Source organism: Pinus tabuliformis, chromosome J (genome assembly GCF_031772625.1).
Source record: "Pinus tabuliformis cultivar Carrire ecotype Pingquan chromosome J, CPIR1, whole genome shotgun sequence".
NCBI lineage: Eukaryota > Viridiplantae > Streptophyta > Pinopsida > Pinales > Pinaceae > Pinus > Pinus tabuliformis.
In genome coordinates, this window is record NC_142295.1 from 841,342,025 (window position 1) to 841,630,382 (window position 288,358).

The window sequence follows — 288,358 nt, forward strand, 5'->3', positions numbered from 1 at the left end:
GAAATTAAAGAATGAAGCTTTGAAGGCTTCCACCTACTCTGAATTTTGGAAGAAGACAACTAAGACAGAACACAAATCACTTTTTACATTTGATTTAGAGAAAGGATAGTTCCAGATGGCCTTCATGGAATCCCTAATGCCAGCTCCTAGGGGTGTTGAAGGCTATAAAGCCTCCATTTTCTCAATAGATACTAGAAAATTACATGAAATTGATCAAATCAGTTTACATAAGAAGACAAGGGAGACCATTTTTTCAACCCTCACCAGTTTAGCAATGACTGCTACAAAGTTACAATCATCTTTGAATAACATGAATTCCTTGTTAAAGATTGAGAATATGTCATCCTTTGCTAAGGACAACAGAATCAAATATTTGGAAGACTTGATCATAAATCCAGGACATGACCCTAAGGACATCAAAGCTACAAAAGAACTCATTAAGAAAACCATTGAGGAAGAAACTGAAGCTACCCTCCATAGAACATCCTCAAGAGAAATAAATTGCCAATATATAAATGGAGAAAGAAAATTTATTTACTATAGTGGTTGAGAAAAATGACAGATACAGAAGATGGAGCAGGGCATGGAAGCACTGCTAAAAAAAAAAGAACAGTGGGAAGTAGCAGGAGCATCTACATAAGGCACAGGTACAGTAGTAGAAACTTCAGCAAAGGCCACAACTTTAGAGTGTACAACAGAGCTTACCAGAGCTCTAAATGAATTATCACCACTTCAGGCAAAGAAAGAGAAACTTTTAGCTACATTAGCTTGGATGAAGGAGAGTAAAATTAAAACTGACAATGTCATTCGCCAAAAATGCAGAAAAATTATAAGCTCATCTAATAGTTACAAAAATATGAGGACCAATCCTTTATTATTCAGATGTTAGCAGAGGCTAAGAACAACATTTGGCAGAATATAAATGCCAACATAACAAACATGTGGCCTTCAATACATATTACTTTTGAGAAGGAAGAACTTGTGCATAGATTCAAGACAACAATATAAAATGCAAAGGTAGATTTGAAGCGCATGCCAAAAGAGGCACAAAAGATTATTAATATTCTAAATTCTAAAACCAAGGAGAAACTAGAATGCATGAACATTCAAAACAGAACAACAATGGTCATGGAGGTCAAGAGGATTTTGACAAAGAGGAATTTGATGATACAATTTGAAAATAAATGTAAAGATCTTGAATTATAAGTGAGAAGGTTCAACAGGAAATTTGCATTGGTGCATGAAAAGGCTTACCTACTATGAAACATTCTAATGGAAAATTGATCCCATTAGAAAACTACCAAGAACAATTGTGTAATATAGGTGCTGATGCTTCCAAGTTTGCAAAGGCCAAAGGAATTACCAATGGAGAAGCATTCACACAGGGAATATAGTTTGATTTGAATATTCAAGATCAAATCCACCACCTTTTTGTCAATAAGCCAACTTTTGACACTTATACCGTGGTGGATGAAAGGTTCAGAAATATGGTTAACTTTTCTATCCCAAGTGAAGACAGGTGGGACTGGTTGCTGGAGTTCATCGAATGAAGTGTAACTAAACTACAGAATTTTCAGCATCAGGGAACAACAGTTGCAGCGAAATAGATACAGTAATCACCATATTCCTATATAGCCTCAACAACGCAACAAATTTTAGCAAATTTTCCTTACTTTCTTTCTTCTATATTTAAATATCTATGTATTTAGCAGATATTATTTCTTTTGAAATCTGATCTGAGTTGTAATAGTTTCCTATAAATATTCATAACGCTAGTACAGAATGGCTAATTCGTTACTAAAAAAATGACTAAAATTTTCATATAAATGACCAGTTTTCAATCGGTGACCAATAGTAGCTAATTTACAGTATCTTATAATGCAACCAACTTTTAGTCATTTTTAGTTTAGTCATTAATTGGTTGTCTCAATTTTATTGTCTAGTAGTATATTTCGTCATAAATCTGGTCATTAATTTAGTCATTGGTTTAGTCATTCATTTTCGCAATTAATGACCAAATATACAACAAAATATATTACTATATGATTACCCAAGAAACCAATTAATGAACAAAGAAATATGACCAAAATCTTGGTTGTGTTATAAGACACTGTAAATTAGCTACTAATAGTTATATATATGCAAATTTTAGTCATCGTTTAAAATCAATTAATGACCAAAGAAATATGACTAAATTTTGGTCGTGCTATAACATACAATAAATTAGCTACTAATAGTCATATATGAAAAATAGGTCATCATTTGTAATCAAAAATTTATTATTTGCAGTAGTCATTTATCTTTTTTTGGTAGTTTCATATTCATTATATAAATGGCTTATGTAGTAGTTTCTATTCATTTCATTTTATTTCATTAATAATCATTATAACTCACTAATTTAGTCATATATTCATTGTGTTTATCATTAATCCATATAAACTATTAATTTATTAGTTTTGGCTTGATTTTATGTGTTCATTAATAATCAACATAAATTAATTAGTATGATTTTGCAACTAAATTAAAAAAAATGTCCTACAATGTGCATGTTCATCTAATATGAAAATGCAAAGTTACATATGTTAATTACATTACTAAATAATATCAAGTGCAAATATAAATCATTTCAACCACATCAATTTTATTATATAAAATGTCAAGTATTACAATAGGAGTTTGCAACTTAATATTGGTTGGACTACAATTTACACATGAAATATTGTTTCATCACTTCAAAACATTATCACTCTATTGCCAAGACATTGCAAGTGAATTCACCAACTCTAAAGACTTGACCATCAATATCTATGTGTTTGTCTTATGCAGGATATTGGATCTAAGGGTATCATTAAATCGGTTCTCTTCTCTCTCTCCTTTTGTATTTGTCGCTCCAGTGTTATTGTTATTCTCTTTCTTCAATTCCTTCTTACCATCAATACTGAGCTCCTCTCCTAAAAACGAAAGAATATACAATGTAGAGTATAAGACATTAAATACGATGAAGACTTGAATATAAAATAAAATAGACTATAAAATATTTATACGACATATACCTCAACATAAACGATGTTAATGCCATTTTCCCCGTAAAACAAGAAATTTGGACACGTTTTCGTTAGTTGGACGATAGTGGCCACTATGTGGCTAGATGACATGTTTAAACAAATAAAATAAAAATCCACCATATAAAATAACACCTTAGTAACTTAGTATTCAGCCTTCAGAGAAATCTTAGTCATAATCATGCCAACTATGTTACATGCTAAAAATCTCATGTTGTAGATAACTTGTGAAAACAAAGGGAAATAAAAAGACAACATATAATAAATAAAAGATGACAGTTGGCTTGTAAATTACATGTATGACAATGTATTGACTTGTGTAATATTTCTTTCCGAGGAAGTCGAAGGATCCTTTTAACTATTGAGATTGTTTCTCAATGAACATTAGCAAATGGTCACCAAACTTATCTCTAATTATGAATGGGTAGTCCCCTAGTGTTGTTGGATTGATAAACCTACCATAAAAAATGTAATGGTGGAACAAAGTAGTGTAAACAAGTATGGAATTTAAATGATAATAGAAAATTTATGCACATAACAAAAGCCAATAAAAAAACAAACCATAAAATAATCTTATATTAAAATGTAAGGACCTAAAACCGGAGATAGGTAATACCATTCGAGCATGAAATTAGTTGCTATCTTTGTTGCATTTTGGTTGTCTTGAGATGATAAATAAGGATAAGTTCAGTTGTGGACTAATGTAATCCCGATACAACCCTTTTGTTCGAACTGCAAATTTTTTTACAACAATTAATCTCTCTATGTGGGTCCAGCTAACAATTTAAAACATAGCTAACACTGAGAAGCTAGTAACGAAAATTTAATGAAAATTTTAAATTCACACACATTTCAAGTATAATAATATAATTAGAGAATTGCTAAATAAAAAATACTTTCTTAGATTTATACCGACTTTGGAGTTATCCAATGTTGACAAGGATCAAAAGATATTTTACATATGTTTTAGTTGGTAATGCAAATATCTCAAACTTCCAATGGTAAAGCTTATATGGGGATGTCTGAGGGGCAGGGCTACTTAATAGATGCCACAATAAATCACATCCAAAAAAGCATTGTCTAAATTGTATTAAACAACATAATTCAACAATGCACAATAGAATAGATATCCACAATCCAGATTCTTCATAAAATATCTATATCGTTCATCCCCAACCCAATTATTACAAATATGCATAAATTTAGCTCTAAAAATGCAAGTGCCCTTAAAAAAATATCTTAAAAGTGCCCTTGGTGTAGTAGTGAGTTATCGAATTTGAAAAGGGGAGGACTCGGGACTATTTAGTTTAAGAAGGACATAGGGTGTTTGGTTGGAAATAACTTGGAGTTAGTAGTAATACCTGAATGACATTCAAAATGTGTTCTTGTTTGATGCAGAAAATAAGTGCAATTACAGATGAAGTGCAGATGAAATGGGTGTGAGGCAAGCAGATCAACCAAGCTCATAATTAGGGCTTTATTATCGTCATGATATATCTTCCCTGCTTTTCTGGGGTTTTGTTCCTTCAAACCTTTGAATTTTTTATGGTTAGTGTATGTTGGCTAACAAAATCTCAAGCATATGGTGAGTGTTGCAAGTTTAGGATAGGAGTGAGGTTTTTTGGTCCTATCTGCATTATTTTTGTCATTATCATTATCTATTTTGTTTAAATAGGATTTCACTTCGAGAAATAGGTCTACAGGTTTGCTACTCAAGGGAATTAATACCCTAGCAAGTACAAGTTGCTCTTTTATAGGCAAGAATTTGTCTAGGAGGAAATATTCTAAATCATATTTTTTCTTCTTGAACCTAAGATTTTAAACGAACCTTAGCAAAATAGTGCACATGGAGCTTAGGGTTTATAACAGCCCCAAAAATGGGGTTCAAGCTTGTTAGGGGCAACTATCTAAGAGTCCCAACTAGAATAAGCAGGTGTGTCTTTCAAAAATCCTTCAAAGAAACGCAGGACATTGGCGAGGGACAAAAGCCCTACTAAAGCTCTGAGAACACATGCAGTGAAGCATACACTCACAGTGGGAAGTGATGTTGACATGAGAAGGGTTACCAGTCTGATGTCTAGAGTGTTGGTGACTAAATTATTTTACATGGCTCATAGCAAGGCACAAATCCAAAATTTAGTAACACAACACTGGAAACCTTTGATCAGCTATACCCCTAGTGTCAGTCTCCTTGCTGAATAACTGACTCCATTTCCATTTTTAGGACAAAGGAGACCTAGACGTGATTTACAAGAAGCATTGGGTTATTGATCATGGTTACCATTGGCTACAAAGATGGCATGAGGGTTTCAATCCATTTTTGGAGAAACCCAAGTCTCAAAACCTTTGGGTTAAGATGCTTGGTTTTCCTTGGAGCTCTAGACCCATTACATCATTGTTAAGGTGGCCAAAAATTTCAACATGTTTATGTATTTTGATGACCTATATTTGGTTTCTTTTAACAAGAGGGTCATATGGATCTTTGTGGAGTTGGATGTTTCCAAGGGACTTTCGACTGCTTTCGATAGAGTTGGAGATTATTCTAGGGGAAAATTCTTTCAATCAATGGTTGGAGTAATGGAAGGTCTTGTTGAGATGTTTGTGATGTCGTCAACGAGGTCACCTTAAAGTGGAATGTCATTCCAATATTAATAAGGGATCTAAGTATTCGGTCACTCTTAAACCTGGACTATGCTAGGTTTCACTAAGTGGTTTAAAATATTTGACTTGTGTTGGTGATATGGGGCCTAAAATCCCTAGCCCAGGGCAGAGGATCTCTATTCTTCCTCGGTTTGGAGAAGTTTAGCATCGAAGTTTTCAAGACTAATAGATCGTTTACAATGGGGAGGTTAGTCATTCACTAGCAATGGCTTCTAATCTGTTAGTAGATGATGTGGGTTCCTTTAGTATGAGCTCTAAGTGAAGTTTTGTTGAGGAGATGTTGGTTAACAAGGCTTCGAGTACTATACATATTGTTGATGGCATGTCTATATCTACGACCATTGTATTCTCTCGCCCCATTTTTATAGAGGGCGAACTCCCTAAATCATCTGGTGTTGTTGGGTCTATGGACTTAAATAGGAGCCTATCGTTAGTATGTGTGGGTGCACCTGCTCATTCTGGTGGCCTCTCTCATGACGGTTCTCATCCATCCACTAAGCATGCTTCTTTGTTGGCCCCTTCTACCATAGTATCATGCATATGGAAAGACAGGTGAAATTGAGGAATTCATGTACCTGGGTTGAATGTTAGGACCAACCATTCTCCTCTTTCTCTTGGGAAAAAACCTTTCACATCATATGCCTTCTGAGGTATTCTTATCCATTCATTTATTGCTAAAGAAATTAAAATCCAGGATAATCTTGAAGTTTAATCTTCTCATTCTGTTGCATCTTTTTCATCTGTTTCTTTTCTTTATGAAAACATTGACTCTACTCCTTAATCCACTAATGGAATGTGCAATGAAAAATTTCCTCCTCTGAGTAGGAATCCCTCTCTTCCTACTAAACAGTTTCACCCTCTCGACTATGTTATCTCTCAAAACCCTCTTTTAAGAACTTTTGGCACCCCTTATACATCTTTGTTTACCTTCGGTATTTTCAATCATTCTAACTTTTTGATCCCCTCAAGAAGGTGCCCTAAACACTGTCTCCCCTCTATACAACCTATTACCCCCAGGAATCCTCAACATGATTTTTACCTTGAGAAGGGGTTCTCTTTTGTATCTGATTGTTATCTACTTGACCCCTTGACCCTTGGAGGGAGAAATCTAAAGAGGTTTATTTAAGGAGGTCATAAATACTTGTGAACCGTAAGGAAATTAGAGTGGAGAATCCATCTAATGAGTTTTTACCATGATCCTCGTGTCCTATAACATATGAGGAGTTGGGGGCCCTCCCAATAAACATGCTCTCCATAGAATGATTGGTCTCCATAAACCCTCTATGATTTCCATTCACGAAACTATGGTGTCATGTGATAAAGCTAGGGAGGAGTTTTATAATATATGTCCTAGGTGTTATATATGATCCATTGAAGATGTGGGACACTATGGGGGTATCTTGGTGATGTGGAACCCACATGATGTTGTTCTTAGAGCATTCTCTTCCAAGTCTAGTATAATTTTGGAAGGGCATCTTAGGGACTTGGAGAGTCTTGTCTTGCTTGTCAATTGTTATGGGTAGTATGAGGATAAAGAGGTGTTTTGGAGATAGATTAAGGAAAGTTGTTTTATATTGGAAAATCCACTCATTTTAGCTAGGGACTTTAATTTCACCACCTCTGTTAGTGAATTTTTGGGGTTCAATGCTCAGACTCGCCATCTTGGCCCAATTTTCACTCAGCTAATTCAAGATTCCAACCTTATTTATGCATGTGCAATACCTCTACCCCCTACTTGGAGGAATGGATGGTCGAGAGCTCAGGGGATTGCTAAAAGGTTTGATTGTTTTCTAATAGTTGAACCCTCGACTGCTAGGATGGGGAAATTTTGGTCCTAGATCTATTTAGAGGGCATATTTGATCATTTTCCCATCTTCCTACAACTAGTTTTTAATGCTTCCCCCATCCAGTTTTTTTTCAAGTTCAACCACTCCTCGATAAAAGATGAATTCCTTCATATCTTTAGCTAATTTGCATTGGAAGGATTTTTCAGTTGGGCCATCACATTTTGTTGTGGAATCTTGGATTTCCAAAATGAATGAACTAAAAATAGGTTAAAATATGGGCTAAAAAAATAGTAGAGGGAGTTGGACTTTAATGAATTAGAGTACATGATGACCTTTCAATCCTATATCTCCTCAATTTTTTCTAATGAAGCAAAACTATATCTCTATAATCTAGAATATTGGAAAGAATTTTTACTTAAAGCTAACTAGGAGTAGTGGCAATTGAAAAGTAGAGTTATTTGGGTTAAGGAAGGGGATGATAACAGCGAAATTTTCCATAATTTGTAAAATTTAGGAGAGTTACAAACTTTATTCAGGACATAAAGGATATTGATGGAAATACTTGTAGCTCATAAGTGGAGTTGGAGGAGGCTCCAAAGGCTCACCTTTCTATCCTTTCCAAAGATTCATGAAAAAAATCAATTTCAACATAGCTTCATGTTATACATCACTTTCCTCACTTCTTCTGAGAGGAGGACTCAAACAAGTGGGTGGATCTATCACTTTGGATGAAATGAAATAAACCTTAAAGTTATTTGCTAAGGATATGTTGATGGTGTTGGACCCCCAACATTCAAGGGATCACCCCGATATGAAGTCCCAATTAGACCTCACACCATTTGGTGTTGGAGTCCCATCTGGTATGATGGCCCGGTTGTCATTATCTTTAGGATTTGCCTCATCTCTTGCTTGTTAGCACATGAGAGTGGTTTTCTTTGTCTTTGAGAAGTGAGGTTCACGTTCCTAGTGAGTGTAAGTGTACTTGTGCCAATGGTTCTTTCAATGTGACGGGAAAAAGGTGAAGATGAGTTCTACGTTTAAAGGGATCAGTCCCAACTCGACTAGGAACACACAATATAAAGGACATACACAGCTTTTGGCAGAGCAGTCTACTCGGATGCGGTAATCACAACATACAAGGTAAGATAACACGTACATCATTCATGGATCAGTCCGAGATGAGCACAATGGTTGTTACAACAAGATTCATGTGAAAGGTCCGTTTGATGTCTGGCAGAGCGGTTGACACGGACGAGACAACATTAACAGCATATACAACACATTTCCATTAATAGATTATGCATCAAAACAAATGAATCAGTTCAAATGTAGAATACATGGTTAAAGAAACATGCATTACAAGTGTTAAAGATCAATCTTACAACAAATACAATACATGTGTGAAAACACATTGGCCTGTTGACATGCTTCTGAATTAAGCGAAAGTTCTAAGACACATCATTACACCATACATCACTAACCTCGTTCGTTTATCTGCTTCGCATGCTTCGTCCGTTCATTCGTTGGTGAACCTATCCATCTGCATGTGCTCCCTTCATTCATCTTGTTCGTCGTCTTGACATGTTTGTGGGTGTTCCTATACCTGCAGTCACTCATGATGAGACGACATCAAATCCAAAACCTCCTAGTCTACCATGACACATGATTATTCAGATGCCGGTGATTGGGAGAGGAAATAGGACTGTGATGCGGGATGATGGCTCTGAGCATCTGCTGTTGAAAACTGTGGAAGAGTGACTCAGAGATGGAGATATGTGATCTGAGTCAACACTGACTGACTGCAAAGTCTAGCTTAGTTGGGAGGCAACATTGTGCAAATTTTGGGAGGGACAATCCGGGCTGTTGGAAGGCAAGGCAGGCATGCTCTGCACATTTTCCAGAACGAACAATCAGCAGGGGCTAGATAGCTAAATTTGGGAAATTTTCTAGAGGAACAGGTTGGGCTGCTTGAGGGGTTAGCAGGGAGGGATTGCATATTTTTTCTAGGGAACTACCTTGGAGACTAGCAGCCAAATATGCACAATTCCCAGAGGGAAATTCTAGTTGTCTGATAAGGTCACTGGAAGCCAGATATGCGAAATTCCCAGAGGGAACTGCCAGTTGGCTACTTGGGTCACTGGTAGCCAGATCTGCGCAATTCCCAGAGGGAACTGCTAGTTGGCTACTGCGGTCACTCGCAGCCAGATCTGTGCAATTCCCAGAGGGAACTAGCAGTTGGCTGCTGGGGTCACTTGCAACTAGATCTATGTAATTCTGAGAGGGAACTACCAGTTGGTTGCTTAGTCATTGGTAGCAGAAATTGTGCAATTCCTGGAGGGAACAGGTAGTCTGCTGCTAGGAGTTGATTGCTGGGAAAATTGCACTAAGGCTGGGAGGCCGACCTGCTGATCATCTGAGCGCAATTTCTGAGCTGAGCTAACTGATGGGCAGTGGGAGGCCTGCTCATGAGAAATGAAAAATTTCTGAGATGAATAGCCAATCGATTGTCTAGGTGGCCAGCATGAGTGTTGATTGAATTTCTTGTGGGCAGCATAGCTTGAAAGGACTAGCTTGGTGCTTCTGCACTGTTCTGGTTGACTGTCGATCGAGTTGAAAGCACGGTGATGGTTCAACTTTTAGTGATGAGTTTGGTCATCAAAACTTTAGCAAAAATGACTAACTGTGTGAAGAATTGAAAGATGCATAGGTGATCATACAGACACACACTCGCTTGACTTGATGACAAAACGGCCAAACCATCCAGATGCACATGTTCAACATGACTGACTGATGATGCAAGCGATAAGCACGACACTCGTGATTGATCATTCATGATCAAGACGATGCTTGCACGATAGTGAATGTGACTCTATGTGTGAGTGCGACAGATGCTTTCATGGTGAACATGTCAAACACATACGAAACAAAGACCTTGAGCATAACGAGAAAACAGTCGTAAGCATGGCTTAGACATCAACATGCCAAGACTTGAGTGCAATAAAAAAGCAAGGCGAATGCAAAGACTCACACAAGCTCACCGAGTGAACTTGAGAGTGTGCAGTCATCAAGTGAAACTCTCCAAGGGCGGCTCCGAAATTGGTGCAGGCCAAAATTTTGGAGGGTGGTTATAGCCGCTACAACACTTGGCGACACACTGGTAGAACTCCAGCTCCTCTGTTTCGATTCATTGCTAGCACAAGACCTTGGTATTTCAAGAAGTATTAAATTGTTGTGCAGGTTACTTTAGTTTCCCCACTTACCCCATGGACATACATGGTTTACCGTTTGCCAACTCAGTCAAACACAATCAAAAGTTTAGCCTAGATCTCAGTGTTTCGAATCTGGGAAGGGTAGTTTAGTTCACGAGTTGAATATTTTCAGAGTATAAGTTTTCATCTCTAGTGTTGCTTCGCTACTAGAAGGCCTGGACAATACCCTGACGGAGTCACATAGGAACACACACATTTCTCCAGTGCGAGCGAGCTTGGTCAGTACCCTAGTGGAGTTGCATGCTTCACCTCTCTATGTAGGAAGCCTTTCTCTTCTTCCACCTTTGTATTTTTTTTTAAGAGAACTGTGCATAGGCACTTATTTATTTTTGGGGCGGAAGAGGGATCCTGACTTATTGAGAGCATAAGAGGTTGTTCCTTCAATGAAGCATGTAAGACCTTTGACATAGGTTTGCTCATTTAGATTTTTCCCCTTCTCCGTTTCTACTAATTGGATTAGCTTCAACACATATAGTAGAAGGCTGAGTATAGGCATGGGGCTTCTCAGTGTGGACACAGGTTCATGGTTGGACCAAATCTTGCCTTATGGACGGTTCGTATTTTCCATCAGGACTTCATTGGTTGAAGGTTGTAATCAAGCATAGAGAAAATGGACACAAGACTAGCCAAGTATTGTAGTGTCACAAGTCTCTTCACATTTCAGCCACATACTCTATTCAAAAGCCAAAACGTAGTAGTTGGCAATACTTATTTTTGGAATAAAAATAGTAATATATGAAACAAACAAAATGGACGTGAACAAAAATAGTAATCAAAATAAAGCAAAGATAATAAGCAAAACAAACCAAATGAAATAACAAGCAACAAGTAGAATATGTACAAGGCACGGGCGTGACCTGACCTATTGAACTAATGTTTGAGGACTTGGCCATTTGACAGGAAAATTATCAATCCTCCCATCGAGTGATTGCAAATGATAGGTGTGTGTGCCAAGTTTCTCGCGGACCAATGTCAGTCCACCGAGATCCGCTACCAGAACCTGGTGGCATTCCAGAAAACCTTCAAGTGAATACAAAACTACTTTCTCAAATATTGTGTACAACATGGGCTCGGATGATGGCACGGGGTAATTTTTTTTACTCTGGAAAGGGTTCAAGTTTCTGAAGTCAATGCGTAAGCGGATCTTCCCATATTTCTTATGTGGAGGATTTGAATTAGAAAACCAAGTGTTATGATGAACTTTGCAAGTAATCCAAACACTTAAAATGTTAATCAATCTATTCAGTGAAAGGAGTACAAACAACATGTATGTGTTACCTATCCTTTGCTGTAATGGTTTGTCTTCTCCTTTACCTGGAATCTCATGTTGGATTCTTTGCATGTAATGGGTACTTAGGTCATCATCTACTCGTGCAGGCCCATCCTTGTACTATTCGATCAAGTGGTCAACGATTGGTCGTTGCTGCAGTGTGTAACGTGTACTGAGGTTAGCCATCTTCGGATCATGGTGGATCCCCAAGTTGCTTTGTTTTTTCATAGTGTCGGTCTTTCGTGTGTTTAGCATGAGTACTTTAGCATCATTATTTGTGACCCTGAACTTCAAACAAATTGAAATCATGCATAGTTCCTTGTTTTGAATGATTGAGATGCACTTGGTCGTTGAGTCATCATGGGTTCCTGATTTATTAAGACTGATGGTCCACAACTTGTCTGTACATGGACTATTTGGCATGTTGGTACTGTTGTTACTATCGTTGCTGCTACTACTGCTACTAACAGAAAAACAAATTGTACAAGTTTCATTATCATCAGTTAGGCAAGGAAGGAGTCCCAACTGCTTGTCTCATGAGGTTGGGGTTGGCTATGTAAGATAACACTTCAATGTCTTTTCTAGGAAACAGTTGCCAAACATGAGTTCAGCGAAGGCTAATGGTTCGTTCTCACCATCAAGGGGAGTGACATTTTGTTTCATATACCTCTTGGACAACACCCAGATTTGGTTGCATTTTCCCATGTACAGAAGCCACAGGTGAGACCAGTCTGTAACAAAGTATCCATCTAACTTGCTGGACTAGTCTCTACTAAGTAGCAGACCACGGCATGACATTGGCTGCCGTACCAGAATCAACCAAACAGTTGTGGACATTATAGTTAAAAAAATCGAATGAAAGCAGGAATGTGGGGCAACCTAAGTTTTCTTCTTCCATTCGGAGTGTATTGAGAACAATGGATAGTGATATGGGAGGTGTGCATGCTCCCTTGCTAGTAGAGGCAACGCTGTCTATTTCTGTTTATCCCAATGCGCGTAGCAAGATATCTCACTAGCTCTGGACTTTGGTTAAGTCGAACAAACAGATGTTCGCTTGAGTTTCCTTCATGTCATAAACTATGTTGTAACCTAGAGGTGCTAGAATCACCAAGATTTCTGGGGTGGAATGAATGCTCGTGATGCCTGGTGGACTATTCTGTAACTTGTTTATGATAGATGTGTTCTTATCCACCATTGTCTTCCTGGACTTGCTTTGTGTTTGTTGCTTTGAGGCAGCTGGTGGATCAAATTTCTTTATCAGTCATCTCACTTTCTCTTGCATCTCCTCAAGTGTCAAGGGTGCCCCTTTACTCCTAATATTGTATTGATCATTTTTCTTTTGGGGCCACTTCTCGGTGTTCATCTTTGAGACTACTTGCGAGCACTGATATGCATTCACCACATGCCCAAAACATGGTGCTTCATCATGTGTAACCTCTTCGTTATCATCAGTGTCTTATGGTTTCTCCTGTATGTCACCATCCACATCAAGTGTACGAGTACAGACAAAGGTAACAACTCCCTTCCAATCTGAACAAGAGTTCTTGGGATGAAATTCTTCATGGAAGGAATAGTACTTAGGATCATCACATTGAAGGAGTTGGAACATAGGCTTCTTTGCAGAATTGGAACCAAATCAGTTGTTGCTTGACAGGCCGATTGATGAAATGCTTGCCTATCTCTATCTGGGTGGATGACTATTCACGAATGTGTCCATCTTCTGTTGCTTGAGTTCGGACATTTCGGTGGTCAAGTTCTTAACAAGGTGAGTGAGGGTCTCAATGTCAGTTGCTTCCTTGTCTCTACCTTTACTCATCGTTTCTTGGGGCTTCTTGCTCAGATCCTTGGGGTCTTTTGTTGATTCGTCATCCTTGATGACTCCAATGGAGCGCAAGTCTTTTTCAACAACAATAGCCTCTTCGTAGCTTTCTAACAGTGTTGGCTTCATAGCTTGATGAACTATGAAATGGTGGTTGGGAGTGCAGATGTGTAATAGTCGACAGTGATGGAGTCATGAGTTTTGGTGTCTGGTGAAAACTTGTTCAAGATATGCGTAAACCTCAGATTGAAATCTTTTAATTTCTCTTTTCCCTCCATTTTGAGGCATCCTAGTTCTTTGAGTAGCATGGCTGGGGTCTTCTCATCAGCAAACTTTTCAAGGAACATACATTTGAAAGAACCCCAGTTCTCTATAGAGTTGGGTGGAAGGTTGTGATACCAAGTAGCTGCCTAACCGTCCAAGGTACATAGAAACATTCTACATGCTATGTCATCATAACGTACATCTAGGGTCTGCAGCTGTAGGTAGAAGTTGTCTAAATGGTCTTCTGCCTTCACCATGCTATTAGGGTTGAACTTGATGTTCATTCTCTCCACTCGCTTCAACATCTTGTGCAGAAGAGATGGGAGAGCCAATGGTCCCTGAGTCATCCATTCAAGATTGGGTCATCCATCTCTTTGTCCTCTTTGTCCTCTTCATCTTCTTCCTCTCCTTCAGAATCTGATGGTTCTGGATCTGAGTTTGTCAGTTCATCTCTGCCTCCACTTCCTCTGCTGCCTTCCCCTCTGCCTCCTACACCAGAGTTTGATCCCAATACCACAAGAGTGCCTTGTTCATCTTCAAAGAAGATTGGAAGTTCCTCTCCATCTTCAATAGCTTCATCCAAACCTTCAAGTGTAGCAAGCACTTCTTCTTCCACCGATGATACAACAACCCCTGTGGGAGTGGCTTTTGGCCTCTTTGATGCATGTGGAAGATACTGTACGCCTAGGATTAGTCCGACTTCTTTCACGAACTGGCGAGTGATGGGATGAACAGAGTGAAGGTGTTGATATGAAATCTTGTTTTCAATTCTGGGAGGTGAGGAGTAACTAACTGTTGAGTCATGAGAGAGGGAGTGTGACTTACTTCCTTGACGAGATGGTTGATGAGTGAGTGTGAGGGGAATTTCAGACATGTACAACTGGCATCCCTCCTTCTACCACCATAAATGTTGATGGTTCTAGACCTGCCAACATTCAGGGGATCACCACAGTATGAAGTCCCAATTAGAACTCACATCGTTTGGTGTGGGAGTCCCGTCCGATATGATGGCTAGGTTGTCATTATCTTAAGGATTTCCCTCAACTATTTCTTGTTAGCATAGGAGAGTGGTTCTCTTTGTCTTCAAGAAGTGAGGTTCGTGTGCCTGGTCCGTGTAAGTGTACTTGTGTCAATGGTTCTTTCACTATGAGGGGAAAAAGGTGAAGATGAGTTCCAAGTTGAAAGGGATCAGCCCCAACTCGTCTAGGAACACATAGTATAAATGACATACACAACTTCCGGTGGAGCAGTCCAATGTGATGTGGAAGTCACAACATACAAGGTAAGATAACACGTACAACACTCATGAATCAGTCCGAAATGAGTGCAATGGTTGCCATAGCAAGGTTCATGTGAAAGGTTTGCCTGATGTCCGACAGAGTAGTTGACATGGACATGACAACATTAACAACATATTCAACACATTTCCATTAATAGATTATTCATTACAACAAATGAATCAGTTCAGATGTAGAATGCATGGTTAAATAAACATGCATTACAAGTGTTAAAAATCAGTCTTACAACAAATACAATACATGTGTGAAAATGTGTTGGCCTATTGACATGCTTCTGAATTAAGCAAAAGTTCTAAGACACATCGTTACACCATACATCACTAACCTCGTTAGTGGGGCATTGGAACCACTACTTACTCCTCAAAGAAAATATTACAAACTCTCTTGGCTATGTGCGAGGACTTGAGGTGAGAAGTCCAATCATGTACAAATGAGGGGGGTATCTATAGCCAAGGGTGAAACTGACCCTTGTGGCTATTTGACAACCCTCATGACCATTCGACTTCCATGACTTTATAACTTACATGACTCTATGTTCAACAAGTGGGTTTCTTGGACTTCCACATTACATCACATTGATTGACAACAAGGCCATAGTGGAGATGTGCACAACATGACTCATGAATTGACTCGACATGACTTAACAAGACAATGTTGGTACATTTGTGCTGCTATTGGAATGCATGTTGAACTACAGTGTTGCTAAGTGATGGATGTCTTCATGGTGTATCATAGCTTCACCTCCACATGGTGAAGTGCGCAGAGTCTTTGATGGTCTTGGGTTCACTTGATGAAGCTCTAACATGTTGTTCCTTGCTTTCACGTTGGAAGGCTTGATAGGCTCACTTGTTCGTGAAGTTTCATGTTTTCATGTTTGTCCACTTCGCATGCTTCGTTCGTTCATTCATTGGTGAATCTATCCATCTCCATCTGCTCCCTTCATTCATCCCATTCAACATCTTGACATTTGTGGGTGTACATGTACCTGCAGTCACTCATGACGAGATGACATCAAATCCAAAAGTTCCTAGTCTACCATGACACATGATCATTCAGATCCGGGTGACCGGTAGAGGCAACAAGACTATGATGCAGGATTATGGCTCTGGGCAATTACTGATGAAAAATGCGCAAGACTCACTGAGAGATGGAGACATGTGATCTGAGTCGACAATGAATGACTCCAAGATCTAGCTGGTCTGGGAGGCAACATTGCGCAAATTTTGCGAGGAATGGTTTGGGATGCTGGAAGGCAAGGCAAGTATGGTCTACGCATTTTCCAAAATGAATAGTGAGCAGGGGATAGACAGCCAAATTTGCGTAATTTTGTAGAGGAATGGGTCGGGCTACATGAAGGGTCAGTAGGGAGGGATTGCACAGTTTTTTTGGGGAACTTCCAGGGACACTGGCAGCCAGATATACACAATTCACATAGGGAACTACTAGTTGGCTACTGGGGTCACTGGCAGCCAGATCTACGCAATTCCTAGAGGGAACTTCCAGTTGGTTGCTCAATCACTGGCAGCAAAAACTGCGTAATTCCTAGAGGGAATAGGTAGTCTGCTGCTGGGAGCTGTTGGCTGGGAAAATCACATTAAGGCTGGGAGGCCAGCCTACTGATCATCTCTGCACAATTTTTGAGCTGAGTTGATTGATGGGTAGTGGGAAGCTTGCTCATGAGCACTACACAATTTCTGAGATGAATAGTTGGTCGACTGTCCTAGTGGCTAGCATGAGTGCTGATTGAATTGCTTGCAGGCAACACAACTTGAAAGAACTAGCTTGGTGCTTCTACGCCTTTTTGGTTGATAGTCGAAAGCAGGGTGATGGTCCGGCTGTTAGTGAGGATTTTGGTCGTCAAAACTTTAGCAAAAGTGACTAAGTGTGCAAACAGTCGAAAGATGCATAGGTGATCGTACAGACAGACACTCGCATGACTTGACGACGAAACGACCAAACCATCCCGATACACATTGTTCAATATGACTGACTGATGGTGCAAGCGACAAGTGCGACACTCATGATTGATCGTTCATGATTGAGACAACACTTGCACGACAGTGAATGTGACTCTATGTGTGAGTGCGACAGATGCTTTCATGGAAAACACGTCAAACACATAGGAAGTTAAGACTTTGATCATAACCAGAAAACGGTCGCAAGCATGACTTAGAGATCAACATGCTAAGACTTGAGTGAAATAAACAAGCAAGGTGAATGTAAAGACTCACACGAGCTCATGAAGTGAACCCAAGTGTGTGTAGTTATCAAGTGAAACTCTCCAAGGGAGGCTCCGAAATTGGTGCAGGCCAAAATTTTGGAGGGTGTGTAGCCACTAAAATGGGGTAAAAGCCTTGCTCCTCATTGGTGGACCATTGATATAAACTTACTCTCTTTTATTTTATGAGGAATTACATTCTTCATGTAGTGGAGGAGGCTATAACATCAGGCTTGGTTTCTGGAGCCATAAATGCTACCTTTATTTCTCTTATACCCAAATGATCCAAACCTTCTACTTTCAATGATTTAAAATTGCTTTCTCAATGCAATTTGATTTAAAGTTATTGCTAAAATCATCTCAAATAGATTGAAAAGAAAATTCTCTCAAGCATTATTACTGGAATAATTTGGTTTCTATTAGGGTCCTATAATTTATAAGATCAATTGATGATTGTTTGTTGATTTTCTCATAGGAGATATTGTAAATAATGATTTCATTTTGCAAATTATTTTCAAATGTTCAAAAGAAGAAAAAAGAAAAGTAAAAAAATATATGATAAAGAAAAATAGAAAAAAGAATAAAAAGAGAAAAGAAGAAAAATAAAATAGGGGATGTATTTGTGAAAAAAAAAAATGAAAAAATTAGAAAAAAATTAAATAAGCCCCAATAAGTGAGCTAGAAAAAATGCCACTTTAATTTAAAAAGAAATAAATTTTTATAAGGTTTAAAACGTTAGTATTTATTCTTTATTCAATTATTGTTTTTTATATGTATTTGACATGGGATAATGTGACAAATGTATTTTCCCTTTTCTAAATAAAGCCCACACTAGAACCAATGACGACAATTTACTCCGCCGAGATCTACAAGTGTGTTTTCGGCCCCCTTCCCGCATCTCGAAAGTTAACATGGGGGGGCTAAAAGTTATTTCTACCAAAACCCCCTAGGCTAAAGTGGTAATGCCTAGGGAATTTCAGGGAGTCCCCTCCCTATCCTACTTACCGCCTACACTCCCCACCCTCCAAAATACCACCTCCACCTCCCACCAATGGTTTTTTCCTCTGTCACTCACTTTCCACCATGTGTCTTGCCCTTTGCCATCATATCCCGACAAATACTCGTTGCCCCCCAACACTCTACCTCTGCATCCTATCCTGCTACGTCACTCCCCTCCATGTCATTTCCCGTTCAACGTTCAAATCTCCCACCAATTGCTAATCCTATCTGCTCCATAGTCGTTAAATGATGTCATTATGCAACTAATTTGAGTGTTATAATAAATCCTTGGGGCTAGTACTTCACTCCTTTTCAGCTCACCATTGATCCGACAGGACAAAGAATGAACTACTGCCAATTGTCAGTCTTCAACAAAAAATTCCTTGTGTAGAGTCAACAATTTTTCATGGTAACCCTATTCTTAAAACATTTTTTTGTCAGGTTTTCTTCTATCAGCTTTTCTATAACATTTTTCTCCCATTTCGTGTGTTAATTTTCCAAAATATCGAATCGTAAAGGAAAATGAAAGAGCATAGAGTCAAATCCCCTTATTCCCCAGTCTCAGATTTTGATAAATCCCCATTAATAGACACCCGGTATAATATTGTTGAAACCCAATTAGAATTTGATCTATATGAGCTCCATAACTAAGCAAAGCAAAAATACTTGGATAAAAGTGATGAATCCTCCATACCTAGTTTCAATATTGTCTGAAATATCCAAATACGTAATCTCAATGGTAACTCGATTGCTTAGCTACCATAATGACCAGTGGGTAGATGAGATAGTGTTAGGTTTTTAAATCTATTTTTGCTATTAACAAATCATGCAAGGTAAACCCCGCTATACCCACAGTATGCATATAAAATGCATAATCTCATTTGTCCCAGGAATTACTATGACCTGCTTGCTCAAACCTTCATAAGCTAAGGTTAAGGTCCTTCATTTAACCCTCACGTGGAAACATTTCATTAGACTTTCTATAGTCTAACCCTTCATCAATCTTTCTATCGGGACTTTATAACTCAACCCTTCATCCTTTATGACAACCTTGGTTAATCTTTTAACCACGCATATTAACCAAACCCATTCTATAAGCCAACTCCTCCTTTATCAATACATTCAAAACTCTTGACTTGTGATATGTGACTGCCCTTCCCCACTGTTTATTTCATTCATGAGATCAACAGTTGTCGCAATATTGCATAAAACCATCATGTGCCTTCATCCCTCTCGCATGCGACATGCAATAACACAACCAGATTCTAATTAATTTAAAGTCACGCCTATAACCTCCGTGGGTCCACTCTCCACAAATATTTATCGTGATCTTTCTCCACCATCGATCTTACCTTCAATCCGATGGTTGATATCTTTTCCCGATCAATGAACTAACTCGATGCTTTATGACCGTTGATCAAGATTTGCTTGATCTGATGGTCCTCAATGATAGTGGGTGGAATACTTATGTGACGTTTAGTCGCTTTATAGAACCGATGATAATTATAAACCCTCAATATATAAAAGTTTGGGTCTTCCCTTCCACTCAACGTTCGACCTCTTTACAGCCCAATATCTGTTGGGTGATGAGGCCTTTAAATCCTACAATCTGTGGCCCTTCAACTAGCACACTGGTTATCAACCAGCTTAACCTCGTAGTTGACTATGATGTGTGCATTGACTTTCACAATCGACAGCTAAGATTAATTGTGGGACTTCAACCACGATTCGGCTTCCGTACACTCTCTACCCCCACTACACTTTACTTTGGCTTTGTGCCATTTCTTCAATGTCTTTTTATGGTTTCGGCTTCTACAGGGTTCTAGTCCTTCTTTGTTTCGCCTCCACTCTCTCCTTGACTTAACTCCACTCATGCCTTTATGCTCTTCCACTTTCACTATAATACTATAGGCTTTCTTCTGTACTATCCATGGGTACAAAGCCGTAACGCAAGTTCTATGGTTCTCTCCTTGAACCACTCGCTGACTAACAATTCTACCCAACACTTCTTTTGCTGGAATTGTTATCTCTAAGACAACTCTACCCACAATCGCAACTATGGAGTTACCTCAACAGCTTCTACCCAACTGCAGTTGGAAGTTGTTCTGTTACTCTTCTCTGTGTTTCACCTCTAATTCTGCCCGAACTCCACCAGCATATATATATGATACAGAATCTCTAATTCACACACAGATTACAATTAACCCAGTCCAACAGACACATAACTTAGAATTGTGTTGTTTGTATTAATAAGCATGTATTTACACAGAGAATCCCTTCTCAGCCTGATCTTCTATATCAGTGGCCTTTCTTCTCCTCTTTCCCGTAGGCTTACAGTTTGACTGACTAACTCACTAGCTACTCTCTAGCTACTTCTCTACCTATCGACACTTTATGCCGTTTAGGCTTACATTTATATAAAAAGGTTCTGTTGAACTAATCCTGGTTTTGAACCTTAATATGCTAAACCGAATCCTAAATATCCTCTAGGTCCACTTTTGACTCCTACTTGTCCGTAAGAATCCTCTCTAGCTTCTCGAATCATGGAACGACTTTCTAGTCTAGGACTTACAATTGATTTCTAATTCTCTCATCATCATTAGTCACCCATGTTCTCCTACATTCGAGAGCATTTACAAATATCCTCACAATATCTAATTAATTCCTATTCTAATCACTCAAAACATTAATAATTACATACATAGGAATCCAACTTCCTTGAAAACACAAGACCCCCTAAGTCAACTAAAACATAAAGAAATTGCTGAGTTGTATGCTCCTACATTAGACTCCCAAGGTTAAAATAATCATGATATCCTGATCATGTGCTTTTTTCCTTTGTCTCCCTGGATCCCATACTTTTTTCTGTAACTTGCCTTTGGTTGCTGATGTTGTTTGTTGTTGTTCTCTAGGTTTCCACACTTTATGTTTCTTTGCTCCATTAGCTAAGCTTTCACAGTCTGCTACAATCTTTTTCTCTTTTCTATTCCTTGGTCTTCTTACTACTATTTTCTTCTGAGGCACCTTCATCATCAATCTTAGTATTCTTTCAATCTCTATGTCCAATTTATCTTTTGACTGATAATTACTTTTCCGATTATTGTTATACTCTGTCCACTGCTTTTTGCTATCTTCTCTTTAAAGTTGTTGGATCATTACTACCACCCTTTCATCCTTACCCTCATGTTGTTGTCCAAACAACCTTTGTTCAATGTCTGTAAATTTACTTTCAAAAAGTAAATTGTCCTCCAATTTCCTTTGTACTTAATTCTCCTCAAATACATCATTATGTTGTTCATTAGTTGCAACATATTTTCCTTCTTCTTCCTTGAAAAACCTCAGTAATTGTCCTTCACTTTCTTGACTAATGCTAAAAATCAATTTAACTTCTTCAAGATTAGTATCTTCATGCTTTTCTTTTTCCTCATCAGCATGTTTGTCCTGGCAACTTCCAGTCTTCTTCAGTTCTAAAACTGACTCCTCAAATTGAAACATGTATGTCTCATTTTCAACAAATCTTGTAATCATGAAACAATTATCAGAATTAAAAATATAAGGCCTCATTACCTTTTCCTTCTCTAAAAACATCTTAGTATGTTACTCTGAATTTTCCTTCTCTATTAGCACATTAGTATGCTAATTTGAATTCCCAAAAGAATTCATGAGACTTGCAGTTAGTCTCTCCTCCGTACCATCTTCTTCAATGATTTCTCTTTGCTTTAGTTCACAATAATGAACTCCTCCTTCTGTAATGTTAGTTTGCTACACTTTCATTACCATCTCCTTTTCCTTATGATTGTCATTCATGACAATTTCTTTGTCTTTTTCCAGCAATCTATCCTGAGTATATATCTTTTGCTTTTCCAACTCTCTTCTTTGAAAGTCTAATTTTCTATATAACTCAATCATTTCAATTGGAGTAGAATTTGGAAATTTCACACAATTTTCTATACCTTCCTTTTTTATTGAAAAATCATCAAATGTCTTTTCTCTCTTTGCTAAATCTTTTGCATAGACTTCTTCTTTCTTAACATCTTTCACTAGATGTCCTTCTTGTTCAATACATTTTGCCTTGCTGTCCTTCTGTAACCCTTCTTGGAGAGATATCCTTGTCTCATCATCTGCATTAATATTCTCCTGAATTTGTTCTTCATTAATAAGATTAATCAAATTCATTAGATTACCTCTCTAAGACAATATTCCTTCATTCTTCATCAGAATAAGATCCTGATCTTCCATCTCTATGACAACTTCAATAGACTCATCCATAGACTCTTTATGTTGTATCTAGTCAAATTCTTCCTTTTTTGAGAAGTTTTCTTTGTCACCTTTTACTTATAGATCTTCATCTATTCTGAAGACATCTTCAAAAGGTCGCTCTTCTCCTATAATACTTGTAATCATACACAAACTATCAGTTTTAAAAACATAATACCTTGTGGTCTCACTTAATGCTTTAGTCATCATATTTCCTTGTTGTTCTGAATCCTTCATATGATTCATAAGATCTTCCACAAATCTCCAGTCTTCATTTTCACCCAGAACTTCACCCTGTTCTGTTTCATGAATGGAAACTTCCATTTCCAACTCAACCTCTCTGAGTTCTTCCGCTAGGCCCTTCAGTTGCCTCTGCTGTAGCCTTTTTTGTAACTTGGGCCATTTCACTACCTTTCTCCTCACAGCCCAACCTTGTCTTTGGTTTTCCTCTAGTATAATCTTTAACAAACTGAGTTGTTCTTTCATCTCAGTAATCTCCTTGTCAATTTCCTCTTGACTCATCCTCTTGCCATTTACCCTAGCATCTTCCTTCTTCACTTTTCTTCCATTGTGGTCTTCTTCAAAACCTCTGTTATCTCTGTTATGACTATCAATAGTCATCTTCTTCTATATCTTCATGAGTTCCTCACTCACTTATAATGAGCTGTATTAAAGCCTTTGCAACAGCAAGTCCTCCTTGCTGCCACTTACCTCACCAAGATTTCCTCTATACTTGGTTTTTTGGCAAGCCCTTGGTTCTCTATCTCTATAACCTCTTTGAGCACTTCTCTTTGCTCCTTCTAGGCTTCAACTCATCTGCACCTTCTAAGAACACAACTATCCTCTTGTACTTCAATCACAATTGAAATTCTAGGTTCTGACCACCTCTTCTTTCACTCAGAAACTCTTACCAGCTTTCTTCATCCATCAGCAATCCTACCCACATCCTTTATGGAATTGCCTTTATGAGCTACAAAAATACCTCTGCAGTAACAAGTCTCCTTCTTTATATATATTCCTCACTAAGCTTCTCTCCTCTGAGCTTACTCTTTTAGCATTTCTCTAGTTCTTTCCTCTGGAACCAATTGAGCACTCCTTGCTCTAGGTTGCTGCAATCTTCTCACCTTCCTTTGCTGTCACCTGTGTATCAATGATATTCAAACCAAAGATCATTCCCAAGCTTTCAAAAACTTGCTTCTCAACTTCCTTCTGAGAACACTCTTATCCTCTATGTCTAACCTTCAATTGGATTCTTCAGGTTCTGTGCAACTACATGGCTTCACAAGCAGCCTCCATCCATTCTTCATATTTGAGTGAATCTCCATTTTCCTCAAGAAAAAAAACATAACTGTGTTTTCTTTATGCTTTTGCAATGTCTTCTTAAAAGTAGCACTTACTCTCATCTTATCTCATGCCTTATAATTATCATATTTAGATAACTTGATCTCCTCTTTATTTTGCAATCACACTTGTATTTTGCACAATTCTACTTTAATCAAAAAGAGCTTTAACTAGCTCTAATACCACTCTGACATAGGGTAAACCCCGGCTATACCCATAGTATGCATATAAAATGTATAATCTCATTCGTCCCAGGAATTACTATGGCCTGCTTGGTCAAACCTTCATAAGCTAAGGCTAAGGCCCTTCATTTAACCCTCACACGGAAACATTTCATTAGACTTTCTATAGTCTAATCCTTCATCAGTCTTTCTATCAGGAATTTATAACTCAACCCTTCATCCTTTATGACAAGCTTGGTTAATCTTTTAACTGCACATATTAACCAAACCCATTCTATAATCCAAGTCCTCCTTTATCGATGCATTCAGAACTCTTGACTTGCGATATGCGACTGCCCTTCCCCACCGTTAATTTCATTCATCAGATCAATGGTTGTTGTAATATTGCATCAAACCATTATGTGGCTTCATCCCTCTCGCATGCGACATGCGATAACACAACCAGACTCCAATTAATTTAAAGTCGCGCCTATAACCTCCTCAAGTCTGCTCTCTACAAATCTTTATTTCGATCTTTCTCCACTGTCAATCTTACCTTCAATCTAATGGTTGATATCTTTTCCCGATCAACAAACTAACCTGACGCTTTATGACCGTTGATCAAGATATGCTTGATCTGATGGTCCACAATGATATTAGGTGGACTACTTACGCGATGTTTAGCCACTTTACGGACTCGATGAGAATTATAAACCCTCAATCTATAAAATTTTGGGTCCGACCTTCCACTTAACGTTTGACCTCTTTACGGCCCGATATCCATTGGATGATGAGGCCTTTAAATCCTACAATCTGCGGCCCTTAAACTAGCACGCAGGTTATAACCTAGCTTAACCCCGCAATTGACTAAGACATGTGCATTGAATTTTACGGTCGATGGCTAAGATTAATTGTGGGATTTCAATCACGATCCCACTTCCATACAATCTCTACCACTGCTACACTTTACTTTGGCTTTATGCCATTTCTTCAATGTCTTTCTATGGTTTCAGCTTCTATAGGGTTCTAGTCCTTCTTTGTTCCACCTCCACTCTCTCCTTGACTTAACTCCACTTGCACTTTTATGCTCTTCCACCTTTACTGTAATACTAAAGACTTTCCTCTGTACTATCCATGGGTACAAATCCGTAACGCAAGTTCTATGGTTCTCTCCTCGAACCACTCGCTAACTAACAATTCTACCCAACACTTCTTTTGCTGGAATTGTTATCTCTAAGACAACTCTACCCACAATCGCAACTATGGAGCTATCTCAACAACTTCTACCCAACCGCAGTTGGAAGCTGTTCTATTACTCTTCTCTATGTTTCACCTTTGATTCTGCCCGAACTCCACCTACATATATATATGATACAGAATCTCTAATTCACACACATATTACAATTAACCCATTCCAACACACACATAACTCAGAATTGAGTTTTTTGTATTAATAAGCATGCATTTACACAGAGAATCCCTTCTCCGCCTAATCTTCTATATCAATGGCCTTTCTTCTCCTCTTGCCCATAGGCTTACAGTCTGACTAACTGACTCACTAGCTACTCTCTAGCAACTTCTCTACCTACCAACTCTTTATGCCTTTTAGGCTTACATTTATACAAAAAGGTTCTGTTGAACTAATTCTGGTTTCAAACCTTAATCTGCTAAACTGAATCCTAAAAATCCTCTAAGTCCACTTTTGACTCCTACTTATCCCTAAGAATCCTCTCTAGCTTCTCGAATCATGGAACCACTTTCTAGTCCAAGACATACAATTGATTTCTAATTCTCTCATCATCATTAATCACCCATGTTCTCCTACATTCAAGAGCATTTACAAATATCCTCACAATATCTAATTAAGTCCTATTCTAATCACTCAAAACATTAATAGTTACATACATAGGAATCCAACTTCCTTGAAAACAAAAGACCCCCTAAGTCAACTAAAACATAATGAAATTGCTGAGTTGTATGCTCCTGCATTAGCAAACAACCCTCCATCGTCTTCAATTATAGTCAGTTTTTGGCCAACTCCATCCATGACTAGTTTGTCAATTTCAAAGCAGAAGGTGTCTTTAAGTATCAGTTAGTCCTAGTTTACCTTATTCTATTTTACTAATCACACAATTTTAAGTTCCCTTTACTGAAGACAAACAGTGAAGTTAAGCCCTAGTGAGTCATTCACTGGACTTCTCTGGACAGAAATAACTCAAAGGAATATTCTTATACTGATTATGTTGATAATTTTTTGTATACCTCACTATGTTTTTTAATAGTGGTGTGATCCCAAGGATTTCACTAGACGTAAAGAATTTTTTTCATTTATCAAATCAAGCTAAAGTGGGAGACTTATATTTATACTAGAACTTATAATCTGAGATCAAATTTTATGGATCAAAATTGCCTCCTTACAGATTGCCAATTTTTGTACCTGTTATGATCTTTGCATTATAATACACAAGGCAAATGATTAATATGGATGAGTTGCATTTTTTCTCCTACAAGAAGAAATCATAGTTCAAGTCGGAATCTCACATAGGGCCCTACATCATAAACACCAGAGCTGCAACAAAGGAAGTACATTCTATCTTGAGTCAGACGAAATTCAAACTAAGTTTCTCTTGGTCTTATGATCCTCAGGGCATCATTTCAAAACTCAAATTAGAACAAAATATTACCTCTTATACACACACACCAAGGCCTAAAATTGAAAAATATGAAAATCAAGAGGAATGGACAGAGGTCACTTTACAGGAATCTGAAGAACAACTGGTCAGTCAGTCATCTATGTAGACACCAATTCCTAAAGAGAAGTGGCTGAATAGGGAAAGAGAATTTATGTCCCCTACTGATTCTGACAATCTAGATGCATAATTTATTGTTATTGAAAGAAATAAGAAGGACCCAACCACTACTCAAAACTCAGATTCTCAAATTAATCCTCTATTTAGGCCTCAAGTAATAATAATTCAAGATGAAACTCTATAGGAATGGGCACACAACAGCGAGCCCCGGTGAATTTATCAAGGACCCCATTCACTTCTTCTACTCAAGTAGAAGAATCCGTACAATCACATATTGTAGAAGAAACAGTCCAGTCTCTAGTATCATCTAGATCCTAGATTTCAACTCAACAGAGTATCTTCCCAAGATATAGGGAGATAAAATCAAAGAATGAAGCTTTGAAGGCTTCCACCTACTCTGAATTTTGGAAGAAGATAACTAAGACACAACACCAATCACATTTTACATTTGATTTAGAGAAAGGACAGTTCCAGACGGCCTTCATGGACCCCCTAATGCCAACTCCCAGGAGTGTTGAAGGCTATAAAGCCTCCATTTTCTCAATAGATACTAGAAAATTACATGAAGTTGATCAAATTGGTTTACATAAGAAGACAAGGGAGACCGTTTTTTCAACCCTCACTAGTTCAGCAATGACTGCTACAAAGTTACAATCATCTTTGAATAACATGAATTCCCTGTTAAAGATTGAGAATATGTCATCCTTTGCTAAGGACAATAGAATCAAATCTTTGGAAGACTTGATCATAAGTCCAGGACATGACCCTAAGGACATCAAAGCAACAGAAGAGCTCATCAAGAAAAAAGAAGTAGTCATTCAACCATTAAGGAAGAAACTAAAGCTACCCTTCATAAAACTTCCTCATGAGAAATAAATTGCCAATATATAAATGGAGAAAGAAAATTTATTTACTATAGTGGTTGAGAAAAATGACAGATACAGAAGATGGAGCAGGGCATGGAAGCACTGCTAAAAAAAAAGAACAGTGGGAAGTAGTAGGAGCATCTACATCAGGCACATGTACAGTAGTAGAAACTTCAGCAAAGGCCATAACTTTAGAGTGTGCAATAGAGCTTACCAGAGCTCTAAATGAATTATCATCACTTCAGGCAAAGAAAGAGAAACTTTCAGCTGCATTAACTTGGATGAAGGAGAATAAAATTAAAACTCACAATGTCATTTTTCAGAAATGCAGAAAAATTATAAGCTCATCTAGTAGTTACAAAAATATGAGGACCAATCCTTTATTATTCAGATGTTAGCAGAGGCTAAGAACAACATTTGGCAAAATATAAATGCCAACATAACTGACATGTGGCTTTCAATACATATTACTTTTGAGAAGGAAGAACTTGTGCATAGAGTCAAGACAACAATATAAAATGCATAGGTGGATTTGGAGCACATGCCAAAAGAGGCACAAAAGATTATTAAGATTCTAAATTCTAAAACCGAGGAGAAACTAGAATACATGAACATTCAAAATAGAACAACAACGGTCATGGAGGTCAAGAGGAGTTTAACAAAGAGGAATTTGATGATACAATTTGAAAATAAATGTAAAGGTCTTGAATTATAGGTGAGAAGGTTCAACAGGAAATTTGCATTGGTGCATGAAAAGGCTTACCTACTCTAAAACATTCTAATGGCAAATTGATCCCATTAGAAAACTACCAAGAACAATTGTGTAATATAGATGCTAATGCTTCCAAGTTTGCAAAGGCTAAAGGAATTACCAGTGGAGAAGCATTCACACAGTGAATATAGTTTGATTTGAATATTCAAGATGAAATCCACCACCTTTTTGTTAATAAGCCAACTTTTGACACTTATACCGTGGTGGATGAAAGGTTCAGAAATATGGTTAACTTTTCTATCCCAAGTGAAGACAGGTGGGACTGATTGCTAGAGTTCATCGAGTGAAATGTAACTGAACTATAGAATTTTCAGCATCAGGGGAACAACAGTTGCAGCGAAATAGATACAGTAATCACCATATTCCTATATAGCCTCAACAACGCAACAAATTTTAGTTCCCTACTTTCTTTCTTCTATATTTAAATATCTATGCATTTAGCAGATATTATTTTGAAAATATTATTTCTTTTGAAATCTGATCTGAGTTGTAATAGTTTCCTATAAATATTCATAATGCTAATACAAAATGGCTATTTTTTTACTAAAAAAATGACTAAAATTTGCATATAAACGACTAGTTTTCAGTCGGTGAACAATAGTAGCTAATTTACAGTATCTTATCATGCAACCAACTTTTAGTCATTTTTAGCTTAGTCATTAATTAGTTGTCTCAATTTTATCATCTAGTAGTATATTCAGTGATAAATCTGGTCATTAATTTAGTCATTGGTTTAGTCATTAATTTTCACAATTAATGACCAAATATACAACAAAATATATTACTATATGATTACCCGAGAAACCAATTAATGAACAAAGAAATATGACCAAAATCTTAGTTGTGTTATAAGATACTATAAATTAGCTACAAATAGTTATATATATGCAAATTTTAGTCATCGTTTAAAATCAATTCAAGACCAAAGAAATATGACTAAATTTTGGTCGTGTTATAAGATACAATAAATTAGCTACTAATAGTCGTATATGAAAAAAAGGTCATCATTTGTAATCAAAAATTCATTATTTACAGTAGTCATTTATCATTTTTTGGTAGTTTCATATTCATTATATAAATGGCTTATGTAGTAGTTTCTATTCATTTCATTTTATTTCATTAATAATCATTATAAATGACTAATTTAGTCATATATTCATTGTGTTCATCATTAATCCATATAAACTATTAATTTATTAGTTTTGGATTGATTTTATGTGTTCATTAATAATCAACATAAATTAATTAGTATGGTTTTGCAACTAAATTAAAAAAAAATGTCATACAATGTGCATGTTCATCTAATATGAAAATACAAAGTTACATATGTTAATTACAATACTAAATAATATCAAGTGCAAATATAAATCATTTCAACCACATCAATTTTATTATATAAAATGTCAAGTATTACAATAGGAGTTTCGAACTTAATATTGGTTGGACTACAATTTACACATGAAATATTGTTTCATCACTTCAAAATATTATCACTCTATTGCCAAGACATTGCAAGTGAATTCAACAACTCTAAAGACTTGACCATCAATATCTATGTGTGTGTCTTATGCAGGATATTGAATCTAAGGGTATCATTAAATTGGTTCTCTTGTCTCTCTCCTTTTGTATTTGTCACTCCAGTGTTATTCTTATTCTCTTTCTTCAATTCCTTCTTACCATCAATACTGAGCTCCTCTCCTTAAAAAAAAAGAATATACAATGTAGAGTATAAGACATTAAATACGATGAAGACTTGAATATAAAATAAAATAGACTATAAAATATTTATACGACATATACCTCAACATCAACAATGTCAATGACATTTTCCCCCGTAAAACAAGAAATTAGAACATGTTTTCTTTAGTTGGACGATAGTGGCCACTATGTGGCTAGATGACATGTTTAAACAAATAAAATAAACCGCCACCATATAAAATAACACCTTAGTAACTTAGTATTCAGCCTTCAAAGAAATCTTAGTCATAATCATGCCAATTATGTTACATGCTAAAAATCTCATGTTGTAGATAACTTGTGAAAACATAGGGAAATAAAAAGACAACATATAATAAATAATATATGATAGTTGGCTTGTAAATTACATGTATGACAATGTATTGACTTGTGTAATATTTCTTTCCGAGGAAGTCGAAGGATCCTTTTAACTATTGAGATTGTTTCTCAATGAACCTTAGCAAATGGTCACCAAACTTATCTCTCATTATAAATGGGTAGTCCCCTAATGTTGTTGGATTGATAAACCTACCATAAAAAAAGTAATGGTGGAATAAAGTAGTGTAAAAAAGGATGGAAAAATGATAATAGAAAATGTATGCACATAACAAAAGCCATTAAAAAAACAAACCATAAAATAATCTTATATTAAAATGTAAGGACCTAAAACCAGAGATAGGTAATACCATTTGAGCATGAAATCAACTGCTATCTCTGTTGCATTTTGGTTGTCTTGAGATGATAAATAAGGATAAGTTCAGTTGTGGACTAATGTAATCCCGATACAACCCTTTTGTACGAACTGCAATTTTTTTTACAACAATTAATCTCTCTATGTGGGTCCAGCTAATAATTTAAAACATAGCTAACACTAAGAAGCTAGTAACGAAAAGTTAATGAAATTTTTAAATGCACACACATTTCAAGTATAATAATATAATTAAAGCACTGCTAAATAAAAAATACTTGCTTAGATTTATACCAACTTTGGAGTTATCCAATGTTGACAAGGATCAAAAGATATTTTACAAATGTTTTAGTTGGTAATGAAAATATCTCAAACTTCCAATGGTAAAGCTTATATGGGGATGTCTGAGGGGCAAAGCTACTTAATAGATGCCACAATAAATCACAACCAAAAAAACATTGTCTAAATTGTATTAAACAACATAATTCAACAATGCACAATATAATAGATATCCACAATCCAAATTCTTCACAAAATACCTATATCGTTCATCCCCAACCCAATTGTTATAAATATGCATAAATTTAGCTCTAAAAATACAAATAATTTCCCACATGAATTCTAGTTGTCTTGTTTCCCTAATATTTAGAATCAAAATTAGCAAACTTGTTGAAATTATAATCCATTCAAATTAGAAAAGCCACCCAAAAAAGAAATCACTCAATGAGAAAATATTTTAATAAATTAGTTTACATGGATCTAAAGAGGACTTTAAAAGGAAATAAAGACAGAGTAGTGAAATGCATCCACAACATTCTCAACTTGAAAGTAGGTAGGGTTAAGAGTAAGAGTAAGGGTAAAGAAAAGGGGAGGAAACAAACATGTGCGCTTTCTCCCAATGCAATATACGGCTAGAAAAAATGTGTTTGTGACATGCCCTGTCGATCCATGTATAGTTATGTCAAACACAAGCCATACATTAAGTATAACCCATTGTTTGTAACTGAAATTCACAAGAGGCACATAAAAACTCTTTTCATGATTGTGGCACTCCTTTGTAATGAGATCAATATAATAAAAACTTTACTACAAAAAAATAGAATTAACATTGACTGATCTGAAATTTATAGGATTGATTATTTGCGCAATTTCACCAACATTGACTAAGGTTGCATTTATGTGAATGAATGAGGGAAATTGAGTTGTTAATATGCCTTAAACATAAGCTTTGAGAACTGCAAAATAAGCATGAATAGTAGCAAGAATAGATGCAAACACATCAAACATTGTTGACGGTGTTCATCCCTCTTGGACTATGTCTCCTAGTCTATTTTTAATGGGTGTCTATTATATTAGGAATGCCCCAAAAAGGTTCTTTACATAGAATGTCTCCAACTGAACTATGCATGTAGGCACTGCTGATTACTGTCAAAAAGAAGACCTTTGTCTCATCTCTTCAACACTACTCTTTGTTCCCAAAAAGGCCCAAGAATGAATAACATACACTCAAAATAGAATTTGCTGGCGTACACAAAACATTGTTCAAACTTTCACTATTCAAATCCTTCTTGTACTGGTGCAATGGCTTTAGTTTTATAAAGCCTCGGGAAGGTTCGAGGGTCAAACCCTAGGACCTCCCAGGCTATACTTAGCATATAGTTGTGTTTAGGTGAACTAAACAAAATAAATGGTGCAATTATAATTATTTTTATACAGGAAAATGACCTCCTCATCAACTCAGAGGAGAAAGACATGATGACTGAAGGACTAACCAAGTTCACAGGCCCAGTTGTCAAAATAACGCAGCCTAAACACTAGCAACCTCCTTCATAAAGCTTCCTAGCAAGGCTAAGGGTGCGTTAGTGCCAAAAGTAACTATGTATGTTACCTTAGGAAGAGCGTTAATGAACCCTAATGAGTTTCTATGGGTCAAAGGAAAGAGTTGACTCAGAAAATATCCCTAGATTTTCTCCTATGTCAGCTCATAAAAGTAGGGAAACATCAAAACTCGACCTATTTGGGGGAATTACTAATTCCTAATGGAGTATACAAATGGGAAAGAGCACAAAGACATGGAAACATCACTGCTTTTGCCTAATGGAACTCATGAAGGAGTTGGCAACCCTATCCTCACATGTTATGTATGCAGGGCTAGGGCCATTGTGAAATAGGTCGAACCATTTGAAAGGATAGCCTATTTGACTGTCGAGCAGAGTCTCAAACTAAGGCATAAGAAGAGGTTAAGAAGGGAGAGAGAGGAGTTGGAGGGGTAAGGGAAAGTTGATGAGGAGGTCATTTTCGTATATAACAATTATACACATAGCACATTTGGATAGAACCATATGGTATTGGCACATTTCAGTGTAATGTCATAACCATATAATAAACCCACTTTATTAATGGACCTGACAGTGTTGTTAACTATGCCCCATCTCCATGTCATGTGATACATCTCCGCACCAGTAATATTTCTTGTAACCGCATACTCGACAGTAAACAAAAACATAGACCTGTGTCCTGGTGACTATTCACATCTGTTGCGGCATGTGACCACCTTCTCCTCGATGGTTTAGGCTTATAGCAATAGGAATCCTAGTGGTAAACTATCATGGCAACCTGTGGCATGTGTTGTAGTAACAACCCCGTGCTTGTTGGCATGTGACTCAACATGTTCATTGTTGGAGGAACCCGTGGCATAACCACTGAACTGCTCCACCGTGTATGGAGGTGCCAACTACCTGTAGTGATCGACTGCCACCTGTGCGCCATCAGACATAAAATCTGTCGTGTATTATACTCTGCTTCAACATTACACCTTGTAATATGTTTATTATTTTGTATGGGTTAACCTTTATATTTGTGCCCACCATTTAATATGTATTTGCATTATGGTGATATATATAGTTTATTATATAGTTTTCAACTTTGTATATGTGCCATAGTTATTATATGGTTTTAAAATATGGTTTGACATTTGAAAACTATGCCACCATAGTATTTAGGTTTTAACATGCAGTTTGTAACCCAAATTCTCACCATGCACATATTAATGCACCCACATTAATTAATGTATGCACCTTTTAACCAATCAAACCTAAGAACTGAAATTTGATGTTTCTGACAGCGTTGATTTGACCACTGCCACTTGTCCAGCTACGTGATTGCCACATGGCCAACAAGGCCTCTTTTTCACTTGTTCGCCACAAACTTCAACGGGCATTTTCTCCTTCATCTAGAGGCCAAATTTGAAACCGAAGACATTGTTGGATTCAACACGACGAGCTCTACAACTTGGCGCTATTTTTGGGAACATCTGAGACCTTTGAACTCAGAGAAAATTGAGGATCCTCATGGATCATTCATCTCCACTAGAATCTTTTGGACCACCAAAAATTTGGTTTTAAGCAGACATGAGGTGAGGGTAAAACTACCTCACCCTTCTGATCTCCATCCACCTTGCCTTGGTTAGATTTATGCCTTTGAGTCCCAGTCGGAGATACTGAACATATTCTCACTTGGAAGTGTGGACCTTCCTATCTAAGATGGTTTCTTCTTGTAATTCAGTCATATATTTAAGTGCAAAATCATCTACAATTGGAATTTGAACATTCTCCTCTAGAACCATGATCATAGGAGGTTCATACAACTTTAAATTTTCAACATTTACAATTGAATATATGTGCATATATGGAGGAAAATTCAACCAAAATGCATTGTGCCCAATCTTTTCAACAATTTTAAAAGGACCATACATGATAGGCCTCAATTGTTAACCTTCACCTTTCATCCTTTCTTTCCTGATGTGTAACCATACTTCATCACCAACTTGGAACTGATGATCCACCCGATGCTTTTCATGGCACATTTTTTACTTGAGTTGAATTTTCTCCAATTGATCCTACACTACTCCATGAATATTCTGGATCCTTTGAATGAACTTGAGTGCTTTGTCGGCATCTCCATGTCCATCCTCATGAGCCTTTTCACCAAACATGAAGTCCATTGGTGATTTCGACAGGTACCCTGTCTCAAAAGGAGATCTACCAGTATAAGAATGCAAGGCTTTGTTGTAAGCATGTTGGACATAGTGTAGAGATTCATCCCACAACTTAGGATGCTTGCTGCAATAGCCTCTAAGAAGATGTACCACTTTTTTCTTCACCACCTTTGTTTGACCATCTATTTGTGGGTGAAACGTTGTGCTCTTTTTCATCTTAGTGTCCATGATTCCCCCCCAAAGTGGACCAAAAGTATCCCATGAAACAAAAGTCTCGATCTGAAATGATGGAAGTAGGCAACCCAAAATGAACCCATACATTTGAAAAGAACATATATGCAGTATGTTCAGCAATTACTTTCTTTTTACATGGAACAAGAATACACATTTTGCTAATTCTATCAACCACAACATACAAATAATCATGGCCTTTTCTAGTCATTGGAAGCCCACCTACAAAATCCATAGATATATTGTCCCATGGCCGAAAAGGAACAAGAAGAGGCATATAGAAACTTAACTTTATGTTGCATGGTTTTCTTGTTGAACACAGGACACAACATTTGATGTGCTGAGCAATTGTTTCATTCGTTCGAGGCCAATATAAATACCTTTGTTTGCCACAATATTACCTACACCAAAATTCCTGAAACATGAGAAGAATGTGCTTCCCTGATCACATGCACTCTTTCTCCATGCGGTATGCACAACTCACCCAAGATCGTACAATAACCTGTCATGAACATGATAATTTATTTCTTCGACCTTAGCACCAAGAGTTAGTAATTCATAAACATCTTTGAAATCAGTATCTTCAGCATATTGTTCAATGTAACTTTCATGTCCTAAAGAACTATTTTGCAAAAATTACTGAAGCACTCAAAGGAGGTCTTGACAACATATGAACTACTTTGTTTGTCGTACCCTTCTTATACTTGATAATTACTAAGTGGAATTAATGTTAAAAATCCCATCCATCTATAATGTCAGGACTGCTACAACTTAGTTTGAGATTGATGGTATTCAAGTGGCTGATTATCTCTATGAATCACTCTTTATTTAGGCATTAAATAATGTTTCAATTTTTTAACACTTTCCACTAATGCATATAAATCTTTATCATAAGTTGGATAATTTGTAGCTGCTTTAGAAAATGTTTCTGAATGAAAACAAATAGGCTTTCCTTTCTGCAATAAAACTGCACCCATTGCATACCCAGTAGCATTAATTTCTATTTCAAATGGCTGTTGAAGGTCTAGTAATGCTAAGATTGGAGCTGTCACAATTTTATGCTTTAAAGTAACAAATGTTTTTTTTTTTGTTTTCCTCCCTACTCAAAAGAAACTTTAGAACTTTTTAATGCATGAAGTGGTGACGCAATAAAAGAGAAATGAGAAATAAATTTCCACCAATACTGAACTGCACCCAAAAACCTTCTAACTTCCATCACATTTTGAGGTCTTGGCCACTTAATTATTACATCAATTTTAGCTGGATCTATTTTAAGATGACCTCCTCCAACCATGTAACCTAGTTATACTAAGGAATTTTTCCCAAATTCACATTTAGAAAGTTTCAGATACAATTTCTCTCTTTCCAACACATCAAAAACTTGTTTAACATTCTTAACATGTTCTTCCAAACTTGAACTGAAGATAAGAATATCAACTAGATAGACTATGAAAAACTTATCAACAAAAGGGAAAAACAAATCATTCATCACTCTCATAAAGGTTGTTGGAGCATTGCATAAACCAAATGGAATAACCAACCATTCATAAAGCCCATGTCTAGTCTTAAATGCAGCTTTCCATATATCATTCTCTACAATAGGAATATGATGATAACCACTTCTTAAATCCAATTTTGTAAAGTAAACAACATTATTTAACTAATCAAGCAAGTCATCTATTCTTGGAATAGGATACCTATTCTTTATGGTGATTTTATTTAAAACTCTAAAATCAACACCCATTCTCCAAGTTCCGTCTTTCTTAGGCACTAAAATGTTCCGTGATCCACATGGAGAAGAATTGGGTCAAATAAAGCATTTATCAACCAATTCCTAATTTTTTTTCTTAATTTCTTCATTTTCTATGACCGACATACGATACATGCCAATATTCAAAAGAGGGGCATCAGATGGAAATTGAATCTCATGTTGTATTTCTCATTTTGGAGGTAGACTTTTTGGTTCTTTAAATAATTCTTTATAAGAATCTACTATTTCAACCAATTTTTCCTTAAACTGAGAATCACACCCTTAAAAGGAATCATACTTATCTTTAGGTTGTTCTTTAATAAACATGAGAACATACTTTTTACTTGAACTGCTGAGTTTTTTCATTTGATTTACATTGATTAAATCCAAGCTTGACTTCATTCTATGTGCCCTGACAATGTATTCAATTACATCCTTAACAAGATGATACTTGTTCTCCTTTCTATGAAATATGGCATCTCTATCGTAAAGATAAGGACTACCCAACACAACCCACATATATCCAAAGGAATCACATCTAAATCAACTTCATCAACAAAATTAGTTGTAATTGCAAACTTGAACCGCCACTATTTTCTGACATGCATCTGAGTGTTTTCCTTTAACCATCCTAAAAGGTAAGGTTCCAGATTATTCTTAGTTTCCAATCCCAATTTCGTTACTAGTTCCTCATATATTAGATTCGCCTGTGATCCACTATCGAATAATCTATCTATCTTAGTGTGCTTGGATATAATACTAATATGAAGCAACTAAACTCTCTTTTTTTCTTCAATCACATCATTATTTTGAATAAGATGCAGAATAAGTCGAACTAGAGCTAGATTCAGAAGAATTACCTATCAGACCCATAGCGGTTATCTTCCGTTCATCACCGAAGTCAAATCCCAAGTATTGTTGGATTCAAACATTACCTTTCTTCTTGCCCTTCTTCATAAGGGACTTGTTTGGCTTAAGTTTTGGATGAAGCTTCCAACTCTAGGACTCATCATGTACAACCCTCTGACAATGAGTACAAGTAGGCCTTTCTCCTTCTTTCTTAGTTGTTGCTGATTTCTTCCCCTTTTATTTTCTCTTCCCTTTGTTGTCTTTGGAGTCATTGTTTTCTGAATTCTTGAATGGTTCTTGGAAAATTTGAATTGAAAAACTCTACCACCTAATTCAATATGAATGGCTTGTACACAAACTTCATCAAAGTCAGTTGGACTAAACATAATAAATGTATGTTGCAAATAAGAATGCAAACTTCCAATATACTTTAACAAAGTTTCCCATGTGTTTAATGGAATGTTAAGTGCTAAATCCTTTTTCTTGAATTCTTATGTAAACTCTTGCACACTCTATCCTTTACCTTGCCTTAAATGTTGCCAATCTATTACAACCTGTTGCATATATCCTAAAGGATAAAACTTCTTTCTAAGAGATTTAACAAACTTAGACCATGAAGAGATAATTTTACCTTTATGCTTCAAATCTGATTGAGTTTTACTTTCCCACCAAATCAAAGATGTTCCCCATTCTAAGTGTAGCTAACTGAATTTTCGCAGAATCATCAACAATTTTCTAAATTCTACAATATACTTCAAGTTGTTTAATGCAGTTATCTAACTTTTCAGGAATCAATTCACCATCATATTTGGGAAGTTCAAACTTAACATCAAGCTTCAAGAAAGGAGATTTCTTATGTTTCTTCTTTGATTTAGAATCAGAATTTGAACTTGAATGATCAGAAGATGAAGATGAAGAAGATGAAGATGGAGGAGAAGGAGGTTCATTACCATCAACTTTTTCCTTACCCCTTTTCACTTTCATGCCTTTAGAAGACAAAGTTGCATCTCTAGTCTTCCTATATTCATAAAGTTCTGCAATCATCCTTTACATATTAAGGAACGTCTATTGAAATTTCTCCTCACTCTGTGTCAGGAGCCTCTCCTTCATTTGACCCTACCATCTTTTGTGAGACTTTCTTCTTTCCAATTTCTAGATTTAACTCTTCAAGTTTCCCTTCTCCACGTTGTGACCTAGATCTAGTCAACATTCACATTGGCAAATATCCTACTTAAACATGATCAACCTTGCTCTAATACCAAAATATGATCTGAAATCTACAGGATTGATTATTTGCGCAATTTCACCAACATTAACTAAGGTTTCATTTATGTGAATGAATGAGGGAAATTAAGCTGTTAATATGCCTTAAACATAATCTTTGGCAAATGAAAAATAAGAATGAACAATGACAAGAAAATACACAAACAGATCAAAAATTGTTGATGGAGTTCGTCCCTCCTTGAGTACATCTCCGGGTCCACTCCCAATGGGCGTCTATTATATAGGAATGCTCCAAAAAGGTTATTTACATAGAATTTTCCAGCTGAATTGTGCATGCAGGCACTACTGGTTACTGTGAAAAAGAAGGCCTCTATCACATCTCTCCAACACCACTCTTCATTCCCAAAAAGGCCAAAGGATGACCAAGATATGCTCAAAAGAGAATTTGTAGGCATACACAAACAACTGTTCAGAATTTCACTGTTCATCTCCTTCTCACACTGGTGCAAAGGAATTAGTTTGATAGGAATTAGTTTGATAAAGCCTCGGGCAGGTTCCAAGGTCAAACCCTCAGACCTTACAAGCTATACTTGGAATAAAGTTTTGTTTAGGTGAACTAAACACATTACATGGTGCAATTATAATTATACACATATCGCATTTGGATAAAACCATATGGTATTGGCACATTTCAGTGTAATGCCATAACCATATAATAAACCCACTTTATTAATGGACCCGACGGTGTTGTTAATCGTGCCCCATCTCCATGTCATGTGACACATATCCGCACCAATAATATTTGTTGTAACTGCATACCTGGCGGTCAACGAAAACACAGACCTGTGGCCTGGTGACTATTCACATCCATTGCGGCATGTGACCACCCGCTCCTCAATGGTTTAGGCTTGCGACAATAGGAATCATGGCAGTAATTTGTCATGGAAACTCGTGGCATGTGTTGTTTCAACAACCCTGTGCTTGTTGGCATGTGACTAGAACTGTTGAGTATTGGCAGAACCTATGGCATAACTATTGAACTACTCTGCCGTGCATGGCGGTGCTAACTACCCGCAGTGCTGGACTACCACCTGTGCACCATTAGAAATAAACTACGCCATGTACTATACTCTTCTTCACCATTACACTTTGTAATATGTTTATTATTTGTTATTGGTTAACCTTTATATATGCACCCAACATTTAATATGTATTTGCTCCATGGTGATATATATATAGTTTAGTATATAATTTTAAACTTTGTATATGTTCCATAGTTATTATATGGTTTTAAAATACGGTTTGACATTTGAAAACTATGCCACCATAGTATTTAGGTTCTAACATGTAGTTTGTAACCCAAATTCTCACCATACACATATTAATGCACCCACATTAATTAATGTATGCACCTTTTAACTAATCAAACCCAAAAACTAAACTTTGACCTTTTCGACTGCGTTGATTTGACCACTACCACTTGTCGAGTTGCATGAATGCCACATGGCAAACAAGGCCCCTTTTTCACTTGTTCTCCATAAATTTCAACGGCTAGTTTCTCCTTCATCCCGAGGCCAAATGCGAAACTGAAGACACTGCTGAATTCATCACGAGGTGCTCTTTAGCTTGGCGCTATTTCTGGGAACATATGAGACCTTTAAACTTGGAGAAAATTGAGGATCCTCCTGGATCATTGACTTAAAGAGGCTAAAATACTTTTTCTACTCCAAGTCTTGATATTTTCATTGTGAAGTTTTAAAGACTTACAAAATGCAAAACACCAACACTAACATCACTAGCCTCTACACCCTCAATAGTCACTAGCAGAACATTGTTGGAAATATCCCCAGTGTTCTTGCTATTGAAAATTTATTATCTGTTGGAGTATTGAAGGTAGATAGTTTTAGCCCATACCTGAGTTGGCTCATATGATGAAGCATAACATGAAACCATTGAAATTTCTTGATTTAAATCTACCTATAAGGCATCACAAGAATAATAAAAAATAAGAAAAATAATTATTGCTAAAGAACATATTTGAGGAAATGCAATTTGTAAGAAAAAATATTAAGGTCAAATATTCCACCTATTATCCATCTAAAATGTTTAAGGAATGGTTTCCAAATCTTGACAGAGTTAATCAATGCCTCAAGCCCATGGTGAAAAAGACAATTAGAAAAAGAGAAAGAGAACCTCGTCATGGGAAACACTTATAAATTCAAGTCCATTTTCACGAAATATCCACGTGACATCAGAGAGAAGACCAACATGATCACCACTGCACAATTCAAGTCTCAACCCATGTAGATTGGATCAGATCAGACACTTCTTATCACCAACCAGCCATATGTTCAGTTTGTCAAACAATTCAAGGGAACTCACCTAAATTGACCACAATTTATGTATTTGTATATCTATTTATGAGTCTGTGTATATCATTGTCTATCTATGTGTGTATACCTATCTATCTATCCATATGTCTATGTATGTGAGTATATATCCCTAAAATCTCATAATATATCCCTATTATTTCAAAATGCTTATATGAATAATGTGACATACCTTGGGGACCCTTCTCTCTATGGCTGCCTCCAAACAATGGATTACTCATCGTTGTTCTGGTTTTGAGTTCACTGGGAAACCATCTATATGTTTGATGTAATACTCCTTCACATCCAAAAAATAGAGGCATAAAGTCCAATCAATACACTAAAAGAGAAATATGAGTAAAATAGTTAAATACTTGATAAAAATGTAGTCTCTCAAAGTGGTGTGTCAAAATCTATACATGATAAGCATCAAGTCCTTCGACATCAACGGTGCCATGAAAACTACATATTGCATGTTGGTTAAAGTGCATACAGTGTCAAACAAAAGCTTTGGCCAGTCTTTGCATTTAGTTTTCTATGTTATTTGACTCTCAAGAAGGCTCCTTTATGGCCTTGTTAAGAATATTTTTTGTTTTTTGGTATCCAGTACATCTTGGAAAGCACAATCTAGAAGCATATCAAGTAGAAGAGTTGGAAAAGGATGAGGAGAATTTTGAAATTTTGATGTTGTCACATCACCTAGAGAATGCACTTTCAATTTCTTTCTTGAAATAGAAAGTATTTTATATATATAGAGAGAAAGAAAGTACTACAAATACAAAAATGAAATATAGACATAAAGATCCACATTTTCTAAAAAATAAAACATTTACAAAACATGTGTACACATATACATACATGGAGAAATAGAAATACAAGTATTGAACATGGCATAGAGGAAATGGAAATACAAATATCTAACATGGAAAATATGCCTATATTAGATACTTGTATTTCCATGTCCTCCATGTCTGGTTTCCTAGTGTCATATGACTTAGCATCCATCATATTTTCTAAGGAAATTAAAAAACACATACATTTGCATTACTACAAATAAAAGGATTACATATGATAGCTCATCCTACCAATAAAGATACAACCAAAAGGCCTGCTAAAAGGCATTCGATAATCACAAAAAATGATTTCAAAAGGAAATGTTAGTCGCATTAAAGAAACAAAAATAAAAGGCATTGTCCTAATCAATGATTCACAAAATCACTTCACAAAGCAATTAAACAGATTGGGAGGATCTATGTATCCACATCTCCATTAAAGCATCTATTGTTTATTTAAATTGAAGTGTAATATCATTATCCAAAGTTGCAAAGGGGAACAAAGCACATGGAAACAAGCAAAGAAAAGATTGGGATTGTATAATTTACTTTAGCTCCATCTCAATATCAAGATAAATTTATTGGAAATAAGAAAAAAAATAAGTCTAATTATGATTCAAATAAGTCAATGGTATTTATAAGTACAAAAGCATTGTCAATTGGCTTTATTTTTGGTGGTTAATAAAAATGATTATTAATCCTCCGCAGCTACATTCAATTCTCGCAAGTGACATATTAAGTTTATATCAAGTATATTATTGTAATAAATTTGGGCCTTGTTAAACAGTCTTGGGTTCTGAAGGTCCTACCTTTGCTATGTTCTGGAAACCAAGTGCTTGAATAAAGATTAAAAAATAAAATACAAGAAGCACAAATGGGAAAGAGGGAACATGAAAGGCATATCTTGAAAAGGGAAAATAGAAAGCAAAAAGCTAGACTGGTAGGAGGGCAAAGATCAAAAGAAAAAGCATTAATAGGAGGAATCATTATCAACCTAAAGAGCAGTGATGTGTTTATGGATATTTTTTCGACATCGGTAGCGAATACTGATAAGATCACGATGTGACTGAGGAAACATCTTTGTGTCCTTAACCTATCATGGGAAAGATCAAATATATTTATTTCGGGTCTTCATGGATGAAAAAATTAGTTGAAGAAATAAAATGGATTTGACAACAACCAAGCATCAAAATTGAGTTTAGGAATGCAAAATCTTGCATTGGCGTGATTTACTACCATGCAAAAGAATTTTAATGAACTAAACCTTTAGTCGTTTATGAAATTTGAAAAAATGAAAGAGCGAGATAACTATAACTTGTGTTTTACCTCCCAACACCACAGACAAGTTTGAGATTCATCTTTAAGAACATCGACATTTGCTTTTGGAATTCCATAGAAAGGATGTTGTCCAATAAGAAACACTGAACTTCTTACAACTACTAGTCTGATCTCTGCTCCTCCATTTTGATCTATTTTGTCCTTCAACTTCCCATAAATCTGCTGCACTATTTTTGACTATGGAAGCCTACTTTCTTCCAACAATCGTGCAACAATCACATTGGTATTGTTGCTGCCCATATCCACGATTTCATCAGAGCCTTAAGAGCTATATTTTTGAAACCCTTCACTGAAATACTGGGACAGTGAAGAAATCTCCTGCTCAAATTGGTGAACACGAGCTGCTTTAGACTATGAACCTAAGGTTTCCAAAAATAAAGAATGCTTTCTCTTCGATCCTTTTTTCGTTGAAGGTGTACGTGACGCGGATGAAACCTTTATTTTACTATCGCTACTAACAGATGCCTTTACAAGACCATTAGGGTTTATAGGGGTCATCATAATATTATCGGTGCATAAAATGTATTTCTCTTTAGAAGCTTTAGGCTCATTTAAGTCGCCTGATCTCTTAAATTGTGTGGCTCCAATACATTGATTTACATATGATTTAATGGTACAAGATTTCAAAGGCAATGGATCCATCTTCATGTTCTTAGACTTTGGCAGCAACATTGTTGTTGCTTATGTAGCTAGACCAGGGGAACGAGATGAATGTAAAGGTGAGAGGTCAGGATATATGCCATCGGAACTCAACAACAAAGTTAAAGCATTTTTTAGTGTTCGTCGAGGATATTTTGTAGGAAGAGACGCCTTCGTGTTGCGTTTGTAGTTGGGAGGGGAATTTGCACTGCCTTTTGGAGGTCGGGAAGGATTACAAAGTTGTGTCTCATTTTCAGTAACCATCGGTTTAAAAGGCTTTTCTTCGGTGTTCTTTCCCACCTTTCCCCCTTCTACGACGTATGACATAGAAACAACTTCAGCCACAGTGTAAAGGCTTGGATACCAATTCGAATTTCAGAAAAGCGGGTGCCACAGGAGCAACCCTATTAAAAAATGAAAATAATTTAATACTGAGCAGGGTTTTCATACCTGATATTTGTAATTTATCATGATTCCATGGGCGAATCCTTTCACAATGGTTGGGGGCAGAATTAACAGAGTCCCAAAGATTGCATAGGCAAAATCATATCTTTCTAAAATATCAATATTTAACATCCAATCCCTACAAAATGCACATCCACAGAATCGGCGAAGCATCAAAAACTTGATTCAACGACCGAATTGAGCAATAAAACACCCTGAGAGCTCAAATTTCACGATATTGCACTCTTTGTGGCCTTGGCCCCTGCTGTGAACATATCTCCTTAATTTAGATAGAATGTTCGTTCAACGTGATCACACTGCAAGCCATAAAAAAAAAAGGGTATCAAAAGTTTAACGATATGAGAAGATTGGGGAAAATGCAGATGGGAAAATGGACAAATTGGGTTCCCTCTAAATGTTGGCCGATTTAAAATTCTCATCGATATTTCAACTTTGCCACCAGATTTTCCAGACTTTCTAATATTTAAATATCTACCACCATTGTCACACCATATCCATGACAAGGATTACTCAAAACTAAACCAGCGTGACTATGGGTTTGATTCTTCCACCCTTAATATCTAATGTTAGAGAACACACAAACCTAGCGTAAAGTTGTTTGATTTATTAATGGAAGATTGAAAAAACGTACATATTAGAAATGGAAAACAATATAAAGCATGTAACAAAGTCATAAAGGTTATATAAATTGAAATATAATGTTAAATATAAAGGTATTTAATTTAATAATAAATATATAATCTATATAATGTGTCTATTTTTATCATTGGATATATATGCATTATTATCATAGAAACTTTATCCCAATATGATATGGAAGAGTGTATTCTTTGAGTTTATAGATAACACATGGTAAATTAAAGTTTTGAATAACTAATTATATTAGTAAACAAGTTTTTAATTAATAATAGTGATTTATATATATATATATATATAGGATAGTCAAAATAATATAATTAGCTAAAATTATAATATAATATAATTAGCTAAAATTATTATATTTTAGAGAATAGGTTAGGGTTTTCTTTTTATATGTATATGTTAGGTTTGTCTTAGTAAATGGGTTAGGGTTTATTTTGTAGGGCTTGAATGCATCATTGCAGAAGTTGTTTCCAATCTCATCTAGCTCTTAACTTATATATTGTGGTATCATAGCAATTATGGCAAGTGCCTCGGGGGTACAAACTCATCTTTTAAGAATGTGGGCATAGGAGATGGAACTTCCGGTTCAAGCCATCAGATGCAAGCACCCCATGGATCAACTTTGGTGCCAAGTCATGTGGATAGAAACAAAGATGATCCTCCACTAAGTTGAATTGGAAAAATGGTATCAAGAAAGATGCCTCCCTAAGGCAGTCAAGAATACGAAATATGAAATAGAATCAAACAAAATTGGGAGTTGCATCCAACATATGAAGGATTGTGCCTTAATATGAAAGTTCATTGGGATTTGGCCAATAAAGAGAGCATTGGTTAGATCGATCCAATTAAAGTGGAAATTGAAGGGACACATTGATCTTGAGGTAAGAGCATCGCATTTCTTTACAATGATTTTTGCAAATCTAGAAGAAAAACATAGAGTATTCAAGAAAAACCTAGACTATTTTAATAATGCAATGGTATTCATGAAATTCAAGCAAGAAAGGTACAACCTGATGCAGAAGCATTTAGCTTAACAATTTCATCATAGTCTAGTTAACCTAGGGGTCTTGTGTTTTCAAGGAAGTTGGATTCCTATGTATGTAATTATTAATGTTTTGAATGATTAGAATAGGAATTAATTAGATATTGTGAGGATATTTGTAAATGCTCTCGAATGTAGGAGAACATGAGTGATTAATGATGATGAGAGAGTTAGAAGTTAATTGTAAGTCTTGGACTAGAAAGTGGTTTCATGATTCGAGGAGCTAGAGATTGTTCTTAGGCATAAGTAGGAGTCAATAGTGGACTTAGAGGATATTTAAAAATTAGTTCAACACATTAAGGATATGAACTAGAATTAGTTCAAGAGAACCTTTTTGTATAAATGTAAGCCTAAAAGGCATAGTTAAAAAGTAGGTAGAGGGATAGCTAGAGAGTAGTTAGTGAGTTAAAGAGTCAGATTGTAAGCCTACAGGCAAGAGAAGAAAGGCCACTGATCATAAAATTAGGCCAAAGAGAGAGACTCTTGTATAAATACTTGTTTATAATACAAACAACTCAATTCAGAGTTTGTACAATGCGTACTGTGTAATTCAATTATAATATGTGTGTGAACTTGAGTATTCTGTGTAACAGAAGTTACAGGCAGAGTTCGGAAAGATACAGAGAAAGAAGAATGATATTAAGAATCTTAATGGATCAGTTGAATCCATTCAAAGGATCATAGTCAAGATTCTGGAGTGGCTGTTGATGAGCCCCAATTTTTGGTAACAATTTGGGCTCATTTGGCCTACTTACCTTTCTCAACCCTTCATCTTTTATCACTTATGCATCATTTCTTAGTATATTCGTGTTATTTGTAGGAAGAAGGGCAGGCATTATTCCTATGTGACTAATACATGATGATTTCAGGTTTTTTTGACATTAAATGGAGCAAAGAACACGCAAATGGAGACAAGGAGACAGCCAAGGTGGCATTGCGGGATTATAGGGAGGTTGTCCACAGCCTTGAATGACCTCCCTCGTGATCTCCACCCTAACTCCGAGCTCCAACAGCTATCCCCACCGAGCTAGAAGGCAGCCAACGGATTCTACAGGAACAGCAGTTTACTTTTAGTTGGACAACCAAGCTCCACTAATGGAGGAAGCCAGCTTGATCCTCATCATGTATAAATATTGAGGCCATAGCCTTTGATAGGAGCTTTTTGAACTTTTGAACTACTGTTGCAATTTCTGAGTACGAGCTACACCTCGGTTTTTGCTTTTTGTAAGCCAGTTTTGGCATGTTGTTAGACTAATGATTATGATCTTTTAATAAAGGAGGCAGCTTTGGATTCAATTCTGAGTTCTTAAGGGAGCTATAGCTCTCAGGTTAGGGCCCAACCTGAGAGCAATAGACCTCCTTTCCTTTGTATTTTTACTTGTCTTTCCTTTCAGCACTTCATTTCTTTGCTTTGACATGCATTTGAAAAACACAGTCTGCTGATTTAATTTCTTTAATGTGATTGAGTAGGATTAGTTCATGGTTAAAGTGCTTTCAGTAGCTTAGATTAGAGTAGGGGGATTAGCATTCATTAGAGCTCCAAGAAAAGGTTGATAGTGCACTCACTGCCATCTCTGTTTAGAGATTGGGGGTGTAGACCGTACCAACCACCAAAAAAACGCAGTCTTATACGTTCATGCAAGCTGCAACACAATCATTTCAGTCATAAAACCGTCCATGCATTCTGATCTTGAGCAATACTTCTTCGTTCCAACACCATGCACGATTCCTCTCCACAATTTACATTGCTGTTCGTTGGTTAAATAACACAGTTAGGATAGGTTGATGAATTCTCGGTTTTATGCAGATTTGTTTCCTTTACATTGCATAGCATCACTTTATTGTGTTCTTCTTCTTCTCAACCGCGCCTAAAGCCACCTACTCAACCTCTGTTCAGCTCGTTTGCCTTCCAACCCTTCCACTGTCCACGTAGCTCCATCTTTTTGACCTTTCATTGCTTCCACCCTTCTATCCACCAACCAACTTACCCCACTCTCTCTCCATCTCATTCTCTGCCCCTGAGCCATCTCAAGCTCCATTTTCATCCTACCTATCCACCCATACCACTCCTGCACTCCTCCATCACCCAAAACTCCAACTGTAGATCATCCTGTAGAAGTTAGCAGACTTCCTGTAGAAATCCCGAGCTTCCTGTAGGATCCCCTGCAAACATCCTGTAGAAGCCTGCAAACTCGGTTGCCAAGCACCTGAACATTGTGGACTTCTGTGGAATGATGTTAGGGATCCCCTGGAACCTCTCCTAGCCCTCCTGACCTTTTCCAAGCCTTCCTTCCCTTCGAACTACCCCTGCACAGTCAAAACCCAATAAGAAACAAAATCATAATAACTCCAACCACTTAAGCAAAAATATAAAAACACGTTCTCTTCAATGGAAGTAGTTTAAATTCATGCATCTCATATCACTAGAAGTAATGGCAGCATGGTTAGAAGTTGCATTCCCATCATTGCATTGTAAGGATTAAGCTAGTCAGATTAGGGTTTACTAGGGTTTCCATGTTTGGTTGGCTTTCAGTTCATTCTTGCAAAGTAGGTTAATTTCCCTTGAGATAGTCTTCGTTCATCATTTAGAAAGCTTCTTCTGAGAACATATAGAAGTTGGCTTGAGCCCTAGCGGACTTGTGCCAGCTGACCAAGTGACAGCTGCGACAAGAGCTAGTACTTGTGCATACAGCACCGTCGCTTCCAAGTTTGTTACGAACTACCGGGTTGATAAAATTAGAGAAGGAAGCTCCAGGAGTTGTAGCATTATTGCTACAATACTGGAGCCCACCATCTTTTTGGCGCCGTTGCCGGGGAAGCGTCAGAGTATTAGTAATTGTTGCTTTTCTTCTATTTTCCTACTCTCTCATTCTGCTAAGTAGTTTATTTCATTTCCATTCTGCAAAAGTAGCATAGACATTTCCTGCTTTCATAGATTAGCATTTCAATTCCGCAATTTCAATTTTGCAAGCGTAGATTAGCATTTCAATCCTGCAAGCGTAGACTAGCATTTCCATTTCTGCAATTTCATTTGAGCAAAGTAGATTAGTCCTTTCCTGCTTTCATTTCAATTCTGCATCTTTATTTCAGTAAGATAGTTAGTTGTAGATCAATCTGTTTCAGTTTTGCAGGTACCAAAGAAAAACAAAAGCAATCAAAAAAAAAAAAATCTTTCCATTTCATGCCTCGTAGGAATCGAGATAAAACAGGCAAATTCTTACCCAACACCCCCACCACATCACTGAGTCACCCTTCTCTCTTCTTCGGTGACAGTGATCCAGAAGAACCTATAGGTGAACCCCCTGAGATATACGAAGATCCTATAGCAGAAGAAGAATTAGAGACCATCCCATCTGAAGCTATGGCTGACAATAGAGGAGAAGACGAGAGAATAGAAGGTGCCTTCCCCATCCGAGAGACCAATGGAGAGATGAAAATGAAGAACATTAGCCCCTCCGCTTTACCTCACTTCTATGGACTGACTACTGAAGATCCTGATACCTTCCTGTTTGAGTTTGCTGTCCTTTGTAGAACCTATGACTATAATGAAGATAAGCAGAAGCTGAAACTCTTCCCTTCAACTCTTAAGGATGCAGCATTACGCTGGTTCATGGGCTTACCTGGGAATAGTATCACCACTTGGGCTCAGATGCATCAAGCTTTCAATACCAAGTACCGAGATTACTGTAGGTCCAAGGAAACCAAGGGAGAAATCTTTCGGATGACTATGGGAAATGATGAGTCCTTAGAGGATTATGAAGAGAGGTTCCAACTTAGCTATAAGCGGGCCAGGTGCACACTTGACCCTAAATCCCTCAAGTTGGTTCTACTCCGAGGAGTCCCTGAAGACCTCTTAGATACCCTTCACATGTTAGCTGGGGGGGATATTTACCAACTGCCTTATGAGGACATCAAGACTGTGTTTAGAAACCACTCCAGGGCAGCTCGGAAATGAGGTAGAGGAAACCTCCTCTCAGCTGGTGTCCCTTTATCCAAACATGAGTTTGCAAATCAATTAGAAGATCTTAAGAGTGAGGTGAGACAGACCATTGCCATGCAACTGGACACATTCAGAATCCAGCAGAAGAAGGAAGAAGCTGAGAGAGCCTTGGCTATCTTCTGCCCTAGATGTACAAGGAGACACCCTAAGAACGAATGCCCATTGCATTTGGTTGAAGTGTGTTTCGTTTGTGAGGAGAACCATCCCACAAACCAATGTCCAACCTTACCTAGGCTTAAAGCCATGTACCAAGGGACAGAAGCTCCCACTGAACCTCTCTATTTCCTCAACCAAAGGAGGCCACAAGGACCTAGGCCTTACCAGCAGGGGATGCAAGGGGCACCCCAAGCTTATTACAGCCCCAACCAATCGACTCCTATGCCTTCCTGGGGTCCCCCTGCTCATCCTTCCTGGTCTATGCCTCCTCCATGGTCTTATCCACCTCAGTACCCTACCCAACCCACTACTCATTCATATCACTCACATGCCCAGCTGCAGCCTCAGTGGAATACACCTCAGTCGGGGTGGAGGCCCCAGTACAACACTCCTCCTGCCATTTTGCCTCCACCACCAGTTCAACCTCAACCATTACCTCCTGCTCCTCCAAGGCAACCTCAAATGCCTGCTCAACCGAACCCGAACCCCAACAATAGACAGGCCCAGCAGGTACACACTGGGGAAATCTCATGCCCTACCTATTCTGTGGAGATCCAGGAGATTAATCTTCGATCTGGAAAGACTCTTCCGGATCGCCAACCTCCTCCCCCAGAGGATGAGGAAGATAAACAGGAAAGTGAACCAAAGGCTATTCCACCCTTTCCTGAGAGACTAACAGCCACCACACAACCCAACCCAGAGGAGGATGAGCTTCTGGGAGAGCTCAAGCAGTTGTGTGTGAAAATACCACTTCTCCAAGCCATCAAGGATGTGCCAATATACAACAAACTGGTTAAGGAAAAGTGTTTCAAACACCCAGGCAGGCGAAAGAGAGATGCTTCAACCATCAATGTCTTAGGACAACTGTCTGACCTTATGTTAGGACAAGTCATCTGCCCAAAGTATCTAGATCCTGGGAGTCCTATAGTAGATGTCCACATCAATGGCACCATTATACCTCACACCTTGATTGATCTGGGGGCTGCCATTAATGTGATGACCAGGGATACCATGCTCAAACTCAATCTTCAGGGTTCCTTGAGGAAGACCTCGACAGTACTGCAACTAGCAGATCGCTCCACTGTGACTCCCGAAGGGATTGTGGAGGATGTCTTGGTCTCTGTCGACTCTTGGGAATACCCTGCAGATTTCTTGGTTCTGCAACCCAAGGCAAAGCTTACTGGATATCCTCTTATTTTGGGAAGGCCTTGGTTAGCCACTGCAGATGCTTACATAAGTTGTCGTGCAGGAAATATGACCATCAAAAATGGTCCTATGTCCAAGCAGCTAGTCCTATACCCTCGTGCCCAACCCTCCTTAGAGCATGACTTACCATTGTGGTTGGAGGAAGGAGAAGAGGATGAGGTGTACTCAGCACCTTTATGCACCCTAGACACCACTAGAAGAGATCCCCCAACCGAGGATGACTTGATTGAGACTTTGATCCAGAATCCACCTTCCAGTGCACTATCCTTAGAGAAATTGGTGGAGGATGCCCAAGCCAGCACCTTAGTGGATCTTTGTACAACCAACCCTGTCACTCCCAGAGTCAAAAATGTGGAGTTCGGCCCTGAGAGAACGTTAAAGATCAGCTCCTCCCTATCTCCTTCCCAGGAAAAGGAGCTGTGTAGCCTGTTGGCCAGTCACTTAGATGCTTTTGCTTGGAGCTATAAGGAGATGAAAGGAGTCCATCCTTCGGTCTATACCCATCACATATACATCAAAGAGGATTGTAAGCCGGTTAGGCAACCTCAGAGGAGAATGAATCTAGCCCTTAAGGACATTGTCAAGGAAGAATTGCAGAAACTGCTGGATGCCGGATTTATTTACCCCATCTCAGATAGTGAATGGGTGTCCCCTCTGGTGTTGGTTCCCAAAAAAAATGGGAAGTGGAGAATCTGTGTGGACTACCGAGAACTGAACAAAGCTACCAAGAAAGACCATTTCCCTCTACCTTTCATAGATCAAGTGTTGGATGGACTGGCAGGAAAGAAGTTCTTCTCTTTCCTGGATGGGTTTAGCAGGTACAACCAAATCCAAATCAGCCCGGAAGACCAAGATAAGACCACCTTCACTTGTCCTTGGGGTACCTTTGCCTACCGAGTTCTTCCCTTTGGGCTATGCAATGCTCCTGCTACCTTCCAGAGAGCTGTCTTAAGCATCTTCTCGGAGCTGGTCCATGATGCAGTGGAAATCTATATGGATGACTTCACTCCTTATGGGGCCAACTTCCAGGAAGCATTGTCCAATCTGGGAAAAGTCCTAACCAAATGCATTGAGATGAACTTGTCCCTTAGTCCTGAAAAATGTGAATTCCTGATGACTGAAGGGACCGTGCTAGGCCATACCATTTCTTGCCAAGGGTTACAGGTGGATCCTAACAAAATTGCTCTCATCAAGAAGGTTCCACCTCCTCAAAAGGTAAGGGATGTCCGGAGTTTCTTAGGATTAGCAGGGTATTACAGGAGATTCATTAAAGACTTCAGCAAGCTAGCCTCGCCATTGTATGGCCTGTTGGCAAAAGATGTGGAGTTTAAATGGACTGACGATTGTCAGAGGGCTTTGAATGAATTGAAGGACAAGTTGGTGTCAGCCCCAATCTTGAGAGGTCCAAACTGGGCCCTACTTTTCCACATCCACACTGATGCCTCGAACAAAGCCATAGGTGCAGCTTTAGGACAAGTTGAACAAAAACTTACATATGCCATTTACTTTGTTAGCAAAAACTTGTCCAAAGATGAACTGAATTACACTGTAACTGAGAAAGAATTCTTGGCTGTGGTCCATGCACTGAACAAGTTCTGACATTATATTACTGGATATCAAACCTTTGTACATACAGACCATGTTGCAATTAGATATTTAATGAATAAACCAGATGTGAATGCTCGTATTATTAGATGGTTACTTTTGTTGCAGCAGTTTGATTTGACCATTGTTGACAAACCAGGTAAAGAAAATGTTGTTGCTGACTTTTTATCTAGATTGGATTTGTCTGCAGATGAGGATGGAACAGTGGATGACCAGATGCCCGATGAACATCTGTTTGCTATCTCAGCACTCTCTCCATGGTTTGCTGATATAGCAAACTACCTTGTTTCAGCACAGTTCCCTCCGCACCTATCTTCAAGAGAGAAGAGCAGAATCATCAGAAAAAGTGCCTCATTTACTTGGATCGGGGGAAATCTGTTCAAGCTTGGCCCCGATCAGATCTTAAGGCATTGTGTAAGGGAGGAGGAAGTCTTTGATATCCTCCTCACCTGTCATGATGGGCCTTGTGGAGGACATTTTGCAGCAAAGAGGACTGCCTTCAAAATCCTGCGGGCAGGCTACTATTGGCCCACACTTCATCAAGATGTCAGAAGATATATCAGCCAGTGTGACCAATGCCAAAGAATGGGGAAACCGACTCAAAGGGATGAGATGCATCTCCAACCTCAAGTGACTCTTGAACCATTTGAGAAGTGGGGTATGGACTTTGTGGGTCCAATCAACCCTCCTTCGAGGCAAAGGTCTTACATCATTGTGTGTACTGACTACCTAACCAAGTGGGCAGAGACTAAAGCAATCAAAGCAGCAACAGAAGAGAAGGTGGCCGAGTTCTTAAGGGAAAACATCTTCTACAAGTTTGGCTACCCAAGGGAGCTGGTCACCGATCAAGGGAGCCAGTTCACATCCAACCTGGTTGAAGACTTACTAGCTCATCACAAGATCAAGCATAGGACTTCCACCCCCTATCACCCTCAAGCAAATGGGCAGGTGGAAGTCACCAATAGAGCATTAGAAGGGATCTTGACTAAGGTGGTGAGCAGCAGCAGAAAAGACTGGGCAGATCGCCTGGTTGAGGCCACATGGGCTTACAACACAACCTGGAAGACCACCACCAGCTTCACACCTTATGAGCTGGTCTATGGGAAGAAAGCTTTGCTGTCCATTGAATTTGAATACAACACTTTGAGGATGGCAGCTCAGCTGGACCTAGATCTCAGCCATGCACAACAAGAAAGGTTATTGCAGCTGAATGGACTGGATGAGCACCGAATGCAGGCCCTCATTCACTCTGAAGTGGTTCAACTTCAGAGAAAGATGTGGCATGACCAACACCTCCATGACAAGTAATTCCAGCCGGGAGATTGGGCCTTGTTGTATGACTCCAGATACAAAGATTTCAAGGGGAAGCTGAGAACCAGATGGCTAGGACCATATGCAGTGGAAAAATGTCATGACAATGGATCTGTTCTTATTCGGACCATTGATGAGGAAGCCATCCCCATGCTTGTCAATGGGCATCGATTGAAGATCTACAGGAAACCTCTCTCAAGACAAGAGTTCGTCAAAACTATGGAGAAATCTGTATTGGTCATAAAGAAGGGTTCTGCCTCTGCTTTGGGCATGCCCTGAAATATTTAAAAAAAAAAAAAAAAATAATAAAGATCCTTGGGTGAAAACCTTTCTGAGGCGCCCAAGGCAGGTGGTAGGGGTGAAAACCTCATTGAGGCGCCCCTATTGTCTTTCGAAAAAAAAGAAGAAAAAAGATTTGAAAAAGATCCTTGAGTGAAAACCTCTCTGAGGCGCTCAGGGCAGATGGCAAGGGTGAAAACCTCATTGAGGCGCCCCTGTTATCTTTCAAAAAAAAAGAGAAAAAAAGAGAAAAAAAAGAAGAAAAAAACCAATAAAAAAAAAGACAAGGACAGCAAGTTCATAATGTAAAATTGCATGCAGGTTGCAGGTGTTCTATGGAGGAGAGGAGGCCTCTCAACTCAGAGCCAAGGATCCTTATCATGCTGCCAGGAGACCTCACCAGCACCTCCTCCAAGAATACTCCTTTTCTCCAAGGTATGTGCACAATTTCATCACGGCTTGAGTCTTCTACAGGAAGATGCAGATTTTCTACAGGAAGATGCAGACCTTCTACAGGAAACACAAACTTTCTACAGGAAGCTCTATATTTCTACAGGAAATTTCCTGTAGAAGTTTGGGACGGCCCAGAATTCATTTTATGAGGAGATCTAACGACTAAGGATCGGTTTGGACGCATGCAAGCTACTGTTGTCACCCTTGCACACTACTGTCACCTCATTCTACCATCCTTGTCGACATGCAATGAAGTTACCTGCACCAGCAAAGCAGATCGTTGAGTTATCAAAGAGAAAGCAATTTTTAAGATAAAAAAATGCCGAGATGTCATACCATATCCATCCCAGCCATCCATGAGCTCTGGGAGTGTGATCGTGAGGCCAAATCCTTCGTCGTGCAGCATGCACCCGAGGAGGAAAAACTGTTACAAGACATCCTGCGGGAGTCCTGTAACAGTTAAGCCCGCTAGAGTGTACACCATTCACAGCGCTAGCCATATGCAATGAAAACGCGGGCGCATGCAGCCCAAAGCATCAAATCCATCGTCGGCAGCCTGTAAACATGAACCTCCGGGCCTGTGCAAATTCATCAGCGGCAAACGAATCCACTCATCATCGTCCGAAAGCCGAAAAATCGTGTTGCAGCCGCACAAGTAAGTGTCTCAACCCTTTCTTCCATCAGATTGCATGAATTTTACTTTGAAATTGTTTGCAAAGTGTGAGGTGAATGGGTTGAGCGGCTGTATGGCCATTTGACTGGCCACGTCGACCAGTTAATGGTCTAGTCGGATGTTTGGGTGGCGGCCATGACAAAAGGAATGGGCAGCACACACATGAGAGCAATCCCGTCGGGAAAAACGATTTTAACAGAAGAGACGGCGACGGATCTGCAGGGGGATGATGCGGCAGTAAGGGAACTCGCAGGCAAATGATGGGATGATGTCGTCCAACGGTCCGGCAGGGACAGCTCACCCCTGCGCCACGGATTCCGCCGATTCAAATCTAATTGGCTAGATTGCCACCCCATGCATTTATCATTCACCGTTTGAAACTCGAGTGATCATCTGGATCCCTCTGCAGTTCGATACTCCGAGCCTTTGGCCATCAGAATGCTTGTGAAGCAACACCAAGAGCGCAGACCAACTGCAGTCTTTCCCAGAAATCGCGCGCTGCTCCTACAGGAAAGCTGTTTCTACAGGAAGACGGGTTCCTCACGTCAAAAGGTGGCAGATAAAAAGGTAACACTGAACTCCCCATGCAATTGGCTTTTGAAGGTGGCAGAATCGTCGTCTACAGTCTGGTCGTAGAAAATTGTTGCAATTGTTGTCTACTGTGCATAAACTGTCGTTCTACAGGATGTCAGTGTAATTAAGCTGTGCTAAGGTCCTCAGGGATAAGTTTCGTGGATTATCTGCACGACAGAAGCGTCATTCTACGCTCTGTCCCAATAAGCCAAATTTCTTCCGCATTCGCCACCTCTAGCTAAAGCAACAGTTTTTATCATGCCGGGTGGGTTCATTAGAAGAGAACCCACTGATTCCACAAAGTTAAGGGAAAATCTTGAGGTGGTGGAGCTCTTCACATGGGTGCAATGGATATCCTTCTGTGACAAATTGCAGGGTTATGACGACGAAGTGGCAGAAGAGTTTTTGCAGGCTCTGAGGCCGAAATCCAAAACATTGGCCACCGTGAACTTCAGGGGCCTAAGCCTCAAACTCACCCCGCAATATATCAGTCGAATTACTGAACTTCCAATGGGTTTGCCATGGGATAAGGAAGAAAGGAAGTAGAGCCAACAGGCCAAGAAAGAATTCTTTCCCCCAGAGGAGGAATTCTCGGAAGACAAGAATGGGGTGCGTAGAACCAGTTTACTGCCACCATGGAATGAAGTTAGCCTGCAGATCATGAAGTATATAACCTGTGAAGGCCGTTTTAGCATTGTGTACGGGTATCACTTTAGGTTGCTCACTGAATTGAGGCACCAAATTGATCTTCCTGTAGAAAACAAACTGAGCATCCCCTATTTCCTGCTACAGTCTCTAATTGAGTGTGCCACAAAGTTAAAAGAAGGCATACCAGATCAGGTAGCCCACCATGGATTGATCAAACTTCTCGTGGAGGATGCGCTTCATTCATACAAGGTTCCCCTCTCATGGGAAGCATTCAGAAATTTGACAAGAGATGGAGACATAAGGATGTTGACCGAAGAAAGTGGTTCCTCCAGCAGTGAGGAGAAGGAATCAGTGGCCGTGGGAAAGAAAGAAACAGGCCAGAAGACCCCGACCACAGTGCAGAAGAAAGAGCAAAAGAAGAAGCATGAGAAAAAGGATGACAAAGGAAAAGATGACACACCCATCTTGACAATAAGAGAGAAAAGGTTGCAAGGCAGAACGGACAAAGCTGAGAAGGTCCACATCAGCAAAAGTACCTCATCAGCACTCGCAACCAAACCAAAAAGCAAAACTCATGTAGCAAAGCAAACCAAGGCAGTGACACCTGTGCCTACAGGAAAACCGAAACTGGCTTCTACAGGAAGCCCGAAATTAACAGAAAAAGGGTCTTCTACAGGAAGCCCGAAATTGACTAAAACAGGGTCTTCTACAGGAAGCCCCGAAAAAGTGAAACCCAAGGAGAAGAAGGTGGACATTCTAGCAAGGGAGGCAGCAGCTGTGCTGGCCGCCCTCAGCATGCCACCTAAGCCAAAGGAGAAGAGGAAGAGGGAGACCCCTCTATACTTTAAAGCTCGAAGAAGTGTCAGAATAAAGACGGGTAAGCCATAGCCTCCGTCCAACAGCCCGATTGTTATTGAAGATACCTCTACTTCGCCCAAGGAAAAGTCCCCCTCGAGGACATCAGTCACCTATGAGAGGGGGAGCCCAAAGAAAACTACGTGGCAAGAAAAGTTAGATCTATTGACTGAAAAAGCTCGGCTACAGGATGCTGAAAATGTTCTACAGGAAACTCTGGCCCGGCTACAGGAAACAGAGAAGATGGAAGGAGAAGGACCCTCATCACCACCAAGGGAGGGTGAGGTAGAGCCACCCAAAGAGGTAGAAAAGGAGCACATTCTAGAGCCCAGCCCTCAGCCAAGTCTGAGTTCATACTACACCTTTTTAGAGGCTGGAAAAATTATACCTCAAAAATTTACTGTGCCACTGTTTTTTGCATTGGAGGAAGAGAGAGTCCGTACACACACGTGGATGAAGATAGCAAAGTCAAAGGGTGTGGCGGACATAGGTCCTTTATAAGAGCAACTCAAGGAGGCCAGGAGTGAATTAGCCATGGCTAAACATGTGGCCAATTGCCAAAGAGTGTATCTACAGGAAGAAAACCAGAAGCTAAGATTGCAGCTACAGGAGCTGAAGGCAGGGATAGGTACATCCTCCAAGGACACCAAAGAAGAACAGCAGGGGAAAAAGGAACTGACCACCGGTCTTGGGGAGCCAATGACACTTCTACAGGAAGCAGAACAGCAAGCACAAATTGAAGTGCAAGCTCTAAAAGAACAGCTACAGCAAAAACAGGCACAATTGGCCTGCATGGCTAGTTGGGCCATGGAGGCAATACAGTGCAGACAACCTGCCAAATCCTATGGGTTGTACTTGAAATACCAATGGCTGCAGTTCCAAATAAATACCTTGGCACAAAGAGGTATTTCTCAGATCCAAGACCCACAGCAATTTTCTGAGTTGTGCAGTACTAGTTCGTCAGAGGATAAAGCCAAATTAGCGGAGTTCTACCTCCACAATTTGGCCTTGCCTAATATAGTTTCCTGGGATCCCAATACTGCCTTGGGTGATATGCAATTAATGGCGTTCGCTTCATGGTTGAACCATGAGGATCAAAGAGCAGCAGAAGCAAAATCGGTCATGAACCGAGAATTGAACGAGCCATTTCTCATTCGAGCAGAACCAGAGGATCTAGTTGCACTCATCTCAGCACACCAACATTTGTCCACTGATCCTACAGCTTCATTAAGATATATGGATCAACAGGCCCAAGCCATAGCTCATTTGGAAGACATGAAAAGACTGTTAGGAGAAAATGCTGTCCAAGCATGCACACGCAGATGGAATACATTGGCACACAGTTTGAAAATCCGAGAGTACCATACCCCAACTCAGATGAGGGAAGCTCTGGTAAGGGTAGCCCTTTACAAGAAATCCATGCAAAACCTCCAGGCCAGCTGGATTGGCCTTAAACTCAGCCCACCACTGCTGCTAGGATTGATTGAAGGCAGCACAGAGAAGGATGACAGTGAACAATGGGAAGAGGTGAACAGGAAAGCTGGGTTTCATATCAGCAAGGAGGACACTACTACAGAGGCTTGGGATGTAAGGGTAGCAGTAAAAGCAATGAAGGATGAAGAGTTGGACTAGTTGCTCAAGGATGAGCAAATATTTTAGCTTGGGGGTGATGATGAGCCCCAATTTTTGGTAACAATTTGGGCTCATTTGGCCTACTTACCTTGCTCAACCCTTCATCTTTTATCACTTATGCATCATTTCTTAGTATATTCGTGTTATTTGTAGGAAGAAGGGCAGGCATTATTCCTATGTGACTAATACATGATGATTTCAGGTTTTTTGACATTAAATGGAGCAAAGAACATGCAAATGGAGACAAGGAGACAGCCAAGGTGGCATTGCGGATTTATAGGGAGGTTGTCCACAGCCTTGAATGACCTCCCTCGTGATCTCCACCCTAACTCCGAGCTCCAACAACTATCCCCACCGAGCTAGAAGGCAGCCAACGGATTCTACAGGAACAGCAGTTTACTTTTAGTTGGACAGCCAAGCTCCACTAATGGAGGAAGCCAGCTTGATCCTCATCATGTATAAATATTGAGGCTGTAGCCTTTGATAGGAGCTTTTTGAACTTTTGAACTACTGTTGCAATTTCTGAGTACTAGCTACAGCTCGGTTTTTGCTTTTTGTAAGCCAGTTTTGGCATGTTGTTAGATTGATGATTATGATATTTTAATAAAGGCATGCAGCTTTGGATTCAATTTTGAGTTCTTAAGGGAGCTATAGCTCTCAGGTTAGGGCCCAACCTGAGAGCAATAGACCTCCTTTCCTTTGTATTGTTACTTGTCTTTCCTTTCAGCACTTCATTTCTTTGCTTTGACATGCATTTGAAAAACACAGTCTGCTGATTTAATTTCTTTAATGTGATTGAGTAGGATTAGTTCATGGTTAAAGTGCTTTCAGTAGCTTAGATTAGAGTAGGGGGATTAGCATTCATTAGAGCTCCAAGAAAAGGTTGATAGTGCACTCACTGCCATCTCTGTTTAGAGATTGGGGGTGTAGACCGTACCAACCACCAAAAAAACGCAGTCTTATATGTTCATGCAAGCTGCAACACAATCATTTCAGTCATAAAACCGTCCATGCATTCTGATCTTGAGCAATACTTCTTCGTTCCAACACCATGCACGATTCCTCTCCATAATTTACATTGTTGTTCGTTGGTTAAATAACACAGTTAGGATAGGTTGATGAATTCTTGGTTTTGTGCAGATTTGTTTCCTTTACACTGCATAGCATCACTTTATTGTGTTCTTCTTCTTCTCAACCGCGCCTAAAGCCACCTACTCAACCTCTGTTCAGCTCGTTTGCCTTCCAACCCTTCCACTGTCCACGTAGCTCCATCTTTTTTACCTTTCATTGCTTCCACCCTTCTATCCACCAACCAACTTACCCCACTCTCTCTCCATCTCATTCTCTGCCCCTAAGCCATCTCAAGCTCCATTTTCATCCTACCTATCCACCCATACCGCTCCTGCACTCCTCCATCACCCAAAACTCCAACTGTAGATCATCCTGTAGAAGTTAGCAGACTTCCTGTAGAAATCCCGAGCTTCCTGTAGGATCCCCTGCAGACATCCTGTAGAAGCCTGCAAACTCGGTTGCCAAGCACCTGAACGTTGTGGACTTCTATGGAATGATGTTAGGGATCCCCTGGAACCTCTCCTAGCCCTCCTGACCTTTTCCAAGCCTTCCTTCCCTTCGAACTACCCCTGCACAGTCAAAACCCAATAAGAAACAAAATCATAATAACTCCAACCACTTAAGCAAAAATATAAAAACACGTTCTCTTCAATGGAAGTAATTCATGCATCTCATATCACTAGAAGTAATGGTAGCATGGTTAGAAGTTGCATTCCCATCATTGCATTGTAAGGATTAAGCTAGTCAGATTAGGGTTTACTAGGGTTTCCATGTTTGGTTGGCTTTCAGTTCATTCTTGCAAAGTAGGTTAATTTCCCTTGAGATAGTCTTCGTTCATCATTTAGAAAGCTTCTTCTGAGAACATATAGAAGTTGGCTTGAGCCCTAGCGGACTTGTGCCAGCTGACCAAGTGACAGCTGCGACAAGAGCTAGTACTTGTGCATACAGCACCGTCGCTTCCAAGTTTGTTACGAACTACCGGGTTGATAAAATTAGAGAAGGAAGCTCCAGGAGTTGTAGCATTATTGCTACAATACTGGAGCCCACCAGCTGTGTTAAAAACTCGCAGAGTTAAGCCTAGGAGGGAGTTGCGCAGCAAAACAACAGAAGGAGCAGAAACCCTGAAGAAACCCAAAACCATAGAAAAACATTAAAGAATTGGCGAAAAAATGCAAGTGAAGAGAAGAGTGAAGGAGTGAAGTGTTGATGCACAGCAGCCATTGGATCTAGAAGATCAATGGATGAGATTTGTTCGTGATGGGCAGCTAGGATTAAGTCGCATAAGATAGAGCCAAGAAATAAATGGCAAAGATTCAATCTAAGTACTGGTGGAAGAAGGAAGATGAGAACTAATCTGGATGGTCAGGATTTACAGATGGTTGAAATCAACGGATATCGGGTTAGAAGATGCATGCCGGTTAATTCAAAAACCAAACCTGATATCAATTAAATCATAGTTTAATATTCCCATCGGCTCCATCCAAAGGAAATAGGCACATGGAAAAAGCCGGACACAAAATTTTATATATTGAGGATTTATAGTTCTCATCGGCTTCGTGAAAGCATTAAATGTTGGGTAAGTGATCCACCCAATATTGCTATGGACCATCGAATCAAGCAGATCTTGATCAATGGTTATAAAGCGTCGGGTTAGTTTGTTGATCAAGAGAAAGTACAGCCATCGGATCAAGTGTGAGATCGATGGTGGATATTGAAACGAAAAGATTTGTGGAAAAGGCAGACCCGAGGAGGTTATAGGTGCGGTTCTAATTTATTTGAAGTCCGGTTGTATTGTCGCATGTCGCATGTGAGAAGGGACGAAGGCACAAGTTGGTACGATGCAAGATTACGACAACCATTGATCTGGTGGATGAAATCAATGGTGGAAAGCGTGATCACATCCCGCAGATCAGGAATTCTGAACACTAGATTCTAAAGAGTCCTTTTGAAACCCCACAATTGCGATTGCGATAAAGCATCGGGTAATGTGCGAAGACTGAGGGAAAGGAAAAAAGGTACGGTTTACGTGTGTTGTGTAACATTTCTATTATGTAAACATTATAACAGAAATAAAGCGTCGACATGAAGTTTATGGGTAAGTCTGTGAATAACCATAGTTATAGAGTGGGCTTGGTTATATATGTGCAGCTTAAGGATTGATTAAAGTTTAATGAAGGGAAAGCATAGAGTCCTGATAGAATGATTGATGAAGGGTTAGACTATAGAAAATCTAATGAAATGTCTCCGCATGAGATATATGAAGGGGCCTTAAACCTTATGAAGGTTTTACCAAGAATGTCATAGAAATTCCTAGGAGAGATGAGGTTATGCATTTTATGTGCATACTGTGGATATAGCGTGTTTTACCCTCCGTTAAAGAGTGGTATCAGAGAAAGTTAAAGCTCTTGTTAATTAAAGCAGAATTGTGTAGAATACAAGTGTGATTGCAAAAGAAAGAGGGGATCAGGTTATTTGAATCTAATAAATAAAGGGACATGACATAAGATGAGAGTAAGTGATACTCTTAAGAAGAGATTGCAGAAGCATAAAAAAAAACACAGTGATGGTTGCTTTCTTTAGGAAAGTGGAGGTTCACTCAAATGAGAAGAATGGATGGAGACTGTTTGTGAAGCCATGCAGTGGCAGTGAACCTGAAGAATCCAACTAAAGGTTGGACAGAGAGGATAAGAGTGTTCTCAAAGGAGGCTAAGAAGCAAGCTTTTGAAAGCTTGGGAATGATCTTTGGTTTGAATAAAATTGATGCGCAGGTGAAAACAAAGGAAGGTGAGAAGATTGCAACAACCTAGAGCAAGGAGTGCTCAACTAGTTCCACAGGAAAGAACTAGAGAAATGCTAAAATATTGAGCTCAGAAGAGAGAAGCTTAGTGAGGCATATGTAGCAAGAAGGAGACTTGTTACTACAGAGGTATTGTTGCAGCTCACAAAGGCAATTCCACAAAGGATGTGGGTAGAATTGCTAAGGGATGAAGAAAGCTGGTAAGAGTTTCTGAGTGAAAGAAGAGGTGGTCAGAACCTAGTATTTCATTTGTGATTGAAGTACAAGAGGACAGTTGTGTTCTTAGAAGATGTAGATGAGTTGAAGCCTAGAAGGAGTAGAGAGAAGTGCTCAAAGAGGTTCCAGAGAATAGAGAACCAAGTGCTTGCCAAAAGACCAAGTACAAAGGAAAGCTTGGTGTGGTAAGAGGTAATAGGGAGGACTTTCTGTTGCAGAGGCTTTAATGTAGCTCATAGCAGGTAAGTGAGGAACTCATGAACATAGAGAAGAAGATGACTACTGATAGTCATAACAGAGATAACAGAGGTTCTAAGGAAGACCAAAATAGAAGAAAAGTAAAGAAAGAGAATGCCAAGGCAAATGGCAAGAGGATGAGTCAAGAGGAATGTGACAAAGAGATTGTTGAGATGAAGGAAAAACTCAATGTATTGAGGATGATGCTTGAGGAAAACCAAAGACAAGGTTCGGCCTTGAGGAAAAAGGCCATGAAGTGGTTTAAGTTACAGAGAAGGCTATGGGAGAGACAAGTGAAGAGCCTGGTGGAAGAACTCAGAGAAGCTGAGTTAGAAAGGGAAGTTTCCATTTGTGAAATAGAATATGATGAAGTTCTGGGTGAAGTTTAAGACTGGAGATCTGTGGAAGATATTATGAATCATATGAAGGATTCAAAACAACAAGGAGATATGATGACTGAAGCATCAAGTGAGACCAAAAGGTCTTATGTTTTTAAAACTGATAGTTTGTGTATGATTGCAGGTACTCCAGAAGAAGAGACTATGTTAGCTGAAAACATACTAAAGGATCATCATTCCATCATGTTGATAGACATAGTGAAGATAACTAGGGAAACTGTTGAGGCAGTCAGTAAAGAAGAATGACTAAACTCTCATCAAAGGATCAGTGAATGGGAGACATAATTGGAGCTACTGGAGAAATGGCTGAAAGCACTAGTAGGGAAGAAAGAACCTGATGAAGATTGCAAAGGATATGCAAGAGAAGAAGAGGAAAGATTCCAGCAAAGAAGGGAGTTAGAAAAGTAGAGGAAATATACTCAAGATAGATTGCTGAAAAAGGAAGACAAATAAATTGTCATGAATGAAAATCATAAGGAAAAGAAGATGGTAATGAAGGTTCTGCAATTTGACATTACAGAAGGAGGAGTTCATTATTGTGAACCAAAGCAGAGAGATATCATTGAAACAGATGATACAATGGAGAGTTTAAATCAACATACTGATGTGTTAACAAAGTAATTAAAGGAAAACTCAGAGCAGCATACTGAGATGTTGCCAAAGAAAGAAAAGGTAATGAGGCCTTATATTTTTAATTCTGATAATTGTTTTATGGTTACAGGATTTGCTGAAAATGAGACAAACTTGTTTCAAATTGAGGAGTCAGTTTTAGAACTGACGAAGACTGGAAGTTGCAAGGACGGACATGCTGATGAGGAAAAATAAAAGCATGAAGATACTATTCTTGAAGAAGTTAAATTGATTGTTAGAATCAGTCAAGGAAGTGAAGGACAATTATTGAGGATTGTCAATGAAGAAGAAGGAAAATATGTTGGAACCGATGAACAACATAGTGATGTATTTAAGGGGAATCAAGTACAAAGGAAATTGGAGAACAATTTACTTTTTGAAAGTAAATTTATAGATATTGAACAGAGGTTGTTTTGACAACAACAAGAGGGTAAGGATGAAAGGGCAGTAGTAAGGATCCAACAACTTCAAAGAGAATACAGAAAACAACAGTTTGAAGATGGGTGGATAGAGTACAACAAAAATTGGCAAGGTAATTATTAGTCAAAGGATAAATTGGACATAGAGATTGAAAGAATAATAAGATTGATGACGAAGGTGCCTCAGAAGAAAACAATAGTAAGAAGATCAAGGAGCAGCAGAAAGAGAAAGACAACAGTAGACTATGAAAGCAGAGCTAGTGGGGAAATGCAACATAAAGAGTGGAAACCTGGAGAACAACAACAAACAACACCAACAACCAAAGGAAAATTACAAAACAAAGTATGGGATCTAGGGAGACAAAAGACAAAATCACATGATCAGGAGATCATGATTATTTTAACCTTGGGAGTCTGATGAAGGAGCATTCGGATCAACAATTTCATCATAGTTTAGTTAACTTAGGGGTCTTATGTTTGCAAGGAAGTTGGATTCCTATGTATGTAATTATTAATGTTTTGAGTGATTAGAATAGGAATTAATTAGATATTGTGAGGATATTTGTAAATGCTCTCAAATGTAGGAGAACATGAGTTATTAATGAGGATGAGAGAGTTAGAAGTCAATTGTAATTCTTGGACTAGAAAGTGGTTTCATGATTTGAGGAGCTAGAGAGGGTTCTTAGGGATAAGTAGGAGTCAAAAGTGGACTTAGAGGATATTTAGGAATTAGTTCAGCAAATTAATGATCTAAACTAGAATTAGTTCAACAGAACCTTTTTGTATAAATGTAAGCCTAAAAGGCATAGTTAAAAAGTAGGTAGAGGAATAGCTAGAGAGTAGCTAGTGAGTCAAAGAGTCAGATTGTAAGCCTACGAGCAAGAGAAGAAAGGCCATTGATCAGAAAATCAAGCCAGGAGAGCGACTCTTGTGTAAATACTAATTTATTAATACAAACAATTCGATTCAGATTTTGTACAATGTGTAATGTGTAATTCAATTATAATCTATGTGTGAACTCGAGTATTCTATGTAACAGAAGTTACAGGCAGAGTTCGATAAGATACAGAGAAAAAAGAACGATATGAAGAATACTAATGGATCGTTTGAATCCATTCGAAGTATCATAGTCAAGATTCTAGAGTGGCTGTGTTAAAAACTTGCAGAGTTAAGCTCAAGAGGGAGTCGCGCAGCAGAACAGCGGAAGGAACAGAAACCCTGAAGAAACCCAAAACCACAGAAGAACATTAAATAATTGGCATAAAAACCCAAGTGAAGAGAAGAGCGAAGGAGTGAAGTGTTGATGCATAGTAGCTGTTGGATCTAGAAGATCAACAGGATGAGATTTGTTGGTGATGGGTGGCCAGGATTAAATCCATAAGATAGAGCTAAGAAATGAATGACAGAGTTTCAATCTAAGTACTAGTGGAATTAGGAAGACAAGAATTGATCTAGATCGTCAAGATCTATGGATGGCTAAAATCAACAGATACCGGGTCAGATGATGCACGCCGGTTAATTCAAAAACCGGACCCGATATCGATTAAATCATAGTTTAATATTCCCATCGGCTCCATCTAAACGAAATAGGCACGTGGAAAAAGCCAGACCTGAATTTTTTGTAGATTGAGGACTTATAGTTCTCATCGGCTCTGTGAAGGTGTTAAATGTCAGGTAAGTGATCCACCCGATATCGCTATGGACCATCGGATGAAGTAGATCTTGATCAAGGGTTATAAAGCGTCGGGTTAGTTTGTTGATCGGGAGAAAGTGCAGCTATCGGATTGAGGGTGAGATCGACAGTGGATATTGAAACGAAAATATTTGTGGAAAAGGCGGACCCGAGGGGGTTATAGGCACGGTTCTAATTTATTTAAAGTCCGGTTGTATTGTCGCATGTCGCATGTGATAAGGGATCAAGGCAAAGGTTGGTACGATGCGAGATTGCGACAGCCATTGATCTGGTGGGCGAAATCAACGGTGGAAGGCGTGATCATACCCTGCAAATCGGGAGTTTCAAACACTAGATTCTGAAGAGTCCTTTTGAAACCCCACGATTGCGATTGTGATAAAGGAAAGCATTGGGTAATGTACGAAGACCGAGGAAAAGGTGAAAGGTATGGTTTACGTGTGTTGTGGAATATTTCTATTATGCAAACATTAAAATAGAAATAAAGCGCCAACAAGAAGTCTATGGGTAAGTCTGTGAATAACCATAGTTATAGAGTGGGGTCAGTTATATATGTGTGTCCTAAGGATTGATTAAAGTTTAATGAAGGGGCAATATAGAGTCCTAATAGAATGATTGATGAAGGGTTAGACAATAGAAAGTCTAATGAAATGTCTCTGCATGAGATATATGAAGGGGCCTTAAACCTTATGTTATGAAGGTTTGACCAAGTAGGTCATAGAAATTCCTGAGACAGATGAAGTTATGCATTTTATGTGCATAATGTGGGTATAGCGGGTTTTTTCTTATGTCACAACCCGAAAAAGAAAATCCTCACAACACTAATTTGGGTTCCCCTATGGAGAATATTACAAGGTATTGGAAACATGATCAGATATTTTTTGAAAATATTCAAAGTGGCCAAGTGTGGATGTTACACCTCATATGCAAGTATATGTGTGTATATGAATGTCTCCCAACCACTACAAGAATCAATCAAAATCTACTACCATGATGAGGTTTGGAAAAAAACATTAGATTATGGGCATGTAGTGTTAAGATGTTGTAGGCGTCATGAATAAAACCATTTATTCAGGGATTGTCCCTTGAGTCTCATAAAGGCAACAAAAAAAATTCAACCAAAATTAGATAATGAGGATTTTCAGAAAATCCAACATCTTTGAAAAAATCCTCAAGCACAAAATGGGGCAGCACTAGAGGAGCCCTTTTAATCCAAAAACCATTATTATGTCATGAATAGAGAGGAGAAAGAGATGTCAAATGAATTACATCCTTAATAAACAAATCAAGAGAAGGGAATGAAAAAACTGAAGGTTGAAACTCATAAGAGAAAAATGACAAAGGAATCCACAAAGAACACACCAATACAGAAAATTAATATGTCAGACATATAAGGAACATGGAATTTTGTTGGGCCGGAGAACATGGATATGGGTGAATTCACTCTTTCAAACCTCATTGGAGAATGGAAATGTAAGGACCCAGGAAATACACTATATCAACAAAAAGTTGTTTATATAGACATATCTGCAGCTAAAAAATAAAACAAATGTGACTTCAAAGGGAGAAAATTCATCCCTAACAAGTCTAGGCATTTAAACACAAAGCTTCAAAGATAGTCCATGATCCAAATTGGATCATTGTATTATTTTTCACCCATCTTAACACTTTCAAAGTGGAAAAAAGTGGAGGAATCAACACATCAAACCATTTTTACCAATGGTCCTAGTTTGAAAAAAATTGGGTCAAAAAATCTAGGAGCTATTTTTAGTCCTTAAATGAACAATTTGTGTAGTCCCGACCTTATTATGGATCTAGGTTCCATAATTTGCACATTGATACCTCTCTAACAATGCAAGGATTACCTTAATCGGAGCTCGTATGAGAAATTTATGCCTCTCAAAAGTTGACATATCGAAATTGAAGACCATAATTCATAGGATGCCATATCATCCCCCACTATTCATGGAAAAGGGGCTAACCACATGATCATGATGAAGAAAAATCAAGAAGAGCCAATGTTGTAACTCTAGTTAAGAGTTGAAATATCCCAGCCTAACCACTAATAGGCTATCGAACCATGTTATAACTGGGTCACTACGAAAAACATTTATGCCTCAAGCCAACAATGGAAGGAAAGTCTAGGAACAATAACAAACTACATGGGAGCATTTGGGGGTATACAAACTCTTTGAAATTGATCCTTATTTTAGATTTTTTAGTCCAAGTCTTCAATATTACTCAACATTGGATCCTTAAAAGGCTAGTATGTAGAAATACAAGTCAACAAGTTAATCTATTTAACATTTACGCTTATGTTCATCATAGAGAGGAATTTGAGTGTTGGAAGTATGAGAAATGAAGGGCATTATTTCTATAGATAATAGTATTATAGCAAGAGATTTTAATTCGTTTGCATTTCAAAGATGAAAAAAGAATGAGAAAGCATTATCTGGGATCAATTTAGAGAAAAGGTGCACTAGATTTTAGACAGATATCTAGTATATATCAAGTCAAAGAGGTGAAAATATACATGGAAGAATTAAAGGGCTAGGCCAAGAGGCATTTTGGCCATCTTGGATTAGTTCTTAATCTATAGTGGGATTCTTATGAAGAAAATGGAAATAACCTCCAATATAATTCCTTATATAGCTCTAGATCATAGGCCAATTTCTCTTTTGTTATATTGGACCCAAAAATATGGCCCTCCTCCCTTCTGATTTAATCCTCTATGGCTTCAAGATCAGAGATATATTTCCATTATAAAAGAAACATGGAAACAATAGTGTTGGGGAAATTATATGTGTAATAATTCCAACATTAAATTATCAATCAGGGACTCGTAAGCTTCGAGGCACAAGTGCAAGTAATGCATGGTCAGAGCATATAATCTAAATTAATATCAAATTCCTATTTCTGAATTAAGTACAAAATGCAAATAAACAATTTTAATCTCAATCTAAATCAATCAAACTTAATTTCAGTGCAAGTAAAATTTAACTACAATGAAACCACACTGACATGTTAACTATGAAATGCTCAGAAGCTAATTACAAAATTAAAATTATGCTTAATGAAAGCATATTTCATTTAACACACTATAATTCTAATCAAAAACAGAGAATCCTATTCTAAAAGCATGCACACTAAATCTAAAACTCGAGTCTCGCAAATCTACTACTTTACTTAATCATCAAAAGACTAATTACTGCAATGACCATTTCAAGACTAAATTACTTCAATTGCAATGCCAATTCAAACCTAGACTAGTCCTAATTGAAATCGAAATACATTAACTACAAGATTTAGATTGCATCTAATGGAAAACAAAATCATTCAAATCAAAATCAAAATTCTGAACTATAAGATTTAGATTGCACTCATGAAAACATTCGTTAATGTAAATCACTTTGCAAATATAATCCTTATGATTGGAATGAACTACAGAACTTTCTTCTAGGTGGTGGTGTGCCCTTTCCAGTCCTGGAGCAAGTTAGATTAGCTCAATGGAAATAAAATTCAAAAGACAGTCATAATAATTACAAAGAATTTAGAGATGAAGCAAAATTCAATTAGGATTCAATTATTATTACAAAAGAGCTTAAATTCATCCTTTATTCCTTCCCTTCTTCTCTTCCTTTTAAAAACTTAAAAAGATTACAATACAAACCATGGCTGAGCCATTTATAAGATTTACAAGGAAAACTAGTCATTTTCTTCAATATGGACAATTGAACAATTTTAACAAATGGACCCCAAATATATTCGCATATCTTCCTATCCATAGCAAATTTGATAAAATTGTTTGGAGGGATCCTAAATTGTTCTATTTTAAACACAAAACTCTCTTGGATTTGTCACATCAAAATCCAAATCTTCATAAATCATGCCCAAAGTTGGATGTTTGTCTCGTTTTGCAGGATTCTAGAACTCTAGAAAAATAGTGATTTTGTATAAAACGACCTCCAAGACCCACTTATAAATTTTAGCAAAATTTGAATCTGGATATCTGGATAAACAGTTTTGGATATAGATAATTGGTTATATTTTTAACAAACCCATTTTCTAATATTTTCCATATTCACCTCCAGATGCATGGAAATCGAGGTCAAACTTGGTAGTTTGGAAACTGTGCACATTTTGAGCAGATTAGTTAATTAGCTCCTAGGGACATACATGTGTGATCTGGTTGCAATCCAACACATGGAAAGGTATTAAAACATTATTTTGGACATTAAGCGGCCTCGGTTTTCCCCGGAAGTGTGCCGCAATGTCGAAACCGCAAATTGGATATTCCCATACTTTACGTGTAGTAACTAGTTCCAATGACTTGTGAAGAATTTCAACGATGGAACCCTATGACAAATGAAATTAGGAAAACATTCATTAGAAAATCATGGAAAAATCATCTTTAATCATAGAAGAGTCAATCAAACTAATGATAACCAACCATAGAGTGTAAAATATGTATTTGGTGGCAAGTTATGGAATTATGGTATGAAATGGGCTAAAAGTACATGAATACAGGTTGTGAATGGTGGTATTGTATGATGAAAACATGGGTATATTTAAGGCCCAACATCCCCCCATGCCTGAGGATTTTCATGTCCTCATGCAAACAAATATTTTGCTCATTTATAGATTTTATGGCATCATGGCTTTGGGTACGGTCGGTTCTTGTGGAACAATACTGTGTGAACATTTGAAGGTGTTGGTTCTTGTGGAGAAACACCATTCTTATTTGACTACAATAGATTTTATTTTGAGAGAAATACGAATTGAGGAAAAACAATAGATGTAGTAGGAGGAAATGATAAATTAGATGATAGGTGGTAATGGAAATGGTGGAGGAGATGAGGTGGTGATGGAGATGGTAAAATAGGTGCTTCCATACTCTATTTTTGTGAGGCCAATGCTTATGGATGGTTCATTTATCAAAGGCTGCAACAATGACTTCATGCTTTATTGAATACATTAAATTGACAATATGTGTGAATGTAGGAGGGAAGGCTCTATAGTCACTGCTTTTGTTTACATGAACCAATATACTTTTATTTTCATGATTATGGCCTTTTTATAGTAACATGCATTCTATTATGAATGGGGAATTTGCAAATGGACGGTATATGGAAAAAAAATACGGAATATGTGGTGGTTAATCATCAAAGACTTCTTAATTCTCTAATGAATTAAAGAATATTAAGGAAATTTTAACTCAAGTTTTACCTTTGATGTTGATGTGCTCGGTGCTGCAAGATGAAGTGAATGATGGAATGGCTAGAGCTAATGTGACTGCTGATCTGACCTGCTGAAGAAGGATGAAGGATGAACTTAAAAAATGAAGGATGAGCTAAAGAGATGAAGGATGAATTGAAGGTCCCTTTCTCCCTCATGCTTGAGGATTTGTATTTCCCCAAACAACTGAGGGATGGTGACTGCTATTGCAAATGAAAATGGAAATGCTAATACAAAAATCCAAACTACTGCAAATTTGTGTTCAGATCACAAAACCATATAGTCTTCAATCGCTACACACCCATGTGCAATATTGCATATGTGAATAAATGGTGTCGATGCTGAACATAGGAAAGAATCATTTGATTACCAACCATTGAGGATGTCATTAACCAATGTGAGATATCCCAGCTTTGATGTCAACAGGAATCAAGGCACTAGGTACATTCTACTAGCCATGAATAGATTTTTAAAAGTCGAATGGATTGCAGAATTCATCCACTAAGAAACATTGATTTCCTTAGTAGATGACAAGGATACCTTCCATTAAGGCATGTGGGCTCCCAGGTACCTTACCTAACCCTAACCCTAATCCTAGATAATGTGGTGATGTTGATGGGATAAGGCTTGTTGGCAGGTGGGCCTTAAGGAATCCCACATCAACCAAATTGAGTACAAACACAATGACTTGAAAGATACATGATTTGAATAAATCATACAAATTTACAAAATTTGTTCGGAACCTTGCCCTCCAATTACTTGGTTTTCAAGCAAAGTCCCTGTTGAGTTGCGTCAGACAATTTGGTTTTCATGAAAGGACTTATTCTTCTCTTTAATATTTTATTTATTTATTTACTAACTTTCCTAATATACTGGAGAAGGTATGTCCTCCTTCAAGTGAAAGAGAACTTCCAATGAAGCCATGTGCAGATCAGGTACAAGGATATATTCATGCTCAAATTTAACATATAAACTTTACAGTGTACATGAGCATGTAAAACTAGCAGCTGCAAATTATATGATGCTAATAAAGTGTGAAGAAGAGAATGATGCCTTGCTGGAGTACTAGTTTGGAACCAATGCTTGATGTAATCATAGTAGTCTTGGTCCATTTCTTCTTTTGGATAATGTTGCATGTCCTCTTGTTTGGCCTCTTCAATCTCTGGGTTTAGGAGCTTCTCTGCAATAGATGTTGTCCATAAGTCCTCAGTTTCCTCTAAAGATTGGAAAATATGAATATTGGAGGGTTTTATCTCTTCATGTGGTTGTGGCTCATGGAAATCAAGTTCTTTGATCACTTCTCAAGAGGTAGAAAGGTTCTTGAATACTGTCAAGATCTGCTCTTCCTGAGAGGTATAGACCCCAACTACTATTAGGATTTGAGATAACTCCTTAAAATTCTTAATCATCCTTGAATCATGCTTGATAGTTTAGAAATCATTGTCTCCATGCACAGATTAGTACCTGGGGGTTCTTACAACACCCAAAAAAAAAATTGTCGTTTTAAGAGCTTGAAATTTTTAATCTAAATGAAAAAGAATTTATTGCATTAACACTCACCAAAATTTCTTACTTGGATAACCAAACTTTGGAGTGAACCCACTATAATGGATGCTTGGCTATTCACTGAAGTCTTACTGTACTCTCTCTGCCCTTTGAATGTCTTGCAAAATCCTCACCACAAAAAAACTTGTGAAAGAAACTACGCTCTAATCCCTTTAGCACCTCCCCGACAACGGTGCCAAAAATCTTGGGGAAATTATATGTGTAATTATTCCAACATTAAGTTATCAATCCGGGACTAGTAAGCTTCAAGGAAAAAGTGTAGGTAATGTAGGATTAGAGCATCTATTATCTAGATTTAAATAGGAACGCAACAAATTACAAAGATAACCATAAACACAGAGATACAGCGGAAATAATACTTCACTTCATTAATGTAAAATACTGAAATATGCTTACAAACAAAAATGGAAATAAACTAGCTGGGGTGATGGTAGCTTATCTCTGAGAAGAGATGTGGGAGCTACATGCCTTTGAATTGCCTTACAATGAGGCTTAAGGGCCTTTTTCTTATTGAACAATAAGAGCAAACCCTAAACAACCAAAACCCTAACCCGAGGAGATGTAACACCAAGAGTTTATGGGTCCCGTTGGGGTGAGTTGGACAACCAACTTCCTGGGGTCGTGACTTGGTCATATTATCTCTGTTTGATGCGCATGATAACCCATTGGAAAGATATATCTAGGGAATACGATGGAAAATACAATTTTAGATAGAAAATCGTTGGTGGTAGATTTTCAAAAAAATGTCATTTAGGGCCTCAAAATGGCTCCGAAAGTTTAGGACCCGAAAAACTGCTAAAAATAGTAAACTATGCTACAATTAAGGAAATTGAAAAACTGAAAGAAGCAATGGTGGGGGTCCAAGTGGAATTGCCGGGTGGCCACCAATATCCACCTGGATCAATCTAGCCTAAATTAATATCAAAATTTTATTTCTGAATTAAGTACAAAATGAAAATAAACAATTTTGATCTCAATCTAAATCAATCAAACTTAATTTCAATGCATGTAAAATTTAACTACAATGAAACCACACTGACATGTTAACTATGAAATGTTCAGAAGCTCATTAGAAATTTAAAACTATGTTTGATGAAATCATAATTCATTTAACACACTTTGATGCTAATAGAAAAGAGAGAATCATATTCTAAAAGCATGCACACTAAATCTAAATCTCAGGTCTCACAAATCTACTACTTTACTTAATCATCAAAAGATGAAATTACTGCAATGACCATTTCAAGACTAAATTACTTCAATTGCAATGCCAATTCAAACCTATACTACTCCTAATTGAAATTGAAATACTTTAACTACAAGATTTATATTGCATCTAATGGAAAACAAAATCATTCAAATCGAAATCAAAATGTTGAACTATAAGATTCAGATTGCACTGATGAAAACCTTCATTAATGAAAATCATTTTTCAAATCTAATCCCTATGATTGGAATGAACTATAGAACTTGTTTCCACGTGGTGGTGGGTTGTTGCCACTCCAGGAGCAAGTTAGATTAACTCAATGGAAATAAAATTCAAAACACAGTTATAATACTTACAAAGAATTTAGAGATGAAGCAAAATTCAATTAAGATTCAATTATTATTACAAAAGATCTTAAATCCATCCTTTATTCCTTCCTAGCTTCTATTCCTTCTACAAACTTCAAAATCTTACAATACGAACCATAGTTGAGACATTTATATGATTTACAAGGCAAATTAGTCATTTTCCTCAATATGGAAAATTGAACAATTTTAACAATGGACCCCAAAGATATTGGCATATCATCCTAACCATGGCAAATTTTGGAAAACTGTTTGGACGGATCCTAAATTGTTATATTCAAAACAAAAACCTCTCTTGGATTTGTCTCATTCAAATCCATCTCCTCAGAAATGGTGCCCAAAGTTGGTTGTGTGTATCTTTCTGCAAGATTCTGGAACTCTAAAAAAACAGTCATTTGTTATAAAACTTCCTCAAAGAACCATATATAAATTTTATAAAAATTCAAATATGGATAAACGGTTTTGGATATAGATAATTGGTTATATTATTAACAAACCCATTTTCTCATATTTTACAGATTCGCCTCCATGTGCACGGAAATCGAGGTAAAATTGGTAGTTTGGAAACTGTTCACATTTTGAGAAGATTTGTTAATTAGCTCCTAGCGACCCACATGTGTGAGCTGGTTGCAATGAAATACATGGAAAGGCATAAAAAAATTATTTTTGACATTAACCTCCCTCGGTTTTCCCCAGAAGAGTGTTGAAATGTCGAAACCCAAAATTGGATATTCCTATACTCTACTTGCACCAACTAGTTCAATTGACTTGTGAAGAATTTCGGTGATGGAACCCTGTGATAAATGAAACTATAAAAACCATCATTAGAAAATCATGGAAAAATCATCTTTAATCATAGAAGAGTCAAGAAAACTAATGATAACCAACCATAGAGTGCAAGATATGTATTTCGCAGCAAGTTATGGAATTATGGTATGAAATGGATTAAAACTACACAAATACATGTTATGAATGGTGGTATTGTATGATGAAAACATGAGCATATTTAAGGCCCAAAAAATAGGTTCAAGGATCTCCCTGCTATGTTTGGGATGTAAAACTAGAGGAACAAAATCAACTGTAAAATAATAGGCACAAAACTATTAATCTCCTCTACAACATTAAATTCATAACATTGAAAAATGATGGTGTGTTTCCAACTAGACCTTAATCATTTCCAATGTTACAATTTTGTTATGGTATGCCTCACCTGAGTGTGGTTTATATGGAAAGTGGTGTAATACATCATCAAGTTGTATAGGGTTGGGTCAGAAGAAATAATTTTTATTCTCTCCACCTATAGTCTATTCTCACAAGTGACATGTTGAGCTCATATCAAGCATATTGTTGTAATGGCTTCAAGCCTTTTACAAGGTCTTAAGCATTGATGGATATCTTATCCTTGTCTACTTGAAAGTAAATTATACTTAAAATATAGTTTAATTATGATTTAGAAAGATCATTTAAAAACAAGGTGGTAGGTGTAGAAGGGGCTATATATAACCTAAGGGAACAATAACATATATATATATATATATATATATATATATATATATATATATATATATATATATATATATATATATATATATATATATATATATATATATATATATATATATATATATATATATATATATATATATATATATATATATATATATATATAGATATAGATATAGATAGATAGATAGATAGATAGATATAGATATATGAATGGTGTATCGAAGTCATCACTAACAAAATAGCACAAACTTACACTAGACACCAATCCATAAATTAGAAAACTAATTATTATTGGGGGCTCAAGCATCCTCCTAAAACACATTTTTCAAACACTCTTCCATCTAACTTTTGTCTAGCCTCCATTTTGAAAAAAGATAAGAAATACTTGTGGCACATTTGAAATAATGCAATGGTTCCATATTCTTGAAAAGCATAACCATGTGACCAATTCAAAAACTAGTTTGGTACAAGTAAAAAAAGGTAGGACATTAATTATTAGTGAATGAGAGTGATCTCGTGATTAACATCTTGTCACAATTAAAATGACTGACATAAACGTTTGATTCATATTGTTGTAGTACTTGCTAGGTAGTCATATTTTTGTTCCTAGACTAAATCAGTCATTCACATTAGTCATTTTTAGTCGTATTAATTATTAACTAGTCATATATTTTAACCCATGACTAAACTAGTCATCTATGTTACTCATTTTTAGTTGGTTCAACACTTAATATTACTCTTTCTTGGTAGTATTTCACTTGGAAAAGCTGCAGTGAATAAGATTTTAAATCACCTAGTCACTAATTTCTCATTTTCTACTAGTGTAAATAAGACTTAGAAAAGGTTGGAACTTGTATGAAAAGGGCATATATTTTATTTACTGAAGTGATCAATTTCATTAATATAGAAAATTTGTTCCAGAATTCCTATGTGAGGAAATTGGTGATGTCTCCACTCATGTGAAATTGTTATTTTGCAGTTTTCCATATGTTTTTTTGTCTCTATTTTTTAAAGAAGATTAAGGGCTGAATTTCTTCGAATACACTTTGCTCTGGCTTATAAAAAATATTTATGTTTTCACTCTAGTATTAAGCATAGAATTCATTTATCATGCTCTATATTTAATTAAATCTAAATCTTTTCAACCCATTCTCTTCATAAATGCTCTAAATATCCAAAAGCTTGCATACATTTCCCTGTTACATTTGTTTTATCATTTTTGTATTTGATCAACCACAGACTCATGACTCCATGCCCAGCGGACTTTCCCTGCAATTTTCAACCAAATATTTGAAAAACCAAACTCAAAAATCAATAACCAACCTAATATCTTAAAACAACAAATTTAAATAATATAGAGAGATCCCTCTCTGAAGCTGGAATGGCTAGATCCCAGCTTCCAAAGTGGCTTTGTGGTTACCTATGGGTTTCTCTCCACAACCTTGGGAAATTACGGAGTGATAACATTCTGGCGACTACACTGGGGACAATCGAACAAATCTGATATAAATTATGTTATTCCCTGGTAAGATTACTTTCAAAGCTCAAAGCTATTTCCAGTGTGCAGTTGTGAAATATGTTATTATGGTTGGTTTTTCCACCCAAATTTTGTACATATTTCTATTTGTGAATAATACATTGAAGATATGGCTCCTAAAAATATATACACTAGAGCCCATCTAGACCCTAAACCACCTAAAATAGTAGATAATCCTGAGAAGATTGTTAGGAAAAAGAGTTTTTCTGAGAGTCAAGCAAGCAATAATCCACTACCTAGAGTTAATTCTATTAGTGAAAGTTTCTTTACTGTAGAAGATATTGAATTTGATTTACCTTTTGAGCATAGCCTTTTTCGTACCAAATCAGAAATATTTGCTCCTAAGAATGTTTTTGATGAAAATATTTTAAACCCTTATATCCCAAAACATCAGTCGGTCAATCCATGTTCAGATGAAGAAGTTATTAAATAGTTTAACAAGCTTGAAGTTTTGGTGACTGAATTAAACTAGGTTGTATAGAAAACTTTTACTCATCAATGAATTAAATCTTCTTCTTCTTTTGCCTCATCTCCAACCCCTTCCGTAGTTTCTCTCATTACCACACCCCTATTTCACCTACCATCCCTACTACTAATACAACAACTCAACAAAGCATAATCCCACCTCCTTTAATACCCTCAATATCCACATCTACTATAGTTTCATCCTTTTCCCATTCCCATTTACCAGTCATTGAAAATTGTTATGCCCCCCTTGTCCTACCTAAACAACTTAATTCCATGCCATAGGATTATCAAAGTTGAATCCCTCAATTTGATGGCACAGGGCCAATCACAACACAACAACACATTGAAAGAATGAATGATTATTCAGATTTGCAAGAAGTTGATGAAGATGATGTGAAAATGAGACTATTTGCATAATGTTTGATAGGAGAAATTAAGGAATGGTTCAGGGCATTTCCTGTAGCTAGTATCTCATATCTCACATAATTTCACAAAACTTTCCTCATAAGATGGGAGAATCCTCTCCAAATCTTGGCTGAATATGAGAGTATAAAGAGAACCCCTGGTGAAACATTCCAAGGCTACTGCACTAGATTGAATTATATTTACAATTATGGATTTAAGACATCTGTGGTTTATATCTTTTAATTTAGTAACTGGAGAACCCACAGTAATAACCTTCAATTTCTTAAGAATTGTCATGACAATAATGTCATTTCCCACTTCAAACTATTAAAATCTATTTAATACCCTCATTCAAGATCTTTTACTATCATCATTCAAGAATGTCCTGATGATGGATCCCTATTGGGATTTGAAATGTTGATGAAAAGTGGTTATCACTGTGGGTTCTCTGGTTACTAAATTAAAATATATAAACCACATATGTCTTAAATCCAAAATCATTTCCCTATGCGGAGGGGATGAATGGAGTGAAATCATCTTACTCAAAAAATTTAGGGCGAGGATAGCAAGAAGAGTTGCAGACCTTCAATTTCTTAAGAATTTTCATGACAATAATGTCATTTCCCACTTCAAACTATTAAAATCTATTTAATACCCTCATTCAAGCTCTTCTACTATCATCATTCAAGAATGTCCTGATGATGGATCCCTGTTGGGATTTGAAACGTTGATGAAAAATGGTTATTACTGTGGGTTCTCCAGTTACTAAATTAAAAAAATATATATATATTTACAATTATATTCCAACTGCAATACAACCCCCAACAGGACTAGGTCTAGTCAAATTTCCAAATGGTTTTGATGCATCCATGTCTTACCAACTGAGGGAGAGAAATCATGCTACCCTAGAGGAAATGTAGAGGAATGAAGTCAGTGTGGAAGCCAATTTATTGGCAAAGAGAGCTAGGTTAAAGGCTAAGAGAGGAGTTACTATTAAAAAAGAACCTTCTTCTTCTTCATCAGATGCTAAGTTGGATACCTTAGTCAAAACCATGGAAAGAATGATGGATAGAATAAGTATATCTCATAAGGCTCCTCCAAGGGAAAATCAAAGGGGTACTCAGATAAGAAATCATAATTTTAGATGAAACCAACCCCAAATAAAACAGAGAGAAAAAAGGGGCCCAACTCATCAACAATAGGTTAGACCTCCATTCTAAGAAAATTATGCAGATTAAGAAGTTGAGTTACTAGAGGAACCCAAAGAAAATCAAATAAATTTGTTTGGGGAAAGGGAATTTGACAATATTTTCTTAACTAAGGAAGTGCAAGATCTATTTTTTTTATCATAGCCAGAATTCATCTCTACAGAGACAAATGATTATAGAAAGGGATACCAAAATCCTATCATGAAGGTGAACAAGAAGTATAATTTGAGAAGTAAAAATACTACTGGAAATCCTCCCAAGGAGATTCAAAGTGACACCCCTTCTACCAGTGAGGCTAAGGAAGATTCTCTAAAGGAAAATTCTCCAAAAAAGGATGTAAATGTCAAAGAAATAGACAAACCTCAAACATATTTCAGTATTGAAAATGAATTAGCTAAGGTGAAAATTTCTATTCCTCTAACAAAATTGATTAATAAGAATGCATATAGATATGAAGTTATGAAGTCTTAGAAGATAGGAGAAGGAACATAAACAGTAAACCTGACTGATGGCCAACCTTAATTGTTGTTTGGGCCTGAAGTTGAAGGGAAGTATCAGGATGGTAGTGTGCGACCCTTATATATCAGTTTGAACATTCATGGCAAAATTCTTCCCAATTCTATGTTGGATTTTGGTGCCTCACACAATCTTATGCCTAGAGCCATCATGGAAAAGCTAGGATTAGACATAACAAGACCCTACAAAGATTTAAATTATTTTGATTCTAGCAAAGTAAGATGTTTAGGTCTAATCAAATATCTATGTGTGACTCTGGCCCAAATCACATCAAACAATGTGGTAATGGACATTGTAGTGGCAGACATACCTCCCAAGTATGGAATGTTACTATCAAGATCATGGGGAGCAAAGTTACATCGTACTTTGCAGATGGACATGAAATATGCAACCATTCATGTCTTTGTTCAACACAGGAGGTTATACAGGGAAACATTAATGAAGTATATGGTTAGTAGCCAATACAAACCAAATAATTACCCCATTTATTATGTGCTTTCAAATATGGATTCCTTCATCGTGTATAATGACATATGTGAAGAAAGATAGGTATCAGACCTAGACATTGAATTGAACTAAATAAAGCATATAAAATTAGATGTTGGGAAACAAGATGAAAAGGGTGAAGCCCTTTAGAACATGGATTTTGATGGGGCATTGAATAAGGAAGGAGTAGGGGCAGGTGTTTGGATCTTAAACTCACAAATAGGTGTAGAAAAGGGATATTCTTACAAGATAAATTTCCAATTTACAAATAATATAGCTGAATATGAAGCACTGATTTTAGGACTGCAACTTTTGAAGAGGTTGGGAGCGGAAAGGATATCTATACATGGTGATAATGAACTCATCACAAACAAAATTAAAGGTGAGTACTCAGCCAAACACCCTAGATTGAGGGACTACATAAATGCAGTCTTAGATTTTCTATAGTGTTTCCCGGAATATCAATTCTCTGATTTCCAGAGCTCAAAACATTTTCACTGATGCATTGGCTACTTCAGCTAGTACTTGTAAGATGCCTTTCCATCCCAATACAAAATATGAGGTTGAAGTGAAACATATGCCAGTTGTCCCAGATAATGTTAGATATTGACAGGTTTTTGGTAGTGATGAGCAGATAGAAATTTTTTTGCAGTTAAAAGAAGAGTTTTAGAATGTACATATTGATGCAGATGAAATAGTGCTAAATGAGACTAATGACATTCCAGAAGAACTTGAGGTTATACAATTGAAAGGCAATGTGTTACCAAGAGGTTTGGTGCCATTAGAAGAGTTGTTCGATTTTAATGATGTAGCCAAAAATCCAAAGATAGAACCTGTAGGAGCTGAGATTGAAGACTGCAATATTAGTACTGAGGAAAATCCTAAGATTGTAAAGTTTCTCAAGTCCTTGCTTCCAAAATAAAAACAAAAGTACATAGATCTATTAAAATAATTTTTTAATGTGTTTTCTTGGAATTATGAATATTTAAGAGCATATGATACAAGTATAATACAACATACCATCCCCATCAAAGAGGACCAAAAACCCTACAAGAAGAAGTTAAGGAGGGTAAATCCAGTTTTGTTACCTTTGATATAAAAGGAAGTTAAAAAGATTTTTGATGCCAAAATCATCATTCATTTAATATTTTCAAAATGGGTGTCAAATCAAGTGCCAACCAGAAATAAGATAGCAGAAATAAGTCTTTGTGTGGATTTTAGGAATATAAACAAAGTTTATCTCAAGAATAACTACCCTCTACATAAAATAGATCATATTTTACAAAAAGTAGTTGGTTCCCATATAATTTCTTTGTTGGATGGATTTTCAAGATATAAAAATTCTGGTACATCTCGATAATCAACATAAAACAACTTTAACAACACCTTGGGGGACCTTTATGTATGTAAAGATGCCCTTTGGCCTTATGAATGCAGGGGCCACTTTCCAAAGAGCAATGGATATTGCTTTTGTTGATGAGAAGGATAGATTTATTTTGATTTATTTGGCTGACATTACTGTATTTTACAAAACATATTAAGATCAACTTCTGCACTTAAGGAAGGTTTTTGAAGAATGCAAGAAATATGGTATTTCCTTGAACCCCAAAAAATATCTTTTTGGTTTAGAAGAAGGAAAGCTACTTGGTCACATTATTTCAAAGGATGGTATCAGAATATATCCCAGTAGAGTTGAAGCAATAATGAAGATTTATCCTCCTACGAACAAAAACGAAATTCAGTCTTTCATTGGCAGGATTGATTTCCTCAGAAGATTCATTCCAAACCTAGGCTAGATCTTAAGAGGAATCACACACATGGTGAAGAAAGATACTGAGATAAAATGGAATAGTGAAGCTAAAAAAATCTTTCAGTGAAGTAAAGTTAGCTTTGACATGTGCTTCTGTTTTAATTAGCCCTGATTTTACTAAAGATTTCATGATTTTCTCTTTTGCATCAAAACACACTATTGCAACATTTTTTTTGCAGAAAAATGAGGGACATGCACAACCTATAGCATTATTTAGTAACCTCCTTAAATTTTAGTATCATGGAAAAGAAATCCTTTGATTTAATAAAGGCACCGAAAGACTTCAAAGTGTACATTCTACACTCCCACATAATTGCATTTGTTCCAAGTGTTGTAGTGAAATATATCCTCACTCAGACTGATCCAGATGGGAAAAGAGGCCATGGATTGTAGTAATTTTGTAATATGACATTGAGATAAGGCCTACTAAAATAATCAAAAGGTCAGGGATTGGCTAAGCTAATGGTTGAGTCAAATTTCCATGCACTGGACATAAATTTTATAGCATCACTTAATGAACAATAAGAGATGGTGACTTCACAGGTATTAGAAGTATTTGCTACCTCTCCTTGGTATCACTACAACAAAAAAGTTTATTGGAGAGGGTCAAAAAATGTCACCATAATCTCATTGGTGATAGTCAAAAGAGCGTCCATCACCAAAAATTGAACGTCACCAAAGGTGGCATCGCCAAAAGTATAAGTGTTATGGTGACATTCAAGGTTCACCACCAATAATGATTTATAATGACGGATAGTGACCATCACCATTTCATATTAGCAATGGTGATGAAACTTAGCCTCTGTCATCAAAAAATTGAATGTCACTAATCACGGTGTTCCCAAAAGTATATATGTGGTGAAATTTAAGGTCTGTCACGAATAATGATTATAATGACAAGCAGTGACCGTCACCATTTCATATGAACAACAATGATTTATTGTGATGGACCTTTCATGATCTTCACTATTAATGCATATATATATCGTGATGTTCATTGACAGACACAATTTCATATGAAAATCAGTGATTTATGGTGATGGACATTTCATGGCCGTCACTATTGATGCATATATATGGTGGCATTCATTGATTGTCACCATTTCATATTTTGGTGAGGGTCAAAAAATGTCACCATAAGCTCATTCGTGATAGTCAAAAGAACCTCCATCACTAAAAACTAATTGTCATCATTCCATGTGAATATCAGGGCACGATTGAATCAAACCACCAACCTCCTGCATGTAAAGCAGGCACTCTTCCATTGAGCTAGCACCCTTTAAAGAATTAGACTTGAAATAATAGATCTAGGGGAATAACAAAAAGATCCATAGATAATAGGATTAGATTGGGAAAAATAAAGATGATAAGAAAAATAATATACAACAATGAAATCTACTAATTTGAGCATGTTTAAAGTACATTAAACAAAGATGGCATCTAGAGTACATTAAAGTGGCATTGGTTAATGTTGGGCTTGGTCAATTTCCGACTATCCGTAGTGCCACCAATCTAATGAACTGTGACAAGAGAAGTTTCCATTTAGGGAGAAGCATGTTTAAAGCTCATTGTTTCTTGATAAACATTGTCTCTAACTAACAACCATGCATAGTTCTAGCCACTGAAAAACATGGACACAAAAGTGAGCATAAAGACCAAAATCATAATACCACCAATCTAATGAACTGTGACTGGATATGTTCCCATTAGTGGACAAGCACGTTTAAAGCTCGCACTATTTCTTGATAACCATTGGATCCAACTAACGACCATGCATAGTTATAGCATATAATTGCAAAACATGGACACAAAGTGAGCATAAAGACCAAAAGCCCAACCTACCTTAAATGAAAAAAAGAAGAAATCAAAACATACTTACAATTTACCAACAATTAAAAGGATAAAAACATGAAAGTGAACATATTGATACTCCTCATCAAGGACAAACAAAATCATATCACCTTCAAATGAATTTAGAAACCTTTTGAGTTTAGAAAATGGTGTTAATATACTAAACTTTAGTTGGTTGGCAAAAATAAGTCAAGGAGGCATTTTAAAATCAAACAGAATTATTTATTCATGGCATTAAACAAGTTCAATATTATAGAATCAAAGATAATTGGACTAGAAAATGAAAGACGATATTCAACCAAAAGATATTACTCGAAGAATTAAAAAGGAAAAGAGAAAGAATATGGGCACATTTTACTTCAGCTGATAGCTAGATCCACATGAGGAACTTAAAATGAGCTTCAAAAAACCTTTCAAATGAAGGAGCATGTTAACACTCAGATGTCTTCCTTAGAAGTTATCAAAGAAGGAATAGTCTGAGGTAACCACAAACCTAATCTTTTAGACTCGGGTTCTAGCCAACCTAAGTCCAGAGAGGGCTCTCTCTTTATAATTTAACTTTGTTTTGGGTAGGATTTTAGGCTAGTTCTTAGTGCTCATGATTGTTTTGTTCTGATTGGGTGGTGGAATTAAGAAAACAAATGGGCAGACCAAGTACTCAGGCCATTGGGCTATGGAGTCAATAAAAGAATGGCTTAACTGGATCAGATCAGTCACTAAGGTAAGAGTGCACAGGGCAAGCTAGCACAACAAAAGTAAATCTATAGATTCAAATGGATGAGGTAGTCCTAACTAGGGAAAAGGGCAATGAAGAATCCTTAACCGGGATTAATATGAAGAAAGGAAGAATGATCAGTAGCAAAGGGCAACGAAGATCCTTTACTATAGACCAAAGGGGGGGGGACTACAGAACTAAGGGAGCAATTAAGAATTCCCACACCAAGATAGTTTAGTAGAAAACATATAGAAAGTAAATAGTTAAAACAGAGAGCATTTAAGTTAATTCTGAGATATCATTCCTTGTTTACTTTTCAGATTTCATAAGAGACACATACGAATATTTATAACATGAACAATATTTAAACATGAAGAGATAATACTTATTTGTTCCAACTGTGCACAAGAATATAGTGAAATGTCCTTAGCTTTATTTCATAATCCAGCAAAACTAGTCCAATGTTGAGTACAATAGCTCCTTGGCTCAATATAAAATGTCTACAGAAATGTATTTTAATCAACCACAATTACTTCAAACTATGATGTATTTATACAAAATATGTTACAAAATATCTCATTACAATATGATAATTATTCTAGGAAACCAAAAATATCTTCAGCACGAAGATAGAGACAGATGGAGAACCGTCTTCTTGATGTCCCTTTTATTGTGACTGTGCTGACTATTGTAATTTGGATTTCGCTCTTTTAGTTTCTTTGTAGTTGTGTGATGGAATCACTTTCTATCTTCTACCTACTGATACTCTTTACCTATTCTGCTTTGACTCTGTCTTTCTTATTTTACTTGGAAACCATGTTTTACCTTGTAGATTTACTACAGTAACTTTATAGTAAATTTGTAAGTTTTGTCCACCATTCATTGTCAGGTAATTTCATCATTATCATCTTTCTATATATTTAGTCAGCTTTTGTATAGTTAGCAAAATTTGGCCTGCTGGTAAACAAGTACTTTACCTCATGCTCTATATAAAATAGATTTTCAAGACTATCATATAATACCTTTCTAGTGGGCAAAGATTTTACCCCTAAGGTACTAGCTTGGCTTCTCGCCAGCTTGTTTAGTCTTTCAATATAATCATCTTGAGTCATCAACTTGTCATTTATTACCATAGGACTGGGAAGTCCTTTTTCTCTTAAAATACCATACTTTGTCATAAAACTATCAATGTCTGCTTGGATGCTTTGACACCTTTTCTCCAGATTGAGCATCAGGTTCCTTTTGGTGAGAACCTTTTTTATTTCTATGATGGTTGATGTTCTATCGTCTATTTCTAGTTCATCAAGCTAGTACCTATTTCTGCTGTTCAAAAATGTTATCAATAGGTTGGTCGCTTCAGGCATATCTCCCAATTCTTCCCTTGTCTTGTGGACTTCTTCCGTAGCCACTTTTACTAGTTCAGTCTGTTCAAAAATAACTTGAATAGAATACAAAACATCATTGATGGAATCAATGATGTTGGCCCAAAGAATTTCCTTCATGTCTCCAAGTGGTTCTTGTAATGTTAAGTCCTTTTCAAGGACTTTTATTCTTTCTCCCATTCTTTGATTTTTCTGAAATTCTTCCTTCTGTTGTATCTGGGCAAGTTTACAATCAGTCTCCAAATTTGACACTTTTTCTCTAAGTTTCTTAAGCTCAGTGGCCTGGATGCTTATTTCCTCCATGGCCTTTACCATTTTAGCTATTTTTTCTGTGGAAGTGCCTGCGCTTGTAGATGCCTGTCTGCCTGCTTATGTACCTGTAACTAGCAAAGTTGTAGTTGGTGGAAGTGTGGGTGCTAAGGCAACAACCAATGTGGAGGGTATTGCTGTAGAGAGTGTAGGAATTACAGTTTTACGAGTGGTGGTAAACTCACTCTACTTAGAATGTATCAAGTTATCTAGCTCTTTCTCTGTCTCTTTTAATTGCTCATTCAGCTTTAGGACTAAGTCCATAAGCTCTCCCTCCTTTTGAGTTTCCAACACTTCAGCTGTCTGAGGATGATGTAGAGGGGGAATTTTGAGTTGCTTCTTCAGTGCAGCTATGTCATCATTTTTCTTCTTGATAAGCTTTTATGCAGCTTTCACATCCTTGGGATCATGTCCCAGTTCTATGACCAAGTCCTCTAAGGACTTTATTTTGGTTTCCTTGGCCTGTGAAGAGGCCTTCTCTAACTGGAATTGTGCTGATATATTATTCAGCGAACTTTGGAGTTGGTGGGCTTCAATTGCCTTGCCAGTCAGAGTGGAGTAAACCATTTCCCCAGTCTGCTTGTGTAGTTCCATTTGGTCAATAGGATGGATATCCTTTGCCAATACTTCAAAGTATATTTTCAAATAATCTTCCATTGATCTAGGTTGCTGTGTAGTTGGTTTCAAGAAATGCATTTGCATCTTACCTTCCTTTATGTCAAAGTCTGACATTAGCCTTGTTTGATTTGTTGGAGCCATTTTCAGGTAGTGTGCATAACTTTGGGCCTTTAACCTTTCATTTCTTGCCTTGATTTCTTTGTATTTCTCTTTGATATCTTGGCTCTGGCCAGTACGAGCCCTAAAGGAGGATACTTCCATGCTTTGTTGCCTTTCTAGCGTTTGAGCCTATGAGGTGGAAGGTTCTTATGTACCTCTTGAAGGAGTGGTATGCCTACTTTCTGCTCCTATATTTCCTCCTATTTCTTCAGTATACTCCTGTTCTAAAAATGGATTCAACCTTTGCCTCTTAACAAAAGTTTGGGCAACAGGTCTGCTAGAAGGAGTGGCCTCCTCTCTATCTCTTTTAAGGTTCCTCTCCTCATTTATAGGAGTCTATAAAATAGGAGGATTTCTCATGATATGTTCTGGTTGAGCAAGTTCTTCTGAAATCTCACACTGTTCTGATTCCTCTAGCTGCTCTGATGGTCCTGGCTACTCAGATGGTCCTTTTTCTGTAGTTTTCCCATTGTGTCCCTGTGATTTCCTTTGAGATTGAGTTTCTCTTGGCACCTATACAAATGAATCCTCATCAAGTCTTCTATCTAAATCAATCAATACATTACTCACATCAGTTTTTGTGCTATCCCGGTCTACCAAAGTGTTTTCCACCCATTCAAGCTTATTTGCATACTGTTCAATTTCAGGGATTCTATGGTGGATATAAGGAGATAATTTATTCTTCTGTCTCCTATTGGAAATGAACTCTAAAGGGTCATAATTCCTCTTACAAATTTGTTTGAGTTTCAGCCTTTGGAGGATCAATTATGCTTCCTTTCCTGCTTCCCTACTGTTACATATGAAGGGGCCAAGTTGATCTTTTATCCTAAGTTGAGCCTTCTTCTTGGCCTTCACAAAATGCACCTCATCTGAATTTATCATTTACCTGTAGTACTCCGGGGCAAACAATCTCATAGAGAGGTATCTAGGAAGTTTGTAGGGAGCCAGCTCACATCCATATATTCTGATTTTAGTGTGGTTTTGGTATAGGTATCAATCCCCCACTCTATATTGTTTTGACAAATGAAAGACCCTCATGATATCTGCACTGATTCTGGGGGGGGGCTTCCTAACAACATAGTTGTCACTGGGTACACAAAGAGATCTATGAAATCAGTAAAAGAATATTGAGAGTCATATTGATGGATTAATGAAGTCCAGAAGACCATTGATCTGTGGTTGCCTCTGGTATCAAGCCTTTGGAGGGTGATTGGAAATTTATCAGCTTGATAATACAAGAACATACGATATAAAACTGAAGAATATTTAAACACTCTTTCATTATCCATCCTCATGAATTGATCATGCATCTTATCAGCAATGAACTTAGCATAGTAAAAAATGATGGTTGGGGGCTGCCCAACAGAGTAGATGGACATAAACGCTATAATGATCTCATCAACAAATTCACTTGTAGTCTAGCATAATACACTGGATATCATGTCTACGATGTCTCGACCAAGATCAAAGAATATAGTCCACATGTAAGGAGGAGAGTCCTTTGGAGTGTTTTTCTCTTCCCTAATGAAGGTCTGGAATAACCTAGAAAGTTTGATTGAAGTGAGTGTAGGGAATCTATTTAGCAAATATCCAACAGAAAGAGGGGTCAGGTTTTGGCCTAGTTGCAACTGGAGCATTTTATTTATGGACTCGGTAGTGATGGTAAATAATACAGATTGGTCTGGGGTCATTACTGCCCTTTGGCTGGGATTATAGTTCATATGGCAGTAATGGATGATCTCAAGGAAGATATGAACTCTGGGGAACTCGTACTTGGGTAAACCTGATTCCCAAAGTCCAATGTAGTCTGCATGGTTTAGGTACTGGTCTCTGTACCTGCAGAATAGTTTCAAAGGGGACTCTGGAACAGAGGTGTCTTTAATCTGAAAATCTTTATCTGCTAGTGGGAGGTGGTCTAAATCCCTGTGAAGAGTATAAATGGGCATGAAATTCAATTTAGTTGGGGCATCCATCCTTGGTTCTTGTGGATTCAACGATGTGGTCGAAGGGTTTTCAGTGAATTTGGGAAAAACTGGTCTAATTCAGGTATTTTGGAGTCACCAGGCAGTTTATCTTACTAAATTTCTTAGTAATTTTAAGCAATTAGTTCAGGTTTGGAAATAAAATAGAGTTTCTTAGTGAATTTGAGGTAAATACGTGGTTTCGGCTTTTGGACGGAGTAATGGAAATTGTGCACTGTTTGCAGGAAGTGCATGAGACTGCAAGTTGGTCTACAGTTTCAGCAACCTCGGTAAATTGGTAGTTGGATGTAGGTTGATGGTTGCATGTACTCGGGTGCTTGCATAGAGGTCAGAGTTTTCCTTTTCACGATGAAACAAAAAACAATGAGTTTTTTGGTTTTATTCTTAAATTCAATGATTTTGGTGGGTACACTGGGAAAAGGACACTTGGCATTAAGCAGGAAATGTGACATTTTGTCGTTTAGTGGGAGGCGGTAAGTGGGATAGTATTGCACCACTTTTGGGTTAAAGTGGTTTTGGGAGAAGGCTGCCCGATGCCATTCATAGGGCACCACATAGTAGTGGGGTGAATAGTGAAACCACACATATCAGGCAAGTATAGATTGGCTTTCAGAGGCCGCCCGATATGAGCATCGACCGTTGGATCAAAAGGGGTCAGATCGCACGGTGATCGAGGCGATGATTTGATATGACGGTTAATGGAGGGGCCTGACAAGGTTTTAATGTGCAGAGGGATTAATTAATTTTGGATTACGCAAGTTTAATGACGTCAGGAATGATTTCATTGGCGGGGACAGATTATTAATTAATCACTGATTGATTAATTAATCTCTTTTATTTCGGTGTTCGGTCATGGCTATTAATTAGTCGCTGGTCAAATTAATTAATCCCATTAATCAATTTATTAATAAGTTTATGTTTCAAACTTTTGGGCAAGATATTAACATATGGGTTTTTAATAAAACATACAGGAAAGGGGTAATTTTTGGGATTTAATAAATAAAGTTAGAAATCAATCTGAAATGAAAGCGAAAAATGAAGTGCGCTAAGTCTAATGTATGTTGAATTTTATTTGCTTTTCACATAAAACATTATAACTTAGGCTAAATGCACATTTGTGGGTTTTTGTGAAAAAGAGGGGTTTTACATGGGGTTGATTACTTTCCCTAGGCAAATGGTGCTTTTACCTTAAAGGAAAAGGTATTTTTAGGGGAAAATGAATAAATTGAAGGGGGTGAATGTTTGTGGGGCGGGGCTTTTAGTACTTAGACCCTATAAGTTATTAGGCCGAGAGTTTGGTCCCTCCAAAAGTCAGAGAAATGCTCCTAGCCCCTTTAACTTAAGGTTTTAGGTACTTTTGACTTTGCTTATGGGAAATTAGTTAAATTAAAGCTAAAATGAATGGGGAAATTAATCACTTGACTTTGTGTAAATGTTCAATTATCATCCATACTTTAGCAACCTGATGATGAAAGTAAATGATATGATTTTATCTAATCAATCATCACAATTCTGCAACCATACCACTACTTACCCATCTACTCATCCTACCATTTTTTCTACTCTTTATTAGGGTGCACTTAAGCTGGCAAACCCTTATCAAAACATTTTTCTTTTCTTTAAAAATAGAAATTTATCTAAGTCTATCCTTATTACATCCAAGGGCTCAGATTAAACTATTGAGCTCCTTTTATTTACTCTACCTATCTACTTATCTGCCAAGATTAAACAGTTTGGTCAGATTTTCATTCTCTATCTATAAATATGAAATTTAAAGTATGAAATAGCCAAGTTTTAACTATTTGACCATCCATGGATTGTGGCAAAGGTAACAAGATGCACACAATCTTTTTATTTTACATCAAAAGTAAATGGTAGTGGCATTTTGACTTGCACACTTTCATGGTCTTTTTGTTTTTCCTTGGGGTTCATTTTTTCATTTTTTTGACCTTTTTACTCTTTTTGTCCTTTGATTTTTCTTTTAGGACATACCCTCTTTACATTTTTTAATTTCTTTTTTTTATTTTTTGAATATGGAAAACATTTGTAGAAAGTAAAGGTATGTACATATTACAAATTTGACCTTAGCCATTCAAAAATTATGACACCTATTGGTATAGGAACATAATAGTGGCTCCACTTGGGGATGGCATTTCCTGGTGAAATGTCAAGAACTAGTAGATCAATGGCCTTTTGAATTACTGTGATTTTACTCTGCAACTTTCCCTTTTACTTTGCTGCTTTATTGATATTTATTGATAGTGAAACTTTTGAAGCTTAGGGCCTTCTCTTCAGGCTTCAACTCCAAAATTTACCATCCAATCCACACTAAAATTTGTGAAGGATATATTATGTACAAGTGATTAGTGAAACTAGTGACTGGGATCTATATCATGCTCAAGCATTCGACCATTAACTGGTCCTCCTTCTACTTCTGCACCATCCAATTCTTTGAGGAAATAAGCATTATACCTCTAAAGACATAAATAATGTAAGGGCCTTTCCATAGGAAGTCAAACTTCCCATGTTTACCTTTATCTTTCCTTCTTGAGTCCCATTTCAAAACTTTATCTCCTAGATAGAAATCTTCTACCTTGGTTCTTTTGTCAAAATCTTTCTTGATTCTTTCGTGCACAATTTGGGACCTGATGTACACTTCTTCCCTGGTCTGCTGCAAGTGAAATGTCTGGTTGATCCTCCTTTGAATATCATTTGGCTCAACCTATGCTTCTTGGAGCAATTTTGTCACTGGTGTTCCCAAGGAAGATGGGAAGACAACCTCCATTCCACAGACTAGCTGGTAAGGACTGGTGCCAATGGATTTTTTTGTGGTTAGCCTATCTACCCACAAGGCATTTACTAGCTTCTTATTTCAGGTTTTCTTGTTATCTTCCAACAATTTTTTGATGATATTCATTAAGCTCTTATTGGAATACTCTGCAAGTCAATTTCCTTGGGGATAGTAGGCTATGGAGTGACCAAGGGTTATGTGATATTTGTTGTAGAAATCAATCATCCTCTTTGATTTAAAGGCTGTTGCGTTGTCTATGATGACTTTGGTGGGGCAACCGAATCTGGATAGAATGTTGGCCTTAAGGAAACCTATTATGACAATATCAGTGGCTTCTCTTGAGGGTATGGCTTCTATCCACTTTGTAAAATAGTCTGTGGTAGTTAAGATCCATCTATGTTGGGCAAAGGAAGGCGGATGAGTTTCACCAATGAAGTCAAGACCCCACTGTTGAAATGGTGTTTCAATAGATATAGGTTTCAATGGTAATGGCAATAGTTTTCTTTTTCCTTCAAAGATCTGACATTTGTGGCATGAGGTTACAAACTTTTTCACATCAGAAAACAGAGTGGGCCAGTAAAAACCATCTCTTAATATTTTATCAGCTGTGGTCTTCCAGTAAAGATGTCCCCCATAGTCACCTGCATCAAACTCTGGCAATATTTTGTCAAATTCTTCCTTTAACAAACAATTGAGAAGGATGGCTTCATGATTTTTCCAAAATAAAGCATTGTCAATTATGCAAAACTTCAAAGATTTTATTTTTAAGAACCTAATCTTAGTTCTGGATAACTCTGGAGAAGCTTGAAGATTTTGTAAAACGTATATAATGTCAGCATACTAGGGTGAGTCTATAAAGGCCTGGCTAACCTGTGGAGTCGCCATCTCCTCTTCGTTATCCAATTTTGCAACAAAATTTATGTCTAGGGCCTGACAGTTTGATTCAACCATGAGCTTGGCTAAACCTTGGCCTTTGATCAATTTTGTAGGTTTAATTTCTAAATTATACTCTAATATGGTAGCTATCCACTTCCCTCTCTTTCCATCCGGTCCATCCTGTGTTAGGATGTCTTTGACTATAGCATTGGGAACATAAGCTACTATATGAGAATACAAGATATAAACTCTAAAATATTTAATAGATTTAACTAAAGAAAAAGCTTGCTTTTCCATTATATTATAATTTAAAGGTGCATCTCTCAGGGCTATATTGAACAAGGCTATTGGTTGTTCGAAACCCTGATCATTCTTCTGTAGTAGGACTATAGCAATTGTATGTTCTGAGGTAAGAGAAAATATGATGAAATCTCTATCAAACATTGGACTGATGAGAATTGGTGTTTGTGTTAAGGCTAACTTTATATCTTCAAATGACTTTTTAGCCTCTAGAGTCCATTATTAATAGTTGAATCTTTCTTTAACATGTTGTTTATTAATCTAATTAGTTCAACTAAGTTAGAGATAAATCTTCTCAACAAGTTTATTTTACCTAAAAATGCTTGGAGTTCTCTGATGTTCGTGGGGTGTGGTATCTCCAAAATGGCTTCAATTCTTGTTGGGTCGATTCGGATACCATCTTTGGAGATAATGTGGCCTATTAATTTCCCCTCTTTCAACCCAAATAAAGATTTTTTAGGATTCAGAGAAATTCCATACTTCCTACACTTAGTAAAGACCTGCCTAAGATGATCCAGGTGTTGCTGATCTGATTTAGAGAATATTGTGATATCATCTAGGTAGATTACCAGGAAGTCATGGATTTCCTTAGCAAAGGCTATGTCCATTTCTCTTTGAAAAGTGGCCCCTATGTTTTTTAACCCAAAAGGCATTTTCACATACATGAAATTGCCCCACGGAGTAGTGAGTGCAGTTTTTGCCTAATCATCTGGGTGGACTAGGATCTGGTTGTAACCAGAAAACCCATCTAGCAGTGAGATTCTGGTTGAACCTACTACCCTCTATAATATGTGATCCGTTTTAGGAAGATGGTAGTTATCCTTAAGTGAAACTTTATTTAGATTCCTAAGGTCAACACACAGTCTAATTTCGCCAGTTTTATTTCTTGTAGGTACCAAATTAGAGACGCAATCTGAGAATCTAATTGGTGCAATAATCTTAGCTTCATACATTCTTTTTATCTCTTTTTCGATGGAAGGCAATAGAATGGGGTTAATCCTTCTAAGCTTCTGTCTAAAAGGCTTCTGATTTTCTTTTAATGGAATGGTGTGTTGTATTATGCTAGTATCATAGGACTTAAGGTCCCCATAATTACAGGAAAAAACATCTTGGAATTCCTTTAGCAGTTGTATGTATTTCAATTTTTCATTGGGAGGTAATGATTTTGAAATTTTAATCAGTTTGGGATCTTCTTTAGAACCTATGTTACATTATTCAGTGTCTAATTTGAAGGGTTCCATTTTAGGCTTTTTAGGAACATCGTTTGAATCAAATAAGTCCTCCAAAGGAGTTAATCATTTGGGCAAAAAATTGTCTTTAAGGTTAATGACTTCAGATTCCTCATCGATTGCTTCATCAATTTCCATTTGTTTTATGTTTCGAATATCTAATTTTGTAAACTTGCTGGGATGGAATCTATCTATTTGGTCATCTTCTACTTTGTTAATTTCTATTTTATCAGGATAATCAAAATCTAATGTTATGTCTGTGTCTATGTTGCTATTTACAAATTCCTCATCTAAAGTCAGAAAATTGTTAATTTGTTGGTCATTATTGAACACTTTCCAATTCTTCAAGTTGCCAGGAATGGAAGGTCTGTGCCTAACCTCAGCAGTGTACTGATGGTTGGGCTAAAATGGCAACTTGCAAGTACTAGCAAACATTGCTAAACTGTGAGCTTGCATATTGTGTTTTCTTGGAATAATAGCAAGCTTGGTTTCTAAAATAGTATTTAGTATTTCTACAATTGTTCCTCTGTAAAATCATAACCTAGGATCCCTAGTCATATAAAAAGCCTTAATTTGTTTAATTACCAATTTAGAATCTCCCATAATAGAGACTCTTATGGCTCCTAACCTTTTGACCAATTTCAGACCTAACAGAAGTGCTTCATATTCAACCATGTTGTTTGTACATTTAAAGTTTAATCTGTAGGCATGACCCTCTGAATGATCATTTTCTAAGTTGTAAATCCATACACCTTCTCCTGCACCTAGTTTGTTGACTGACCCATTGAATTCAAGATGCCATAGAATTTCATGTTCATAATTCTTACTGTCTGGGGGCACAAATTATTCTTTGACTACTGTATCTTGGTCATCTTTATTATCCAAAATCTCATGAATTTTGACATTTTGATTTTCTTTTAATACTGCAATTTCTTTTGGTTCTACTACTATGTTGTTTGAAGTGTCTTCTTGGTTAGATTCAACATTGTAAAGAATGAAAGAATCGATATCAGAATGTATTGAATATATAGGAAAGTTTTGAGGCCTCTCCTGGGTACTCACTACATACTTCATAAGAGTCTCTCTATATAGTTTCTTAGGATGTCCAAAGACTGATATGGTAGCATACGACATGTCAAGTTGCAGAGATCCTTGGAGTTTGGCACCCCAAGATCTAGACAACAGCATACCATACTTAGGTGGCATATCATCAACAACTATGTCCATGAGAATGGTCTTAGCAGGGTACTACACTAGGGAAACACAAAAAATCTTTTATAAGTCCTAGGCAGTTAACTTGGCTTGAATCAAATGAAAACAGGTCTTTGTAGGGTCTAGTGATATCCAAGTTTAGCTTCTCCATAACGGATTTAGGCATAAGATTATGTGAAGCACCAGAGTCTAGCATGGCATTATGTAGGATTTTATCATGGATGTTAAGGCTAATGTAGGGGGGGTATCCCTCCTTCCACTGGTTTTCCATTAAAATCAGGTCCGAAAATTAACTCAGGTTGATCATCATATAGGTTGACAGAGCCTTCATTCTCAACAAAGTTTAAAGATTTACTTATTTGAGACCTGTAAGTTTCATGTTTAACCAATTCTGTTAAAGGAACTGAGATTTTAAGTTTGGCCACCTCTGCTCCAAAATTAAAAGGCAAAGGGGTTTTCTCTATTTTAGCATTTGAGACCTTAACATCAGGGTTAGGAGTAGTATGTTATTCTTTTTCAGTGTTTGGAGTCTTCTCAATTGGATTTTCTATTACGATTTCTAGAGGTTGTTCCATTGTTCCCATGAGGGGGAATGAAGTGGAAGGTTGCTCATTATGAGTTTGGTCATTGGTTACATCTTCAATGGTGGGACTGGGAGGGTTTTGATTTGATCTAGAAAGGATTTGTAGAGTTTTTGTAACTGGGGCAGCTTTCACCTTCTTCGGTTGATTAGGTATTGCTTTCCTATTATGGTTTGGAACATCAGTGTTCTTTTTTCTTCTCAAATTATACTGTTTATGCACTTCAAAGATAGCAGAGTCATACCCTTGCTTATAGTCGAAAGATTCTCCAGTTTGGGTTTGTAACTATTGAAGCATGTATAATTCCTAATCATCCTGAGTCAGAAAGATAGTTTCTTCATCATCTAATCCCATTAGGTTGATTTGGGTGTCTAGCTCAGGGTATTCTTGGTGGGAAGTTTCAGCATAATTTTCTTGGAAAGGTGATCTAATGTTCTGATCAGGCCCATTTTTACCAGTGTTTTGGTTTCTTCCTAAAATTTGGATTCCTTACTGGAGGAGCCTGTTGGTTATCCCAGTGAGGATTCCTCTCAATGACTTCTATCCTATCCATCAACCTTTCCATTCCTTTAGCTAAAGCATCCATTTTTTTATTAAAGGCTGAAGTTTCATCTTTCAAGGGTGTTCTTCTCTCATTTCCAACCCTAGCTCTTTTGGATAGCAGATTAGCTTCTACACTAACTGCTACACTTTGCATATCTTCTAGAGTTGGGGGATTCCTTTCCCTAAGTTGAAAATCCATAGTTGTGTCAAATCCGTCTGGAAACTTAATCAGGGCTAAGCCAGGTGGAGGCCTAAGGTCAAGTGGTATTGCATTATATATATTGTTAAACCTAGTACAGTAGTCCTGAACGGTTTCATTTGGTCCCCTCTTAAGGTTTTCATATTCAGAAAGAATTTGAAGATGGTTCTTTTTCTTCTCCCACCTATTTAAAAATTGCTGGTAAAGAACTTCTAAACTATCTATACTCTGAGGAAGCAGAGATCTAAACCATGTTCTTACTTCTCCAGTTAGAGTTTGGACAAAGATTCTAATTTGGACATCTCCTATGTCAATTTCATGCAGTTCAAAATAATCTATCATTTTCTTAGTGTGTTGTTGTGTTGTGTAAGTTCCAGTGCCATCGAATAAGGTAATTTTACTCTGATAATCTGCTGGTAAATCACCTTGAGGAGCAGGCATCACAAGGGGGGCATAACTGAGTGCCATAGCTCTAAGTTGGACCGAATTGAGAACAGGAGTTGGAGTAATAGGGGGATTTGGGACAATAGGGGGAGTTAGGGTAACAGGGGTAATGGGTACTTGAAGGGGAGTGATAGGCTGATGGGGAAGTGAAGGTATGAATGGAGATGAGGGATGATCTTTAGAGGTGTAGGGAAATCATGGTGAGCTAAAAGAAGTTGAAGCTATTTCAGAAAGTTGAGGGATTCTATCAGTGGTGAGGGATGACTGAGGGGAGTTCAGAAGGTACTGATCAATTGACAAGTTCACTCGTTGGACTTCAAGTTCTACTATAAATTCTAGATCTAGAAATACATCCTCAAGGTCACTCTCAAACTTGGTTCTAAATAGGGAATTGTCGAAATACTCGTCAAAAGAGAGGTCTTATAGGAACAGCCACTCAACAGGGCATGAATTGGATATGAATAAAGGTCTTGGTCTTACTAAACTTTCTTGTCTTTTGATTATTCTGTGGATAAGGTTGGGATTGTCAAATACAGGGGAGGATTTAGATCAGGGTTGGCCCTGGTATAGTGAGTTCTCCCTAAAGCCAAATTTTGAGATCTTTCTAATTATTTTTCTTTTTTTATGAATTTATGAATTAACTTCTAATAAACCCTTTTAAGATGCTTAAAAATAAAATTTTAATATCTCAAAGGTTTATTAAGACTGGGGGTTTTGAGTTCCCAGTATGTTTGCCACTATGTTAACACTCAGATGTCTTCTTTAGAAGTTATCAAACAAGGAATAGTCTGAGGTAACCACAAACCTATTCTTTTAGACTCGGGTTCTAGCCAACCTAAGTCCAGAGAGGGCTCTCTCTTTATAATTTAACTTTGTTTTGGGTAGGATTTTAGGCTAGTTCTTAGTGCTCATGATTGTTTTGTTTTGATTGGGTGGTGGAATTGAGAAAACAGATGGGCAGACCAAGTAACCAGGCCATTGGGCTATGGAGTCAATCAAAGAATGGCTTAACTAGATCAAATCAGTCACTAAGGTAAGAATGAACAGGGTAGGCTAGCACAGCAAAAGCAAATCTCCAAATTCAAATGGATGAGGTAGTCCTAAACAGGGCAAAGGGCAATGAAGAATCTTTTACTATGGACCAAAAGGCAGGAAAACTACGAAAGTAAGGGAGCAATTAAGAATTCCCAGACCAAGATGGTTTAGTAGAACGTATAGAAAGTAAATAGTTAAAACAGAGAGCATTTAAGCTAATTCTGATATATCATTCCTTGTTTACTTTTCAAACTTCATAAGAGACACATACGAATATTTATAACATGAAGAGAAAACAATATTTAAACATGAAGAGATAATACTTATTTGTTCCAACTACACACAAGAATCCAGTGAAATTTCCTTAACTTTATTTCATAATCTAGAAAAACCAGTCCAGTCTTGAGTACAATAGCTCCTTGGCTCAATATAAAATGTCTACAAAAATGTATTTTAATCCACCATAATTACTTCAAACTATGAAGTATTTATACAAAATATGCTACACAATATCTCATAACAATATGAGAATTATTCTAGGAATCCAAAAATATCTTCAGCACGAAGATAGAGACAGATGTAGAATTGTCTTCTTGCTGTCCCTTTTACTGTGACTGTGCTGGCTGTTGTAATTCAGATTTGGCTCTTTCATCTTCTTTGTATTTGTGTGCTGGAATCACTTTCTATCTTCTACCTACTGATAATCTTTACCTATTCTGCTTTGACTCTGTCTTAGTTGTTTTACCTGGCAGCCATGTTTTACCTTGTAGATTTACTGCAATAACTTTATCGTAAATCTGTAAGCTTTTTCCACCATTCCTTGTCAGGTAATTTCATCCTTATCATATTTCTATATATTTCATTAGCTTCTGTATACTTAGCAAAATTTGGCTTACTGGTAAACAAGTGCTTTACCTCATGCTCTATGTAAAACAGATTTTTGATACTATCATATAATACCTTTCCAATGGGCAAAGATTTTACCCCTGAAGTACTAGCTTGGCTTCTGGCCTGGTTGTTTAGTCTTTCAATATAATCATCTTGAGTCATCTGCTTGTCATTTATTACCATAGGACTGGGAAGTCCTTTTTCTCTTAAAATACCATACTTTGTCATAAAACTATCAATGTCTGCTTGGATGCTTTGCCACCTTTTCTCCAGATTGAGCATCAGGTTCCTTTTGGTGAGAACCTTTTTTATTTCTATGATGGTTGTTGTTCTGTCATCTATTTCTAGTTCATCAAACTAGTACCTTTTTCTGTTGTTCAAAAAATTTTATCAATAGGTTGGTTGTTTTAGGGACATCTCCCAATTCGTCCCTTGTCTTTGTGGACTACTTTTGTAGCCATTTTTACTAGTTTAGTCTGTCCAAAAATAACTTGAATAGAAGGAAAAACATCATTGATGGAATCAATGATCTTGGCCCAAAGAATTTCCTTCATGTCTCCAAGTGCTTCTTGTAATGTTAATTCCTTTCCAAGGACTTTTATTCTTTCTCCCATTCTTTGATTTTTCTGAACTTCTTCCTTCTGTTGTATCTGGGCAAGTTTACAATCAATCTCCAAATTTGACACTTTTTCTCTAAGTTTCTTAAGCTCAGTGGCCTGGATGCTCATTTCCTCCATGGCCTTTACCATTTCAGTTGTTTTTTTTGTGGAAGTGCCTGTGCTTGTAGATGCCTCTATGCCTATTGATGTACCTATAACTGGCAAAGTTGTAGCTGGTGGAAGTGTGGGTGCTAAGGCAACAGTCAATGTGGAGGGTACTACTATAGAGACTGTAGAAATTACAGTATGAGGAGTGGTGGCCAACTCAATTTTCTTAGAATGTATCAAGTTATATAGCTCTTTCTCTGTCTCTTTTAATTTCTCACTCAGATTTAAGACTAAGTCCATTAGCTCTCCCTCCTTCTGAGTTTCCAACACTTCAGCTATCTGAGGATGATGTAGAGGGGGAATTTTGAGTTGCTTCTTCAGTGTAGCTATGTCATCATTTTTCTTCTTGATAAGCTTTTCTGCAGCTTTCACATCCTTGGGATCATGTCCCAGTTCTATGACCAAATCCTCTAAGGACTTTATTCTAGTGTCCTTGGCCTGTGAAGTGGCCTTCTCTAACTGGAATTGTGTTGATATATTACTCAGCGAATTCTAGAGCTGGTGGGATGCAATTGCCTTGCTAGTCAGAGTGGAGTAAACCATTTCCCCAGTCTTCTTGTGTAGTTCTATTTGGTAAATAGGATGGATATCATTTGCCAATACTTCAAAGTCTATTTTCAGATAATCTACCATTGATCTAGGTTGCTGTGTAGTTGGTTTCAAGAAACTCATTTACATCTTACCTTCCTTTATGTCAAAGGCTGACATTAGCCTTGTTTGATTTGTTGGAGCCATTTTCAGGTAGTGCGTATAACTTTGGGCCTTTAACCTTTCATTTCTTTCCTTGATTTCTTTGTATTTCTCTTTGATATCTTGGCTCTGGCTAGTAGGAGCCCTGAAGGAGGATACTTCCATGCTCTGTTTCCTTTCTAGCATTTTAGCCTGTGAGGTGGAAGGTTCTTGTGTACCTCTTGAAGGAGTGGCATGCCTGCTTTTTGCTCCTGTAGTTCCTACTGTTTCTTCAGTATACTCTTGTTCTGAAAATGGATTCAACTTTTGCCTCTTGACATAAGTTTGGACAACAGGTCTGCTAGAAGGAGTGGCCTCCTCTCTATCTCTTTTAAGGTTCCTCTCCTCATTTAGAGGAGTCTGTAAAATAGGAGGATTGCTCATGATATGTTTTGGTTGAGCAAGTTCTTCTGAAATATCAGGCTGTTCTGATTCCTCTGGCTGCTTTGATGGTCCTGGATGCTCGGATGGTCCTTCTTCTACAATTTACCCATTATGTCCCTGTGATTTCCTTTGAGATTGAGTTTCTCCTCGCACATGTACAAATGAATCCTCATCAAGTTTTCTATCTAAATCAATCAATACATTATTGACAGTAGTTTCTGTGCTATCCCTATCTACCAAAGTGTTTTCCACCCATTCAAGCTGATTTGCATACTGTTCAATTTCAGGGATTCTATGGTGGATATAAGGAGATAATTTATTCTTCTCTCTCCCATTGCAAATGAACTCCAAAGGGTCATAATTCCAGATAAAAATTTGCTTGAGTTTCCGCCTCTCGAGGATCAATTCTGCTTCCTTTCCTGCTTCCCTACTGTTACATATGAATGGGCCAAGCTGATCTTTTATCCTAAGTTGATCCTTCTTCTTGGCCTTCACAAAATTCACCTCATCTGAATTTATCATTTACCTGTAGTACTCTAGGGCAAACAATCTCGTAGGGAGGTATCTAGGCAGTTTGTAGGGATCCAACTCACATCCATATATTCTAATTTCAGTGTGGTTTTGGTATAGGTACCAATCCCCCACTCTATACTGTTTTGACAACTGAAGGACCCTCCTGATATCTACACTGATTCTAGGGGGAGGGATTCCTAACAGCATAGTTGTCACTGGGTACACAAAGAGATCTATGAAATCAGTATAGGAATATTGAGAGTCATATTGATGGATTAATGAAGTCCAGAAGACCACTGATCTGGGGTTGCCTTTGGTATGAAGTTTTTGGAGGATGATTGGAAATTTATTAGCTTGATAATACAAGAACAGATGATATAAAACTGAATAATATTTAAATACTCTTTCATTATCCATCCTCATGAATTGATCATGCATCTTATCAGCAATGAACTTAGCATAGTCAAACATGATGGCTGAGGGCTGCCTATAAGAGTAGATGGACATAAAATCTATAATGATTTTATCAACAAATTCACTTGTAGTCTAGCCTAATACACTGGATATCATGTCTATGATGTCTCAGTCAAGATCAAAGAATATAGTCCACATGTAAGGAGGAGATTCCTTTGAAGTGTATCTCTGTTCCCTAATGAAGGTCTGGAATAACCTAGCAAGTTTGATTGATGTGAGTGTAGGGAATCTGTTCAACAGATCTCCAATAGAAAGAGGGGTCAGGTTTGGCCTGGTTACAATTGGGGCATTTCATTTATGGACTTGGTAGTGATGGTAAATAATATAGATTGGTCTGGGGTCATTACTACCCTTTGGCTGGGATTATAGCTCATATGGCAGTAATGGATGATCTCTAGGAAGATATGAACTCTGGGGAACTGGTACTTGGGTAAACCTGATTCCCAAAGTCCAATGTAGTCTGCATGGTTTAGGTACTGGTCTCTGTACCTACAGAATAGTTTCAAAGGGGACTCTTGAATAGAGGTATCTTTAATCTGAAAATCTTTATCTGCTAGCAAAAGATGGTCTAAATCCCTGTGAGGAGTAGAAATGGACATGACGTTGAATGCAATTTGGGCATCCATCCTTGGTTCTTATGGATTCAAGGATGGGGGCAAAGGGTTTTCAGTGAATTTGGGAAAAATTGGTCTAATTCAGGTATTTTGGAGTCACTAGATAGTTTATCCTACTAAATTTCTTAGTAATTTGAAGCAATTTAGTTCAAGTTTGGGAATAAAATAGGGTTTCTCAATGAATTTGAGGGAAATACCTAGTTTCAGTGTTTAGATGGAGTAATGGCGACTGTGCACTACTTTGTAGGAAGCACACAGGACTGCAAGGTTGTCTAGAGTTTTAGCAACTTCCGTAAATTGGCAGTTGGATGTAGATTAATGGTTGCAGGTACTCTAGTGCTTGCATGGAGGTCAGATTGTTCTTTTTCACAATAAAACAAAAAACAATGAGTTTTTTTTGTTTTATTTGTAAAGTCAATGATTTTGGCGGGTACACTAGGAAAAGGACACTTGGTGTTAAGCGGGAAATTTGACATTTTGTCGTTTAGCGAGAGGTGGTAAGCGGGATCGTAGTGCACAACTTTTGGGATAAAGTGGTTTTGGGGGGAGGCCACCCGATGCCATTCATCGGGCGCCACGTAGCAGTGGGGTGAATAGTTAAACTGCCCATATTGAGTGAGTAAAGGTCGTCTTTCATAGGCCGCCCGATATGAGCATCGATCGTTGGATCAAAAGGGGTTAGATCACACGGTGATCGGGGCGGTGATTTGATATGAGGGTTAATAGATGGGCCCGACGGGATTTTAATGCGCAGAGGGATTAATTAATTATGGATTACGAAGGTTTAATGACGTCGAGAGTGATTTCATTAGCAGGGATAGATTATTAATTAGTCATTGATTGATTAATTAATCTCTTTTATCGCGGCAGTGGGTCATGGGTATTAATTAGTCGCCGATCGACTTAATTAATCACATTAATCAGTTTATTAATAAGCTTATGTTTCAAAATTTGGGGTGGGATATTAACATATGGGAACGGGGTATTTTTTGGAATTTAATAAATAAAGTTAGAAATCAATATGAATTGAAAGCAGAAAAGGAAGTGCGCTAAGTCTAATGTATGTTGAATTTTATTTTCTTTTCACATAAAACATTATAACTTAGGCTAAATGCACATTTGTGGGTTTTTGTGAAAAAGAGGGGTTTTACATGGGGGTGATTACTTTCCCTAGGAAAATGGTGCTTTTACGTTAGGAAAAGGGTTTTTTTAGGGGAAAATGAATAAATTGAAGGGGGTGAATGTTTGTGGGGGGGATTTTAGTACTTAGACCCTATAAGTTATTGGGCCGAGGGTCTGGTCCCTCCAGAAGTCAGAGAAATGCTCTGAGCCCCTTTAACTTAAGGTTTTAGGTACTTCTGACTTTGCTGATGGGAAATTAGTAAAATTAAAGGTAAAATGAATGGGGAAATTAATCACTTGACTTTGTGTAAATGTTAAATTATCATCCATACTTTAGCAACATGATGATGAAAGTAAATGATATGATTTTATATAATCAATCATCACAATTCTGTAACCATACGACTACTTACACATCTACTCATCCTACCATTTTTTCTACTCTTTATTAGTGTGCACTTATGTTGGAAAACCCTTATCAAAACATTTTTCCTTTCTTTTACAATAGAAATCTATATAAGTCTATCCTTATTACATCTAAGGGCTCAGATTAAACTATTGAGCTCCTTTTATTTACTCTACCTATCTACTTATCTGCCAAGATTAAACAGTTTGGTCAGATTTTCATTCTCTATCTATAAACATGAAATTTAAAGCATGAAATAGCTAAGTTTTAACTATTTGACCATCCATGGACTGTGGCAAAGGTAACAAGCTGCACACAATATTTTTATTTTACATCAAAAGTAAATGGTAGTGGCATTTTGACTTGCACACTTTCATGGTCTTTTTGTTTTTCCTTGGGGTTCTTTTTTTAATCTTTTTTCACCTTTTTACTCTTTTTGTCCTTTGATTTTTCTTTTAGGACATACCCTCTTTACACTTTTTAATTTTTTATTTTATTTTTTGAATATGGAAAACATTTGCAGAAAGCAAAGGTATGTACATATTATAGATTTGACCTCAGCCATTCAAAAATTATGACACCTATAGGTATAGGAACATAACAGAGCCCACGACCTATTCACATAAATTATGGTCACAAAGAATGAAATCTTTGACTGCCAATACTTGTTGCCTCGTCCTATCATAAAAGTGAAATATCAAGAGCATATGCATCTGGTAAATAATTCTCAGTTTGTCAATTGTAATACTGTCACAATCATTAGGCTATCATCATTAGGCAACCTCGTTGCATAAAAAACATCATAGAAATAATCGTTGGATTTATCACCAATATAAACTAAACTTCATGTATTGAAATTTGAAATGAAGAAAAAAAAGAGTTAGTGTATTCATCTTTGAAATGTTGATAGATACATGCTCTAACCCAAGCAACTAAAATTATTGATAATGTTACCTAAAATGGAAAATCAAATATGAGAAAATATATTTCAAAGAAAATGTGTGAGTCTATTATTACCTAAAACCATCTCATAATGCTCTTCAACTCCAATAAGTAATGAATAATTCATGACATCAACTAACTACAAAGTCACATTACACACAATCATGACAATTGGCTAGCTCAATAAAAATTTGAAACTAAGATTACAATATGGTTTATTAAGAAAAACGAAAACTATATTTAACATGAGAAATGAAGTATCATTGCAGACTGCTCTCTCCAAAAGGCGCTTGCCTTTATTCCCAAGAAATATTGGAGCAGTTGACATGGTCTCTAAGAGATTCTGGTCCAAACGAGCTTTGTTTTTGCTTGATGAATCTACATTGTAACTGGAGCAACTAGAACCTTTGAGGTCATAAACCTGTGTTACATTTCTTCCAAACAACAGATTTTCCATTACCATCAATTCATCCTAATCTCTTTGCCACCTTTTTCATTCTTTATAGTGACTTGAAAGATGAGCATATTATGTACTATGCACTCACACAATGAAGGAGACAAAGCCTGGTAAAATCTCTAGGAGTCTACAAAAGGTAATTGTCAAATATAGAATAAACAATAATATGAGTATCCAACCTGATAAATACCAAGGATATTTTCCAAACATGTGGGCCTTCCAAAACATAATGTGTCACACAGATATTTGAAATATTATGAGGAAAACTTCATAAAATATTCCAATTCTATCCCGGTGACTCTCTTAATGATAAATCTTTCATCCAAGGATTTTGTAAAAAGCACATTGCTCTTTATTCCTTGATGTCCCCATTTCTTGCAGTGATTTAGTGACAATCTAAAGTCCATATCTGTTGGAAAACACTTTTTCCTAAGGGCATCAAACTATTTTGCATAATAACGAGTTACCAAGTACTTAACTTTTCTAGGAGCACCATCATCACGAAAGGATATTTTTGCATGTGTCTTTTCTATATAGTGATGAATCTGAACGCCCTTTCCCTTTGGAGCCATATATGTAAATATCCTCATATCTTAAACTTCTCTCTTTGGAAAGAGCTTTACTCGAGTCTAAGGAACCATCTGACAACTAAAGTAGATTTGAAACAACTCCACACATACGAAATAAATCTGCACATTCATTTTCTTTATCCATGTCTTTCCTTTTGCTTCTCACTATCACGTACATTGTCATATAGGCAAGCCTGATATTCTTGTGAGCTTAGCGCATAAGATATTATTCTTATTGGCTCATCATCATAAACAACAATAACCATATCATTGAGACGAGTTGGTAAAATCAACTTACCCACTCCATTACCACCCATATGACTGATTGATGAGACAAGCATAGGACTATAGCAGCTCTGAGAGTCAACTCTAATAGACCCCAATAAATTTTCTTGTAAACTCTTGCTATAAATTTTTGGTAAGTTTGACATAGGAGCCCCAATGAAGCTTCCAAACTCTTCCGATAGATTTAATAATTTTACTGGTGAGGGAGGGATGGTTTTCTTAGGCACCTCTATTCCACCTTTATCGTGAATGTTTTAGGCATATTCAGAAATCATCCTGTCTCCTATTTCAGTTTGTTGAAATGGATTAAAAAAAATTATGTCAACACATTCACTACCACTACAACAATAGCCAAAGTGGCAGAACCAACTTCCCGCCCTTTTGATGTCAGAGATACTGCGTAAGCTTTTACTAATTGGCCTTCACCTATCCATATTGCATATAATGTATTTGACATATCAACGAGGATAGGAGAATCCTGCTATGACAGTTTCTGACAGGGTGCCATATCTTCATTCAAACCATTTGTATTGTCCCTACTATTAACTATTTCAAAAGGCATTGTCTTAGAAACATGGATGTTGGTATCCCATTCACCATTCTCCATGTCAAAAATATGAAACATGGTATCATTAGATATATTGGATGAATCACTAATGTTTGGATCTCCTTCTAGGTCATCTAGATATTTTGGGTTGTTTTACCTTCTACCAATTTAATAATTCCCATGCCTTAATTTAATTTTCCATTCATAGACCCAATTCCCTCTAAATGGTCACACAAGTAGGAATTTCCCACATTACTAATCATGAAAAGTTGCCCAGTTCCATTATTTAAAGCATGCTTGTCACCAACTTGGATATCTTTAAACTAAAGATTCCCAAAATAGATAGCTTTGTCCAAAGAATTTCCATCAACCCTACATCCTGTGTCCTCTGTCATCAAAATGCCAAAACCACCACTAGCATTGTTACTATCTTTGACTATACCCTGACAGTCTCCAACTTTTTCATTTATGCTAGAATAATATTCTCCACGTGGAGTCTTAGAATCCTCCAGTGGAATACATTCCAATTTGGCAAGAGAGTTTTTCACTCTAAGAGATGAAACTAAATGGAAAAGACGACAATCCTATTCATAGGATTCATAAGGAAGAAGACACATTATATTATTTAGCATTGAAATATCAGAAATAGGTCTTCCAAGTTCGAACATGCCCAACACTAATGATGGCCTATTGCAACAAACCCTATTTGAATTTGATAGATTGCATCAAAATAATGAACCTTGTGAAGAAATGATTTCCAAATAAGAAATTTCTATAAACAATTATGGAAATATTAATTAAGTGGAAAGATTATTCTAGCATACTATCATGTTAGAAAACCTAAAGTAAACTAAACAACCTTTATATACATTTATAATATCACCTCAAATTCAACTCTCTCTTTATGCAACATTCCTTCAAGCTCTGCAATTTTCCTCCTTGATTCAAGAACCTTAATACCATAATAAAAGGATCTAGATGTGGTGCTTTTCTGTCTGAGCAAATAAAAACCTCTCTAAACAACATTTCCACATTATTAGCACCCTGTTCATTTGCATCAAAATGTGGATTAGTTTGGATCTGGGGGGTCCTACACCATAGGTATGATAGGCATATATTAATTAGTAAACATCTACCCATATGTACAATTTATATCATAAAGTACCTCTGCGACTTCCTTTCTGAGGCAATATTGTTGAAGTGGATCATGGAACCCTAATTTTGAAGGTTGTGAATCCACAAGTAGAACATTGATGGAGGAATATCAGAATCATGCAATCATACTGCCAAACCTGTCACATTGAATTTGGGAAAAATGTAGGTCCAATAGATTAGTATGGAATAGCCAGTAATTATCATACACAATTATGGGTACTCTGGAAAAATCAAGAGCTACATAAATTATGTAAGATATCACAAGGTCAAAATAAAAAAATAATATGAAAATTTTGTGATATAGATAATGGAGATTAAGACAGATTGGTTCATATGTACGTTTATTTTGGATACAAGAGAATGAGCTACAAGAATAGCAGGGATCGAATTGTGAAAACAACTGCGATAGAGTTCAATCTTATGACCTAATCAATACAATATTGTGTAGCTACAATGTAACATTGTATGTGAACACTACGATTGGATAATGATTTACATATGGAGTGTAAATATGATGTCAAACCTCCATGACAAGCTATGTATCTGTTTAGTTCTTGGAAAAATTTGTTGAACATGTAATAATATCAAACCTAAGAATGAATGTTGGTGTAATTATTTGGATATAGGCTGCTAAGTGAATAGATCCATGTGAAATTATTTCCATTGTCCTTTCAAATTCATTGTCATAGAACAATATATATAAAATGGAACAACATTAGCCAGTCTATAACAAATTTCTAATGAAGAACAACCTACCACTGAGCCTAAGAACATCTTTATTATTAGGAATTCCAGTATGATTTTAAAAGTCAGCACATGAGCATCTTGTTCATATTTTAGCCTTTTCTATCTTTTCTAGGCATAACGATGACCTTGGAGCTTCCAGACGAAGTCCATTTGTTGTCCCTTTACTGCTACCAATAATCTCATCATGTGTGCAAGTGATAGGTCATCTTTCCTTTGGGAATGTGGACAAGTTTCAAAACATTGAGATAGATTTTGCGAGCACATCATCCTCATAATATCACACATATTGATTCATGTTTCCAAGATCATGCTACTATAATCCATAAAACCATGAGTGGAAAGAAAACATTCATCAAGAAAAAGTATCTGCATCAAAATGAAAGGCACATGCATCACCATGATCAACCCAAAACAAGAAGCATGAGATCACCAAGAAACAAACCATCAAAGAAAAGATGGAAACAATGTAGCATCAGGTTTTTTGCCATCATCAACAAATGTTGTACATCCACATGAACAATATCATCTCAAATTTGGGCATCACGACATTTGGAAAAGAGAAGCATTGCTAGGCTGTACACCTCAAGATGAAGTACCAACAATGATGACCTCATATAGCAAGGAAAGGCTGGAAGAAACATCCAAATTAGACTAATCCCTTTAGTCTCGACTCCCCATAGACTATTCAATAAATACAAAGAATGAACTCAGAAGAGTTTGTATAGGTGGACCAACACAAGATGGAGATGTGGAAAGGTTCACTACAACTAGGTGGGAGTCATTAACATGCAACCCAACAAGAGAAGAAGAGGCATGTTCCATAGGTACATGATGAGATTCATAACCAGAAAGGAGGTATAGAGGATATATTAATAGTCAACATGAAAAGGCTCATCAAAGATAACACCATGATGCTTTGTCACTTGGTGAGAGGTAGGATCATAGAGACGATACCCCTTAAAAGTTTCATAGTATCCAACCAAAGCCCTATGAGGAGTCTAATGGATAGGAGATATATCATGTCTTTCATGATACAAGTGGGTCAACGCACTTGATCCAAAGAACCTAAAATGTGAGATAGAGGACCTCTAACCATCCAACCAATAAGTTTCTGACCATGCATCAAGGAATAATTTGGGCTGGTCATGGAGACAATGGTATCTAAAAAATATTTAATGTTTGTATATCATCACACCATTTTAAGTACCATGGGGAGAACAATGTTATTTCTAATTGTAGTGAGCTAAGAGTTTACCAGTTAGAGATTTGATGTCTCAAATGATTATAGGAACTGGTGATTTTACTTTTTGGTTTAATATGGATGTTGGTAATCCATTTACTTTAATGAGATATTAAACTTAGGTGTTAAAGTTCAAGTGATTGAACAATGCACACCCACTGGGATCCCGTGAACAAAAGCACTGAAGTAACCTGAATAAGTTCCATTACCAACTTCAAAATGCCCAGGAACCATCACCAAAAGAATACGATGCATAGAAGTCACAATATAGGTGTCCATAGTCCCACCAACATCATGGCTCCTAGGGGCAATTAACCATCATCCATCCAAGCAACAAGTATAATAATGAGTGAGCAAAAGATATGCACCAAATTTTACAATAATGATGACCTCATCTAGAAAGGGAAGGCTGGAAGAAACATCCAAAGGAGGGGATGGACTAGATGATGAAGTAATCCCTTTAGTCTTGTCTCCTGATAGACTATTCAATAACTACAAAGAATGAAATGCGAGGAGTTTGTATAGCTGGACCAACACAAGATGGAGATGTGGAAAGGTTCAGTACAACCAACTAGGAGTCATAAAAAATGAACCCAATAAGAGAAGAAGAGGCACAATCCATGGATACATGCTGAGAGTCATCACCAAAAAGGAGTTATAGAAGAGATTGTAGCAGTCATCATGATGTGTAGTCACTTGGTGAGAGGTAGGGTCATAGAGATATACTCGTGAAAATTTTCATATTAGCGAACCAATGTCCTATGAGGAGTATAATGGACATGATATATATCATGTCTTTCATGATACAAGTGGGTCCATGCACTTGATCCAAATAACCTAAAATGTGAGATAGAGGACTTCCAGCCAAGCAACTAATAATTTTCCAACCTTGCATCAAGGAATAATTTCTGTTGGTCATGGAGACAATGATATCTACAATAGATTTAATATTTGTAGAACATCACAATATTTTAATTACCATGGGGAGAACAATGTTATTTCTGATTGTAGTGAGCCTTGAATGTAGTGAGCTAAGAATTTACCAATTATAGGTTTGATGTCGTAAATGATTATAGGAACTGCTGACTTTATTTTTTTGTTTAATATGGATGTTGGTAATCCATTTACTTTAATGAGATATTGAACTTAGGTGTTAAAATTTAAGTGAATGCACAGTGCACACCCACTCGGATCCTATGAACAAAAGCACTGAAGTAACCTGAATGGGTTCCATTATCGACTTCAAAATACCTAGGGCTAAGTGTAACCATCACCAAAAGCATGCAATGCATAAAAATCACAAGATAGGTGACCGAAGTCCCACCAATATCATTGCTCATAGGGGAAAGTAACCATCCTCCATTCAAGCAATAAGTACTATCATGAGTGAGTAGGAAACATGCACCAACTTTTACAACAATGATGACCTCATCTAGTAAGGGAATGGTAGAAGAAACATCAAAAGGAGAGGATGGACTAGATGATGAAGTAATCCCTTTAGTCTTGACTCCCCATAGACTATTCAATAACTACAAAGAATGAACTCAATGGAGTTTGTATAGGTGGACCAACACAAGATGGAGATGTGGAAAGGTTCACTACAACTAGCTGGGATTCATCAACAAGCAACCCAATAAGAGAAGAAGATGCATGTTCCATCGATACATGTTGAGAGTCATCACCAGAAAGGAGCTATAGAAGGGATCTTAGAAGTCATCATGAAAGGGCTCATCATGATGCTTAGTCACTTGGTGAGAGGTAGGGTCATAGAGATGATACCACTGAAAAGTTTCATAGTAACCAACCAAACTCCTATGAGGAGTCTAATGTACATGATATATACCATGTCTTTCATGATACAAGTGGGTCCACGCACTTAATCCAAAGAACCTAAAATGTGAGATAGAGGACTTCCAGCCATGAAACCAATAAGTTTATGACCTTCCATCAAGCAAGAATTTAGGTTGGTCATGGAGACATTAGTATCTACAAAAGATTTAGTGTTCATAGATCATTGCACCATTTTAATTACCATGGGGAGAACAATGTTATTTCCAATTGTAGTGAGTCTTGAATGTAGTGAGCTACAAATTTACCATTAGAGATTTGATGTCTCAAATGATTATAGTAACTAGTGATTTTACTTTTTGGTTTAATATGGTTGTTGGTAATCCATTTACTTTAATTATATATTGAACTTAGTTGTTAAAGTGCAAGTGAATGGAAAGTGAACACACACTAGGACCCCGTGAACAAAAGAACTGAAGTAACCTAAATGGGCTCCATTACCAACTTCAAAATGGCGAGGGCTAAGTGTAACCCTCACCAAAAGAATTCAATGCATAGAAATAAAAAGATAGGTGTCCACAGTCATACCAATATCATGGCTCCTAGGGGCAAGTGACCATTATCCATCCAAGCAAAAAGTATTATCATGAGTGAGTAGAAAATATGCACCAAATTTTAGAATAATGATCACCTCATCTAGCAAGGGAAAGTGGGAAGAAACATCCAAAGGAGAGGATGGACTAGATGATGGAGTAATCCCTTTGGTCTTGACTCCCCATAGACTATTTGATAACTACAAAGAATGAACTCGAAGTATTTTGTATAAGTGGACCAACATAAGATGGAGATGTAGAAAGGTTCACTACAACCAGCTGGGTGTCATCAACAAGCAACCCAACAAGAGAAGAAGAGGCATGTTGCATGGATACATGCTGAGATTCATCATCATAAAGGAGATATAGAAGAGATATTAGCAGTCATCATGAAAAGGCTCATCATGATTTTTAGTCACTTGGTGAGAGGTAGGGTTATAAAGATGATAACTCTAAAAAGTTTCATAGCAGCCAACCAAATTCCTATGAGGAGTCTAATGGACAGGAGATATATCATGTATTTAATGATACAAGTGGGTCACTTGATCCAAATAACCTAAAATGTTAGATAGAGGACTTCCATCCATGCAATCAATAAGTTTCTGACCTTGCATCAAGGAAGAATTTGGGTTGGTCATGGAGACAATGGTATATACAAAATATTTAATGTTTGTAATAGCTCAGTGGTCTTACCAAACTTCCCTGCTTTGCAATAACATCTTATCATCATGTTATATGTAACCGTATTAGGAGAAAGGCCTACTTGTCTCATCTCTTCAAGATGGTCCTTCGCTTCTCTAACTTTTCTTTCTATTTCAAGACAATCGATACAAAGATTGAAAGAAACAACATCAAGAGAAATGTCCTTCCACTTCATCTAGCAAAAGAATTGATATGCTTCATTGACCTTTCCCTACTTAACATAGTAAGCCATGAATAAAGTATAGGTAAAAGACATGGGTTTGCATTCATTGGTATGCATCAGCTACAAAAGTTTTAGTGCTTCTTCTAATTTATTAGTCTTGAGAAGCCCAATAATCAAAGAATTGTAAGTAATCGAATTGGGAGAGTTTCCCTTCTTCACCATCTTATCCAATGCTCCAAAGGCCTCATCAACTTTTCCTACTATGCAGAGGGCATTGATAAGAGTAGTGAGTGTAGTCACGTCTGTCACACACTCATTATCCTCCATCTCCTTCAAAATATCCTAGACAATACTAATGTCTCTGAAATCACCATACTTGTGGATTAGAGTACTGTATGTGACAGAATCAAGCATGCATTTGATTCTCCTCATTTCACTTAGAAATTCCCTTGCCTCATTCAATCTACCAGCATTGAAAAGAGCATCCATATATGAAGTGAAGGCCATGACATCTAATTCATAGCTCTCTATCTTCATTTGTCTCAACATACCACATGATTCATCCACTCTCCCAACTCTCCCTAGCAATTTGATGTAGATTGTGAAGGTGTAAACATTAGGCTTCAAGCCCATCCTTTGCATTTCTATAAAAAGTTTTGATACCTATCTTGTTTCTCCCATTTCCCCCAGGAACGCATAAGTGCAGAATAACATTTCATGTTGGGTACAAGTCTTCTCATATCATCTTCTTGTATACATCCATGGCTTCTCTCTGAAATCAATATTTAATAGTAGAGTTATCATACCATTCTATGACATCCTATTTAGAACAAACTCAAATCATTTCATCTCTTCCAGGACTAGAGGAGCTTGCTTGATAACTCCTATGAACCCAAAGACCCAAAAAAATTGTTATAGAAGTCAGGGAATTATGCTTACAATGTTTTTCCTCCATCAGATCCAAAATTTCTATCATTAAATTGAACATGTGGGCTAACCCCAGAATTTCTAGGATAGAATTGTATGCCTCTATGTGGTGTAGGAATTTTAGTTTATGAGCTACCCCTGTGAAGAAATCTAGTGCTTGTTTTTTATTTGTATATGATTTCAAAACTTGTGCAACATGGTGTGGAGTCAACTCTCCCTGCTGTATAAACATGTGGGAAACATCAGGACATTCAGAAATCAACCCAAATCTTGAATTTGTTTGAGTGGTCCGTTGTTTGTTTGAGGCCCAATTACACACAACATTTTGGCAAGAACACGCCATCAAAGTAGATAATTTGAATGGGGAAAACCCTTTTCCTCTTCTGTCTTCCCCAGTAAAATTAAATACCACCTCTACATATCTTATATCACATGCTCCAAGTGCATAGAGCTCCATTGTTTCGGCCTTCTATTCCTTGGCTCCAACCATATAGTTGATGAAATTCGATCTTTGCTCTCTTTTCGTCCTAATGTAATGGGAAATTGTTACTACCAAGTTACCAACTAGTCAATATCAGCCCAAGCAAGAGAAGAATGCAATCACCAAGAAAATTCTTGACAATTTCCATTCAAGGCTTCATTTCTTCAAAAATTATAATAATTCCCAGGACCAAGCTCCTTGAGACATTAAATCGAATGGCATGAAAGCTGAAATCCTAATCAAGGAGTTAGTAACAGTAGGACTAATTCTTCTGGCCAAGTTTAACACTCTGTACTTGACAAAATCATGGTTTGTAGACATAGTCCTTATAAAGGGAGTTATCTTCAAGGTCTGAAATCCTAGTCTTAATAGTGACAAAAAAGTGAAGATCATATTTAATCTCTGTGTATTTTGTGAATCCACAAAGAGTATTATTGAAGATAGAATAATGGACCTAGAAGGCATTATCTCTGTGGTCTGAATGTACACTGTTCTTGGTATATATAAATAAGAGATCTGAGTCCTAACAAGTATCCTAGAAGCCGACTTTGAAAGATAAAAGGATCTCTATGCATAGAGGGACAATTTGAAATCTCTAATTCACTAATTAAAGAAGCTCTAATCAAGGGAGCATACTTAGGACTATAGATATATATCTTTGAGAAGTCACATAACAGCCTCTCTATCTTAAGTTATGAGTCATGACACCCTGAAAGAAAAACTAGTCCTGATATATTGAAGAAGAATTAGATATGTTTGTTGGGTCTAAAATGCGGATGCAAATTAGAGTTTCACTTACTGTCAACCTGGGTAAGTAAAGCTTCGAGGATCATCCAATATATGGACTCAGAGACAAGCTAAACTAAGTTAGGTGAAGAAATGACAATGCTCCCTTACAGGAGGTTGTTCATAAATATTTCTAATCGACTATTTAAACTAATGAAATTGAAGCTCTTAAACATAATTCTGATTGATTGCATGAAATATCAAAGCTCTCTTACAAGAGACTATTCGTTTATATCTCAAGCATATAAATCAGAAACTTAAACTAATGAAATCAAACATTAAGTAACAAATCATATTCATTGAAGGAAACATTAATACTTTCTTACGAAAGGCCATTCATTAGTATTTCAAACACATGAACCTAGTAATTTAATCTAACGAAATTCACAAACAAACATAAAATAAAAGCTTAGCAAAACAAAAGTGTACTTGATAGGCAATGGGGATCCTTCCAAGGATTCACAAGCACACCAAAAGAGAAGTCAAATGTAAAGGATCAAATAAGCTCCATTTTATTCATCATAATTTTCAAAGTAAAATGGCTATAATCTCATATGATCCAAACCAAAACTATTCTAAATTCTATCTAGATTAACATTACTAGGTTACAATGAAAGACTAGGTTCTAAGATTCTAAAAAGTAAGATTACAAATGAAGGAGATAACACTCCTATTTATACAAAAGCTATGATAACAAACTCATAGATGTAGATCCACTATTCCCTCCTTTGATCCACATATTTCTCAACCAATGGTGACACATAACCCTATCCTCCATGATCTCCTCCATGAGGTCCATGATCTTCTCCATAAGGTCCATGATCTCCTCAAATTCGAATTTGAACATAGAGTGCCACATAAAAATGTCTTGGAAGCTTCCTTTGTACCTACACATGTCAAATTCCTCATTCCAATTGTTAGGTATAAGTATAAGGATATTATTTTCTAAAGTTTAACCACAAATTCACTTAAAAATACTAAGAATTAATAATGTTTTGGAAAACACAAGGGTAACCCATATAATGATGAAAGTGAAGCTTGATGTGAGGACATGGTGGTGAAATAGAGGTGAGAAAATGTGTGAATGGAGTGAAAGTGGATGTATTTTAAGGATAATTCTTAGGCCCAACAATGCTTGAGAAACATTTCTTGTGCTTGCCGAAATTTTGTGGGCCTAGTTTGCAAAGAGAAAAATATATAGGTGTCTTAGTATCATAAGGAGAATATTAAGTGACATGTGTCACAATTGAAGTAAAATAGTGTCATCCTGAAGGAATTCAAGTCCTTGACTCTTGGACAAGTCCTAAGCCTGCTTTGAAAATTCTCTCATATGAAAGTTGAAGTCTCAAAAGGAAAATCAGTCCACCGTAAGTAATATATTGTGAAAATGGGAAGCCCTAGCTAGAGGGATGGATAAATATATTAGCTCTTATGGAAAATTGAGATGGCATCAAATTTGCAGGCAAATCAATATTGAATATATTCATAGATATAGTCAACATTAGAAAAAGTATTGAAATGGCACCCATATCTTTCTTCAAGACACCTAAAACATCTTATCAAAGATAGTTGTTCAGACATAAGGAGTGATTCAAGCATGCATGGGTGACCATTATTCATTAGATAATGGAATACAACTCACATCTGTCTATGTCTTGTTTACCACATAAGTAACCCTCCACCCTCTACAACTCTGTGTCTTGCACTATAGAGATCTATGTGACAAAGTTAATTCTTTTTGCACAACTATAGGCCATCAATGTTATATATCACAACTATATGATTCATGTTATGTATGGCATCAACATTCTCATGTTACGACTTTATTACAAGAGCAAAGAATTATGATGATAGATCATAGTTAGTCCTAGCACCATAATCTCGAATGATCTATATGTTCAACACATCTCACATTACGTATTAGTTTTGGTACAACATAATTTGCCAATTATTTGACATGATCTCATAAATTGGATCAAAATAATTATTTCAATACATGCCTTTAATTTATGATACATATATAGAAACAAAGTGGTGAAATTTTTTCCTAGACCATGAGTTTTGTTGCAATTATATTAATCTCTTTAGGGAGGAACAAAGTAAATTGGGAAAATTATGCCATGGAGCTGAGTCTCCCTGTGATCTTAAGTCTATCCTTATGTCTGAAGTATCAATTGTAAGCATTCATATGGTTGACATCCAAGTAGAAGATATAATATGGAATCATTCATATATATATATTCAATCCCTATCTTCTAAGAAATCCGACCCGAGAAGGATTGTTGAATTGACCAATATTATTCTTGTTCTATGAAGAAATTTTTTTTGATGTGCTAATAAGGCCAAGAGCCTGAGTTGAAAGACCCTTAGTTTTAGAGGATTCATCCCTATATGATACAATGAGAGCAACCCCTCTGTGAAGTATTTTTCACAAAATACATCAGGCTGAGATCCTCTTATGCAGTGAAAAGGAAGTAGAGCTTTGCCCTAGTGATGGAGGAAGGTCGAACTGATGTTGAGAATGGTGTTGAGGTTTTCGAGGAGAAGCCCTCTTGTGAACAAGGAGTTGTGATTCAAAAGGAATCTGAGAAAGTAAGGAAGAAGAAAATAAATCATAGTGTGGAGAAGAAGAATAGGGTCCTCCTTTCTTTGGTGTTGGGAATCAATGTCGCCATTCAGAAGACTATGGAAATGTCCCAAAAATCCCTTGTGGGGTCAGTACGGGGCTGAAAATTTAGGTCCTCGACCCTAAAATCATATAAAAACAAGGAAATATAGCCTATTATCAAATTTCCTCCAGAGGTGTCCCTGTTAGCTCGAGGTTGGATTCATTTGTGCTTAGAGACATGGCCCTTTTTTGTTGATTGTTGAAGTCTTTGTATGGTTTGAGGTAGGCCCCCAAGGACTAGTATGCAAATATTAACCATTTATTTTTCAATCTTGGACTCAAACATTATGAATCTGATCACAATATCTATGTATTACATGATCATGGTGATACTTTGACTATTGTTGTCTATATTGATGATTTAGTTATAACCAACAATAACATTGATTTAATTCTTAGACTGAAGAAATTATTTACGAAATAACAAGATTTAGGATGAATCTAATTGATACCTTTGATGTGTTCATGCTTCACCCTTTGTTTAATCTCCCATGAAAGAAAAAAAAATGCATATAGTTTGGGGTCTACCACATCTTCACATGTTAATGGTTCTTATTGTGATATACAATAGTCATTTATATGTATCATGTAAGACTCCTATGGAGATTTCTATCTAACAACAACAACTGTCATGTCCCTTCCCAAAAGAGTTTTTAACAGGCTTATCTCCACACAAATTTGCACATTTTTTCCAAGGAAAAGGAGCCAAGCAATTTCGACTTTAGGGACTCAGGAGAAAATACAACCATATTAGTTTTATTGTGGAAGGTTTAGGCTACCCACGTGGGAATCCGTACTAGGCAATTCAAATTTCTTGGAGGGAATTCGTATAGCTATTGGAGGGGCCTAAATGAGGCAAAGGAAGGCCCATGAAGTCATAAGGAGGAGGAGCCTCTCACTTGCTCATTCATTCATCTTGCATATCGAATTTTACTTAATTGTTTGCTCGACCTACTTAGCCAAGTGGTTGTTCAACAACAAATCTCTCAAGAAGGAGATTCAAACTTACCTTTGGGGGACTTCAAGTGCCACCCTAGGAAGGCATTTCCATAACATTTGGAGGATTTCTAGGAATCATATACAACACATCCATTTAACACCAGGAAGTACGTATTTCTGGGCCAGCAGTAGAGAATACACAGTTGAGGAAAGAGCTACATTAGGCCAGCCAGTAGTTGGAGAAACCAGGGACTTCGAAGGTCACCCTTGGCTCAGCATTTAGGAGGACTACTGGAGCAGGAGAGGACAGCAAATAGGTGGTTTGAATTCCAAGCTTGGAGGAGAGCGTAGAGAGCCAATCCAGGCAATACATGGGTCTTGAGGGGAAGAGCTACAAGCAGGATTCATAGCCGGGATGGGAGGAGATTCGTAGAAGGGATCATCTCAGTGATTTGGGGTAGTTTCTAGGAGGTTACATAGCTTCATTCTAGCAAGCCTAGTTTTGCAGTTGCAGCTAAGTTTGGGCTCGTTGGGGGTCAAATTTCAGAAGTTTGAACCAGGCCAAACCCTTCCTGGGTTTTGGTGGGTTTTGGCCAAGGAGAAAGGAGGTGAAATCTTATAATTTTCTAAGCAGAAGAAGTAGTAATTGCAACCCTTCAATTCCAATAGACAGTGTTGTTTCTGGGCAACACAGTTCACTTTTGGTGTAGCAGTTGGGTAGCCTTCAGATGAAAATTTCCCCATCTGGGTTTTGTCATGCTTGTCCTTAGAGACAATGCCAGGTGAACCATTCTATTTTATCATTATATTTTCCCTTGAAGAATTAATAAAATTTCTTAACAATTCTCTATTTCCAGCGTTTTCATGGGTGCTTTATGTGAAATTCTCTTTTCTGATTGTTGGGCTGTTTGCTTTCTTTGTTCATCACTTAATTTCTTGTTTAGGAACGTTACAGTGGTATTAGAGCCTAGGTCTTGGCTGACCTTTCGAGAGTTTCTCCTATGGGAGAAGGGGACCAATATAACATTACATATAGGAGGCAAAAGTATTGGAGGAGAGAAAGAGAGACGGAAATCACTCTAGACATGGAGGATAGGGGGAAAGAAGTGGTAGCATAGGAAGAAATGGTAGAGCCCTAGAGTAGGGAGGAGATGGATTTTGAAAACCTCTTGAGGGCTTTGAATTATTTAGCAAAGGACCGAAAATAGATACTAGAGGAGATAAAAATGCAGAACTAGGAGAGAACCACCCCTAAGGGATTCTTATTTGGTGAAACATCTGGAGCCTCTCAGCAATTCGATCACCCTTCACCAACAACACAACCCTGATCAGCTAGTGGGCCAACTCGAGCCACACTACCCTCTTTCGCGTCTATGGCACAGATCGAACTAGAAGGGGCTGAAGACCCCTCATAGATGGGAGAGAACTTTTGAGAGTGGCAATCTATGGGTGCAGACTTCAGGGAAGCACTCTCTTTCATAGATTTCTGCAAGCTCAAGAAGAATGAGAAGAGAAAGGGCTATGGAGGAAAGGGCAAGTAGAGCGATGAGCTACAGAGGACCATAGGAAGTATGTACTTACCTACACTTGATGGCACTTCCAAGTGCCCTGCTCAGGACTGGGTTGAGAAGATGGATAGTTATTTCTAACTCAACTAGATGATAGTGCTGGAATCCATCAAGATGGCCATGTTGCACATGGAGGGGGAAGCCCATGACTGGTGGTTCATGGTTTGGCCACCCTGGGGCATGCCAATGTGGCTTCATATGAGGATTTCACTAGGAGGGTGGTGGAACCCTTTGACCAGAGGGATCCCAAGGCCCATTTCAGGGAGCTAGTGCAACTTTTCCAGAAAGGCAACCTAGAGCATTACATTTCAAAGTTTCTATGAGTTTAATGATGGTCCCAGGCCTATCAGATGATCAGAGGGTATATAACTTCATATAGGGCTTACTCGAGCTCTTATGTGGACTAGTGAAGTCACGCAAATCCTCCACGCTACAGGAGGGAGTTATGTTCACTAGAGATTTGCAGGGGACCATCCCCAAGACCATAGGACATTTTCCTGCACAGACCCCTTTTCCCTAGAAGGGGCATGACACTAAACCCCAACCTCAGAGAACCACCTAGGGGTGGGGGCAGCTAGATGATGAGACACAAAAGGACCTCAGGAGGAGGAAGTTGTGCTTCACTTGTCGGATGCCCTGGGCACTAGGCCATCGATGCATGACTGACAAAGAACATTATATTCAAGTCTTTTTAGATAGAGACCAGGAGGATCAAATGGAGTAGGAGTTTGGTATGGGAGATGGTGAGAGTCCGGGAGATAGGGGACCACCAGCACCACCTCCACAAGGAGGGGCATCCTTTGCCCCATCCGAGGGAGTCCTTGCTTCTTCATGCAAGGTCTCCAAGTTCTTGAAATTGAGGATCAGAGGCACTATACAAGGACAGTGGGTGTTAGTCTTAGTTGATAGTGGGGCTACCCATAACTTCATAGATTCCCAGTTGGTTCAGAGGAGGGGCCTCAACATGACCAAGTTTGAAGGCTTTTCAGTCCTGGTACCGGGTGACCGTACCATGTAGTGCACTCAATATGTGCCTGGTTTGAAAGTAGTTATGGCTAACTACTCTATGATGGACCATTTATTTGTGGTAGGTGTGTCAGACACAAACATGGTGATGGTTGTCAAGTGGATGTAATCCCTTGGGCAAGCCACTACTGATTGGAAGAAACTAGAGATGGAGTTAACTGGGTTGGGTGGCAAATCGGTGGTCCTTAGAGGCATGCATTCATATGCACCCCAGATAGTCTCAATGCATAGGATGGAGGCAAATCTGTGACATGTGAACATAGCATGGGAAGTGGAGCTGAGGATTTCATAGGTTGGTGGACAGGTCCAACCACCACCTCCAGACATATAGGCCTTGTAGGACAAACACACACTGGTGTTTGGTGATATTCCATGAGGGCAGCCACAAGACAGGGGATTCAAGCAAACCATTGAGCTAGAGTCGGGTGTGTAGGCGATGATCACTACCACTTATAGGAATGCTAAGGCCTAAATGATGAGATTGATAGGGCCATCAAAGAGCTATTGGCATTGGGCCATATCAGGCCAAGTTCCAGTCCTTTTTATTCTTCAGTTGTGTTGGTGAAGAAGAAGGATGGAACCTTGCGCATGTGCATTGACTATCGAGCCCTCAACAAGAAGACACTGAAGAACCGATACCCCATCCCCCACATCGATGAGTTCATGTATGAGCTTAGAGGATCTAAGTACTTTTGTAAGAACGATCTACATTTGGGGTACCACCAGATTAGGGTGAGAGATCAGGACATCCCCAAGGCAGCTTTTCGGTGCATTTATGGGCACTTCGAGTTCATGGTCATGCTATTTGGGTTGACCAATTATACAAATTATTTTCAGTCATCTATGAACCATGTATTCTAGAGGAAATTGAGGGGATTTGTGCTAGTTTTCTATGATGATATTGTGATTTACAGCAGGACATGTGATGAGCATCTCTAACACTTGGAGGAGGTGTTGTGTATTTTGGAGGAGCAATAGTTTTATGCCAAATTGTCCAAGTGTGAGTTTGGCTTGATAGAGATGCTCTACTTAGGGAATATCATTGGTGCATATGGGGTGAAGGTCCAAGAGGAGAAGATATGAGATATCTGTCATTGGCCAGTACCTACAGATGTGATAGCATTAAGGGGATTCTTAGGCATATGCACTTACTACCGGAAGTTCATCAAGGGGTTTTCACAGTTGGCAGCTCCCTTGATATATTTGACCAAGAGAGGGGCTTTAGCATGGACAGATGGGGCACAGGAATATTTTGATCACCTCAAGGAGGTGATGAGAAGTTGTCCTGTTCTAGCACTTCCAGACTTCTCCCAGCCCTTCACTATGGAGTGTGATGTATCTAGGGAGGGAGTTGGAGTAGTACTATCTCAGGATGGGCACCTCATTTCATTCGAGAATCGGAAGCTCTTACCCCATGTGCAATAATATTATATATATGACAAAGAGATGTTGGCCATCATGCGTGCATTGGCCAAGTTCTAACAGTATCTAGTGGGTAACAGGTTTCAGGTGAAGACGGATCACAACAGTCTTCGTCAGTTCATGGTGCAGAAAGGCCTCAACGAAAGACAATAGACATGGGTCAGCAAGGTGCAGGCTATGACTTTGACATAGAGTATGTGTCAGGAAATCACAATGTGGTGGCTAATGATCTATCTTGGAGACTCACAGGCCTATCACTCATGAGCATATTCCATGATTGGAAAGCCTAGTTATTTGTGGAGTATTCCAAGGACAGAAGGGCATGCAAGATTCTGGAGGGTACCCACATAGATGAGCACTACCAAGTGATGCATGAGGTCATCTACCATAAGGGGAACATATTTCTAGTGCCCAACTTGCAGTTGAGGGAGAGAGTGCTCTAGGAAGCACATGACTCGCCATTGTCAAGGCATGAGGGGTTCAGGAAAACATACATGGAAGTGAGGGAGCACTTCACATGGAATGGCCTCAAGGGGGATGTGTCGAAGCACCTATAGGAGTGTGAGGCATGTCAAAGGAACAAGGGGGAGTTGATTCACCCTACAGGATTGTTACAACCACTTCCCATCTTCGAGAGGAAATGGGAAAGTATCTCCATGGATTTCATCATGGAGCTCCCCACAATACAAAGAAAGGACTGCATTTATGTATTGGTCGACTGGTTGACCAAGTATGCCCACTTTTTTGCCATCCCTACCAAATATTCAGCTTCACAGGTTGTAGAGCTATTATTTAGAGATATCTTCCAGTTACATGGGCTTCTTAAGAACATCGTGAGTGATAGGATAGCTGGTTCATGGAAGGGTTTTGGCAGGAGCTTTTCACATTGGTTAGCACCGAGCTCACTCCTAGCACGAGTTACCACCCCCAGACAAACGATAAGGCACAGCGAGTTAATCAATGGCAAGAGGAGTACTTGATGAGCTACATGACTGGGCTATAATAGGCTTGGATGAGGTGGCTATAGTTTGGTGAGTATTTCTACAATACCACCCACCACATGTCCATCGGTATGACTCCTTTCCATGCCTTATATGGTTATGATGCATTATATTTTGCTGATGTCTTTTTGGAGACAGTCGAGCCCCAAAGGCAAAATATTGGATCCAGGAGAGACAATACATCCTCAAGTCTCTCAAGGATAACTTAGTGACAGTGCAGAACTAGCAGAAGGTGTACACAGATTGACACCAGACCGAGAGAAATTTTGAGGAGGGGGATTTGGTGTACCTCTGGTTAAAGCGATATATGAAGTCCACGTTGAAGCAAAAGGGGGCTGAGAAGCTACAACCCCATTTTTATGGGTCATAGAGGGTAGTCAGATGAGCTAGGGAGGTGGTCTATGAGCTGGAACTGCCTCTGGGGAGTGGGATTAACAATATATTCCATTTCTCCTACCTTAAAAAGGTGTTGGGGAAATAGGTGACAACATCAGTAGAGTTACCCCCATTTGATGATGAGGGCCACTTGGTTTTGGATCCTAATGACATTTTGGAGAGGAGAGACAGTAAGTTGAGGAGTAGGACCATTAGGGAGTTCTTGGTACACTGGAATAACTTATGGATGAGGATGCCACCTGGGCAGGTGAGCACATTTTGGAGCACCCAACTCCGAAGTTTCTTGAGGGCAAGAAACATTTGGTAGGGGAGTACTGTCATGTCCCTTCACAAAAGCATTTGTAACAAGGTTATCTCTACATAATTTTTGCACAATGTTTCCAAGGGAATGGACCCAAGCAGTTTCAACTTAGGGACTTAGGAGAAAATACAACCATATTAGTTTGCTAGTGGAAGGTCGGGGTCACCCACCTAGGAATGCATACTAGGAAATTTTAATTGCTTGGAGGAAATTCGTATAGCTGTTGGAGGGGCCCATGTGAGGAAAAGGAAGGACCATAAAGTCATAAGGAGGAGGAAACTCTCACTTTCTCATTCATTCATCTTGCATACCAAATTTTACTTAATTGTTTGCTCAAGGTGCTTAGACGAGTCAACTCGAAGTTTAGCCACAAATCTCTTAAGAAGGAGATTCAACCTTACCTTCAGGGGACTTCGAGTGCCACCCTAGGAAGGCAACTCCATAGCATTTGGAGGAGTTCTTGGAAGCATCTACAACACATCCATTCATCCATCACCAGGAATTGCATATTCAGGGCCCACATTAGAGAATACGCACTTAAGGAAAGAGCTACATTGGGCCATCCATTAGCGAAGAAACCAAGGAATTTGAAGATCACCCTTTGGTCATCATTTAGGAGGACTTCTAGAGCAGGAGAGGACATCAAACAAGTCAGTCAAATTCCAGGCTTGGAGGATAGCGGAGAGAGCTAGTCCAGGCAATATGTGGGTCTTGAGGGGAAGAGCTACAGGTCATATTCACAACTAGGAAGGGACGAGATTCATAGGAGGGATCATATCAATGATTTGGGGTAGTTTCCAGGAGGTTACACAATTTCATTCTAGTGGGTTGATTTTTGCAGTTACAGGTGAAGTTGGGTTCCTTGGGGGTCAAATTTCAAAAGTCTGAACCAGTCCAAACCCTTCCTATGTTTTGGTGGGTTTTTTCCAAGGACCACGGAGCTAAAATGTTATAATTTTCTGAGCACGAGAAGTAGTGGTTCCAGCACTTCGCTTCCAATAGATAGTGTAGTTTCTAGGAAGCGCATATCACTTTTGGTGCAGTAGTTGGAAAGCCTTCAGATCAACATTTTCTCACCTAGGTTTTGTCACACTTGTCCTTAGAGACAAGCCCAGGTGCACCATTCTATTTTATCATTGTATTTTCCCTTGAAGAATTAATAAAATGGCCCAACATTTCTCTATTTCCAGCATTTTCATGGGCGCTCGATGTGAAATTCGCTTTTCTGATTGCTGGGTTGTTTGATTGCTTTTTTATCACTTAATTTCCTCTTTAAGAACATTACATATTTGTGGTAAAAGGTGTGCTATTAGAGGTTTCTCCATCAAAATATAGCAACCAAAAGGGACCTTACTATGCACATAGATGAAGAATTAAGAAGATTGTTATCTATGAGTGTTGATGTGGAGGTATGGGACAAAATTATATAGGCATCAAACCTTTTTGTTCAGCAGATCAAGATCTAAGAAGGAAAATGTGTGATTATATATACATGTGTGATAGTATTTGGAGAAATGCCAACCTAACCCACAAATTTGTTGACATTTTTCTAGAGCTTACCTATAATTGTTCTTGAAGTTAATAAACAAGTAAAATAGGACTGACCTTTCAATAAAAAATATAAACTAATAGGAACAGGGCCAACTTGTGAATGTGTAAAAATTGGTATGGTTTAAAGGGACTGATCCCTTTGAAAAGTCTTAAATGTGGCAACGAAGGTAGAGCCTTGTTCTAGAACCCCTTTGGGCATCCATCTTAGGAATTGGTGTAGGATGAAACACTTTAGAATAATTTTTGTAGTAGTGATGTCAACACTTGTATGGTCACATGGGGTTGGAATTGGCCTGTCAAAACTCATCAATCTACTTTGGAGCTTCTCTATGGTGATGCCTTAATTCTTTGGAGTATGAGGTCTTGATTTGATATTTAGTTTGCATTGAAGAAGCACTTTCCTCTCCACCCCTTCAATCACTTATGGAGGTTGAAACCAGAGGCACTTTGGAACACTCCACTGGCTCAATTATGCCAAGGAAAAGCATGTCAATGCAACAAGTGGTTGTAATCTTGATTGGTCAAGATGGATGAAAAGACACAGTCATAGAACAGTGGAACAATGGAGCAATTTAGAATTGGACAACTTTCATGTTGTTTAACTTAAAGGTTGAGGGCACAGAGAATTCTTATTGAGTCATATAACAAATTTACAGTATGGGAAATACAGTAACTATGTAGAGCTTGGGCAATGCCTTCTTTTTTATGAATATCTTGGCAATGGAACTCTCCATTATATGTTACACTTTGCAGATGATAGTGGTAAGAGATTGACCTGGAACTTTGTGTGAGGGTTACACTAGGCACTGTCTAGGATATAATTTTCCTCACTATATCTTCTAAGAACATAAAAAAAAAAGGTCACAAGGGTTACTCTATAAAAAAATAAAAAGGTGTGCCAAGAACTATAAAATTCTACACCGAGTGTAACACTCAATTATGGAGGTGTCAGGCTTAGCATTACTCTTAAATTCAGGGTATTGTTGGCCCAGATCTGAAGTTTCAGGCAAGCATTTCAAAGACTATTAGAGGCTGCAACATATAAGCTTAGTTTGTATCAATAGAGGAATTGTATAGGATGGGTCTATGCCTCCAAATAAGTGAGTTTCATCCACTACAACATTCATGTCAAGTAAGCCAAACAACCTGATTTTCCTCTTGGTTCCAAAAATGATACCCTTATATAGAAGGGTACTATATCTGATGATATTTCAACATCTGATGGGATGGGGGGACACAAAAAGGGCACATGTATCTGAGAGTTTAGACTTAGAAAAATAATCCCCACCAAAGGAAACAAGAAGAGAACTGGCAATGGTTCTTGTTGAATCAAACTTTGAAGAATGGCCGAAAGTGAAAAAAATAAAGGCAAGAAAGAGAAATTAAGTGATTATTTTCACACTTAATTTCGAATATTTACTTTTGTAAGTTCTTTTTACAATTTTTTCTTTTTCTCTCATATTCATGAGGCGTATCTCTGGAATTCTTTAAGCATATGAAAAATGTAATTTTGTTCTTTCTTTCATGATCAATAAAATTATGGGTATCTTTTCTTCAGAAATAAACAAAAACAAATAGAAGCTACTTGAGTAAGGATGAATATAATTACTACCTTTGATGTGTTCATGTTTGACCTTTTTTTAATCCTTCCATGAAAGAACAAGCAATGGATTGAATGCAAATTTTTTAGGTTCTACCACATCTTGATATGTTAATGCTTCTTGTTTTGATACAAAACAACCACTTATATGGCTAGTGTGGGACTCCTCTAGAGATTTCTATCCACAGTAGCATCTCTGTGGGAAAATGTGTGTTATCAGAGGTTGCTCCAACTAAATAGCAACCAACAGGGACCCTAAGCTGCACACATATGAATAATGAAGAATATTGTTATCTATGAGTGTTGATATGAAGGTCTGGGACAAAATTATCCATACAACAAACATTTTTGTTTAGCAGATCAAGATCTGGAAAGGAAAATATGTGATTAATATTATATATACATGTGTGATAGTATTTAGTGCAAGGAAAACCTAACCCACAAATTTTTTGACATTTTGTTGGAGTTGACCTATAATTGTTATTGAAGATGATGAAAAAGTAATGTAGGAATGCCTATTCAATAAGAAATATAAACTGATAGGAACAGGGCTGACCTATGAAGGTGTAAAAATTGGTATGGTTTGAAGGGACCGATCCCTTTGAAAAATACCCCTACACGAAGTAGATGCATGGAACCTGTCTATGTCTCAATGTCAGTGACATATCAACACATTTACCAATTTTGAGAGCTTTTGTAGGTAGGAACCAACATATGTAGAGCATCTAGGTCAGTGGGCCTTGCAGTTTGTGAGAAAGAGTGAGCAGATGATAAAGTATTTTCTTATTTCACTACTTGAAGAATATCTAAAAAAAATTTAAGGTAATTTATACTTATGAGTTATACGTCTTTTAAAGTAAATTGTACTCATTTTCATAATTTTAAGGGGTTTCATGGATCCGGAAATAGGGAATAAGCAGATGGAACAAGAGCTTACTAATGGTGACATTATCATCAAGGCTCTAAAGCATCTTTTCAATTTCCTTGGGGCTGACTGAGGAGTGAAGGATGCTTGCGATAGTCCTGGTGGTCACAATGTTGGCCTTCTGAGCATTGTTTTACTTGGATCTTCTACTCCTTCTCCTCTACTATGATAAATGGCCTAGCGAACTCATCAAATGGCAATGCCATCCATGAAAATAGTAATGGAATGCAACACATAGATTAAAGTAGAAAAAAACAATTGATTTTGAATCAGAAACCTACCATGTGTGTACTCTGTGTGTGGAAGACTAAATGTGGGTGAAAATTCATTGAATTTACAAATCAATCATACCTTGGTGACGTCAATAAAAGAGTTTCAACAAGGCATTAATAGATGGAACAAGCATGCACATTTGGAATGCTAGTGTTATGTTATACTTTAAGTAAGAGTGCACGTCTAGGAAGACTCTAACAAGGGATGAAGAGGTGGAATAGTTGTGAAGAAAACTTCAAACATTTGATGAGTTGCATGAAGGAAACTTGGCACTGCTACTAAGTGAACATTCCTTCATCAACGCTGATACCCTCTCCTTGGCACAACAACTTTACAAGATGAAGAAGAAATGTGAAATACATGTGTGACCCACTAAAGACGTTGGCAAGGTTGTTGCAACATATATAGATGCTTATGTCATGTTTTAAGAGGAGGTGTTTGAGCTTGGAAGGTTACCATTGGAGTAGATTTATCATGGAGTTCCAAGGAGGTGCAAGGATCTGGTAAGGAGCAAATTATACAAATCCAACAAATAGGCCATATTGGGTCAAGATATTACTATTTTGGGATATCCAAAGCTGAAGGTGCATTTTATGTGTAGTATAAGCACTTCGGTGCATGCCACATCTTAATGGTATCTTGTACTTTTGGTGTGTGTTATTGGAGTTAGTGCATTGTGCTTAATGAGCACTAGCTAGAATGTGTTTCATGAAGGAAAAAAGACCACAACTTAGAGATGACATAACCATTTAGCATCGTAAGGTGTGTTATGCCCTAGTTTGAAGGAGACAACTAGAACCATCTTAGAGTGTGATGGGTTGTGCCATCAACATAGGTCCACTTACATGGGTTGAGGTGTAAAGGTACCCCATTAGTTGAGGAAAATGATTACAATTCTTACCTACATAAAGTGTTTATGATATAAGATTAGTGATTTTTTGTTGGAGAATGGAAGAGGAAAATAATAAAGGAGAGTCGATGAGGTTTGTTGTAAATTAATCAAAAGGAAGTGAAAATGTCTCTTTTTAGGAGGTTTATTCAAGTTGTCTCTTCAAATAGGACTAAATTTTAGTTGTGGCTAGGGAGTTGTGTTGGGTGTGTAGCCTGATTATCTTCTGTATTCAAAGGTTTTAGCTGAATGTATACCCCAAGATGACTATACACCCCTCCATGCGGGGGTCTGGGAGGGCTAATCCCCCCCCAGCTGGGGGGTTTGGGGGCTAGCGGTCCCCCAGTGGGGGTTCGGGGGCAGCACCCCCAAAGCTAAAAATAGATGTAAAATTGCCTTGTAAAAGTCTAGTAATTTCTAGTCAATCTGGGCCGTTCATTAAGCGAATGATCTGACGGTAGAAGTTACGTTTAGTTTAGGTTTTTTTTGCACTAGAAGGCAACCCCTCACTATATATGAGGGAATTGTATTGCGTCTATGTAGATCTGGATTCTGAGTGAGGAAGAGAGAGGAGATTGAGAGTGAAGAGGGTGTTACGGTGGATTTGTTGTAGGTTGTATCTCTTGAGTTTGCTGGATAATATAATAAAAGAAGGACTGGCTATTTCTCTGTGGATGTAACCCAAACTGGGTGAACCACATATATCTATCTCTCTTGTTTTATGCATTTTCTGTGTTGATATTTCTGCAATATTTTATGTGTTCCATTGCTCCATAATATATAATTTTCTAACAACTGGTATCAGAGACGAAGGTCTATTTGGCTGATAAACTCGTAGGAGAGAAGGGTTCTTGGTTCGAGTGGGAGCAATGGCAGAAGATTGTAGGTTTAGGGTCGAAAAATTCAATGGCCAAAACTACCAGCTGTGGAAGATGCAGGTGGAAGATTATCTGTATCAGAGAGATCTGTACCTACCATTGAGCGGAAAGACAAAGAAGCCAATGAATATGATAGACACAGAATGGGATATTCGCGACATAAAGGTACTTGGAACAATACGACTGTGCCTAGCGGCATCAGTAGTGTTTAATATTTCAAAGGAAACGACAACAGAGGGTTTAATGTCGGCATTGGCCAAACTATATGAAAAACCCTCAGCCTCAAATAAGGTATTTATTATGAAGCATTTATTTAATATGAAGATGTCAGAAGGTGGATCTATTGCAGACCATTTAAATGATTTTAATACAATTACAATTCAGTTAAGTTTTATAGGGGTAAATTTTGATGATGAAGTTAGGGCTCTGTTATTTCTATGCTCATTACTAGAAAGTTGGAATGGCTTAGTTATGGCCATTAGTAACTCTGTCTTTGGATCTAGTACTTTAAATTTTGATGATGTTGTCGGTGCAATCCTTAGTGAGGAGATGCAACAAAAAAGCTTCGGTGAGACATCAGGTAATGCTTTGACTGCAGAGACTAGGGGAAGAAAAATGGAAAGAGGAAAGAGCCCCAGATATTGCAGTAAGTCAAGAAAAGGCAGATCCAAGTCCAGATCGTGGATAACATGCTAGAAATGCAAGAAGAAAGGATACCTGAAGAAAAATTGCAAGTCTCGGAAGGGAAAAGAAGGAGACACGCAGCAAGAAACTAATCATGAAGCGAATGTAACAAGTGATGTGTTGCAAGATGCTTTGATTCTTTCATTAGAAAATATTATTGATGCCTGGGTGGTAGATTCAGGGGCCTCATTCCACGCCACACCTGATAAGAAACATTTTCATGATTATGTTCAAGGAGATTTTGGACAGGTTCGATTGGGTGATGATAAACCCTGTAAAATCGTTGGAATGGGTACAGTTTTCATAAAACAACATAATGGAAATCAATGGCTATTGAAGGAGGTAAGGCATGTTCCAAATCTGAAGAAAAATCTGATTTCAACAGGGTAGTTCGGAGGTGAAGGTTGCGTAAGTACTTTCACAGATAAAACCTAGAAGGTCACTAAGGATCCCTGGTAATAGCGAAAGGAGAAAAGGTTGGTACATTGTATTTATGCAATGGTATTTCTAATTCTATTAATGCTTTAACCTCTACAAGAGAAGATACAAAATTGTGGCATCATAGGCTCGAGCACATGAGTGAGAAGGGGATGCATATTCTTCACTCAAGAAATTTGTTGCCAGGTTTGAAGCATGTTGATTTAAAATTATGTGAGAATTGTGTTTATGGAAAACAGAAGAGAGTCAGATTCCTTAGAGTTGGGAAAAAAAAGAAGAGTGAAAAATTAGAGCTTGTGCATAGAGATGTATGGGGATCTACTCAGGTATCATCTCTTGGTGGCTCTCGTTATTATGTTACTTTTATTGATGATTCAACCAAAAAAACCTGGATTTATTGTATTCGAAATAAATTTGATGTATTTGATACTTTCAAGAAATGGAAAGCTTTGGTTGAAAATGAGACAGGGAAAAGGTTGAAGTGTCTCAGATTAGACAATGGAGGTGAATATTGTAGCAAAGATTTTGATAGGTGTTGTTCAGAGAATGGAATTCGCAGAGAGAATACAGTTCTAGAAACACCACAAGAAAATGGTGTGTCAGAAAGGATGAACAGGATAATCGTGGAGCGTGCAAGGTGCATGAGATTGCATGCAGGATTACCTTTACAATTTTGGGTAGATGCTGCAGATACTGTTGTTTATCTAATAAACAGAGGGCCTTCAAGTTCTTTGGATGGTGGTATTCTAGAGGAGGCATGGACAGGTGAAAAGGTAAACTAGTCCTTTTTGAAGACTTTTGGTTGTGAAGCCTTTGTCCACATTAACAAAGAAAATAGAACAAAGCTTGAGGCAAAATCAAAGAAATGTACCTTTATTGGATATGGTGTTAATGATTTTGGTTATCACTTATATGATTATGAAAATCACAAAATCATTAGGAGCATAGATGTAATATTCAATGAAAAGGTCTTGTATAAGAATCAATTGCAGGAAAAGAAACAAGGAAAAGAAAATAGAGAATACACAGTGCTTGACAATATCACAGGAAAAGTGATGGTGCCTGAAAATCATAATGATCAATAACCAGAACAACAACCACAATAGAAACAAGCACTTCAAACACCTGAAAGTGGTGTTAGAAGATCTACCAGGATAGGTAGACCCCCTGAACGATACTCTCCTTCATTATATTATGTATTGTTGACTAATTATGGTGAACCAGAATGTTATGAATAAGCAGTGCAGGCAGAAACCAGGAAGAAGTGGGAGCAAGCCATGAAAGAAGAGATGGACTCCCTAGCACATAACCAGACTTGGGACTTAGTCAGGTTGCCTGTAGGTAAAACGGCACTGCAGAATAAATTGGTTTACAAGTTGAAGGAAGAAGATGGAGGTAGAACAAGGTATAAAGCTAGACTTATGGTGAAAGGGTTTGCACAAAAAAAGGGTATAGACTTTGAGGAGATAGTTTCTCCTATTGTGAAAATGATTTCAATAAGAACTATTCTAATTCTACTAGTTGCTGAAGATTTACATCTTGAGCAGTTAGATGTAAAGATAGCCTTTCTCCATGGGGATTTGGAGGAAGAGATATATATGCAGCAGCCACAAGGATATGAGGTAAAAGGGAAGGATAAACTAGTGTGCAGGTTGAAGAAGAGCTTGTATGGCTTGAAACAAGCTCCAAGACAGTGGTATCTAAAATTTGACAGGTTTATGTCTGAAGAATGTTATACTAGATGTCACTCCGATCATTGTGTTTATCTCAAAAGGAAAAATGATGGTAGCTATATTATATTGTTATTGTATGTAGATGACATGCTTATTGCAAGTTCTAACATGCAGGAGATAAATGTGCTCAAAAGAAAATTGGCAAACTCATTTGCAATGAAGGATTTGGGTGTTGCAAAACAAATCCTTGGTATGAGAATAACTAGAGACAAGAAGAATTGCAAATTAACATTATCTCAAAGTGAGTACATAGAAAAGGTGTTGAAAATGTTTAATATGTAGAATGAAAAACCAGTTAGTATAGCTTTGGTTATCCATTTCAAATTAAGTAAGGAGGCATGTCCCAAGACTCAGGAAGAAATGGCTCATATGTCTAAAGTTCCATATGCATCAGCAGTTGGAATCTTAATGTATGCAATGGTCTGCACAAGGCCTGATATTGCACATGCAGTGGAAGTTGTAAACAGGTACATGAACAATCCAGGAAAAGAACATTGGATGGTGGTGAAGTGGATTCTTAGGTATTTGAGAGGTACCACAAATCAAGCATTATGCTTTGGTGGTTCAAACAGTGCTCTACAGGGATATGTTGATGCAGATATGGCAGGTGATAGAGATAACAGGAGGAGCACAACAGGGTATGTGTTTACTGTAGGTGGAGCAACTGTCAGTTGGGTTTCAAAAATCCAAAGTGTTGTTGCACTTTCAACAACAAAAGCAGAGTATGTTGCTGCTATAGAGGCTAGTAAAGAAATGATTTCGTTACAAAGGTTTCTAGATGAATTGGGTAAGAAGCAGGAGTTGGGCAGGTTATACAGTGACAACCAGAGTGCCATACATCTTGCAAAGAACTCTGCATTTCATTCCAAGACTAAGCATATACAACTCAAATACCATTTCATACGGTCAACGTTGGAAGATGGAAAATTGAAGCTGGAAAAGATACACACTAGCCAGAATCCTGCAGATATGTTAACAAAAGTTGTAACCAAGGAGAAACTGAGAATCTACTTAGTTTCAATTGGTCTTAAAGTATGACGAAGAAGATGAGAAACAGTTAGGTCGAAAGTGGAGTCATTGTCTAGCAAATGAAGTAGCGGTGGAGTTGCTATAATCAGTCTCCAAGTGGGAGATTGTTGGGTGTGTAGCCTGATTATCTTCTGTATTCAAAGTTTCAGAAGAATGTATACCCCAAGAAGACTGTACAACCCTCCACGCGGGGGTCCAGGGACCAGCGATCCCCCGACGGGGGTTTGGGGGCAGTGCCCCCGAAGCTAAAAATAGATGTAAAATTGCCTTGTAAAAGTCTAGTAATTTCTAGTCAATCTGGGCCATTCATTAGGTGGATGATCTAATGGTAGAAGTTATGTTTAGTGTAGGGTTTTTTCCTAGAAGGCAACCCCTCACTATATATGAGGGAATTGTATTGCGTCTATGCAGATCTAGATTTTGAGTGAGGAAGAGAGAGGAGATTGAGAGCGAAGAGGGTGTTACAGTGGATCTGTTGTAGGTTGTATCTCTTCAGTTTGATGGATAATATAATAAAAGAAGGACTGGCTATTTCTCCATGGATGTAGCCCAAACTGGGTGAACCGCGTATATTTGTCTCTTTTGTTTTATGCATTTTCTGTGTTTATATTTCTGCAATATTTTATGTGTTCCATTGCTCCGTAATATATAATTTTATAGCAAGTTGGCCTCAAAAGAATTGATTGGGTACTCTAGAAATCCAAGACCTAACATATCTAAGCTAGTCCATTAGATAGATTCACCATGGGAAAAGGTTGCAAAGGCTAAGGTGAAAATCTCGGCTCTTTAATGTGGGTTTTAAACCTTCCATTTGAGAATGCTGAAAACAAGGTCACAATATTGAAAGGAGGTCCTTGATTTCACCAAAACTCAATGCCAATGTTTAATCCATGGTGTGATTCTTTCTATTTGGATTTGGCTTGAGAAGACCTTAAGGGCTATAGGGGATAAAATGGTTACTTTCAATACCCCTTCCTTGAAAACTTGTAATAAGATGGTCTGCCTTATTTTGTTGTCGTAATATTCAACTACAAGCTCTCTTGTGAGGATGTCGTTGAAGGGAGGGTATGAAAAGGAAGTGCAAAAAATCAAAACTTCATGTTGAGTCAAGGAGGAGTATGTATTATAGGTGTCTTTATAGGTCTTAACGAAGGTGAAAGGGAATGGTATTTACCTCTTATTGCAACACCTTATATTCCACCATTCAAGGTGCTAGAGGGCATTGAATTTAAGGATCATAGGTGAAAGTTCACAAAGATCTTAAAAATTAGAAGGTAGGTGTGATTTAGTGTAGCAATCATTCCTAAATAGTTGACTTCTTAGGTGATATTTCCTATCCTTTGTTCCCATGGAACCCTAGTGGACAATTTTTTAGCATTTTGGTCATGGTGTGACATCTACAACATTTGAGTGGGATGCCCTTGTAGTCTAAAGTATTAAGAGAAGTGATGCATTGATGTTGGAGTTTCATTTCACCCCATAACTTGTCTCTGATATTTGAATTTACCAATACCCTCACCACCTTCATCTCCACATAGTATTTGAAAGTGACGTTGACCTCCAAGGATTCCCCGAGTTTGTTTCCAATTTTCGTGAGAACTTGCTTTGACTAGAATTGTACAATTAGTCCCCATAGCTAAACTTAGATAGGGGCCTTGTTGAGTCTCTCCCGAGTGTAATAAAAAATAAGGATCCAATGAATAAGCATGAAATGGGTTGAGTCATTACTCCAAACCTTATTCAAACCCAATGAACCTCTTCAGACTTGTTGACAAATAAAATGAGACAACCTCTTACCAATATCATGTCAGGGAGTTTCCATGAAAACACAAGGGATAACTAGTTCAAAATGCATGGAAATGAATGAATAAGAGTCTGCAATAAGGAGTGACAGTGAGGGCAAGGTGTGTTAAGGAGGGAGTGACAAGGTTATATGCTAGGCAGTGCCAAGGAATTTTAGAGTGTTAGGACATGTGAGGGAGTGCTAGGGTATGCTAGGGAGAGTCGAAGAATGCCAAGGAATGTAGGGGATGCTAACTTGTGCCACATAGTACCAAGGGATTGTTAGATATTCCAAGTGCTATGGCATGTTAGGATGTAAACTATTTTTCGTAGTTGTTTTATGGCCATGGTTGGATGTGTGTCTTGACTTGGTAACTTGTTAAGTGGGACGAGTTGAGATTAGAAATGGGTAGTCTAAGATGAGTTATAGGTAGTTCTTAGGTGAATAAGGCATAGTATAGTTTTAGTAATCATAACTTGGTTAATTTGTTGTAGTTGAGGTAGGACTTGGTTGGGTTCCACAGTCCCAAAAAAGTAAGGGTAGTTGTGAGGGAATTATAGATAATGAGTGTTAGGGCATACCAAGGAATGAAAAGGCATGCTAACACATGCCAGGCAATGTTAGTGCATGTTGAGGATTGATAGGAATTGCCAGGGCATCACAAGGAAGAAATAGGTAAAAGGCATGGAAATGAATGAATAAGAGTGTGTGCCAATAAGTGTTAGCGAATTCTAGGTGTCCTAAGGATGAAGTATGTTAGGAGAAGTTCATAATAGAACTTGCGGGAGTTAAGACTATGGTTGTAATAAGGGGTTAGTTTTTTTTTTTCAAATAAACAAATATGTTTGGTTGGGCACAACATTGGTTTTCAATTGACTTGGTTGGTTCCCAATCCACAAAAAAAGTAAGGCTATCTATGAGGGCATGACAACTATGGAGTGCCAAGGTGTGCCAGGGAATGCTAGGAAGTACTAACACATGCTAGGAAGTTCCAAGGCATGCTAGGCATGCCAAGACAAGCCAAGTGCTAAGGCATGCTAAGATGTGCCAGGTGCGAAGGTGTGGCACTAACGCATGCTAGGGAGTGTTAGGGCCAAGAGTTAGGGAAACACAAGGGAGAACTAGTTTCAAATGCATGGAAATGAATGAATATGAGTGTGTAATAGGGAGTATTAGTGATGTCCAGGTGTTCTAAGGAGGGAGTGACAAGGTATGTTAGGAAATTCCAAGGCATGCTAGAGTGTTAGGAAACCATACCAAGATGTGCCAAGTGCCATGGTATGTCAATGCTTGATAAGGATTGTTAGTGAGTATTAGGGAAACACAAGGGACCACTAGGTCAAAATGCATGGAAATGAATGAATAAGAGTGTGTGAGAGGGAGTGTCAGCGAGTCCTAGGTGTGCTAAGGAGGGAGTGACATGGTATGATAGTCAATGCTAAGGCATGCTAGAGTTCCAGGGAAGCATGTGTCCAAGATGTGCTAGGTGCCAGGGTGTGCCCATGTGTTCTAGGAAGTGTCATCGAGTGCCAGGGGAACACAAGGGAACACCAAGTCAAATTAATGCATGGAAATGAATGAATGAGATTTTGTGACATGAAGTCTCAGCGAGTTCCATATGTGCTAAGGTGGGAGTGACAAGGTATCTTAGGTAGTGCTAAGGCATGCAAGAGGTGAGGGAAAAAAGCCAATATGTGCCAGGTGCCAGGGTGTGCCAATGAATGACAGGGAGTGTTAGGGCGTGCCAAGGAAACAAAAGGGAGAACTAGTTTCAAATGCATGAAAATGAATGAATAAGAGTGTGTGGCATGGAGTGTCAAAAAGTTCTAGGTGTGCTAAGGAGGGAGTGACAAGGTATGTTAGGTAGTGACAATGAATACTAGAGTTCCAAGGTGGCATGCCAAGACGTGTCAGGTGCTAGAGTGTGTCAATGTGTGCTAGGGAGTGTTAGGGGGTGCCATGGAAACACAAGGGATAACTAGTTCTAAATGCATGGAAATGAATAGATAAGAATGTGTGATAGGTAGTGTTAATGAGTTTTAGGTTTGTTAAGGAGGAAGTGACAAGGTTATATGCTAGGCAGTGCAACGCATGCTAGAGTGTTAAGGCATGTCAATGAGTGGTAGGGTGTGCTAGGGAGTGCCAACTCATGCCAAGGAATGAATGGGGTATTAAAATGTGCCACATAGTGCCAAGGGATTGTTAGACATGCAAGGTGTTATGGCATGTCAAGATGTAAACTATGTTGCTTACTTGTTTTATGGCCACGCTTGGACGTGAGCCTTGACTTGCTAACTTGTAACTTGTTAAGTGGGATTGGTTGAAATTGGACATGAGTAGCCTAAGATGAGTTATAGTCAATTATGAGGTGAACAAGGCATACTCTAGTTGTAGTAACCATAACTTGGTTGGGTTCCCAAGTCCCAAAACAAGTAAGGGTAGTTGTGAGGGCATCATAGCTAAGGCATGTCCGGGCATGCGAAGGAATGTAAAGGCATGATAACACATGATAGATAATGCCAATGCATACTGAGGAGTGTTAGGGACTTCCAAGGATGTTGAGAAATCTAGGGCATATTAATTAGGTGATTTATCTTCTTATGATAACTGCATGTTAATGCTTTTTACTTCTTAATATTAGGATATTCTCTTTACTTGTATTATGATAGTGTTCTTCATGAAACAACTACCAATGCATCAACAATGAGGAGACACGAGACACAGATAATAGGTGATCAGTCACAGCCAAAACCTCTCCAACATGAGAGGAAAACCAAAACAAATTCTTCTTGTTATAGAGACTTGAAGTGATGAATACTAAGACCATGAACTAGACCCTTGAATCAACAACCTCTCCAATACCAGGTCACAAGCCTCCTTGGTTCTACTTCCTTATTTCTCCTTGAGTCAATGATGACCAAGATTCTTCCTTCAATAACTCTGTTATCCTTCAAATTTCGGTTCCCTAGATCAGTTCTGTAGTTCTCGACCCTCCTGCAAAAACCCTAGCATGTGTGGTTGACCAACCTTTTGAACCTTGATCTTCTTCACTTGGATGGTATGACCTATTATTATAATTCGGCTTGTACACTTTCTTATATTTTTCCTTGATTTGAGTTCTTGGACAACAGAAAGACCTTTGACCTTTTTTGTAGTAGATAAATCATTGTTAAGACATGTTAGAGGCCAGGAAAACATGCCAAGATGTTCAAGGTGCTAGGGTGTGCCAATGCATGCTAGGGAGTGTTATGGAGTGCCAGGGAAACACAAGGGAGAACTAGTTTCAAATGCATGGAAATGAATGAATAAGAGTGTGTGACAAGGAGTGCCAACGAGTTTTAGGTGTGCTAAGGAGGGAGTGACAAGGTATGCTAGGTAGTGCCAAGGAATGCTAGAGTGCTAGGGTGACATGCCAAGATGTGCCAAGTTCCAGGGTGTGCCAATGCGTGTCAGGGAGTGTTAGGGAGTGCAACAGAAACACAAGGGAGAACTATTTCAAAATGCATGGAAATGAATGAATAAGAGTGTGTGATAGGGATTGTCAGCAAGTTCCAACTGTGCGAGGGAGTGACAAAGTTATATGCTAGACAGTGCCAAGGCATGAAAGAGTGCTAGGGCATGTCAAGGAGTGGTACGATGTACTAGGGAGTGTTAAAGAAATATGCCAAGGAATGCAAGGATGCCAACACATGCCACATAGTTCCAAGGGATTGTTAGATGTGATAGGTGCTATGGCATGTCAATATGTAAAATATGTTGCTTAGTTGTTTTATGGCCATGGTTGGACATGAGCCTTAAATTGGTAACATGTTAAGTGGGACGAATTAAGATTGGACATGAGTAGCCTAAGATAGGTTATAGGACATTATTAGGTGAACAAGGTACAATATAGTTGTATTAATTGTAACTTGGTCAAGATGTCGTTGTCGAGGTAGGACTTGGTTGGTTCCCAAGTCTTAAAAAAATAAGGGTACTTATGAGGACATGATAGCTAAGGAGTTCCAAGGCATGTCAAGGAATGAAAATGTGATCTAACACATGTTAGACATTGTCAATTCATGTTGAATAGTGATGGGGAGTTTCAGGGCATCACAAGGGAGAAACAGGTAAAAATGCATGGAAATGAATGAATAAGAGTGTCTTCCAGGAAATGTTAGTGAATTCTAGGTGTCCCAAGGACGAAGTGTGTTAGGAAAATTTCACAATACGACTTGAAAGAGGTAAGCCTATGATTGTGATAAGGGGATGAACAAAGCAATTTTAGACAAAGGTAGACTTTAGGATATCTAGGGACAACACTATTTTTTCAATGACTTGGTTAGGTTCCCAAGTTGCGAAAAAAGTAAGGCTATCTATGAGGGCATGCCAACTAGGGAGTGCCAAGGTGTTCAAGGAATTCTAGGAAGTTCTAACACATGCTAGAAAGTTCCAAGGTATGTTGGGCATGCCAAGACATGCCAAGTGCTAAGGTATGCCAAGATGTGCTAGGTTCTAGGGTGTGGTGCCAACACATGCTAGGTAGTGTCAGTGAAATACAAGGGATGACTAGTTTCAATTGCATGGAAATTAATGAAGAAGACTGTGCGATAGGGAGTGTTAGAAAGTTATGGGTGTGATAAGGAGGGGGTGACAAGTTATGCTAGGTAGTACCAAGGCATGATAGGGTGCTAGGAAAGCATGTTGAGATGTGCCAAGTGCCAAGTGCCAAGGTGTGCCAATGTGTTCCAAGGAGTGTTAAGGAGTGTTAAGGAAAGATAAGGGGGAACTAGGTCATAATGCATGGGAATGAATGAAAAAGAGCATGTGATAGGGGGTGTCAGTGAGTTCCAAGTGTGCTAAGGAGGAGTGGTAAGGCATGCTTGGTGATGTAAAGGAATTCTAGAGTGCTAGGGTGGCATGCGACTAAGACGTGCCAACACACGCAAGGAAGTGTTAGCTGGGAGTGCCAGGGAAACACAAGGGAGCACTACGTCAAAATGCATGGAAATGAACAAATAGGAGTTTGTGATTGGAAGTGTTAGTGAGTTACAGGTGTGCTAAGGAGGGAGTGACAAGGCATGCTAGAGGCTAGGGTGACATGCCAAGATGTCCTAGGTGCTTGGGTGTACCAATACATGCCAAGGAGTGTTAAGTAGTGCTATGGAAACACAAGGGAGAAATAGGTAAAAAATGCATGGAAATGAATGAATAAGAGTTTCTTACAAGGAGTGTCAACAAGCTCTAAGTGTACTAAGGAGAGAGTGACAAGGTATGCTAGGTAGTGCCAAGGAATTCTAAAGTGTTAAGGAAACATGCCAAGATGTGTGAGGGTCTAGGGTGTGACAATGCGTGCTAGGGAGTGTCGGGGAAACACAAGGAATAACTAGGTTAAAATTCATGGAAATGAATGAATAAGAGTGTGTGACAGGGAGTATCAATAAGTTCTAGGTGTGTTAAGGAGGGAGTGACAGGGTTATATGCTAGGTAGTGACAAGGCATCCTAAACTACCAAGGTGTGTGAGGAAGTGCTAAGGTGTGCTAGGGAGTTCCAAAGCATGCCAAGAAATGTAGGGGATACTAATAAATGCAACATAGTGCTAAGGCATTCTAAGACAGGTCAGATGCAGACTGTGTTGCTTAGTTGTTTTATGGCCATGGTTGCATGTGATGAGCCTTGTCTTAGTAACTTGATAAGTGGGATGAGTTGACATTGGACATGAGTATCCTAAGATTAGTTACATGTAGTTCTTAGGTGAACAAGGCATATGTTTAATTTCCATGAAACATGAGAATATGGGTTTGGGCTTAAAATATTTGATGCAAAAACACTCAAGTGCCACAACACATCTACTTTTCACAACAAAATCTACACACATCAAGAAATAAACTAGTGTAGATGAAAATTTTTAAATTTTTCAAACCCTTCTTCGTCATATTACAAGCTATAATAAAACAGGCTAGAGTTCCCATACTAGGGATCGTGGCCCTTCATAATCACAGTGATACAAGGAATACAACTAGGGCTTGGTGTTAGTCCTCTGGAAATCAATCTACTTTAAACAATACAACACTTGACCTACTTGTTGATGGTGGCCATACACAACCCTTTCAATCCACTTGAACAGAACACATTTGGTAGGTCCTCTTTTCTCCCATTTTGCAACTCCTAAATTTGCCTCTATCAATGAGCTCAATTCCTTTAGGTTACTAAAATCGACTCAACAAAATTTTCCCTCTAGATACCTTGTTTCTCATTCAAGGTCTGCAACACTTAAGGTCTTCGATCAACTATTCACAACTCTATTTCTAAACAACTCTCTTGTCTGTGCATTTTTGCCATACTGCTTCTCCAATATGACATGTCTAGGGATATGGAGGCCACCATTATTCTCACTGACTCTATCCTCTACAATACAGTGAACTAGGGCTAGTTGGATAGCCCACTTGACTATTATTTTAGTCCTTAAAAGTGTGCATGTCCTTAGGCCCAATACACCTACCCTTCTACCAGTCTTGTTGTCCTTCACAAGTATAGGACTTAGGTCTCTTCTTTGAAAGTCACCTAACAACCCTCCAATTATACTAGGACTGCCATCAATTTTCCCAACCACAATCAATTCTTTTACTGATCTAGGGCCCACAAAACTACCCTCATGTAGGGCTCTTCAAATATTCCATATAATAGTGGTTTGCGTCCTCTCAATATCACTATTGTTTTGTACCAATTTCTTTATTTTCCATTGATATATGAAGAAATCTGAACTACTCCTCTTATCATCCTTTTATTGATTTGAATATGACTAAACTAGGGTCATAAATCATCCATTAATAGTCCATTGACTAATTGTTTATAGGTTTCTTCAGATATTTGTCCAAAAATCTAAGGATAGTCCACCAAAATCAACTCCTCTTCATGGCAATCCATTCCTCATATGATACATTTCTTCTTTTCAATCTTCTACTTAGGTTCCACACTCCTTTGGATTTTCTATATCCACACATACTTCTGTGAACCATCTTCCAGATATGTGGTCTATATTCCAGAGATAAACCTCACTCTAAGGGTCATGGCCCCTCTTCTTCTACACCAATTTGTCAAAGTCTTAAGGGTATACTTTACGGACTGAACATGCTAGGAAACCACCCTAACTAGGGAATTATACTTGTATTCTAATTGATTTAGAACAAAGCCTATCCACCCATAGAAAAAACAACAACACTTGCCTCCATAAGAGACTTGATCTAGCTTATACAAATCCATATATTATGGGCATTTCTTTTACTAAATATTGACCCGAACTTTAGATCTCTACAATAGTCAAACTACAATTACCTCAATCAATATCACACCTGCGACTACTTCTATTCTTGCCCTAAATTCCAATGCAGGCCCTCCTCCATTTGTGTTGGTCTTTATCACATACCTTGCAACCTACTAACCACCACAAGACATGGTCTCAACCCTCTCTACTATTTCATAATTTGATGTGGTCTTCACACAAAAATACCACTGAAATCACATGCCAAAATTCTCATGAGTTGCCTCTATTGAGCTTGATATACCAAAAGAGAACCAACAGTATGCCATCCTACTTCCTAGCTCGAACCCATTAATGTATGCAACATTCTTGTGAACCATCACATGATGATCTTGCTCTTGGTGGATGATCATTGCCTCCCTTTAGCAACCCTTTCTCAGCCATCTAACTCATACTACTTTAGGACGACATCTCTCATGGCCTCCTTAATCAAATGCTCATTCTCACTTGATGTTCTTGCCTTCATAATCATTCCTCCTTAAATAGAGTTTCCTAGCTAGGCCTCTTAGGAACCCTCTAGAACTTACAAGTTTTAGCCACTTAGACCTTAGGAAATATTAATTTTACGTTTTTAATTTTCTTTTGGATTTTAAACCCAATCTTGGGTCCAAAACCCCTCTGCTTGGGTTCTTTTCCCACAAAGAATTTTGTGATCAAACTCACACAAACCCATCTCACTAGGCTTATGGAGTACCTCCCAAGCTACATAATTCAACAACATATTCTAGTTGTAGTAATCGTAACTTGTTCAAGCTCTTGTAGTCAAGCGAGGACTTGGTTGGGTTCCCAAGTTGCAAATTAAATAAGAGTAGTTGTGAGGGCATGATAGCTAGGGAGGGTCAGGGTATGACAAAGAAAGAAAATGTGTGCTAACACATGATCACGCTGAGGAGTGTTAGGGAGTGTCGAGGCATCATAAGAGAGAACTAGGTCAAAATACATGGAAATGAACAAATAAGAGTGTGTGTGAGGGAGTATTAGTGAATTCAAGTGTGCCAACTTGGACGAAGTGTGCTAGGAGAAGTTCATAATAGAATTTGCAAGAGGTAATCCTATGATTGTGATAAGGGGCTTGACATAGGAGTTTTAGATGAAGGGGGGCTTTGTGCTAGGCACAACAATGTTTTTCCTTTAGCTATTATTTGTATATGACATGTGGCACATTTTTGCCAAATGCTCATGTTTTAGACTATTTTAAACAATTTCATATTGTGCATTATTGTGTATGAGTTTTAGGGCACTCGAATTGTGCCAACTTATATCATGTGTGCCTTGTGCATCTTGTGGTTCTTTAAAAATCTTAGTTAATGCTCTATTGTTCATATGAACTGGACATACATTGGAAATATTTTCAGTGTAAGATATGTTGCTTAGTTTTTTTATGTCCATGGGTAAATGTGATCCTTGTCTTGGTAAGTTCTTAAGTGGGACAAGTTGAGCTTGGACATGAATGGCCTAAGATGAGTTATAGGTAGTTCTTAGGTGAACAAGGCACAATATACTTGTAATAGGTGCAATTGGTCAAGTTATTTTAGTTGAAGCAGGCCAATGTCACATGAACTTTAGTAGCTAAGGACTTGATTGGGTTCCCAAGTCATGAAAAAATGTAAGGTTAGTTGTGAGGGTGTGAGTGCCAAGGCATGCTAGGGAATGCTAACATGTGCCAGATAGTGCGAAGGCATGTCAAATATTCTAATATGTGCCAAGTGCTAAGGCATGCCAAGATGTGAAAGGGTGTCACAATACATGTCAGGGGCTGTCAAGGCAACAAAAAGGAGAAACAAGTTAAACTACAAGGAAATGAACACATAAGAGGGTTAATAAGTCATCAATTTACCTTTTCCAAGAGGGTCATACTCAGCACACCAACAGTAGGTCCCAATAGGAACCAAGTGCCAAGTGTTAGTGCATTCTAAGTGCCAGATATTTGTCTGTTACTTCTCATATACTTTCCAATAGTTGATCTCAAATATATTTAATATTAAACCATGACAAATCATACTAATGCATCTCAACGTATGCTTGACATGCTAAGAGTTGCCAAGCACCAACATGTGCCAAGTGTCAATGTGTGTTAGGGAGTGATTAACATGTTATGAAGTGGTAGGGCATGCCAAAGAGTGCTAAGGTGTGCCAGAGGGTGTTATTGCATGTTAAGGAGTGTTGGGGGGTATTAGGGAAACACAAAGGAGCACTAAGGCAAAATGCATGGAAGTGAATGAATATGAGGGAATGCTAGGGAGTGTCAATGAGTTCTAGTTGTCATGCTAAGGAGGGAGTGACAAGGTATGCTAAGCACTGGTAAGGCATGCTAGGGAATATCAGGGCATGTCAAGAAGTGCCAGAGTATGCTAGGGAGTTCTAGTGTGTGTTAACATGTTCCAAATAGTGGCAGGGCAAGCGAAGACATGACATATGCTAAGGCATGCTAGGATGTCCATGGTGTCAGGGCATGCCAATATGTGTCAAGAAGTGTCAAGGAAACATAAGGAAAACCAAGCTAAAATGCAAAGAAATAAACACATAAGAGAGTTAATAAGTTAGGACTTTATCTTTTTAAAAAGGGGAATGCTAGGCACACTAATAATAGGTTCCAATACATGCCAAGTGCCAATTTGTCCCATGTGCTAATGTATGTTAATGCATGCCAAAGTGTTCCAGAGAATGCTAGGGACTACAAGGCATGTCAACACATGTTAGGAGAGTGCTATGCTATGCTAGGGTCTCCTAACATATGCTTGGATTTCCTAGTCATGGAAAGATGTTCTAGGTGCAAAGATGTTCCAAGACATGCAAGGTGCCAAGGAATGTTAATGTGTGCCAAAAAATGTTAGGATGTCCCAAGAGTGTTGAGGAGTGCTAGGTATCTCTCATAAATAGAATTGAAAGATCTTGATTATGCATTAAATAATATAGTTCCTACACAAACTAGTCGAACTTGATCTAAAGGGATTTTGTTAGATAATAAACATAATAGAGATGAATCATGCGTTGACTCATAGGAAAATTATATTCTCATTACTTGAGTGAAATTATACACACTAATTACCTATTAACAAATTGACTGGCTCTAACCACTATGGCCTTGGACACATAATGAAAAATACTCCACAACAATGGTCTTAAATAATTATCTTTTGACAACAAATATAGTAGCATGCACATCGCGTCATCAAAAACTCATTGGAATGATCAATAATGATGAACATTTTCTAATTGTCACCAAAGGTAACCAAAAAGAGCATTGATGAGGGTTAATAAAATATTGTCACTAGAAGTGTCGCCAAAGGGAGAATTAGTGATAGACCTTTAACAACCCTCACCAAAAGTGTCACTAAAAATGGCTTTGGTGACAAACCTTAAAGGACCATCATTATAACCACTTACAACAATGCTTTTTTAAGGACTGTCACCATATGCGACATTGGTGATGGACCTTAAAGGTTCGTCATAGGAATGAACCTCACCAATGAAATTTTTTTATTGTAGTGTATGCAAATATTGTCTATGTTTTACAAAATTTGTGAGCTCCTCCTAGTTTGACAAAGACCAAAGCTAGATTCCTCAAGTTAAAAGCTGTGAAATTCTGCATTTTAGATCATGCTATGTATTGGAAATATATTAGAGGTACTTTGCTAAATTTTTTATAAAAAGATGAAGCACACAAATTCATGGAAGAGTTCCATCAAGGGGACTGTGGAAGACATTTATACTGGAAAGCCACATCCAACAAAATCCTGAGGGTTGGTTTCTACTAGCCTACCTTGTTTGCAAATGTTCATAAGAGAGCTTCAACCTACCATCAATGCCAAATCTTTGAAGGAAAGAGAAAACTTTTCCCCTTACCTTTAAAGCCCATTTCAGTGGAGGTTCCTTTCAACCAATGGGGTTTAGATTTTATTGGAGAAATCCATCCAAGCTTTCCATCTCAACATAAATGGATCCTCACTACTACTGACTACTTCCCCAAATGGATTAAAGCCATTCCAACCAGACAAGCTAAAGATTATGTCATAATTCAGTTCTTAGAATGTAATATTCTATCCAGATTTGGATGTCCACATAAAATTATTACTGACAATGTAGTTTCTTTCAAATCAAAGAAAATGATTGATTTATGTCACAAGTATCGCATAAATTTAGGACATTCCACTGCTTACTATGGATTATATGAATATTCTAATAAGAGTTTAGTCAACATTATAAATAAATTGTTGCAAGAAAATAAGGAATCCTGGAATAAGAATTTGATTAATGCTTTATGGACTGACAAATTAGCACTAAGAATTCTATCGGAATTTCTCCTTTCCAATTAGTATATGGAGTGGATGCAATTTTTCCCACTTCCCTAGGAGTTATCGTGCTAAAATTATTATAGAAATCATAAGCGGAACAAAATGATGTACAAAGAAGGTTAAATCAAATGATTCAGTTGGAGAAAACGAGGGAGGAGGTTTACAACAAAACTCAGATAATTTAGGACAAAATCAAGGAGAGTCATGACAAAAGGACCAAAGCAAATGATTTCCAAATAGATGATCTTGTTCAGATATGGGACTCTAGAAATGAAGAGAGAGGTAAGAATGGTAAATTTGACAATCTATGGAAAGGACCCTATAAAATTCAAACTTTTCGAGGTAACAATGCATTCTTGCTTAAATATTTGACTGGAGAAGGACTGTCAGGAGGATCAGTCAATGGTAGACTACTCAAGCATTATTTCACTCAAGGATAGAAAAGTTTTTCATACATGTCATTGTAAATATAATTTTATCATTCTACTGCAAGTGAGGGTGGCTAACATCAAGAACTAAATCCCATAGAGTAGGCCCTAAACTTTTGATTAGTTGCTATAAATATTTATAATAACAACAACTAATCAATTCAGTGAAATAATTAGAACATAGTACCCAATGGACAAAGGTTACTAATCTACAATGTTCTTGACACCTCACAAGGAGGATGCCTTCCCAATTGGAGCCATTATTAGGGTCCTATAATTTATAGGATCAATTGATGATTATTTGTTGATTTTCCCATAGGAGATGTTGTAAATAATGATTTCATTCTACAAATTATTTTCAAAAGTTCAAAAGAAGAAAAACAAAAGTAAAAAAAATATATGATAAATAAAAGTAGAAAAATAAAGAGAAAAGAAGAAAAATAAAATAGGGGATATATAAAAAAAAATGATATATATGTGAAAAAAATAGAAAACAAAACCCCTATAAGTGAGCTAGCTAAAATGCCACTTTAATTCAAAAAAATGTAAATTTTTATAAGGTTTAAAAGCTTAGTATTTATGCTTTATTCGATTATTTTTTTATATGTATTTGATATGGCATAATGAGAAAAAAGTTATTTGTCGATTTCTAGAGAAAAGGTCACGCTGGAACCAACATCAGAAATTTACTCTACCTAGATCTACAATGGAAGGGTGTTTTCGCCCCCACCGCACTCCTGATAGTTTACACGGGGTGGGAGAAAATTTGTTTCTTCTGAAACCCCTTCGACTAATGTGGTAATGTCTCGGGCATTTCAAGGTGTCCCCTTCCTATTTTGCTTACCGCCTACATTCCCCCCAAAATAACACTTTCGCCTCCTGCCAATGATTTTTCCCTCCACTGCTCGTCTTCCACCAATATGTGTCCCCCCCTTCGCCACTCGTATCCTGACACATACCATTTCCCCCTGCCACTTCATGCCACCTGTCCTGCCACATCAATCCCCTCCATGGAATTTCCCATTCAAAATTTGAATCTCCCACCAAATGCTAATTGAAAGTTATGTTATTAAATGCTCATGTCCTACCCATTTTACTAATAAATCCTCTCTGCACCATAGTCGTTAAATGATGTCCTTATGCAACTAATTTCGTTGTTATAAGAAATCATTGGGGCCAATACTTCATTCCTTTTTTGCTCACCATTGATCCTACAGAACAAAGAATGGATTGTTACCAATTATCAGTCTTCAACAACAAATTCCTTACGCACAGTCAACAATTTTCACGGTAACCCTATTCTTCAAACCTTTTCTTGTCAGGTTTTCTTCTATTAGTTTTTTGACAACATTGTTCTCTCATTCCCTGTGTTCATTTTCCAAAATGTTGAATCATAAAGGAAAAGGAAAGATCACAAAGTTAAATCCCTTTATTCCCCCAGTCCCTAATGTTGATAAACCCCCCTTAATAGACACCCAGTATAATATTGCTGAAACCCAGTCAAAATTTGATCCATATGAGCTCCATAAATGGGAAAAGAAAAAATACTTGGATAAAAGTGATGTATAAAGTATCCATGAATCCTTTCTCCCATAATTTTTTTTACCCTAGACTCACTTCTTTCTTGGTTTCTTTGTCTAGTGCCACCTTAGATGTTTGCCAAGTCAAAGGGCAATCATTTCCCATGATAATGAAGTCATTTTCTCTATTTCCCCTAAAAGCATTTTACAGGCCCTCCAAGTTGACTATCAAACCTCTCACTATCCTTTTTCTATTGATATTTTAATGGAATTATATAAAAAATTAACATTCCCTCAGAGTACCCAAATTTTCAATTTTTTCCTTCCAAAAAACGCTAAATTATCCAGGACCAATACCCCATAACTAGTTTCAATGTTTCCTGAATTGTCCAAACAGGTAGTCTCCATGGTAACTCGATGGCTTGGGTACCATAATGACCAATGGGTAGATGATATAGTGTTAGGATTTTTACGTATTTTTATAGTTGGCAAACAACCCTTCATCCTTTTCAATTATTATCAGTTTTTGGCCAACTCCATCCACACCAGTTTGTCAATTTGAAAGTAGAAGGTGTGTTACATAGTATTTTTTCACGCCTCCTGCACTTCCTTGTGACATACCCCAAAGTGCCCGAAACATGACCATTATACAGTATACTCATCCATGTATATAGCTTATATCCCTCCTTTAACTTCGCTTGGAAAATGTCTAGAGATTTCCTTGAAGAAATAGCTCTTAAAACCCTAAATGAGGGTCATCGCTCTTATGAAGCTCAAAAATGAAATGGTCGCCTATTGCACCATGTTTGGCTATTGATGGCATCGCTCTATTCCCTTACATACCCGCGATGGTCTCAAAAAGGAAATTTTCCCAAAGAGGATGAGAAGCTTCGTGATCTAGAAGCTTCTAGAGCAGTGAGTTAGAGGTATTTTCACATAGATGAGGTCGAATCCTCCTAACTTGACCTTTTTGTATTATCTCTATGAGCTACCTCCTTGAGATATGGGCCTAATCCTATCTTTGGAGAAGTCCTAACCCCCTCTCCCTCCCTATAAATTAATCCTCTCCCATTCCCAAATGGTTGGTCTATGTGTATTTGCACCCTTATGCTAAGATTGTGCCTAAGGCTATTCATTTGACTTGGTGGAGTGCTTGGAGAGTTTTGATCCGGATTTAAATAGTAATGCAAAAAAGTATAGAGATAACCATAAATACAAAGATGTAGCATAAATAATAATTCATTTCATTGATGTAAAATAATTAAATATGCTTACAAACAGAAATGGAAATAAACTAGCTTGGGCGACGGTAGCTTATCTTTGAGGAGAGATGTGGTGGCTACATGCCTTTGAACTATCTTACAATGAAGCTCTAAGGCCTATTTATTGTTGAGAAACAATGGAAAACCCTAAACATCCAAAAACCTAACCCTAGGAGATGAAGCGCCAAACTATGGGCCCCATTCGGGTAAATTGGAACACAACTTCCCAGGGTCGTAACTTTGGCATACGATCTCTGTTTGATGCCCACAATACCTCATTGGAAAGATCTATCTGAGGACTACAACATTTGGATTAGAAACATTGGGCCATGGACCCATGTTGCTCCGATTATTCCCAAAAAATGTTGTTTAGGGCCTCAAAACGCCTCTGAAAGTTTAGGACCCGAAAAACTGCTAAAAATAGTAAACTTTGCTACAATTAAGGAAACTAAAAAACTGAAAGAAAAAATGGTGGGGGTCCAAGTGGAATTGGCAAGTGGTCACCAATATACACCTAGATCATTCCTTCCCCTTTAGGAGTAAATGGTCCCCATTGCGTTGAGTTCCTCCAAGAGATGAGGGAACTTTTATTGAACTTGGTCCTTGGTGAGCCACTTGCCCTGGTGAAGGAGTTGGCCTGCTTTGACAACTCAATACAGTTGGATCTTCTACTGGAAAGTGTGCTTAATCTATGTGTCCATGATCTAATCAGTTGCATCTTTTTCCATGCAATCTAGATTTAACTCTGTTGGTGTGAGCGGTTCTACAATGTCGAATGTGTCTAGTAATGGTGGAAAGTATGGTCGAAGGTGGTCCACATTGAACACTGGGTGCATGCCAAGGAATGGGGGAGTTCTTAGATCAAATGCATTGTCTCTCACAACCTTGTTAATGGTGTAGGGACTATATCAGAGTGGTTAGAGTTTCTGATAGCCTCTAGTAAGGCATTCCTTTTGCAAATCCAACTAGACTTTGTCACCCATCTGAAACTTATGTGGCACCCGATGTTGATCATGTCGCTCCTTGTACTTGGCATTTGATTTCTCCAGAATGTCATGGACCTACTGGCGGATATGTTGGATGTTCTTAATGAATTTGTTTACCTTATCTATTTCGTATTGGACATGAGCCGAATCTGCGTGAGTAGCTGCAAATGGCATCGCCACATCAATGGGACATAGTGGCTGGAATCCCAAGCCCACCTAAAAAGGGTTGTGGCCAGTCAAGTTGTGGAGAGCCCGATTATAGTTGTTTTGAACATAGGGGAGGCTCTCATCACATGTGCATGGATGCTTTGAGTTGTACATGCATGGAATGTGTACAATCATCTTGTTGACAACCTTTGTCTAGCCATCAGTTTAGGGATGGAAGGTGGTGGACTTAGTGAGTTTGGTGTCTAGCATCGACCAAAGACTGGACAAAAATGTACTGAGGAACCTTCTGTCCTGATCTGAGATCATAGACTACAGGATCCAAAAGTGTACCTGCACTCGTTAAAAGAAGATTTTAGTAGTGGCTTCTATTGTGATATTCTTCTTACAGGCCGCCATAATGCCCATCTTCGAGAACCTATCGACGACCACAAAAACATAGTCATTTCCATGCTTAGTAGAAGGAAGGCCCGCCATGTAGTCCATGGAGATGGATTCCCAAGGTCGACTAGGGGTAGGCAGTAGAGTATAGAGGCCTTTCTTCTTGATGGTTGGTTTGGTAATGGTGTAGGTAGTGCAAGACCTGATGTACTTCCTGACATCCTATCGAAGATTCAACCAATAGAAATACTTCTGTAGTACTGCTACCATTTTCTCGACCTCGAAATTCCTAGCAGCCCAACTATAGTGTGCTTCCCAAATCATCTTGGCATGCTTGCTTGAAGGAACACAAAGGTGACCCAGGTGGCATAATAGGGCATCCTGGAGGTGAAAATTTGGAACATGCTGACCCTCCAAGAGTTTCTCGTATGTGTGGCCTAATTCTGGGTCGCTTTTGTAGAGAAGTGGCCAATCAAAAGTCTTGTGCCCACAAGAGTGGAGCACGATGGTTAACGCCATGATTGGTGGTCGACTGAGGCAATCTGCAACATTATTGGTGCTGCCCTTCTTATACTGGATATTCAAATGGAGTTGTTGCAGGTATGTGGACCACTTCTGATGGCAATCATTCTGCAACTCCCCTTGGGTCTGTATGAACTACAAGGGTCGGTGGTCTACCATTTCCTTCCCCAAAATGTAATGCTTCCATTGTCAGTAGGCCTACACAATGGAATACATCTCTTTGTCATAAGTGGGATACTTCCGAACTATGTTTGAAAGTGTCTCGCTATGACATGCCATTAGATGCCCATGTTGAGTAAGGACTGCCCCAATAGCATAGTTAGAGGCATTTGTCTCAATCTCAAATGGTTGTTGCAAGTTTGGTAATGCGAGCACCGGTGCTGAGCAAAGGCAATGTTTCAACTCTTTGAATGCCCTCTGTTGAGATTTAGCCAAAATATTTTTTCTTTCACTCCTCCCTTGGTGACTCGACTCAAGAGCCAAGCGATATGAGAAAATCCCAACATGAACTTGTGGTATAAGTTGACAAGACCTAGAAATATGCGGAGCTCTGTCAGAGTGGTTGGAGATGGCCAATCTCGAATGACTTGGATCTTGGCTGGATCCACATGCACCCTGTGTTCATCAATAATGTATCCCAGATACTGAACTTGGGTTATGCCAAAAGTTCATTTCTCTAAATTGCCACATAATTTGTGTTGCTGCAGTGTTTGGAGAACCTGTCAGATGTGGTGGAGGTGCTCTTCCCAACTCTGGCTCAAGATCAAGATGTCATCCAAGTATACCACTACAAATGAGTTGGTGAATGGCTGCAAGATGTCATTCATTAGCCTCATGAAGTTTGGAGTATCATTCGTCAACCTGAAAGGAATAACCAACCATTCGAAAAGGCCCTCCTTGGCTTTAAAGGCAGTCTTCCACACATCGGAGGGTTCGATTGGTACCTGATGATATCCTGACTTCAAATCTATCTTGCTGAAATATTCCCCCCCTTCAGTTGGTCTAGAAGGTCATCAATTTGTGAGATCGGGTACCTATCCTAGACAATGATCTTGTTCAGTGACCAATGGTCAATATAGAGTCTCCAAGTCCCATCCTTCTTCTGTACCAACACGATCGGGCTCCCACAAGGTGATGAACTCGATTCGATGTGACCTTTCTGTAGAAGCTTCTGAGTCTGCCTCTTAATTTCATCATTCTCCATAACGAAGCACTGATAGATTGGTCCATTGGGCAGAGACGAACCTCAGGTCAAATCGATGGAGTGCTTGACCTAACAGTGTAGAGGAACCCCTGCGAGGGAGGTGAAGATGTCTTTGTACTCCTCCATGACCTTGTCCATCTGAATTTGTCATGCGGATGGGCCCTGTCTAGAGGTCATGGCCACTGTCTTCTTATTTTCTTGAGGACGTATCATTAGGAAAACAAATTTCTTGGTTTTGGAAATGAGCTTACTACATTGTTTTGCAGTAACCAAGGAGATGGAAGTAGGCGTTGCTACCTTCGGTATCCTGAACAACTTATTTCCCAAAGTAACAATAACAGCATGAGGCCTTGACTCATACACAACATGTCACTTCCACAAGTATGGTTGGCCTAATAATACATCACAAACATCAAGGGGAACAACATCACACAATACCTCATCCCTGAAGGGCTTGTTGTTGTATGGAAGGCGACATTGTTGGCTCACGTGAAGATATCATCCTTGGTGAAGCCACCTGATTGTGTACGGTTGTGGATGTGCTGTGGTCAGTAAGCCCAACCGCTTCATGACCTCTCCCGAAATAAGGTTCTTTTGGATCCCGATGTTAATAATGAACAGCAGCAGGGATCCCTTTACACACATCTAGGAGTGGAAGAGGCACTCCTCCTCCTCTGGATATTTGGGTTCCTCCTTCTGGATCTTCGTGGTGGCAACGACGGCATTGGGCTCCGCATCAATAATATGCTTCCCTTTGTCATTCCCCTTATTGGGTTCTGACTCAAAGTCGGAACATGCATCTGATTCTAAAGACTTTAGTTTGGCCACCAGCGACTGCTTGTCCTGACATTCACTGGTGTTGTGAGTGGAGCTCTTATGGAACTCACACCACTTTCCCGTGTCCTTCTTCAGCTTCGCGGTGTTATTCTTTGCTTGAGGCTTTAGCGGGTTATCCTGGGCCACCCTGCCTTGGCTTTGTCCTTTGTTCAGTGGTTTGGGGGTGCCTTTCCCTTGCTTCGGATTTGTAGATCCAAACTCTCACTTCTTCTGTTTAAAATTCTACTCGATCTTAATAGCGTATTGGTACGTCGTGCCGAGTGAGGAGATGTCCAGGAACTCCATCTCGTCCTGGTTGTACCTATGTAGGCAGCTGTGGTATTTGAGTGCCAAATTCAACTCAGAATACTTGATACCCAACTTTGTGCGAAGGGTATGAAAAATATTGGTAAACTTCGGCACGTCTTGGTCCCTTCCCTACCGTAGTGTGGTCCACTTTATGTATTTATCCTCATAGCTTATGATAGGGTAGTACTGCTCCTTGATGGAATTCTAGAATGAATTCCAAGTGGGTGAAGCTAAAAATAGTGAGGCCGTACTTTCATCCTTCTACTCATAGTAGGTTTCCCACCAGTCCTTGACGTGGGGGGCGGGTTTGAGAAGAGCGAAAGTAATCTTTCCCGGCCGAAAAAATCATGAACAGAAAAATACCCTTCTAGCAAATTTAACCATTTATCTACAACATCTGCATTTATCTGACCTGAAAATATGGGAATGTCAAAGTTAACTTGTACCTTAAAGGGTGTGGCACTTCCAGAGTAGCTGCTGGAAGTAGAAGTGTCACCCCTGGGCAGCTGCTGAAGGATCTGGGCAAAGTTGTCCATCATCGCGTTCCTTTGTTACTCGGGGGCCTCTTCGAGCAAGATTTTGATAGGATCTCCTGCCCCCTCATCTTTATTTTCATCCGCCATGGAAGGAAATCGAGATTTGTGAATTTCTTCTTGCAAAGGTTCGACCAGTTCAAGTGCTAACTCCTGATATCCCAACCTTGTTGGAGACATGCAAAGAAAAACAAAGAAAGAGCAAACCACTCTGATACCACTGATCTAGATTTAAATAGGAATGCAACAAATTATAGAGATAACCATAAATACAGAGATGCAGGAAAAATAATACTTCATTTCGTTAATGTAAAACATTGAAATATGATTACAAACAGAAATGGAAATAAACTAGCTCGGGCAATGGTAGCTTATCTCTAAGGAGAGATGTGGTGGCTACATGCCTTTGAACTATCTTACAATGAGGCTCAAAGGCCTATTTTTTGTTGAGAAACAATGGAAAACCCTAAACATCCAAAAACCTAACCCTAGGAGATGAAGTGCCAAACTATGGGCCCCGTTTGGGTAAATTGGTACATCAACTTTCCGAGGTCGTAACTTTGGCATACGATCTATGCTTGACACACACAATACCTCACTAGAAATATCTATCTGAGGATTAAAAACTTTGGATGACAAACATCGGTCCATGGTCCCATGTTTCTCCCAGTTTTCCCAAAAAATGCCATTTAGGGCCTCAAAATGGCTTCAGAAGTTCAGGACCCAAAAAACTGCTAAAAATAGTAAACTGTGCTACAATTAAGGAAACTGAAAAACTGAAAGAAATAATGGTGGGGGTCCAAGTGGAATTGGTGGGGTGGCCACCAATATCCACCTGGATCAAGTTTCTTGGCTTGGACTTGGATTACTACTCAAGGAGAGCCTTTCAACATCAAGGCTATGGTTGTAAGCTTCCCTTTATTGTTTAAATAATATACAACCCTTGGTTCATCTTCCCAAAATGTATATGTTCATGTATGTATTAGATTGGCATTCCTTGATCTGCTAAGTAAGATATTATTGGATTTGTTATCAACTTTGGCATGTTTTATTGTCTTTTGATCACTTGTGTAGGTACATAAGCATTGAGAGAAGCAAGAACAAGTCTGTGACACAAGCAATTCGAGTTTCTAAAAAAAGAAAATTGGAATAGCATGAGAACAAGGTAGGTAATATCTCTCATTCTACTTTTCAATTATAATCTAGGAAGATGTCTACTTGATTTTCATTTCAGTTGCTAGACCCACTCATGGGGCTAGAGGGATCGTCGTTGTCTGTAGAGAGGGTGAATCTTGTCAACAAAATGATGACTCCACTGGGGAGCCTATGACCCTTTCCTTCCCTTTCTTCACCTTGTCTTTTGACCAATTTGATCAACCATTCATTTTTAGACTTCATTGTTTGTCTATGATCAATGTCATTGTCTGGTAGATGCTTGAAAGTTGTTGATTTGAGTTGTTCTTGAAGATTTTGAGTTTTTTTTGTTTTTCTCAACCATTGTAGATTTGACCCTGATAGTCATGATGACATCACAATTTTGTCGATTACAGTAGTGATGATCACTACTTTACTCCTAACAGGTGTGATGATTGTAGAAAATTAAGAAAATTGGTGTTTTGTTTCTTATTTTCATCTCTATTTTCCTTCTCCCAGTGATTTACCAGTGTGATCTTGGTTGATTTTCTTGTTGTTTGATTGAAATCACCTTTTAACTTGGTTTGAGACTGCTTGGAGTTTCGTTAGCATTTTAGGGTTTCTAGGGCTTCTAGGTCAACCTTCATCCACTTGTTGGCCTTTTATTAGTTATCAGAGATCAATTGCGTGCATTAAAGAGACTTTGTGTATTCAGACATACTTTGCAGATCAATTTTTGGTTCTTTCTTCTTAAGTTCTTTTCATTAGTAAATACTTTGAAAGTTGCTTAACTTCTCTTTGACAAATGATAGATTACAAATCGATTGTCTCATTGCAATCAAAAGGAAGTGTTTACTTTGAATTTTGTGTTTCAAAAAGGGAAAGTGAAAGTGTTATTCAATTCATAGTTTTCGAAGCATTTTGAGTTGCATTAAAATCATTGATGTGAAAGATATTTTCATATTTGTTGGCTTGCTTGCATTTTCTTTTACTTTTGCACTAGATTACAATAGTTGCATTTTGAAAAAGAGAAAAAAATATCATCATTATATCTTAACGAAATTTTTCTTTAAGGTTTGTCTTGGCATTGCATTTTCTTATCATATGAAAGATTAGATTTCATATTTTTCTTACAGATTTTGAATATTGTCATGGATGCACTTTTGCATTTGGTTTGATGCACGATTTGAGTGATCTTCTTCCCTACATAGATAACTTTCATCGAATCCAAGGATTTCATTTCATCGTCTAGTTTTCGTTTTAGGAATTGGTAATATCGTTAAGGCCTTGAAATTGAAACATAATTCCAATATTAACTTTAAAATATATCAATTAATCTAAGAAGCATTTGGAACATTAATGTTCATATTTAGTGATCTAGGTTAGAGACATGTTTCAGCTTCTTTAAAACTTAGCAGTTGTTGTTTGCTTTGGCATTAGACAACGCTAGCATGGACTTGTACTCCCTGTACCATTGTGTATATAAATGGAGACCCCCATAGGTTGCAAAACTTTATCCATAGGAAGTTGAGCCTACCACAATGTAAACGTGATACATCGAACACAACATTTGGGGAAATTTCCTACACGTACATCAAGACCTTGGTAAATTTATTTGTTGACGTGTATATTACAGTTCATGGTTACTTGGTACTCCTTTTACCTAGATTCTCTAGAGTAGTCATTTTGATCTTTTATGACTCTTAAAATTTGAAAACATCATCGAGCAACTTGCCCTTTCAAGATCGCAAAACTATCGAAAGCGACTAGATTCACCTTTTTTCCCTTTCCTCGACTCTTAAAAGATGAAAAGGAAAAGTTTATGTTTCTGACAATAACTGCCTATGATAACCATGTTGAACCCAAGTAGTTGCTTCTTAAACCAAAATTGAGTAATTCCCTGTTAATTTCAGGATTGTTAAATCCCTAAACAAATTTCATTTCCTTTTTTCTATTGAGAGGAAGTCATCGTGGCTGAACCATTGAGTCCAACTCATAGTTCCCCTTTATTGTCTGATACTGAAGGGTCCTCCCAAGGAGTTCATCTAGAACTTCCTTAGTCCCTTGAGGATCAAGGTTTTGAACTTGGAATTATTCCAAGCATCCAACCTTTGTCTTCTCATCTGCCTCCATTAGATTCCTGGTCACCTCAAGAATCTGATTTGAATTCCTCTGATAATCCTATTCAGAACCCTGAGAGTCAGTAGACTCCTGAGAGTCCACAGAGGCTTGTGTCTATTCATTGAATCCATTGTTTGATCCTATTTTGATATCTCCTCAGTGTCCTTATAGTCCGTACAATCGACCTGTAATTCTGTTGGAGTTATCTCATTGTACGTCCCAGGTTCCTTGTCACCAATTGTTTGCATTTATGGAGTCAGAAGGTAAAATTTCGGTCGCCTCTCCAGGTCATTTAGATGTTTCTGCTACCCATATTCCTGACGTTGATGATGAGAAAGGATATGAATTCCCTCCATAAGGTTTTCCTTATATAGGAAGAGTCTTTTCTCTCACCTATCTTGAAACTAGTGAACCCATGTTGCCACATCATTATACCACCTTAGCTCAGTTAGTCTCGGGTACTCCTAGTGCCTCGTCATTGTATCAAAACCCCGTCTAATCTTCTAATGCTACCTACATTTGGTTCGTTCATTCAAAGCACGACCTCTCGAACTACTATAAAAACTGTATTCACCTCAATTCCTGTTCAACCTACCATTCTGTCAATACCTGTCTCGTCATTTCAACCGACTCTTCTGATTCAACCCACTATCTCAGGTCAGGTCTCAGTGAGTTCTTCTACCCCTCCATCAAGTGGATAGAATGTGCCACTTCCTGGGGGGAAAGATCTGAATATTCCTCTTGTGTCAGGCGAAACCAATGTAAGTGGATTACAAACTCACATGGTTGGAATGAATAAAACTTTTATGGTGCTATTCCTAACCTGTTGCTCCATCCAAGTCAGGTAACATCCAATATGAGCAACGCTATATGGCTCAAGTCCTATTCCAATAGGCATATGTCCCATATGGTTTGAAAGCCTTGGTTAATCACCTTACATTCCTCAAGCTGGAGCTTATGTCCAACCTAGTAAATCCGTTATTCCTAGTGGATATGGCCAGATTCAATTCGTTAACTATCAATACCCTGAGGGTATAATCCCAGGAACTATCTAGCTACTCTTGAAGCAGAAACAACAACCTTTGCAGCAGCAAGGGAAACCTATGCAGTAGCAAGGGAAATCTTTGTAGCAGCAAGGGCAATCATTGGAGCAGCAAGGGAAATTGTTACAGTAGCAGGGGAAACATTTGTTGCAGTCGCAACAGCCTTTGCAGCCAAAGACTCAGTTTCTTCAACATTACTCTAAACCTTTGTTCTCACAAGGCCTACTATTGTAGCAACCAGGTCAACCTTTACAGCAGTAAAGTTAGCCTTTGCAGCGACAAGGTCAACCTTGGCAACAGCAAGCTTTATATGTGTACCAACAAGGTCAGCCTTTGCAAGGACATGGTCAACCCTTGCAACAATGGTGTCAATCTCCTTACCTCTAGGATCAACAGGTTCAACAAACTTATAATCCATATGTTGCTTACCATGCTTATCAACGGCCTATGGTAGGGAAATATCAAACCCACCCTAGACCAAATCCACCTTACTATCAAGGGAACCCTCAGTGGGGACAAAATCAGGTTCCATATGGACCAAATCCTCCATTGTGGGGGAAAAATACTTACCAGCAAGGCTGGAATCCACAGTTTGGGTCTCTTAAAAGACCCTATATGTCGTTTAACATGCAATTGGCTTTCTTGGCTACATTGGAGCTGCTCGATGTCTCGAGGCTCATGAATGATCCCATTCTTCATTCGCCCTACTCAACTCCAGTTCTAATGAAAATTCTGAGCGATTGCCCCAAATTCGAGGAAAAGGTTGAGGATCCGCAAGCCCACATGATGACATATCACCTCTGGTGCTCCTCTAATTCCTATGTTGATGATTCTATTCATCTTCGACTCTTTTAGAGAAGTCTCATAGGTGTTGCCACTAAATGGTACATCGAATTGGCTCGAGGTACCTATGGTGACTTCAACTCTCTCGCTATGGCTTTCCTCACTCATTTCCAATTTTCGGTTTGATGTGAAACTAACACTCATTTGCTTACATCCCTTAAGAAAGAAATTGCGACCCACATTTCTGATCATATCCATGAATGGAGACATAGTCGTCACCTCATCAAGTTTGAGATTGCTGATGACTTGTTGACATAATGGTTTACAAAATCATTCATCAGCAAAATTGCTAAGCACATAGCTATGGGTGGATGTGTTACTGAAGAGCAAGCTATCGCCTGTGCCCAGTATTTAAACTTGGTCTATTCGCAATCTAGCACATCGTATGAGATTTTACCTGATTCTCTTATACCACCATCGAATCTAAGAGCATCAAAGTCTCCAGATACACCACCTGTTGACGGTGTGATTGGTTTCATGTCTCAAACTTCCACGAAAGCTTTTCCGAAGCATAAATCTATCTCGAACACTAGTTCCAATAATCCCTCCAAAAATTCATCTAGTCTTGGTAGAACCTCTAAGGTACATGTTGTCCAGTCTACCACAACAGATAAGGCTTTCAAAGGTAAAAATAAGGGCAAAGGTAAGGCCAAAGTTGATGCCCCTAAACAAGACTCTCCTAAATCATCTATTGATGATGCTTTGTTGAGTGATCAAAGGTGTCTTTTTAACTCCTAATTATCTTCACATTAATTGTCAATCCAAGTGCAATTTTCTATTTCAACAATGTACTTAGTCTGAGGTGGCTATTTACTCAAGAGTAATGTTTCTAAATTGTAGTACAGTGCTCTCAAATACAAGAATAAATGGATGTAGCTGGTGAACTCAAATTGCAATTAAAAGAAACTCAATGCTCTGAAACTAAATCATTCACTCAGGAAATTACAACAATTAACATTCAAGGATGCAGTAGAAATAACTCTTTCCTCTGTCAGCTAATGTAAATGAAATCAATCATGAACAAGATCCTCAATCTGAGAACTTAGACAGTGATAGTCAATCCTTTACAATTGGTGATCTTACACTTCCACACAAAAACAATTAACTGGAAATGACAATTCAATCAATAATGTTGCTAGTAGAAATGAAAGAAACACACTTGCTGCAATAACATTTAAAAGGTGAAATCAAATCCTTGCATGAAAGAGATAACAACAAAGCCTATTTGAACAGCAAAGTTGATTTACCAAAAATGAACAACAACACTAAATTAATGGAAATGAACAGCAAAGCTAAACTGATGGAAATGAACAACAAAACTAAATGAACAACAACCTGTAATGAATGACAGAGTCTGAAGTGAGTAGCGAAGCTTTATAACTAGAATGAACAATTTAAGTTGCAAAGGATAATAATCTTGTTATGATGGAAGAAAATGGCAACGTGATTCAATTGCAGAAGGTAATCATTAAACAAACCACACTTGCAGAAATCATAAAGATATAATATAGAGCAGCAGCTTAATCCGCCAAAGGTTGGGCCCTTAGGCACCAGTGAATGCTGTTGGGCTACTTCAGATAAGGTGAATGAATAGAAAACTCCAAATTATATATTAATCATTGAACTTGAGTGGCATTACAATATGATCGTGTTCTCTTGGCACCACAAGTCTGTAAATTAGAATTACAATTTGAAATAATAGAGATCCATCCCCTTTCCTCCTATCCTATTCTATCTTATCTTTAATCTAATGATCCATTTCATTCTCTTTCTAATCATCCATCATGAATCATGAATCCCCTTCTATGATCTCTGTTCTCATTTAAATACACAGAGAGCAGAGAGAAGTTACAACAGATATGATTACAATATGATTCTCATTACAAAATTGTATTGTTCTCAACAAATTGATAAACAAGATCATATCTGAAATGTCTCTCCATCAGCATTCAATAGCAACAAGTTGAATTTGGTATTGCAATTGAGATAATTTGGAAAATGGCCACAACAGCGAATCTGAAAAAAACGTCTTCAAAGAACCTTCTATTTCTCTTAGTACGGACCGAATTTGGGAAAATTGCTCATTACAAAGCTAATTTGGTCAGTTCTCAACAAAACCCATGTTTTGGATTTTTCGAGATTCTTGTCCATTTGTCCTAACTGTTCAATACAAAACTATCACTTCTTATTCCAATGAATTTCTGAGTTGTCACATTTAATGATGAGCTGGAAATCAAATCTTCAATATGGAAAATATCTTGGAGGCTAAAATGGTGAACAAATTTATTAATAAACCATCATTGGTAAAAACATGCATAATAATCAATCTATTAAAAATAAAGGAGAAGAAATAATATTTATCCATAAGAGCATAAATAATTATAAAATGGAATTATATGATAAAGTATGTTAAATGACATGATAAAGAAGAGTAGAAATGGATCAAAAAGGTGTTAAAAAGTGAGAATAATAATGACATATTAACGACCCAACACTTCTCAAAGAAAACTGAAGTATCGTTGCCCAATCTATGAGGATGATCATTACACTAAGGATTGTCCTCGACGATATGAAGTTAGTCTCTTGCTAAAAGGGACTTTGATTGTCTCAAAAGAACCCTTTCCATCACAACAGACACGTTTGGTAGACCAACCTCAGTCCTATGCTTCCTCAGATTCTCAAGTGTTCATGATGCAAGGTTGATCACCTATCTGGATCACTACTCGAACCAAGGACTATCAAACCATGTCTAAGCAGACAATGGATAAAGAAGCTAACATTGTTCCTTTTACTTCTACTCCATCTAGTTCTAGTTTTCCCCCATATCGAGCACCCTAACAGTGAGCCCGTCATCTAACCACCTCCCGAAGGTGTTCTTCAGAAGTCGTCTTTTAATCTGAATAATAGAGCTGCATAACATTACAATATTGTTGAGGACTTAGCTCAGGCCCCTTTGACGATGTCTGTTTTGGAGGTTCTCCAATCTTTCCCAACGCAGTGGAAATCACTGTTGTTTTTGATAGGTTCTATTGATCCTTTAGATTTGAGTCTGATTACTTTCAATGTAGAGAACCATGTGCCTCGTCTTCTGCATCATATTGCATTTCTGATACATGTTCTTATCCAAGGAAAGATGATTCATCGAATGGTTATTGATGAAGGTGCATTTACCTGCATCATTTCAATTTTGTGTTGGAAAGCCATTGGCTCTCCTTCTCTTAACCAGTCTCCTAACACCTTGGAAACCTTTCATGGTAGAGGTTCACATCCATATGGTATTCTCATGAAATTTCCAATTACATTAGAAGGAAAGACTATTTAATTAGAAGTAGAAGTTGTAGATGCCAATCTTAACTACAACATTATTCTCAGGGGAAGATGGACCCACGCCATGTTTTGTGTGATGTCTTCTTTGTTCCACGTACTTCGTTTTCCTCATGAAGGAAAAATTGTCACGGTTGATCAACTGTCCTTCCATTCTTCTACTTTTTCCAACAATAATGTTCCTTATGTAGGAAATACTAAGATTCCTTACGAGAGCATGGGGGCAGGTCTCTTCAAAGACTCTACTTTAATGGGTACTTTTTCTTGCCCACCTTCCAATGTTCATTCAGTCAATATGATCTCGATCTCTACGGATCCTTGGATTATCCCTAATGCAAATCAAATTGATTCCTTTGGCGATGCTATGCCTTTAAGTCCATTGGAGCTAAATTATCAAGAAATTGTCTTGGCTTTGATGGCCTCTTCAGACAATCATTCCATTTTCAATATGAAACTGGACACTAACATGCCATATCCCTGGCTTGGTTCTTGGGATTCTCCATATCCTTTGAATGAGACATTCCACACTGATGAGAGTATCGTTGAGGTCATGTCCCTGGATGAAACTCCATGGAACGGTCTACATCATCATTCTTCTTTTCTTCCTAGCCTCTATGAGATGCCTTCCTATCTTGAAGAGTCTGTTTCTCATTATCCCACGCCTCCACTTCAGACACCTATCCTAGTGCATGAAGTCTTGTCAGTAGGTAATGTGGGGAACATTACTGTAACCCTACCCATTTACCTTTCAGTTCATCCTGAAATTGTCATGGTCTTTTAACTAGGGGCGCCTTTTCCTCGTCATCAAATTAAGTGTTTCCTGCCTCCTTTCACAAGATTTTTTCCTCGAGTCTCTACCGTTTGACCATTATCGCCATGTGGTTTCTATCTTATGACTCGTAACCCTCCCTTGCTAGGGGTGCATGGGGACATAGCCTTTTAGGATTTTTACTCTATTATTTGCTTGAGTCAATGCTTACACGTCATGTCAATGGTGAAACTCATGCGATAACTTTTGTACATTAGTGTACATTTTGATTTCTGGTGTGTTTGTTTGCTTTACAGACATGTGTTTTTCTACTTGCCCTATGTTCCACTTGGTTTGAATATGTTGTCAAGCCATTACATTAGCTTTGTTGATGTGGCTTGTCGTAGCACACAGAATCTGTTTTCTGCAGCATTGGTACTCTATGACCCTAATGGCAAGCTGATTAACTTACAAGGTATCTACCTTGGTTGAACAACCAACAATATTTCTAAATATAGTGCAGTTATTGAAGTCTAGCCAAAATCAATTGCTCTTGGAATTAGGGATTTAGTTTTCAAATTGGATTCACATCTCATTTTGTTACAATTAAACAATAACTACTCAGTGAGAAAATCACAAATATTGCATATGTATCTACATGTTAGATTACTGGAAAGAAATTTTGATTTCATTACATATCAACATATTGCACATAATTTAAATAAATTAACAGATGCATTAGCAAATTTTGTTCTCGATAGGCATTTGCATCATTTATAAAATTGATCATGGCTATGGACACATAAGTAGAAATAAATCACACACACACACATATATATATCGCTTCTGTCGGAGTGTTTACATAAAAATATAAAAAAAATAGAGCGTTCTAAGACACTCGACTTTCAAACCTACAAAATGTGTGAAAAATACTACATAAACTATCAGCCTGCACGATGCTCATGATAGCACAAGACTGCCTTGATCACTCGGCCTAACATCCGACGTAGTCTCGCAGAGACTCCCACTATGTGTCTCTGCCAACACAATGGAACATCATCAATAGTGGCATACTCTAGGACTCCACGAGTTATTGCCTCCAGATTATGCTCCATCTCAGCTAAGGGGTTTGCCCCTTCCTCGTAGTCTGCACCCACTACCTGATGTGCAACTCGCTGTGCTATTGGTGACATGCCTGGTGGTCTCTCTAGTCCCACATCTGCACATTTATCACAAGTTGAGTTTCAGTTTACACTTTTATAAAAAATCATAAAACTTGAAAAAATCCAAAAAACAAGTTTTTACTTGCATCGGTCCACTATTCGCCTAGTGGAAGAGGTAAATTTGGATCCCACCTGAAATTTGTGCTAGCATAAGTGTAGTCATCTACCATAAGAAGTTGGCATTCTAGCCAAGTAAAGAAATATGGTGGATAATGCATATGTTAACCCGTGCCTCCTCGAGGCATGAGTTGGCTCTAGCTTACGAGTCTTAGATCTCAGGGGGCAGGATGTGGAACCTCTGCCCAATGATACCAAAATAGGAGTACTCACTCCAAAAAGAAGGTCACCAGTATAGAACCGAACCCAAATTGCTTCAGGTGTCCATGCTTCCCCTTGGTCATTTGTCGTTTCATGTTTGCCAAAATGCCTCCACACCAGTTGAAGACGGTGGGGATCAAACATGCGATAGCATATTGAAATTGGGATTTTGAAGCCTCATGCAAGGCTTGCATGTTGGATATACATGCCATAGTGAATAAAATATTTCTTAGGATGAGGTTTTTGGTGATTGTCATTATCTTCACCTTACCTCCATTGGTTATTTCAGCACCATGACAATACCTCTAGACTAAACCCCTGGTACTCTCACCTCCTTGGCAAGATCCAAAGAGTTGAACTGCTTCCCTTCATCGAGAAAATCCCATGATGAAGTAGATATCCATCTCCTTCAGTTCTAGTTCCTGGCCTTTTATGATGAAGATCTCTCGATCTACATCCCAGAGACTAATTAGATTGGGTAGCAACTCCATCTGAGCCCTTAACCCTGTGGTCATAAATAATTTTAGGAGCCTGAAATTCCTCAGAGCATTTATGCATTTAGGATCTTGAGCTGCTTGATGATTTTTAGCCTCATGGCATCTTTCTTTCCACTCCAAGACCATATTCTCCTGCAAAAAAACGTTTAACACTTGTTAATGCCTTTTTCATGAGTCAAAATCATCCAATTTTGCTTAAAAGAGAGTTTTATTTCTCAAAAAACCACCGTCAGCGCCATCGTGCATGTTTTTAAAAACAATGTGGTGGCATCGCGTGAGCCTTTAGGCTCAAGCACGACCAGCGCAGGTCTGATGACCACACCTCCAATGGTTGTCGACGCCCTAGACTTTTGAAATCCTGCTTTATAGCATCAAAATTACCATTTAAATGCATAAAAAAGTGATAAAATGCAAGAGTAGGGATGAGGCTCTTACCTGTCACAGACGGTTCATGAAACGGTACCTTGGATCTCCCACAGTAGCCACTTGAAAATCAAGAGAATTAGGGCACAAAATGCACTTTCAGAGCTCAATTTGGTAAAATGGTAAAAAGTGAAATTACTTTTGCATATTTATAAGTTTTAAAAGTCATTTTGTCAATATTTTCATAATATTTTAATATTTTCTCTCGATATCAGCGATGGGTGTGTTACTTGTGCAGTTACAGGTGCCTTTAATATGAACAATGAACATTATTGATTGATTCTGTCGAGTTTTATTTTATCTCTTTTTTGGACTCATTAAATAAACAAAAAAGGAACCCCCATGAATCATCTTTCAACTCTTTTATGACTCTCAAAAATTGAAAAGATTGTCGAGTACTTGTCTTTTGAACTCGTTAAGGTAAATGAATCAACGTCACCTTAGTATACGTTTACCCCTTTTCCAGGCTGAGATTGACTATTTATGAAAAAGGTACACCTTGGTCGACATATTCAAGAGGTTCCTTTAAATATTGTTTTCTACCTTTTGAGGTTCGAAGGACAAATTACGAAAAGGGACATGATGGAGTTCTCTTTTCCATTTCTTTTTCAAATTTTGTAAACATGAAAAAGATACTGAGTTATTCTTACATTGAACTCATTAAAAATTTACAACGAAAGACTTGTTACCATGATGAAACCAAGCTTCTCCTTCCTAGGGCTCCTAAAACTTACTAGGATGGATTAATTTGAAGAATGAACTTACATGACAAGCATATGATATCCCCTTCAAGCTTGAGATAAAAATAATTGGGGTACTCGCAAGAAATAGCAGGAAAAAATGAAGATGATACATCCTTTCTATAGGCAACATGTCGCTCTTGAACATGATACTCTTCTGCTCTTGTGTTGAGTTTGGGATATCCTCACTTAGTCACTTGTCCTCCTAGGTTTGGGTGATCCATTTTGCCCCTCATTTGACTATTCCATACTATCATCATGACTGTAGAGCCTCTACTTTACACTTGATTATCCACCATTACCTACAGTTTTCCCTCATTCATCTCTTACTTTTGCCTCATTTTCCTTGCAAACCAACCCAGATCATTACATTATATGACTTTAAGCATGATTAAGGAATTTTGCTAATGTGTGACTGTTTTGTTTAGATTTTGACATATTTACAGGCATTCCGCAGCCATCTGCTGATTCCGCAGCCATCTGCTGATTCCGCAGCCATTTGATGATCCCGCAGCCTTTTTGTTAATCTCAAGGTTCCACGTGTCATTTTGCCAAACCAGCCACATGGGTACTTAGGAATCAAGGTGCTCGAGGTTCCTGTGCTATTAGTTCACCCAGCCACGTCATCTGTACCTCCGGTCAACGAGGGTCAAGTTACGGTCAACAAAGGCAGCTTAATGGTGATACGTAAGCTGTTGGGTCACGTCAGTTCAAACGGTGATTTGTCCGTGTTACGCAGGTTGTGGGGGACATAATCCAACTCTGGATTCAATGCCCATAACGACCAGAACCTCCAGCTCATCCACGCAGGTTTATGACGTGTTATTGAACCTTAATTACGCATGACAGTTAGTTTATTTTTCAGTTTTAGCTGTACGCATTAGGCCATCTTTCATATGCCTATAAAAACTTGCGTCTGCGTATGCTTATGTTACTTTTTTAATTGCTGTGTTTTATGAACTCGTTATCATTTTAGTGCATTCCAAAACTCTGTTTTAATAGTGCTGTTCTAGCACTTTTGACTGTAATTTTCTACACATGGAGTAATAGAAGCAGTGTTGTTCTGAAGTTTTCAATACCTTGAGTCTTCTTTGGGTTATATGAATGGAGGGCCCCTGTTCATGTTAGCCTTGTATAGTATTTTATGTTCAGCATTTCCTTTTCTTGACACATGTACAGCGTAATTTACTTTCATGTTATTTCATTTCCAGCCTTTATTTTAAGCTGATCAGCATTGTTCTTTTGCAGGTTTTTAACCCGGGATTGCTTGTGTGTTTGTGTATTTGCTTTATATCTAGTGGTAGTTTCAGTTGACAGATTCAAAGTTGCTGCCTTTACTTTATTTTCATAGCTGATTTTTAGTTTTATTTCTCAAATCTGTCTGCTAACATATGAATGGTCTCTTTATTATAAATTGTCTATCTTTTGGAGATCAGAATACTAATAACTTGCAGCTGGCTTTGGGTACTTTTTAGACTAATCTTTAACTACTTTCTAATCGTGCTTTACACAGTACTATGTGTTAGAGGCAGAGAGTTAGAAAGAGCAAAACATTATAACTAGTTTTTAAAGAAGATTTTTCTCATTTTTATCATTTCTTAGACTTATCTTTAGCTACTTCCTAATCGTGTCTTACACAGTACTATGTGTTAGAGGCAGGGAGTTAGGAAGAGATAAACATTATCATTGGTCTTTTAAGTGATTTTCTTACCTTTTATTTGCAGAAGCATGAATGTTGTCTAATGCCATTAGAAAGTGGTTCTTTGCTTTCAGTTCATTTTAATTTATTTATTTCCTTCAAGCTTTTTCCTTTTCAGCAAGTAGTTAGAAACCACTAATCACACACCTTCACTCATCTAGAATTCACCTTACACACACCATCACTCATCTGTTTATAAATACATCACTCCATCTTAGGAAGATAGATTAACTACAAACAACACCCCAAACGACAAAAAGCCCTAAGAGGTTGCTTAAGTACATATAGTACACCTTCACTTCATCAGCTTACGAGCCCCGGGTTGACAATTAATGACATCAATTTAGGAACACTAAATTGACTAAACATTTTGGCGCCGTTGCCGGGGAAGTGAAATTAAGTAGCCATATTCTTAGAAAAAAAAACATAAAAATTTCAAGGAAAGAAGTTGATAACCTATCAAAGTATGCTCTCCTCTTGCACTGCAAGGTAATCTGGAGGATCAGAAAAGAGAAAGTTATTGATTTGGTAGTTTCTTGAGTATGCTCTCTTCTTGCACCTAGAGTGAACTGGAAGATCAGAAAAAGAACTATTAACTTGACTTGAAGAAAAAATAATAAAAAATGACATGCATAGAGCTAGAGATTCTAGAGGAAGGTTTTTAGCTAGAGCTCGAAGTTCAATTTTTACAAGTCCATCTGCTTCAAGGGATAGACAAGAGACACCCCCCTTATCTCCAACCGAAACTCCTAGTCCTAGAATTCCTGGAATTCAAGAGCCAAGAGTTGACTCTCCTACACCTTCTATTGAATTTGAACCAAGAAGAGACTCTTCTCTTTCTCCTACAGGAAGACCAATTGTAATTGAGGAATTGGAATCATCTGAAGAAGAAGGAGAAATCTCTTCTCATTCACCTTTTGTAGAGGAACCAGAAGATTTTGAAATCCCTAGGAGAATCATCATGGCAGAAGAAGAAGGAGGTGGTAGGGGTAGAGGTAGAGGTAGAGGAGGAGGAGGAAACAACAATAACAATAATGGAGGAAGAGGTCCCCTTGGAGGAGGAAATAGAGATGGGGATAATTCATTTGGGTTTCCCATTGTTAATGAGGATTCCCGAGCCACTATGAAAAACATATCACCATCTGTCCTCCCTAATTTCCATGGGTTAAGCACTGAGGACCCTGAAACATTCTTATTCGAGTTTGAAGTGGTGTGTCGAACTTATGACTACCTGGATGACTCTCAGAAACTCAAATTGTTCCCTTCAACACTGAAGGATCAAGCCTTGAAATGGTTCATGGGGTTACTCACTCAATCCATTAGGACTTGGGATGAAATGAAACAGACATTTTTGGATAGGTATTTGGACTATTGTATGCCTACTAATCACAAGGACGAGGTTTTTAAAATGATACAAAGAGAAGATGAGAGCTTAGAAGATTTACTTGAGAGATTTCAATATAACTTGAAAAGAGCAAAAATGAGTACCTTGGATGAAGAGACCTTAAAAGCCCTCTTATTAAAAGCCATTAGGGATGAATGGATAGACATCTTAAACATGATGGGGAAAGGGGATATTTCTCAACTTTCTCTCAATGATATAGCAGAACTTTGTATCCATCTCTCAAGGGGCAAATCAAAAACTCAAAAAGGGCCTAGAGATCCTTCTCTCCTTAGGGCAAATAAATCTGCAATAGGATCAGTAAGTAGGGCTGAAATCGGCAATATGCTTGATGAATTTAAAACTGACATCTTAGGGAGTCTTAGTGAACAACTTGATACCCTTAAGATTCACAATAAACAAAAAGCAGAAGCTGAGGCTTTGGCTATCTTTTGCCCGAAATGTAGAAAGAAACATGCTTTAAGGGAATGTCCCTTAGATGCACACGTTGTAGAAACATGTGTAATTTGCTCAGAAACTCATGAGACCAAGGATTGTCCTTCAATTCCTGGACTCAAAGCAGTCTTTCAAGAGGATCCAGATACACTTGAATCTCTCTGTTTTATTGCAAGGAGACCTTGGCAAGGACAACAGAATCAAGGGTTTAACAACTCTATGAATTCTCAATCCCAACCAAATTGGAATCGTTGGCAACAACCTTGGCCTCAACCTCAAAATGCTTTTCAAGCATGGATGCAAAGCATGCAAAATCCTTATGGGAGATTTGCTCAATTCTATCAATATCCTCCATCATTTCAGAATCAGCAAGCTCCACAACTTCCAAACCAAGGTCAACAACTATCATTGCCATACCCTCAACAACAACAACCTCCTCCACAAAATCAAAATTCTCAACTATCGCTTCAATCCCAACAGAAATCAAATCAACTTCCCTCTCAGCCATTACCAAATCCAAATAATAGGAACCCTCAAAATGCTTACATGATGGAAGGTCAACCATTCCCTACCTATATGGTTGTTCCTCTCAATGAAGTACAACTCAGATCAGGTAGAATCTTAGATCAACCTTCCACAAGTGGTCAACAACCAAGCATTTCTGAGGAAGAATCTCTCAAAGTCAATAAAGGTTCTGAAGTATCACTTCAAAACCAAAATATCCAAAAAGAAAAAGAAAAAGAATCAACCTCTACAACTCCCATAGTTGAGCAACCTACACCTGTAACTACACCTCCTTTTCCTGAAAGATTGCAAATTGACAAAGGAGTGGAAAAGCAGATATGGGTGCCTGACTATAGTTTCCTAGATGAATTGAAGAATGTCTGTATCAAGATTCCCTTGTTACAAGCCATTAAATAAATTCCCATTCTAGCGAAGACAATAAAGGAGTTGAGTTTGAAGAAAACAGGAAAGAGAACCAGAGATACAAAAGGATACATCTAGTTGGAAAAATTGCATACATAATGATGGGTAAGATTACCATGCAAAAATATGTGGATCCCGGTAGCCCTATTGTCAAAACTCATATTAATGGGGTTGAAATCCCAAATACTTTGATTGACTTAGGAGCTGCGATCAACATCATGAGTAGACAGACCATGGATCAGTTAAAGCTTCCTAACCTTCTCTTTACACCTACTTTACTGCAACTTGCAGATATATCAATCATTAAACCTGATGGTGTATTGGAAGATATTTCAGTCTCTCTAGATTCTTGGGAATATCCAGTTGATTTTATGATTTTAACTCCCAAGAACAATCTAGGAGGACATCCTCTTATTTTAGGAAGACCTTGGCTGGCCACAGCTGATGCTTTCATAAGTTGTAGGTCTGGGGACATGTATATATCAGATGGTAATTCCACCAAGAAATTCAACTTGTATCCTCCAGCAAAGGCAATAATAGAAATAGGAGAAGATGAATGGGTAGAGGATGAAGATACTATTCAACCTGTTCTAACCATCTCTGAGATCAGTGAGGATAGTCAAATTCTAAATACATTAGAAAATTTTGAAATACCTTTAGAATATGACTCTACACAGTTTCAGTTAGATGCAGACATTGAATATCTTTCCTCTAGACAGATGTCTCTCTTCTCAATGGAAGAGTTTGGTAGTTCTACAGTTGAAATCCTTCTAGGAAAAACATTGAACATTAACAAAAACTTGGGAAGACCACAACAAGAAGAATTAACTAAACTGTTGCAAAAACATTCCACTGCCTTTGCATGGGAATACACTGACATGAAAGGAATCGATCCTAAGACTTGTATTCATCACATCTATATTGAAGAAAACAGCAGACCTATTAGGCAACCACAAAGAAGGATGAATCCAAACCTTAGGGAAATCGTGAAAGAAGAACTCCAGAAATTGCTCAAGGTAAAATTCATTTACCCCATTTCAGATAGCCAATGGGTTTCCCCCTTGGTTATAGTGCCCAAAAAGAATGGTAAGTGGAGAGTTTGCATTGATTATCGAGAATTGAACAAGGCAACCTTAAAGGATCATTTCCCTCTACCTTTTATTGATCAGGTACTAGACACTTTAGCAGGTAAAAAGTATTTCTCATTCTTGGATGGTTTTAGTGGGTATAATCAAATTCAGGTAGCACCTGAAGATCAAGACAAAACCACATTTACTTGTCCTTGGGGAACTTTTGCCTACCGAGTACTCCCTTTTGGATTGTGCAATGCACCCGCTACATTTCAAAGGGCTGTATTAGGAATCTTTTCAGATCTGATTCATGATTGTGTAGAGGTATACATGGACGATTTCACAGTTTATGGTAATACATTTGAAGAAGCTTTAGAAAATTTGGAAAAAGTACTGGTAAGATGTAAGGAAACAAATCTTTCTTTAAGTCATGAAAAGTGTTTTATGATGTTTACTGAAGGGATTGTTTTAGGACATCATATTTCAGGAGATGGGATTAAGGTTGATAGATCCAAAGTTGAAGTCATCTCTAAGTTACCTGTTCCAAATTGCCAGAAGGATGTTAGAAGTTTTCTTGGGTTTACTGGGTATTACAGAAGATTTATTGAAAACTTCACTAAGATAGCATCCCCTCTTTTCAAATTGCTTACCAAGGACTGTGAGTTCAAATGGGATCCTGAGTGTCAATCTGCCTTTGAAGCTTTAAAGACTAGAATATCTGAAGCACCCATCTTAAGGGGGCCAAATTGGAAACTCCCTTTCCACATTTCTACTGATGCTTCAGATACAGCTCTAGGAGCTGTTTTGGGACAAAAGGATTTGATCCCTTATGCCATTTATTACACAAGTAAGAATTTGACTCCTATTGAGTTAAATTATACTGTTACAAAAAAAGAGTTCTTAGCTGTGGTACATGCAATCAACAAGTTTAGACACTACATAACCAGCTATGAAACCTTTGTCCATACTGATCACTCTGCCATAAGATATTTAATGAACAAACCTGTCACTAATGGTAGAGTTACAAGATGGCTTTTACTTTTACAAGAATTCAACATTACTGTGTTAGATAGACCTGGAAAACAAAACACAGTAGCTGATTTCTTGTCTAGAATCCAAAACACTAATGAAGATTCTCCAGTAGAAGATAAGTTTCCAGATGAATACTTGTTTGCAGTGACTACCAAGACTCCTTGGTATGCAGATATGGCTAATTATCTTGTTACAGGGAAGCTTCCTCTACACTTATTTCCTAATGAGAAAAGGAAAATCATTCAGGAGAGTGCACATTATTCTTGGATTTCTAATGAATTGTTCAAAACAGGGCCAGATTGTATAATCAGAAGGTGTGTCCGGGAAGATGAAATGCCTGACATCCTTAAGGCATGTCATGATGAACCATGCGGCGGGCACTTTTCTGACAAGAGGACAGCCTATAAAATCCTTTCTCTAGGATATTATTGGCCTTCTCTCTTTAAAGATGCAAAGCAGTATGTTAGAAGGTGTGACAGCTGCCAAAGAGTTGGGAAACCAACTCCTTCAAATGAAATGCCTCTACAGCCTCAGGTATGCATCAAACCCTTTGAGAAATGGGCTCTAGATTTCGTTGGACCAATTAATCCTCCATCAAAGCAAAAGAAGTATATACTGGTTTGTACTGATTATGTTACTAAGTGGGTAGAAGCAAAAGCATTGCCTTCTGCCACTGAAAATTCAGTTGTTCAATTTCTTTTTGAGGATATTTTCACTCGTTTTGGTGTCCCAAGGGAAATTGTGACAGATCAGGGCAGCCAATTTACATCTAAATTGATGGAGAAGCTGATAGAGGAATATAAGATCAAGCACAGAACATCTACTCCATACCATCCACAATCCAATGGCCAAGTGGAATCTACCAATAAAGTTCTTGAAGGCATTATCACCAAGACTGTTCATCTTCATAGAAGAGATTGGGCGGAAAGGCTCCCTGAAGCCTTATGGGCCTATAGGACTACATGGAAGAACACAACAGGACATTCTCCCTATGAACTTGTTTATGGGAAGGAAGTCCTGCTCCCCATTGAGTTCCAAATCAAGACCTTCAAGATGGCAGTCCAATTGGGAATGAGCCTCTCAAAAGCTCAAAGACACAGAATGGACCAGCTAAATGAGCTAGATGAAATAAGACAAGATGCAATTCTAAGGACCGATCTAGTTCAGCACCAAAGATCTAAATGGCATGATCGTCATATCAAAGAAAGAAAGTTTCAGAAAGGAGATTGGGCTCTATTGTTTGATTCAAAGTTCAAAGACTTCAAAGGAAAGTTTCAAACTCATTGGCTTGGGCCATATGAGATTGATGAAGTCTTTAGCAATGGAGCAGTTCGAGTGAAAACTATTGATGAATTTCATACTCCTCTTATTGTGAATGGCCATCGCTTGAAAATCTACCAAAAGCCATTCTCAAAAGAAGAGTTTGTCAAGTTGTTTAAAGAAGATTCTGCAATCAGGTTGGTGGAGAAGGATTCTTCTCCTCCATCAGCCTAATCTTTGGTTTTTGAAAAAAAATAAAAAAAAAATAAAATAAATGTATGAGCCTGAAAACCAATATCTGATTGGCAGTCTCATGCAGAAAACCTGAGGTGAAAATCAGGGTCACCTGACACCTCATGTTTTCCAAAAAAAATCTCTCTCTCTCTTCCATCTCATTTCGCCATTTCATCCACCTCATTCACCATCTCATTCATTTAATCACTTTCACTTCACCTCATTTCTTTTCATCCATCCATCCATTCATTACATTTCATTCCATCAATAAAGTTATTTTTTTAGACAACTAAAGTTATTTTGTGCAGCCGGAGGGTACCACTGCAGATTCCGCAGCCATCTGGAGATTCTGCAGCCATCTAACGATTCCGCAGCTCTCTGCACCTGCATAAAAAAAAACACAGTCTGTTTAAAAAAAATTACAGTTCAGAAGTCATCAACAATAAATGGAAAAGAGTCATGCAACAGCAATAAAACAATGAAGGGTTAGTGGAAAATGATCAAAGGCAATCCAAGCGCGAATCTGAGGTATGATCTAAATCTTAAACTTACGGTTATCTCATTTTGCAAAGTTTCCGGGGTTATGTTTCTTGCCATTTAATGTAATGATTACCAGTTTTCCCATCATACGACAAAAAAAATCCACGTATCCCCCACACTTATCGGTCATGATCCTCACGATTTTGAAACTCAACTGCGGCTGCTCCTCCATTAAGATTTTCGTACCTAAGTGACGTAGACTACTGTACTACGTCTCTCTAAGTCATAATCCCGCAGCCAAGTGTGAACCTATGACCGAAACCTAAGGACCTAACCGTTTCTACCCATCATTTCTAACCGTTTATACCCATCATTTCATAACCCTCATACTCTCGTATCATTCCATTCACGTTGTTTCATTTCCACAGTTCTTATTCCGCTGTGCTCACTACGCTGCTACCTTAGCCATACTCTGTTTTACGTTTTCCTCTCTGCTAATTCTGGGTATCAGTGACCGTATGTTACGGCTGTTACAGTAGAGCCGTAAATTTACTGTGTTAGGGCCACTGTTGAAGCCGTGTAACCTTTTTTCCAAAAGTTTTAAGAACAGAGCCGTAGAGCCAATGGGTAAACTCTTAAGGGTAGAACCCGAGGGTTCAAAATTTCTGGAGGGATATCCTCAAGTTAAAGAGGCTTTGCAAAAAGCAAACTGGCTCCAATGCATCCAGAAATTCAGAGGTTACCACAAAGAGGTTACGAAGGCCTTTACACGTTCCTTCAGAGACAAAGACAATCAAGTGGAGATAGGGGACCTGAAGTTTACAGTCACTGAGAGCAGTATAGCACAAGCCACTTCACTCCCACAAACTGGAGAAAGATGGTTTAAAAACCGATCAGTACAAGACCAACAGTGGAAGCAAATCTTAAAGAACCCAGGTATGGATACCAGCATTTTTACAAAAGGGATTCCTGTTACTTATGTCAAGGAAGAATGGACAACTTTACTGTTATTAGTGCAAAAATTCTTTACTTGTGAGGGAAGGTTTGGAGTTTTATATGTTTACCATGCCAAAGTCATGATGCATTTCTTAGGAGATGATATTAACCTTCCATATTTTCTACTCTCAAGTCTTAGAAAAATGTGTTCAATTGTCCAAAGGAACCCAAGAAACATTGAATCACATCTGTATCATCATGGTCTTGTTAAGATGCTAGTTGAGGAACAGTTGAAAGCAAAAAGAGATACCTGGGAGAAATTTCTTGTGAGGAACCATTTTGAAGAAGCAGGAGAAACCTCTGTGCCTAGAAAGAGTAGAAGAAAAAGAAAAGAGGCTACCCCTGAAACTGTTGTCCAAGAGGAAACTGTCCAAGAACAGATTGAAGAAGAAACTGATGTACATCATTCTGAACATGAAATTGATCCTGAGCCTGCTGTGGACACTGATCAAACAGCTCAAGGAATCATCACAGAAACCCTTTCAGAACTTGCCCAAGAAGTTGCTCAAAAGAGAAAAGGGAGTAGGATGAAACAAAAGAAAGATAAAGGCAAAGCTGTAGCTCAAGAAACTTACGCTACTCCTGAGAACTCTAGTGAAGAAGATACTCAGCCCTTAGCACAAAGAATGGCCAAACTCCATGAAACTGCCCTTTCAAAGAAGGTGGAAAAACAAAAGCAAAAAGCACAAAAAGAAAAACAGAGCACCACCACCGTGAGAAGGAGCAGCAGGTTACAAAGAAAAGTGGGGGCCACAAAGGGTAAATCACTCATCATTGACTTGAGCACACCTGAAAAGGTTGCTACGAGTCCTGACTTTGAGAAAAGCTCTCCACACGTTGAGTATGTTGACACCAGTCCTCCACGTGAGGAAAGTCCTTTTGAGCATGAACCAGAATATGAACATGGATCCGAATTTCAGTATGAGCCTAGCCCAAAGCATTCACCAGAGGTTGACCCTGATCAGCAGAAAGTTTATAATTACCTGGAGATGCTAGAACAAGCAGTTGCTGGGCCAAGTACTGCTCAACCTTTGGAGCAGCAAGTCCAATCACTGAAGCAGGAAATATTTGAGGTACAAGTACTAAATCGCCACATCAAACAAGAAAATGAAAAACTGAAGATACAGAGCAATGTGGACAAGATGGTTCAAGATAACACCATGCTTCATATGGGCCTGTGACAGAAGGAAAACAAAAAGCTCAAGAAGAGATGCAGGAAATTAAACAGAGCTTTGATCAATCTGAAATTCAGGTGTTTGATGAAAAGACCAAGAGTCAATGTGGCCACGCAGAGAAAGAAGAGAAGGCTGGATGTCTTAGCAGAGGCATCCCAGCAGGTGAACTGAACCATGTTTTTGATTGCATGAGGACATGCAATGCCCTCGTAGTGGGGGTATGTAGAGCCTCTACTTTACACTTGATTATCCACCATTACCTACAGTTTTCCCTCATTCATCTCTCACTTTTGCCTCATTTTCCTTGCAAACCAACCCAGATCATTACATTATATGACTTTAAGCATGATTAAGGAATTTTGCTAATGTGTGACTGTTTTGTTTAGATTTTGACATATTTACAGGCATTCCGTAGCCATCTGCTGATTCCGCAGCCATCTGCTGATTCCGCAGCCATCTGATGATCCCGCAGCCTTTTTGTTAATCTCAAGGTTCCACGTGTCATTTTGCCAAACCAGCCACATGGGTACTTAGGAATCAAGGTGCTCGAGGTTCCTGTGCTATTAGTTCACCCAGCCACGTCATCTGTACCTCCAGTCAACGAGGGTCAAGTTACGGTCAACAAAGGCAGCGTAACGGTGATACGTAAGCTGTTGGGTCACGTCAGTTCAAACGGTGATTTGTCCGTGTTACGCAGGTTGTGGGGGACATAATCCAACTCTGGATTCAATGCCCATAACGACCAGAACCTCCAGCTCATCCACGCAGGCTTATGACGTGTTATTGAACCTTAATTACGCATGACAGTTAGTTTATTTTTCAGTTTTAGCTGTACGCATTAGGCCATCTTTCAGATGCCTATAAAAACTTGCGTCTGCGTACGCTTATGTTACTTTTTTAATTGCTGTGTTTTATGAACTCGTTATCATTTTAGTGCATTCCAAAACTCTGTTTTAATAGTGCTGTTCTAGCACTCTTGACTGTAATTTTCTGCACATGGAGTAATAGAAGCAGTGTTGTTCTGAAGTTTTCAATACCTTGAGTCTTCTTTGGGTTATATGAATGGAGGGCCCCTGTTCATGTTAGCCTTGTATAGTATTTTATGTTCAGCATTTCCTTATTTCCATTCAGCATTTCCTTTTCTTGACACATGTACAGCGTAATTTACTTTCATGTTATTTCATTTCAAGCCTTTATTTTAAGCTGATCAGCATTGTTCTTTTGCAGGTTTTTAACCCGGGATTGCTTGTGTGTTTGTGTATTTGCTTTATATCTAGTGGTAGTTTCAGTTGACAGATTCAAAGTTGCTGCCTTTACTTTATTTTCATAGCTGATTTTTAGTTTCATTTCTCAAATCTGTCTGCTAACATATGAATGGTCTCTTTATTATAAATTGTCTATCTTTTGGAGATCAGAATACTAATAACTTGCAGCTGGCTTTGGGTACTTTTTAGACTAATCTTTAACTACTTTCTAATCGTGCTTTACACAGTACTATGTGTTAGAGGCAGAGAGTTAGAAAGAGCAAAACATTATAACTAGTCTTTAAAGAAGATTTTTCTCATTTTTATCATTTCTTAGACTTATCTTTAGCTGCTTCCTAATCGTGTCTTACACAGTACTATGTGTTAGAGGCAAGGAGTTAGGAAGAGATAAACATTATCATTGGTCTTTTAAGTGATTTTCTTACCTTTTATTTGCAGCAGCATGAATGGTGTTTAATGCCATTAGAAAGTGGTTCTTTGCTTTCAGTTCATTTTAATTTATTTATTTCCTTCAAGCTTTTTCCTTTCCAGCAAGTAGTTAGAAACCACTAATCACACACCTTCACTCATCTAGAATTCACCTTACACACACCATCACTCATCTATTTATAAATACATCACTCCATCTTAGGAAGATAGATTAACTACAAACAACACCCCAAACGACAAAAAGCCCTAAGAGGTTGCTTAAGTACATATAGTACACCTTCACTTCATCAGCTTACGAGCCCCGGGTTGACAATTAATGACATCAATTTAGGAACACTAAATTGACTAAACAATGACCTTAGTCCTATGTTGAGTCAGATGCTGCCACACTCTCGAGTCGTGTTGCCAATATGTTCAAGAGAAGTCCAGTCTGCAATTATTTATCTATACATTCTTTGAGTCAATGCTATAGTCTTGAATATTATTCCACTTTATTCCTTGTTTCGTGTCGATGATCGGGTATTCATCATTTCCCTCCTTCAACAAGTCAATTCGTGTCGACTTCAGCTCATTATCCAGGAAGATGACCTAAAAACTCCCTTTCAGTACCTTAGAGTTGGCATGCCCTAATCGCCATTTCTTCACATTTGGCGACAGGTCTTCATTACTGGCTTTCGATTGGGTGATTCCACGAGTGTTCAACCTCAGCTTCATTATCAAATTCACAGATTGTATTGTTTTACCTTGCAAGCCATTGTCATTATTAGTGGTTTCTCTCGTACGTGTTAATGGTCCACATCATTGGCCGATAATCAGGTGGTTTTCTAGCACGTTTGACTTCAACACGTTTATTCGGATGTTAGGATTTGTACATTGATCGAATCGAGATGGAGTGCAAGACCCTAAGTCTTGTATGTTATGACTGAGGTTGCATGGATTTATATGCCATTCATGATTGTACTCATGTTTCTACTATACGAATGGTTGTGACCATACCGTGAGACTTTATATTTATGGTGATCCTTGTTACGTGGATGGCTATGCCCATACCATGGATCTTTTCATATAGTCTTCATCATCCGGATGGTCGCATCGATGCTACGGATTCATGTCTTGATCTCAGATATGAGGCCTCTTGACAATGTGTGTCCTCGTCCTTTCAAGAGCTCATAAAGCATCTCAGCCATCACTCCTCGTTCTGCCTTGATGCTTTAGGGGGCATCTGTTACACAATATTTTTTCACGCCTCCTGTACTTCCCTGTGACATACCCTGAAGTGCTCGAAACATGACCATTATACAATATACTCATCCATGTATACATCTCATATCCCTCCTTTAACTTTTCTTGGAAAAGGTCTAGAGCTTTCCATGAAGAAATAGCTCTTAAAACCCTAAATGAGGGTCATCGCTCTTATGAAGCTCAAAACTAAGATGCTCGCTTGTTGCATTGTGTTTTTCTAGTGATGGCATCGCTCTGCTCCTTTAAATACCCATGATGGTCTCAAAAAGGCAATTTTCCCAAAGAGGATGTGAAGCTTCGTGATCTAGAAGCTTCTAGAGCGGCGAGATGGAGGTGGTTTCACATAGATGAGGTCGAAGCCTCCTAACTTGACCTCTTTGTCTTATCTCTATGACCTACCTCCTTGAGATATGGGCCATAATACTACCTCTGGAGAAGTCCTAACTCCCTCTCCCTACCTATAAATTAATCATCTCCCATTCCCAAATAGTTTTTCTATGTGTATTTGCACCACTTATGCTGAGATTATGCCTAAGGTTGTTCATTTGGCTTGGAGAAGGAGAGATTGGAGCGTTTCTTGGCTTGGACTTGGATTCCTACTCAAGGAGAGCCTTTCAACATCAGGGCTATGGTTGTAAGCTTCCCTTTATTATTTAAATAATATACAACTGCTGGTTCATTTTCCCAAAATATATATGTTCATGTATGTATTAGCTTGGCATTCCTTGATCATCTAAGTAGGTTATTATTGGATTTTCTATCGGTTTTGGCATTCTTTGTTGTCTCTTGATCACTTGTGCAGGTACATAAACACTGAGAGAATCAGGAACAAGTCTGTGACACAAGTGGTTCAAGGCTCTCAACAAAGTAAATTGGAATAGCATCAGAACAAGGTAGGTCATCTCTTTCGTTCTACTTTTCAATTATAATCTAGGAAGATGTTTATTTGATTATCACTTCAGTCAATATACCCACTCATTGGGCTAGAGGGATCATATTTGTCTGCAGAGAGGATTAACATTGTCAACAAGGTGTCTTTAAGTATCAGTAAATCATAGTTTACCTTATGCTATTTTACCAGTCACACAAATTTAAGTTATCTTTATAGAACACAAATAGTGAAGGTAACCCCTGATCAATCATTCATTGGAATGCTCTAGTTAGAAATAACTCAAAAGAATATTCTTATATTGATTATGTTGATAAGTTTTTGTATACCTCATGATGTTTGTTGAGAAGTGATGTGATCCCAAGGATTTCACCAAAAATAAAGAAATTTTTGCATTTATCAGATCAAGCTAAAGTGGGAGACTGGTATTTATACTAGAAGTACACTGAGATTAGAGTTTATGGATCATAATTTCCTCCTTATAGATTGCAATTTTTTGTATCTATTGGGATCCTTGCATTAGAATACACAAGGAAAACACTTAATATGGATGAGTTTCATTTTGTCTCCTACAAGAAGAAAGCACAGTTCAAGTTGAAATGTCACATAGGGCTGTACATCATCAACATGAGAGCTGCAATAAAGGAAGTAGATGTTATCTTGAGTGAGATGAAATTAAAACTGAATTTCTCTTGGTCCTATGATCCCCTGGGCATCATTTCAAAACTCGGATTAGAGAAAAAGAGTATATCTTATGCACACACACCAAGGCCTCAAACTGAAAAATATACAAATTAGGAGAAATGGACAGATAGAACTTTACAAGAAGTTGAAGAACAATTTTTCAGTTAATCATCTATGCAGACACCAACTCCTAGAGAGAAGGGGCTGAAAGGGTAAGAGAAGCTACGTCCCCTATTGATTTTGACAATCCAGATGTAGAATTTATTGTTTTTAAAATAAATAAGAAGGACCCAACCTCTAATCAAAAGTCAAATTCTCAAATTAATCCTCTGTTTAGGCCTCAAGTAATAACTATTCAAGATGAAGCTCCAGAGGAAGGGGACACACAATAGCCATCCACAGTGATTTTATGAGGGACCCCTATCACTTCTTCTACTCAAGTAGAAGAAACAATACAATCACCTACTGTAGAAGTAACAGTTGAGTCTCGAATATCATCCAACTCACAGATTTCAGCTCAGCACGGTATCTTTTAGAGATACAGGGAAATAAAATTAAAGAATGAAGTTTTGAAGGCTTCCACCTACTCTGAATTTTGGACGCAGACAATTAAGACACAACACAGATTACTTTCTGCATTTGATTCAAAGAAAGGAAAGTTCGAGATGGCCTTCATGGAACCCCTAGTGCCAGCTCATTGGAGTGTTGAAGACTATTAAGCCTCCATTTTCTCAATATATACTAGAATAATACATGAAATCGATCAAATTGATTTACATAAGTAGACATAGGGGATATTTGTTTTCAACCCTCACCAGTTCAACAATGACGACTTCAAAGTTATAGTCATCTTTAAATAACATAAATTCCTAGTTAAATATTGAGAAGATGTCATCCTTTTCTAAGGACAACATAATCAAATATTTCATAGACTAGATCATAAATATAGGACATGACCCTAAGGATATCAATGTAGTAGAATAGCTCATCAAGAACAAGGAAGGAGACATTCAAGCATTGAGGAAGCAATTGAAGCTACCCTCCACGGAAAATCCTCAAGCCAAAGAAGTTGCCAATATAGAAATGAAGAAAGAAAATGATTTACTTTAGTGGTTAAGAAGAATGCACAAATACATAAGATGGAGGAGGGCATGGAAGGAATTTTGAAAGAAAAAGAATAGTAGGAAGCAGCAAGAACATCTACATCAGGCATAGGTACAATAGCAGAAACTTCAGCAAAGGCCACAACTTGAGAGTCTACAGAAGAGATTATGAGAGCTCTATATGAATTATTATCACTTCAGGCTGAGAAAGAGAAACTCTCAGCTGCATTAACTTGGATGGAGCAAAAAATAATTAAAAATGACAATGCCTATTTGTCAAAAATGCAGAAAAATTACAAGCTCATCTAGTAGTTACAGAAATATGAGGACCCATCTTTTATCCTTCAGATGTTAGCAGAGGCTAAGAATAGTATTTGGCAGAATATAAATGCCAACATAACATACATGTTGCCTTCAATACATATTACTTTTGAGCAGGAATAACTTATGCACAGATTCAAGACAACAATAAAAAATGCCAAGGTAGTTTTGGAGCACATGCCCAAAGAGGCAGACAAGATTATCATGCTGCTAAATTATAAAACCAAGGAGAAACTAGAAGACATGAACATTCCAGACATAACAACAACGATCATGGAGGTCAAGAGGATTTTGACAAAGAAGAATTTGATGATACAGTTAGAAAATAAATGTGAATATCTTGAGTTGCGGGTTAGAAGGTTCATTAGGAAATTTACATTGCTGTAGGAAAAAGGCTTAACTAATCTGAAACATTCTAATGGAAAATTGATCCCATTAGAAAAATATCAAGAACAACTCTTTAATATAGGTTCTCATGCTTCGAACTTTGTAAAGGGAAAAGGAATTATCAGTGGAGAAGCATTCATATAGGGAATACAGTTTGATTCGAACATTCAACATGAAATCCACCACGTTTTTGTCAATAAGCCAATTTTTGACACTTATATCGAGGTGGATGAAATGTTCAGAAATATGGTTAAATTTTCTATCCCATGTGAACAAAGGTGGGATCGGTTGCTCGAGTTGATCGAGTTAAGTGTAACTGAACTACAAAATTTTCAGCATCAGAGGAACAACATATGCAACAAAATAGATATAGTCATCACTAGATTCCTATATAGCCTCAACAACACAACAAATTTAAGCAAATTTTCCATATTGTCCTTCTTCTATATCTAAATATTTGTGTCTTTGACATATATTATTTTGTAATATATTTTATTTTGAAATTTGATCTCAGATGTAACAACTTTTAAAAATATTCAAAAATAAGACTTAGAAAAGGTTGGAACTTGTATGAAGAAAGAATATATTTGATGTAAGTTGTGCATGTACTGAAGTGTTCAATTTCATTAATACAGAAAGTTTGTTCCAGGATTCATGTGTCACGCAATTGGTGATGTCTCCTCTCATGTGAAAATGTTATTTTCTAGTTTTCCATATGTTTTTTTGCCTCTATTGTTTAAAGAATATGAAGGGTTGAATTTGTTTGAATACACTCTAGTATGGCTTATAAACAATATTTATGTTTTCACTCTAATATTAAGTATAGAATTCATCCTAGCATGCTCTATATTTAATTGAATCTAAATCTTTTCATCCCATTTACTTCATAAATTCTCTAAAGATCCAAAAGATTGCCTACCTTTCCTTGTCACATATGTTTTTTCATTTTTTTATTTGATCACCCACAGACTCATGATTCCATTCCCAATGGACTTTCCCTGCAGTTTTCAACCAAATATTTGAAAACCCAAACTCAAAACTCAATAACTAGCCTAACATCTTAAAACAAAAAAATTAAAATCATATAGAGAGATCCCTCTATGAAGCTGGAAGGGCTAGATCCCGACTTCCAAAGTGGTTTTGTGGTTATCCCTAGGTTTCTCTCCACAACCTTGCGAAATTATGGACTTATAACACGTTCCTCCCTAAATGCCAAATTCATGACGTTATAGGTGTGGCTCAAGAGACCCTCCATACCATCAAGCCTAAAAAACTAGAAGTTATGATTCTAAAAATGGATTTGGTTAAAACATATGACATAGTTAATTGAGACTTTATTAGGCTACTAATACTCTATATTGGTCTTGACTTGAGGGTCACAAACTATATTATGGATTGTCGTAAAATCTACAAATTGTTTAGTGCTTGTAAATGGATCTCTAAATGGTTTGTTCAATAATATCAGAGGCTTGAGACAAGGGTGCCCACTATCTCCTCTATTATTCCTACTTTTCATAGAAGGCTTGAGTAGAATGATCACTAAAGCTAAAAATTTTGGACTTATAAAAGGGGTGAGGGTGACAAAGTCTCTATATATTAGACATCTACTTTTTGTGGATGATTTTATTTTTTGGGGGGAAGGTAGGGTTTTTGAATGAGACATTTTTCATTGACTATTCATGACTTTTTTCTATGCATCTAGTATGGATATCATTAATAAAAAATAATATTTCCTTTAAAACAAGACTCTGGGTGAGACCATAGCCTCCATCAATTATTTTTTTCCCTTTAAGGTGGAATAACTCAAGAAAGGATTCACTTATACGAGATTTCATTTGGAACCAAACTATTACCATTTAGAATATGGGTCCTCGTTAATTAAGAATATTGGAAGAAGAATTGGTATCTAGTGTTACACATGGCTATCTATGGCAGGTAGAATGATCCCGATAAAGTGTGTGTTGGAGAGTACCTCAATGTATCGGTTAACACTCTCTAAGATCTCGAAATTAATTATTAGGAATATTTTTTAATGCATGTTTAATTTCCTATAGACTAGTGAAAAGGAAAAGGAAGGTATCCTTCTGTAAAATTGGGAACTTTTATCTCAACTTAAATGCCTAGGGGGTTGGGGTTTCAAAAATATAAATTGGTTTAGCTTAGTGCTCTCTATGAAGAGCCCTGATAGATCTATGAATGGTTTTATTCTTTGGAATCATAGTATCAAGGAAAAATACTTAAAAAGCATATTTGTTATTGACTAGTTGAGATCCTTTAATAAGCACATTAATAAATCTGGTCCTATTATTTGGAGGGGCTTGTTGGAGGTTTTCCCTTGGATCTCCACCTAGCTTTTATGGAAGGTGGGTAAGGGTAACCAGGTCATCCTTGGGAAGGATTCTTTTATAGGAGGTGGCACTTTTTATAAACTATCTCCAGAGCTAGTTTCCCTCTTAAATGCTGAGGGGTTGTATAGATTGAGCCATGTTATGAGATCTAGTCCACTAGCACTTTTCTATGGTAGTAAAAAAAAATTAGTTGATTTGAGTTTATATGGGCCCTCAGCTATTAAATGTGACCTTTTGTAAAAGCTCTGATTTCTAATTGGATTTATCTAATTAACAAAGATGGTTCCATATTATGGACTTCGAAGACCTCTTCTAGACATATTTTAGCTAGACTAGACTCTGAATCTATCACCTCCTCCACATTGGAACATAAAGATATTTGGTGGCACATAAATATATGGAAATGGCCATTTCCTCAAAAGATCTCATGCTTTGGTTGGCTCTCTCCGAGAAACTATATTCTTACATGGGATAATCTACAAATAAGGGGATTCATCGGCTCAAATGTTTTCTATTTTTGTGTGAGTGGGCCTAAATATTGGGAACACTTCTTTACTCATTGCTCATTTACCATGTTTGTATGGAAAGACACCTTATTTTTCTTATACTTCAGCTCACTCAATCAATCCCTTCTTTCGAATCCTGCCTCTACTAGTGGGATCAAAATATGGGAAGATTTAATACATTGCCAATATTTTGTTCTTGGAGCATGTGGAAGTGAGGAAAAATACATATTTGAATATTTTACCATCAATGTTGGTATGATACTACGTCTCATTATTAGTTTTTTAAGGAATATATGACCTTTGAATCCCAAAAATATCATGAAATGTTGTTACCCTTTGGTATGTGAGTTCTACACCATTGGATTTCTTAATGGTGCATCCCAAGAAGTCCAATGTGGTGGGGGTGTCTTTATCATGCTTCATGGTCTTCTCTCTTTCCGTATTTGAATGAACATTGGATCCGAAAAAACACTAAGACTGAAATCATTTCGTTTTTGGAACTCATATATTTTGCTTCCTTAAAAAAGTTTTATTTTACAAGTTTGTGGTGACTCTAAATGCATAATTTACTATTTATCAAGCTCCACAAATGGGAAGCCATTAAATTTGTCTTAGTGGAAGGACCTGATAACAAACATGAAGAAAAATTCCCAATACCTCTCTTTTCAGCACATACATAGGGATTGGAACACTTAGGCAGACACCTTATCTAAGAGGGCCCTTTTTGCAAAAGAAGGATATATATATATATATATTTTTAAGAATGAACAGGTACACTATTGTCAAAAAGAGAGAATTCCTCTTTTCTTAGTATATCAATTTTTCATAAACACGATCAAGCACACAACAAAACCTTTCCATCTACAAATTTGTTTTAACAAACTTGTATAGTTTGTCTTCGAAAATGATCAATTTTTTTCTATTACTTTTTGAAGGGATTGTTAGCATATTTTTTTCATCTTTTATGAATGCATTGCTTGTTGTGATTATTAGGTTTCATCTAGTGATATTTTCACATTTCATGATTTCTTTTATACATGCATTGTAATTCTATTTTTGACATTTAGAAGATTTCCTCCATTTATGTTTGTGTGGACTAGATTTAAAGCCATGCTTCCATGTAACATGTTTGTATGTAACCTTTTCATTCAAAAAAGGTGGAAACTTTGCATTAAAAAGGGAAGAAGAGATGTGCTTATTAATCACTCTTAGTTTAGCATTGACCAATGCAACTTGTAATGTTTAATTTTGAAAAATAAATATTTACTTTTCAATACTATTAAAAATTTGTTTCTCAAACGTTTGATTGGACCATAACTTGAAAGTATTATTGCAACCTTTGCACAATATAATACCATGTCGATAACTACTTCCCATTTTTATGGCATAATTTATGGATGTAGTTGCAATATTCATGCCATAATTTATGGATATTGTTACAATATTCATGCATTATTTTTAGATGCTTTTGTAATGATTTGTTATTCTTATTCTTTACACTAAAACTATTCAAAAGTAAAATAATTGAAAATATCTTACACTTAGGTAAATAACATATTTACCATCAATTACTTCCAACCATAATTTAAGCAATTCTTTGCATGAAAAAGGGAAAAAAATGTAAATAAACACACATATGACAAGTTACTTCCCACCATTATTTATGTTTCCCTCAAAACTTATGTAGGGGTATAATTTTAAATGTGTGTACTTATTAGTGGTTACTACCCACCCAAATTTATGTAGGTCCTTAAGCAAGCAAATAATTTATGCATTTCACATCTCAATTTATGGCTCAATCTAACTTATAGACCAAATTGTCATTTTCACTCAATTCCAATGATACAATTTCAAGCAAGATTATGCTTTTTTGTTACTTAAAATACATTTTTGAATGCATAAATAGAGTGAACATCCTGCCAAACCTACAGATTGAATATCTTAAACTCAAGTTTTTAAAAATATTTGTTAGATTTTGGTTGAAATCAACAAGGAAAAATAACTTGAAAAAGGTCATTTCATCTATTAGTTACACTAAGCTTCAATTTATTAGTTACTACCAAAACAATACTATAAAATTTCATTTTCCTACTATTCACTAGTAATTTAGCATTGACCAATATAGTTAATACTTTTTATGTAATTTTTTCTATAATATAATTTCTAACTTAATTAGCAATGACTAAACTACATTACAACAGAATTTGAGGACACATACCACATTAATAACAAATGACCTTGTTTTATCTTTATAAAATTCTCTTTAGAGGGTCAACTTCTAGGAAATGAAGCTATCTTGGTTGAATGTTTATCAAAATTGTGTCTCACCAAATATAGCTAGTAAATGACCGACTAACACACATCATTAATAAAAACAGAGTAGCCAAGACACAATTCTTCAAAAGAATGAAAATTTGGCAAGATTTTGACAAACTCTTGTGAAATGTTTAAAAATTCTAGTTACAAATGCCAAAACTCAATATTTTGGGTGTCTCAGGGGCTCTTTATGGTGTTGAATTCATTTCCACCATAAAAAAAATGATTCAAATTCTCCACTAGTCACATTTTTTGAAAAGTTTCCCACTAGCTTCCAACAAAAAATTTGTGGTCAAAAAAATGTATAGCCTAAGTGAACAACTCCATTAAAAAATAATATACATAAAAGATTCCTCAATACTTTCAAGGTATTTATATATCATTTATACCTACAAATAGAAATAGAAAAAGAAATCTTACTAAATATGGATGACACTTTACACAAAACAAAGTATACCATGGTTTTTTTAGTAAGTCTGAAATATTTTTGTTGTTTTTCACTTTTTTTTCTTTCTTTTTTAATTTTGAATTTTAAATTTCACATATATATATATATATAATTATAATTCCAAAAATATTTAAATATATTAAAATCATTTATATATTTAAAATTATATTTTTTATTTTATATTTTATATATTCAAAAATATATTTTAAATATCTAAAATTTAAAATCTTATTAAAATTAATTGCTCTTTTTCATTAAATAAAATAATCTTTGCAAACTCGTGTGCACTTTTATGTATTCTAGTCAGCCATATGGTGAGAGTAACAACAAATGGAAAAGTAGCGAGTACTTGTAATATGTTAGGAAGTGCTCTTCACCTCACGAGGCATCCTTCAACTGATTTTGAAGATTTTTTTTTGAAGTGTTCCAGGCGTCAACTGCTGGAATCTTTGCTACCCAAGCAATATCATGCACAGAGGGATTCATTCCCCATCGCCTATACCTCTAAAGATACACTTAATCTCATATATTAATGTCTGGAGATGCTTTTCGTCTTAATATAGGTCAACCATAATATTTTACAAACAATCATCATTTATAGATAATTTCGTCTTTCTAAAATCCTGGAGGAAATTCTCATTTCACTAGTACAGGAGAAGAAAGAGAATATGAAGGTATCCTATTAAGAAAAAGGAGAGTGAAATTAATAACTTGGTAGAATGTTGAAAACATTTAAATTATCTTCATCCCAATGCACTAGAAAAGGCATACCAACATTTTTTTTAAAATGATTAAAAATTAGTTTTTTTATCTAAATTTTAGATTTTAGGATATATCTAGAATCTGTAATCGACATAAATTCAACACTCCAAAGTATGCAACAATTTTGATCTAATCAGTGTATTTAAAAATACTAAGAAGCCAAGTTGAAACTAACATGAGATACAATGAAAATTAAAATTATGTGTACTAAACAATACCCAACCATATGTAGATGTTTCTCTTTCTGTTTGAAATAGCTCAGGTATCAAGAGTGACTAAAAAACTTTAAATGTATTGTGAGTTTACATTGGCATTGAAACTAAAATGATGAAGTCATAGTATTGGAAATATGGGTTGATAAATAAAACATGTATAAATTACGAGGAGATAAATACAATATGTAATATGTATATATTGATTCACTAAACCTTAATTTAGAACTCAATTCACTTAGAAAGAGTGACTAAAAAACTCTAAATGCTTTGTATTTCAATAGGCATTGAAAGTGAGATGATGAGGTAGTATTAATGAAAATATGGGTTCACAAAGAATACATGTCATAAAAATTATGAGGAGATAAACACAATAATTAATATAAATATTCCTCCACTAAATCTTAATTTAGAGTTCAATATGTTGATAATGCCATAACAATTTTTCAGACTTTACATATTAAACATTATCTTCAACATCCCCCCTTTCTTTTTCATGTAATGAAAATTTTATTTTGATAGTGCTTTCTTAAATATATGAACTCATTTTTTTACAAACTTTATTTCAATCTCTTTTTGCCACAAGATTTCTTCTCAAATGATATGTGATATTAATATGTTTGCTATACCTATCAGAAACTTGATTTTTACTCATTACAATTGTATATATGTTATCAAAATAAGTAATTGTGACATCTTATTTTTCTTTCTTTAGATATATTAAGATTATATTCAACCAAATTGTTTTACATGTTGCTATATACTATACTAGGTGGAAGATAATGAACTAGCTTCCTTTTTCTTTGAATACCATGGTATTGCACCTCATGCTAGGCTAAAAAACATAATATGAAGTATTTTTTCTATCATTAAGGAATCTATCCCAATCGCTATCAATATAACCAACCAACCCAAAACTATCTATTAACATATACCAAATACTAAAATTATTTGTTTCATGGAGACAAATCAATTTTTTTTTCTCCTCTAAAATCACTCTTAATTAGAATTTGTATGAATCTACAAATCAAACTTAATGCTTTCTTAATATGTGTAGTAGCACTAGCATACCTAACACTTCATAACAAACTCTTGTAGGATTTAACATGTACCTTTTCATGTTAATCTTCTATAGAATTTTTTTCATTTATAATCATGGGGGTGCTCATGGCTATTTTTCATTTACCATCTGTGAAGGAGATTTGTAGCATGCTTTTCTTATAAAATAAAGATATCATAGTTCATTTACTTAGCTTCTATTTCAACAAAATAATGCATTAATGTCTAATTAATCATTTCAAATTCAGTCGTCATAATATATATATAAACTCTTCCACTAAAAAATAATTTGATAATGTATATATCAAATCATCTACATATAAGAAAGAAATGAGTATATCATTACCATTTGATTTGATATATAATGTGGGTTGATTTTCAATTTTATTAAATATCTATTCCAAAATACAATCAATTTTGCTATAATAACTTTTGCATATGGACTCATATGGAGGCAATTCTTGTGTCATTAGAAAGTTATTTCTATGTAAAATATGAAAAAAGTGTCACACTAAAGTGATCAAGTTTTATTTTTCAATGCTTCAAAATGTTACTGAGAGGTTTCAAAGAGAAACTAGGTCTAGGTGGTAACAATAGTCCTGTGAGTGATTCATCCATTTTTTCCACTCTAAAAGCATGGATCTGGATGCCAAATAATATAATGATCCAATATAAATCATTAGTTATAATTGGAAATCTAGTTTACAAAAAGAATAAGTAAATCCATCATGATCTTTAACCCAAACATATGCAATTAGTATGGCCTAACATAGTTATTAAAGTAATGAGTTTATGACTATAAAGGAAAGCATGATTGAATAGTAATTTGAGAAAAAAATAGATCATCAATGTGATATTAATTATTTTTTGTTTTACATGACATCACGCAATTTGACCTTTGAAAATATTTTTAATGTTTTTTTATTATTGCATGAAAAAATTGGAAGCTAAAAAGGTTGAAGGCTAAGAAAAAAAGGTTGTGGAAAAATTTAAAGGAAATGAATTGTATTTGTGGTTATGATGATGTTCAACTAAATTGTTGAAGTGGATTAAGAGTTATTAAAAATGGGGTGTGGTTACCAGAATATTAGAGAGATAAAATAAAATCCCTTTTGATGTTATGCAATCTTTTAATGGCATCTATACTAAGCAACATAGGGCAATAAGAACTAGTTTTCATTGGAAATAACTATGAGTTCTATTTATGATAATGAAGAGATTTTTGCACATACAAGAATATTGGGAAGAAATTGACAATGAATTTTTAGAGCTATATCAAGAAACTCTGTAGGGAATGTTCAATTCCTAGAAAAAATCATGGTCCAAAAATGAGAAAAAAGGAGAAAAAGACCAAGTTTTTGGATCTAGAGTTCAATATATGACTCACATTTTCCCCAAATAATGGAATCATTTAGTGAAAATAAATCCTAGGATATCCTTGTATTAGAATATAAGGGTAATGGCAATGTGAAGGTAGTCAAGCTTCAAACCCTTAGGAGAGAGTTTGAAAAATTGAAGATGAAGGATATATAGGACATTGACTAGTTCATGGTTAAAGTGATGCTATTTGTGAAAGAGATTAGAGCTCATAGAGATATAATTTAAGATCAAAAAATTGTGGAGAAGTCTCTCAAAAAACCACCTAATAAATTCGATATAGTTGTAAATGCTGTAACATCCAAAGACCTATCTCAAATAACAATAAAAGACTTGATGGGATTTCTTTTCTTCCATGACTAAAATATTAGCATAGAAGAGGAGTTATTAGAACATGCATTCAAGATTTAGGCATCCATTAGTATAGGTAGAAGAAGAGGTCAAAGAAACAAAGATAATCATCAAGTATAAGAAACAACTACACTAAAATAGATAGAACAATCAAATCAATGAAGACACTCTCAAAATGAGAGGGGGAGAGGAAAATGATGGAAAGACAAGTCCAATGTACAATGTTACTATTGCAAAAGCTACGTATATTATGAAAGTGATTGTAGAAAGAAGCAGTCACATATGAACAATGGTAGAGCTAATGTCTCCAAAAATGAAGAAGGGACATCTAAATCAATTTTCATCTCATGTCCAATCATTGAAGAAGATCAAAACAAGGATCATTGGTTGTTGGAAAATGATTTCAATGATCACATAATAGGTAACAAGAGGTTGTTTTATAGTATTCATAGTTTTGTTGAATATAAAAATAGGTTATTAAATTATCATATTAATGCCCTAGGCAAATGGGTAGTGTCTCTGTTGACTAGGAAAAATGAGAATAAAGATATCCATGATGTATTTTATGTACCAAATCTTAGTTATAGTATGTTAAATATTGGATGGTTGAGTCAACATGATTATGGTGTCACTTTCAAAGACTCCACATGCACAATCTTAGATAAATCCACATGAATCCACTAGTAAGATACTTCTTGCAAAGGTCAAATGACCAAAATAGAATGTTTCCATTGAATTTTAAATTGATTTAATTATGGTCTATGAAAATTATAAACCTTATAGCATGAATAATTCACAAAAGGTATCATATAAATTTATGACAATTAAAAATATAACACTAGTTATTATTGTAAGCCATTATTTGAATGGAGTCATTACAATGGGCTTTACCTAAAAGTAGTGACATTAGTTATCATCCACAAATATATACACAACTTCTTATTCTTGCTTCAACTTCACAGTCCCAATTTCTTCAATACATCATTCTCACCGTTTTCAAGGTTATATAAAATCAGAAAATTGTAAACAGTGTAGCATGAATAATTCACAAAAAGAACCCTATAAATTTATGCCAATTAGAAAAATTAACACAAGTTATTATTGTAAGCCATTATTTGAATGGAGTCAGTACAATGCTCTTTACGTGAAATGCTCTTTACGTGAAAGTAGTGAGGTTAGTTATCATCCACAAATATATACACAACTTCTTACTTTTGCTTCAACTTCATAGTCCCACTTTCTTCAATACATCATTCTCATAGTTTTCAGGGCTATATCAATCAATGAACAACACCTCCTCAAAAATTTCAATAAAAGAAAGAAAGGTGAAGGAGATAAGGGTTTGAAAGGGTAAAGAGCCGGAGACACCTAGAAAGAAAGGGGAAAAAAATCATAGTTACAACAACATTATTACCTTAACCTTGATGACATGGACATATTTGCAAAGGTTTACGATTTTAATTGTATATTGTACTCTAATTTACGACAATATTGCATGCATCTAAATGTTATTGTGACAGGTTCAAAATTTAAAAACAAGTCTTTCTATGATTTTCTATTGCTAGAATGATTATAGCCATGATTGGGTTGATGAAAGCCAAACATGTTTCAAGGGTGAATATAAAGATTGGTTGGTATGAGTATGTGCCAAGAAAAGGGTGATTTTCTATTGTTAGAATGATTATAGCCAATGTATAGAAAGTTATTGACAAAACTATCTCGTCTTTCTTTACTTTTCTCTTAGAAAAAAATTCAGAGTACTCCCTATCTACCATAACATTCACTAATATGAGTATTTAAGAATGCATTTACGTGTTGCTATATATATATATATATATATATATATATATATATATATATATATATATATATATATATATATATATATATATATCCACTATCTCGAATAGTCTAGGTGGTCTAGGAAGGACCCGTGTGTAACACTCCCATTTACATTTACCCTATTTCACTAGCCTGCTCGATTAAACATGAGGCAAAGAGTTACTATAACATGACCCAAACTACCATCTTTAGTTAAGGAAGTGAGGCCTACAAACCAACCTTATACTGACAACTCACATCATCCCTCGGGGCTAAAAGACACTCAAAGGCCAAGGGACCACCCCAATTGACCAAAGTGGATGTTTTCACTAATCTAGACTTCCAACTTCATGCACAAGCTCGCATGAGTGCGGTTATGATCCCCAAACTACATGAACATTATTGCCTCCATGTGGTTGTAGCCCAAATTCTCTAGTTCAATGGGTGTGTTTGTGAGATCTGAGCCACAATTCCAAGCCAGCCTCGAGATCATTTTCGAGAATTTCTTGAGACTTTCCACAATCATAATTTACTTGATGGAAAACCTCAAAATTCAAACTTGAATCAGAAGCATGACTTAGACTGCCTAGAGCATGTTATAGATCTAACCCATCCCTTTGTACCCCATATTATTCCCCCTAGGTATACTACAGAGCACACTAGATATTTCATCAAACACATGGGAAACATATAGGCTATAGGTCATGAATGCATATCTCATTATAATAGATTAGTATTCATCTAAGAATCAACAAGAAGGATTTATGCCCTCTCCACATAGTTGTAATAATGCTTTCTCGGCCATGCTTTCATCAACCATTCAATAAATTATGAAAAGATGTAAAGAAACATAGATATAACACATCATATAACCAACATATATCTAGAAAATAACCAGCATAGAAACCATGGCAACTCAGCCATAATGTCATTGACATAATAAATACAAATTCTTAAAGATATCAATAAGTAAATGTATCATATTAGCATAGGAATATACCAACCAAGTGAGGGACTTCCACGTACCACCTGAACATAGATTGGGCTTAACCAAATCTCTCTTTTATCAAATCACCCCCATGCCATATTCCAAGCATGAATGTGGGATCTCATGGAATAAACCAAGACAAACCAAACCAAGGCTTCCAGAGGTTAACCCACCTCAACCCTTAATCAGTGATTCCACCTCATGGTAATACATCACTAAGGCCAACCAGATCGGTCTCTACCCAAGTTTTTTGGGGCTCTAGGAACTAGTAACAGAACCCACAACCTTCCAGGGCTACAGAGAAATTGTCCAACTAGGCTTTAGGGACTAGTAACTCAACCAACCAAGGGCTCTAGAGAGTTTGTACCAACATAGGCTCCAGGACTAGTAACTCAACCCAACTTGTTATAGGGCTTCCAGAGTGTTTGTTCCAACCCACAACCTTAAGGAATTATGAGGAACAATTAGAAAACAATCAAGTGGAAAAAAACCCATAACACCATGGCTACCTAGGAAATGGCAAGGCAAGGCTAAAACCACTATCACTGAAGAAATCTCTATGCCAATGACATCACATAACCAGATAATCACACGCATATACCATGCATCCATAAATCATCAAGGAAATCACACATGCAACATATTACCTACAAAGCAATCTAGATGTAGTTGTTGATGCACCTGTTCCCTTGCGCTTTCCTACTTTCCTTTTCCTTTTTTTCTCCAAATCCTAGTGAATGTTAAGGTGCTCCAAGCATGCTCCAAGAATTGTCTAAGTGTGCAAGAGTACGAAAGAATGAGAATATATAAGAGAGCTCAACCCAAAACTGTCAAAACGTTAGAAATTGATCTTCATAAGCCTTTTTATCATTGAGGCCTCTATTTTATTCATTTTTCCTTCATTTTTTCCTCACATGAAAATATGTGACTTTTCATCTCCTTTTTCTTCTATTTTCCTTTATATCAGAAATAAAATTCCAATTAATGCCTCTTTGCCTTTGCCAATTTCTATAACCATAAATTAATCACTAGTGATACCCATCTCTAATTTTTTCCCAACATTCATCTTGGAATATGTGTCCCATGACCTTGGTCTTATATTTTATTTACATGAAAATCAAGGAGGGGTTGTTACATTGTGAGGGACATTCCTCCCCTCCCTATGACTTATTTATTTAAAAACTCAAGACTATTATCTTATTAATAGATAGGCATTCAATCTTTATACCTTCTCTAAGGTAACTAACTTGGGTACAATTTCTTTTATTTTAGTTTGGTGATCATATATATATATATATATATATATATATATATATATATATGTATGTATGTATGTATGTATATATATATATATAATCCTATGAGTATGTATGTATACTTACAGTACTCTCCTCAGCCATATCATTTGTTTTTTTTAAATTAAGTATGATGTCCAAACTCAAACTATTAAACGCATTCGGGAAAACTTACTCTATTACTCCATAATAATAAAAAGTTTGTACCTATGCAAATACAGATTCAATATTCTTTATAAAATTTTACCTTACTCACATGGAGTCTTTTCTTACTAATAAAGCTTTACCTATCACAAGTTAGCAATGTGCAATCTAGGGTTCATTAATGAAAACCATCTAAATTAAATCATACATAGATTCCTATGTACTCTTTTCTTCTTGACACAGTTATCTGAAATTTGATTAAACTAAATAAATACTTATCTAATATCTTCCTTGGAATGTATTGAGGGCTATTACAATAATCCCAACTACAAGCTAATCTTCTCCACCATCTACCCCCAAGCCTTACTCCATTTTGTTAGAGAAGCAACTTGAGGAACTTCTGAATTTAAAAATCTGATTTCTCCTAAACCATAAAGCAGTGCCCCACTTTCTCTCTGAGGTTCTTAATGGCCTTTATCTCCTAATGCTTATAATTAGGAAATTATTTTCCTTCTCTCCCATGGGATTTTCCTAGACACATCTAGCTTCATGGCATTTATTTCTAGCCATCATATTGTTTTCTAGTCTCTCTTGCTTATTCTCTCCAAAATGATACAAAATGGAGAAAAAAAAAAAATTTTGGTTTCTACACCCTTCTTGGGCATAACTAATCCCAGTTCATTTCTTGACAATTAGCAGTTAATTTTCACCTAAAAAATATTAATACATTCTCAAAAATGTTAACAAAAAACATAACTTTTCTTTTATATATAACAAAAATATGAATATTTTCATCAAATGTATGAATATTTACATTCAATAGTATTGTCTTAGAATTTCAATTTCGAGCGATAATAAAATAAAAAAATGTTATGAGTCTTTCAACCAAGGGTGTTACATCTCCCCTCCCTTAAAAAGGGACACCATCCTCTAGTGTTTCCAAGTTCCATTCTTCTTTGGAATAACATAGGGAAATCTTCTCTCATATATTTTTCCAATTCTCAGGTCGCCTCTTCATTCCAGAGGTGCTACCATTGCACCTTGACATGAGAAATGGTCCTATTTTGAAGAATAGTTTCCATCTGATCTAGAATATGTACAAGCTCAACTTAGAATTCTTCTTCGAGTTCGAATTGTACCACATTCTAATTAATTAGATGATCATGATTAGATATATATTTCATTAACAACGATACATGAAATACATTGTGAGTTGTTAAATGAGCTGGTAAAGCTAATTGATAGGTTACTGGCCTAACTCTGCTGAGTATCTCAAAAGGTTCGCAATATTGAGGACCCAATTTAGAACAACTCCCTAATTTCAATAAGCATTTCCTTAGCCTCACTTTCAAGTAGACGTGCTCCCCTAGTTGAAACTCTTTAGGAGTTATTTTCATATCGACGTAGCTTTTCTATCTGTCTTATGCCTCTTTTAAATTTTTCCTAATTTTTATTACCATGTGTTCCATTTCTTGTAATAGGTATGGTACAAATACCAACATATCCTCTACCCTACTCCAACTTAAGGGTACTTGGCACTTTCTCCCATATGCCTCAAAGGGGCTCATTTTTAGTGATGCCTAATAGCCATTCTTGTATGCAAATTATACCAAGTGTGGGTAATCCTCCCATTGAATAGTTTGGTTCATGATATACATTTGCTATATATCCTCTAAAATTTGATTAACTCTCTCAGTGTGGTCATTCGTGTGTGGGTGATATGAAGTACTGAATTTTTTTTGTGTGTCCAAGCCAGTAAACAATGAATTCCAAAAGTTTGAAGTAAAATTTGGATCTTTGTTTGACATAACCGCCTTAGGTATACTATGCAACTTAAAAATTTCCCTCATAAAAATGTCAACCATCTGTGCAGATTTATACATGGAGTGCATTGGGATAAAGTGGGCAACCATCATAGGCTTCTCAACTACCATCATTGTAGAATCATGTTGCTTCTATTTCTAAGGAATGCCAATAATAAAAGTGATGGAAATCACTTTCCACTTCCATTTCAGTATGGGTAACGGGTGTAGTAACCCACCTGGGTGATGATGTTATGTTTTCACTTCTTAACATTCTTGACATTCAACCAATTATTCTGCAACATACTCCTTCCTTCTGATCCAAAAGAATTATTTTGTTAAGGTTGTAACCATCTTCTAGTATCTTAGATTCCCGACAAATGGTTTCTTATGACATTCATTCATAATTAATTGTTTAACTTTCTCATGATCATGTATATACAATCAATTTTTGTAAATTAACAACCCATTATTATTGAGCCCATAATCAATGTTTTTTCTAGATCAATTATATTTTACTAATTTCAACATATCTCATTATATTTATCATTTGTTAAGGTTGCATATTTGACTTGTTGCAACTGATCTGTTTCAATTTGAGTGATATAAATCTAATGTATTTGTTTTAAACTTTGACTTAGGGTGTTTTCTACCTTATTCTCTTTCCCTTTTATATGTCTAATGTAAAAGTCATATTCACTCAAGAAAACCATCCACCTGGCTTGCCTAGTGTTCAAATGGGATTGTTCCAAAAACTATTTCAAACTCACATGGTCTATAATTAGAGTAAATTTTCTTCTAATCGGATAATGCCTCCACATTTTGAGGGCATGAATTGTTAATTTCAACTCTAAATGATAGACTACATGATTCTTATCATGTTCTTTTTATTTCCATGAATTATAGGCCACACCATGCCCTTCATCCATAAGAACACCCCATAATCCTTTTAGGCATGCATATGTGCACACCTCAAATTCTTTTTCCCGATATTCTATGTTTTTGAGTAATGGAGCAACCTTAGGCAAGTGTTTCGACTTCTCAATGTTCTCTTCACACTGCTTCGTCCATAAGAATTTTACTCTCTTTTCTGTAGGGAGGTTATGTAATATCCCTCCCCTTAATAATAAATAATAAATAATAAAAATAATAAATAATAAATAATGCAAAAATAATAATTAATAATAATAAATAAATCACTTAATAGTAAATAATAAAAATAATAAAGATAATAAATCATAAATGATATTAAAAATATATACAAGAAAATAAATAAAAATAGTAATAACCATACTAAAACTCTAAATAAGAATAAATAGAAATAAAACAAGAAAACTATCAAAAAGAAGGAAATAAAACAAGAAAGCTAAAAATCAAAAGAAATTTGCATGTAAACACATGGAGTGTGTGCATGTGGTTCCCCTTCTAATGTTGTTCTATTTAATAGATGGTGAGGAAGATGAGAGGCATTCCTGCATTCCATCATTCCGAGAGTCTATCTTTCATTCTCTTGGGAGAATGGTGTACTAAGACTTAGGAGTCACTAACAATAGTACGTTGATTGAGGGCTCGGGGGTGGCCAGTTGTAGCAAAGCCTTGCGCAACGATGCCTGCTGGTTATACTAGTTCAGCAGAGGGTGTTGGCAAGAGGAAGTTAATAAATAATAAAAATAATAAATAATTCAACTTAACTTCGGGACGAAGTTCCTTAAAGTGGGAGAGTATGTAATATCCCTCCCCTTAATAATAAATAATAAATAATAAATAATAAATAATAATAAATAATAATATAATAATAAATAATAAATAATGCAAAAATAATAATTAATAATAATAAATAAATCACTTAATAATAAATAATAAAAATAATAAAGATAATAAATCATAAATGATATTAAAAATATATACAAGAAAATAAATAAAAATAATAAAAATAAAAATAGTAATAACCATACTAAAACTCTAAATAAGAATAAATAGAAATAAAACAAGAAAACTATCAAAAATAAGGAAATAAAACAAGAAAGCTAAAAATCAAAAGAAAAGTAAAGAAATAAAACAAGAAAGCTAAAAATCAAAAGAAAGTTGCATGTAGACACATGGAGTGTGTGCATGTGGTTCCCCTTCCAATGTTGTTCTATTTAATAGATGGTGAGGAAGATGAGAGGCATTCCTGCATTCCATCTTTCCAAGATTCTATCTTTCATTCTCTTGGGAGAATAGTGTTTTAAGACATAGGAGTCACTGGCAGTAGTACGTTGATTGAGGGCTCGGGGGTGGCCACTTGTAGCAAATCCTTGCACAATTGAGCCTACGGTTGGGTGGAGAGTCGTCCCCAAAACCTTGTTGTCATCTCGAACACCTTGATCATAGGTAATATAGATATAAAGTTATTTGTCAGCATATTTTTCTATTAAGAAATTTTTATTTTTATTTTTACTGTTACAGGTTATAGGATGTGCCAATTTAGAGAATCTCTCTATAAACCTATGATAATAACCAGTCACCCCATAAAGGTTCTTATATAATCCATGTCCTTTGGTACTATCCATTCAAGGATGGCCTTCACCTTCTTAGGATCCACGACTAGCTTCTTTTGAAATCAGATGGCACAAATATTGTGTCTTATCCTGAAAGAAGTCGTATTTACTGAACTTTGCATATAGTTGGTTTTATCGTAAGGTTAGTAGCACTAAATCTATATGATTCATTTGTTCTTCCATGGTATTAGAGTATACCAATATTTCGTTCATGGATACTAATACAAATTTATCCAAAAAATTATTGAATATGTCATTCATTAAGCACATGAAAGTTGTTGGTGCATTCGAGAGATCGACAAGTAACATGGTAAAATCATAATGTCCATACTGGGTTCTCAATGTTGTTTTCGATATATCATCTTCTCTGATCCTTAGCTGATGATACCTGGATCTACGATCTATTTTGGAGAACATAGTTTCCCCATAAACTTGGTCAAAAAGATCATCAATATGGGGTAAAGGGTATTTATTTTTTATTGTCAACTTATTCAGTTGATGATAGTCTATACAAAACTTGAATTTTCCATCCTTCTTCTTAATGAAAACAACCGATGCACCCGATAGAGACACACTAGGCCTAATATACCATTTTGACAACAATTCTTGCAACTGAATTTTTAATTCCATTAACACATCAAGATTCCATGGAACAATTTTTTTTTATAATGTGAATAACTACACCATAGAAGAAAATTCTATTTTGAGAAGGGTAAATGTCATCAAACATAATCATACAACCATGTTGGATTAGTCTACATAAAATATGGTGTTTATATTGCACTCATTGTATTAAAACCATTCATTTCTTGCAATAGAGGTTTTTGGTTAACTTAATGTCATTATAAGATTTTGAATCCTCGTATTTCACCCTTTAATCATATTTTTTCTTTTGGGAATATAATTATGTGGTTCTTCTTATGTACCCTCTTGGTGTAATCAATGTTATAGCCATATAATGGTCTTCCTTGTAGGTATGTGTTGATGATGTTGGATGCCACCAACATTGTAAGGGGATCTCCCCGATGTGAAGTCCTAATGAGACTTCACACTGTTCGGTGTAGGAGTCCCATCCAGTCATATAGCCCGACAAGGGGTACGATGATATTTTGGTTATGTTACCTGATGGTAATATTAGATATGTTAAAACTGTGATGTATGTATCCTGGATCAAGAAGAACTTGATCTATGTGTCAATGATGGCAGATTTGGACGTGCAAGTCGAATTCTTGAGATCATATTGTGTCATAATGGACAAAAAGAAGGAACCAATTGCATCAGGAGTGCATGTAGGAGACCTATATAGGTTGAATTTCAAGAGCATGCCACACCAATCTCTGGCTTCAACAGGACTGACATCCGAGAATCTATGCCATCAAAGATTTGGTCATCTTAACCTACAAGATATCATGCTACTACAAAGGAAAGGTATGGTTGATGGATTACCTGCTTTTCAGAATGTTCATTTAGATTGTGATGGACATGAATTAAGAAAAATGCATAGAGAAGAGTTTCCTTTGAATGTTGATAGGAAGAAAAGAGATATTCTGGAGTTGTGCATATAGATATATGCAGACCTATGCAGACTAGGTCACTAGGTGGTGCATATTATTTTCTACTCTTTATTGATGATTGCATTAGAATCTCTTAGGTATATTTTATTAGAAAGAAGAGTGAGTCATTTTAATGTTTTAAAGAACTCAAGAATATGTTGGATAAGCAGACAAGGAAATTCATTAAGATTCTCCGCTCTATTCAATGGGGAGAATACAAGTTGGGGGATCTCATGAAATTTTTCAGTAATCATGGGATTATTCAACAGTACATAGTACCTCACACTCCATAGCAGAATGGAGTTGCTGAATGAAAGAACATAACCCTTGTGGAATACACATGAAGTATGCTTCAAGGTAAGGGTCTATCTATTGGTTGTTGGGCTGAAGCCATTAAGACTCTAGTTTACTTGAAAAGTAGGACTCCAACTAAATGTCTCAATTTTAAAACTCCTTTTGAAGCACTTTATGGACATAAGCCTGCAGTGAATCATTTAAGGGGTTTTGGGTCAAAATCCTTTTCCCATATTCCCAAGGATGATTGGAAGAAGTTAGATACCAAGGCCACGAAATGCATCTTTGTACGATAGTGCACTGAGTTTAAAGCTTATAAGTTATTTAATCCTTTGACTCATAAATTTTTTGCAAGTCGAGATGTGTTATTTCATGAGAATACTGAGGAAGGAAATAAAGAGAACAACCTTAAAGAGTGGCACATTCCATTGTTGATGGAAGAAAGCATTGAGGACATGGAGAATGACCAGCAACAACAACAACAGAAAGAGGAATATGCAGGTGATGCAATCAATAAGTTGAGCTTGCTAAGGTCTAAAGTAGATAGATTTGAGGTGAGTCCATTACCGAGAAGATCAGGTAGGCAGACTCAACTCCCAGCCAGATTGAAACACTATTCTTTAATGTCAAACATTTTAAATATTATAGAGCCTCCAAATCATAAATAATATAATCAATCTCATGAGTGGAGGGCCGCAACGAATGAATAATTTGAATCTATAATCATAAATAATGCTTGGGAACTAGTTGAATTTCCTGAAGGAAAAATACCCATAGGTTGCAAGTGGCTTTATAAACCTAAATTTAATGTAGATGGAAGTATATAAAAGTTTAAAGCTAGATTGGTAGCAAACGGTTATTCATAGAAAGAGGGAATTGACTATGAAGAAACCTTTTCTCTTGTATCCAAACTGAATACTATTAGAATTTTAATTGTTGTAGCTACAAAACATCAGTGGAAGCTACACTAGTTAGATGTTAAGTCAACATTTTAAATGGTGAGTTAAATGAAGAGGTTTATTTGATGCAATGTGAAGGGTTTGTTAAAAAAGGGTAGGAGAATTTATTTTGTAGATTAAAAAAGGCCCTTTATGGTTTGAAACAGGAATTGAGGTCTTGGTACGAGAAGATTGATTCATTTTTCTTACAGCATGGTTGTCATAGGAGTAAGAATGATCCAAATCTGTATACCATGTATGATTAATAGGGGAAGATAATTTTGATTTCCTTGTATGTGGATGACATGATTATAATAAGTAATGAAGATTCATTAATCAAAGAAATCAAATTGCAGATGTCATGTGGGTTTTTGAGATAAAACACCTCGGAAGTTTACATTATTATCTAGGTCTGGAAGTGTGGAGAGACCTTAGGAAAACATTCCTTACTCAAGGTAAATATGTCAAAGGTCTGCTCAGAAAGTTCAGAATGGAACAGTGTAAGCAAACATTAGTACCTTTGTAGTAGAACCTAAAATTTTGCAGAGATGCTGGTTCTAAGGAGGTGAATGCTACTTTGTACAGGTAACTAGTTGGTAGTCTAATATATTTGACTACATCTAGACCAAAATTAGCATACTTTGTTAGTGTCTTGAGGTATCTTCATGGTACTTATGATTATGGTATTTTATACACTGATGCATCTGATGTTACTTTAGCAGGTTTTTCAGGCTCTCGTTGGGTAGGTAACCTAGATGATCGATGATCTATAACAGGTTATGCATTCAGTATTGGATCTGGGGTCAAAGCATGGAGTAGTAAAACGTAGAGCACGGTGCCAAGCAGTATGCACAACAACATGTGAAGCTATATGGTTGAGGAGGCTTCTCCATGATGCAGGAGAAGAGAATAAAGAAGTGACTGTCATAAATTGTGACGATCAAAGTTCCATTAAGTTGGCAAACAATCTTGCATTTCATAAGAGTACGAAACACATACATATTCAGTTTCACTTTGTGAGAGAAAAAGTCTAGTCAAAAGAAATTTTTATTGAATATTGCAAAACATGTGACAATATGGCTGATACTTTTAAAAAACCTCTTGCGAAAGTGAAGTTTGAATTGTTTAATGGGATGTTAGGACTGCAGGATAATCCTTTCTCAATTAAGGAGGAGAGTTGAAAATAATTAATATTATATTGTATTAATGGAGAAATGGTTACATGCTTGTAACGTAACTCCTTAAGTTAGGATTAGTTTGTAGGTTGTAGGAGTTTGTTCTCACCTCCCTATTCTCTTTAAATGTAATTATTATCTCATCTTTGATTAATTGAATATGAGAGTATACACTCCAGTTTTTGCAGTCTCAAGGTGTAACTTGCTCACCTATGAGCTGCTAGTTAATTCAATTCATGTTCTTCTTTCCAGTTTTCTAACAGTCGGACCACCATTGGAATGATTTAAATATATGTCTTGGGTACCAACCAACATAAGAGAACACACACTACTTTCAGGAAGAAAGAATGTGAGATTTGTGAGACATCCATTGTAAGGTATATGAGGGATACTTCGATGGTTAGTGAGGGAAACAAGCCATTGGTTAGTAAAGTAATAGTACTATCCTAAAGGGGGACTTGGGAGTAAAGAGAAAGACTTGTTGTGTACCCTCATATCAATCCACATAATAAACAACAATTGTTAAATCATAACAACATTCATTCAATAATATCCATAACTAATCAATGAATTAGTTCATTAACTTACGCTAGTAGAAAATGGTGGAATTAAAATATATTGCATATCTAGATATACTCTACAACAGATGGAATTGTTGAAAAAGAGAATCAAACCATTATGAACATGGTAATGACTATGCTCAAAGCTAGAAAGTTCTCAAATGATTTTTGACATGAAGTTGTTTCTTTCTTGGTCTACATGTTGGACGGTCTCTAATAGATGAAGTGCAAGGTAAAGTGCCTCAAGAACCATGGAATTACACAATGTCAAGTGTATCTCATTTCAGAGTTTTTGGTTGAATTGATTATGCACATCTCCCATGAGGGCCATGGAGGAAACTTGACAATAGAAGTGAGAAATGCATTTACATTCAATATAAATAATAATCCAAGTTATATAAATTGTATAATCCAATCAATAAACTTTTTGTGGTGAGAGGAGATGTAAAATTTGAGGAAAATATTGGAGTGATCAAGATAGTGAAGCAATGGATAGAACATATCCATATACTAAATATGTGGAAAGTTCAACGCAACAAGTCCCACCAATGAGATTACCAAGGTCACAAGTGCAAAAACAGGAATATAGTTCTTCTATCAAAGAGTAAGCAATTCTAGTGAGAAATCAAAGAAATAATTCTTATTATAAAAGTGAGTCAAAAGATTTTGTGAGAAATTAGTGAACAAAAAGATTAGAAGAAATATATGAGTAGTGTGATGATATGGATCAATAAGTTGATTGTTCCCTAATATCCTATCAACTTACTTATTTTGAAGAGAGTGAAAAAAGAGAATTCACTACAAGCCATGAATGAAGAGATTGAAGCTATTGAAAGGAATGATACATGGGATCTTGTTGATTTCTCATGTTATCAACATGTGACCTGATGTTATGTATGTAGTTAGTTATATTCCTAGATTTATGGAATATGCTAAGGAATCTCACTAGAAATTTCGAAGAAAATTTTTGGGGTATTGCTAGTACATTTGAATATGGATTGTGGTACACAAGTTCTAAAGACTACACACATAAAATATTCATAGAAAGGTAGAAAACCATATTGTTGTCATTATTGATGGTAGCCAAAACACTTTAGGATATGATTTTCATTTAGGCATAAAGTTGATTTCATGGGATTTTAAGAAGTAATTAATAGTCTTAATATCTAATATCTTCAGTAGAAGAAAAATATGTAGTAACTACTACAATACAACACCATGTGATATGGCTAAGGAATTTTTTGAAATATCTTGCACATGTGGAGAAGGAGCCAACTTCTATATCTTGTGACAATAGTTCAACAATTGCATTCTCAAAGAACCACCTATTTCACAAAAAAATGCAAAGCCAAGCACATTGGCACACACTATCAATTTATTCTTAAGGTCGTCAAAAATGTTGATATGTTTCTTTAAGTTTGTGTATCTATAATTCAACTAGCAAATATATTCACCAATCTATTGGGAATTTTTTAATTTTATTTTTTTTTTTTATTTTTTTAATTTGAGAAGCAACATTTAGGCATTGTCAATACTTATAAATGAAGTAGTTGACAGTGAGAGGTGTTAAAATATGATATGTGCTATTCATTAAGGTAATAAAAAAATTAAATTATCTCTCTTATTCAGTAAACTAGTGTGGTAGATAATTATCATTCTAGTTATTTTTAAAATGATATTTTTAGACATTCTTAATTCAATTATTTTTAGCCACTATTAGTTCAAATATATTGTTTTAAAAGAATTCCTAATTTATTACAAAATATATTTAATAGCATAAAAAAATTAAATACCCCTATAGATTAGATTGATTTAACTATGGTCTATGCTTTTGCTCTCATTCATGATTTGAATAATTTTGATAATTTATCAAGAAAATAGTCTTTGCAAAAGTATGTGCACTTATGTCTCACAGGTCAACCACACCACTAGAGTAATAATACCCACAAGAGTAGTGTGTACTTCATCATATGTGAAGCAACCATATGTTAAGCAATTCTCCTTTCCACAAGAGCCATCTTCTAACTGAATTTGAAGAAACCATTTGAGTGTTTGAGGAAAAAGTTGGTTACAACCTTCAACTCCAATTTTATTTTATTTTTTTATTTTTTTATTTTTTTTCGAAAGAAAAAATACCCTATTTTTTATATATTAAAAAGAGAGTACATATACATGGATCTTAGCATTTTCTTATTTTCCTTACTCTTTCATTAGAACAGACCTTTCAAAACTATCACTTGCAATGGCATGTTGGAACCAAAAGCCAAACAAAATCTTACCAATTACATTATGTCAATTAGATATGTTCAAAATAAATTGAATTAGTTGCAGTCATGAACAATCCTACATAAAAACATATTAACTCTATAATATTTATAAACTCTAGAATATTCAAAATCTAAGTTAAGAAGAATTAGGAAATATGAAAACTGCAAGAGTGAACCTTGTTGTCAGTGTTCCAAACACACCACATTTGGAAAGCATATTGCAATATGTTTTTTCTCCTGGAAAATGTCTACATATGAGATATGTTGAAAGGTGTGCTCTATGGAACAAATGCGTTTCATCCAATATGACATCATTGCAGGCTAAAAGCAATTGAGCCCTTTGATCCAATCAATGCAAACTTTTGAATCCATAAATACATGAATGGAGACCCCAAAGTGAAATAATTTCTACCTGGTTATTGGTACCCCCCAGTGCCACATTCCCACCACCTTCCCACCAAAAATTAAATAATTTTAGGGTTCCCTAACAATGAGGACTCACCATCCACAATGTGTATTGTTGCATGGGTCATCAAGGAAACCAAATGGAAACTTCCTCCACACATCCTTAGTAGTCTAATGTCCACCTTCTTGTGTTCAAAGATCTTACAATTCCTGCATCTCCATATGCCCAAGATGATACAAAAAGGTAAGGAACAAAACTCCTTATGAGTAGTAAACCATAATTTGAAACAAGCCTCCAAGTTGAGATGCATCCAATACCCATCAATATGAAATAAATTAAGTACAGAATGCCAAATTTCTGCAGCTATAAGACAATTGATAAGGAGATGTGAAACATCCTACAAATTAAGCATACAAAGAGGGGATATGCCACGACCATAGGAGGGGATATGCTAGGACCATAGAAGCCTCTACATAGATATTAATTTAGGTGAGTATTTTGTCATGAAGAGCCAACCATCCAAAGCATTTAAGTTTTACTCTGAACTCCCACACCCAAACCTTATGCATCTTGGGAACCACAATAGTTGAAAGTGAATTGGTGATATGCTTTTAGATATCACATACTACAATTTGTCTATGGAGAGTAATGTCACCACATTTCACTCATGTGTCATTGGAAAATAAGTTTTTAATTTTCCATCAAAATATAAAATTATGGAAAAAAAATTATGAAGGTTTTGTGAAACCTAAAATTTGAAAACATAATCATTAACTAATTATATAACTATTTATTTAATTATAAATGAGTTGTAAATTATAAAACTAATTGTGTATATATAAAAAAAATATCCAAATCACTACAAATCTTAATAGCCACTCACAAATTATCAAATTATATATAGGTATAAGTAATCAAAATAATTATAAAATTATTTATGTATATAAAAGGTCCAAAACATTATTGATCTGAGAAAATGTGAGAGCATAAACCTTTTGCATAAATTATTACAAACATATCTTACCCAATATTGGTGTTGGGGTTGTACCTTTAAACTAGTTTGACAAGTAGAGATCAAATTTACATTTAATTATTTATTTATTTATCATTGATATTTTAAAAATATTTACTAATAATAAAATATAATCTAAGAAAATAAAAATTGTCTAGAAAATCAATTTTGGGCAATGACTATTAAAGAAAAATTCAATATGTGCAAGTAAGTATGGTAATTTTAAATACACTATGACTATTAAATAAAAATGTGATGATTTTTTTGTTTGATGTCTATTAATTAATTAATTTTTTATTATTAATTTTTTTTTTAAATAAATTTTAAGAATCAAATTTTTATATATATTTCAATAACTCTATATATATATTCAAATAATATCTTTCTTTTAGAATATATGAAAGAGACTCATAAATAACTGTCACAATATTATTATATTAGAAAACAAAATTAATAAAAATTATAAATTTTAATTAAATTTAAAATAATAATATATTTCTTTAAATATTAATAGGTACAATAATAGTAAAACACTATAAAACCACTAAAATTCCATAGCTTAAATTAAAAAATATCAACAAAAATTCTATAAAATCATCAAAAATTCATCACCCAAATCAGAAAGTTGTAAACCTTATATCATGAGTAATTCACAAAAGGTAACATGTAAATTTATGACTATTAAAAAAATTAACATGAGTTATTATTGTAAGCCATTATTTGAATGGAGTCATTACAACGGGCTTTACCTAAAAGTAGTGAGGTTAGTTATCATCCACAAATATATACGCAACTTCTTATTTTCGCTTCAACTTCATAGTCCCACTTTCTTTAATACATCATTCTCACAGTTTTCATGGTTATATCAAATCAGAAAAATGTAAACTGTAAACAGTGTAGCATGAATAATTCACAAAAAGTACCCTGTAAATTTATGCCAATTAGAAAAATTAACACAAGTTATTATTGTAAGCCATTATTTCAATGGAATTAGTACAATGCTCTTTACCTGAAAGTATTGAGGTTAGTTATCATCCACAAATATATACACAACTTTTTATTTTTGCTTCAACCTCATAGTCCCACTTTCTTCAATACATCATTCTCATAGTTTTCAGGGTTATATCAATCAATGAACAACACCGCCTCGAAAATTTCAATAAAAGAAAGAAAGGTGAAGGAGATAAGGGTTTGAAAGGGTAAAGAGCCGAAGACACCTCGAAGGAAAGGGGAAAAAATCATAATTACAACAACATTGTTACCTTAACCTCGATGACATGGACATATTTGCAAAGGTATAAGATTTTAATTATATATTGTACTCTAATTTATGACAATATTGCATGCATCTAAATGTTAATGTGACAGGTTCAAAATTTAAAAATAAGTAATAATTGACGTGTCAGTATGTGCATCAAATATGACTTTAAAAACAAAATACATACGACATCCTCTCAAATTTCAAACGTACTTGATATTTACGCAGATAAGTGTACCTATTTCAACCTAGTTTTATTTATTTTTGAATGGATGGATGAGATTTCATCTCACCTGAATATTTTTCATCATGTAGGGCTTCGGATCACTACAATTTTACAGAGTTCTTTTCATCTTGCACGTTACAATGTTCGAAAATTAATTTTTAATCAATGTCATTTGGGCTTCCAATCTTCTCCCGACATTCATTTTACATTCCTCCACATTCCTGTGTAAGGTTTGCTGCTTCATTGAACAACTTATGTGGTATATGGGAAATTCAAGTTGAGTAGAGCGTTTGCTTATTTACGATTTTACCTTCCTCCAAAAGTGAGTTAATAAATATTCCTATCTTATAGCATGTATGCATATGTATAATTTACAATCCTCCAAACCCGTGGGAAGAATCATTCTATAGTAATTTATTTATTCCAGAGGCAGAGTGTGAGAGGCAGAGTGTGAGTGTGTGGGGAAAATCAACAAAGAGAATGGCATTATGGTACCTCTTAGCCCTGAGGTGCGCTGCTGCTATTTTAATGGAAATGACCTATGTTTTAGCTCCAATGGCCCACTTCTCCTCTTGCGCCGCTTTGGCCATAAGCCAAACTTCAAAATTATACACCCACGCTCATAAAGTCAGTGCGTCCACTCTCGGTTCGCCTCCTTTCTCCTGCGCTCTCTATTCTCTGATCCCCGTCGTCGATCTTCCCACTGATCTGACGGTCCACACTTCATCTGACTAAAGATTTGTGCTCACCCGCTCTGACCAATCACCACCGTTAGATCATTTCCGCCAGATCTAACACCTACATGGCACACAATGGATGGAATCGGGCGGGCTCCAACCTTTATTGCTTACCACCCGATGACCGCGTGATAGAAACTATTTCTGCTTGAATAAAACCACTTGATAATCTCATAAAATAAAACATATTTAACACATAGACCAAGGAGTACATGAAACAACTCATAAATAACAAGTTATTGAGAAGAATGGACTCATTTGCATTAATAGGAAACAAAAGGAACAATTACAACCTGAGCCTTGGTGTTGTGCAAGTCCCTCCCAGGGTCCATCAAGAGTTCTCCTTTACTTTGACAAAGCTCACCCACTTCCAAAATAGAACAAGCAAAGATGACAATCTCTCCTCACAAGCTTCTAAATGGGAGTCCTAATTCCTGCAGCATCTACCCTTAGAAATGTTTAGCTTTCAACCTCTCCTCCTTCTGGCCCAATGCCTGTATTTATAATGCTCAAGAAGAAGTTAATCAGGTCCACCATCAATGGGATAATCCCCTCTTTGGATGGGATAGCTCCCTTATTGATGGGATAAGTTCCTCTTTGGTAGGAGTACATGAACCATCTGGAGGCGCTCAATACACGTCGAACAACCTTCTAGAATGCTCTAGAAATGACCACAAGTAACTTTTTAAAGATGAAACTTGCGCATTTTGACCTTTACAGGGGGACGCACCTGCCCCTTTACATACAGAGCGTACAAGTACGCAGCTTTTGTGAACATTGGGTGCGTACCCGCAGGTAAGGTTGAGAGAACCTGCGTACCCAGAGATAAATACATTTATAAAGACTTTCTCTCTTTTTAGAGTTTGACATGGAGAGCAGAGGTATGAGGCTTGCCAAGGAGGATAGCATGACTGTTGATAGAGTCATACTAACTGTAAATAGCCATGGTGACATTTTTTAGTGTAATAGATTGCCCCCTAAAGTGCGAAGCCTGTAGTAGATTAGGGTTTTGTATTATCTAGGAAGGGTGAAGTGCTTTATCATTTCAAGGATTATCTCGTGGAGAGCCTGGTCAGAACCTACAATTTTCAACACAAAATACATGTATAAGATTATATCATCACTGAGGTAGGCATTCCCATACTCAGATCAAAACTTTAACTAACAGACTAACTACTCTGATACAGGAATGATCTTGCAGTACATCATAATCATAGACTTGTGTAGACACAGTATGGACGCAACCATCTGTTTATAATTGGTCTACTATATAATGAATACAAAACTCCTCGCAGCCTGGATGGTGGAAACTAGATCCAGGGTCTTTATTTCTACTTCCCGAATTGGTACGATTCTAGCCATGCGAATAAATGAGTTGATGTCGAACATGGTAGAAACCACTTGATTACCAGTCGATGATGTAAACTGTTAACAAGTGTGAGAGAGACCACCAGTAATGTCAATGGTTCTCAAAGTACCCAGTACAATCCATGAAATGTAAATGAATGAATTGATGTCGAACACGTCACGGAATCCTTTGATCGAAAGTCAATGATGTAAACTGTCGTCAAAGGCGAGAAACCTGCCATTGATGCATGCAGACCTCAAGGTACTGACGATCTCTAAGTCATCTTTCTAGATAATGTGCTGATGTCGATAGAAAGCGACCCGTTGTAGGCAAGCCCACAACACGAAATCATTCTTCAAGTTGAAGAAATGTTGCTGTAAGGACTGACTCAGGGATGGTCAAAATGGATGACAAGTATTTTGCATATGAATGGTTTATTTGCAGAGACCTCTTGAACACATAACGACACGACAGATGGCTTGGTGGCGATTGACCCAAAGTTAATACCCAGAAACGGTTGAAGTCTTTCAAAGTGGTTTGATCAACTTTAAGGCAAAGGATTTCCCAACCCAGGTGAATGAAAAGTGTCATGTTCAAGAGCAGTGATAATGTTCTTCTGTAACAAAGGATAACAAATAGGTTCATTCTTCTCTCTTTTCCCCCACCATTTCTGGCAAGTACCTCTTTATTTTTTACAAGCTTGAGGAGGATAACATATGCTTGATTATAAGCTCATCCTTCGGATGAGTCCAACTTAGTTTAGATTCGGACCCTAAGAAGGAGTGGTCCGTTCCTGTTTGTAATCGAACAGGTCCTTTACTGTGAAATTTTAACGAGTCCAGTATAGGAGAAACTCGGCGTTTTTCAATTTTAGAGAGTCTGAAAAAACTTAAGAAGACTCCAGGTTGAACTTTTTCGTAAATTTGTGTCCCCCAAGCCCGAAAAAGTATAAAATAATACCTGGGAGAACCGCTTGATCTTGCGACCAAGGAGTACTTTCATGATTAGCGCCACTGACCTGAAAAGTAAAAAGAGATCAAGGACACGTCATTTTATTTCCAGTATCGAGTTTGAAACGACAAAAACCCGGCAATCTTTTCCTGTTTTTACGGTCAGAAAAGGGCTATAAGGGGACCGTCTTTTAATTCCGTTTTAACGAGTGTAAAAGAAACGCTCGGCAATCTTTTCATGTTTTAGGAGTCAGAAAAGGGCTTAAATATGACTCTAATGTTTCACTTTTTCATAAGTTTTAACGAGTTTGAAAAAATGATAAAAATGTACTCATGGTTTTCACTTTTTCGTAAGTTTTAATGAGTTTGAAAAAATGATAAAAATGTACTTATTTGGCCGACTTTCAATTTAATTTACGAGTAGGAAAAGACGGAAAGAACTCGGCATTTTCATTTGTTTTACGAGAATGAAAGATAGCAAAATAATCTCGGTATTTTCATGAGTTTAACGAGTCTTGAAAATAACTGAAATTGGCTCGAAATAGGTTTCATTTTTACAAAAGCTTGAAACAGAGAAAAACTATGCTTCAAAGTAGTTTCATTTTTACACAAGCTTGAAATGGAGAGAAAACTGTGCTTGATGCCCCCTAAGCGTAATTGCTAAAGCGCATGCCCCCCTAGCTTCATTTCATTCAACTAAGTACAAGCTGGATGGAATGAAGGTTCATGAACGAGATCATTTGAAAGACCCGACCTAAAACTGTAAGAAAATTATGCAAAAAACTGAAATAACTAACCTAAATATACAACTTAACATTTACGAGATCTAGTCAAACTCTCGACTCAATTAGAGGAGGATTTGTTTTATTTTTTAACGAGCTTGACACAGGAAAAGAACTATGCTCGGATTCGGTTTCATGTTTACGCAAGCTTAAAACAAAAAACTATGCTTGTTATAAGTTCACATGCCCCCAGCATAATGACGCAAATCGAGGTACATGCCCCCCAAGCTTCATTGCATTCAATGAGGTGGATGGAATGAAGCTTTACTTTCAAGATCTTGGAAAGACTTGTGGGAGTTGTTTCATTTTTTAGTGAGGTTGACACAGGAAAAGAACTATCCTCAAAACCCTTGTTTCATTTTTTAAACGAGCTTGACACAAGATAAGGAACTATGCTCATAACTTACTCTATACAATCTACCTAACGAAAACTCTACTCTAAAAACCTTGATTCATTTTTTAACGAGCTTGACACAAGACAAGGAACTATGCTCTAAAATCTTTGATTCATTTTTTAACGAGCTTGACACAAGACAAGGAACTATGCTCTAAAATCCTTGATTCATTTTTTAACGAGCTTGACACAAGACAAGGAACTATGCTCATGACTACTCTCTACAATTTACCTACTTAACCTACCCTTGTTTCATTTTTTAACGAGCTTGACACAAGACAAGGAACTGTGCTCAAAAAGTTCGCATGCCCCCAGTATAATGATGCAAAGCGAGGTACATGCCCCCCAGGCTTCATTGCATTCAACCAGATGGATGGAATGAAGGTTTACTTTCAATATTTAACTTGAAAAGGGAGTTGTTTCATTTTTAAGGAGGTTGACACAAGAAAAGAACTATCCTCATACCTGATTCATTTTTTAATGAGGTTGACTCAGTAACAGGAACTATCCTCAAAACCCTACTTTCTACAATCTACCTACATAACCTAAAATCTACCTAATTCATTTTTTAATGAGGTTGACTCAGTAAAAGGAACTGTCCTCATAACCTCCTATTTCATTTTTTAACGAGGTTGATACAGGAAAAAACTATCCTCGCAACTGATTCATTTTTTAACGAGGTTGACACAGGAAAAGAACTGTCCTCATGCTAGCCTATTTCATTTTTTAACGAGGTTGATACAGGAAAAAATCTATCCTCGTACTCACTGATTCATTTTTTAACGAGGTTGACACAGTAAAAGGAACTTTCCTCAGACTCACTGATTCATTTTTTAACGAGGTCGACACAGTAAAAGGAACTTTCCTCGCAACACCCTATTTCATTTTTTAACGAGGTTGACACAGGAACAAAACTGTCCTCGCAACTCCTTGTTTCATTTTTTAATGAGCTTGACACAAGACAAGGAACTATGCTCATGACTACTCTCTACAATCTACCTACTTAACCTACCCTTGTTTCATTTTTTAACGAGCTTGACACAAGACAAGGAACTATGCTCAAAAAGTTCGCATGCCCCCCGTATAATGATGCAAAGCGAGGTACATGCCCCCTAGGCTTCATTGCATTCAACCAGATGGATGGAATGAAGGTTTAATTTCAATATTTAACTTGAAAAGGGAGTTGTTTCATTTTTTAACGAGGTTAACACAAGAAAAGAACTGTCCTCATACTCACTGATTCATTTTTTAACGAGGTCGACACAGTAAAAGGAACTTTCCTCGTACCTGATTCATTTTTTAACGAGGTTGACTCAGTAACAGGAACTGTCCTCGCTTAACTGATTCATTTTTTAACGAGGTTGACACAGTAAAAGGAACTTTCCTCGAACCTGATTCATTTTTTAACGAGGTTGACTCAGTAACAGGAACTATCCTCAAAATCCTACTTTCTACAATCTACCTACATATCCTAAAATCTACCTGATTCATTTTTTAATGAGGTTGACTCAGTAAAAGAACTATCCTCATACTAGCCTGTTTCATTTTTTAACGAGGTTGATATAGGAAAAAACTATCCTCGTACTCACTGATTCATTTTTTAACGAGGTTGACACAGTAAAAGGAACTTTCCTCACTACATCCAATTTCATTTTTTAATGAGGTTGAGACGGGAACAAACTATCCTCGCACACACTGATTCATTTTTTAACGAGGTTGACACAGTAAAAGGAACTTTCCTCGTACACACTGATTCATTTTTTAACGAGGTTGACACAGTAAAAGGAACTTTCCTCACACACACTGATTCATTTTTTAACGAGGTTGACACAGTAAAGGGAACTTTCCTCGTCCCTGATTCATTTTTTAACGAGGTTGACTCAGTAAAAAGAACTATCCTCTGCTAGCTTGTTTCATTTTTTAACGAGGTTGTTACAGGAAAAAACTGTCCTCATGCTCACTGATTCATTTTTTAACGAGGTCGACACAGTAAAAGGAACTTTCCTCGTAAACCCTGTTTCATTTTTTAACGAGGTTGACATAGGAACAAAACTATCCTCGCACTCACTGATTCATTTTTTAATGAGGTTGACTCAGTAAAAGAACTATCCTCGTACACACTGATTCATTTTTTAACGAGGTTGACACAGTAAAAGGAACTTTCCTCACACTCCTTGTTTCATTTTTTAACGAGGTTGATACAAGAAAAAACTATCCTCACACTCACTGATCATGGCTTCCAACTAGAAGAAAGACATGTCAATGGACACACCTTGATCATGGCTTCCAAGAGGTCTTCATCAGAAGGAAGAATAGTTCTTTGGAAGGAACACATGTCAAGGGACTCAAAAGGGATAAGAACATCGTGTTCAAGTAATCCCATAGAGTTTTCCATGTCAATTATCGGATCTAAATCAAAGGAAGATGAGCAAACAGTGAGAAGCTCACTTACATCGGTAACTGAAAACATGGGACCAGTTGCCACATAATTAACCCGTGGCAGGGTAGATACCACTTTAGAATCAGGAACATTTAGGGGTGTCATATTATTGGTAGTTGAGACAGGACTAGGGAACGAAAGCTGATCCACAGTCACAATATTGCCATTGTGAGGGAAAGACATCACGCGAAAGAGTGTCGATACGACAGCTTTCATTGCATAAACATAGTCTCGCCCAAGGAGTAAATTGAAATCCAAGGGACCTCGAACTACCATAAGATCAATACAGACAGTTTTACCTTCCAAGGTAATAGAAAACTTAGGAAGGATCCCTAAAGGTTCACTAATGGTTCTGTTAAAAGCTTTCAGATTCTGCGTAATAGGCGCAAGCTGAGGGGAACCCAAAGCTTTCCAAACAGTTGAGGATAAAATACTAACCGAAGCACCTTCATCTACCTGTGTACGATGTATGTCCCTACCACCAGCCTTGACAATGATTTGGAAAGGGATGGAGGAAGGAAGACGAGGTTCTGTCAGTCTATTCCAATCAAAGGAAAAGATCTCAGTACTTGGAGGGGGTTCTGTAGAAACAGGTGAAATGCCCCCCGGCATAGAAGAATCTGATGTAACAAGAAGAACCTGAGCGGTATGAAGTTCACTCTCTAAAGGGAAAGTGGGATCGACCGAATGTGAAATTGAATCGACCACTTGATCAACTAATGGATCATCAACCTGAGTGACATGAGTTTCACTCTCCAATGGAAGAGTGTGATTGACTGTACTTGAAATTAGATCAATCACTCCGTCAGTTGACGGTAGGTTGCGAGAAAGTTTACGGTAACCTGTTGGAAATTCTTGCTGTGGAACAGTAAGGTTTTCCAACAATGTTGAGGCTTCATCCATGTGAGGGAAAATGTGAGTTTGATGACTCCCTTTGCATAACTTACAAGGAAACCTAACTTTACCCTTTTTCCCAGGAACCTGACTATCACTGGTTGATGGATCAACGGAAAGTTGATGAGATTTTTCTGACCATACTTCCAAGACCTTTGGTATACCAGGACAATTGACAAGGAAGTGGTCACCCTTACAAAGCCTGCAAGGGTATTTGGGTTTACATTGCATGTTGGAGTTTTCCTCAACACAACTAACACTTACAGTCGTGGTTGGTTGGTTGACTTCTTGCTTATCTTGTTTCTTCTTCTTCTTCTTCTTCCCTTTCTTCTTCTTCTTAGACTCCTGGTTACTAGCATCAAGGCTTTTACCAAGCAAAGAGGAAGAAAAATTAGGCGAAGAAGGTAAAGGGTCAACAGAAGGTTGGTGATGTTGAGATGGTGAACTCTGTTGAGGTGAAGCATTCGGTTGAGGTGGAACAATTGGAGTACTTTGGGCCAACGAAGTTGAAAATAACCATATCGGTAAACCTATTGTAAATCCAGGTAATGACAAAGTAGCCATATAAGGAGGACCAACATTTCCAAAGTAAGGAAAAGTACTAGGATTCTCGTTAGGAGGGGTTCCTAGGTTGATAAATTCCGGAACATTTGCCATTATATTCAACTTCAGTGAATTTTATTAACAATTTAAAACTAAAATCAACAATTCACAATTCACATTTAACAATTAAAATTCACAATTCACACCTATGGTCTCTAAAAGTAAAAACAAACAAATTAACACATGCCATCAAATCTAGGAGTCAAACCACACACAAACAGTAACTTTCCGGACCGAAAACACTAGTTGGTGATGAAATCCAACGTCGCAGAATTCAGTACAGAAATGGCGGGTGGAACAGTTACCCCGGCAACCTGCTTAATGAATAGACTGGACCAAGTTCCTCCACTTTAACCGTCTCGAGTGAAGTGAACCCCCCAGAAAATCCAAGTGAGTCTAGCCGACATCTGCTCCAGGTACAGTGGGATCTTCCCTCCACCGTCACCTTGGGTAGAATCCTAAATATAATGGTCACTAAGGTCACCAACAGCAACAAATACACCTGGGGGAACAGTCTACGACCCGATAGCACGCAAGGGCAGAGTAACAAGCTCAATCCCCTTGCCGGCTCCTTGACGATAATCCAAGGTTTACCGACAAGTGACCCCAGGCTCCTCGACAATAATCCGAGGTTTACCGTTTGTAGTACGTGCATATCTGGCGTCTTTCCCAATGAAGGAGGATTGATCCCCTCACTGGTTCGGACACGGTCTCGTGCTTCTCCTTTAAGAGGAGCTTTCCCAGAGCATAAATGTAACAGTTGGATTTATCCTACCACAAGATGAGCTACTTGTTTGGTTTTGCTGTCTTGGAGAGTTAATTACTCTCCTACTCCAAGACACTAGCCTAAGCTATGTTGGTGTATCAGAGCCCTAGAAATGTAAAAATTACTAGATGAATTTTAATTAAGCGCTGTGTTATTAAGGCTGTTATTACTCAAATGGGTAAATGGATACGAAACCAATGGTGTTATGACCCGACTCAACTGAATGCAATCGAATATGATAATGTGATCTTTTCAATTCGATGAATCCTAATTAAAGTAAGGAGAGAGTTTCCATTCATTTCCAACAATGCAAAAAATTGATCACTAAGAGAAAATATAACAAATTCTCTAATGCACTAATTTTATCAAGAAAAACTAATGCAAATCAATTCCAAACCATTTTTTTTATTTTTATTTTGTGTAAATTCAAATCAAAGAAAACTGATCTAAATCTACGATTGATTTTTCAGAATGTAAACTATGCAATTGTAATCTATGCACAATTCACTTGAAAAGTATGCAAATGTAATCTATGCAGATTTTTCATTCATATTCTGAAAATGAGAATTCTAATTATGCAAATGTGATCGATGCAAGAGAATTCTCAAACACAAGACGATTCTAATGTAATCTAAGAACCAATCAAGTGCAAGTCGAGAAAATTGGGTGAGAGTTCCAAAGATCAAAAATAAAAACAGTCAAAGGCGATTAACACTCGTACACAATTTAGCCCCCCCAAACAAGAGCAAAAAGATGCAAAATTGTGAATAGACTGAGACAAACCTCCAAGTAATGACCAAAGGAAAACAAATCAAGAATTTCTCAAGAAAGAGACTCAAAACACCCAATTGATGAAAACTTAAAGCAGGAAAGCCAATGAAACGAGCTTAGGTGAGGATTTATGGCAGGTAACCAGTGGATCTGGGCAGTAAAAACAAAGTAAAAACAAAATCTAAAGAGCAAAAAGAGGAAAAATGAAATTTTCTCAAATTTGACAGGGGTACGCAGGTGATCAGTTCACACAGGCGCGGGTACGCACTGTGCACAAAGACTCAGTGCGTACAAGTACGCACTGTGTCAAACTCAGAGACTGCGTACTGTTGGCAAAGCTAAGAAAAATAAAAAACTAAATTGACTCTAAGCTAACCCACCCAAATACACAGCTAGACAACCAAAAATCACAAAACAAGCAATTTTTCTCAGACCAAAATATCAAATCAAAAAGAACTCAAACACATTCATGGAGTCCCCAGTGGAGTCGCCATTTTGTCAGGTGGAAAGAGTCGACGGTGCGGACACAACCGACCTCCCTAGAAGTCTAAGACTTTCTAGTGACAAACAAGACAAACGAGAGCAATCCTTCTCTAAATATGCATTACAATATGAGAAATCAAGTGTTTAGATCCTACCTGTAGTCCAACGCTGTTGTAGCAGTCCAGCCTCGCTGATCCGGATGAGCTCCTCCTTCACTTTGAAACCTGCGTTCACTAACAATCAAACGATTAAATAGCACTTGATAATCTCATAAAATAAAACATATTTAACACATAGACCAAGGAGTACATGAAACAACTCATAAATAACAAGTTATTGAGAAGAATGGACTCATTTGCATTAATAGGAAACAAAAGGAACAATTACAACCTGAGCCTTGGTGTTGTGCAAGTCCCTCCCAGGGTCCATCAAGAGTTCTCCTTTACTTTGACAAAGCTCACCCACTTCCAAAATAGAACAAGCAAAGATGACAATCTCTCCTCACAAGCTTCTAAATGGGAGTCCTAATTCCTGCAGCATCTACCCTTAGAAATGTTTAGCTTTCAACCTCTCCTCCTTCTGGCCAAATGCCTGTATTTATAGTGCTCAAGAGGAAGTTAATCAGGTCCACCATCAATGGGATAATCCCCTCTTTGGATGGGATAGCTCCCTTATTGATGGGATAAGTTCCTCTTTGGTAGGAGTACATGAACCATCTGGAGGCGCTCAATACACGTCGAACAACCTTCTAGAATGCTCTAGAAATGACCACAAGTAACTTTTTAAAGATGAAACTTGCGCATATTGACCTTTACAAGGGGACGCACCTGCCCCTTTACATACAGAGCGTACAAGTACGCAACTTTTGTGAACATTGGGTGCGTACCCGCAGGTAAGGTTGAGAGAACCTGCGTACCCAGAGATAAATACATTTATAAAGACTTTCTCTCTTTTTGGAGTTTGACATGGAGAGCAGAGGTATGAGGCTTGCCAAGGAGGATAGCATGACTGTTGATAGAGCCATACTAACTGTAAATAGCCATGGTGACATTTTTTAGTGTAACAGTTCCTAATACCTTTGCTCCTAGAAATCCAATCCATATAGAAGAGTTAATGAGCAGTTGCAGATTCTACAAAGAAGCAAAGATGCCAATGAAGACCAAAGGGTGAAGACCCCTTCCCAGAATGTAGTCATGGAAGAAGAGTAGTTTGAAGAATATGATGAGATCCATTGTCTAGAAGACAAAGGCAGTGCCTCCTTTTTGACCTCAGTTGCCTATGAAAAGTCATTATTCAATGACCAAATCAGTCAAGAGTGAGATGGTGAAGCTGTTCTGCAAACTAATGATCGACACAGATATGATCTGAGGCCGAAGATGAATAATGCCAAGAAAACTCCTATTGAGAGAGTTGTTTTCCCTACAATATAGCAAGCTAAAAAGCATAAACGACCGGTAGTTGATCCCATCATCCTTAAAGCTCCAGCTCTCGAGGTAAGAGGCCTTGACAAGTCTCCTTCTCCTTTCAGTTTTAAATCAAAAATTCAAAAGTAAGCATAACTATACCTCTGATTGAACTAGTGAAGAATGAGTCCTTCAAGAGATCTATCCTCAAGGCCCTTGAGCCTAAGGCCATCCAAGCCTCCACTGACTATGTAAACCTGCAAGATGATAAACCAACTGTTGTTCTCACCCCAATCATTGAAAATTCTAATGACAGCTCCCCATCATTCTATGTCTCCTTGACTATTCATGAAAAAATCCTTCACAACTACCTTCTGGACACAGGAGCCAGCCATAATCTAATGCCCAAGGCTGTCATGGTTGAGTTGGGTCTTGACATTACATAGTATTATCATGACCTGTTTTCTTTTGACTCTAAAAAAGTGAAATGTTTGGGATTAATCAAATACCTAGCCATCACCTTGTCTCAGTTGCCCATGAAGAGCATGATGATGGATATTGTGGTAGTAGATGTACCCCCCAAGTTTTGGATGTTTCTCTCGAGAGGTTGGATCAAGAGATTAGGTGGAACATTGCAAAATGATCTGTCCTATGCTACTATTCCAATTTTTGGATGTGAGAGTAGGAGATTATACAGAGAAGCTCAATTGGCTTATATCATCAGTGATGAAATGAATCCCACTAATCATCTCATCTATGCTGTCGACACTGATTTTGGAACCTGTACTCTTCAGATTGAAGAATCCCAGTTGGCCTCCATGCAGCTTAAGAAACTATTGTGCCAGATCACAGAGGAAGAAGGCCCACAAATTTGGGACATGTTCTTTGCTGGAGTTTGCTCTAAGGAAGCTGCAGGGGCAGGTGTAGTCCTTGTGTCCCCCACACGAAAATGCATTCATTTATCTTTCAAGTTAACTTTTTAGGTCACAAATAACATAGCAGAGTAAGAAGCCTTGATATTGGACTTAAACGCTACTAAAGAAATGGGCATCAAAGGTCTGAAGGTGTTTAGAGATGCAGACCTTATCATTCAACATGTCAACAAAACTTTCCAAGCAAAGCATCCAAGGCTGAAATCATACAGAGATGAGGTATGGAAGCTCAAGGGTTCTTTTAATAGTTTCAATATTTATTACATCCTGAGAATGAAGAACCAACTTGTTGATTTGCTTGTTGTGTCTGCTAGCACGTTTATTCCTCCTTTGCCTCCTAAATTGACTTATGAAGTTCAGGTGAAATATAAACTATCTCTGCCTGACAATGTCAAACACTGGAAAGTTTTTGAAGATGATGATAAAATTAATAGGTTTTTACAAGTCATTGATGAATTTTATGAAATGCACATTAACCAAGAAAATGAAACCATTGAAGAATACAACCAGTCCAAGCTAAAGGACGAGATTGGTCAGGATAGCACTGTTCAGTTGCCTAGTAACCATATACCTAAAGGATTGGTGCCCCTAGAGAAGTTGTTTGATCATAATGATGTACCTTATAAGTTTGCCAAAAAATAAAATTAGTCTGTTGTTCATAGACATAATGTAGGGAGTCGAGCCCATCCAAAGTACATAAATTTGTCCACTCACTTGTCTTCTGCCCAAATTTCTGAATATTACACCCTGATGAAACAATTGACTGATATTTTTTCTTAGTAGTACAGTGATCTTAAGACCTATGACACCAACATCATTCAGCATAAGATTCCACTGGAGAAGAACACCATCCCTTTTAAGCAGAAATTAAGACCTATCAGCCCTCTTTTATTGCCTTTGATTGAAAAGGAAATCAAGAAAATGTTGGATGCTAAGATCATAATTCCCCGAAGGTATTAAAAGTGGATAGCTAACCTTATGGTAGTAAAAAAGAAGAATGGAGAAATCAGGGTTGGTGTTGACTTCAGGAATCTAAACAAATGCTTTAAAAAAGACAACTGCCCCCTGCCTAAGATGGAACACTTGCTGCAAAAAGTTTCAGGGGCTAGAGTCATGTATTTCTTAGATGGATTTTCAGGTTACAATCAGATTGTTGTACATCGATAAGATCAGGAAAAGACCTCCTTCACTACTCCTTGGGGCACTTTCATGTACTCCAAGATGCATTTTGGACTGATGAATGTTGGGGCTACTTTTTAGAGGGCCATGGACATAGCCTTTGTGGGAGAGAAGGACAAGTTTGTCCTTATTTACCTTGATGACATAATAGTCTTTTCCAGCAATCACAAGAACCATTTGCAGCATTTGAAGAAGGTGTTTCTAAAGTGAAGACGGTTTGGAATTTCTGTGAACCCAAAGAAGTCACAGTTTTCTCTAGAAGAATGTAAACTTCTTGGACATATTGTTTCTGCTGAAGGTGTGAAGATCGATCCAACAAGAGTTCAAGCAATTTAGACATTGTCCATCCCAAGGTCAAAAAGGGACATTCAATTTTTCCCGGGTAAGATTAACTTTGTCACGAGGTTTATTCCAAACTTTGCAGAGCTAGTGAAGCACATCACTTCCATGCTGAAAAAAGGATCAGAAATAAAATGGACATATGGTGCAAGAAGCTCTTTTGAAGCCATCAAAAAAGCTGTGATGGAAGCTCCCACTTTAATCAGTTCAGATTATACCGGGGAGTTTTATATCTTCTCTTTTGCCTCTTATGATACACTTGCAGTAGTTCTATTGCAGAAAAATGATGAAGGTGTAGAGCACCCTATGGCCTTTTTCAGCAAAACTCTTAGCGATGTTGAACTAAGGTATGACCTTATTGAAAAACAAGCTTATGCTCTCATAAAATCTTTAAAGGCATTCAGAATTTATATTTTGCATTCCAAAGTGATTGCATATGTACCTTCAACCTCAGTAAAAGATGTCCTAACTCACCCAGATATTGATGGGAAGAGAGCTAAATGGATTGCAAAATTCATAGAGTTCAACATAGAGGTGAAGCCCACCAAGCTTGTCAAAGGCCGGGGCTTGGCTAAGCTTATGGCTTAGGAAAATTGCAGTTTGTTAGACATCAATTGCATAAGTTCAAATTCAGGTGGTGAGCAGACAGAGGAAGTAGCAAAAGAGCAAGATCAGAATTAGTATTTGGTTGAAAATCTAGCCACGTGTGAATGGTATTCCAGTGTAGTTCATTTTTTGCAGAAACTAGAAGTCCCTCCAAGGCATAGCTCAAGTCAAGCCCGGGCCATTAAGCTCAGATTAGCCAAATTCTGCATTGATGAAAACCTGCTTTATTGGAAAGACCCATCAAAGATCCTCTTGAGATGTCAAGACAAAGGACAATCTATGGAAGTCATGCACCAATTCCATTCTAGCATCTGTGGAGGGCATCATTATTGGAAAACCATAGCCCACAAGATCTTGAGAGCTGGGTATTATTGGCCTACTCTGTTCTCTAATGTATTTTTTTTTGTGAAGTCTTGTGACAAATGTCACAGGTTTGCAGGAAGACAACGGCTAAAATCTCTGCCCTTGAAGCCAGTACATGTCAATGGTCATTTCGAGCAGTGGGGCTTGAACTTCATATGTGAGATCAATCCACATTCTAGTGGCCATCACAAATAGATTTTGGTAGCCACTGATTATTTCACCAAATGGATTAAGGCTATGCCCACTAAAAATGCTAATCATCAGGTTATCATAAAGTTCTTGAATGAGAATATCTTCACTAGATTTGGTTGCCCAACCAAACTAGTCACTGATAATGCAACAGCTTTCAGGGCAGAAGAATTGGTGGACATGTGTGAATCCATGGGCATTCAATTGGTGTATTCTATCTCATATTATCCTCAAGGCAATGGCTAGTAGAATCATCTCACAAGAGTCTTGTCAGGATAATAAAAAAACTGTTGGAGGACAAAAAAAAGAATTGGGATTCCAAATTGAAGTTTGCACTATGGGCTGACAGAGTTACCAATAAGAAGTCCATAGGAAATTCTCCATTTAAGCTAGTTTATGGCACTGATGTTGTTTTTCTTATCCAGTTGATTCTCCCTGTGGCCAAATTCTTGCAACAAGAACAAGATGAAGTGAACGACATGGTGAGGAGAATGAGTAACTTGGTTGAATTACAAAAAATCAGAGAACAACTGGTTGAGAAGTCAAGAATTCATCAGAAGAAGATCAAAGAAACCTTTGATAGAAAGGAAAAAATGGACAGTTTTCAGGTTGGTCACTGGGTTCTCAAATGGGATGCATTGAAGGAAAAGAAAGGAAACCATGGTAAATTTGATGCTTTATGGACGGGACCATTTGTCATTGCTCAAGTTCAGATTAACAATACTTTCATTCTACACAATTTGGAGGGCGAAGGTGTTTTTGATGGCCCAGTTAATGGGCGGTTTTTGGAACTTTACTTCATATAAGGCTTTAAGGCCTTAATATTGTAATAGTTTTTTTTCAGTTTTGTTTTCTATGCAAATAAACTCCATGCCCAATGAAATACTAAGAGATAAGTTTGTTTTGGTTGTTACTAAAAAGACAGTATTCTGCAGTTCTTGAAACCTCACAGGGAGGCTTTCATCCCCAGAAAGATCCAGTGTTAGCCTTGAGGTGCGCTGCTACTATTTTAATGGAAATGACCCCTGTTTTAGCTCCGATGGCCCACGTCTCCGCTTTGGCCATAAGTCGGACATCAAAATTATACACCCACACTCATAAAATTGGCAGGTCCGCTCTCGGTTCGTCTCTCATTTCCGCTGCGCTCTCCATTCTCCAATCCCTGCCGTTGATCTTTCCACTGATTTGACGGCCCACATTTCATCCGACTAATGATTTTTTCTCACCCGCTCTAACCAATCACCACCATTAGATCATTTCCACCAGATCTAATGGCTATCATGCATTTCGCTTAGGAAACAAGAGAGAGGGATACCCGCTCGAAAAAGTGGTTTCCTCTCTCTCCTCTGTTTTTTATGTGGCGTGCGATGGATGGAATTGGGCAGGCTCCGACCTTTACTACTTACTGCCTAATGACCACCTGATAGAAACCATCTTTGCTTGAATAAAACCGCTCCCAAGAGTTATCCTTCAAGCACCTCCTCCGCCCGATAGCTGTTCGATCTGCCCATTTGAGATCTAATGGCTCAGACTTTTTCCACTCCCATAACGACTTCAAACCTCTGGCAATTGATCTCCTCTATCCATTCCTCCATCCAACGGTCCACATGCCTCCATACCCCACTTCCCACTAGTCACCCGGGGAGGAAATTGGTTGGCTTTGGCAGTTTTTTTCACACTCGGACTGTTGAACTGAAATAACAGAATGCATGGCCAAAAGGGGAAAAAAGCAACAGAACAATGCAGTTGAACCAACAAAAGTGATCATGGAGTATCGCTCGCACTAGTGAGCCACCTGATAGCGCAGTGAAATTACTAGAATTTGGTTACTGTGTTTGTTAGAAAAAGATCCCTTTGAGCTCATGTTTGTATAGTTATGGCATCAAGTAGTTAGAAGACAAAGGGGATAAATTAAGACATCTCGAGCCTCAAAAGGTTCGAGAGCATTGTAAAAAACCTATAAATGGCTTAAAGTTCGAAGTATTAAGGGTTCAACTTTTATCTTCCTTCGAGTAATACAAGTTTCTTTTGTTGTTACATGTTCAATCGCCATCTTCTCCTCTGTTCTAAGCTTGCACTTAAATAAATTATTCATGTTTTCTTCTGTGTCTAATGCAAGATAGCTGTCATCTTATTCTGCGTTGATAAATTAGATTTGCAAGCTTCATTTACTTTCTGTAGCTAGCCATTCATATGTGTTTATGTATGTATCTGTATAGTGAGGATTCTCCATCTATTCATTGAATCTATAAACTATTGAGCATTAGTGGTTGAAAGCCTTGTCAAACTCACGTTGTTCATGCATGTCTTAAATGAAAACAGAGTTGAAACAGTGATATGACTTGATCCAAACCCCAATCCATTCCAATAGTTCTCACAACGATATTGAAGATTTATATGTTACCAAGCATCTCCAAGCTACAACCTAGGAGAGTTTCCTGGAGTGCTAACAATACCCATTAGAGTAATCAACTTTTGGTTCAATGACAATCCCTATGAGGTTTTTGAAATCCTCTTCCTCAGAGAGACATCCAATGCTCACCGTTCAAGAGAGTTCAATGTATATATCAATATTTTCTACAAATGATGATGATTGTAAGTAGAATTATTTAACTTTATTCGATGACCCATTCCTTCATTAACTTGTGCCCGTTCAACATTTCTAGTTATTGGGTGGCTCGAATGGCTTATTTCATGGGGTTAGCAAGGGAGTTGTATCAAGGCCATGGGATTTGGACGAAGATAATGTGGAACACTAGAATTGTTAAGTTTGATATTGGAATTGTTAGCTAAAAAGCCAATCTGGGATTGGAATTATTAAATTGAAGGATGGAAGAAGTCTACCTACTCTGAGTCGCACGAAGAAAAATATGGAGAGAAGATAAGCTTGGCGTTCAACTGTGAGGAAGTTGAATTCGACGTCAATGTGAAAAATGGAGACCATGTGGTCGTTCTCACCAATGATTATCTAACATATGATATCCCATTATTAGAGAAAATTGAGTTGGGGGCATATCTTGTGAAGCTTGATGTGGTAACCTCTTTCATCCTATATCACTTCTCTTCCTATTTATAGATTGCATAATTATCTCTTGTTTGCAGAATATCCGTATCAATCAAATGGAACAAATAGACTGTTTATTGGGATAAGGAACCCAACTTAGAAGATAAAAGAAGTGCACTGGATCTATCAACAGATGAAAATCTTGGTGCGTTGAAACGTAAAATTTTGGAAAAACCTGTTTCAAGGGTGAATATAAAGACTGGTTGGTATCTGCGGAGGTCCCCCTTCGGCGATTTGTGACGGCTTTGCCGTATCTGCCAGCTTCGGCTATATTCTGACGGGCTTCGGCCTTATTGTATTCTGGCTTCGGCCGTATTCTGACTGGCTTCGGCCATATTGTAATCATGAGGGCTTCGGCCATATGTGGATTTTCTCTCTGAAAAAAAAATACTGGTTGGTATGAGTATGTGCCAAGAAAAGGACCTAACAAGGATGCATTGAAAAGTTAAATTCATCGGTTCCATTTAATCACATGAATTGAAAATCATTAGTGAATTCATCGGTTGAATTTAATCGCATGCCTTTAAGATCAATTTGGATGATGATGTGTGGCCAAATTTATGGGTTGGAAGCTTTCTATTTAGATTTAAATATTTTTACTCTTGAGCATAAGATAGCGGTTGGCAATAGCAAGTATCAAAGTTTGTATGATGTTGTAGCATTCGAAAATTATTCACACTATTTTGCTGTGTTCAAAATTTGGATGATGATGTATCGCCATATTTTCAAGCTGGAAGCTTTATATTAGGTTTCAAATATTTTTACTTGACCATAACATAGGGATTGGCAATATTATTCACATTATTTTGTTGTGTTCCAAATTTGGATGATGAGGTATTTCTAGCTTTACGAGGTGGAGGCTTTCTATTAAGTTTCAAATCCTTTTACTATTGAGCATAAGGTATGGGTTGACAATAACAAGTATCAAATTTTGTATAATGTTGTAGCTTTCTAAAATTATTCGCATTATTTTTCTGCGTTCAAAATTTTTATTAAGATGGGCCTCCAATGTCCACTTTTCGAATAATTTTCAGATTATTTACCTGTGTGTTTTTATTATGTTGTTTATGGATTTATTAAGTTTTTTTTGCTATATTTATTTTTAATTAAAATAAATTATTAGAAAAAAACAATAAAACAATTAATTTTATCTTTTTAAAATTTATTTTTAAAAATAAAAAAATTTATTAAAATTTAAAAATAATTATCTTTAGATAATTTTCAATAATGTACTTCACTAACCCTTTACTTCAACCAATTATCATCACTACTATAACAAATAAAACAATAATAATGTATATCATTTTCATTTATTCATTACGAGGATTCACCATGTCAATCTTATCCACTATAATTAAAACAACTACCCCCTCTTGTTATCCAGAAAACTAGTGTCTATTCAGAGCTGCTAGTTCCACTAAGATGGGTAGCTATCTTTAAAAAAAACAGATTAAAGTTACTTGTGTTTTCCTTTATGAGAGATAGATGAGAGAGAAGCAGAGAGTACCAACCTCAGTCTTTCGCTTGACTCCTTGCTTATTTCCTCCCTCCTTTGACAGAGATTCGCCACTCCTTCCTTACTTGTCCCGCTTCAAAGAACACCTGTAGAGTCAAAGAAACATAATACCATCAAAGCATAGAGATCTATAACCATAAACAATATAGGATCAGATGTATATTAACCATACAAATGCATGTATCAATACAAGATTTAGAGATATACAAGAATGTGGAGGAAAACTCAAATAGCTTTATTCATAAAAGTAGTAGAGGAGAGGATTACAACCCATTGGTATGATCCAGCGCCATCCTCCCAGCATGAAAGCCCTCTTCACCTCATGAAGAGCTTAGATCACCCAACAATGTCTTCAAAGAGAAACCAACAGCGCTTCCTTGCAAATTACAAAATTCCAGCCTTTGGATCTCTAGGATGAGGGATCCATATATAGATGTTTGCAGGTGGGTGAGTCAGCTTCTAGGATTTTGATTAGTGTCATCTCTATGATAGTTCTTGGTTCCACTTGGAGATTTCATGATTTCTTACTCATCCTTGGGTGAATTCAGAGAAGCAAGTGTCAAATGGGTAGTGTCTAGAAGATTCTCTGGGTTTCCACCTAGCCAACTGCCTCTGCCATTTGTCTGCTCTCGCTCATCGCACCCTACAGAAGGGCTTTTCAGTATGCATCGCACTTTTTGCATGTGGCAGGTGAGATGCATCACACCCTTAGCACTAGGCAGTCTGTATGGTCCTGGTTTGACTAGTTCTGAGTAGTTTTTTAGGGAGAACTTTTGGGAGATGATGTAATCAGCTGACCTTGCTCCTTTAGGGTATGAAACAACACTTTTAGGGACTTAGAAGCCCTTGGTTTATGGACATATGTGATTGGGGTTGTAGTGCCCAAATATGTTTATAACAGTTGCCCCCTAAAGCATGAGGTCGTAAATCTTCTGATGTCAGGTGAAATGCTTTATCATGAGGATCTAAGGGTTTTCGAACTGGAAGGTGACCTGTAATAAGATACAATACAATACATTATCTTCATAATATTTTCATGATCTAGCTGAGGCGGGCATTCCCATGCTCAGCTTTATAAATTTAATTTTCATGTACATAGGACAGACAACCGTCTGTGTGGCAAACTGATGATTATGGTAGAGCCATCATCCCTTAGCTTGGATGATTATCTGTGCAGCTATGATGTACATTTGATGTTTTTATTTCCTGAATATATCGCAGCCCGAATGGATGAAACTAGATCCGGGTATTCAAAACTCATTCAATCTTCGCCCGACGTACAAGTCAATCCATGTGAAAATATGTTCTCATGTCGAACACGGAAAGACATCGCTTGATTACCAGCCAATGATGTAAGCTGTTAATAGGCACGAGAGGAATCACCAATAATGATGATGACCCTCAAGGTACTGCAGTACAATTCACATGGTGTGAATACATGAGTCGATGTCGAACACCACGCAAAATCTTTCGGTCGAAGGCCGTTGACGTAAACCTGTCACCGGAAGTGAGAAACTTGCCATTGAGGCATGCAAGCTTCAAAGTACTGAAAGGGTTGTTCCTAAGTTGACTTCTTGGATAATGAGCTAATGTCGACAAGAAGTGACCTGTTGTAGGAGGGCCTTAATGAATCCCACATCTATGACATGAAACGGAGAAAATGATTTTGTGGAGGTGAAAACGATCTCATGATACAAGGTTTAGGGTGGCAGCCATGAAAGAATGAAGCGTGAAGGTATTGCAGCGGATGAGACATAAGTTGGGTTGGTGAATTCTCTGAGTGACTTCTCTTGAACATATCAATGACACTAAAATGGATTGGTAGTGTTAACCCCAAAAATGGATGGTATGGAGGACCAATGGTGATATGATCGATGAATAGAATAACCCAACCCAACTCAATCATGGTGATGGAGTGAAAGTGTCTTGTTCAAGAGCGACCTGCTACCAATAAAGTTTCTTCAAGTTTTCTTCCCAATTTTTCCCTAGTCATTACTGACCAGTACCTCTTTATTTTTGTCAAGTTTGAGGAGGATAACATATGCTTGTTCTATAATTTGCCCTTCGGGCAAACCCGTCACTATGTTTTAACAAGCCTAGCGACAATGAAACTCGCTCTTGTCTGCATGGACAAGTTTTTCACTATTGTTTTAACGAGTTTAATGACAATGATAACTTGGTTTTTTTCAATTTTAGAGAGTCTGAAAAGAGATGGAAAGGAAACTCCAATATCCCTTTTTCGTAATGTAATCCCTCAAGTTCGAAAAAGTGTAAAATAATACGAAAGGGATGTCTTTTCAATAGTTTTAACGAGCTGAATAAGACAAGCACTCGATCTTTTTGTGTAATAATCCCTCAGGTCCAAAAAGATTAAAATCTAGAGGAGGGATGGCACTTCCGATTGCTTTAACGAGTTGGAGAGGTTAATTGCTTGGAAATCTTTTCATATTTTACGAGTCAGATGAAAAGAGCTTAAAGGAGACTCGTTTTTTGAGGAACGAGTGATGTTTTCGGATAGCAGCTGGTTCCAGTAAGATTTATAACTTTTCTATCACGGCAGTGTAAAGAAGGTGGCTAATAGGATCACTCATCAAAGTTGTTCCTCAAAAGGGGTAAACATTTAAATGGAGGCGTATGATCGGCTAAAAGAGAGTGGAGATGATGGTAAGAACATGACCAAGGTTTAAAAGCTGATAATTATGCAATCGCAATGGTTATTTACCAAAGGTGGGTTCATTTTTTAATGAGCTTAGACTCTGGTGGAACATATGCTCATTGCTAGGTTTATTTTTTAACGAGCTTAAACATCGCGTAAAACTGCTTGTGCCAGTCGTAAAATAAGGATGTCTCATTGATAGGTTCATTTTTTAAGGAGCTTGCCCCATTCAAACCTTTGCTTAAGAGCCTTTCGTTATGTAAGCTAGGAATGACCAACCTACGAGTTTAAAGGGTTAAGAGCCTACAAACTAAGAAAATAAATGGTCGCTTTTTGCTTGCATGCAAAAAGGTTTGCATGCCCCCGGGTATAAAGTATAGTTTCCAGGTCACCATATGGAAGTTCTTGCATTAGCAAGATTGCTCCATCCGCGTCGCAGACAAAACACTCCCTTGGCGATGTCCATCGAAATGGTCAAAGGTGACTGTTGTTAGTTCCAATCACATAACTTTTAACGAGGGAATCCTTTTCCAGTCTAATCCCATTTTCCTAGATGAACGGGTGTGTCAGACTAGTCATATATCCTCCACGGAAACCTACCCTATGCCTAAGGTTTTCCTGTCGAAGCAGACCAGGGTGCATGCCCCCTGGGTTTCAGTCACAATCACCGAATCGCTCATGCTCATCAGGTGGACGGACTGGAGATTGATGAGACATTCCTTGCATAAAAAGACTAGTTAGGGATGGCATTTGACTATTAGCTATGTGTGAACCGGGGAATGAAAACTGGTCTATGAGTTGGACCACCCTGCCTTCATGTAGAAAACACACCACTTGGAAGAGTGAGGAAAAAATAGCTCCCATGCTATAAGTGTAGTCACACCCAAGGATTAGATTGTAATCTAAAGGTCCTTGGACTACCATCACGTTTAGATGAACGATTTTTCTTCTCAAAGTTATAGGCAAATTTGGAAGGATCCCTAACGGTCAACTGGTTCCTTTGTTGAAGCCTATAAGATTTCGAATCTCAGGCAGAAGCGATGGCAAACCAAGCGCTTTCCAAGTATTTGAGGAAAGGATACTCATAGAAGCCCCTTCATCTATGATAGTACCAACCATGATCATTCTGTAAGCTTGTACTATGATTCGGAATGGTACATTAGATGGTAGACGAGGTCTGCCTAGTAGATTCCAATCGAAGGAAACGACTAGGTTGCTCGGAGGCGGGACCGAATAAACAACCGGATAAATCTCTGACAAACTTCCTTCCTGCGGTAAAGGAACAGGTAGATTGCCCCCATGTTGATCGGAGTCTGTGTTTATGAAAATAATTTGAACGGTATCGTTCTCATTCTCTTTGGTGATGGTATCATCTGAAGGTGGGTCCTTTGAAGACAAGATGGGGTCGACTGCCGTCTTGACCTGTTGACTTTGGTCCGATGTGAAATCAGAGAGTTTATCTTCAATGATAGGTGCTTTGACCGATAACAAAGGTGTGTCAATCGGATTTTCAACTAGCGATGGACACGACAAGAGTTTCTTGTATCCAGGAGGAAGTCACTGTGGTGAAGTAGGACGGTTGTCCAAGACATTTTTAGCTTCGTCCAAGAAGGGAAAATGGTGCTGGGCATGATCACCTTTACACAGTCTACAAGGAAATTTAGATCTTCCTTTCTGTCCATTGACTTTGTTTTCACTAGTTGATGTTGTACTCTCAACATGATCGTCAGAGGTTGACGACACCCGATTGTGCAAGTGGGGAGCCCAGTCCCTTAAGATCCGTGGGATGCAAGGACAATCTTGATGATAGTGGTCCCCTTTGCAAATGACACATGGAGATTTAGGTTTGGACGGTGCAGTGTGTGGATTTTCACTAGACGATTCTTGGTTGCCCCCTTTTTCCGTTGGCTTCCCTTTCTTCTTCTCCTTCCCTTTCTTCTTCTCCTCAGTTACTTGGTTTTTAGTTTTACTAGCTTCACCAAGCGAAAAGGAAGAAGGAGAGGGTGAAACAAACGAAGTAGAAGGTTGGGGGGTACCTCTAGTATCATCTGGTTGCTGATTTGATTGCTCAGGAATCATGGTGTTTTGAACGACAGAGGTCAAGAAAAGCCATACTGGTAGGCCAATTGTCAGTGTTGGAAGGGACAATGTGGCCATATGAGGTGCACCAACATCTCCCCAAGAGGAGAAGGGACTAGGATTTCCCCCAAAGGGAAATCCTTGATTGGTGGACTCCATTTTCTCAACCTAAGACCAACGAGGGAACAGTGACATTATTCCGATTAAAATAAATTTTATGATGCTTTGACACAACTCGCTTTCTCAATTTTTAAGAGTCGAGAAAAAGCTAAAGATGACTCTAGTCGCCTTCAATTTTTAATGAGCCCGAAGTGACAAGTGATTAGATGAACCTTTTCTTTAAGGAGTCTGAAAAGGAACAAAAGTGACTACTCTAGAAATCTAGACAGAGGGATTACCAAACCAATTTCAATACTACAGAATACTTTTTACAGTACGATAGTCAGTCTTCCCGAATGATATGTTTAGTGCATTGCGATCGATAGGGCAATAGACACGGCTTCTAAGGATAAAGGATATAGCCTATTGTGGTCTCCCAATATATACTCGATGGTACATGGGAGCACAAGTCTGTACTGGCACTTGTCGTCTCAAAGAGGAGGAATCACCCAACCTACGATGAAGGTGATAGTTACCACGCTTTACGACGCCGGAATATGTCTCTAGCCTAGACTTCTAAATGTGTTGTGTTAGGTTCCAAAGCGTTTTTATGTTCATTGAATTTATTTTACAGTTGATCTTTCTTAAGAAGTTTGCCTTTAAGGTTTACCGCATGATGTAGATATACAAATCCTAAATATGCAATCTATGATGATAAACAGTCGTTTACTTTCTTTTTGCAATGAAAATCCTAGCTATTAAGGAAAGAGAAGTGAAACTCTTTCAACATAGAGCAGAGAGCACACACTATGATGCACTGTCCTAAATCAATATCCACGAGCAGTCTAAATGCACATGCATGTATTTGTTTTCTGCTTTCTTAATGTATGAATGAAAAGAAGAATGCTAAGTACAGATTTGAACTATTTTTCTTTTAAAGCGACAGTACTAACAATTATTTTTTTCAAAAGTGAAAGGAAGACGAAGACGACAATTTGTGATTTTGAATTGAAAATTTCTTTCGACACTTGAAATACTATTAATTCAAATCAAATACAAGAGCAAAAGTGTAATCGACTATCAAAAAGAGGAGGATTCTTTTCTTTGACTGAAAGCGACACTTGTGACACTTTCAAATCGAAAGACGATAGTTCGATTAAGCTATTGTTTACAAAGGAGAACTGTAAATGGCGAAAAATACATAAAAACATTCAAAATTATTTATACAATGGAGGCTAAATAATGAAAAGGAAGGGAGTTTCAATAGTGATATACTGATCACAAACAACAAAACTCCTGAATAAAGCTGAAGACAATGAAGAAAAAACCAAAATTTGGAGGCAGAAATAGTCTTATCTGATCGTTGCACCTGTAACAGAGGGAAATAGTGATGCATTTCACCTAAAGCACACGGGAGGTACGATGCATCCAGACTATCAAAGGGAGATAGTGCGATGGTCCAGGAATGAGACTGGGCTTGGTTTTTGCTCACAGTTTGCAGCTTAGTTCAGGGATTTAATCTGAGCTAATGATAGTCAGTAAATACAAAGTACAGGGGCTGATCTAATGAGGTTACTTGAGCTACCACTAGGGAACTTAGGATGTTTGCAAGTAAGTTGTTCAGTTCATAAACAAACTCGGAGATTAACTGAAGCATTGTTGATCTACTTTGCACTTGTATAGAAAATGCAGTTCAAAGGCTAGCTGGCTTAACTTCAGGCTCCGTCTGTAGTTTATGAAGCAAACAAATAGAGACAAGCAATCAAACTATTCGATCCCCAGTGGAGTTGCCATTTTGTTATCAGGAAAACTAGTGTCTATTCAGAGCTGCTAGTCCCACTAACACGGGTAGCTATCTTAGAAACAAATAGATTAAAGTTACTTGTGTTTTCCTTTATGAGAGATAGATGAGAGAGAAGCAGAGAGTACCAACCTCAGTCTTTCGCTTGGCTCCTTGCTTGTTTCCTCCCTCCTTTGACAGAGATTCGCCACTCCTTCCTTACATGTCCTGCTTCAAAGAACACCTGTAGAGTCAAAGCAACATAATACCATCGAACCATAAAGATCTATAACTATAAACAATATAGGATCAGATGTATATTAACCATACAAATGCATATATCAATACAAGATTCAGAGATATACAAGAATATGGAGGAAAACTCAAATAGCTTTATTCGTAGAAGTAGTAGAAGAGAGGATTACAACCCATTGGTCTGACCCAGTGCCATCCTCCTAGCATGAAATCCCTCTTCACCTCATGAAAATCTTAGATCACCCAACAATGTCTTCAAAGAGAAACTAGCAGCACTTCCTTGCAAATTACAAAATTCCAGCCTTTAAATCTCTAGGATGAGGGATCCATATATAGATGTTTGTAGGTGGGTGAGTCAGCTTCTGGGATTTTGATTAGTGGCATCGCTCTGATAGTTATTGGTTCCACTTAGAGATTTCATGATCTCTTACTCATCCCTAGGCAAATTCAGAGAGGCAAGTGTCAAACGGGCAGTTTCTAGAAGATTCTCTGGGTTTCCACCTAGTAAACTGCCTCTGCCATTTGTTTTCTCTCGCTCATCGCACCCTACAGAAGGGATTTTCAGTATGCATCGCACTTTTTGCATGTGGCAGGTGAGATGCCTCGCACCCTTAGCACTGGGCAGTCTGTATGGTCTTGTTTTGACCATTTATGAGTAGTTTTTCATGGAGAACTTCTGGGAGATGATGTAATCAGCTAACCTTGCTCCTTTAGGGTATGAAACAACACTTTTAGGGACTTAGAAGCCCTTGTTTTATGGACATATGTGATTGGGGTTGTAGTGCCCAAATATGTCTATAACACCTCCTCCTTTAGATGGAGCCTTGGTATTCCCAATCAAAGGTGCATAGGTTGAAGTGGTATAGAAAAAAGTATCAATGCAGAAAACTCTTGTGATTGAACATGGAAACCTTAAATAGTTGTAGCTATCGCTCACTATAATGGAGTTGAAAGGCTAGCTTTGTAGAGGAGAAGAGTCCTTAAGCAATCTTTTCTCCATAGTATATCAATTGCCTATTTCTTTTTTAGGAAGCTACTTTAAAACATTGGTGTTGTCCTTCCTCGCCTTCGAAAGTGAGCTCTTTAAAATCGTTTTGTGGTACTATTGTTATTCATCTCTCATTATTTTAAAGGGACATATTTACTCTAATATATATAATATTTAGATTTTTAATATTGAGTTTATAATATTAGATTTATAATTTATAATAATGAGATTTGATATTAGTGTTTATAATATTAATCTTCGGATTTATTGTATTAGCTTTTATAATTTTAAGGTTTTATATTATGATTTAACATTGTGACATTGGAATGGTAAAAAAATCTATTCAACTTAGCATTTTGACAAAAAATGTTTCAATATGACAATCAATCTAACAATCATTGTCTCAATATTACATTACTTTCCAATTTATTCATTGTTGCATTGTTACATTGGAATATTTGGGTTTAATATTAGGTTTAAAATATTAGTGCTTTCTAACATTGGGTTTATAATATTAATCTCTTGGGTTTAATATATTCAATTTTATAATGTTAGCATTTTTTATTAGGGTTGGTATCATGCCATTGAAATGGTACACAAATCTACCAAACCTCGCATTGTGACAAACATTGTCTCAATGCGACAATCAATCTCAAAAACATTGTGGCAATGTTACATTAAATGGCAATTTATTCAAGGTCACATTGTCACAATACAAATTGGGGTTTAATATTAGGGTTTATAATATTTCAGGTTTTAATATTGGTTTTATAATAATAATTATAAAACCAATAATAATAATAATGGGTTTATTAATATATAATTATTATTGTTGCAATGTTATAGTTTATTGGGTTTAGTGATATTTTTTGTTTATAATCCCTTGGGTTTATAATATTAACAATCACGAGTTTACAAAAATCTATCCAATGTCGTATTATGACAAACATTGTCTCAATATGACAATCATTGTCGCAATGCTACATTACATTACAATTTATTCTTCATCGCATTTTTACATTACAAAACTCGGGTTTAATATTACTTTTTAATATTGGGTTTATAATATGTGATGTTAGGGTTTATAATATAAGGGTTTAATGTTATGGTTTATAATATTAATCTTAGGGTTTATTATTAATTGAGAAGTTTATATATTAATACAAGGTCTTAATATTAATGTGGTTGTGCTAAGGTTTAGTATGAATCTTGAGGCTTATAATATTAATACCTTGGATTTATAATATTAATAATCCCTTGAAATTATGGGTAATTAAGATATATCGAACGAGAGAGCTCCGAGGACTGTGCTGGCGATGGTGATTCAAATTTGAAGTTCCCGCGCCTGCCGTTTGGTCCTGCTCCAGGCCCCTGCTTGGCAAGCCCGCTGCTAGATCTCTGCGCCCCTCTGGACTCCTAACAGGCTTCCTCCTTCCCTCGGGCCTCCTGCCCGGCCCCAACGCTGGGGCCCTCCCCTTCTGCCACGATTCTTTTACTGAAACGCCTGCACTCTGGCTCCTCACTGCCTCAATGGCTGGGCCTGATTCCCCTCCACCAGATTTGGAAGACTATGAAAAGCTGTTTGCATCTCTTATCCCTGAGAATGCATCAACAAGAATCCGTCCATCTACGACAAAGTTCGTCAAGAAACTAGATGAAATCCTTGAAGTTTCTCTTCCTCCTTCCCTCCCGAGGAAGGCAGCAATCGCCTTAGCTGAAAGAGGCCTTGTTGGCCAGTTCACTGGCCTCTGGCCCTCACCCAGATCAGTCCAAAAATGGGTAGAATGCAACTAGAACGCGATGATACAAGGAAAAATAGATATCAGATTCTGTGGAAGGGGCTTCTACACCTTTCTGTTTGAATCAAAAGAGGATAGGAACCTCATCTTTAGAAATGGCCCTTATTTCATGGACTCAAGAGGCCTCTATCTGAAAAGATGGTCTCCAGACTTCGACCTGGAAATGGACATCCCAAACGCAGTCCCGGTTTGGGTTCGCCTGCCTCTTCTGCCGCTCCACTGCTGGGGAGATGAATCAGTAAAGGCTATTGGGAACGCAGTCGGCAAATACATTGACAGATCTGAGCCAAAGGAGAATATGCATGTGTGTGCAAGGGTATGCGTTGAAGTCGATCTCGGGAAAGGCCTGCCGGAAGCCATCAAGATCAAGGTAGACCAATGGACACACATCCAACAGCTAGACTACAAGCAGCTGCCCTTCAAATGCAAGGTATGTCACGAATATGGACATTTCCCAAATAGATGTAGCAAGTCAAAATTAAATGAGTCTAATGGTAATGCCGAAATCTCTGAAGGTTCCTGGGAACAAGTTAAAAAGAAAAAATCCACCCCCTCCTAAGGACCAAGCTCCAAGCCTCTTTCGGAAATCCCCTCCCCTCCTCCTCCTCCCCCCTCCAGTTCAGCCCCTCCCTTCCCCTCTTCCTCTAACCCTTTTGAATCCCTGTCAGTTGAAGATCCCATATCCCCCCCCTCTCCCCGAGGCACTGCCCTCGCAGTCATCTCCTCCCCCTCGAAACCCCTGCCCTCTCTCCCCCCAACCATTGAGCGAATCCTCACTCGAAACAAATCGAAAGAAGCTAGCCTCTCCTCTGACCCTCCGAGAAAAGTAGGCAGGAAGTCAAACAAAGAAATCAGAGATGAAATAGCAGCGAAAGAAATGGCCACCAGAACCCAGCAACCAATGGACACATATCTAGACAGACAACAAGGAAGTGGAGAAAAATTAAAGGAGAGGAGCGAGAACCACTTAAAAATTGGTAAATGATGATAGTGGTCTCTTGGAATTGTAGGGGGTTGGGCTCCTCCTTAAAAGAAAATCCAGTCCGGGATATAATTAATCAGGAGCAACCAGATCTTCTCCTCATCCAAGAGACCAAAATTTCTGAGCACGATTTCCAAAAGCATATCAAAAGATACAAAAATTTTACAGGTACAGCAATTAGTGCAGTAGGTGCATCAGGAGGTATAGGAACTCTATGGAATAAGAACAAATGGGACCCCATCAATCTAAATTCTTGCAATTGGTGGGTAAGAACAGACCTTAAAAACAAAATTTCAAAAGAATTTTACACTATATATAACATCTATGCTCCGAATCACTATAGGGATAAAGCTCTCTGCTGGGATTCATTAACCTCAGATTTACAATCCGCTCAAGACAAGAACATTTTTCTGGGAGGAGACTTGAATCTAATAAGAAATGCTGAGGAAAAACTAGGTAGGAACTTCCACGCGGACCCTTCAAGAGATTCGCTGGAATCAATAATCTAGAACCACAATCTTATTGACATTCCTCCTTATAACGGGAAATTTACGTGGAGCAACAAAAGAATTGGCATCCACAACATCAAAGAGAGATTAGACATAATTCTTGTTCATGAAAGAATAGTTATAGGCTTTTCCTCTATCAAAAAATAAAATTATTCAAGCCTCGGCCTCAGACCATAAACCAGTGGTCATGGCTCTGGATAAGGGAAGAAATCTGGGGCCTCTCCCCTTTAAATACAATAAAACCTTGGACGCTAAAGAAGACTTCCGCAACCTTATTCAAGATCAGTGGGCTAAGGAAGTCATTGGCTCGCTCCATTACATTTGGGAAACTAAACTAAAGTCTCTAAGAACAGCCATAAAGCAGTGGGCAAGAGAAAACATAGCGATGGAAAATAAAGAAAAAGCATATCTTCATAAGCAGATGGAGCAGTGGAACCAGGAAAAAGAGAATATTCAATATACAAAGGAGGACCAAATACAAGAAAATGAAATGTACAGGGATCTTTATAGACAAAACAGAGTGGAGGAAGAAGAACAAAGGCAGAAATCGAGGTGTTTATGGCTAAAGGTTGGAGATAAAAACACCTCCTTCTTCCACAACAATGTAAAGCTCAGACGCGCTGGAAATCAAATCGACAAAATCATGGCAGAGGGGAAAGAGATCAGTGAGCAAGAAGAAATCAAAGAGGCAGCACTCAAACATTTCCAATCTTTATTATCAGCAGGCCCCCAGTCTTCGGATAGCACAGACTTCGTCAGACCAATTGAGAGCAAAATTTCAGATTTGCAAAACAGCGAATTAGACAAGGATGTTTCAGAGGAGGAAATCAGATTGGCAACCTTCAGCATGCAACCGGACAAGGCCCCAGGTCCAGACGGTTTCACTGTTGCCTTCTTCAGAAATCACTGGGACACAATAAAAAAAGATTATGTAAGGATGGTAAAAAATGTTTTCAAAAACTACAAGATGGGGGAAAATACTAAATCCTCACACCTCGCCCTCATTCCCAAGGACCTTAATCCCCTCTCCTTTGATCAGTTTAGGCCCATTCCTTATGCAATGTATCTTACAATATAGTCACTAAAATTCTAGCCAACAGGCTTAAAAAGCTCCTTCCTCACCTCATTTCTGAGAACCAAAGGGGATTTGTCCCTCATAGACAAATCACAGACAACGTCATTTTGATTCAGGAGGCAACCCACAGCAGCATCAACAAGAAAGAAAGAGGTATGATCATCAAATTAGACATGGCAAATGCATTTGATAGGGTTGATCATCACTTCCTGACAGAAGTCCTCAGAAAATTCGGGATCTCCAACAAATTCATAAGCATCATTATGGAGTGCATCTCTAACCCCTGGACTGCTCCCCTGATCAATGGTCGTCCGAGCAGCTACTTCAGAAGCTCTAGGGGACTGAGGCAAGGCTGCCCTCTCTCTCCTTTTTTATACATCATAATGGCAGAAACCTTGAGCATTCATTTAGAAAAAATTCACAAGCAAAAGGAGATCAGCGGGATTAGTATAGAAAGAGGGATTAAAGAAATTAATCGTTCGCTTTTTGCGGATGACACCTTACTAATCGGGGGAGCCTCAAGTTTGATGGCAAAAAGATTCAAGAAAATTTTGGATGCCTTCCTAGCAGCTTCAGGGGGAAAGCTAAACAATAAAAAATGTAAGATCTACACTTGGAATGCCTCTTTTCAAATCATGCAAAGAATTTCCTTGATTTTGGACATTCCAGTGCAAATAAACTGGAGCCAATTTTCTTATCTAGGTCTGCCCTTAGCAAAAGAAATAGTCAAGTCTGAAATTTGGGTAAAGCACATAGAAAAAATGAGAGGACTCCTTCAAAGCTGGGGGTTATCTTGGCTAAATTTGGCTGGCAGAACTACCCTCATCAAGGCCATTCTCTCCACCCTTCCCATCTATCAATATGCAATAACCTTGGCCCCTGCCAGCACCCATAAGCATATGGAACTAATTATGAGAAGCTTCCTCTGGCAGGGAGGGAAGCAAGATTCAAAAAAAATAAGCCCTGTCAGATGGGATCAAGTTATTCTTCCTTTCGAAAAAGGAGGTCTAGCCATTAAAATCCCGAGCCTTTCCAATAGAGCTATGGGTTTCAAACTGATCTGGAGAATGCTTATAGGAAAAGGCTCCTGGTGGGTGGAAGTTATGAAAAGAAAGTACCTCAATGGTCCAAACTCTAATGTCCTCTCTGAAACAATTATTGAAAGACTGTGCACTCCTGTTTGGAAGCTCATTAAAAAAGTCCTCCCTCAATTCAGAAAGTATATCTCAAAAGTGCCTGGCAATGGTAAGGAAATAAATCTTTGGTCAGATAGAATCATGGGAGTAAATCCAAGAAACCTTCTTCAGAATTTCAGACCCCTGCAAACCTGGATGGAAGCAAAAAATCTGACCTCTCTATTTGACATTTCCATATGGGATCACAATAGTTGGCATGATTGGAAGGGCCTCCTTATCCCAAATGATCTCAGGGATCTTTGGATCGAGATTAAAAACTCTCTCTTAGGTTCTGCCCCCACAAACAAAGTGGCCGAAGACGGGTACATTTGGGACCCCAGCGGAGGAAACTTTACTGTTAAAGAGGGATATAAACTTCTTCAGGCAAACACAACAACAGGTAAATGGAATCTATATGCAGCAGTGTGGAAATCAGAGTGTTTGCCAAAGATCAAATTCTTCAACTGGACACTCCTTAAAGGCAAGATACTCACAGCCGAGAATCTCAGAGAAAAAGGGATACTTGGCTCCTCAATCTGCTGCCTTTGTCGTGCTGAGGAGGAAAGCAGTCAACACCTCTTCTTTGAATGCTCCTTCGCTCAAAGCTGCTGGACCTAGCTCATCAGTCCTCTGAAAATAAGAGAGACCTTTGACCAGCTCCCCTATTTACAAAAAAATTGGGAGAAATGCTATCCTTTTCCCAAGAAAACCAAGAACTCCATCATTCGCCTGTGGAAATGCATCCCAGCAACGCTCTGCTGGCAAATCTGGCTCACCCAGAACAACTATATCTTCAACAACCAGAAGCCAAATCCAGCTCGCATCTTGGAAAAAACTATGGCGCTCATATTTGATACAATAAGTGCCAACTCTATCTTCCTCCTAGATCGATCCAGTTGGCACAAAGATGAGAAAGATTGGTTCAACAAATTCTGTCTCAGTTATGCTAAGCACAAGCAAACCCACCCCAAAGCAGACAAGAGAAGGAATAATTGGAAGCTCAGAGGCACCAAGGAAGACATAAGACAATGGATTCTAGATCAAAATCGAACCACTCTCCATTTTGATGGGGCCTCTAAAAATAATCCGGGAAAAGCCGGGGCAGGGGGAATTATAAAGGATCGGCATGGCAAAGTTCTTCTAACCTACAAATGGGGTCTGGGCCAAATGTCAAACAACATGGCTGAGGCTTACAACCTCCTCCTAGGCAGTACCATTCTGAAACAGATGAGAATTCAGAATACTATCATCCTGGGAGACTCAGCTATCGTCATTGCAGCTATGGCTTCAGGGGGAGAATTCAAAAAAGCGGCCCTCAACAATCTAAAATCAAGAATTATGGACAACATCAGGCATTTGGGGGACATTACATTCAAGCACGTACTAAGGGACAACAACTCAGAAGCTGACTCATTCGCCACAAGGGCATCCAACAGACCTACTGGACAAGCCAGAGAAAATGATTCCACCTATGACAAGCCAATCCCATAGCTGGTTCCATCATTCTCCAAAAACTCTGAATTTCAGTCATCTCAGCAATCATAATATTCCTCCTGCTCGCTATTCTAAGCTTGTCAAGCTGCCTCCAGCCCGCATCCTCTCTGACACCGAGCCCCTCATCACCTTGATTAACGCAAACGATATCTCTGTTGTCAACATGAATAGGTACGGGACCAAGAATTCTCAGTTTTCTCGTGACACCTCCGAGCAGAAGGTAGGCCTCCGTCGCATCATAATCCTCATCGACTGCCAAAAAAATTCAAAGCCTGATCTTAAGACTAGCCAAATCCCTGCGTATCTCTCGACAGAACAGCTGGTTCAGCCTCTCACTCCGCTTTATATGTATCAGAGTCCCCCACTCTCATCTCATCTCAGAATTTCAATCTCTCAACTGCATAAGAGTAAAGGATCGCCCCACCTTAATCACTCTCTGGACAGTATCAGAGGCTGCATTACGTTCAGCACAGTTGGAAGGCTGCTTTCAATCGATCTCAGGGGTAAATTTTGCAATTTTAACGTTCTGTTAATTTTTCCTGCTAACAGCTCTGTTTTCTTGCTTCAGCGCCATCTTCCTTCAGCGCCCTACTGTACTCCGTTTTCACCTGTTCCACAGCTCATCTCTCATCTCACAGCCTCCCTCAGCGTAGTTACAGTTCTTTCCCCGATCTGCGCCCCCTACCTGTCCTCCACTTCATCCTTTCCCCTTCTCCCCTCTTCCTTTTGCTCCCCCTGTTTATTCTCTTCGCTTATCTTTTTTAAAGCTCCCTCCATTTGAGACTCAGAAATGGCCGAGATCCCAGAAGATCATGACCCAGCTGTGAATCCTCTGGAGCGCGTTATCACCAATAATAGCTGCACCTTATGCAAAGCTCACTGTTTCATGATAGCAAGATTTGTTAAACACTTCAACGATCTCAAGGAGGAATTCCAAGCCGATAGCAAATCAAAAAGGAAAAAACTGGAGAAACAGAAAGCGAAGATTGAAGGTCTCAAGGAAAAGTGCAACCACATGGAAGAAGCAATTGCTCATATCAATTCAATAACCCAGAGCATGCAAGTAGAGACCTCGACAAAAGTCAGCGTAAAAAAGGAACCTCAGCTTGATGATTCTATTAACCAGCAGCAGTAATCTGATCAATGTCTTGTAAATTTTATTTTTTAGCAGGCTTGTTTGTACGACAATATAGCCATTATCTTTTTCAAACTGTCTTTCTTAAGTCCACCAACAAGTATCAAGGGTCTGCACACCCATTTTGGATCCTCCCTTCTCTGCTTCCCCTACCATATGTAACAGGACTTGCCTCTTGAAGTTTTTATAATACATAAGTAACTGATCTTGTTAAAAAAAAAAAAATCCCTTGAAATTATAATATTAAAAATCCCTTGGATTATAATATTAATCACTAATATGTATAATAATATATTAATGTTTATAATATAATTTGTAGGTTTCATAATGATTAATCTTAAGGCCAATAATATTAATGCCACATTTTGTAATCCTTTTGACTTATAATATTAATCATAAGGTTTCATATTAAACCCTTAGGTTTATAATCTCTTCAAATTATAATATTAATCTTAAGTTTTATGTTCCTAAGTTTTAATAATAATATATGTTAATTATAAAATTTAATATTAATAGTTTATGTAACATGTTAATAAATATAATTTATTAACACATTAAGATACTGTGGAATGTTTTTTTTAACGACGTGAATAAATCAATGTGGAAAAAGTCGAAGTCGGGATTAATTCGACAAGGGTCCAAAAGTTGAAAAACTCGTCAAAGTCGGGAGTTTTTTGAAAAAGTCGGCAAAAAGTCGGCAAAATTAAAAAAACACAAAATTATTCATTTTTTTTTTTATTTTTTTAAACATCTAGAGTATCCACAACATCAAATAAATGCATTTCCACATAAACATGTAAAGAAAGCTAATATATAATATGTATATGAAATCTAATGTTACATCACATATCAAAATAGTGAATCAACTCTTGAATTTTGAGTCCTGTCCGAGTCTCAACTCTCAAGAGTCAAAATATCAACAAAAAATATAATAAATGTATATCATGAGTCATCTAAAAGTCATCAAGTAATCAGTCATTGAGATCCTCTTCCCCTTTTAATTTTTGTTTCCGTTAATTGTATTAATAAATAAGTCATGCATTTATTCAGTAGATTGTAATCTGCTTCGGTAATAAGGTGTCAAGTGGTAGGTCCAATGAAAATTAACAGTGAGTATCACAGTAGATGTGAAAATTAACGCTTGGTGAATCCAAGCTGCTTATTTTCTGAGAAAACAGTAGATGTCAGATTATTAACCTAGCCTTGGCATCTATTATTCAAAAACTCTTGGAGGTAAAATCCACTTCTGATACATAACCTTTCCCCACATTTACAGGGAATTCACCACTAAAGAAGATTCCCTTTCAAAACGTGCTCTCATTGTAGGAAGGATCTTTGCTGTCACAAGATTTCACAGGTACTTTGTTCCTGTCTGAAAAATGGGTTCTTTTTTGAGGCACTGGTTTTGTTTTTTTTTGGACAGGTTGTTGCTATTTGATCTTCATTACCTCCTCTTTGTTGTTTCTTCTGGAAGCATTCAACAACTGTAACAATGTTTTTGATGGTGTGGGGTTCTTTCTATGGAACACTGTTGTATGCCTGTCCTTTTGGTACTTTTGTAATCTTTTGAAGGGGCAGTGGCTGTTAGAGTTTGGATCACTAAAAGCCTGGAGGCTTAGCTAATGTATACTTTGCTTTCTAACTAGAAATATGAAGTATAAAGATTTGTTTTTCCTTGGAAAACAAAAACATATCTTAACCTCAAAACTAACAGATTACAAATGAGACTGCTATGCTCGCAAGAAGTATGACAAACAATACAATGCAATAACTTGAAAATGCATGGATGAAAGCTTCAATTTACAGTTTTTTCACCTTTGCGGCCTCTTTATCCGCGGCCTGGGAAGGGAGGAAGACTTTTTGGGTCGACTCCCGATTAAATCGGGAGTATAAGGAAAAAATCGCGATTTTTTCGTTTGTGAAAAAGTCGCCAAAAAGTCGGGGGATTAAATCGTTTAGTTCAAAAAATCGCGTTTTTAGGATTAAATCGGGATTTTTTGCAGACTTTTTCCACACTGGAATAAATACACCATAAAAGAAAATTATGTTTGAAGAAGGGTAAATGTCATCAAATATAATCATATAACCATGTTGGATTAGTCTACATAAAATCATGTGTTTATCTTGCACTCATTGTATGAACACCATTCATTTCCTGCAACGGGGGTTTCTAGTCAACTTATGTCGTTATATGATTTTGAATACACTTATTTCACCCATTCATCATGTCTTTTCTTTTTGGAATATAATTATGTGGTTCTTCTTATGTACCCTATTGGTTTAATCATAATGGTCTTCTTTGTAGATATGGTAAAAGGGTTTTTCTCTTATTCACACCATACAATATGAAATTCAAAACTTGGTATTCTATCAATATAACCTACACATTATCACCACAACCACAATGCTGAGAAATATTTCATTAATTTTATGTTCAACCTTTTCCTACATATTATGTATGCAGATTTATATAATGGAATTTACTTGGATGGTTCTCTTTTATTCCATCATAATACCCAGCATTTAATATATCACCGCTTTGTTTAATAATGATATTACGACTTTGGAGCTATTGCCACTATTATGTTTTTAAGATTGATGGGGTTTGGAACTCATGCAAGTTGTAGCCCATGTAAAATTCATGTGGCAACCTGTGGAAATTCTGCAGGGGTTAAGGGTACACCCGATGAGTGTGCATATCCATGGTACACACTCTATGAGGTTTGAATCAATGACTGGGAAGAGTTGAGTTTGTTTTGGATGTAACTACCCACCCTAGTCCTTCATAATTCCATTTGCAACTCTACTCACTTTGAACAAGCTCACTCTAGCCTTGTAACACTAATTTCTATTCGATTACCAAACTTGTAAATTTTGTTTTTGAATATGTGTACCTTCCGACATTAAGGAGTCTCTAGCCATTTCTTGTACATGTGAACGATGCTATTTCATTTCTTCTAGGGTTGAAAATGTAACTTTACATGTGGTTACATTTATGTTCCTCTTGATTTTATGACTTTACATGTGGTTACATTTATGTTTCTCTTACAATTTCCTTGTAGTCACAAATGCATAATATCGAGTTTGCACAAAACGGAGGTTTCTTATAGTCAACGTTACCTATATTAATGGTTGTTAAGGTTTGATTCTTGGCAAATTCCTTCAGGTAGGACCAAGCCTACATTATATTTTTTGTTTGGTTTCAATTATCGTCATTTAATTATTCATTATAGTTCTGACTTTCCTCTTCATGATTACAGGTATGGATCAACATAGCTCAAAATATTTCCTATCTTCAAGTAGTATTGGTGCCTATACTATAACCACACCCAATTTCTTCATAGTCTTTTTTTGTGCAATTATTCGAGATTTCATTAAATTTTCAAGTTTCCTCTATTGAATTCTTTGTCTTCTTGTACTCACAAGTGTGGCTCCCTTCCCTATATAGGAAGCAACATTGTTACAACTTTCTTGGAAATGGATTCTTTTGAGGAAAGAGTTTTCCAACGTGAAACTTCCCGTTCTTACGAGTATTATTGGCTTTGAATAGGGTTTTGACCAGGAGGCCAACAGTTTGTTATGTGTTTTCTCACATTCATTAAGGTTTTAGTGACGAGGGTTCCTTAAACTGATTTAGTTATACCTCCGTCATGGCAGGTTACTAAACTAGTTCCTAGAACATTTCGATTACAATAGCTTATACATTTGTATTAATAACTTTATAAGGCATGTCGTCCCAAAAATTTGTTACTTAAGAGCATTCATGGTTTTAACAAAAAATTGCCTTAGAGTTTTCTAGCTATTTTAAAATGAAGTTGGCACTATTATATTTTATGGCTTATAATTTTCTAGCTATTTTAAAAGAAAGTTGGAACTATTATCGCTTATGAGTTTACACCTGTAAAGACTTTAATTTTTAGTTATATATTTATGAGGGATTTCAACAATAATCACCTCTTTGTAAATTGCATCATTGTGGTATGCATTATTATTAAAAAACTGGTTTTATAAAAGGATTGTTTTCTTTCCCATTTAGAAATTCTCTCTTTCAAATTATTATATACATTATAGGTTAAAATCATCTATATTTTGAGCAAGATAAAAGTGTTTTTTCATAGGATCTTTGTGATAGTTCAGTTTTACTTTGGAAGCCAGTATATTCATTTTTCGTCTTTCCATTATTTTCAAGGGTTACTCGTTTCTATAGTCTATTCTATTACTAGAATGATTATAGTCAATGTATAAATGTATAAAAACATATTGACAAAACTATATAATCTTTCTTTACTTTCCTCTTAGAAGAAAAATTAAGAGTACTCCCTATCTACCATAACATTCAGTGATATCATATCTAACAATGCATTTATGTGTATATATATATATATATATATATATATATATATAGAGAGAGAGAGAGAGAGAGAGAGAGAGAGAGAGAGAGAGATCCACTATCTCATATAGTCTAGGTGGTCTAGGCAGGACCCATGTGTAACACTCTCATTTACATTTATCCTATTTCACTAGCGTGCTCGGGTAAACATGAGGCAAAGAGTTACTATAACATGACCGAACCTACCAGCTCTAGTTAAGGTAGTGGGGCCTACAAACCGACCTTATACTCACAACTCACATCATCCCTCAGGGCTACAAGGCACTCAAAGGCCAAGGGACCACTGGAGTTGACCAAAGCGGTTGTTTTCACTAACCTAGACTCCCAACTTCATGTACAAGCTCACATGAGTGCGGTTGTGATCCCCAAACTACATGAACCTTACTGCCTCCATGTGGTTGTAGCCTAAATTCTCTAGTTCAATGGGTGTGGTCCTGAGATCCGAGCCACAATTCCAATCTAGCCTCTAGATCATTTTCGAGAACGTCCTCAGACTTTCCAGAATCATAATTTACTTGATGGAAAACCTAAAAATTCAAACTTGAATAAGAAACATGACCTAGACTGCCTAGAGAACATTAAACATTTCGTCAAACACATGGAAAAAATAGAGGCTATAGGTCATGAATTCATATCTGATTATAATAGACTAGTATTCATCTTAGAATCAACAAGAAGGATTTATGCCCTCTCCACATAGTTTTAATAAAACTTTCTCAGCCATGCTTTCATCAACCATTCAATAACTTATCAAAACATGTAAAGCACCACATATATAACACATCATATAACCAACATATAACTAGAAAATAACCAGCATAGAAACCATGGGAACTCATCCATAATGTCAACAACATAATCACTACCAATTCTGAAAGATATGAATAAGTAAATGTCTCATATTAACATAGGAATATACCAACCATGTGAGGGACTTCCACCTACAAAATGACCATAGATTGGGTTGAACAAAATATATCTTTCAACCAATCACCCCCACGCCATATTCCAAGTCGTAGACTTCCACGTACCACCAGAACATAGAACAATGTTGTTGGGTTGTGTTATATTCTTTCCACGACTAGCCCACATAGTCATTTTTCTAGCCCTGAAATGCCCATTGTCTCTCTACACGAAGAGAACTTCTCAGAGCTCACAAATTTTTTTAATGCATCTGCAGTGTTCTTCAAAGTGTCCACCTTTACTAGCAACACCTTTTTGTCTTCTATCATATCCCTCACAAAGTGATACTAAACATCAATGTGCTTTGTCTTTGAATGATAAGCAGGGTTCTTTGCCAAGAAAATTGCACTTTGGCTGTCACAGTCTATCCTTATAGCTCCCTGTACTAACCCCATACTTGAACACAATCTTTGCAACCAAACTGCTTCCTTGCTTGCATGAGTGGCTGCCATGTATTCTACCTCTGTAGTTGATAGTGTCACTACAGATTGTTTCTTACTCATCCAACTGATTGCACCTCCAAATAGGTTATACACATGCCCACTTGTAGATCTTCTCTGATTCAGATCTCCAGCTTAGACTGCATCAACAAAGCCATGAATATCCAACATTCTGTCCAATCCTGATCTTCCTTGGTAGCATAAACCATAATCACTAGTGCCACGCAAATACCTGAAAACCCTCTTCACTGCTGTCCAATGCTCATTCCCTGGTTTTGACATAAACCTACTCAATACTCCCATTTCATGTGCAATGTCTGGTCTAGTACAGACCATTGCGTACATCAAGCTACCGTTTGCACTTGCATATGGAACACAAGACATGTCCTCTTCATCTTCTTGTGTCTTGGGACACTGTTCAGCAGATAACCTCACACCTATAGGAATAGGAACCTTCACCGGTTTACTACCTTTCATATTAAACCTCTGCAGTATTGTCTCAACATACTTCCTCTGGTTTAACTAGAGCTTCCTCTTTGCTTGATCTCTTTTAATTTCCATGCCCAAAATATAGTTTACAGCACCAAGATCTTTCATGTCGAATTTGGAGGATAATTGGGTCTTCAAATCTTGGATAATTTCTTTGCCATTTCCAACTAGCAACATATCATCCACATAAAAGACCAGATAAATAACATGGTCACCAATTAATTTAAAATACACACAGTGATCTGTTTTGCTTCTGGTGAAGCTAAGTCCCCGTATAAATGTATCAAATTTTTGATACCACATCCTTGGTGACTGTTTTAACGCATACAGAGACTTCTTTAACTTGCATACCTATTCTTTCTTACCCTTCACCGCAAAGCCTTCAGGTTGCTTCATGTATATTTCCTCTTCTAGATCCCTGTGAAGAAATGTTGTCTTCACATCCATCTGTTCTACCTCAAAATCAAAAGCAGCAATAACAAATAAAAGTAATATAATAGAAGTTACCTTGGCAACAGGAGAAAAAATATCACCAAAATCAATTCCTGGCACCTGGGAATAACCTTTTGATACCAACCGAGCTTTGTACTTCTCCACCTTTCCTTCTGCATTTGTCTTCTTCTTGAACACCCATTTGCTGCCAATGGGTTCCTTCTAGCCAGAAACTCCACCAGATCCCAAGCCTAATTTTTGTGCAAAGATTCCATTTCATCAACCATGACCTCTTTCCAGAGTTTTCCATCCTCTGAATCTACTACTTCCTTCACAGTTCTGGGATCATCATCAGTAATAGATAAAGCAAAATTTGAACAGAAAGCAGATGGACTATACCTTTATGGCTGCCTTCTTTCTCGAATTGATCTTCTCACACCTGGAGTTTCTGGCTCTTCATCTTCTGATTCCTCCTTTGCTATAGAGTCTGATTCTTCCTCCTTTAGCTCAAACTATATCTTCTCAGGTTCCTTTGGTTGGACTTCATGTTTAATAACATCTTTCACCTCTCTGAACACCACATCTCGACTGTACATAACCTTCCTTGTTACTGGGTTCCAAAGCTTATAACTCTTTAAACCATCCTTATACCCAATAAAGATGCACTTTTCAGATTTACTATCCAACTTGGTTCATTTCTCCTTTGGAACATGTACATATGCATCACATCCAAATACCCTCAAATGTGAAAGAGATGGTTTCTCACCAGCCCATACCTCTTGTGGAGTTTTATCTTCCAACGCTGATGAAGGTGATCTGTTGACCAGGTAACATGCTGTCTCCACTGCCTCTGCCCAGAATTCTTGTCCTAACCTGGCACCACTAAGCATGCTTCGTGCCCTTTCCATCAACGTCTTGTTTATTCTTTCTGCAACTCCATTTTGCTGAGGTGTATATGGAGTAGTCTTTTGTCGTGCTATACCACACTTCTTACAAAATTCTTCAAATTCATTACCGCAAAACTCTCCACCATTATCTGTCCTCAGCACCTTTATCTTCTTCTCTATCTGGTTTTCCACCAGAGCCTTAAATTCTTTAAACCTGTCAAAGACTTCAAATTTCTTCTTAAGGAAATATATCCATGTACTCCTTGAGAAGTCATCTATAAATGATACATAGTACACAGACTTACCTAGTGATGGAACCTTCAGAGGTCCAAACACATCACTGTGCACAAGCTCTAATATCTGTTTCGCCCTCTTACCACCAGAAGGGAAACTCACCTGATTCTACTTCCCATATACACAATTTTCACAGAAATCAAAATCCAGAGAGCTATTACTCATACCTTCTACCATACCTTTACCATGAAGTATTTGAAGAATCTTCTCTCCAATATGTCCAAGCCTTTGATGCCACAGCATGGTATTCTCTCCAGAGACCACTAGATTTTCTATTCCACTTTCAAGAACCACAGAACTATTGCACCCATCAATAATAGTGCTACCTTGCAGCTTGTACATAGTTCCATTCTGAACTCCCCGCATCAATACCAGTCCTCCCCAAACCATTTTGCAGGTATCCTTCTCGAACAGTGTTTTTACCCCTGCATCATCCAACTTGCTTACAAAAATCAGATTTCTGGCCAATGCAGGAATATGCAGAACACTCGGAAGTGTTCTAACCCTTGCACCTTGAAACTTCAACTTTACTTTTCCGTGACCAACGATTCTAGCCTTCCTATCATCCCCTAAGAAGACATCACCACCATCGTATTTCTCATACTCACAAAACCACTCTCTATGGGGAGTGAAGTGAAAGGATGCACTTGAGTCAATCAACCATGCATCATGATCTACATGTGTACTTGAAGAAGCCAAGTACACATCCCCACCTACATCTGAGGTGGTTTTCGCCTCTACAAAAGGAGCATCATGAGATCCCTTTCCTTTATCAGGAGCTTTAGATTTACAGTCACTTTTGTAGTGCCCTTCCTTTCCACATTTCCAGCACACCACCTTTATAGGTTTTCCTGGAGATTTAGATCTCCCACTCGATTACTTATTTTTTTTTTTTTTTCTGTTCTGGGACCGTCCTCGTATAGACAAGGAATCACCGTTCTAGCTCTCCATATTTTTCCATCTCATCTCCTCCGTTAGCAAGGATGAGACTATTTCATCAAAATGCAAGGCAGTTGCATTGCTACTTATTGCAATAACTAGACTATCCCACGAATCTGGTAGAGAACACAACAAAATGATGCACTTATCTTCATCTAAAATTTTAATATCAACAGATGCTAACTGACTTACCACAGTATTAAATGCGTTCATATGCTCTGTCATTGAGTCTCCATCTTTCATCCTCAGGTTATATATCATTTTCCACAGGAACTGTTTATTCACCAGATACTTTGAATGGTACAAACTCCCTAATTTGTCCCACAAAGCCTTCGCCGTAGCTTCCCTGATACATTCAGCAATATTGAATCTGATACACATAATCGTATTGTGCTCTTTGCCTTCTGATCCAACTTCTTCTATTCTTCATCGGACACTCCCATTGGTTTAGTACCTGGATCTACCGCGATCCACTGATCTTTATCCACCAACAGATCCTCCATCTTGAGTTTCCACAACTCAAAACTCTGACCATTAAATTTCTCGATCTATATCTTTCCACTGCTCGCCATCTTCTTTCATCACTAGAATCGATCTCGCAGATCTCCCATTGTATAGGGTCTACCACAGGCTCGAGCGAAACACCTCAGCAACAAAGATGTCCCCTTGATGCCAAAACAACTCTGATACCAAATGTAGGTTTTAACCCCATACAGAAATTACCTACATATGAATTCTAAAACACAGAAAATAAACAATGTGAGAGCATAACAAATAAAACACATATACACAGAGATTTTCCCCTGGATCCCAAAATCGGGACTACTAGCTTGATTTTCCATAATGTTCCTTTCAATGTTACAATACATATTTACACATGTCGAAGCATCCAATACCATGGACCGAAAACCATTGCGTCCAAAACCATGGACTGAAAAACCATCGCGTCCAAAAAACATGTGCGAAAATCATGCACAAAACCATAGGTGGGTCCTTCCAACCTAAAATAGGGTCCAAAACCAAAATTTTTTGGGGCACTGCCCCAGACCCCATAAAGTGGGGTTATGGGTACCCCTCAAACCCCCTATGACCCCCCCCCCCCCCCCCCCCCCCCGCTACACAATCGGCGCAACAAAGGGGGGCTTCGCCCCCCCTCTAACCGCCCGGTTAACTACGTGCGCTAGTCGTGGAAAGAATATATTAGATTGAGCTTAACCAAATATCTCTTTCAACAAATCACTCCCATGCCATATTCCAAGCATGAATGTGGGATGTCATCGAATAAACTAAGAAAAACCAAACCAAGGCTTCCAAAGGTTAATCCACCTCAAACCTTAATCAGTGATTCCCGCTCATGGTTAGAAATCACTAAGACCAACAAGATCAGTCTCTACCCAAGTTGTTTAGGGCTCCAGGAACTAGTAACAGAACCCACAACCTTCCAGCGCTCCATAGCATTTGTCCAACGAGGCTTTAGGGACTAGTAAATCAACCCACCAAGAGCTCTAGAGCATTTGTCCCAACCTAGGCTCTAGGACTAGTAGCTCAACCCAAGTTGTTCTAGGGCTTCCATAGTGTTTGTTGTGTTAGAGTCGGTCTGGTCAGCCCTCCGTCACAGATCAAAGCTCTTTGTGCATTTCAATTTTAGGTGTCCCGCTCCATCCACGAAGCTGCATTTTGCTAGGGACATGCCATGATCTGACGAAGAAAGTCATGCTACTCATTTCCCCTCATGTCTGGCCTCTGCTGGTTCGTGAATTGGTCCGTAATCAATGAAATTCATGATAGTCAAGGACTGGTCATATTGTAGGACAGAGTCATTTTTTATTGTTAGGGTCTAGAAATTCATCAGTTTGGTCCTTGAAAAAACATGTCCAGAACAATCCATGCAGGCCAGAAGGAGATCTTATACACCTATAGTGCAGAAAGCTTCATCATCACTGCAAGAGACATCGACTCTTCTTCAAAACTCTGTTTTGAAGAAAAGTCAAACAAGGTCAACTATGACAAAATTTTCCAAAAATCGACAGTTGACATTTTCAGATGCAGTCATGGATTTCAAAGCCAGAGGCTCAGTCACACAGTCCCCACAAAGAAACGCCGAAAATTTTATCATGAGAGCCAAAATTTCAAAGAAAAAGGAAAAACAGAGTGTTTTAAAAGTCAATGAAAAGTGCAAAACTCAAACATTAGAAAGTGGGTCTTCAAAGAGGAAAAAATTAAACCCAACTCTCTCAAAGCCTATATATATTTGTTTTGGCCCAAGACTAAGTCATTGTGTTATGAAAAAGCTTGAGAGAGGCATTGTTGAAGAAAAGAGGGCTAAGGAGGAGGAATTTGAGTAAGGAGGGTAGATTGCTAGGTGGCACGACGCACACACTAGGGCGTGCGACGCACACGGAGGGCGCAACGCATTGGCAACCAGCCTACAGTGCAAAATCCACAAGGGCGCGACGCACTCAGGGCGCGCGACGCACTGGTCTTAGCGCACGATGCACATAGCCAGGGGCATAAAAACAATTCCAAACCATTTCAAATCCTCGTGAAAGCTATCAAATCACGAGATTTTCAGAACATTCATCAGTGTCATTGGATTCAAAAGGCAGCACTAAACTCAGGATACAAGCAGCAGTGATGGCATCAGAAAATTCATCAGATTATGAGGGGGATACACATAGTGACACATCTTCAGGAGAGAGGGCCCATAGGAGACATCACCAGAGTGGCAGACATCTCAGAGACGAGCCCAACACCCTCACAGAGCTACAGGCATGCCCACTTGCCATGTCTTGTTTCCAGCACTTGGCATGTTATGAATTTTGCCAAAGGGTGGCAAATGTCAGAGTACATCATGAGTTGGCCTGCCTTTTTGCACTTCATCTACAGGGAGGCCAATCTGTCCTGGCTGGGGTCACTTTCACCTTGACACCGGAGGCTATATCAGTGGCAACGGGGATACCTAATGTTGGGGAGCAGTGGCATAAGAAAAAGAAGGTGGAGAGGCATCACTATGAGCCTTACATCAAGAACAGCTGCTTGAGCCAACTCACCAGGGTGTTTCCATTCAGATTTTTGAGGGATGAGTATGCCCCACTCATGAGATTGATCATGAAATATTTCAGTTGCGAGGGGAGGTTTTCTCACCTTTATGCCTATCACATCCGCTTGCTCATGCACTTCACCAGGGTGAAGATGATGAGCCTCCCATTTTTCATCTGCAAAAACATTGAGAAGATGAAGAAATTCATGCAGCGCAAGACCCCACGACAGCAGCTAAATAGTGTCTATCATTTTGCTCTCATCCGGATTTTGGTGGACCATCAGTTGGGATTGCAAGGTATTGCTTGGGAGGACTTCATCTCCCGTGATTTCTTCAACACTCCACCGGTGACATCAGAGGCAGAACATGAGGTGGGAGGTCCTTCACATCAGGCTGAGCATGAGCTGGGAGGTCCTTCATATCAGTTTGAGCCTGAGATGGGAAGTCCTGCACATCCGTTTGAGAGCCATGAGACTGCCACCATGCCAGTTTTCATCACATATCAGAGAGGCTATTCGAAAGGCACCAGACCGTTGTTTGCAGCAGAAAAGCGAGTGTTATCTCCACCCGGGGTGGAAGGGGCCTCGCTTCCTACATCGACGACACAGGTACAGGATAGGGGCAAGGAGCCAGTGCATGAGGAGGTGCCATCAGGTGAGCAAGAGATCGAGTTTGTTCTCCTCCAGGATGATGAGCCAGATGTAGAACCCACCAATGAGGAGCTTATAGAGATCATCAAAGAGCAGCAATCAGAGATTGAAGACTTGACCATTGATCTAGAAAGGGCCAAGTGGAACATGAACTACCTGGAGTGGAGAAACAAACAGCTTGAGGACCAACGAATGATCATGGAGCTACAGAACATCCGTGAGCAGCGCCAAGTTGCTCAAAGAAGAAGGGTTCTGCTCACCTCTTTGGAGCAAGAAATCAATGAAGACTGGGAGTCCAACCTTGAGAGGGTCAACATGCATTTGGAGAGGCTATTGGACAAAGCAAACAGGGAGAAAGACATGCTGAGGCACTTGACTCATCACTACCAGGCCCACAACATGAGTTCCAAGGCGAGAATGAGGAGCCTAAAGGCAAAATTGAGCAAAGCGACAAAAGAGGCAAAGGAGGCAAAGGAGCAAGATCGGCTTCGAATCTTGGTTGAGGATTCCTTGGCCTAGCAAAGTACTTCATAAGGAACCTCCAGCCCAAATGTCAAGGAATTTGGGCAAATTTTGGTCACAAGCAAATTTTTTGGGCACAAAACAGGAAATTTCTCCCTGTGCGCCGCGCCACTGGTGCGACGCTAAAAATCTAGAACTCAGATCAAGGAACGGCTTGCATATTCGGATTCAGCATCAAAAAATACGTCTACTGGTGTCTGGGCAAGGAATTTTGAAAAGTTTTGGGTCTCCTAAAGGTCAAAAAACCCTCAAAAATGGCCTCTCTGCCACTTTTTGGACACATAGAAAGCAGTCTTGGGAGAATGAAGTTTTGGAGGGGCAAATGAGCTTCAAATTTAGGAATTCTAGTTGGGTTGGAAAGTAGACAGGACAGGATTTCCAACAAGTGCACTTGGGAACATTTTGGACACCTGAAAGTGCCCCAAAATAGGCTCCAAAGTGGCGCGATGTAGAGGGAATTTGGCGCAGTGCACAGGGGAAAAAATTGCCAAATTGCTCCCGTTTCGCGAAATTTCAGGTCGCGACTTCTCCAAGTGGGCCCGGTCATTTACTCTTTGGTTTTTTGGCACCAAGGGTGCCTTTTAAAGAATTTTCTCTCCAAGTGGGCATCTATCCAAGTGGCAAAAGAATATAAAGGGTCACCACAGCCAAATGTCATGCTTGAGAGCGCTTCACCTGTAGCTGATGGTTGGCTGTCCATCTCCTTTTCGAAATGATTTGAGTAACTTCCCAACCCTTGGGCGTTCCATATCTTCTCTACACTTTCTATATATTGTAAGCAAGTTATTTGCAAAGGGTTGGCTGGCTTGTAACTTCTGAGAGACTGTGGGAAAGAAACTTTGTTTCTGCACTGTGTATTTTTGACAGAGAGTTAATGAAAGGCAGCGGCTCTGTTTCATGAGATTCTCATCGTTGTGAGTGTAGAAAATGTGTTCTTATGTTCCATATGTATCTTGTTATGTTTCATAATTCATTTCAGTGAAATTTTCTAAGTGAGATTACAATTTATATTGCTCTGCCTGTGGGAAAATTTCATGTGCAGTGTTATTCTTCTGTTGAAAAGGATTCATGCGACCATGCCCTTTTCACTATCTTCGGAAATCTTTCCATTCCACGTCACCTTAAGTTAAAATTGCTGCACTTCCCGCCTACCTTGCCTCACGAAATAATCTGTGCCTTCATTCTCAATTCTTTGTTCCTTGCTAAGCGCCAGTCCCATATACATCTCAGAAGTTCAGTCACTTCGAAAATCTTTTCCCAAATCCCTTTTCACTTACTAGCCTAAGGTAAATATCGCATTGCAAGTCATATCAGACCATTTTGCTTATCCATTCGCTGAGTGTGACTCGGAGAGAGCCCTCTCCTGCTCTCGTATGGCTAGCTACGAGACTGAGCGTGGTTTGTGGTTACCCTAATTTTTGCCTTCCTTCAGCCTAAGGCAGATTTAGGTGATAACATAGTGGCAACTTTGTTGGGGAACTTAAGTTGAAAATCAAATCCCCTTGTTTCATAAGAATTCTAGGCTTCCGGATGATGAGATTAGGATTGGAAAAGTTGAGTAAGTTGGTTGTGTCCTGTAATTCCTTTCAATAGCACGCTGGCTTCAAGACGATACACCAGAGCGAATCCGGACCCGGACCCTCCTCACATTTACAAAAATCCAAATTTGATCCCAAGACTCCTTCATCAAGAAAGCACCATAACCCCCGTGTTCAAATCCCCTTCATGTCCCGATATTTTTGAGTATCTTGAAGAGCTTGAGTTTGACGAATGATTTGAGATATCACTGTTTGAATCTAAATCCAAAAAGGTTGTTGATTACACCGTCCCCGATCTAAAATTTCTTGTAGACCTTGAGACGGAAAGAGCTAATAGATTAATTGATAACTACATTGCCACACAACCCCAAACTCCAAGTGCAAGCCCCTTGCAAACTGTGCACACTCCTCCAACACCTCCAAGGCCAAATCCACCAAGAATGATGGCTGCCCGTTTTGCTCCTCTTGTTCTGCCCCAAGTCCTAGATGACATGCCAAATGACTATCAAAGTAAAATCCCATTTTTCGATGGCACTCCTAACAATATTACAGCTCAACAACATGTGGATAAAATGACAGATTTCTATGAACTTCATGAGATCGATGCGGAGAACGTGGCAATGAGGCTCTTTGTACAAACATTTGCAGGTGATGTGAGGAAATGGTTCAGAGGTTTGACGGCTGCAAGTATCACCACCTTGGCGGAGCTACAAAGACAATTTTTGAACAGGTGGGAAGTAAAAAAGAATCCCCTTCAAATTCTGGCCGAGTATGAACAAATCAAGCGGAATGCCAGTGAGTTGGTCCAAGATTATTGTGTTAGATTTAATGCAGTCTACAATGATATCCCAGACCATCTAAAGCCACCGGTGGGACTAGAAATGATGAAGTTTCCGGATGGTTTTGATGCTGACATGGCGTACCAATTACGAGAGAGAGAACCGGCTACAATGGAAGATATGCAGAAAATTGCAGTCAACGTTGAGGCTAACCTGCTGTCCAAAATAGCAAGAGCGAAAGCAGAGAAGAAAAACACGATGAAAGAAGAATCTTCTTCAATGGATCAGCTGCTCAAGAAGGTAGAACAGATGCTTGAAAGGGTAAAACTTGACAAGCCAGAACCACAAGTTAGGAATCCTAACTTTCGTGGCCAACAAAAGCCACAATATAGGATAAGATAAAGAGATCAGTGGACTCAAGATCAGACAACACAACAGTTGATACAAACACCTTTGCAGTAGAATTTTGTACATGGATCAGAATCAGATGAGGAAGGGAATGTAATAGGCGAGGAAAACCATCTTTTTACTCTAGATGAGCTGCCTACTTACATCACCGAAGAAGAAGAATGTGCAGTGAACTCAGCTACACACCAAGACACTGATTTTATCCTAGCTAACGAAACCGTGTTGGAAGAAGAGTCAGAAGAATATCAAAGGGGGTATATGAATGCTTTGTCTACACAACAACAATGATATTCCCTTCAAAACAGAGATGTACTGGCTAAACAAATTCAGAAAAAGAAGGAGGATGAAACAACAAAGAAAGATCCATCTGCTACACAAAGAAAGGGAAAGGAGGTGGCTGTTTCGGAGAGCAGCAAATCGAAATCAGTAGAACAATCACAACAACCAGCCACCTCAAAAGAGAAGGAAAGGAAAGAGATCCCAGTCAAAGAGGTAGAAAGAACTCCCACTTTCAGCCTAGAAAATGAGATTTCTAAGCTAAAGGTATCCATCCCTTTGATTGAAATCATGAAGAACAGCAGCTATAGAGGACAGATTTCTAAAATGTTGAACTTGGACCCAATGTTCGACATGGTAAACGTGGAAGATGATCAGCCTGAAATGATTTTTGGGCCAACGACAAATATTGAGTCTCCTGAGAGCGAGGTACCACCCTTCTATATCAGTTTACGATTACATGACTTTGTGCTACACAATGCCATGTTCGATTCCGGAGCCTCTCACAATCTCATGCCCAAGGCTATCATGGAAAAGCTTGGTATGGACATCACCCGCCAATATCATGATCTCTATTCATTCGACTCCAGTAGAGTAAGGTGCATAGGGCTCATCAAAGACTTAGTTGTGAGTCTAGATCAGCTTCCTATGAAAAATGCTCTGATGGACGTAGTGGTAGCAGACATTCCTCCAAGGTTTGGTATGCTTCTTTCCAGGTCTTGGGTGGAAAAATTGAAGGGGACACTATAGATAGATTTCTCCTATGCGACAATCCCAGTGTTTGGAAAAATGAGGAAATTATGTCGGGAACAAAAGATGAAGTATATGATCACAAGCAAGGAGAAACTGATAAATCATCCTATAAACTATGTACATACAGATTTAGAGTCTTTTGTTTTATTTTCAGATAGTTTAAATGAAATAGATAGTCAGATGGTAGAAGCAGATGACATTCCAGAGATAACATAAAATTTTAGAGAGATTTTGAAGAAAGAAAGACAAGAAAAGCAACAAAATATTGGGCAATCAGTTGAAAACGATGGACAGCAAATAAATAATGGACAACAAACAAACGATGGACAACAAAAAGATTTTCAACACTTGTAAGAGGAAGAAGAAGGCTTATGGACCATGGATTTTGATGGAGCAGTAGGGAATGATGGAGCTGGTATTGGTATTTGGGTACGCAGTCCTTTCTCCACCCCAAACAAAGTACCTAGCAGCGTGAGAGTTTTCTCCTACAAGCTGGCCTTCGAATGTTCCAACAATGAAGCTGAATATGAAGCTCTGATTGCTGCCCTGAAGATTCTTAGAAAGCTGAATGCGAAGAGGATTTCAGTATATGGCGACTCCAAGTTGGTGATAAAACAGGTCAGAGGTGAGTACCAAGAAAAACATCCTAGGATGCGGGCCTATCGTAATGCAGTTTTGGACATTTTGAAGTTATTTTCCGAATACACCTTGACATGTGTGCCACGAATAAAAAATAGTATTGCTGATGCTCTTTCCAAGGCAGCGAGCAGCTTGAAGATCCCCATGAACTCCAGCAATAAATTTGAAATCCATGTCAAGCACCGTCCAACCATTCCAGACAACCAACGACATTGGCAAGTGTTCCAAGATGATGAGGAGATTAAGGATTTTTTGCTCAACAAAGGCAAGTTCAAAGAAACCTTAATCGATGTGGAAAATGATGAGAACAAAGGGAATGGTACAGAAGAAGTTCAAATCAATCAAATGGATGTATTGCAGCTAAAGAACAACATCATTCCTAAAGGCTTGATACCCCTAGAAGAACTTTTCAATCAAGATGATGTAGCCCGCAAGCCAACTTTGCAGCCCACGGAGAAAGGTGTAGAAGAAGTCAACATCGGTACAACAGCAAATCCAAAATTGGTAAAATTTTCCAAGACACTACCGCCAAAGATCAAGGAAAAATATCTCAGTTTGATGGCTTCATTTGCAGATGTATTTGCTTGGGATTATTCAGATTTAAAGACCTATGATATGAACATCATTCAGCACACCATACCTATCAATCCCAATCAAAAACCATTTAGACAAAAGCTGAGAAGGATCAATCCAAAGTTGCTGCCATCCATCGAAAAAGAGGTAAATAGGTTGTACAAGTCAGGTATCATTGTGCCTATCAAATTTTCAGATTGGATATCTAACTTAGTACCTGTACGAAAGAAGACCAGTGAGATCCGCCTAAACAAGGTCTCATTGAAGGACAACTATCCGCTGCCCAAGATGGACCATATACTGTAGCGAGTAGTGGGGGCATCTCGTATGTCCCTGCTTGATGGTTATTCAGGATATAACCAAATTTCAGTCCATGAAGATGATAGGGATAAGACAACATTCACAACTCCATGGGGAACATTTCACTATGCCAAAATGCCATTCGGTTTGAAGAATGCAGGTGCCACATTTCAGCGTGCAATGGACTTGGCGTTTGCAAATGAGAAGGATGTGTTTTTGGTGGTGTACTTGGATGACTTGACGGTGTTTTAAAAATCTGATGAAGAGCATATGCATCACCTAAAAATTGTCTTTCAAAAATGCAGGAAATATGGCCTATCTCTGAATCCTAAGAAGAGCTTGTTCGCCATGGAGGAAGGAAAATTACTTGGGCATATCATCTCAAAAGATGGCATCCGCATAGACCTCGCATGTGTCCAAGCAATTCAGCAAATCGATCTGCCTAGGAAAAAAAGGGAGATACAGTCATTTGATGGTAAGATGAATTTTCTGCGTCGCTTTGTGCCTAATCTTGCGGAACACTTGAAAGAAATGACCAACATGCTTAATAAGGACAGCCAGGTGAAATGGACAGATGAGGCTATAAAATCTTTCAACTTGGTCAAATTGGCCCTCTCTTCAGCTCTAGTTCTAGTCAGCCCGGATTATACTCAAGATTTCATATTGTTTTCATTTGCTTTTGATCACACTATGGCAGCGGTATTGTTGTAGAAAAGGGATGATCATGAAAGACCCATTGCATTCTTCAGCAGGGCTATAAGAGATGCAGCTTTGAAATACAACATCATTGAGAAGCAAGCCCTGGCATTGGTAAAGGCACTGAAATATTTCCGGGTGCATATCTTACATTCTCACATTCTGGCCTATGTTCCTAATACTGCTGTGAAAGATGTTTTAGTGCAGACCGATCCGGAAGGGAGAAGGGGAAAATGGATTGCAGCCTTGCTAGAATACGATGTGGAGATAAAGCCTACAAAGCTGGTCAAAGGACAGGGATTGGTGAAGCTAATGGCTGAGTCAAATTTGCATGCATTGGACATAAATCTGATCGCTGCCATGTCCAATGAGAATGATGAAGGAACTTCAGTTTAGGTATCCGAAATTTTTGCTTTGTCCCCATGGTATTCTGATATAATCTATGTGCTGAAAAATCTATCACCACCGCCCGACATGGTTAGAAACAAAGCGAGAACACTTAAATTGAAGGCTGCCAAATTTTGTATCTTGAATTCTGCACTGTATTGGAAAGACCCCGGTGGCATTTTACTAAATTTTCTGGTGGAAGAGGAGGCAAAGAAAGTCATGGAAGACTTCCACGGAGGAGAGTGTGGTGGACATCTTTTTTGGAAGTCAACAGCGAACAAAATCTTGAGAGCGGGGTACTACTAGCCTACTTTGTTTTCTGATGTGCATAAGATGGTAAAGCATTGTCATAAGTGTCAAATTTTCGAAGGAAAACAGAAACTACAGCCTTTTCCACTCAAACCTATCGAAGTGAGCGCTCCATTCCAGTAGTGGGGGTTGGATTTCATTAGGGAAATTCATCCCGCATCTTCCAGACAGCATAGGTGGATCCTTACAGCGACGGACTACTTCACAAAGTGGATTGAGGTAGCACCTACCAGACAAGTGGCGGACACGATAATCATCTCATTTCTCGAAAATAACATCTTGTCTCACTTTGGTTGTCCAAACAAAATAATCACTGATAATGCAGCAACTTTTAAATTGAAAAGGATGGTAGAATTTTGTCACAAATATCACATAATTTTGGGTCATTCAACTGCTTATCATCCGCAAGGAAATGGATTGGCGGAATCTTCGAATAAATCTTTGGTCAACATCATCAAGAAGCTGCTGGAAATTAATAAGAAGAGCTGGAACAAGAGGCTGGTTCATGCACTTTGGGCAGATAGAATTAGTCAGAAAAAGTCTATTGGTATGTCACCGTTTGAGCTGGTTTATGGTGTGGACACAGTATTTCCCGCTTCCCTTGCTGCCCCGGTGGTCAAACTTCTTTAGGAGGCCAGTAGTGAGGAAGATCCCATGCAAGGAAGGCTGAATCAAATGATCCACTTGTAGCAAACAAGAGAAGAAGTTTTCAAAAACACACCCAAGTTGCAGGAGAAGATAAAGAAAATTTATGACAGAAAAGCTAAAGCGGACAAATTTCAGTTGGATGATGTGGTGCTGAAATGGGATGCAAGGAATGAAGAGAAAGGCAAGCACAGAAAGTTCGAAAATCTGTGGAAAGGTCCTTTCAAGATCGCAACATACAGGGGTCAAAATGCCTTTCTTCTTAAATAAATGAATGGGGAAGACTGTCCTGGAGGGCCGATAAATGGTCGGCTGCTCAAGCGGTATCATTGTTGATCTATTAACACTGCTTCCACTGTCATTGTAAATACCATTTTTATTTCAGTTTGGTTTCAGTATGTACAGTCAGTTTTTGAGTTATTCCAATTGTCAAGTTTGAGTCAATTTCTTGGTTACTTTAGTTTTGTAAATAAGTTAGAGTCTTGTGTTGTTTATCAAATGATGACTCCATAGCCCAATGGACAAAGAGGCACTGTCTAGCTCCTCCAGAGATCTGCTATTCTTGGCACCTCCAAGGAGCTACCATCCCCCATTGGAGCCAATGTTAGAGTCGGTCTGGTCAGCCCTCCGTCAGAGATCAAAGCTCTTTGTGCATTTCAATTTTAGGTGTCCCGCTCCATCCACGAAGCTGCATTTCGCTAGGGACATGCCATGATCTGATGGAGAAAGTCATGCTACTCATTTCCCCTCATGTCTGGCCTCTGCTAGTTCGTGAATTGGTCCGTAATCAATGAAATTCATGATAGTCAAGGACTAGTCATATTGTAGGACAGAGTCATTTTTTATTGTTAGGGTCTAGAAATTCATCAGTTTGGTCTTTGAAAAAACATGTCCAGAATAAGCCATGCAGGCCAGAAGGAGATCTTATACACCTACAGTGCAGAAAGCTTCATCATCACCGCAAGAGACATCGACTCTTCTTCAAAACTCTGTTTTAAAGAAAAGTCAAACAAGGTCAACTATGACAAAATTTTCCAAAAATCGATAGTTGACATTTTCAGATGCAGTCATGGATTTCAAAGCCAGAGGCTCAGTCACACAGTCCCCGCAAAGAAACGCCGAAAATTTTATCATGAGAGCCAAAATTTCAAAGAAAAAGGAAAAACAGAGTGTTTTAAAAGTCAATGAAAAGTGCAAAACTCAAACATTAGAAAGTGGGTCTTCAAAGAAGAAAAAATTAAACCCAACTCTCTCAAAGCCTATATATATTTTTTTTGGCCCAAGACTAAGTCATTGTGTTATGAAAAAGCTTGAGAGAGGCATTGTTGAAGAAAAGAGGGCTAAGGAGGAGGAATTCGAGTAAGGAGGGCAGATTGCTAGGTGGCGCAGTGCACACACCAGGGCGCGTGACGCACACGGAGGGCGCGACGCATTGGCAGCCAGCCCACAGTGCAAAATCCACAAGGGCGCGACGCACTCAGGGCGCGTGGCGCACTGGGCTTGGCGCACGACGTACATAGCCAAGGGCATAAAAACAGTGCCAAACCGTTTCAAATCTTCGTGAAAGCTATCAAATCACGAGATTTTCAGAACATTCATCAGTGTCATTGGATTCAAAAGGCAGCACTAAACTCAGGATACAAGCAGCAGTGATGGCATCAAAAAATTTGTCAGAGTATGAGGGGGATACACACAGTGACACATCTTCATGAGAGAGGGCCCATAGGAGACATCACCAGAGTGGTAGACATCTCAGAGATGAGCCCAACACCCTCACAGAGCTATAGGCATGCCCACTTGCCATGTCTTGTTTCCAGCACTTGGCATGTTATGAATTTTGCCAAAGGGTGGCAAATGTCAGAGTACATCATGAGTTGGCCTGAATTTTTGCACTTCATCTACAGGGAGGCCAATCTGTCCTGGCTGGGGTCACTTTCACCTTGACACCGGAGGCTATATCAGTGGCAACGGGGATACCTAATGTTGGGGAGCAGTGGCATAAGAAAAAGAAGGTGGAGAGGCATCACTATGACCCTTACATCAAGAACAGCTGCTTGAGCCAACTCACCAGGGTGTTTCCATTCAGATTTTTGAGGGATGAGTATGCCCCACTCATGAGATTGATCATGAAATATTTCAGTTGCGAGGGGAGGTTTTCTCGCCTTTATGCCTATCACATCCGCTTGCTCATGCACTTCACCAGGGTGAAGATGATGAGCCTCCCATTTTTCATCTATAACAACATTAAGAAGATGAAGAAATTCATGCAGCGCAAGACCCCATGACAGTAGCTAAACAGTGTCTATCATTTTTCTCTCATTCGGATTTTGGTGGACCATTAGTTGGGATTGCAGGGTATTTCTTGGGAGGACTTCATCTCCCGTGATTTCTTCAGCGCTCCACTGGTGACATCAGAGGCAGAACATGAGGTGCGAGGTCCTTCACATCAGGCTGAGCATGAGCTGGGAGGTCCTTCATATAAGTTTGAGCCTGAGATGGGAAATCCTGCACATCAGTTTGAGAGCCATGATACTGCCACCATGCCAGCTTTCATCACATATCAGAGAGGCTATTCGAAAGGCACCAGACCATTGTTTGCAGCAGCAGAGTGAGTGTTATCTCCACCCGGGGTGGAAGGGGTCTCGCTTCCTACATCAATGAAACAGGTACATGATAGGGGCAAGGAGCCAGTGCATGAGGAGCGGCCATCAGGTGAGCAAGAGATCGAGTTTTTTCTCCTCCAGGATGATGAGCCAGATGCAGAACCCACCAATGAGGAGCTTATAGAGATCATCAAAGAGCAGCAATCAGAGATTGAAGACTTGACCATTGATCTAGAAAGGGCCAAGTGGAACATGAACTACCTGGAGCAGAGAAAAAAATAGCTTGAGGACCAACAGATGATCATGGAGCTGCAGAACATCTGTGAGCAGCACCAAGTTGCTCAAAGAAGAAGGGTTCCGCTCACCTCTTTGGAGCAAGAAATCAATGAAGACTGGGAGTCCAACCTTGAGAGGGTCAACATGCATTTGGAGAGGCTGTTGGACAAAGCAAATAGGGAGAAAGACATGCTGAGGCACTTGACTCATCACTACCAGGCCCACAACATGAGTTCCAAGGCGAGAATGAGGAGCCTAAAGGCAAAATTGAGCAAAGCGACAAAAGAGGCAAAGGCGGAAAAGGAGCAAGATCGGCTTCGAATCTTGGTTGAGGCTTCCTTGGCCCAGCAAGTACTTCATAGCGAACCTCCAGCCCAAATTTCAAGGAATTTGGGCAAATTTGGGTCACAGGAAAATTTTTTGGGCACAAAACAGGAAATTTCTCCCTGTGCGCCGCGCCACTGGCGCGACGCTAAAAATCTAGAACTCAGATCAAGGAACGGCTTTCATATTCGGATTCATCATCGAAAAATACGTCTACTGGTGTCCGGGAAAGAAATTTTGACAAGTTTTGGGTCTCCTAAAGGTCAAAAAACCCTCAAAAATGGCCTCTCTGCCACTTTTTGGACACACAGAAAGTAGTCTTGGGAGAATGAAGTTTTGGAGGGGAAAATGAGCTTCAAATTTAGGAATTCTAGTTGGGTTGGAAAGTAGACAGGACAGGCTTTCTAGCAAGCCCACTTGGGCACATTTTGGACACATGCAAGTGCCCCAAAACAAGCTCCAAAGTGGCGCGACGCACAGGGAATTTGGCGCGGCGCACAGGGGAAAAAATTGCCAAATTGCTCCCGTTTCACGAAATTTCGGGTCGCGACTTCTCCAAGTGGGCCCGGTCATTTACTCTTCGGTTTTTTGGCACCAAGGGTGCCTTTTAAAGAATTTTCTCTCCAGGTGGGCATCTATCCAAGTGGCAAAAGAATACAAAGGGTCACCACAACCAAATGTCATGCTTGAGAGCGCTGCACCTGTAGCTGATGGTTGGCTCTCCATCTCCTTTTCGAAATGATTTGAGTAACTTCCCAACCCCTGGGCGTTCCATCTCTTCTCTACACTTTCTATATATTGTAAGCAAGTTATTTGCAAAGGGTTGGCTGGCTTGTAACTTCTGAGAGACTGTGGGAAAGAAACTCTGTTTCTGCACTGTGTATTTTTGACAGAGAGTTAATGAAAGGCAGCGACTCTGTTTCATGAGATTCTCGTGGTTGTGAGTGTAGCAAATGTGTTCTTATGTTCCATATATATATTGTTATGTTCCATAATTCATTTCATGCTTCATTTCAGTGAAATTTTCTAAGTGAGATTAGGTAGAATTCAATTTATATTGCTCTGCCTGTGGGAAAATTTCATGTGCAGTGTTATTCTTCTGTTGAAAAGGATTCATGCGACCATGCCCTTTTCACTATCTTCGGAAATCTTTCCATTCCGCGTCACCTTAAGTTAAAATTGTTGCGCTTCCCGCCTACCTTGCCTCACGAAATAATCTGTGCCTTCATTCTCAATTCTATGTTCCTTGCTAAGCGCCAGTCCCATATACATCTCAGAAGTTTAGTCACTTCGAAAATCTTTTCCAAAATCCATTTTCACTTACTAGCCTAAGGTAAATATTGCATTGCAAGTCATCTCAGACCATTTTGCTTATCCATTCGTTGAGTGTGACTCGGAGAGAGCCCTCTCCTGCTCTCGTATGGCTAGCTACGAGATTGAGCGTGGTTTGTGGTTACCCTAATTTTTTCCTTCCTTCAGCCTAAGGTAGATTTAGGTGATAACATGTTGAAACCCACAACCTTAAGGAATTATGAGGAACAATTAGAAAACAATCATGTGGAAAAACACCAATAACACCATTACTAACTAGGAAATGGCAAGGCAAGGCTAAAACCACTATCACTCAAGGGAATCTCCATGCCAATGACATCACATAACTAGATAATCACATGCATATACCTTGCATCCATAAATCATCGATGAAATCACACATGTAACATATTACCTACAAAGAAATCTAGATGTAGTTGTTGATCCACCTATTCCCTTGTGCTTTCCTGCTTTCCTTTTCCTTTTTCTCCAAATCCTAGTGAATGCTAAGGTGCTCCAAGCATGCTCCAAGAATTCTCAAAGTGTGCAAGAGTACGAAAGAATGAGAATATATAAGAGAGCTCAACCCAAAACTGTCAAAACGTTAGCAATTGATCCTCATAAGCCTTTTTATCATTGAGGCCTCTATTTTATTCATTTTTCCTTCATTTTTTCCTCACATGAAAATATGTGACCTTTCATCTGCTTTTTCTTCTATTTTCCTTTATTTCATAAATAAAATTCCAATTAATGCCTCTTTTCCTTTGCCAATTTCCATAGCCATAAATTAATCGCTAGTGATACCCATCACTAATTTTTTTCCCAACATTCATCTTGGAATATGTGTCCCATGACCTTGGTATTATATTTTATTTACATGAAAATCAACCAGGGGTTGTTACACTGTGAGGGACATGCCTCCTCTGCCTATGACTGATTTATTTAAGAACTCAGGACTACTATCTTATTAAGAGATAGCCATTCAACCTTTATACATTCTCTAAGGTAACTAACTTGGGTACATTTTTTTTTTATTTTAGTTTGGTGATCATCTATCTATCTATATATATATATATATATATATATATATATATATATCTATATATATATATATATATATATATATATATATACATATACATATACATATACATATACATATACATATATATATATATATATATATATATATATATATATATATATATATATATGTATGTATATATATATATATATGTATATATATATATATGTGTATATATATATATATATGTGTGTGTGTATATATATATATATATGATATCTTTGGACAATTTTTTTTATACAGTGGACAAAATCTTTTCTTCAGAGCCCTGCGTGGCTAATATGTACATATAAATAGAACAACTATAAACGAACATCCTGCGTGATGTTTCTGGTTATATACTGATATTATAGATCATATACTGAGCCCACAGAAGGCTGATTGACTCTATAGCATATGCACAGTGCATCTACAACATGTAATTTTTCAAGTTAATGAATATATATATAATTTATATATATATATATATATATATATATATATATATATATATCTAGATATATATATAATCCTACGAGTATGTATGTATACTTAAAATACTCTCCTGTTCCATATCATCTTTTTTTTTATTTTTAAATTAAGTATGATGTCCAAACTCAAACTAGTAAACACATTAGGGAAAACTTACTCTATTACTCCACAGTAAAAAAAAATTGTGCCTATGCAAATACAATTTCAATATTATTTATAACCTTTTACCTTACTCACATGGAGTCTTGGCTTACTAATAAAGCTTTACCTATCACAAGTTAGCGTTGTACAATATATGGTTCATTAATGAAACCTATCTAAATTAAATCCTACATAGATTCCCCTGTACTCTTTTCTTCTTGGGACAATTAACTGAAATTTGATTAAACTAAATAAAATACTTATCTAATAACCTCCTTGGAATGTATCAAGGTCTATTACAGTCATCCCAACTATAAGCTAATCTTCTACACCAGCTACCCCCAAGCCCTACTCCATTTTGTTAGAGAAGAAACCTGAGGAACTTCTAAATTTAGAAATCCGATTTCTCTTAAACCATAAAGCAGTGCCCCACTTTCTCTCTTAGGTTCTTACCGGTCTTTCTCTCTGAATGGTTATAATTAGGAGATTATTTTCTTTCTCTCCCATGGGATTTTCCTAGACACAGCTAGCTTCATGGCATTTATTTTTATCCATGATATTGTTTTCTAGTCTCTCTTGCTTATTCTCTCCAAAATAATACAAAAAGGAGAAATTTTTTTCTTTTTTTGTTTCGATGCCCTTCTTGGGCATAACTAATCTCAATTGATTTCCTGAAAATTAGAAGTTAATTTTCGCCTAAAAAATATTAATACATTCTCAAAAGTGTTAACAACACACATAACTTTTCTTTTATCTATAACAAAAATGTGAATATTTTCATCAAAAGTATGAATATTTACATTCATTAGTATTGTCCTAGCATTTCGATTTCAAGTGATAATAAAATAAAAAAAGTTATGAGTCTTTCAACGATGGGTGTTACATCTCCCCTCCCCTAAAAGGGGACACCATCCTCTAGTGATTCCAAATTCCATTCTTCTTTGGAATAACATAGGGAAAGCTTCTCTCATATCTTTTTCCAATTCTGAGGTGGCCACTTCAGGCTAGAGGTGTTGCCACTACACCTTGACATGAGAAATGGTCCTATTTTGAAGAATAGTTTCCATCTTATCTAAAATATATACAAGTTCAACATATAATTATTCTTCCAATTCGACCTATACCACATTCTGATTAATTAGATGACCGGGATTAGATATATGTTTCTTTAACAATGATACATGAAATACATTGTGAGTTGTTAAATGAGCTAGTAAAGCTAATTGATAGGTTACTAGCGTAACTTCGAGTATCTCGAATGGTCCAAAATATTGAAGACCCAATTTAGAATGACTCCCTAATTTTAGTGAGCTTTTCCTTAGCTTCACTTTCAAGTAGACGTGCTCCCGTAGTTGAAAAATCTTTAGGAGTTATTTTCATATCGACGTAGCTTTTCTATCTGTCTTATGCCTCTTTTAAATTTTTCCTAATTTTTCTTACCATGTGTTCCATTTCTTGTAATAAGTATGGTAAAAATACCAACACATCCTCTACCCTACTCCAACTTTAGGGCACTTGTCACTTTCTCCCATATGCCTCAAAGGGGCTCATTTTTAGTTATGCCTAATAGCCATTGTTTTATGCAAATTATACCAAGTGTAGGTAATCCTCCCATTTAACAGGTTGGTTCATGATATACATTCACAACATATCCTCTAAAATTTTATTAACTCTCTCACTGTGGTCATTTGTCTATGGGTGATATGCAGTACTAAATTTTTGTTATGTGTCCAAGCTGGTAAACAATGACTTCCAAAAGTTTGAAGTAAAATTTTGATCTCTATTTGATATAACTACCTTACGTATACCATGCAACTTAAAAATTTCCCTCATAAAAATGTCAACCATATATGCATCTTTATACATGGACTGCATCGGGATAAAGTGGGAAACCATCATTAGCTTATCAACTACCACCATTGTAGAATCATGTTGCTTCTATTTCCGAGGCAGGCCAATAATAAAAGTGAGGGAAATCACTTTCCACTTCCATTCTAGCATGGGTAAGGGGTGTATTAACCCAGCTAGGTGATGATGTTATTTTTTCACTTGTTGACATTCTTGACATTGAGCCAATTATTTCACAACATACTCCTTCATTCAGAGCCAAAAAAATTATTTTGTTAAGGTTGTAACCATCTTCTAGTATCCTGGATTCCGTGCAAAGGGTTTCTTATGACATTCATTCATAATTAATTGTTTAACTTTCTCATGATCAAGTATATACAATCAGTTTTTGTAAACTAACAACCCATTATTGTTGATCCCATAATTAATTTTTTTATATGTCAATTATAGTTTACTGATTTTAGCATATTTGATTATATTTATGATTTGTTAAGGTTGCTTCTTCTACTTGTTCCAACTGATGTGTTTCACTTTGAGTGATATAAATCTCATGTATTTGTTTTAAACTTTGACTTAGGGTGTTTTCTACCTTATTCTCTTTCCCTTTTATATGTCTAATGTCAAAGTTGTATTCACTTAAGAAAACCATCCACCTGACTTGCCTATTGTTCAAATCAGATTAGTTGGAAAAATATTTCAAACTCACATGGTCTATAATTAGAGTAAATTTTCTTCTAATCAGATAATACCTCCACATTTTGAGGGCATGAATTACTAATTCCAACTCTAAATGATAGACTACATGATTCTTCTCATGTTATTTTTATTTCCACGACTTATAGGCCACACCATGCCCTTCCTGCATAAGTACACCCATAATCCTTTTAGGCATGCATATATTCTCACGTCAAAGTCTTTTTCCAGATATTCTATTTTAAGTAATGGACCAAATTTAGCCAAGTGTTTCGGCTTCTCACTGTTCTCTTCACACTGCTTTGTCCATAAGAATTTTACTCTATTTTCTATAGTGAGGTTATAGGACGTGCCAATTTAGAGAATCTCTCTATAAACCTATGATAATAACCAATCATCCCCATAAAGGATCTTATATGATCCATGTTCTTTGGTACTATCCATTCAAGGATGGACTTCACCTTCTTGGGATCCACGACTACCTTCTTTTGAAATCACATGGCCCAAATATTGTGTCTTATCCTGAAAGAAATCGTATTTATTGAACTTGGCATATAGTTGGTTTTCCCGTAAGGTTTTTAAAATTAACTCTAGATGATTCATGTGTTCTTCCATGGTCTTAGAGTATACCAATATTTCGTTCATGGAAACTAATACAAATTTATTCAAAAAATTGATGAATATATCATTCATTAAGCACATGAAAGTTGCTAGTGCATTCGAGAGACCGAAAGGTAACACGGTAAAATCGTATTGTCCATACTTGGTTCTCAATGCCGTTTTCAACATATCATCTTCTCTAATCCTTACCTGATGATACCTGGATCTACGATCTATTTTGGAGAACACAGTTTCCCCATAAAATTGGTCAAAAAGATCATCAATATGGGGTAGAGTGTATTTATTTTTCATTGTCAACTTATTCAATTGATGATAGTCTATATAAAATTTAAATGTTCCATCCTTCTTGTTAATGAAAAAAACTGGTGCACCCGATGGAGAAATACTATGCCTAATATACCATTTTGACAACAATTCTTGCAACTGAATTTTTACTTCCATTAACACATCAAGATTCCATGCAACATTTTTTTTTAAATGTGAATAATTGCACCATAGAAGCAAATTCTATTTTCAGCAGGGTAAATGTCATCAAACATAATCATACAACCACGTTGGATTAGTCTACATAAAATATGGTGTTTATATTGAACTCATTGTGTGAAAGCCATTCATTTCTTGCAATGGAGGTTTTTGGTTAACTTAATATCATTATAAGATTTTGAATTGTCGTGTTTCACCCTTTAATCATAATTTTTCTTTTGGGAATATAATTATGTGGTTCTTCTTATGTACCCTCTTGTAATTGATGTCATAACCATATAATGGTATTCCTTGTAGTTATGTGTTGATGATGTTGGATGCCGCCAACATTGTAAGGGGATCTCCCCAATGTGAAGTCCTATTGAGACCTCACATTATTTGGTGTAGGAGTCCCATCCAGTCATACAGTCCAATGATATTCAGGTGATGTTTCCTGATGGTACTATCAGATATATTAAAAATGTGATGTATGTACCCGGGATCAAGAAGAACTTGATCTATGTTTCAATGATGGTAGATCAGGACCTGCAAGTGAAATTATTCAGATCATATTGTGTCATAAAGGACAACAAGAAGGAACCAATTGCATCAAGAGTGCATGTGGGAGGCCTGTATAGGTTGAATTTCAAGAGCATACCATACCAATCTCTGGCTTCAACATGACTGACAGCCGAGAATATCTGCCATCAAATATTTAGTCATCTTAACCTACAAGATCTCATGTTTCTACAAAGAAAATGTATGGTTAATGGATTACCTTCTTTTCAGAATGTTCATTTAGATTGTGATGGATGTGGATTAGGGAAAATGAATAGAGAAGAGTTTCCTTTGAATGCTAATAGGAAGAAAAGAGATATTCTAGAGCTTGTGCATATAGGTATATGCATACCTATGCAGACTAGGTCGCTAGGTGGTGCATATTATTTTCTAGTCTTTGCTGATGATTGCAATAGATTCTCTTGGACATATTTTATTAGAAATAATAGTCAGCAATTTCAATTTTTTAAATAATTCAAGAATATGGTGGATAAGCAGAGAGGAAAATTCATTAAGATTCTCCGCTCTGATCAAGGGGGAGAATACAAGTTGGGAGATTTCATGAATTTTGCAGGAATCATGGGATTATTCAATAGCACACAATACCTCACACTTCGCAGTAGAATGGAGCTACTGAATGAAAGAACATAACCCTTGTGGAATGCGCATGAAGTATGCTTCAAGGTAAGGGTATATCTAATGGTTTTTAGGTTGAATCCATTAAAACTGAAGTTTACTTGAAAAATAGGAGTCCAACTAAATGTCTCAATTTTAAAACTCCTTTTGAAGCAACTTATGGACACAAGCCTACAGTGAATCATTTAAGGGTTTTTGGGTCAAAATTCCAAAGGATGATTGGAAGAAGCTAGATCCCAAGGCCATGAAATTCATCTTTGAAGGGTACTGCACTGAGTTTAAAGATGATAAGTTGTTTAATCCTTTGACTCATAAAGTTTTTGCGAGTCGAGATGTTCTATTTCATGAGTAACTGAGGAAGGAAATAAAGAGAACAACCTTGAAGAGTGGCACATTCCATTGTTGATGGAAGAAAGCAGTGAGGACATGGAGCATCAGTAGCAGAAAGAGGAAGAGGTAGGTGATGAAATCAGTAAGTCGAGCCCGCTAAGGTCTGAAGCAGATAGATTTGAGGTGAGTCCATTACCGAGAAGATCACATAGGTTGACTCAACTACCAGCCATATTGAAAGACTATCCTTTAATGTCAAATATTTTAAATATTATAGAGCCCATAAATTATAAAGAAGCTATTCAATCTCATGAGTGGAGGGCCGTAATGAATGAAGAATTTGAATCTATAATCAGAAATAATACTTGGGAACTAGTTGAATTGCGTGAAGGAAAAATACCCATAGTTTGCAAGTGGATTTATAAACCTAAATTTAATGTAGATGGGAGTATAGAAAAGTTTAAAGCTAGATAGGTAGAGAAGGGTTATTCATAGAAAGAGGGAATTGACTATGACAAAACCTTTTCTCTTGTAACCAAACTAAATACTATTAGAATGTCAATTGTTGTAGCTACAAAACATAAGTGGAAGCTACACGAGTTAGATGTTAAGTCTGTATTTTTAAATGGTGAGTTAAAGGAAGAGTTTTATTTCATGTAGCTTGAAGGGTTTGTTAAACAAGGGCACAAGCATTTAGTTTGTAGATTAAAAAAGGCCCTTTATGGTTTAAAATAGGCACCCAGGTCTTGGCCCGAGAAGATTGATTCATATTTCTTATATCATGGTTTTCATAGGAGTAAGAATGATCTAAATATATATACCGTGTATGATGAACAGGGGCAGATAATTTTGATTTCCTTGTATGTGGATGACATGATTATAACAGGTAATGATGATGCATTAATCAAAGAAATCAAATTGCATATGTCACAGGTTTTTGAGATGAAAGACCTCAAAATTTTACATTATTGTCTAGGTATCGAAGTGTGGAGAGACTCTAGGCAAACTTTCCTTACTCAAGGTAAGTATGTTAGAGGGCTGCTCAAAAAGTTTAGAATTAAATATTGTAAGACAACATCAGTACCTTTGCAATAGAACCTGAAATTTTGTAGAGGCGATGTCTCTAAGGAGGTGGATGGTACTTTGTACAGGAAACTAGTTGGTAGTATGATATATTTGACTACAACTAGACCAGACTTAGCATACTCTGTTAGTGTGCTCAGCCAGTTTATGTCTAAACCTCTTGAAATTCATTGGGTAGTGGCAAAACATGTATTGATGTATCTTCATGGTACCTGTGATTATGGTATTTTATACACTGATACATGTGATGTTACTTTAGCAAGCTTTTTAGACTCTGATTAGGTAGGTAACCTAGATGATCGACAGTCTATCATAGGTTATGCATTCAGTATTGGATATGGGGTCATAGCATGGAGCATTAAAAAGTAGAGCACTATGTCTTTATCTTCATCTAAAGCCGAGTACCAAGCAGTATGCGTAGAAACATGTGAATCTATCTGGTTAAGGAGGCTTCTAGATGATGCAGGAGGATAGAAAAAATAAGAGACTTCCATAAATTGTGACAACGAGAGTTCAATTCAGCTAGCGAACAATTGTGTGTTTCCTAAGAATACGAGACACATAGATTCTCAATTTCACTTTGTGAAAGAAAAATTCCAGTCAAAAGAATTTTTTATTGAATACTATAAAACATGTGACAATATGGCTGATATTTTTACAAAGCCTCTTGGGAAAGTGAAGTTTGAATTGTTTAGGGGGATATTAGGACTTCAGGATAATCCTTTCTCCATTAAGGGAGAGAGTTAGAAATAATTAATATTATATTGTATTAATGGAGAAATGGTTACGTGGTTTTAACGTAACTCATTAAGTTAGGATTAGTTCCTAGGTTGTAGGATTTTTTTTCTCACCTCCCTATTCATTTGAGATGTATTTATTGTCTCATCTTTTATTAATTGAATATGAGAGTATACGCTCCAGTTTTTGCAGTCTCCAGGTGTAGGTTGCTCACTTGTGAGCTGCTAGTTAATTCAATTCATGTTTTTCTTTCCAGTTTTCTAACAGTCAGACCACCATTGGAATGATTTAAATATATGTCTTGGGTACCAAACAACACAAGAGAACACACACTACTTTTGGGAAGAAAGAATGTGAGCTTTCTAAGACATCCAATGTAAGGTATACAAAGGATACTTTGATGGTTAGTGAGGGAAATGAGCCACAAGTTAGAACAATAATAGTATTATCCTAAAGGAGGAATTGGGAGTAAAGAGGAAGACTTGTTATGTACCTACTGTTAAGTTCCTATACTAATAGGTGTCATAATTTATAATTGACATAGTTTATCTCTGTAATATGTACATACCTTTGCTTTCTACAAATGTTTTCCATATTCTCAAAAAAATTAAAAAATGTAAAGAGGGTATGCCCTAAAAGAAAAATCAAAGGGCAAAAAGAATAAAAAAGGTTAGAAAAAATTTGAAAAAATGAACCCCAAAAAGAAAAGACCATGAAAGTGTGCAAGCCCAAATGCCACTACCATTTACTTTTATGCATAATAATGATTGTGTGAAACTTGTTATTTATGCCACAATCCATGGTAATCAAACAGTTTAATCTTGATTATTCCATGTTTTGAATTTCATGTTGATAGACAGAGAATAAATATTTGACCAAACAGTGTAATCTTGGCAGATAAGTAGAGAGGTAGAGTGAATAAAAGGAGCTCAACTATTTAATCTGAGCCCTTGGATGTAATAAAGATAGATTTTTATAGATTTTTATTTTAACAGAAAAGAAAAAGTTTTGATAAGGGTTTGCTAGCTTAAGTGCACCCTAATAAAGAGTAGAAAAAATGGTAGGATGAGTGGATGGGTAAGTAGTTGAATGGTTTCATAATTATGATGAATGGTTAGTTAAAAATCATATCATATGATTCATCATCAAGTTACTAAAGCATGGATGATAATTGAGTAGTTACAAAAAGTGAAATGGTTAATTTCCCCATTCATTTCACCCTCAATTTACTAATTTCCCATGAGCAAAGTCAAAAGTACCTAAAACCTTAAGTTAAAGGGGCTCAGAGCATTTCTCTGACTTTTGGAGGGAACGGACCCTCGGCCCAATAACTTATAGGGTCTAAGTACTGAAAGCCCCCTTATCAACATTCATTCCTTCCATAATTCATTCATTTCACCTGAAAAGCCCTTTTTCTAAGGTAAAATCACTATTTGCCTAGGAAAAGTAATTACCCCCATATAAAAACCCACAAATGCACTCAAGCCTAAGTTATGATGTTCAAATGCAGAAATGTCAATATTTTTTGAAAGCATTTTACTTAGCGCATTCCATTTCCATTTTCATATTAACGTCTAATTCTATTTATGTATTTAAATCTCGAAAATACACCCATTTCCCATATATATTATTAAAATTCCATATGTTAATATCTCGCCCCGATGGTTTGATATATAAACCATAATAACATAATTAGATGGATTAATTAATTGATCTACAATTAACTAGGAACCATAACCCTTTGCCATGTTAGAAGGGATTAATTAATCAAATTGTGATTAATTAAAAACCGTCCTCCAATCAAATCGTCCCTGACGTCATTAAGTTTCCTTAAACCGTAGCCGCTATCTCATCGGGTCCCTCCATTAACTCCCCAATCAAATAACACCCTGAACCACTGTATGATCTAACCTCTTCAGATCCAATGACTAATGCTCATATCGGGCGGCCTCCGATGCCGAACGTTACCCGCCCGATATGAACGGTTTCAATGTTCACCCCGCTGCTACGTGGCGCCCAATGAATGGCAACAGGTGGCCTCCCCTCAAAACCGCCTATGACTTATAAGTGGTGTGATGGCCCTTTCAATACCGCTTCCCTGCCATTTCAATAAACCGCATGTTCGTTCATTTAATTGACTTTCGCGCCATACTTCGAAATTTTGCCCATTAAACCTTATAACGTGAAAACCTGTGTTTTTTTGGTTTTCGCTTGTTTGACTGTGTAAACCTATGAAACCTTCCAACACCTCCCTGAACCACTGCAACATGATTTCACCATCTGTTTTTAGTCCAAAACTCCATTGTGACCCCTTTCCCAATCATCCTTGTGTCAGAGAGCCATCAAGCGCCCTTCATGGAGACCTGTATTCTCTTAAATAATATTGAATTTTTTTCAGGTTATGAAACTAAGATTAGAGCTTGGATAAACAGTTCTGATACTGGTCACAAAACTGGTTTATTCCAAGAATCAACAGAAAAACCTCATTCAAAACTTGTGCTCAGAGGATGAACACAATTGTACAAGGAAATAGAAAAGAAGACAACTACACAGGGCATTAACAGTTAGAACAGAGCAACGAGAAGGAGAATACAATTACAAGGTAGATGAATACAATAAGCATGGACTTAGCCTATATCCACTACCTGATGCTGATTTACACAAGAGCAAAAGAAATTACTAATTGAAATACACAGTAAACAATAAAATATACAGTGAAGGTAAAAGGAAAGTAAAGAACAATCAAAGTGTATCAGGGTTAAAGAGTATCAGATTGAAGATCAAGTCAATTAAATCAGCTAGCATGAAGATAAACAACAGGGAAAATAGTTACAGAGCATAAAGTTTCATGTCAAAGTGAAGATAGATGAAAAAGCAAAATGGTAAAAGTAAAACAGTAAAAGTAAACTTGGATGCATTAAGGGTTAAACAGAGATGAAAACACTTTCACTAGTAACAATGAAGTTTATTCAAAGTAAAAGTGAAAAATAGTTAAAATAAATTTGAGGTTAAAAGATGAAATCAGAGTAGAAATGGTACATTCTTTAGAAATTTCCTCTTTAAGTCATAGTTTTGCAGAAACTATTATGGCCAATCTAGGAAGTATTTTGAGAAAATAAAGGAGGTGTTTGTTCCTAAAAGGCTAATATACAACAACTTATCTCACTTTTTACACAGGTATTACCGAAATGGAGATAAGTGGATGTATTCATGGCCTATTGTTCAGTTTGTGCAAAGTCTTGTTTTTGACATCTTTTTGCAGAGAATAGTGTGAACAGCTGGAGCTGAATTTTGGGAAAAGGAGAGAATTTTATCTCAATACCATACTTATATACAATAACCTATTTTACTTCTTACATATCTATGTTGGATTGATATATACAAGTGTATCATTGAACCCTAAGTTTGCAGAATTCCTAGGGCAGAATGCACAAAGGAAGGATGCACTTAGTGATTGGGATGCCTCATCATCACTTAAGAGTTGCTATTCTCTTCTTTGTCACCATAAATCCATAAAAATAGTGCCAAATAGATCCATTAGTTTTGAATGTCCTTTATTTAAGTTCTATTAATGTAAAATAGTTTGAGATATTTGTAAAACCAATCTTGATATTTATTCAAGATATTTCAGTTTAGAATTAGTATAAATACTTCTTCATTTGAAGTATTTTGGGTGGATTAAAAAGCACTTATATAGACTTTAGTTTTGAGATAAAGGAGCTATTTTAATCAAGGTTGGGATTGGTTTACTGGATTAAGTAAAGTTGATGAAATTTCACTCGATTCATGTGCACCGTGG